Genomic DNA, 214335 nt, shown 5'->3' with positions numbered 1-214335 from the left:
AAGAGGGGCTGAATGTGTCAGGAGACATGAGCTGGATGAAAGCTGGGGGGGGCCTCAAAGAGGGAATAAGGTTGGGTCTGGATTTGATGTGAGGAGAGAAGATGCATTTTGGAGAGCGTTTGAAGCAACGGCTGCATGGTTTTCTTAGAGTGCCCTGCTTGCTGGGCTTGGAACCTGCATTGACAACTGCGGCGCTGATAGCTGCTGCAGTGTCTCCATCCATTGGTGGGGCCCTTGGGAACAGCGAGTCAGGGGAGACTGGCTGAGTTGTTAACGATGGGAAAGGGGAGGGAGAGAAAGGTTTAAAGAGATGATGTATGGCATGAGAGGACTTCAGAGAGGAAGAAGGGGTGAATATAATCAACGGCTAATTAGTCTTGGAGACTAAATAAGGAGAACAGTATATAGAGGAAGAGGAAGTTATTTTTAGAGGGAAGATAGCTCTCATTGGCAAAATCCTAATCCAAAGCAGGTAGCAGGATAGCATAGGAGACATTGGAGCGATCTTTCAAATATGCGGGTGTAGACAGTGCAGGTCTGAGTGCAGAGGTGAGGCTGGGTGCAGGCTCCGCTCCTCCCTCTTCTACGTAGTCGTGCTGCACCGGGAGGATGGCAGAAGCAGAAACTGCAGAGGAACGGACACCCGTTGTTCTGTTAGTGCTATATACAGTCCTTTGTTGTTGTTGTTATTATTGTTTGCTTTGCTTTGAAGACCTAAGGTAACATTGCCCTTTGAGGCAAGTGTACTAATGAGCATTCCTTTTAAGGAAATCAATCAGTAGTGTGATAGGAAAGGGAAGGAGAGAGCAGATCCTTTTGGCCAACTTGTTCAAAGCAAAGTCCTTAAAGATGTTACGAGATTTTTGCATACTCAGATATATCATTTTTATCCTCTGTAGAGGAACAGGCAGGTTAAAGAGAAGGGAAGGGGTGACATCTACCTTCCTCCCATTTCCATTTATTCCTTAAATTATTCCCACACAGCAAGCTGATCTTACTGTAGTTTTGCCACTGCGAAACTGGAGCTCTGTCGCCTGTGCCTGCCCTCCTGTAGCAGACAGTTGGCACGTGGGAGTTGGTGGCCCCCAAGAATTGCTTTTAAATTATTACTATTTTTCACTGGGCTGGGGTCTCCTGCCACAGCACTTCTGGCAGCCAGGAACGTGCCCTTCTTGTTGTTCTGCAGCTCTTATCTGTTAGACACGTTGGAAATAATTTGTCACCTCTGGTTTGTGCCTGCAATGAGAAATGACTGTGGGAGCCAAGCCGGAGGGAAGCCAGCCGGAGGTGGGTGGTCTGGGAAATCCTCCTTAACAGTTGACCCTTTGGCTGAAGGGTGGAAAGGCCAGGGCACGCGGGAACACCTCTGCTTCCAGAAAAGCAGCCTCGCCACAAAGACATCGACACCACCACAAAGCCGCTTTGAGAAACTTGCTCAGGAAAGGGGATAGATGGGCTCCTGCCCTCACCAGGCGTCCTGCCAGCCGGCACACTATACTGCCTGGCTGCCAAACAGGATGTTCTGTGCCTGTGGATTTTCCAGGAACACAAAGCCATGGACACACCAGCCCCGTTACAACCACGTGCTTTAACTCTTTAACAGGACCGAGCTCATCTGGAGCCTTTCCTTGCCACCCCTGGCTGCTGCATGCCGCAACGCCACCATTGGAAAGATTTGCGGTGGGATTGCGTTATCAAATCGTCCCTTGAGGTACTGTAGCTTCGCCCCTGCCAGAAACCTCTGCTGCATCAATGGTTCCCCCAGCCTCTGGCCTGTTTTTAAGGGTGTCACGAAATGCAGATTCCCCCTCCTGAAAGCAGACGAATGCCGGCAGGCTATGTGCTAACAAGCCCTGTGCTTTGCAAAGCAAGTGTTTGCACGCTCCTCCTCACCTGCCAGGGCCGTGCAGAGGGCCCCTTACAAGCGCTGTCACTGGAGAAGAGAGCAGGGTCTGGCCAGGACATGCTGCCAGCCCCCATCCCTCATCGGCTGCGGTACTTGGCAAAACTGCAACGGTCTCTCTCAGCACCAAGCTGGCATCCCAGGGTGCAGGAGGAGGGATGGACAAACGCGCACAATGGGCTTTCCCATTTTCTCTGTTCCCTTTTGCAGGAGGACGATGTTTACCAGCAAACTCCTGACCTTAACCTTCAGTGAGACCTGGGCCGTGACACAGCAGAGCTAAGGAGCCCTGAGGGTACCTCGGCATAAGGTGGTTGGTCCTTCAGCAGCTCTCTGTCATCTGGCCTGCGCTGAGCTCATGGTGGGTCTGTGGGACACAGCTCAGGCTTTTCACGTTACATCCATGAAATAAAACAGATTTTGGGGCAAGAGGGCACAGACTGGTGCCAACACGCTGGCGTTCAGGGCACAAACGCCCTCGTCTCCTTGTCTGCCTCTCCAGGCATGCTGCTCAGATCTCCTTGTAGCCATTTTAGGGGACGGCGTTTGAGACCACGCTGTGTTTACCAGCTCTGCCTGGCAAGCGGGGTTTGTCTTCCAGGCCCATGGATCCCAAGTGAGGCCGGGGCACCCACTTCATGGGGCAGACACGCTCTCCCAGTCCCCACACATGCCAAACCACGGCGCCCAGCAGCCCTGGGGCAGCCTGCAGCAGGGGCAGTCGGGCACTGCTGGGCGCAGGGCTGATGCTCTCAGGGAAGGAGGAGGGAGCCATAGTGGGCTGGAGCATGCTCTGGATGCCCGAGAGCCCCAGGGAGGCCTCGGCAGCAGGTAGGTGTCCCTCCCCTTGCCGCTGCTGTCTGACAAGGTGTGCGTGTAGTTAGACTTGCTCCTGCTCCTGCCCCTGTACGCCTGGGGCTGCCACCTCCCTGCGGTTCAGCGGCAGCGGGGGGTGGGAGAAGGACAGGTTGGAGAGCTGGCAGTGGCGGTGCACGTCCCTCCTTACAGGTCAATGGCGGCTGGGGATGCTGTTCGCAAGGCTGGGGTTGGGCTGGGCAGAGCTGCTGGCTGCAGCTGGCACACAGCTGGATTTGGTTCTGCACTGGCTGTGCCCATCAGGCAGGCCCTCCCTTAAGAAGGGCTAATGTGCTACCCATATTTAGAAAATATATAATGTTCATCTTTAAACCCAAGTTTAAAGTCTCTTCATGTTGAGGAGACCAGGGGCTGGGATTGGGAGTAGCAGGGTTTTCCTGGGGAGGAAAACTCGGGCAGCGAAGCCCTCTTGGACAAGCCCGATGGGAGCCAGGAGCAGAAGCCTGGCACCCAAGGGGCGACAGCGCTGGGCTTCCCACCTCGTGCTCCTGACCCTGGGTGCTGCAGGGCAATGTGGGGCTCCCTGCAGGTGGGACAGGACAGCAGTCTTGCACGAACGACTTTCCTCCATCTCCGTGAGCCGCCTGCGCAGGATGGCAGAAATGTCCCTGTAACGGCTGTTTCCAAGAGATTTATGATCCTGGGTTCAGCTCTGCAGACAAAGTTGTTACCGTCCTACAGTCTGTGTCTCCCCTCATAAACGTAACCTGGCTCCAAATAACTGCTTCCTCTGGGAAGCTTTAAAATAGTTGATTTGTTACTGAAACTGTTCAGTATTTCTCTTGTGTTTCTCGGGTGCTTTTTCAACAGCCTTACAAATAACTGGGAATTTGTCTTTGTGGCATCTCAGTGGGTGGGAAAGCCCACGCTGTCCCTTTTGGGGGGGGGGCGGGAAACAAAGCACAGAAAACTGAAGTAACCTTCTCCAGGTCATACCAGAGGCTATGTTGCAGGCGAGGAAACAAACGCTCTTAATGACACCTTCAGCATGTCTTCTTCCAGACCTCTGCTTTAACTGTGAGCGCCTGTTTCTTCTGCATGTGGTGACTGAGCCATCACCCCGAGGGACGGCCCCTTTATTCCAGTGCAGGCTGTGCCCAAAGGGAATGACTGGAATGGTAATTCAGAGATATTGATTCTCCTCATCGTGGAAGCGTAATGCCAAGGGCAACACCTGCTACATAATCACTCTCTTCTTACTCTGCCTTGTGGCTATCAAGTTTGATATAAACCAGTCAGGGCTGTGCCCTGGGGAATCAAACGGAGGCCCTGCTGTTCCCAGTCTAAGACAGGTCAGTGGGGACTCTGGGAGAGTCATACAGGAAGGTTAGCTTTCTTCTTTGCTGCATTTTGGCAGCAAAATTAGAAATTTCAGAACAAAGTGGTAAAAACGCAACTGAATGGAGCATGGGAGGGGTCTGGGTGCAGGGGCACGTGGTGCTGGCATACCTCTGAGGTGCTGGAATTAGGATTTCTTGCTTACTAGTGCAATAGGGAACAAACTGTGTTGCTGTTTTGGTTGATTTATCAGTTGTTGGGCTGGTCCTGGTCCCTGTGAGTTGAGAAGCAAGGATTAACGCCTTGTAGGTTTCCCCTGCAATTGGCAGAGACAATTATGAGAGATCCAGGGAGATTAGATGTCTCTTCCTTTGTTTCTTCCCCTGTTCTGTGTTTCTACGAAGCCATCTTCATTGTTTTATACAGGGGATTTTTTTGTCGGTTTTTGTGGATGCAAATCACCATTGCATCTCGACCTTTCCCACAGGAGCACAAACCCACCCAGCAACACCTTATCGCTAACCCCCGAGCCACGGCAGCAAGGAAAGTGGCGAGGTGGCGAGGAAGGGATGTAAACGGGGTGAAGGGAAAGCGGTCTTTCCAGTCCCCCCTCCGGCAGCGTCGGGGGTGACACACTGCAACGCGAACGTGATCTTTTGGGGCGCGGGGGGGGGGGATGCTGTGCCACCCAGCTAACCTCAGTCTGATGTCACGGGGACCTCTTTCGTCCGAGTGCCTAACGCCTGCCCCAGCGGTCCGACACCCCCACCTAGCGCCCGCCCGCCCGCCCCGGGCCGGCCGCGGCTGACGGGCAGCCCTGCGAGCCTGCCTCGCTGTGCTCTCCGCCGGAGCCTGCGGCAGAGCCGGCAGCATCGGCGGCAGAGGCGGCAGCATCAGCGGCTGCCGCTTTTGACGTGGCCTCCCTCCTCGCTCCCCGCCTCGCCAAGATGCCGCCGCCGCCGCCGCCACCGCAGGGCCGCCTAGCTCGGGGGGCCGGCGCTCGCAGGCTAAACCCGGGTTTTCGAGGATGGGTGTCTGTTCCCATATGCTCTCACGTATTTCGTGTATGTCCTCCGGCAGCTAGACGCTGATTAGGGGTCGGAAATGAAGGTGTGTTCCTCTAACCAAAGACGTTATTTTGGGAGGGAATAAAGAAAAGGTTGTTTGTATTTAAGAGCAAAATAATGGATGTTTTGCAAAAAAAAAAAAAAAAAAAAATTCGCAACAAATCTACTTTAGCAACCCAAGTGCTGGCACAGGGATAAATGGGTCTAAACTAGCCATGATGGACATTAGGCCAGAAATTAGGATCACCACCATCAGTTAGATACGAGGGAAGCCTTGTGGCAGGGTTAGGGGGAGCTGGGAAGCTGACCAGTTTTTAAGATGTAGTGTGATCACTTTATGAAATGTCAAACACTTGCCCGAGAATGGGGCCTTGCAAGCGTTATTCCTAAGCTGGACTCTCTTATTATTAAAACAAGCCTCCATTAGCACTCCCAGATGGCTTCAGTGGTGCCAGCAACAGCGATCAAGTTGAAAAGGAGCGGGTAAACACAACTGCCAGGACACCTAAGCCAGAACAGACTCTCAAGATGACAAAATGTGAAACAGCAGTGGCTTTGGTCTCAAACAGCACGTGCTCTGCTGCGACTGTGAACGGCACGGGCAGCAGGTCGTCGCCACCAGGGCACCCTGAGAAAGCCATCTCGAGGACGTGTACTGGGAGGCCGCTCCTCTCCATAGGCCCTAACCTGGCACTTGCGTCTGCAGAGGGTCGCAGGCCCATCCTAAACGTGCCCACCTGGCTTGGGCCAGAAACTCCTTGGCAGAAGACTTGATGGTGGAATGTGGTTTCTTTTGCTTTGTCGGGCAAAACCCTGCTGATTTCTTCACTGCGAGGGTGTCAAATTTGTTTGTGGGACCTAATGGCTATTGGGAAAACAAATCTCTGTGGCTGCTGTGGCCGCTCGGGATGATCATCTGCTCCCCGCAGTTAGCAGAGCTAGCTGCTTTCTTTGCCAGAGCAATGTGCAGTCATTTTCTTACATGAGGAGAAACAAATTCTCCAGACACGATGCCCTTCTGGGCAATTGTTGCAATTTCCTCTGAAATTTTCAAAAACACAAAATAAGATTTTATTTTTTTTAATGTCCAAAGCCCAAAATATTTTTCTTATTTTATTGGGTTCCGTAACCAAAAAAAAGGTTATTTAAAACTTTTATGTGTCTCCTTTTTAGTCTGGTGAGGGAGCAGGGGGATATTAATGCTTGAGGGGGAGTCCCTCCCTCCCCTGCTTCTCAAAGAAAGCTTGCCTTGTTTTAAGTGTTTTCTTTCTGCCTGTCTCCAGAGAAAATATTAGGGATATGGGGTCTGGTATTCATTATAAGCTCCCAACAGAGTAAGATCAATGAAACTTTAAATAAAGCAGCTGTGAGCCACTATGTCATTTAGCTGTTGAAGTTAAAAGCATGTATAACAAAAATGGAGCGTAACCGTTTGGCGAGGGTCTTTATTATCTCTTTCAGAAGCTTGCGTGATGTTGTCTTGCGGCTGATGCTTCACAGCCACACAAGGCAAATCTTGCGTACCTACCTATCTACTACAGCATGAAGCCTCGGTCATGAAGCACTCAGCTATTACATAGCCATGGCTACTTTTACCTTTGCAATCAGGGGTGCCTGATGGTTTAACCACAAAGCCACCCTTTTTTTCCTTGAATGTGAAAATAATTAGGTAAAACAGAAAAGCTTAAAAATTGTTTTTTCTTTAAATAGGCAGTGAAATGAAAAAAGTCCTTTTCTTTATTTCCTTTTTTTCTTCTTCTTTTTTTCTAGCTTTGGAAAAAACCCAAACCCAAAATAGGACCGAAGGAAGCCCCAGTGCAGTTGTCAGGAACGCTCCGAGTTTCCTTGTGCGCACCTTTTGGTCGCAGCATGTTACACACCGAGTGCAGAGCCCGGCAGTATTTTCCCCGGGTCACTATTCTCCTCCGCCATGAAGCTGCCTGCCAGAGCCAGTGCCTTATGTCCATATTTCCATCTCAGTCGGACGGCTGAGCTAGGGTCACGGAGAGCTTTTTTCACTGGACAGGGAGTCCATTTTCCTTCCTCTCTCAGCAGCAGCGCAGCCCAGAGCAGCAGAGGTTGATCAGGCCAGTCTTGTAACACGAATTCAGTGCTGTCTGGAAAAAAGCCCCCTGGGCTGCCAGGAGGTTCACTCTCACCAACAGATGGGAAGGAGGGGTAGGAGGCACCCGGGGGAGCAGCCACATATTCAAGCATTGTGACATTTATCATTTTAATCAGCTGTACTGCAGTTAAGTCTAAGACGCAGGAAAACAGAGGAAAGGTCACACAAGAGCAATGAAATGATCAGAGGCTGGAAGGACTTACAAGAAAAGATGAAAAGGGATAAATATGTGTATCTCAGCTGAGCAGGGACGGCTAAGGAAGGTTGATATTACCACCCAAAGGGAACAGTCCCCAGGGAGGGAAAAAGAGTCTTTAGTCTACTTCAAGGGCTTGTAACTCAATGTGACAGGAGGAATTTTGAAAGGCAAATACGGGTTAAACAGAAAAAAACGCTCCTCGTGATGTCATTTGTTGAACTGAAGTGATTTCCCGCAGCGGAAGCCCAGGCTCTCAACTCGTCTGTACGCTGGGGAGGGGACGTACTTTCCTGTGCTTTAGGAAAGGCAGGAGGTGGTGGTGGTGAGACAGGTCAAGTACTGAGCAATGGACTGGCCTGCCAGGCTCTTTGTCTTCCAGCTTTCCGCCTGCCAGAAACAATGGCCTGAGCCTGCTGCTTATCCTACGTGCTATCTGATGCTTGAATTTGACAATAGTAACGAAAGAAAACTCTTCTGCCAGTGTACGTGCTGGGAATTAGCAACTGGGGATGTTGGAGGGTTGCGTAGCAGAATCAGACCCCTGGAAAAGCTGGTGTGGTTTTATTTAAGGCACTGTGCAGCTCAGGGGGCTGCATGAGAGATGCCTTGGCTGTTTCAGAGCTGCAGAAACAGTGCCAAATAGAAAAGAGATCTGTATAATCATGTCTTTTGTTGCTGGTAGACACACAGTCAGGACATTGTGGTGGCCAAACGCTTAGTTCTAGAGCAATAGGTGCAATATGTGCTTCTGAATGGTCTGGGGGAAGAACAAATAGAAAATGTGCCTATTCCCCAAAGCATTTAATCTTACTAAAACAATTTAAAATGCAATTTAAACAGTAGACTTTCTGGCCATTGTGTTCGTGAGCAAAGCCCCAAAAGTATCTGAACAAAGAATTTATTTTCACCAAAAGGGACATCCTCAGCTCAATGCTGAAAAAGTAGCAGAGGCACTGATCTGAGTGCAGAATTTGGGAAGGCAGCTGCACCATCGACATTTCCTTATGGGAGATGACACCAATTCCTGTGCCAAGCGAGCAGGCATTTTGGAGCAAGAACTGCGGAAGGAGCAAAGCTAATGCAAACAGATAATGATTCACTGGCAGGAATGAGACACCAGCACTCCTGGCCTTGTCCTCTGCAGCATCCCAACAGCCCCGGGATGCCTGACTGTGCATTTGTTTTCTAAGCTGGAGCAGGAAAGCTCTGTTCCTCTCTGGCTCTGCAAGGAGAAGCCGCACTCCGGCAGGCCCAGCACACGGTGCCGGCAAGCCCAGGGCAGTGCAGGTGCTGCTGGTGAAAGGTCTGGGAATCGAGCTGCCTTCTTCTCTGGAGTGGGCAAGTCAGGCAGCAGCTCTGCCATCACCTCGTGATGGTCCTTGTGCCCAAACTCTGAGCCAGAGGAATCCCCCGTCTCTGAGGCTGAAAATTTAATTAAGTTGTGGCACCAGGTTAGCAGGATGGCAGATAATTAACCGAAAGCACCAGACCCAGATAGATGTGGGTCTGGGAACCAGGCTGAGATACCAAGTCACTCCATGTGAACCTAGTGCATGGCTAGAAACTTACTGTCAAATCTAACTAACCACGTTAGTAAACTGCTGAAGGAGGCAAAGGTTTGATAATGCTGACCAGCTCCGTGTGCTGCTTGTGCTTCCCTGGCCCCAGCTGGGTGACAACCGGCCCCTCAGAGGCCCACTGAGGTGACTGAGAAGGGGAGGCAATGCTGGAGACATCTGTGACCTCGGGTTACTGCTGCTTTGCAGCCTGGCATGCACAGCAGCTCACTGCACACTGACGTTGGGGCGCTGAGGTTAAGCTTGGTACAAGCTGACCCTCATACCCTAATATTGGCCTTTGAAGTCTACACAGAGAGTAGGACTGTTCAATCAAAGCCATATGCTTAATGATTAAGAGATGCCTGTGAAATCTTCCCCTGAGCCTTCCAGCCGTTGCACCCTGGGGACTGTCCCACCTCGACCTCTACATTTGCTGGTGTAAATCACTTCTTAACGCCTGCAGATGAGAGTGCTTTGTAGCACCAAACACCCCCTGTGCTGATGGAGTGCTTCTTGCAGAAAGAGACTGTGCCTGAGGATAATATGAGCCAAAATCTGCTGAATCTTATCTTGCATTTAATCAACCTTTCCAGCATTTGTGGCTGCAAAAGAAATACTCAGAGAATGAATTGTTGTCTTCTTGAGGGCTTGGGTAGCTAGCATTATGGGCTAGGGGAAGGGTGAATTCTAGTGTCCTCCCTAATTATTCTAGCTCTGTGCTGTTATACCTGTCACATCATAGATCACAGGGTGGTTTAAAACTCAAGGGCCTGATGTCACGTGGTGGCACAGTGCCCAGCAGGGAAAGAGCACTTTAGAGGTAAATTCTCTGGTGCGGATCTAGTGAGCTGTGGATCTAGTTACTACTCCTCTGACAGCAGAGCCCCGTCAAGGGGAGGAGTGATAGTTCTGGTTCAGAAAACAAAATAGTTGATACCACAGTAGCCCTGAAAGTTGAGTCGGTAAAACTGAAGGAGAGAGAACAACAAGTGGGAGAAGCTGGGAGCAGAAACCTCCTGAACCAAGTCTGCCACTGAATTGACTGTGGCATCAAATCATACCTATAGAAAGATCATGTATTCCTGTATCTTTAGGCAATATGAAAAGAAAGACCTCTGTATTGGTATGAGTACTTTCAAAGAGTTATAATGCTTAACTACACCTTTTCAAAGTAACTATAGTGGCACAAAAATTCTGTGCAAGCCAGGCATAATTCCTGGATGGTTAAACCATTGGTGAAATTACAACTTGTTTCCCAGTGACATCTATCAGAAGGTTGGAGGAACCGGCATGTCATATAGATGTGATTACAGCTTAATGACAGTTTTCCTGGATTGTGCAACTATGTGGTATATTGTTTTAATGTTGTTTTTGCTTAGTATAACAGTTGCCTACAAATAAGAAATAAAACCACTAGTGATGGGACACGTACCATCCTCCTCAGACTAGAAAAGCACGTGAAAGGTAAGTGATATAAAAATGACAAGACACTTACAGCATTGGTAACACTCCAGCCTTCTACAAGGGTTTGACCTCTACTTCTTAAAGATATCACAAAGCATTACATACTGCTCTTCATGAACTGTGTGGCAGCCATATGCGTGTTGGAGTAGTACTGTGCCGTAAGGAAACCGAGATCATTGTTACATCTTACTTACCATACTGTCATATTAAGTACATCGTCACTTGGCCCTTAAATACCACACCCTCTGTTGCCACATCCCAGAATAGATTTTACCAGTTTCTGCAATGCCAGTGTATTTGTAGAGTTATTTTCAGATTGCGATCCACTTTAGCTCAAGCCTTTATAGATGTTGCTACTTCTTAAATGGGTATTTCTGATTTTGTACTGGTGGATTAGACTTCCTAAACATAGTCTGCCCTTGTTCTTGCAGAATTTCATCTTGTTGTTGAATAATTCCTTTGGTTTCTGAGACTCATTTTGAATTTCTGTTCTTGTCTTCAGAGTGTTTGAAACTCTTCCCAGGCTGATTCATCTGCATGTTTTAGCACTGCATGCTCTAATCTGCTTAACAAATTATTAATGCAGGTGTTGAATGGTCCTGTGCTAAGAAGAGATCCCTGATTCCCCAAAGGAATTGTCCCCAAGTTTGTCAAGGAGCTATTTTGAATGCAAACTCTGAAAAAGTTGTGCTTCCAGCTTACAATGAATTTTTACCTTGGTATTTTCCTGTTTGCTTAAGAAAAATGGGCTAAAATCTTTATTATAGTCAGGTTTAACACATCTCTATTTTTTTCCCCTTGCCTGCTAGCTTAGTTATTCCAATAATGAGTATTGGATTCATTTGAAACAGCTTGTTCTTGATTGCCTGCCTTGTTGGCATGAGCAGCTTACTAGTTTACTGAATGAAAGTACTTGTAAATTGATGATTTAATCTTTTGTTCCCCTGCCTTTCTGACCTTTGAAGTTAAGCCTGCCAATCGAAAAATTACTGCACTGCCAGGAAGTTAGGCATTCAGGATGCTGCTAGAGATTTCTCAGTGATGGTTCATTAGCTACTTCAGGGAGTTTCTTAAGGATTAAAAGTGCTGGCTGCTTGAGAATATGTGAACTTTCTTCATCCTGTTCCTCCCCTATTACGACCTATGTTCTTCACACTCTTTCTAAGATGAACACTGGGTCTCAATTAAGCAGAAGGTGAAGATGACATGACATGCTCAGTGTTCGCAATCTGCCATCTGCTGAAAACAAAAACTGTTGCCAATGTTAGTCCCTGGATCTGTGTAAACAAAGACGGTTTGTCAAAACAAAGACGTGGTATGGTTTGAGCTGCTTGGAAATGTAATGGCAGACCATGGCCATGAGTGCAGTGGTTGCATTTGGGGGTACATCTAACGTTGAGTTAAATCAGACAGGGGCTCGGGTGGCTTTCAGGAAAGGTCTGAAAGGACCAGCCGAGGAAGGACACATGATCCTGCAGAAGCTCTCCTGTTACCCTCTGAAGGTTTATAAATAGCTTTGACCCAGTAGAGTGTTTTTGTAGCAGTCTACAGCTTGCGCTCACAGTGTTGTGAGATTTCCTCACGAGATCACATTCAGCATCTACAACTAAACACGCTGGGCTGGTGTAAACTTGTTCTGATGATTCAAATATCAACCCAAGGAGAAAAAAAATCTTTTCCACTTTGTACATGTAAGCTTCATGTTGGACCAGGTACCACGTACCCTTCTGCAGCTGGCATAAATTCAGCATAAAAACATAAAGCCAACCTAAACTTTTTTGCATGTACTAGATAATGTAAAAAATGTGATGGTGTGTAATGCGTTATTGGTCTTAAATCTCTATTGGTATGTGATCTGATGTGATGATGCACTATTCTGCTGTCAATCTACGTTAACTGCCTCACACAGTGGCAAACTGCAGAGACATAGGCAGTGCCTGTTCCATATCCTAGAGAAGAGGAGGTGATCGGTTCGTATCTCTGTTGCTTTTTCCTGAGCCACAGCCATTAGCACAGCCCTTACTAGCAGACTCACCTGAACTAAGAGCTAAGATTTGCAACTTCAGTGATGAGCTACAGATCCCACTGTTACCACAAGGTACCTCCGGGACTAGTTGAATACCGCTGCTGAGCTATAATTAACAGGATGTTAATTATTATGTTTGGCTAGGAAAGATGAGTGGGAGGAACTGTATCCAAGGGGTTCTAGCAGGAGCCAGCTGAAACAAGGCAGGTTAGGCAGTGAGGATCTGTTCGGACTGTGGAAGAGTAGCCCTCAGTCAAGCTCCCTAACTCTACTGACTGCTCAGTAACACAGTCCCATGGCAGCATGTTTCTCTCTGAATTACAGTCTAGTGAAAAAAAGGTGCTACAGCTAAATATATTTCTGGTTGGTGGGCAAGGACTTTCAGCCTGACACTAACATATAAGAAATCTATATATTTGGATTTGAGCAATTTGAAAAGTTTAGCTTTCCTGAAAAGTAGCAAAGTAGAAAACCCCAGTGACAGTTATTTCTGAATGTCTAGGTCAATCTCCATTTTCTTCCTCTAAATATTTTGAAGAAAAGGAATCGGTGCTCAAAGATTAAATTCTCTATTTATTTTTTGCCACCTCCTTGAGACTTTTGCAAAGCAGCTCTTGAGCCGTCATTGCTGCTACCTTTAAGAGAGCTACAATTAGTCTAGCAGTAACAGAAATATGCTAGTTCACAGAGCCTTGGAAAAAAGGACAGAGAACACATAGGTAAATAAGTGTACAGAAAAGGAGAAAGTAAAGAAAGGTAGAGGAGATTAACATGGAGAACCATAGTGAAAGCAAAAACAAATATATTCACCAGTAGCAGGAGAGGATGCTAGCTACATTTCTGCTTCCATTCACAGAAGTGTTACAGAACTGCGCAAGTCCTGAGCCTTTGGCTATATGGCTTGTACAAGCAGCTTCACTGTGGATCTGAGGGGCAGTAATTTTTGCAGAGGGTCTTCAGCAATGGCAGGTAGAGTCTCTGAATTGGAGCCTCTCTTTTTTCCTCTCTCTTGCTCCTCCTTTTTTTTTCCTGTTCCCTCCTCCTCCCTGATTTAAAGCTGTCTGTAGGGTGAAACCATATAAACTTCCTGTATCCAGAGCATCCTCCAGCAAGTTATGCCAGAGGTCTACTACCAGCTGGTGAAGAACCACCTCTTTTTGCATGCTTTGAACTTGAACTTCATTAATTTCATTTGATAACAACTGATTTTTGTATTTGGAAGAGACAGTGAAGAGTTAATCCCTATTGACTATTTTCCACAAGCAGTACCAGATAGCAATGGTGGCTGGCTGGGACTGTATTTCAGCTTTCATTTAGTCTTCTGTTGCCTCATGCCCTTTCCACTTCCAAATAGTGAGTGCATTTACTTAGTTACCTTGATGAATTAACTAGAGGGATTTCAGCCTGCTTGTGTGGCTTTCAGCAGCCCAGAGTTGCAAGGAAGGTAGGGGCGTGGACATTACTGGGCTAGCCAGCAGCAAAAATATTAACAAGTCCTAGGTGGTCTTCAAAGAGCCTCAAGCCAGGAGAAATACTCCTTCCTGTTAACATAAAACTCGGAGAAACTGGGTAGGAAACAGATGTGCCTGCTCATGACCCTCATGTGGGAAGCCCATGTGAGTAAAAGAGCGCATGACCTTTATGTCGGTAACACAGGAACCTTTTAAAGAGTGATTGTTGTCTTCTGGATCCCCTCCTGACTTTTGCTTCTCATCTCCCAGTGGTCTGAAAATGAGACACAGAGAGGAGATTACTGCCTTGCAGTAACAAGGACAACACTTTTTAGGCTGCAGTTTCACACTGCTAAAATGAACAGCTCTTTCTTAATGGGGTGCTCCTGCCCCTTCCTCTCCTCTCTGTCCAGTGCTAACCCTTGGTTTTATCCCACTACAAGCTGGTTTTCAGGGAGTTAAACCAGCAGAAATCTGCTTACTGCCTTTTCCAGGGCTAGTTTTTGCTGGTTTATCTTTGTGAACCAGCTCACTCTGCAGTCAGAAGAGTCACAGTGTTGACAGGAACAGGACTGCCTGTTCCCATGGCACCTGTTAGAGCACTGTAACTCATTATGAAATTAGCAGTGTTAAATGTTAGATGGCACATCTGAATGTATCTTCCTCAGCAGGTGAAGGCTATAATCCACAGGGATAATCACAAGTGTTGTCTTTCATTTCTCAAAGTCCTCCCTCTACTGCAGATTCTCCCACGCGTGCATCATCCTTGCTTTTCTCACGGACCCAGAGGCTGCGCAGAACGGAAGCACGCATCTTTGTAATCCAAGAGAAAAGCAGGCGATGCTGCCCGTTGCCCTTGCTAAACCCTTAGCTACACTGTAGCCTTTCTCATCGTTGCCTGCACATAGCAGAAATAACTTTCCCAGTTTGGAGACTCGGCATACTGTTGCAGTTTGAGGAGTGTGTGTGTGGGCAGTCACATAAAGCTGTGATGTCAGTGGCATCATGTGCAGTATTGTTCCAGGGAAATTTACGTCAGTGACTAAGCATGAAAAAGAGAAGTTCGTCCCCACAGAGCTGATTAATAGCAGACACCGGGTGTAACAAAGATGGCATTTCACAGTCCACAAGGGGAATGGGTAGGGAGTAGGACTCGAGGCAGCGTGGGACTCCAGGTGACAAGTCAGGGAAATGCTATCAAAAGGATTGTACTGTCCTCAGGTCAACCCGACGTAGCTATAATTGCCGACTAACTCTTTGTGTAAAGCCAACTGATCCAGCGGTGCACAAATCTGGCAATGACAGTCACAGAGCCGCAACCTCCATCTGTATTAGAAAACCAGTGGGTGTATCTTCAGCTTCCAGATGCCTTCTGCATTTGGAATGCCCCTTTGGATAATCTGTTGCCTTTACTGCAATCATCTAGAAGCCAAGCTGTGATAAATTCTGCAGTTACATAAAACAGAAATGAAGCTCAGCTCTCTACCTTTGTCATTACACACTTGATTCCAAATGAGGATGCAAATAGATCAGGTGCTCCTTACCTATTTTTCTCCTCTCATTCTTTGCTCATCATGGCCAAGAGAGAAATGCCTGTTCCTGCAAGACCTTGCCCACTCCTGTGCCTGCCTGGCACACAAGCGCAGCAGTTTTCAGTCTGTTATGTACTGTATGAATAAAAGAGCCCGATGGTTGTGTTTAACCCATCACCTCAGCTTTAATGACAGCCCTGTGCTACGCAACACTATGAAAATCCAGGTTGGTTTGTGCTTTTACTGCTTTCTCAAAATGGCTTCCAGATGAAGTAACACACGGTTTTCCACGCTCCAGACCAGCATTAACGACACTATCAGTTTTCTTCCCACACAGGCAGCTTTAGCGTATCGCTACCAGTTATCTAACCCAGGCCGGACAGGCTGACAAGCGAAGGCGAGTACACCAGCGGCCATCCTCCCTCCGTACACCGAGAAGGGTCTCGGGAAGGCCCGGTTAGAGGGGAGCAGGTAGCGAGGGGCGTCACGCCCCCACACTCCTCCGCAGGCAGGGCAGGGCCGGGCCGGGCCGGACCGGACCCCGGGCCCTACGGGAGGGCTGACGAGCGGGGTCAGCCCGGGCGGGGTGAGCCTCGGCGCGGTGCCTCAGGGCCGAGCCGATGCCCCCCGCGCCGCGGAGCAGTCCCAGGCGCGCCCCCCTCCCTGCCCTGACCTACATTCTCTGGGGAAGGGGCGGGGCCGCCGCCTCCCGCCAATCGCCGCGCCGCACCAGCGTCACGCGGGGCGGTGGTGACGCGTGGGGCCGCCTCCATTTTGCAGCGCAGCGGCGGGGCGGCGCGGCAGTCCGGAGCCGGCCGTCGCGGAGGGAGGAGGGAGCTGCCCGCCAGCCGAGCGCCGACTGCCCCGCGCGCGCGCCCGCCCGCCCGGCTCGGCCCGCACCGAGACCCGCAGCCCAGGTTCGTGACAGGCCCGGGGGCCCGGCCCAGCGGAGCGTGGGGGCCTCCCTGCGGAGCGCAGCGCGCGGGCGGGCGGGCGGCGTCGGGGGAGCGGGGCCGGTGGCGCAGGGAGGTCCCAGCTGTGCCGCCGGCCAGCTTCCGGCCGGTTTTCTCGTCGCTCTGTTTTACTCCAGTGCCCTCGGCGGAGGGGGCGCCGTTGGCGTCGCTGTTGGGTGCGGCCCAGGCCGCCATTTTGTGGCGGAGCGATGGCGTTCGCTTTTCTTCGATGGGGGCGGCGCGCATGCGCTGGCGGAGAGGGAGGGTGGCCGCGCCGGGGTCGGCATGCTGTGGGTGGGGCTGCAGGCGCAACGTCGGGTTCCCATTGGCGCGGGCTAAGGCGGAGTCCACCTGCCTCCTTCCTATTGGGCCGGAGCGGGGGCGAGGCCGGGCCGCGGGCCTGCTGCGGACTGCGGCAGGGAGGGCGGCTGCGCGGGGCGGGGGTGTGCTGAGTCACCGGGCAGGGCCGGGGGGCGGCGGCGGCGGGCCGGGGGCGCTGACGGGCTGGGCGCCGTGTCTCCCGCAGGGAGCTCCGCGCCCACAGCCATGAGCGGCTGCCGCGTCTTCATCGGGAGGCTGAACCCGGCCGCCAGGGAGAAGGATGTGGAGAGGTTCTTCAAGGGATACGGCCGCATCCGGGACATCGATCTGAAGAGGGGGTTTGGGTTTGTGGTGAGTGCGCCCCTCTGCAGGGCTCTGCGGTCCCTGTCCGTCCGTTGGTGGTCACTCGGTTCTCATGTGCGTTTGATGTGCACGAAGCTACTTTTAAAGATAATGCCATTAACGCGCTCACCTAAGTATACTAGGTGGCAAATAAGCATTTGTTAATTTCTTAGAGATATAATTTTTTTTAGTTTTATGTTTTTGCTCTGGTGGTTTTGCAGGAATTTGAGGATCCGAGGGATGCAGATGATGCTGTCTATGAATTGGATGGAAAAGAGCTTTGCAGTGAGAGGTGAGGTACCCTATTTCATGAATATGTAAACATGAATATCTAAAGAAGTGAGTCAATTTTAACTTGCGTTGTGTTATCGGTACTGTTTAAACTATTTTGTGGGTTTTTTCCCGCTATAACTATGAAGGAATATGTCAGAAGAAAAATGTAAAAACGTATGGTTTTCCATTTCTTTTTTTCCTCAGGGTTACAATTGAGCATGCAAGAGCACGCTCTAGGGGTAGAGGCAGAGGGAGGTACTCTGACCGTTTTAGTAGCCGCCGTCCACGTAGTGACAGGAGGTATGTATAGCTTTGAACTGACATAGTTTAAAAAAGAATACTGTGGACTCACTGATCCAAGAACTTGAGTTAGAATGAGATACTAAAAAGTAGTATTTTGCCTTTTTAGTTAATCATTTGATGTGGCAGTAGGATAGTGAGGATTACAAAAGTGATATGCTTGTCGTCTTTATGCCCTTCCTCCCCCCCCCCCCCTTCCCCAGGTACTTAATGCTTGTACTATATTACTCAAGGCATTCCGTAGTTAAGTTGTAGTAATGGTGATATGCTGATACCAGTTATTCGTACAACCTTTATTAATATTAACGTGGTTACATCTTAATTACTAATAGAAGTCTGCATTATTTATTTCCAAACAGAAATGCCCCACCTGTAAGAACAGAAAATCGCCTCATAGTAGAAAATTTGTCTTCCAGAGTCAGCTGGCAGGTTTGTTGAAACACGATTAACTATTTTGACTTCGTTTAATGGGTATGTAATGTAATTATTTTGTAAAATAATTAATTAAAAATTAAATATAATTTATTTAAAATGTTTATGTAATTAATGTAACTTTAAATAATGTAATTTAAATATTTTGAATGAAAACTAGTTAATTTTAATTTATAATAATAATAAATGTATATATTTGAGGATATATATTTATTTTTTCTTGTTTTTTAAATCCATTTTAACCACATATTAAACCCTTTATTTGCCAGCCTATCTGTGTCGTTGGCCTTATGACGAGGAGTGCCTGTGGGTTATCCTAATCGTTCTGTCTTGGTCACTCTTGGTTGGGCCTGGTTGACTTTCCAGTCAGCTCCTACAATGTCACTTGGCCACCTCTAGATCTGTGTTTGCCGGTCTAGACGTAATCGATGCACTCCTTAAAGTGCCACATTGCAGCGATCCCCGAGCGTTAACGAGATCTGATTCCTAAGTTGAGAGCTGTTCTTCCTGTAACGCTTCCGAATAAAGAGGTCCTGGTCGAAAAGAGTTGAAAGATACGAAATTAGGTGGTCGTTGGAATCCTGATCGCAGTAAAGTGGTCCTTGGTAACATCAAGCATAGAGAATGTCTGGATCCATCAATAGTCTCCTAATAGGGAGGGCAGTGCGATTAATGGCTTCCATCGACTGGGTAGTGTTCGTCAAGTGGGTGGCGAAGAGCCAGTCGGGCATATATCATGACGGTATCTCCGGTCGCTTAATGCAGTTTGCTGCTTGGCTAGCCTAGGGAAATGTTAATAAAGGTAAAGTAAACTATATTTTTAATGACATATGGGGCACAAAATAATTGGTGTTATGTAAATGTAATTCTGTATGCATATAAGACTCGTAATGTAAATGAAAACTGAAATAGTACAAAAATATATGGGTAGTATTTCACACTCAGTCCCGTATATATACAAATGTACTTTTTTTATTTCTTTCTCTCTCTCTCTCTCTTTCTTATTTAATCTATATAATCTTTGTAGACTAATATTTTCCTTAATGTTAAGACACTTTATTAGCATTTTGCTTAAAGCAATATGCTTTTTTCATTTATTTCGTGCCCTGATATAGATAATTCAATTTTGATAGAATACAAGTATGGCAATTGCCATGTTTGTAATTTATCTAACATCCTCTCTTTCAGTAGTCATAAGTTTCTTTTGTTTGTTTTTAACTATTTTTATATAGATAAGTATTAATTTCACTTCTTTGCATAACATAACTGGTCTTGTGTTAGGATCTCAAAGACTTCATGAGACAAGCTGGGGAAGTAACCTTTGCAGATGCACACAGACCTAAGTTAAATGAAGGGTAAGCCCCTAAAATCATCTCTTGAAAGCTGTAGAGTAATATTTGTCTGTATAGTGTTTGGGGAGGGAAGCTGGCTACATCCAGGGCTCAGCAGCTGTTCATGGTTTAGTTTAGCTACACTTTGAAAATCCATTCTCTGGTGTTTGGGGAGGGGACTTCTTCAATTCATGCTTGCGTTATGACAAGGGATGACTACACTGAGCAGTGTGAGGTTTTTTGAGTTGTTTTTTATTCCAGAGTATGTTTTGCTCTGTCATCAAAAATACAACTTGTAATTTTGGTTTTTGTTTTAATTTTTTTATGTAGGGTGGTTGAATTCGCCTCTTACAGTGATTTAAAGAATGCTATTGAAAAGCTTTCTGGTAAAGAAATTAATGGAAGGAAAATCAAACTAATTGAAGGCAGCAAAAGGCACAGGTACAGATTTCTATTCTTTTAAATAATGCTTAAATATCCACTAAGAAAGCTTTCAAGTCGATGACCAGGCAGCTGAACTGGAGACCAGTGAATCGCCTGGTTATTGTCGTGGTCCGTGACGTTTCATTGCTAACACCGATGCTCTTTGTTTCCTCAGTAGGTCCAGAAGCAGGTCACGGTCTCGTAGCAGAAGCTCATCCAGGTCTCGTAGCCGTTCCCGTTCCCGCAGCCGCAAGTCTTACAGCAGGTCAAGGAGTAGGAGCCGTAGCAAGTCTCGATCAGTTAGTAGATCTCCAATGCCAGAGAAGAGCCAGAAACGGGGTTCTTCCAGTAGATCTAAATCCCCATCATCTGTGGATCGGCAGAGGTCTAGATCAAGGTCCAGATCTGTTGACAGTGGCAACTGAACTATAAGTAACTTGCCCTGGGGGCCCTTTTTTAAAACCATACTTGCTAAAACTTGTGGTAAGTATGTGACTTTCTGTGGGGAAGGGTTTGGATGGGGAGCGGGGAGGGATGGGGGAACTTTGTAGATGTGGACCATGGTGGGAAGGGTTATTGACTAATTGTATTAAATGTTTTTTGATAACCCTTTTCTTGCTCACATTTTTTTGTGGATGTCTGAAGTGTATAGTTTGTGTATATTGGCAGAGCTCTTTATAACTAAAGCAGACAAATTTTTTTTGTACTCCAAAAAAAGTCATCAGAACACTTAATTCCCAGTAAATTCAACTGTGAATAGCAACTCAGAACATTAGTTTAATATCTCAAATTAAACTAATAGCTTTAGGCATCTAAGAGCTCTACATGTGCTGTACATAAAGCTTTATTTCAGAGGGTATTTTTTTGTGCTTTTTGAACCATTGTTTCATTTATAGGTCAGCAGATTAAGTGCTGGTCAGTACTGGTAATAAAACTTTATTTTAAAAGCTTTTCATTTAATATGACTTGCACTACACTAAGAAAATGCCCATTTCACTGCCCTGTGGTAATAATACTCTATAAAGCACCCTAATTCTTGATACTTAAGAATTAAATAGCTCAAATAAAGTATAAAGAAACATGTCTCTGCTTCTAGTGTGTTCTTACTGTTAAAGTGTTCGTGACTGCGCCTCATGTTGTTGGACAGTGTTAAAATGTTGCTTAAAGATGGGTCTGCGGCAAAGCTGTCGTTGAGTGTTTGGGGTGTGGGGGAGAACTTAATTCCTTTTAAATACATCACACTATGTCCTTAGAGATCTTTTATGTTTATGTTCTGAAAAAGAACCTTGATAATAGAGAAACATGCTGTCATACTTCATAGCAGAAAGTGGAATGGACAAGTCATTTAGGTTTTAATCACTGTTCGGATAATAAGCATGGACTGTAAAAGATGGATGTAGTTGGCATTCTTCACTAGTGTGTGTGTGCACACGCGTATGAGAACGTTGAGGTGCGGATAAAGCATTTTTATAGGCATTAGTCCTCATTCTGGAGGAAGAAGAGGGATTTTTAAATTGGTGGATGGGAGTACTGCAGCCTGCATTTTAGTGTTTGCACCTTACAGGGGCAGCAACCCTCTGCAATCTCTGTGTTTCTCAAATCCTCATCCATGTTGCAAGAGAGAGCTTCAGAATTTAATTTAAAAACATTTGTTTTCTTATAATGCGGTTTACAAAGCTACTCCAGTAGTCCACTGAAACCTTTAAAAAGATCTCTGGGGCCTAGGCTGGGCTTTGGATTAGGTCCTGGGAAACGCAAGGTGGTTCTGCTCAGAGCGAGGTCTGGCGGCGGGGGAGGTTAGTCTGGTGCCTGCAGGCCCTGCTGCCTTTTCTCTGTGCTGTTGCACAGTTCTCTGTGTTCCAAGCTAAGAGAGGAGAACAAGCTTTTGTGCCTTGTGAATCTGTCCGTTAGGGTGGCACTGTATCAACCTGCCACGCTCTCCTGGGAGCAGGCAGTGAGAGGTGGTCGGGTTGATACACAGTTAACCGGATTATTACTAGTCAGCTTTGGGGAGTGGGAGGCTTCATTCTCGGAGGCTCGTAGTTCAGACGCTGGATCGCCTTCAGCGGCGTGGAAGAGGAGGGCTTTAACCTCTAGGGCTAAAGGCAGCGCTGGCACTCAGCCGGGTGCAAGGTTAGCTGTGTTAAGTCGGTTGGTCCTTCCTGCTCACTTGAATGATGATGGGCATCTGTGTTCAAGTGGGACTTGGCTCCAACTGGAACCCAGGTGGCTGAAGGCACCTGATGGCTGGAAAGGGCTGGGATTTCAGACACTTTTCTCCCTCAGGCTAAATATGAAGTACTGCCTGCTTGATGAATAGTTGTTCTGAATTCTGTTTCTAAACCACACCACTTGCCTTGCAAGCAGCATGAATAGATTTCTGCTTTTTACCTGGGGAGCTGGCTGTTGTGATGACAAACTTCCAGTTTAAACTCCCAGGCTTTGCGTTATGGAGGGTTACGTTGACTTCTGGCCAGAAATGATTCTGCATTTATTAAGTGTAGGTTCTTGGTAAGAGCCTGTTTATTCCTCGTTAAGATGGATTACATCAGGCTACAATGCATGCTTAGGACATTGGCGGTGTTAATGCCGATCTTCCCTCATACTTGTATTTGTAGCGTGACAATAGCCAGATGGTGTCCTGAACAGCTGTCGTGATTAGTTCACCGACTCCTACAAAACAAGGCACATTCAAGGCTCATCTGTTTTCAGAGGTACAGCTTGCTGGACCCAAACTCGACATCGTAAGGCAGTTCGCATAGCCGTGCTCAGTTTTTGTGGCCTCTGCAGTGTGGAGAGCAGTGGTACACCGCACAGTGCTCGGGGTTTGGAAAACGGGAGTGACCAGCAGCCCGTGGGCTGCTCAGCTGCACGCTGGGTCTCGGTGGCTCCTGCACTGAGAAACTTTCACACCTCATTTGGGGTCTTCATGAGAGAAATTACATTAATCTTCAGCAATGTCTTCAGGAGCTGCTTCCAACGTGTGCCAGCGGCACAATTACAGGTAAGTGAAATTAAAAAAGGGAACTGATGCAGGCAGTGATTTTCATATGGGCAAAACTGGGGGCAGTCGCTTGGGAGCGTGGCCCTAAGCTGTCCCAAAGGGGTGTCATGATGACTTGGAAGTCACTGGAAGTGTCCCTCATGGGCAGGCAGGGAGAGGCTTAGTCTGGAGCAAGGTCTTCAGGAAATAACAGTGAGGGTGCAAATAGCTCTGTGGCGATCCCTTTGTCTGGTGTAAAATGAGCATGTAGATAAAAGTCTTACACAGAACTGCTGGAGACCTGTGAGCCAGCTGCAGAAGGTGGAGCTCGGAGGGGTTGTGATAGCGGCTGCTGCAGAATCAGTCTGTATTGTTTTCCTGGTCTCCCACTGTTTCTGCGGGGTCTTGACACTGCTTTCATTTCTTGAGCACTACCTGTGTCCACACCTGTGCAGATCGTTTCTACTGCATCTGAAGAAAAAGAAAAACGTAGTGAGAATAGGCAGTTCTGAAACCAGGTTATGGAAAGATTGTGACACAGCTACAGTTGGTGTTGCTGGGTGATTTAAAGCAAAAGAAAGAAACTTGGAAGCCCTGCCAAAATATTTAAGCCATTTTGTTTCCAGTCATTTATGACTTGGAGCCTGGAAAGCCGCCCTTTTTATAGGGGTCTTGCAAGCACCTGTATGGCTGTTTCCAATATCAACTGCTTTGCACACCTGAGGATCCAAACTGAGTGGGTTTTTTTCCCCAGTAACAATCTTCCTTCAGCTATAGCTGTAAGATATGGTAAAGTGCTCCTGTAGCAGCCCTGTAGCAGCCGCTCAGCTGCTTCTCTGTCCCAAGGGACTGGAGAAAGCTGGTCTGGAAGCATCAGAGGGATGACTGGTGGAGGATCTCATTCAGCAGTGCATTCTCCAGGCATCTTTGCAGACACTCAGCTGGGCTTTGGTGTTATGGACCTGCTGAAGTTGGAGAAGAGTCTACCTCGTATCTATACCAATACTGTATATATATTTTAATTATGTTTGAATCTATTTGTGTACTTTTCTAGCAAAAGGTCTACATGTTTTCTTCCTTCAGCTGCAGTACTTGACAGTTCTGTCCTTTTCTTCCTCCCCCCACTCCAAAAGTGACACCCTTCAGTGAATCTCAACAGTTTACAGTGAAGCTGGAATTGGTTGCATTAAAGAATCTGATGTTCTTGTGTAGTTTTAGGGGTGGTGGTGTGACTCTTCTTTGCATGTGCTCAGTGCAAATCATAGCTTTTGCAGGATGCCCGTCCTAGTTTAAGCACAGGACTCTGAAAACCTCTGAGCACTGATAATATAGGTAGTATATAGCTATATGAAACATTCTGCTGATGCAAGAAGTCATACTTTCTAATGTCTTCAGTTACCTATGAATTTTTGACTGTGATTTGTATTTAATGCTTTGGGTATAGTAACTGAGTTAAAGGGCAGCCTGATTCTGCCCCTAGAAAGCAGCAATTCATTGGTAATTATATGTAAGCATATGTGGTTTGGACTGGAAAGTGTAAGAAATACAGGAGCAAAGCTGTACTTGCCGTTTGGTTTCTTTATTCTGTCATGGATCCTAAAGACCAGGATCAGCAGAAGTCCCTCTCCAAGCTGGAACAGCAAGTAGAGCAGTGGGAAGAAGTACAGGGGACCAATGATTTCTGGGGTGAAGGTGACCTTGAGGATAGTCAAGCAAAGCTGTACATTCTGGCAGCCAGTTTCCACACACACTGTCCGCCTGCATCTGAAGGAGGAAAAGTTAAAAAGACTACAGATTTAATCCGCTTTTAAACAATTTAAAAAGAAGCCTGCCTACCTTGCTGTTGCAATGCTTCATGCATTTGCCTGTGCTAAAAGCTGCTTTATCAGGAGCAATACTGGCATCCCTAGAAGGTTTTGCCTCGTGCTCCCTTTGCAATGTACAGAGACAGATCACGCTATAAATGTGGACTTTGTGCTTAATGGTGTTTGGAGGCCTTGTGTCCCGCTCTGGGCGCTGCAGCTTCCCACAAGTGAAAAGAGGAGTCCAAGGTGTGAAGGTAAAAAATAGTGAGGACTAGTGGGCTTCCTACCTGGATTAGGTAGGATAAGAAAGGGAAGGAGTGGATTTTATATGCAAGGTTTCCATCCTGAATTCCTGGGGTTTCAGCTGAATGCACTGACTGGTTTGGGATAGTTATCAGCTGAGGAACAGTTGTGTCACTTGGGGTCTGGTCTCTGTTGGTATTCCCTAATTCTTTGTTGTTCTTTGGTGCTATTCATTCTCTTCTTCCCCCAACTTCATTACTGAGAGCAGAGGCTGGTAATGTATGCTTAGCAGGTCACTAGTGACCTCAAGTCAAATCTATCCATCTGCCTGTTCAGTGAACTTGCATAATGGACTTCCACCCCTTCTGTGGTGATCAGGTATCTGTGTCAAAAACTGCTCCAGCTGCTCCTCCCCTCTCCATCGAGCTGAGCAGAGGCTGAACTTTCTCTCCCCACTCAAGGTGTGGGAGCATTGACTTGGGACCAGCTTGCAGCGTGTCTGCTCGTACTCCTAGGGCCTGTTTTGGGAGACTGCAATCAGTGTTTATTTTACAAAAGTACATCCATATTGAAACCCATGTTTCCACCATCGCTCCATAGACCAGAGCTGTCATACCTCTCTTCTTCTGGTGATAGAGAGTGAGGGAGGGGGGAGTGGAGGAACATACCGGTCATTAAGCTTGAAGACTGCAGAGAGAACATAGCCCAGCAGGAATCCAATAAAAGGCATCAAGGCAGAAGATCCCAGGAGGGACGGTGAGAAGATGACCATGATACCACTTCCCACATTGGCCACAGACAGAACGATTATTGCAGCAGATGACAGCAGAAGGACAACCATCCCTGCCTAAAATAAAAGTGGTCAAGACATGGACAAAAGAGAAATTCCCAGCAAAATTTGCCTCAGCTGTTGGAAGCAGCTGTGCCCAGTTCCCTGTCCATCACATATGTAAGTATATAGTGAGAATGCGTAAGTGCCTTTCATGGACATAAATGTTACAAGTAATCAACAAGAGACCATCCTGAGGTATTACCTAGAGAGGCCTTAAATAATAAAGTACCTTTCTGGTCTATATGCCAAATGACTGGTGCCTGCTCCACCAGCCACTTGTTTCTCAGGCATTGCTATGTGTCTCTCTGTGCAGGTCCCTTTGTGGGTCTAGTCCACCCAAAGCAAGTGGGGAAGAGACCACTTTACTCACAGGTTGAGCCTGCTTACAGCAGGTGGGGAAGGTGGTGGCTGCATTTTCAGATTGTATCATTGGCGTCTGGTGATTCGGCAGATGAAGCAGCTGGGGAATTTTGGGAGGCAGACTACACAGCTCTCCTGTCTGTCTCTCCACTTTGGAGTCCAATTTGGATGGAGCTCCCCAGGTGTTTTTTAAAAGCAAGTCTCTACCCCCTTCCTCTTTTGTAGAGAAGATAAACAGAAAGAAAGGTGGTCGTAGCAGAAAGGAACATGACCCAAGGGTCAGCTGGGTCGGTGTAGGTCACCTTGTCCTGCTAGGCTTTTAAAGCTTCTTTTGAAACAGTCTAGTCATCACTGCCCTGTGCTGGGTAAAGGGACCTTTGAGGAGCTCTGGTCCTCCTGCATCTGCTCTAGCCTGACTCCTGGGTTCCCATGCTTCTTAGAGGTTAGTGATTCCTAATGTCATTTTATGAGGTCTGTTACTGAGTCTTGGCTCCCATTTCTTGCTGTGCTTGGTCCTAGTTTCTCTGAGATGAAGCCTTAGTGAAAGAAACTATGAAAAACATGTTTACAAAAGTTGTTAGCAGCTCTCTGGGTACTGCTAGTGGAGCTCTTGAGTTAGACAATGGTGTAGTTGGTTGTCCGGATTTCCCTTTTGCTGTTTAAATGCCTGATGTACAAAGGGGGCAGGGAGATGATTCTAGGCATAAGCGGGCGCTTAGTGATCTAGCAGCTTCTGCTGGATAGATATCTCATTGATGTAAGCAGCAACTTTGTGATGTGACTTTTGCCCTGTGCTAGACCTCTGAGAACAGTGGGATGGGGTTTTTTGTTTGCCTGGTTTTGTTTTGATAAATCTGGGATCTGCTTTGGTTACAGCAGTAGTTGGGAGCAGTGCCTATAAGGTTCATTATTGCTGCTTGTAGCAAAAGAAGATAAAACTGAAGCCAACAAAGGAGAGCAAGGTAGGAAGTTGCCTACAAAATGTTGTTTGTCTGGAAAAGGTGGAGGACTTCTCTTTAGGCAAATATTTTACAGATTAAAGTGGTGAAGTGGATGTCTTGAGTTCTACCCTCAACCCTTTCATTGATTTGTGGCATGCCTTGAAGTAGTTAATATTTCTGTGCCTCTATTTTTGAAAACTTCCTTGAGGCCCTTGCTTGAAAGGCAACTATCACAGGATACTTCTTACCTTGATCATAAAGCCAGTGTACTGTGGTTTCTTCTCATTCAAGATGATGCCAATAGCACAGGGGATTAGCATTAGCACCAGAGAGGTGATTATTCCTTTGTAAGGTACCTTGCCCTCCAAATCACCCTCGTATAGTCCTCCCAAGTAAAGGTGCAGCAGCAGAGGCATTAGTCCAATTGCCAGGACCGTTGAGCATGTGGTCATTACAATGCTGAGATGAAGAAAGGACCCTTCAGTAGAAGAATGACACTTTTTTTAATGGAATATGCTAATTTTCTTACTAACCTGGGCACATAGTTTTAGCAAGACTTTGCCTTGCTCTTTCCCAACCTGTCACTGAGATGTCCCCAACATTACTGTCAGGTTGTAGAAGGATGTGATATGAATAGGGAAGGGAGAAGAAGACTCAAGTTCTAGACAAGTTCAGAAAGGACCCTCGTTATGGGCACAGCTCACATTTCAGAAATTCACAAGTGACAGAGAAAGTAATACTTCATATTTTCACCCTGGATCTTGTTTTATCGCTAGGGTTTGTTGGAGAGTGGTGTTCTGCTAGTTCAACATTTCTCACTGATACAGCCTCTTCAGACAGCGTGCTCAGTTTACACAGAACTATATGTTGCTATATGGATAGATACAGCATATATATGCTATATGTACTGCTATGTGGAGATGAAGAAGTGTTCCTACACCCATCTCATCAAGAGCAGCATGCCACATGCCTCAGAGAAAGGTACAAAATCCTATTTTATTGTAAAACAGGGACAAATTTGCTCATTGAGCAATATGGGTGCTGTAAAAATATTCTAGACTTAGTATTTCAGTCTTTGTCCAGCTTCTTGGAGATTGCTAACGTTGATTAAACTAGTTTCTGAACCAGCCATATGACTAGATTAGCCTGGGCAATGAACACGTACTCAGCTTTCCTTACCTGAGATTCATGTCCCCTCTCAGTGCCAGACTGAAGATGTTGGAGAGGTTTCCCCCTGGGCAGCAGCCGCAGATGAGGATGGCCAGGGATTCTGTAGCACCAAGACGGAAGAGCTTGCCCAATACAAATGCTGTCAAGGGCATGATGCCATACTGAGCCATTACGGCCACTGCCACACCTTTGGGTTTCCTGAGGTGAATTGTGATGTTGGCTATCTCCATCGTACACCCCAGAGATACCGTGATGATGAAAAGGACCACAATAAGGATCACATTCAGGGCTTTGTCCATGGCCTGCTGGCTGACTGCAAGCGGTGGTGCCACACTGGTCAAGGAGATGCTCTGCGTGTGACCTGGGCTCCAAATGTCTGGGCTCTCAAAAGCTCCCTTGGTCTTGTTCATCCTGCTGAAGGGTCTAGAGGACCCTTCTTCTGTAAGTGGCTGGGAAGGTGAGGAAGGGATTGATTCAGAAGTCCAAATAACATCCAATTAATGCAAGCAAAACATGAGCTCTCTTTCAGGCCACACTCTTATAGTTCAGCTGCTGCTGAAACAGAAATCCATGTTTTGTGCAATCAGCTGTGAACCCCATTCACTTCAGTAATATGTTGTGCAGTTCTTGTAGCTTCTGTTCTGGTCCCCCACCTCTTCCAGCATCCGCTCTCGCTGTGAGAACGAGGACATAGCTGGTGAGAGCAAGAGGGAGACTCGTTCAAAACTGGTAAAGACGGGCACTTCATACAAAGGAAAACAAACCAGAAGAACTCTCGTCCACAAGAGGCTGAGGCCAACACTTAAAAACATGATGCGTTCAGGGTACTTTATTTTTAATGAGGGTTATAAAATGCTTATGCTTCTGGCCATAAATCAATCTTTCAATAGGAGGGCTAGGAAGAAACTTCCTCCATGGACGAGTAATTTCTCTAGTAAACTCTCAGGGGCCTTCATGTCTCTCTTCCTGATGCGGTAAGTCTGACACTGTCTAGAAACTTTTTGATTGCATATAGGAATGAATTCTCCAAGCCTTACCAACATCCAAAATATTATTCGCTCCTTAGCATTGAGGGGAGGTTCTGCACAGCAGGAGCCTCAACCAACCTCTGCAGTGCAAAGCAGTGCTCAGTGTGGCACAGCAGTGTTGCTTTCAGGACCTGAGGTGCTCTGCACCATGATCCAGCCAGGGGTGCAAGCATCGCCCAAGCTCTCCAAGCAAAGCCAAATAGGCAGCTTTTACCCACCCCGGACTGGTACCTTGTGCTTCCAGTACAAGGCTGCACGGCATGACATGCACTTGGTGCTCTGGTGTGCAGGGAAACGGGAGCTGGGCAGCTGGTGCTCGGGCAGGAAGAGGGACCAGAGAGGTGGCTGATGAAGATTGTTCCTCCAGCTGCTGCAGAGGTGACCTCTGCTCATCCCCCCACTGCTCCCTGTCCCTGGCTGTACAGGGGATGCGCTTCCCTGCGTCTGCCGTGCTGGGGAATGGCACGTTGCCTGCCTCATCCCCAGGTGCCACGCTCCCTGATCCCTCTGCAGGTTTTGCCTTCATTTAAGGCATTTATTGCCTTCAAATCGACCTGAGCCAACCCCAAGGTCTGGTGTGTGACTCTAGAAACATGCAGAGCTGAACACATTAAACTAGAGCAAAGTGAATGCCATTACCTTACGTGCCTGTGGATGCAGCTGTAGGAGGCTTCAGTGAGATTACCCGCTGCTCCATCCCTTCCTGGCTGAGCTCAGTGAGTGATAGCACTCTTCGGTCCTTCTGCTTCAAGAGAATCTTTCCCCCTTGGCAAAATCTTGTCCTCTGCTTGCAGAATATAAAGCCTGGGTCTAAAAGAGTCTTGTAGATAGGGAAGTTGTTATATGATAATTTTGTTACAGGACTGGGGAAGGGATTTTAACCAGGGAGGTTTGCTGCAATATGGCCGAGCTCTAATCCCTTTGCTGAAGGGCATTATAATGCTGCAGTAATGTGTCCATCACTCCTATTCCTTTTCATCTGGAATATATTCCCCCATTGCTCTGGAAACGCCACTGGCGGCAAGCAGGAATGTTGGAGCCATTCTCCCTGTTCCTCCCCGCTTGATCTTGCTTTGGTTGGGAACTTTGTTTTCCAGGCTGGCAGCCAGGCTGGAAAATCACTGACAACAGCTCTGGAGCCCAGCACAGGCATCCCCCATCGGGCAGGGAGGAGCTGTGCCTGCAGCAGTGCAGGACAGAGCCACGCCAGCAGCTCCCAGTGGCTCCGCACATCCATGCCCGCGGCTTCTCCCACACCCTTGTGAGCACCACACCGCCATTCCTGGGGACAGGGGCCCTTCCTGTAAATCGCAGGTGGTGCTTTGAGACCTCTGTGTCACTGTGGTGGCAGAAAGTACTGCCCAGTTTCATTGCTGGGGCCCTGGCTAAGCAAGTGGGAAGAGGTGGCCTGCAGTACTGCACACATTTTGTTTTTCCCTGGGCATCTGCAAGATTTCCAGGCACAAGTAAGTGCTGCCCAAGTAGCACATGGGCAAGATCCATAGGAATTAGGAGAAAACGTAGGAGCAAAGGCCACAGCAATTCCTTCTCTCTTTCTATCCCTCCCTTCAGTTTTTTTTCCTGCAGATCCCCAGCCTTCCTAAGGAAATGCTTGTTTTCACTGTGTTTGCCTTTTAGCTGTATGCTGAATTTTGTCAGAAGATGCGAGAAGGGTCAAGTCAGACAATTAAGCGGTTATAAAGTGTCACTGCCTCGGCAGTGCCCAGATCCCCCCTGCAAGCTCAGTGCAGCTCAGGGTTTTAAAATGACAATGTTGTAACACTCTCACCCTTTGTCTTTGCAGGGCTGTAGAAGAACATTTCAACTGCCCCAATAATTTAAAAAATGCCTGCTAGTTGTTAGCTCTTCGAGTGTTCCCGCTGGTTCCCAGTAGTTAATGCAGGAAATGCCATGGGAGCCAAGGGAGAGACTGGTTGAGAGAAGCAGAATAAATTAGGATCATTATTTCGCCCTGATTCATGCTGGGACATCCAGTTGTTTTACACGGGCATTGGAGCTGGGGGGTTGTATTCAAAAGTGGCCAAAGAGCAGCATCTCAGCTCTAAAGCTGCTGCTGCCTGTGGTGGGACCTGGGAGGTGGGACCGCTGAGGAGCATGGATGGAGGAAGGAGCAGGCTCCCATGCCGGGAGGCAGTGGGGCCCGGGTGGTGCATGGGCATGCTGCTGGTAGCCCACGCTGGGCTGCTGCTGACCTGATGGCCACATCATCTACCTCAGTTTTGGGGAGGCTTTGGCCTTGGAGAAGCCGCCTGTTCAGCAAGCGAGCCCCTAGTTTCATCCCCAGGCAAAGTGTGCCTTTTCCTTCCTTTGACTGCTTCCTGGGCTCAGTTCTTAAAAGTTAAACTTCTAGATGTTCTTTGAATGGTCTCCTTTTTTCCCCTCGCAGCTCAAATATGCTCAAGCAGCTTGCCGCCCATGCAAAGGCCTTTGCCTCTGCCTGTGCCCTTGCTCTGTGCAAAGCTAAGGAGCTTCGTGAAAGGTCCTGCACAACTCATGCCACTTGAGGGCAGTGGTTGCATGCCCAGAGCCTTGTTGCTCAAGGAGGATAAAAGCCGTCATAAAACAACAAAGTCTCACCGTAGGTGCCATCGCTTAGATCGTTTTGATTAAGCCAGATACTCCCAAATTCAGAGATATGGTCTAATACAACAGACATCACAGGATGCTTAACAAGCCTAAAGCATTAAAGGAGATATTTAAAAACAAATGTATACAAGTTTGCAGACTTCCTGTTGGAGCTCAAAATGAGCTGTGTTGTGGACTCTTTTTTTTAAAGACACCAAAGGAGTCAGTGCTTCATGCTTTCATAATGCAGCTTCATAAATTCACCTGATAAATATGAAATGGCTCACTTGCCCCTTTCAGTGGTGGGGAGCTGAGGTTCAGTTTTCCAGTTTGCAGCTGGGACTGTCATCTCTTCTGTGTTTTTACAGACTTTAACGTAACTTGAGCTCAGCCCAGTGGTTGCCCAAAGGCTGTACTTCAGCAGATGTGCCTGATAGGAGAGGCAGTGACTTCATTTGTATCAGATTTCACACTGTGTTGGCCCACAATCCGAGACATGACCTTGGCATCTGATATCCATATTTTGCTCAGGTAAGGTTTTCTCACTGTACGGTTATGTGCTTGGCTAATCAATTTGCTCATTTCTGTGTGATTTTGAGGCAATTTGCCCATCTCAGCCCTGCCCACATGGTGGGCACTGTGCTGGAGCGGCTTTCAGGGGGTTGAAGAGGGAGGGCTTCTGCAGGGACAATCACGACTTGTACCAGCTGTGGCTCTCCCATGCCCCAGTTTTGGTCCTATCCACGTTTTTTCACTTCTGTCATCACCTGAGAATGCAGCCCACTTAAATGGGATGCCTTCCAATTAAAATCTAGGTCTGGTCTGCCCTGTCATAGGAAAAGTTGTGTGTTCGGGGTGGCGGTTAGCTCTGCTTGTGTCTGAACCCCCTGTGATAGGGTCAGAAACGAGAACAAATTGAACGGCCTTGTCTTGAGATGCAAACCGCTCGCCACCTGGCGTGGAGCAGTGTGGGCACAAGCTGCCATGTACCTTTGGCCAGGGCAGCTGTAGCCTGATGCCACGGTGACAGCCACACTCGCCTCTCCTCGTGCCTATGCCGGGGACCATCGTGTTGCCATGCCAGCTCCATGTTGGGGACGGCTACCCTGTGCGTGACAGGGAAGGGGTACATCTGGAGCAGGACAGGGCAAAGGGGGCTGGAGAGGCTCCCCCAGCTCTGCACGGTCCTGCTGGCTCCCTGCAGCAAGGCTGAAAGCCCTGCCGTGATACCGGCAGCACGCCCTGGAGGCTTCCTGCAGCCGCCGGGATGCGCCGGAGATGGGCGGCGGTGCGGTCCGCCGTTCACTGCCCCGCTGTGCCTGCTGCGGCATCCCGGCACGGATGGGGGCCCCATCCCGGCGCCCCGCGGCAGGCCGGCTGGGACCTCGCACCCCTGCCTTCCCGGTGGCGGCCCTGCCCTGTCCCCCACCGCCGCTCCCTGCCCCGGCAGTGCCGCTCTCTTCGCGGTCCCGAGCACAGACAGGAGTCAAAGTTGGCTTTATTTATTCAAATCCCATTTAGCATCCATCAGGCTTAAAAATCCCATGACTACCCTCTTATACGATTTTGTCTGATAGGAAAATAATTAATTTTGCAATTAGGCTGTGCCCAGAACAAATGATGTAAGAGCACTCCGTATGGGCTAAATTAGCGCCTGCTGAGACACAGCGCCAGCATCTGTCTGGTTTAGTGACACTGACTTTAAACAGCCAGAGGAGGGGATAGCGCACCCTCCTATGATTTTACTGACGGCTTCGGCTCAGCCTGAGGCGCGGAGAGGACTCGGCAGGGTCAGCGGGAGCGCGCTCCGGTCGGTCAGCGGTGAAAAACGAGCTTACTCCGGTGCCTCTTCTCCGTGTTAGGGAGGTTGATTTTGAATTTGAGTTTGCTGGCCAGGTGGGCACTGCTTATGCCTCGAGCGGTGTGGGGAGTTCCGGAGAAAGAAAAGCTGCTCCCAAGAGCGTGAGGCACTTCAGCCATTGAGACCAACACTTCTATGATTTCAGTACATCGCCTTTTCCTCAGAATTTCTAGAGCGAGGCTTTCCACCAGCACCGTGAAGTGCTAAAGGGCCTTGGTGGCAGGGAAGGGTCCTGCCCCGTCCTTTCAGTGGTATTACTACCCTAAGTTACTCCAGACAGAGCACTCTGCTTCTGTAGAAGGGTGCTTTTTATGGTTAGCAAATACAGGTTGCCATGGATTTCTGGCCACTGCGATAGCTTCTCCGTTTCCCTAAGGAGTCCATAGCAGCCAGTGCAATGTGGTGATGTGTGGGAGAGGCTCTATTTTCCCCTGGTGGGGAGCAGTCTGCAGGTCTGGGGCAGAAACCCCCCTGCTGATGGGTTGAGGGGAGCACTGGGGGCACCCCATGATCCCAGAGACAGAAGGTCGTTCTGGTTTTGCTACCCCTGCCCACAGGAAGGGTGTCAGTGTGGTGCTGGAGCAGGTTCACCTTGAGGGCGGATGGTTTTGGGGGGGAACTCCACAGAAGGAACTGTGTTCGTGGCTGTGATGCTTATTTTTCCCCGTGGGAAAAGAGATATTGTTTATTGTCTATTGTAGTCACTTGTTAACTATGTAATTAGTGGGTCTAGTTAATCTTGACTGTTTCATTTCCTTAGGGACTAGATGTCAAAGACAGCTTCATAAAAATTTGACAGCTTAAGTTTCCTTGAAAATTTGGTCAAATGCTGTCGGCACTCCAGCAGGACCTTCCTTAAGCCTGTATCCGATCCGTATAGCCTTGACTATTGCTCTTAACTTCATGGGAGAAACAAGCCTTGTCTACTGTTCTTCTGACCTTTGCGGCTGATAACTATTCAGAAAATGCTGTGTTTTCTCTGGGTCACGTGAGAAGCCTTTTTGGCATGAGCTAGGGAGAGCTGATCTGGGTTCCCTAGTCCTTTGCCCAGCTTCCAGCTGTGGATGCCGTACACCTGCAAAGGGCAATTGCACCTTGAACTGAGGCGAGTGTGCTTCATTTGTATCAAAGCTTATATTTTAAATCATTTCATTGGGTAGATAGATTGTGCTTGAGTTCTAACTCTGTAGCTTTAAACTGCTCCATTAGTGACATGAACTAGCCCTCCTTCCTACATGATGCAGATTGAATAACGGAGATGGTTAGGAAAGTGGGAAGTAAGAAATAAGGTGATCAGGAACAGCCAAAGGATTAATGAAAGAGTCCAAGACCCTTACACAAACCCCAGGGGAGAACCAGGAGGTCTATGAGAAGGCAAATTCATCACCCAATCTTTCTCCTCCTGTTGCTCCCCAAGCTCCCATCTGAAGGGCAGCCAAATTGCCTTTATAAGGGAGAGAAATTTCCATGCCAAGGAGAAGGCATGGAAAGTACCACCAGGGTTTAATCTTAGAAATAACTCCCCAGGTGGCTGTGTGGGAGACTTCTAAAAAGCATGTAAGGGCCAGGCTACGTAATGGGATTAACTCCAAGCAAGGTGCTCCAGTGGGTGCAGATCAGCAGTGCCGCAGAGCCACTCCGAGCTTAATAAGAGATGAGCAGAGCACATTCTTGCTACAGAAGGGTTTTCTTTTAAGCCTGCTTCGATTCTCAGCAGCCACAGAAAGGCTGGTGTGAAGGCCCGACTCCCGTAGCCTACTGGGGCACCCCAAGTGTGCCAGCCCAAGGGAGCACCCTGAGCAGGCACAGGGGACAGCAGGGCTTCACAAGGCAAGCCCTGCAGCTGAGCTGGGGCACCTGAAACCACGTCCCAAGGGATGTTTGGGGCCTGGCCCATCCCTGGGTCAGTCCTGGACTACTGGCCAAGCTCTCGCGCGATCCACAGTCAATCAGTGGAGTAATCCTAAATAAATATCTGGGTGTACAGCAGTACTTGGATATGGTCACCTGTTTGTTTACAGGGCAAGCTCTGTGAGTGCTCAGTGATGTGGTTATGCCACTGCTTTTTAGTTTGGATCTGGGGGCACTTTTGCTCTTTTCTTCCCTGTCCTGGTTTTGGCTAGGATAGAGTTAATTTTCTTCGTAGTAGCTGCTATAGTGCAGTGTTTTGGATTTAGTAGGAAAATAATGTTGATAACACACTGAGGTTTTTAGTTGTTGCTAAGTAGTGTTTATACTCAGTCAAGGATTTCTCAGCTTCTCATGCCCCGCCAGCAAGAAGGCTGGAGGGGCACAAGAAGCTGGGAGGGGACGCAGCCAGGACAGCTGACCCAAACTGACCAAAGGGATATTCCATACCATATGACGTCGTGCCCAGTATATAAACTGGGGGGAGCTGGCCAGGAGGGGTGGATCGCTGCTCAGGAACTAACTGGGCATTGGTTGGCAAGTGGTGAGCAATTGCATTGTGCATCACTTGTTTTGTATATTCTAATTCTTTTAGTATTATTATTGTCATGTTATTATTATCATTATTTTTCATTCCTTTCTGTCCTATTAAACTGTCTTTATCTCAGCCCACGAAGGTTTGGTTTTTTTTTCTTTTGATTCTCTTCCTCATCCCGCTGGGTGGGAGGAGTGAGCGAGCGGCTGCGTGGTGCTTAGTTGCCAGCTGGGGTTAAACCACGACATTCCCCCACTTATTTTGTTCCCTTTTTTTTCAACCTGCACCCATTGTGATGGGACCCTGATTCAGCGTGAAGAGGCAGGACGTGCAGAGGTTATGGTGCTCACTTGCAGGGGAAGAGAGCTAGACCTATTTCCTTGCTTACCCCTGCTGTAGGACACAGGCAGGCAAATTTCTGCCTCTCTCCCACCATTCTGCTGAAGTCCCGTTGCCTCCTGGCTGAACTGAGCCATTGGCCTTTCTGCATGGTGCAGATGGGCCACAAAAAGTTCAAGAGGACTGTTGAAAAGCCTTTGCTTATTTGTGTACTTCACCCATCTGCCTTCACCTTTTGCAGCTCCTTAGGCCCACGCGGGCTGAGCTCTGCCTAGAGCAGCACCTCCAGGCAGCTGGATCCCGGTCCGGGTGCCAAACGTATTCCTTGTCCTCCTGGATGTTTTGCCGAGTTTCTGAGCTGGTAGAAACCTCGTGGCTTTGAGTTCCACTGATGCATTAGGCACTGTTGTCTTTTGGTTATTGGCGTTCCTGTGGTCAGCCCCTGTGCTCAGGCTTGTCCAAGCACCCAGGCAATGGCGAGCCAAACCCAGCAGTGCAGTCCTTTTGTCTTGCTTTAATTAGAGTAAGACACAATTATTAGCAGCATGTTTTTATTTCCATTTGTTCATTCTGACAGCAACCAAAGGAAGCCATTATCTCTACAAGAGGATGTTTCAGCAAGTGTTACAGTAAATAAAGCTAAGAGGATCAGTGCAAAAGAGAGTATCACATTCTCTTAAGGGCAGCAATCGATAATCAGGCTGTTACAAGCCAGATCCTTTCAAGAGGCATGATAATCAGTCTGCACTCAGATCAACCTTTAATCTTGGAGGATCACTGAGCTCTTTACAGGCTGATACATTTACCACAGTCTATCTGCCCCGTAACACAGGTATCCCTGTACAGACATATGGCAGTTCTTTCATTGCCTTCAGAGATGAAGAAAGTAAGTTGGATGGCACCCACCTGCCACTTTTGGGCAATACGGTTCTGTATGGATCAGGCTAAAGATGGAAGGTCAGGTCTGGGTTTGACCCTGGATAATGTTTCCCAACCTTCCCCGCTCCGTGAACAGCAGCCACCCTGAGCACACAACATGCTCTTGGAAACTGTGTGCTCCTCTGGTCCCCTTAGCCTGGGACAGCAGCCTCAGTTCTAACTTTTCTGCAGTCCTTGGCTGCAAGCAACATTCTTCTTGGAGGCAAAATGTCACTGAAGACCTGCTCTTCACGCTGGCAAATAAAGTACTTCAGCAACTTGATGTTTGTTAAAACAGCAAAATATCTTCTAAAAGTGTTTTTGCACAACACTGGAGAAAAATGGTAAGAGACACATATACTGCAGGGTGTTCATTCTTGAGATATCCAGTATTTCCTATTCTCCTCATTTTAGCATAAGTCTTTTGATCTTTTCTGTTTGCCCCAAAGCTGTGGGCATTAGGTGAGCTTCTCAACTTTATTTTATAATAAAAACATAGAAGTTTGTAGCCCTCAGGGATTTGAAGAAAAGTTTGAAATTGCAATCATGAAGTTCAAGAAACCAGAGTGCAATTAGGAAAAGCTCAAACATTTATAATTTTCTTTTAAAAACCAGAACAAAACCCCTTGTGATTTTTAAGCCGTGATTCTCTGGAGCCTGACACGTAATTTTTCAGTATGTGGGGTTGGCAGTGCTGGAAAGGATGCTTTTCTCTGCCCAGATCATGTTTTTCTACTGGGAATTTTATTTACCAGCTACTTTAACTGTTTCTGCACCTCTTTCTTGGCTGGCCTCTCCTGCAGCTGAGGAGCCCTCTCCATCTCTGGGGGCTTGAAAGGGCAGCCGGAGGTAGCAGTGGCTGGGATCGCCCCAGTGGCAGCAGCTGGGCTGCCCTGCATGGGTGCGTCTGGCAACGTGCTTCAGACCTGCCAGGCAGCAAAACCTCTCTGAGGTCTTGAAGCCCACTGTCCTGGTGGGGAAGGACCTGGGGAGCTCACCAGGGGCAGCAGCATCCCTTGTCCCCCGCTCAGTTGCAGCCAGGGTGCGCAGCTCCTCCTCCGCAAACCGACAGCTTTGCTTGGAGGATTATCTCCAGCCTGCAAAACCTGCTGGGGGGATGCGAGCTCCCCTGAGGGCTCATGAAGGGAAGGGGATCTTTCCTACAGGGGCTTGTTTGCATGGCATGGTGGCTCCTGTGAGCGGGGCCCGGAGCATGACCCTGCTCTTGGTGGGGCATGGAAAGGCACGGTGCCTTCCTGAAAATCCCACAGGGATTTGGTGACAATGCCGATCTCTTCCCTCTGCTTCTCCCGCCCCGAGCCGCCCTCCCTTGGGCACTGCTTTTTTATATTTTTAGAAAGCACAGTTTATGTTTTTCAGTGCTAGCTTTGCACGTCAGCAGCCACTGCACAATGAACTCTCAGGGGCCTGTTTATTTTGCAAGCAAGGGTCATACCCTGCGACAGTGTTTTCCGCCACGTCGTCATGAGCACCCTGGGCTCTAGCTGCTTCAAAATGGCAGCCTATTGTTCAGTGTCCCAAGCCCTGCTTGAAACCAGGTCCCTCCGGCACCCGTTTTAATAGCTCCTCTCTGTGATCTATTTATCCCCCAGTGCTTTCAGGGGGAGTGGGGAAGGGCTCACTCCTTTTTTAGGGACCCATGCAGCAACACGCTGCAAGCAGCCCCTTTCTCTGCCTCCCTCCCAACTTTTTGAAGTAGTCCTAGTTTAATCCAGCATGAGCCCCTTGCAGAACTGGAGGGTTTGGGGGCTGGCCATGCTCACTACGCCAGGCTTTTTGCTGCAGGGGCACAGCCCAGCCCAGCCTTTGCAGAGTGATGCCTGCAATAGGGAAATTATGTTTTGGCCTGCTCAATCAAAGATAGTTTTGAATTATAAAAAATAAGATATCAGTCCTCTGGATAGAGGAACGCAACTATGAGCTTTGTTCTGGAGCTTTAGGATGACCATGGAGACCGGGGGAGCTGTTTACCACCTTTTGTCAGAAAAGATGGCAAGATCAGTAGAAAAGTTCAGAGGCTACAGCCTGGCTGGGCAAGGCCAGGATCTCCTCCCTCGCTCGCCAGGATCTTCTCCCTCGCTGGCTGGACTTGGGGACTCTGACAACTTTCCTTAGAAATGACTTTGCTCCATCTCCCCCTGACCTCAGTGCGCACACCCATGTTAACATTGTGTACCCATCATCTCTCACAAAAATAGCTTATTACAGGAAGCTTGTTTTGCCACCCCCCTCTTGTAAACACCTGTGAGTCGTGTGGCCACTGTGGAACACCCTTGGCTAACCTGTACCATCTCCAGCTAAGCTTTCAGGGCTTTGAATGCTTTCACATTTTCCTAGCCGGGCTGAGCGCCCTTCCAAATCGTCAGCCTGACGCCACCCATGCTGATTTATGTTCCCTGAGAAATGTAATTGTAACTATTTCCATTAAGAGAGCCCTCAAAACCATAAATGGCTCCAAAGTTGTGAAGAATGCCCCAGTCTGTGACTGCAATGCCCCTGGCTCCCTAAAAATTGCCATTATATTTTCCTGAATTTAGCTGCATCCGATGCTTCAGCTAGAATGGTGTTTTGACTTCCAGCACGTGCACGCGTGCAAGGCACACCATCTGCTTACCCTGACATGGTGCCCACTCTTTCAGACTCTACCAGGACTCCTTTCTCCCGCTAAGGCTTCTCCCCAGGTAAGCGCCTCTTTTGGTTTGTCCTGTTCCTTCCTATATTTGCTCATGCACTTTGAAAATAAGCTCTCCAGAGCCCAGGATATTATTGGTGTTTATTTTGGGCTTATTCAGGGTTTTGCCAGCAAAGAGGGCACAATTCTTTCATGGTTCTTAGGACAAAGCACTTTATTTCAGACACAAGCAAACCCTAGCTTGCACTTAGCATGTGCAAGCTGCTGTGCAGCGCTGCATTCACCTACGGAGGTATATAAAGGGTAATGATAATGTTGCCCAGAAGGCTAACACATCAAAGGCCAAGGAGCAGTTAAAATGTATTACGAGCTGTTGGCAGTGATTGTGGGGGGTATTCGTGTATTGCTGGTTTGGACGGCCAGAGTAAATGAAAACCCTCTGGATTAATTGGTACACCAAAGAGATTTGGAGGAAAATGGAGGCTGATGGAAAATGACAAACAAGGGAAAATACAGATCGCTGGGTGTGCTGACCTGCGGCGAGGCATTGCTGATTAACTTGCGGCTCCCTACTGTGCCCTGGGAAGCCGAGGGGAGCTGGGGGTGCCCTGCCAGCAGCTCGCCCAGCACTTCGGTGGGAGCGGGCTGAGCCCCACGGGCAGCATGTGCAGCGCTGCTATTCCAGCACAGCCGAGCGGGTAGTTAGAGGTGAGACTTACCAGGTGTCTTGTGACACCTGGACACCACGGGACAAGAGTTTAATTATTTTTAATGATGTGGGGGCTGGGGGAGGGAGAGGAGGCCGTGTGGTGCCTGGTGTCATAGAGCAACTGAAGCTGGGAACTTCAAGATCGATTTGCACAGAGACCGCTGGCTGAATTGGATGATGACCAACACGGGGAATATTGAATGATACGATCTCATCTTTTACTAGGATACCCATATTCCAACTACTGTTATGTGGTTTATTACTAATGCTTCAATTGTACACAAACGGCATCTAACCCAAGCGTTACAGTGACAGCCGTACAAACACCAATCATACCAGCTCATTCACATGCTAATTGACTGGCTGGAGCAGGACCACTGCCTCTCAACACAGCACAGCCACACCAGGTAAGTCGTGCCCTTGCAGACCACCCGACTGGTGATCGGGGCAGGGGACCTGTGCTGATGACAGTGGCCAACTGGCACTGACCTGGGGGTCTTTCACTTGTCCATACTGGGGCTGCAAGGGCAGAGGGACCTTGTCTTCTCTCTGATCAGCAACTGGGTTCACCAATGGGTTTCCAAAAGAATTTCCCCAAAGCCAACCTGCCACAACTTGTGCTTGTATCAGGGATCTGTCATCTGGATGTCACATGGGTCATCCCATTGGGTACTTCCTCAGTCGTCTTGCCACAATCTTACCTAGTCGTTGCTGACTCTGGTGGATCGCACTTTCCTACTGTTAGTCTTAACTAGACACCTCGTGGTTTGGGTGGTTTCCAGTCTGTTACACCAGTTCCCCTGCAGCTCAACAGTTTGCTTCATTCCCGTACCAACATCTTAACTCCACGCTTCACATATTTGTCTCTTGCAGACTTGAGGAATCCTTGTCATAGGAAGAAAAGCACAGAAGGTGGTGTGCTTCTGGTCGCCTGGTGATTTACAAGCTCTCTTTCTCCTTGCATTATCCGTTCAGTGCATGAAGAGGGTAAGGAAGAGGCTGCTCAAACTGGCAGGTTCTCCTGACCACATGTCCTTCTCCTGGCAGCTGTGTGGGTGTGATGGGGATGGAAGGTAAAACAACATGGGGTGGGGGCAAATTCCAGAGGGGCCTTTCTCTGTCCTTTCCCTGAATATACTTAGGAGAAAATTATATAAGTAAAGAGTTGGCAGAAAGACAGAGAAGGCGAGCACGATGCTGTATGCAGCGGTACCTGCGCAGGTAGGACCGCTCATCTCCCCGAAAGCTTGACTCCTGCTGACCCAAGTCTGACAGGCTCCCGTCTTGTCTCCCAGCTCATTGTCACAGATGATTTAAAGCATGGCTCAGCTCTGCAGCCTCCGTCACTACCCATCCCACTGTCCTTCTGCTGGCAATCTCCTTCCTTCCATGGGTGTCACAGGAAAAGCCTTGTTTTCTGCTTGTGCCAGGGAGCATTGTAGCAGGGTGGGAGAAGCAGCAATCTTCTACACTTTTTTCCTATAGTGACGGCATAAGAATGAGCATCACCAACTTATTTCTGACACATTCCTGAAAAATTCCTTGCTTCTCCCATAAATCCGAGACATATATGAAGAATGTTTTCAGTCTTAAAGCTAAAGACAAGCATCAATTTTAAAAACTATTTTTAGAGCAAATTGCTTTGTAATTTATAATCTTAAACTGAAGTTTTTAAAGAGCTCTCAGCCTTGAAGAAAAGAGACCATTTCATTTTTGGTGACTAATGATGAAGTGTTTTCTAAAGGTGACTGAGCATAGAACAAAGAGTCCTAAGTATATTTATTAGCTTATTAAACATAACTAATTGAATCTGGTTGCTAATATTAGCTATGCCTTTGCAAGTGAAAAGCACTTTTGGTTAGCTAGACAGTTTCTTATCAAAGAACAAAAATGCAACATTAAAACATATGCAGCTTACTGAATAATCATGTTATTTGTCAGACAAGCAGAAGAATCATCACTGAAGTGCTCTCAAAGTGCCAAATTGGGTAATATACATAATTAGGCCCCATTTGATTAGATATGTGCCCATGGTAACAGCCACACTCACGATCCACATATTAGTACAGCCTTGAAATAATCTTCAAGGCAGATGATGGCAACAGAGCACATCTGAAGCTTCACTGAGGAGACTTTTGGAACATAACCTACATGCTGATTTGCTCTGTTCCTGTGGTTATTCTTTATTTTATCTTATTATCTTGTCTTTTTAAAACAATGCATGCCTTGGTTCTCAAAGGTGATATACTGCTTCCACGAAATGTCACTACACTTTTATCCCTAAAAGGAAGGTCTCTTAATCATCTGCATCCCATTTTAAAGCCTAAAACCTTCCTATATTTAGGGACGCTTCCTGGCAATTGGCAAGGCTGCCGCAAGCTGTTCCTACGAGGTGGGAACAATCATCACCTGGAAGCCAGCCCATCTCAGATCCACTCTCCTCTCGCAGCTCAGGACAGCCCAGTGATGGATAAGGCCTTCTGGATGTTCTTTTAGGCTTTTGCAGGAGCCTTGTGAAGAGATTGCAAGATCTCAGCAAGAAGACTCATTTTGCATCAGATCCAAGCCTCTGAGAGAGCCTGCAAGTGCTGAGCTACTGCCAACCCACAGGGAATGAGTCCGGAGGGTACTGTTTGGGTAACAGTGGAACCCAAGAGAGTTTGTTTAGCTGTAGATGCAATATGAATTGTTCCTGCAGTTTATTTTTATATCCTTAGAGGGTGAATGAGTTTGGAAGAGTTGGAGAGAATCAGAGAATTAGCAGAATGAATTATTATTAGGGGTTATTTACACAAAATGAGAAAAATATATCTCCTGGTGCAACAGTGTATGTCCAGGGCTGATGAGAGTTGATGCTTTTGCAGTAATGACTACTGGGAAATATTTAAAAGAAGCTTTTTCCCCCAATAAGGAAGAGACCAAGATACAGAAAAGTTCCCCCAGACGGGGGCACCAGGGAAAGGCTGGTCTGTAGCAGGGAAACCTAGGCAACGGGTGCTGAGAGTCTGGCAGGAAAGGAGTGTGGAGCCTCAGTGCTGGCCAGTCTGGTCCAGAGGGCTGAGGTGTACATGGCTAGTCCGGTCATGTCAACTATCCCACCAGTGCAAGAAGCCATAGCGTACCCACGTGCGGACACTTCACCCTGTAGAAACAAGATAAGACCTGGCATCAAGGGACGCTGTTTGGAGACAGATGATGAAGAGGAAATCAACACTGAAAGACTGTGAAAAATAAATGCACAAAGATGATTTAGGATGTCTTTTAGCTTTTGGGAAGAAGAGGGCTATCCCAAGCATATGGGAAACACAGAACTGCTAAAAAGCTTCGGTGGGGGGGAGCACAGGGGAAGACTTTATTTGCTGGTTTGGCTGCTACCTGGCACAGAGAAGGGGGGCACTTTCTCCAAGGGGCCAGTGACACAGCCAGCCACGTTTGCAGCCTTCAGCTGGAGGGCAAGAACACCATAAGTCGTGTCCACACAAAGTCGTCGAACTGTTACTAGATGCAGTGTTAGGATTACACCTACTGAGGCAAAAATAGACCTGTGGATCCACCTTGGGCATGCAGCGCATGATTAGGAGTGTGTCACCTTTCTCCATATTAGTGTGCTCTTAACCATGCTTGGGGGACAGGATCCATAATCCTCAGCAATATAAATTAAGATCACTGGTCAAATCATACTAAAGTTGTGAAATTCCCACACCCTTCCCTCTTCTCTTTCAATAAGCGCTGTTTTTAGCTTTGCTCTCCAAAGCAGGGGATTATTCAAACCAGTTCCTTGCTATTCACATCGGCACCAAACTATGAGGTCTGAAATGGGTCAGACCAAACACTGTGTCTGCCCTGGCTGAGGGCGGGAGGACTCTAAAGGGAACTGGGTTGTGTGTGAATCCTGCGGTGACGGTCGTGATGGCTGTGCCAGCCCTAACCATCTTTATTTTTAGGGTACCTTGTGGATAGCCACCGCTTATGTTTGACAGCGCGCTTGTACGGGGTATGCCCAGGCACTTGGGACCTCCTGCAGACTGAAGGGCATCCTCCAGTCGTGGGGCTGGAGGCCTGGCAGCTACATGGGTGGTGAAACCAGTCCAGAGAGAGGTCTGGGCGTGCCACTGAAAGGCACAGTGGATGTACTGCGTGTGCAATGTACGTGCGTGTATAGGCAATATTGGTCCCTCCTGTGATAAATGGCTCTAAGTAGAGCTATGTGAAATTTTGAATTTCTGCTTCTGTTTTCCAGAACAGAACAAACTGGGGCAAAAAAATAGGAAAAAATTGTTTCCTGGAATTAAAACAGTCATGTTCAGAAATGTCTCCGTGTTCTGTTTTGACATTTTTTGGATCAAAGTGAAGCATTTTGACGTTTCTGAGGTAGGAATGTTTTGTTTCAATTTGTTGAACTGACATGAAACGTTTCTTTTCAAGTCTGCTTAACATTAAAGCAGGCAGCGCCTTTCCTTGGGTTTGGGTCTCATTCTCTCCTCTGGGCTGTGCTCCCTGGGAGCTCTGCCCAGCTCCCATAAAGCTTGGGCAAGGTCCACGTTGTTCTCAGCAAATGCAGCTCAGCCGCAAGCCCCATGCACAGGAAAGAATAGAGGCCTTTTCGGGAAAGTTCGTTTCGATGCTGAACTCGACTAAAATGAAAAATTTGGGGGCAGTTGAAGCAAAGCGCTCTGTTCCGGTTCACCTCCAATAAAACATCATTTCTTGTCAGCAGCATCCCTGTCTTCCTGCAGGCACTTTTTGTGTTGCAGAAGCTGATCTGTGATCAAAAAAGAAGGAGATCTCCCAGCGAGTGCCTGCATAGGTGTTGACATGATCTACACCAACAAGCTCCCCGAGGGCTGCAGACTGGTCCCCTGGACTTAGCGGTGAAGCTGTCCTTTAGTGTCGGTCAAGCAGATTCTCCAACAAGCTAAAGACCCCCGCTCGCCTGCTCAGGGGCTGGCTGAAGCTGGGGCAGCCGCTGGCTCGGCTGTCCCCAACGGGGGCAAGGGGGCTGCAATAGGAACAGGAGTTTCTCTCAGGACATCAGCAGACCCTGCTCTTTTCATAGAAGTGGCTGTAGGGTTTTCCTGGGATTTCTGAAGACTTTTACCTAAAAGTTGATCCAGAAGTTGCTTTGGTTCATTCTCAACAGCTCTCAATAGGACCAGGCAGATCCTGCTACTTACTGTGTGGGATAATTGAACCCTTCTCCCTCCCCCTTTCCTGGGCAACAGCTTCAAAAGATCTCTGATTTTGCTCACCAATCAAGCAATCTCATTTGCAAAACAACTGCAAGGGCCCTTGGAAAGCAGAGGGCCGGGTCCTTTGTTAAACAGTCGCTTTTGGTGACACAAAGGAACCATAAAGGTGATGGAGCTGCAGCCTGGACAGCCGCATTTCCTGGACTGTGCAGGCTGGCCTCCCTCCCCGCCCCCGCTGTAATTTCAGACCCCGAGCCTGAGGATTATGCAGGGCTTGAGCCCAAGGAGAACAAGGTGCATTGCAACTATTCTTAGCTCCAAAAATTATTCCTGGCTTTGCTTTGAAATCTGAACCAGGGTTAATTTCTCTCCCCCTTCCCCCAGTCTGTTTCCTCTCCTCTTTCATGTACCTATTTGCATAGACTGTCATCGTAAGAATCTCCATTAAAATTGAAAGCCTCCTTCCTGCATGTCACCTCTCGCAGCCCCCTTCCGCTTGCCCTATGTGACTTTTGGAGGGCTGGAGAGCAAAGGTCCCGTACTAGCATCGCCTCCCCGAGCCCTGCATTCCCCCTGCCATCAGTCCTGCTCCTCTGTTGCTATAGGAACGTCTATCAACTTGGGAGTGCCAGAGAAAAAGAACAGAGAATTATCTTAATTATTTAATGATTGATTAATATATGTTTATAGAGCACTTCAAAACCGTGCATCCTTCTGTAAATTGTTTATTAACTGGGCAAGTGGTATAATTTGCTGAACATCCTCCACTCTTGTTGGTTTCAGTGGGAGGAAAGGGTGGTAGGCAGCTTGCAGGTTTTGTGATAATTATATTACTAAGAGTACTAGTAGTTCTGCTTCAGGAAAATAATTTAAACATGACCCTTCGCTTCAAGTTTTTGTAGGCAGGGCTGCTCCCAACACCTGCCACTGAGGTTGCTCAAACGCCTCCATTATAAAGAGCTATGTTCAGCTGTTCTTTGGCAGATTTTACCCACCTGGACAGAAGGGTCAAGCTTGCTTCTCCTTGAGGCTGGGTAAAGAGAGGAGGCCTGGAAGAGTGCTTGTAGCTGGTGCAACTTGCAACCATGGCTAGCTGGGATGGGGAGGCTTCTGGCTCAGCTGCTCTTCTCCTGCTGAGTGATAGTGTTTTTGTCAGGAGGCCATGGAGGCTGTTGCTAAAATTTGTGTGCTCTGTGCCTGTAGTACCAGGCTGGAAGGACCGTACAAGCAGGCTGTGTTGGCTGGGTGACGAATTATGGAAGCAGGAGCATGGTGCTGGTGCTGTGTCTGCTGCCTTGCTCCCATGTCCAGTTGAGGATGCCAGCTAGGTCCACATCTGCTGCCCATACTGGCTGTGAATCCTGATCTCTGCCCAGCCTGACCCAGGTGACCTGCTGAAGCTGCTGTCTCCAGCCCCCAGGACCTTCTTCAGGTGCTGTAAACTGTGAGTACACAAAATCAGCCAGCACTACTTGTGCAGCATCCTTTCCCTGGCCTCCCTCTGGCTTCCTCCCTCTCCTGCTAACAAGCTGACACTATCCCGAAGTGGGATGCAAGGTGAATGCAGACTGACCACCTGAAGAGCTCTGATTCACCAAGCATGGGAGAGTCTGGGACACGCAACACACTGCCCTGCACGCTTCAGATATGAGACTTGCAGCCTGAACGGCTTTGGTGTGAGCTGTCATGCACCTTGGAGACCTGTAGGGCTGATATGGCCTCAGTGCCAAGCCTGACTGCCCTTGTAGGTGCAGGCGGTGAGAAGGGCTGATGCAATAGGATGCAGGCAGCTGCTGAAAGCTGGTGCTCCCTGTCTGACTCAGGCAGGCTCCTTCCCCGAGTAAGGCCTGCAGGACCATGGCTGCTGTGATGGGAGATGATTGGGAGGGTAATAACTATAGCTGATGCTCTTGGAGGGGCTGCTTTCCCTGGGTACTGCTCTGCATGAAGCACTAAAGATCTGTGACACCATGGGATGGGTGTTGATCAGGTGTGTGATGTGCACAGCTCCCTAGTTTTTAAGTGGGAGCACAAAATGAATAAGGAGACTTGCAAAACAAAACAGATTTGCCCTGGATTCACATTGGTATTTAGGAGGTATTAAAACCTTACTAATTTTAAGGACTCTCAGGCTTCTCAGTCCCTGTGAATCCATCTGCTGTAGAGCAGTCATCCTGTAAAGATGCCTTCACATGTGGCAGCCACCTTCCTGGTTCGTTTATGGGGCTTAATCATGGATTGCTGCAGAAAAGTCTACACTCCAACTGAAGAAAGCAGTAGCAGGATTAGGTTGTTATTCTGTAGTAGTTCAGCACTAGAGGGGGATGTAGCATGTGCTTTCCAGCACATTTCGTATGTGTATGCAACAATATTTTATAGCAGAATTTATGAGGAGGGTGTTTTTTTAATTGCCGACATGAAGATTTTTCTCTTGCAGGGGCAATTTTCTTGCATAGGATAAAAATCAGAGAGGCTGCTATTTTCCAAGCCTTAAAAGACTGTGCTTGTAGCCAATGAATTTTGTTATGTTTAATGTGTGTCTTGGATATTGGGGCCTCAGAACTTAAGGCGACTCTCAGGTCTTTTTTTTTCTGTCTGACATGAGCAAAGAGCAAATACAGGCTGCTCTTTAGCTTGGCCGTAGCTCTAGTCCAAGCTGCTGAGCTCTGCCCTTCTTGCCGTGGGGATACTTCATGCGCTGTGCCGGAGGGCTGCAGCCCAATTGTGGTAGTGAGTCCTGCGAGCGGCTGAACGAAGGCATAAAGCCAAATCCACCCAACTCCACTTGCTCGGAGAGCTGCATGTTTCTGTTCTCAGCAAAAATGGTTCTTTGACTTCACAGACATCCCAGTAATAAAAAACCAGTTGTCCACTTCACGCACAAGCAAAACACTTTGCAAAAAATGCTGCTGTCTTGTGGAGATTTTGCAAAAGCTGGTCAAATTCCTGTCCTCTTCTCTTGTTTTCCTCCTCATCTCCAGTGAGCAGTTCTCGTTCCATGTTTTACTCCACAGTGCAGGAGTGTGTCAGTGCGGGGAGGTGACTTGCTAGCCTGTTAGCCCAGGGAATTTCTCCCAGTGCGTTTGCGTATGGTACCTTTGGAGAAGAGCAGTCTGGCTGGTGTGTGCCACATACACGCACAAACAGAGCTGTAGCAGAAGGTGGGAATGCCACTTGCTGAAGAAAACCCATATTCAGGCCAGTGGATACAGACTCTCGCAGATCTGAATTCTGCCAGTTTGCTCTGTCTATAGGAGACCTTCGCACGCAGCCCCGTGCCCTCTTCTCCTCGTACCCTGGACATCACACAGGGCTGCGGTTCCCACCTCGCGCTGAGGGCAACGTCGGCTAGCCAGAAAAGATGTCCCCATTCACATTTCCACATAGAAACTTTTCTTCTCCTACTTTTAGTGCCTGTAATTACCTCTTTACTCCAGTGCCAGCAATCTTCCATCAGGCATCGTTATTAACGGAGAGAAAAGAGAAGGGGAGGGAGGGAGAGAGAGCGCCACAAAACTTAATTTAATCGCAGCACCCCATGCTCAATTTAACAGACACAACAGCTCAGAATGGGGTCCCTGTGCAACGGGAGGGCAGGCAGTGGAGCGTCCCTGGAAAGAATTAATTGTGGATGACAATGTGTAAACAGTGCAGATGAATAGGGCACGCAGGTGTGAGGCACCGGGGCCATCCCGGGGACTTTTTCACACGAATTTCAGCTCCTTCACTGCTGACCTGCTCCCGAAAACGTGATTAGTGTCGGCGTTGGGAAACCATTCAGGGTGTCAGGATTTGGCACATATTAACTAGCCCTGGGGGAGAGGGGAGGGAGCGCATGGGGGCTATGAAAGGAGGAAGTCTGGCGGACAAGAGGATTGTTAAAGGGCCAGAAAATCCTCATTGCTCCGAGGTGCCCTCGCTGCTTGGTGGAAAATGGAAGGGAGCCGAAACAGAATAGAACTCTGAGGCATCCTAGCCCTAACCGGGCTATGTGGAAAACAAGGCATTGCATCGTGGAATATTTTTCTCTGGGTGTCCATCATAAATATTGATGATGTTTATATTACTGACTTTTTCTTGGCTGTGGCTTTCACAGCTCTAGACAGTTCAGCTCGAGAGATAAACAGTCAAAACAAGCAGGAAAATTAATGACACCGCAGCACCGAGAACAGGAAATATCTCCTGGGTAACATATGGATGTTATTCAGCATGCAAAAATCCTCCTTCATCAATATGTACTCTATATGTAAGGTGATACATACAGACAGGGGGTTGTATAATGGGCCCAATTTACCAAGCATGAGGCTAGACGGTCTTAAATTATGTTCCCTGTGCCAGCCTGACCCTCTGCATCCAAACAGAGGATTTAAGTGCAGAGAGCGGACGAGGTTACTGATCTTTTTTCCCCACTCAGAAGAACGATGTGAGGGGAAGGACAGAACTTGATGAGGACTACTGTGAATACCAGTGCCTCTGCTGGACTCTGTTACACTCTTTCTCCCTTGCTGGGAATCCTTTCCCTGCCTGTCTCGTGGCAGGGCATGGCAGGGGTGCTGTGCAGATGCCTGCTGAGATTCCCAGCTTTGCACTTGTTAGACTGCTGCAGGCCAAAGGCTCGGGCCTCATGTAATATAACAATAATAAAAGTTATTCTAACTGCAAACACACCTGTGGATGTGAAGGTGAGGCTGGATTCTTGCTGGCCTGGTGAAGAAAAAGGGTATTGCCACTGGTACTGGTTTGGCAGCGCAGACAGCTGTGCGGGAGGCAGGGTGGATCAGCCCCTTGCTAGGCTGTTTCAGCTTGGAGACATGAAGTAGGTGGTGAGGAGGGGGCATGAAATATCAGCACAGAAACCATGAAGGCCAGTATACCCATTAGAAATCTCACCTCAATTCAGAGCTGAGCTTAGTTAATTGCTGTTAGAAAATTAGCTACTTATTTTGCTCAGTAACCTACACATACATGACAGACTAGTTCAGCATCCTTTTGAGAAAAGTCTGGTGGTGGCTATCGCTGCCTTCAAGGGGTGTTGTGGGGCTGAGGTCACACGGGGAATTACCGTGCTCGGGCAGTGGAAGTTTTGCCTTTGGTTCTGATTGTGGCAATTGTAGATGATTTCTCTGGTAAATCACAGCAATGGCTATGTCGGAAAGGTACTCCATAAGTACTAATGCGACCTGGCAATGCTTGTATGCTCAGCTAAATTGTTGGCAGAAGAGCAAAATTTGTTTGCTGTTAAGCCCAGTGATATCTAGATTCGTAAGAAGCAAGAAGCGATGACACAGGCTTTATCCAGTGTACATCTGGGGAAGTCCAATCCTGCAGCTCTTGAGATGGGACCCTCCCTGCCTAAGAAGCTTCCCAAAAGCTGGATACCCAGCTGAAGCCATTCATCTCTGTTCTCTCTGGGACTCCAGAGGATGCAGCACCTCGCTTATCTTACATGCCCTCAGCAGAGACGAATGACAGTTGTTGCATTGCAACCTGCTTGACTGACTGCTGTTTCCAAAAATGATGATTAGTGCTACTATTATTTCTTCCCCTGGTCTGCCCCCCATCAATTGCTCCTGCCTCCCTCCACCAAGGTATCTGCCCTCTCGGAGTGCAGCTACCCTTGGGAAAGCTGATGCTGAAAGGACTTTCTTCCTGTGAACTGTGCATGGTAGTTCTTTTAAAAACCATCAGAAATAAGTTAATTCTGTAATGACTGTTCTTGCCAAGGTGAATGTGATGTTTTTGAGAAGAGTGAGTTAGCCTTGGTACCCCAGACAAATTCCAAGATACTGGCTTTCTGCAGTTTTTGGGAAAGGGTGTTGCATTTGCTGCAATATGGCTGTTTCTCAGCATCCTGAGTTCCATACAGTGGTGCCTGTGTTTGGCCAACTGCTGCTCATGCTTTTAAAGCTCTTTTTTTGGTTTTTTTTTTGTTTGTTTGTTTGTTTGTTTTTGTTTTCCCCATCATTTGCATGAAGTCATTATTTTGAGAGGCATTTGCTCATCTTTCCAATTTTGCTTTTCATTGAGGAAGAGTAATGAGCTAGAAATCTCACCAGTTGGACGGCTGGTAATTTACCCACCGGAAGGGAGAGGGCTGCAGAAGCCAAGGAGAAGATCAGCTCCCCAGACACCTGACCTAGGGACTATTGCAGGCAACGAAGGCCTGTCTCCAGGCAGGCTCTGTGTATCACACAGTATGAGCTAACTGGACCTTAACTGATACACCAACAAAGACTGGTTTCTCAGAAAGGCTGTAATACTTCATCAGCTAGAGGACCCAACAAATGTTCTTCATTCATACTTACAGTTGGATCACTGGATCTTCACTTGTGCTATATTTAAGGTTCTACCATCTATCCATGCCCCTGCCATAACTCCCTGTGGGAAGCTTTCCTTGGGGCCACCCCATCAGGACAGTGCTGAAGCCCTAAGGCACTCTGGTTCAGAGCTGCCTGGATAGCAGGATTGTGCTGGTTTGTTCCTGGACCTTGGTCCTAGCTGAAGGACCTGGTGCCACGCCACCAGCATCACCTCTGCTGATGTTTGCCAGCTGAGGACTGAGCTAAAATGCTGATTTTTTCATGACTTCCTACATTTTTTGTGCAAGATCTTGCTTTACAGCCACTACGTGCCATAGAACCAAGGAAGGTTATGTTGAGCTGCTTTAGTTCAAGAGTGGAGGAGATGGGGCTAACGGAAGGTCAATAATTTGCAGGCAGTGAAAATGGGATAGCTGAAGAAAGTGAGGATGTGGCTCCCCAATCAGTTGTGTTGAACTTAAGACCATAGCTCTAGCTCGAATTTTTACAGAATCCTCATACCACTCTAAACTGATATTGCATATGAAATATGCTCCTGTGGTGACAAATTGCCCTTTCTTGTAGGGTCTCCAATAAGTGCAGACTTTCTCAGGCTTGCTGAGAAATCAGTGCAAGGAGGGACTCTGGGAAGTTTAGAAGTTATACATGGATGTACTTCTTTTCCAGCTAGCTCCACTGCTGCCTGTGGTACCTAGCATGGGATCAGAGCGTGGCCAGGTGGTGGTGAAGGGGCTGGGCTGCTGGCCACTGTGACCTTCGCAAAGGTGCTGATCAAGTTGTGGTACAGGTGGGAAGATCTGCTGCCCTCCCAGGCTGCAGAAACGCTTGCATACAAGCTTGTTGTGGCTATGGATTGAGTGATGGATTTACCTACAAAAATCTGAACAGTTTACATCAGAATTCCTGACGGTATTCCTAAATCATCATGCAGTTCACGTTGCTCTTCTCACTGCTTTTTCCTGACATCAGCTGCCCTTTTTCAAGCCTATCAGCTTGTTGACTGAGCCTAGACCCACATGCCTCCTGAGCCATGTCTTCAGATCCGTCAGACTGGTTAACCAGGGGAAGAGCTCTGCTCTGGAAGCAGACATGACTGAACATGAACTTTTCTGCCTGACATTTCTCTCTTATGTGAGAAGGGAGCTTGATATGACGAAAGGAGAAACTTACCCTTCCCCCAAACCAAGGCAATAATATTGAAAAATCTCCATAACAGTGGGGAAAAAAAACCCTGGGGTGGCCAAAAGGGATGTTGCTTACAATTAAGTAAAAAGGCAACTGGATATGTAGTTCAAATTGTGTAGAATTCTTCATGGCAGTTCCCTTTGCCAGCTGTACTAAAGGTCCCCAGCTTTCTCTTGCTTTCTCACAAACACTTCTGCAGTGGATATTGGTTATCATATCTGATGAATTTGATGATATACTGAGTCTGGCTTTGCACATATTTCTGTTCTGCAAGAGAGCATTCAGCAAAGTATTTGGCTTTTTTCAGCCCCCTGCCAGTGTCTTGGCAACACTGGAGTTTTCCAAAGTGCTCTGAGATACAGAATCTGAGTAACTTATTTTCCTTGTAGTGAGGCTGGAGCAAAAGCTGCCTTCAGAAGAAGTTACAGCAGAGGGCAAGGAAACAGGAGCTCTGGAGTGGGAGAGAGCAGTCTGCCCTATGAAAGAATTGCTGAAGCTCTGGGTGCTGAGGGCTACTGGCTTCCCTACACAAGGTCCGAGTTAGGACAAAGTCTGGACCTGCCAGGGGAAGGAGACCTGGGAACGTGGAGGAAAGGCCGTGAGGGGAAATTCACTGCTCAATATTCAGGCCAAGGAGAGACGTCTCACAGCTTAGTCTCCAAGGGGTCATTCATCACCGTAGCTTAGCCGGCCTGCTCGCGAGTTGTGCTGGTCTGGCTGCAGCACAGAAATGTAGTGGTATGGCAAAAACCAATATGGAGAAATAATGAAAAGCAAAGTCCTTGCTGGTTTATAAGGGATCTGAGGGACGGTGAATGAAATGTTGTGGAGCTTAAAGTCAAAATGTACTTCTTTTAAGTTGGAGATGGGTTGACTAATTCTGGTAAAATAAGACTGTATCAAACCTTCAGCCAAAGCTCAGATTAAGTAAAGTCTGAGTAACTTGCTTTTCCTGACACGTTTTTGAAGTCTGTATTTACAGCTTCTGCTGGGAGTGCTTGCAGAACTGCTAAGTATCACTTCAGAGACAGGCTCGTTGCATATTTCTTATTTCCTAATCAGTGTCAGCACTAAGGCAGAGGAGAGGCAATACTGATTTCTCAATGCAAATTGTTTTCCTGGAACACACTTTTCTTGGGTGTAGACCATGAGTTTGGAGGTAGATAAGGCACTTTATCTAGTCCCTAGAGTTTATCTGTATTAACTAAACCGAAAACCAAAAAACCAGAAAACCCCTAAATCCTATCTGTTACACAGCGGTGGGCAGTTGCTAATGCCATCTGACCTGGAACAGGCACCAACGTGGTGATGCTAGGATGCTCAATCTGTCCATCCAGGTGTTTACTTGCCAGCAAGTGAAAGCACCTCCCCTACACTGCCAACCCCTGTCCTCTGCCTGGGATGGAAGCAGGTCTGACTCTGCTGGCATGGCCAGAAACACAGGGTTTGGTTTATTGTCTGGCTCCAGCTGCAGTGATCAAGCACAGGGCTGCTTCACAAATGCCCCCAGACACCCTCAGCCACATTAATTGCATATCTTATTATCCATTTCTGTTTTTCTTGGCCCCTCTTTTTGCCACTCCTGCATCTCCCTTTCTTTTCCTCAATCAGGAGAGACAACCTGCACCTAACTACTTTTTCCTCATTAGTCCGAGTTCTGCCATATCCATACCTGAATTTGTTATTTCTGATATTGCTAGCCAGGTTATCTCAGCCTTATGTGCTATTATGGGTATGGGTACCAGGCACACTGGCCTGGCAAGGTCCTATTTCCCAGAATGTCCCCATGCTCCACTCCAGCTATCTGTGTGGTTTGGCTGTTGCTCACACACGTCCCGTTAACCACCTGAGGGATCCAGCCAGCCCGCACAGCACCATCTGTAGCTTTTGCCAGCTTCTCACAATATTCCCTCTCACATCCAGCTTTCCACGTTAACATCCACTCTCGCATCCATTAGCTTCCCCACCCTTTCCAGGTAGCTCAACCTCAGGCCAGGGCCCAGCTGACAGCCTGGTGCCTGCAGTGCTAACCCCATCCCCATCCTCCAGGCTGCAGCATTATTATTTGCTTGTAAATGATCTATATGAAGACTATTAGTATATTTATTTGACAACATAAATCTAAGTCATTACTGAAACGTCTTGTCTTTTTGAGGCTATATGATAAGAAAGTCAAGGCAGAGGTCGCCTCTGAGCAGTTGTATGTTCAGCTTTCCAGCTAATGCCAAAACCCATGGCTGTTTAATGACAAAGCAGACTCAAAGAAGGTGGTCGTGAAATGTTTGTGGATGTCCTTGCATGTTCCTTGGCAAGTCTACAGTATCACTTCTAGTACCCCAAGGGTGGTGAAACGATTCAGCTTGGTTGTTTCTTTCACACCTTCAAGAATGTGTGAGGTGTCGTTTTGGATCTGCTAAGCGATGCTGGATGTCTGCCCAAACCAAAATGCTGGCCGTGGGAACAGTTGAAGTCCTTATGAGAGAGACTTGGGGGAGAGGAGGTGAAAGCACTCATGAGACGCTCCCTGTGTCTTTGCCCTTCCCCTGGCACTCCAGTTTTGCATCTCTGCTGAGCCCCGGTGGAACCCGTTCCTCCTGGCCAGCTGAGGGCAGGGGGATGTCTTCTCCACTCAGGGGTGCCAGGTGAAATGAAGCCACCTGCAGCTGTGGTGCTCGCTCCCAAGAGGGCCACGCTGCTGCCAGGGGACGGAGCCCTCCCGGGGGTAAAGCCCTGCCCCAGGCGGCTGCTGTGGTTCAGCAGCCGCTGCAGCTCTGCTCTCACCCTCCTGCCATCCACCTGCTCAACTCCAGCTCCCGCCGGCAACAGCAGACCTCTGCCTGACACTGCTGGGCTCTTTGTGTCCTGGAGGCTGGCACACCTGGGGAAAGATCCTTTACAAGACTGGCTCTCATGGATCTTGGGCATTAGCATCACAAAAAATTGTAATAAGGTAAAGAACTTGTTGGGAAGCCACAGGTGTGACAAATGAGTAGGTAACCCACACCTGAGGGGAAGGGGTCTAGTTCAGGCTACTGTTTTCTACCTTGAGAACTAAGTGAGACTGTCCTAGCTGTGAGGGCCCGTTGGATTTGTATCCATCCATAGGCTACAAATACATTGCAACAGCATCACTGGTTAATCTTCATGTTGCAGACTAAACTTCTGCTGGTTTAGGCCTACGGAATATGAGCTCTTTGGGCACAAATCATCTGTTCGTCCTCTGTTTGCATGGCAAGGTCTTGGCCTGTGGTTATTTCCCCAATGTGTTGGGCTACTGTGTATCCTAAGTAAGAATAATATAATTTACATCTCCTACTTAAAAAAAGCCAGAGAAATAGGATTTTTTTTTTTAGGGAAGCAGAATATGTTTTGAGAGAGAGGGAGACACTGAAATATCTGAAAACACCTACTAACAGAAATACACAGAACTTCTGTTTAACCACACCAGAGTCCCATTCTCTCTATATTTTGGGCACCTTTGTCGTCTTTTGCGTATATGAAAGGTGAATTATTTGGCTAGTTCCCAACTGAGACTGCACACCCAGGATTTCACCCAGCTTCTCTGCTCCTGTTGTGTACACAGCTTTACCTGCTTTGCCAGCAAAGGCACTGGTGGGGTGTGCAGCCTTGGCTGGTGCTAATGCTTGGCCTCAAAAATTCGAGTGGTTAGTTGTTGGTGGCCACACTCTGGGATGGCTGCAGAAAGTTTGGCTGAAAATGTTTTCTGAAAAATGTATGAGGATCAGTCTTCTGACAGGATATACATATGTGCTATTTTCTTCTGCTCTACCAACTAGCTTAGCTTACTGAAGAATCAACTTTTTCTTTGATGCATGGTGCCTGACAATGTATCTCCATCTTTGGGTCATGTTCAGGAGACATTACTACTGCAGACAATTAGAGATGACATTTTACAGTGGGCCTGCTGGCTTACACAGGTATTCAGGGGCCAGACCAAGAGACCAGTGCCAGCATCTGACTTGGCTCATACTGCCAGACCTGAGACAGGCCCACAGGTACCCTTACCAGTGATGCCCTATCTGTATTTTGGAGGCCAGAAGGGACTTTGAGCCTGATTCAGCCATCAGAAGGTCACCCTACTGTTAGTAAAAAGGGATGTGTTGCACATGTCAGCAGGGAATGGCTCTCTCTTGCTGCTCATGGTGGAGGGCAGCGAGGAACTGCTGTGCCGGGGAGCTGGCACGTGAACAAACTCTTTCTGTAGCTCGAAGGTGCAGAGGCCTGTGGTTCTAATATAATGCCTGACCAAAAGCTTGTTTTAGCAAATGGAGAGCACTCGGAAAGCTTTGTTCCAGGCCTGGAGCAAAAAGCTCATGCTTTGGGGAGGACCTGCATGGCCCAGAGGCAATGGAGGCTCTTCACAGGAGTGGGGCAGGTTCTGTGCCGCCAGTCAGTCCCTACACCCACATGGTTGTTGTCATCATCACCTACTTGCCCTTTCTCCAACAAGCAGCTTGGTGGAAGGGAGGACTCTTTGACTCTGCTGGAGTGGCATGGGAGTGTATTCCTCCTGCAGCTTAGGAGCATTTCTGCACACTTTCATGGACCGTGTGTGTCACGAAGAGGCTGTGTAATGAGCACATTTCAGGAGACCTACAAGTTCTGAGGAGACCATAGATATGCCCCCAGGAGGTCTCCTCTTTAAGTCAAGTTGCACATGCTGTGAAGACTCTTGTTTTCTCAGCAGGGTGGGAGCAGCCTTTGGCAGAGCTGTCATATGCATGGGGCTCTGGCATCCACCTGCAGTGCAGTTAAGGCAGGTCTGCATATTTGGGAGGCGTTTCCACACACTCGCAGGAGGGGTGCTTGTACACAAATATACATCTCTCTCTCTCTCTCTTATGTGGCTGTGTTTCTTTAAACTGATCCAGTATCCCACTGAAGTGAATGGGAGGTGTGTAAAGCCTGCAAGTCTACTCATGAGAGTACCAATTTGCATGAGCACGTCCTTGTTTTTGAAGCAGACTACTGTTCTCAGCAGACTGCAGCCTTTTTCCCATCTCCTTTTGCATTTTTCAGTATGAAAACACTGCATATGCTTTGCCTCTCTGAAGTCTTCCCTTGCAATGCAAGAAACACATCTCTCTCAGTGGTCTATACAGCCTCAGCACCTGAGGAAGAAAGTGGCAAGCAGTAGAGACGGATGGTGCTCAACACTCTGCTGGGAAGTCTTCTGGATCAGCCCCATAAGCTGTGGTCTCTCTTCCTGCTCTCCACTTCATCCCCAGTGTGTATTACACTTGCCCCAGCTTTGCAGAGATAATTTGCACTCTCCTAGTTCATTAGCTGCTACCCCCTCCTGTCCGTGGGCAAAAAAAAAGCCCTTACTGTTCAAAAGAACACATGCAGCAATCATTAATGCTGACCCTAATTGTGCCAATTCAAACCACTCAATAGCTCTAATTAAAACCTCTCTTGTGCAGGGCACTGAACAGTAACAAAACTGTCACCCCGAACAATCAAATCATGGAGCTAAGAATTTTTTTTTCCCCTGTTGTGTTCAAATGTTGTTGCTGCTGTCGGAAGGGTCATCTGAAGGGATTAAGTACAGGGCTTTTGTAGGATGCAAAGGGGGAGGGAATATCTAAACCCAACCAATATATTTTGGTCACAGTTTGAAATCAGAAGACCCCAACTCTTTTCCAGGTCTCCTTTCATCCACTTTACCCACCCCCCTGCAGCAAGCAACACCTGCAAAGTAGACAGGCTCTTGGTTATGAGACACATGGACACCACAAGTCAACTTAAACATCTGCAAAGGAGGGGGTGAGGGGGAAACCCAGGCGTTTCTATCCCTACAACCTTGTTTCTCAGGGTCCCTGACTACACTTTCCTGTGCGCCATAAATAACTCTGCAATTACATTAATTGGTTGCATATTTGTTGACACAGGGGTGGACAAGGGTAGGTTATGGTGGGAGGATTTTTGCTTTCAGTGCAATTTTATACTACTTTCTTCAGATGTCCCTTAATCCCCACTCTCCCCTCCCCCATTATTTAGGATTTGCATGTCTTCCAGAATAACTTTATAAGCCTGTGGGTGGAAGGGGGGGGGGGGCGAGAAAGAGCGTTAAAATTCATTTGATGGCACCCATGCACTCACATCTGTTCTGCCGTGTTTCCCTAGCAAAGTCTATCAATCAAAAGAAAAAGGTTGATATGTATCACAGTGGGATATTTCAAAAAGCTGGTTGCAGGCAATTGTGTGCTGGAAGGTTTCTTTCTGCACTGAGTTTCTGACAAGGGTCAGAAGAAGGAAGCGGTATGCATGTACACCTATATTTTTTTGTACATTTACCATTTTTTTAAGAAGCTAGCGAAATTAATAGAGCAATAGCTTTAACTACTGAAATTCTGGTCTCGGTATCTTTTGCTCTGTTTATTGTTGAACGTGTTCTGAAGCCTAAATCTGGGTTCAAATGTAAGAGCCTGAAAATGCTGCAAGCACTTTTGTATCTGTGGTTCTAGTTCAGATCATTACAGGCACACATGCTAGCTACCATATGTGGCTCTGGCTTCAAACCACTATCTCAGAGTATTTGGTGTGGGGTACTTGACTGAGTCTTTCCTTCCAGTGTCTCCTTGGCTTGCCTTCTTTTGCTAGCAGTAATCAGAGTTGCAGTAAGAAAGATCATGGCACGTTGTGTTTCATCTTTCCGACTTTCTTCTCTCCTGAGCTGCTGTCCCAGCTGAGGACTAGGGAGTAGGATGATACCCGTAGAGCCCTGGCAGTCTGCCTCTTCAAACACCCTGAGCGCTTTCTGTTAGAAACCACCTTCGTTGTTTCTTGTTCCGACTGCTGGGTTGTGCCGTGTGCCATTACAACATTGCCTTGTCTCAGCAGTGAAGCCGTTTCATTTACCGATGGGTAAAACAGCCCACATTTAGAGTACAGCCTGACTCAGCCTTTAAGTATTTAGCCTTGGTTAGCGACTAAGCACAAAATCTTGATGTATAAACATATAAACACATTCTTTATGTATAGAAGCAACGGGACAAAACTTAAGAATGTTTTTAAAACGCTTTGAGGTGAACAGTCTCTTTTTGTGCAAACTCAGTCATCTGAGCAGATACGTTCAGGGTAAGGTCGATTTTTACCAGTTTGCCTTGGACCCTGCGAATCCTAGCCTAGGGGTCAGCAGAAGGGCCCCACTCTTTCTTAAAAGTGGGGGTGCTGACCTGCTCCTGTTGTTGTGTCACCACTGAGTGGTATCGCAACACTCTAGTTTTCAATGGCAATGTGCTCTTACAATGGGATGAAGAGGAATAGGCGACTCTACTATATGGCATTCAAACAAGTGCTTTTCAGAGCAAGGTCCCTTCAGCAGCAGGACTGGAGAGAAGAAACCAGAGCTCTTTGACAGTTTTGCTGTCTGTCGGGGGCTGTGGGAGATAGCACAACATTCACATGAGGCTCTTATACTTCTTGGCACTTGCTCAAGAGGGGGAAATAAGGCACAGAGAGGTTTTTTGACCGGCTCCAGGTCCTTTTAGCAAGCCAACAGCCAAGCTGACAACAAACTCTGGGACCCCAGTATCATCTCTAGCCTCCAGAAAGCACCACCTCCTTTTCTGAGCTGCTGCTTGCCTGTCTTCATACAGGAAACTCTGCGTCTCTGTTGATCTGTGAGCTGAGGGTCGGGGATTTCTGTAAAATACGCTACGGTGTAGATTCCCATTGCTTTCTGTACGGATCTCCCACGGTCTCCGTCTGCCCTTCCATCCTCATTCCTTGCCCCCATTTTCTAGGCAGCAATGCTGGAGCCTATCCTCTTGACTAAGCTGTTGCACTTTAATTTTCAACAGGCCCCTATTGCTCTTGCACCTTGTGTGTGGTCTTTGAACGTTATGTGGCTCGGCAGCTGGGAATAGTGAGTGGGTGGGCAATTTAAAACAGAAAAGACTCTGTATCAGCACAGGGCTGAGGTTTGAACTCTGCTCAGCTTTGGATACGTGTAGCTGGTTCTCAGGGCTGTGATTTAAGTGCAGTTTTGCTGGTGTCAGTGTGAAGCCTAAATCAGTGCTAAGAAACTGCTAGGGAAGAAAAAACAAACTTTGCCTGTCCGATAACGAGTGTTACTCTTGGCCCTGATGAAAAATTGCAGGATCAAGGCATCTTAGAATTTGTATCCCGCTGCTTTGTCACCATTTTGCCTCCCCAACTCGGAAGACAAAGAGTGTCTAATACGATGCCAGGGCTTCTTTGCTGGAGTGTGTTTCTGAGCTGCTTTCCTGCCATTTAGGACACAATTCTGATTCTGAGTTTCCTGAGGATAAGGACTGCTGATGGAGGGAGACAGACGAGGGGGGTGCCAACCTGTGACACAAAATACTTTATTCCATTCATCTGAGCATCTCTCTGAGACAAGGTAAATGTGCTCAAGTGACAAAAAATAATCCCAATGCCATGACTTGTTGAGCTCACAGGGCCTGATCCTCAGCTGCTTCCTCCTCCCTTTTGCTGTTGTCTGTGCTGGTGGAGGATCACATGGAGGGGAGGTCAGGCAAGAGACCCTGCCTTCCATGTGCCCTGGCATGATCCCCCCACACGCACTTCTTTTGCGCTTTCAATGGAGAGTCCACTCTGCGTGGGCAGAGAGAGCTCATGTATGGGAGATTCACTACCTGCTCTCCCTCACATTTGCAGCCCAGAGTACCCAGTCCTCAAAATTTCAGCGCGGAGGTATTTCTTTCCCCACCCACTTTCCATCTATCCCACCCAGGTAGACAGGATGAGCAGAAAGAATCCTTGCCTTGATAAGATTAATAAATGAAGTTGGAACAGAGCTCCTCTCTTCTGGAGTCCATATGGAGTCCAACTCAACTTCAATCTCATAGCTGACTCAAAAAAAAAAAAAAAAAAAAATTGGCAAGTCCCTAAGTACTTTTAAAGATTCTAAAGGTTAAAGATATGGTCGATTGGCATTCTTTTTAGAGCCTGGAGTGATATTATATTTACTTCACAAAATTCAAAAAAGTGCACAATGAACATTAGAAATCTGTTAGATAGATTACTGGAAGAGTCATTTAATTTTCCAGTGCCACATAAATACCCATCACTCACCACCACTGCACTGGGCCTCATACCGATTCTCAACATTATTCCCTAGAATTTGCAAAACATAAGTAAGAGTAAAAAGGCAAAAAAGGAGAATATCCTTGTTTTCAAGGAGCTGGCAGATTACAGACTAACATCAGCCAGGTCATTGTAGAGGTTCTATCCTTAAAAATAGGTATGTGCTTCAGCACGGTGAAAAAACATACCGAAGGTCAAATGGGCTTTACTGCCTCTTTGCTATATCTTGCACGTCACTGCATTCCTTTTTGGGGTTTTGTTTTGTTTTCATAATAATACTGGTGTATGGCCAACAGCCTCTTCCTGTGGTGGAATAACATAAGGGCATGAAGGTATGGTTGGGTAGTAGGATCAGATGGACAGGCACTAGTGAGAAGTGAGGATTTGGCAGTGATGGGGAACTAACCAGAAGCACTACCAACTCTTTAGGAAACCAAAGAAGTGCAGCCAGGACCCACACAATTTAATATATTTTCTAGAGAAAAGGTCTGCACAGAATTTCTATATCATGTATAATGAATGAAGTGGCGGGCTCTAGATGGATTTCATGGAAAAAGATTTGCAATCCTGTCATATTTTTAACAAAGCTTTTTGTTCAAGTATAAGTGAACATTCTGCAAAGAGCTTCCAGGCTGAAAAGCCCAATAGGACACTTACCCCCTGTTGGGTTTCTGTTTCATTCAGGCATATATATAATAAGCTTTCATAAGAAGCTGAGACTCCTTTTTGTTGACATAATCCAGCAAGTACACCCCAAGACATGCTAATAGCAATGTGTCTCTACATCTTAACAAGTGTGAATACTTTGCCCACAGCAGCGACTGTGCTGACAGTAGGATGACACTGTAGAATTGCCGTATGCTGTGATGTGAATCCTTTCAAACCCAATGACTTTCGATTTCCAGCCTCATAATCACTATGAGTCAAACTTATGCCTCCCCACTACCGCCATATTCAACCTGTGTCTGGGAAGCTGGGGAAATAGCATTCTACCTCATTTTAGGGTGACTGCACAGACTCTCTCATCCTGTAGCTGCTATTCCAACCTGCGCAGGGTCATGAGTGTGCTCAACTGTGGCTTTTCAGTCTTTATTCTGGGCTACCCTGAACTCGTCTTTGGATGGAGATTTGGGGGTGTCAGCATAGTAGAAAAGGCTCTTCCACTGCTGCAGGTTCTCCGCAATTAAGGCCTGGCAGCAATGGATAATTCTCTGATTATAATTATCCAAATGATTCAATAGGCACGATGTTCAAAAAAATAGCTCTAAATTCTGCACCGTTACAACCTACAACAATCAATCTCACAGCAAATCCGCCATATTCTTCTTTACTCCTTTTGTGACAAAAAGTGAACTAAATCTAGACCTGCTGCAGGAGCGATTGTAGCATCCACTGACTTAAAAAAGAACCACTAACATTAATTTGGTCCCTAAAATCAGTTAGCTCATATTTGGAGGCAGCAGATTATTGAAAGTGTGAGTAATCATTTCTGCTAAACGTGGGCAAGAGGGGATATGCTCCCTGATGGAAGCTGTGGCAGACAGATCCCATGATGGTTCTGTTCTGGGTGCCAATACTGTTTAAAAGAGGACAGTGATCTTCTGAAACTTGTCTGAGGACAAGACAAGTAGATGCAGAGGCAAATAATCAAAGCAATCAAAAACAGTTCTCCCTGAACAGTTGTCAAGACCACCAATATATACATCCTGTGCTATGGGTTTGCAGTGGTGTGCATGATATGCATGCACCATGGCAACAAGATATTAATCATCAACACATACAGGCACATGTTGGAGTAAGTCTTCAGAGGTACAAGTTGTAGGCTGTATCTGGCATACACAACAAGCCCCAACGGTACCAGTTTCAGTGCTACCTCCAGCAGCATTGCATAGTTGAATTCATTACGGCTGGGCTTACATCTTCCTCGGAAGGATCTGAACGTTGGGCCTGGCATACGAATGCCTGGACATGAAGAACAACTTCTCTTCTAGTTCCGTGCCCCTCTCTCTTTGTAGTTTTCAGTTAAACACCCTGGGCAAGTTCTTTGCTGGTGAGACACCACTGACTGAAGTGGCATTTTGCCAGCGCAACGTTTGGCACTGCATCCTCAGAGCAATGGCAGAGATTTTCAGAAGAGCTCAAGCGAGAACGCTAGGCACTCAGTTCCTCTTACGTTTGGACACTAGCCTCCTCTCGGCTCATCAGCATCTCCGCAATGCCACCAATGCCCAAGGCAGGCACTTCCTGCTTGCCACCAACCTGGAGAGAATTAACAGAAAATTTAGTGGCACAAAACTTCCTCTTTCAGCAGTTTGTTTTATTTACTTAGATTTTTCTTTGAAGATGACACACCAGTAAAGTGCTCCTATACCAACCGGAGCAGCAGGCCCAGTATGCCAAAGAGTTAGGCACGCATTTTCAGGTGGTTGAAGGTGATTCACCACTGAAACAAAGACATGTATTCTCTCTCTTGCTGGTGTCTTTAAACTGGGGCTGGATGTCCTCCATCCACCTGGGTGGTGCTTTGCTAAGGTTTTTGGGCTCAGACCAGCTCAGTGAAATTTAATGGTTGTGATACATAGGCCAGGCTATGGAGTCTCTTCTGGCCTAGTTATTGCACTAAGGCAGTTACTATCTGCAAAGGAAATACACGTCCCTACAGAGAAACACCTGGCCATGGGAACATTGGTCAAGGCTGGAAGTACATGCTGCAAGGTTATGAACAGCTTTGACAATAAAGGGGTCAAAGGGTTCAGTTACTGGGAATTTCTGACCCTCTCCAGAACTTTTACTTGGTGTTAAGACACTGCTGGTGTCAGGGCCTCATAGGCATTGGAGGGTAGGCTTCCAGTGTAGCTGGTATTCTCTGTTAGGGAATAGGAAAACAAGCATTTTTTCATGGTGGTAATGAGCATTTATATAGCAGAGACATCCTGGTATGCATGGGTTTGTCTGTGGAAAATACACCAAAGACAGCCAGCCATGTTTAAAGTGCAAGTGAAAAAGAACACATGAAGGCATCAAAGTAGGTCAGATGCAAAAAAACTCCCTATGAAATTGGAGAGGGGAATGTAGGCAAGTGGGATATTGTTATCTGGACTGGAATTTAATCAAGACTTACCTATGAGGTGATGTGGTACTTCAGTGGTGGGATCACCGCCTCAACAAAACTGTACTAGATTCTGCCTGTCTTTTCACAGATGTCAGGTGTGCACTGGTATAACTTGTCCAACTTCAACAGAGCTGATCCTGATGTACACAAGGACACTCATATTCAGATTTTCCAGCTCTCCCCCTCCTCTTCCCCTCAAGGTCTCTCTGCTCATGTCATGTGGAATGGCAGAACTTCAGGTGTGGATCAGAGAGACTTTGAAATGGAAAATCAGAGGATACCGCAGGCTGTATTGAAGAAGAGCTGGCAAAGCTTAGGACCAGGATAGCAGAGTGGTGAGGGTTAGGACTAAGGTACACCGGTAGGCTTCTATGGATGCTGGGTTTGGAGCTCCAGAGAGATCTGCAAGCCAAGAATAATGAATACTGGCAGAGCTCCGTGTGAGTAACAAACAGCTTATCCTGCCTAGGCTAATGACAAAATGTTACGTACTGGCATTTTTTTAAATAAATACTTTTTTTTTTTTTTAAAGAAAAGAAAGATTAAAGCAACCGCTATAGCTAAACACCCTACTTTGCTCTGATAAGATGCCAGAATTATATGACTTCTACTGTGTAACAAGGTTCTTCATGTGGGCGTAGCAGCCCCTCCCCATACCTAGCGGATACACTCTAGGGAATTTTTACAAGTGTGAGTATTGCCTCTTGTAAGGTCACTGAGTAAAGAAAGTTAAATACGTTGTGTGAAGAAATGGCGTATCTTGTGTGTTTCCATAAGAGCACCAAAAAACAGTCCCACGAAAAGGTTATTATCAGTATTACGTGCACAGCAATGACCTCCCATGCATATTATTTTGGAAAATGTTGGGCCTCTGCCCTGCCATGCCCTCCATCAAACTCACGCTTGTAATTTAAAAATGAAGGACTCGATGTAAATGCAAGTTAGTCTGGTTCACAAGACACCTCCGTCACTCAGTCAGCAGGTAGACAGAGGCTTGGCATTGCTCTCCACCTCCATTGCTCAGGGTCTACAGCTTACTGCCATTACACTACCATGGTACTGCTCTCTCTTTAGCTCCTAATCCGACAGACACGCCTGCAGAGACTGGGCCCTGCCAGTAGATGCATCTCCATTTTTCCCTGCTCCTGCTCCACAGTTGCACCCACTTGCCTGTTGTGTGACGCAACACTCACTTTCTACCCAAGCTTCCCGTTATCAAGTGCCTGGTTATGCTTGGACATATTGGGACCCACATGCAGCCTAGAAGGGCTTGTTGTCTCAAGAGAGATCAAACTTGATCTGGGGATGGTTTTCCAGGTGCAAGGTATGTATTACGAAAGACCCCAAGCACATCACCTCCACAACAAGGTCTCTAGGCTGTGCTGGGCAATGTAGAGCGATGGGCTGTGGGGCTACTTTTGCAGTTGGGAAAGCAGGGGAAGATCATCAGGGACAGGTAGTCTCTGTGGTTGTGGGTCAGCCATGCTTTGAGCCCTGGCATGGAGGTGACAAGAGAACCCACACTCCCTGAGGCACGAACTTGTTTCTACAGCAGCCTTGGCCCAAGAGTGCGGAACCAAAGGCAATCGGTATGTGGACCATGAGACAATTTCCTATGCCAAATTTACTTGCTCATTGGCCCGACCCGACTGCATGGCTCAGCTGTCACTGCCACCGCCAGGGCCAGCCGCCGCCGCGGGGCTGGGGCCGGGCATGCCCAGCAGGGCTTTGGGGCGGGCGGCGGGGGCGAGCGGCGCAGCCCGGCAGCCCCCCGGCGAGTGCCGGCCGCGCTGGCTGGTCGTCTCCCGCAGCCCCGCCAGGGCTGCCTGGCACCCGCGTACCCCGTCAGCCGCTGAGGGCGCGGCGGCCGCTCCAGGTACCGCCGGCACGGTGGACGGCGCCCGCCTCCCGCCCCTCGCCGGGCCGCCGGCAGCGCCGCGCCGCCCGGGGCCAACCTGCGCCGCCCGCCTCACGCCCGTGAGCGGCGGCGGGGCGGGGCGGATGGTCCTGCCTCCTCGCCATTGGTTGCGGCCCGCCGCGGCCGCGCTGCGATAGGTGTGCGCCGCAGTCAGTGGCGCCCGGCCCCGCCCCGCCGCGGCTTTATAACGGGCATCCCCATGGCCGAGACGAGTAACCTGCCGCGGCGGGAGGGGGCAGAGCCGGCCCGGGGCACCGCGCGCGCCGCCCGCCAACGGACACGCCGCTGCCGGGCTGAGGGGCGGCCGCCCGGGAGAGCCGCCGCCGGTGGCCGCAGAGCCCCGCCGTCCCGCCGCTACCCCGCCGCCGCCCCCCCGAGGGACGATGGTGCCGCGGGCCTGGCGCAGCGCGGGGGCTCGCCCGTTCCTGCTGGCGCTGCTGCTGGTGTATCTGCCTCAGGGTCGCGGCCACCGAGCCACGGGGCCCCGGGTAAGTGAGCCGCCACCCCGGCGGTGGGGGCTGCCCTTCTCCCGCCCGCCCCGCCGCGGCAGGTTGCCCTGCCCCCGGCCCGCCGCCCCCGCGCCCTGTCAGCGCCGCAGGTGAAGCCCCGGCGCTCGCCGCCGGGGAGCCCCGGCCGCCCCCGCCCCGCGGCGGGCACGCAGCGCCTCCCGGCCCGGCTCCCCGCGGGCGCAGACCCTCGCAAGGGCCTCCCTGCTCATTAAAAGCCGGGTACCGGCTGAATGCGTGAAGTATATACATGGGTATTAACTTGTTGGTATTTATTGCAGAAAAAAAAGGGAGGGGGAAAGGTTGGCAGGCTGTATTTTTATATTGCTCCTCTTGCATTTAATGCAGCCCCTGTTCCCAGCACATAGCTTTAGGACTTTTCTTTTTTTATGTTCCCAAGTAGGGATTAAATGAATCCCTGCAATAAAGCTAGATGCCTTCAGCCCAGACTTCTCCCTGTAGGAGTCTAGCTCTGTTTTTTTAATCTGACAATGTTTGACTCTTACTGGGGCTGTTAATTTCACTTACCAAACTATTACATTGCTCTGGGGGAGATCCCAACATCTTTTCTAAATATGGTCCTCCCAGTGAGCTAATGTTACCACTGCAGCACCGCTATGGAGTAGCATGAGAGCTTTCAATTATAACACTGCAAAACAGTAGCTGTTCTTCAGCCAATGCTGCAATAAAAGCACAGCTCTGGGTAAGTGGAAAAACTTGATCTCTCTGCAGTTGTGTTGGATGCATTGACCATGTGCATTCTTGACCCATCAGTCTGAAATGCTATGAAAAGTAGTACCTAATTAACTTACAGCATGGTTAGGCAAGACCAGGAGTCTTTGGAATCCCTACTCAGCCAGACTATAACAATAAGAGACTTTAGTGCAATGTTCTAGTTTTTTAATAGGAGTGCTCTTTGACCATGATGGCTATTAAATGCTTCTCAAAGCTATGGAAAGTGTACTGGCTGCACTGGTGTCCTTGGGTTCAGCTGTGCTGTGTAGCCTCTCTTATGGCCAGATGTGTAACAGCAACTGTTAGAATGTGGCAGATCAGAACTAGTGTGTGCCATAAATTCTTGAATACCTGTTTTAAAGGATGGGGAAATATAGGGGTGCTTATACATATATCTGTATTACCCAACATCAAGCATAAACCTCAAAATTGGAGTGGTGCCAAATAGAGAGGAGCTTTGAGGTGATAAGTAAGAGTCTGGCTGGATGACTACGGCCCTTCATCAGCACTGGTATCTAAATGCTTTAATGAAGAGCAATTGAAACAAAGAACAAAACAAAAAGTCCTGATGGCAGTGCATAATTGCACAACGAGCCTGTCTATCAAACAATTTCCATATATGCCACTTTTATATACTGTACTTTACAAGGCAGTTTAATTGCTCCCTGTGCTGTGTCGTCTTTGGAATGGGAGCTACTTCAGGAGAGTGGAAAACCAAATACAAAGGACTACTGATTTACTTTTTGCTTGAAGTAAGTGAACTGACTTTGCTGTTTCTCCGTTCGTGACTGCGGGAGAGCATCAGCTGTGAGCACCAATGTCTACAGTTCTGTGGGAAGATGTGCCTTAAAGTTTTAACTTCTGAAATTTTTAACTTATGAGCTCTTAAATGGAAGGCTGTGAACTTCCAGGATGTTTAACTCATGAGGCCTGTTTTCTCACCCTTCTAAGTGTCATGCTTAAGTGCATGTGAAGGTAGGGAGTTTGGTTTACTCATTTGCAACCATGTTGATTGATATAAGCCCCTGAGCTTCATCTCTTCTAGTGATTGGACATTGCCAGTAAAGTTGTCATTAGTATAAGGGTGCCATACTTTAGATTCCAATGTAAACAAGAAAATTCTTTATTATTCATTTTTTAATGATGATTACCAAGTTACACCAGTGTTTCTTATGCTGACTTGTGATCAAGAGCGTATTCCTGTCAGGAACCCTTCCTGGATGGATGAGGTCAGTGTTGCAGTTCTAGGGTCTGATCCTGTAGGTTTTCAATTGCTAGGTGTGATATTTACCTTTTCACACTTTCTTTTCTGTATGGTAAGCACTAGAACTACAGTATTTGCAAGCTGAAATGCTTTTAAAGGTGAACAGCAGTTTTTAATCCTACTCAATGAGTTTAAATGAGCAGCAATAAAGCTTGAAGCAAGTTTTTGATCTTTCTCCTTGCATTTCCCTCTTACTACTGTAGCGTTGCTGCTAAGCTAGGCAGCCAGCACTGTCACTGAATACGTAGGCAGAGGAGTATGGCTTGCTACTGTTTGCAGAAAATGATGAAAAACTAATGGTATTGAAGAGAAATAGGTATTTCTACATCTCTTGTGCCAATAAGGGATCAAACTTTTGGATGAAGTGAGTTAGTTCAAGATGATTACTTGAATGCCAAGGTAAATTACAAGTGCAGCTAGTATCTACTGGCCTGCTGAGGTACTTCTGGCTCTCAAAAGATGTACAAAGCTTGCTGTTTTCTGTTATAGTAAAACTATGAGCAGTGACATGAATCCCTTAGATTTGGGAAGTGTCAGTGACCTGTAGGAAACATCTGGCTTTTGTACATATGCTGTGGCCCACTGACAGTGAATAACAACTGTCCCAAGTGAAGCCCCATAGTAAGTCTAATATCTTGGGTGTCCTAGAAATAACTTGGAAGCCCAAGGCTGTTGTGTGACTTGTTTCCTCACTTGACAAGACTCTAGAAGAGCTTCTGCTGTGTTATGCAATTGCTTGGTCACTTCTACTCTTGTAGGTCTAAAGAGTACTGTGGAAGCGATCAACTGACTATACTTGGAAAATGTCTGAAGGATGTTGCCTTCTGGAAGAAGATAATCAGGCTTTACTTTCTATTCATAGTCTCTTCCCGTGTGCCTCTTTCTCTCTGCTGGCATGAGATCTGGAGTTGTGTGTCAAGCCAGCTCTTGCTGTTTCCCCTCCTTGACCACAAAGTGATAGATGGGGAGCTTGACTGGGCTGGCTCTTACATTTCCTACCGTGTGGTGCATTTGAGCAGTACTCTTTCATAGCCGATTAAATAGCTTGTGCCACTAAGCTCTGTTTTCCCCCATCTGGACAATAAATTGTGACCTTTGTCTTTCTAGTTCAGAAAGGTAGATCTATATAGGCCCCCTGCTTTTTGAGTGTAATGCCTGACCATTGTGAACTTGCTCCACTTATGGCAGAGAACTGTTGGTGGCAGTAATGACAAATACTAGCACAGGAAAATGGTGGGTGCTTGCAGAAGGAGCATAACATGACTGCAGCAGTCAAAAGCTGTCCTAGGAACAGGCTTGGATTTCTGGAAGACTGGGGATCTGTACCCCCCAGTGACTGCAGAGGACTAAGAAATGGGAGGGGAGGGCAGGGCAGTCACTATAACTTTCTTCCTAGTTTCATGCATGGAAATGTGCCATATCCCTCCTTGAAAGGCATGCTAGTTGGAGATAGGGAGGGACCTTCCAGTTCAGTGCTGTTGTAAAGGGAAGGTAGTAGATAGTAAAACTATGAAGATGCCCACAGATTCTAATGCATAAACTGGAGTGCCACAGAGCAATGGGAATTGCCTGCTGCAGCTGGCTACTAGTTAGAACCCCAAATAGGAACCTTGATAAAAAGTGCTGAAAAGGCTCCTGCAGTTTTCCCATTCCCTCTGGAGGAGGAAGCAGCATCGCAGCTTGTGCCAAGGAGCCTGTGTTCTGCTGTGTGTTCTCACTGCAGCCCTGCTGCTGGGAGGGTTCCACAAAGCAGGTGTCTTTACACATGCTCTACTAAAATTAGGGAGACTGTTCTTCATGGTGGGAAGAAATTTGAAAAGGACATATGATAAAAATATAAAGCAGAGGGCTCCATATGAAGGAGACCTAGAAGAGTGAAACTTAGGATGGATTTTCAATGACTGAATTTTGTTTCTTGGTTTGAGCTTAATCATCACTCTGCATTGCAAAGGTCTAAACTGATAAGTAACAACTGAAACACTTCAACAGTAAGGAAATCTAAAACATTAAAGAGACTCATTTTAATGAAGGAATAAGTACCCAAAGGCAAGTCTTTAGAAAAGCATCCCTTGACAGGACAGATTTGTTACTCTATGGCAAATAGCTTTTGGTTACAGATACTCTGTTTTGGTTGGGTGGGAGATGTTCTTGCCTAAGTGGAGGCTCTAATTGTACATAGAGCTATACTAATTATTTCTCCCTCTCCTTGTTCCTATTTAGACCTTTAATGTTAGACAGCTGAATTCCTTGATGTGTACCAAAGAAACTGATTTGACTTGCTTTTTATACCTTCTGCAACTGTGTTGAGGAACAGGATTAATTCTTGTGTGGAGAAGTGTTAAAACATTATGTTCCAATACATTAGTATTGGAACAGCGGGTCCTGTGCTAAACAGGAAAACACTGTACAATCTGACTTGCTCTGTGTAGTCTTAGAGTTGGTGTTTTAACTGCCTGAGCTTCTGAGTTGGTTACGAGAATATTTTACTCATTTAATGACCTCTGCTGCTAATGAAATATTTCTGGCCACCAAAAGATTGGATACAGAAAAAGAAACTGTTCATGTATTTCTGCTGGTGGTGGCAGCAAGCTCTGTAGCTGGTGGAACACCTACAATGATAACCTCTTGGACTAGTTTTCAAGTTTCTAGCTCTAGTCATGTGCTAAGGTAATCTTCACTGCCATCAGTGCAGAGCAGATGCTGTCTTGGCTTCTTTCATTTCCAGATGGCCTGAAGCAATTGGTAAGATGACTGTAAACCTCATTTCAGTGGTATAGTAGCTCTGAAATATTAATACTGCTTTTTAAATACCTTAGATGTTCTTATCCTGCCATCTCAAACTAATTGCGACATTACTATGTCAAAAAAAAACCCAAACAAAACCCCATTTGTCTCCTATTTGGCTGCTGAATCCCCAGTTCTTCTGGGGCTGGCACATCTGACAGTGCAGTTAAGTGTTACACAATAAACTTTATGCTCAGTTTAAAAGCTGAACACGGAGGCAATACAGGTGAAACTGAAGCTAATCCCTGAAGGCTGCTGTGCTGACTGTGACACTTAGCCTCCTGTGTGACAGCGTGATGGTGTCCTGTCAGAGCCCCCCAGCAGCTGCCACAAGGTCTCTGGTACTGATGCAACATCCAGGGACTTTGTGGCACAGCAGACCTTGAGCAAAGCTTGGTGTGCAGTGGTGGTAGTTTACTGCTTTGTCGTCAAGTGAAGTTCTGGCAGAGAAGCGGATGTTATAACTTGTGACTTGAACTATGAAGCCTGCTTTGTTGTTGTGTTACAAGCTTAAGTACTGTTGTTGCATTGGTAGGACTCTAAGCTTCCTATGCTTGTTTGTGAGAAGCTCTTCCATTTGTGAAGTTCTTGCCCCAGCGCTGAAGGCTGCCATTGCTGTGGGTGAATTGCTTCTGCACTGGAGCTTTCTGGGTAAGGTCTGAGGTCAGTGTGAGATGTTTGCTTACACGAACAATCTACCAGGATGTGATGAAAGTTGTATGTAACTGTCTCCCTCTTCTTACTGGCACACATGAGCAGTCAAGGCTTGTGTTCAGCAGCTTACATGTGAGCCCTGTGAAGCTTTCTGTGTGTGGTGGCTTTACTGCCTGTAGGTATGAGGAGGGAGTATTCTGGCACCAAAACCCTTCTGGTGATGACTGAGAATGCAACTCTGTACTTTTTTTTTTGGGAGGCATTGTAGCTATAGGAGAGTAACAGCAGGAAAGAGTAGCTAGTCACACCAGAGTGTAAAGCTTGCACTCAGGGCAGTGAAAACAACCACCCACCATACAAAGGAGCTCTTTGTATGTGACCTCATGTAGGCTATCAGCAGCTCTTCAGCCTGAGAGCAGTCTGCTCCCTCAGGATGAGGCCTTACCTTGAAATCAGGCTCATGGCTCCTGTCCTGGATGTTTTTTCTCCTTATCACAAAAGCCTCCTGATACAATTTAGACTCCTACGGGATGCTGCAGTAACACTGTAGATGGTGTTAGCAATGTTCATGAGCATTAGAGAAGAATCATCTGCTCATTTGGTGAAGAAAACATTGCCATGTATAGTGGGCCTGCCCACTCACAAATGCTGTTCCTTATGAAACTGAGGAGACAAATATGGTTGTTATGGTCCCCTACAAGAATTGTTCTGATGGAAGCATGTGCTATCTGAGTAAAAGGCCTACATGCTGGAAGCGCAGTCCTTACAGCGTCGGGAGGGGTGATGGAGCAAACAGAGGCTTAGCTTATGAAGGGATTCATTCTAGTCTGCATGACCCTTCCAAGGTAGCCTTGAGACTGGCCTGGGCCTGACTGCATGATGCTAAGGTGCCAGCGGCAGCCTAGAGTAACAGCCTTGGTGGAAGGCTGTCCTGTCAGATGTTTCTCATGCGGCTTCTCTGGGGCAGTTGTGCTTCTGTCCTCAGAGCAGTAGCCTAGAAGCCCCCATAAGCCTCCAACTGCCTGCACTGTCAAACTCTTCCCTGGCCGTCTCCCAGCTGTAGCCTGCTTGGGAGGACATTGCCTGCATGTTGGGTTTGTGCATTTTTGCCTCCCACTGGCTTGTGGCTGAGCCAGCTGCTTTTGAGGGCCCACTGACAGGTGTTCTCATCTGGAGTGGCACGTAGCTATGCAGTGGGGAAGTGAGTGGTAGGTGTGAAATGAGAGCAAACTTAGACCTTGAGGGGAAGCACCTGTGCCTAGAGATGGGAAAATAACACTAGTTACTCTAGGAACAGAGGCTGCATCTTTAAAGGTTGGCTCAGGGTTTTCTCAAGTAGAGTCTGGCAGCAAAGCCTAGACAACTACCCACCAGTGCTGCTGGCAGGCTCTTCCATGCAGGTGGAGGAAGCCATACAGAAACTGGTGCGTGTAGGCAGATAACTTGCTCTGCCATGGGCACCCAGACTCCTCTCCTGGGCTAGAGCTGGAGTCCCTAAGGAGCAACTACTGCCTCTGGATGAAGAACATGAATGAATGTGACAGTAGTACACGGGTTAAGTGCCACAGAGCACTGCCCAGTACTTGAGTACAGAGCCAGACCATGTGCCACGGTTCTGTAAACTGGGTTGCCTTGCCCCAAACACTTTGACTTGGAGTGGCTAAGGGGAAAGAAGCAGACTGTCTGCATGCAACATTCTTTCTGTGCAAGGCATAGACTGAATCTATTGAGCCTGGCTCAGTAGGCTACATGGCACCCTTGTCAGTCTAAAGTTAAATTTGATCCACTGCTGGAAGAGCATTAGCCTAACATAATTTTCCCCTATTCTGAGTCCTATGGCAAAGTGAAAGAATGTAATTTCACCCTTTTCAGAGGGGAAGAAGCCTGCTGTCCTGTGCCACTGAGGCATTTGATTAAAGCTGGTGTTGAGGGGGTGGTAAAGCTGAGGGCTTTCTCATGGGTGAGCTTCTGATAGAATCATAGGAAGTGGAAGGGAAGGTGTGTAGGAATAAGGAAGATGGGGAAGTAGGACAGATGAAATAACTTGCTTTTCTGAGGTTTTTCTTGGCCACTGGTCTAGTTAATGATAGCTGGAATCATAACCAGAGGGAAGTGCTGATCCTCAAATAAGGAGGAGAGGTTCCAAACACTTAGTGGGCAGATTCTGTTTCAGAGTTTCTCTTGGCTACCAGTCCTCTGTCACCATTAGCTGGGTCACAGACTAGAAGGAATGTGGAAAGTGTTGCCCATCCCTGTTCTCTTCCCTGTTCCATGACTGATATCAATCACTTAAATTGCATGGGGAAGCCATACTCTGCCTTCTGATGAGAAAAGTCCACTAGCTTAGCTGCTATACTTAGGCTTGTTGTGATGCATGGAATAGTGCTTGTTCTATACTTCTTGTGGAGTTCCAGAATACTGGGTTAAGAACTTTCTCTTTGGTTATACAGGGAACCTGAAATATGAGATCATCTGATCCTTCAGTTGTAACTCTAGTACTTTAGGATTTGACACTCCAGCAAATGAAAACAATCCAATACAGTCTTAATGTAAAGGTAACTATCTTATGTTCTATAGCCACCATGAAACCAAGTGGACTCATGGCTGCTCCTTGGGCTGCAGAAGCAGCAGTGTGGCTACCTCTGGTATAGAGGGGGAGTGAACCAGGAGTCAAATAGATAAGGAAGCATGCTCAGGTGAACACACCTGGTAAAAGTAGTGGTATCCTTTAACGTACAACAGGGACACATGCCTAGGAAAGATGGCCAGATGTACACTATCTCTAGATCTTGCTTCTGTGTGTACCAGATACACACTAGTCAGAAGCAGATAGGATGATAATGTTTTGTTGCAGCATAGATTCCCTTGAGTAGCATGAAGATTAAAGAGCCTACTCTAGCTGGTGCATCAAACCGTTTCCCTTCCCATTTCTTTGAAGTGGATTTACATGCAGTCTACACTTAGGCTTAAACAAATACTTGGTAGAATGAGGTGCAAGTTAAGAACTAAAAAGTCAGAAGCTCTTGGGTGTAATTTCCAAGTGGAGGATATTAAATGAGTTGGAGTTTGTGGATACTGGCCAGATAAAGGGGTTTCTATCTGAGCCAAGTAGCTACTTCTGATTTGGGTCTAGTTACCATACAGAATGGTGGTAACTCTCGTTGGCTTCTGCCTGGAGTTTTGCATTTGGCTTATTTCTCTGCTCTTAAAAGTGAGCAGGCAAGTGTTGCAAAATAGATAAGCTATGTGCAAAGGTAGCTTTTAAAAAAGTTTATCTGTCTGGAACACTGGAGGATAATCTGCTCCAAACTTGTAAGGGAAAGGTGAGTTTTAATGTTTATGTTTCTCAGTCTTAGTGGAAGCAAAATACTTCTAAGGTAGAAGTCCATAAAAGACTGATACATATAAAATGAACAGGGCTGTTCATGCAATGAACGCTGCTTTTTTTGCTACACAGTTCTAGAGATTAACTTCACTTGTTTCCCTTTCTATGTCTTAATCTAAAAATATGTAAATCTAGAAGAACTTGCTCCACCCTTTTAATTTAAAAACACCAATATCTACCTTCAAGGCTTTGGAGTTCTGTCAGGTAAGGGATCTGGTGTAAGGCAGTAATGCAGCACTGCTGCCATATCTTCCTGCTGTTATAGTAAACTGTAGCCAATTGGATTCTCGGGGCTGCTGCTGGTGGTGTTGTTTGCCGTCAGTTAGATGCAATGCATCTGAAATATTCCTGAAAACTATGCTAGATGCAGAAATCTATGCTGCTAGAGCTTTAACTTAGCTTCTGAAAGCGGTTGCCATGGGACAGGATATCTTAAGTGCACTGCACATGTGTACAAGTCCATGGGTTTACTTCTTGACTGTAAGAGAATGGTGCTTCTGGCTGTGCCTAAAGGCCTCAGGTAATTCTAGAGATGCTGTCCTGCAGCTTTATAGGTAAAATATGAAGTGATGGCAAAGTGGCTACTACTTATATGAATAGGTAATACCTAATGGTGGAAGAAGGTATTTCAGTGGTGGCTCGTGGCTGGGCTACCTAATGAGTGGCTCATGCTTTCCATAAGGGGGTAAACATTGAAGGAATTTGCTATGAATTTTTATCAGGGTTGATATCAGCATTCCTCTGACTTTGTCGGTGTCTATGGGCTATCTTTCCTCCTTTACTATTACACAGGTACAGCCAGTATTTTTAGGAGCAGGAATCATACCCTTAGGTGCAGGATTGAAAGTCAAAGCTATCTTTTATAGGCTTTAGCTTGTTAGGTGCTCTGTAGAGCCAGTGATGTTCTGCTGCATCGAGGCAGGATGTTCTCTCAGTGGCAATAACTGGTCTTGCACTCACTTTACTCTTCCTAGTTTAAGCTTGAACTGTAGAAGGAGCAGTAGCTGCAGTTTCTACAGACACTTACAAAATGGACATAAACATACTTTGCTGGTGATAGCGTATTAATGATGGTTAAACCCATTGTCTGGAAGTATGGGGAAGTATGTCAGCCCAAATTTATTTTTTTAGATGCTCATCTTCAGGAACTTCCAGGGAGCTGCGCATTCTCTTCACAGTGAACTCTGAAAGTGGTTTATGCTCCAACTTGGTGGCGGTTTTCTTTTTTAAATTAAGGACTCTTACATTGAGGCAGGCCCGTTGGCTCCAAAGTAGTCTGGATGTTACTGGCTGTAGCTGTTGAAGACTTAAGTTTTCCAAGGCCGCCAGGTTTTGTCCTCTCCTCAGTTTCCCTGAAGTAACAAGTGTGTTGGCAGAAAAAAATTGTATTCTGCTGGACTTGAGCTGTCACCTAAGCTACTACCCTTCTTAAAACTTGCAGAGTTGTTAAAATCTAACTGCAGGAACTCTCCTGAACTTCACAGCTCACGTATCAGTTGTGCACACCCTGAAAATCAGGATTGCATTTAAGGTGGCTGATGGAGCTTTAAATAACTAGTCAAGTTAAACTTTTGCTGTGTTGTTATAAGTACAGGTGCCTCTTGAGGGTGAATAGGATGGGGAGTGGGAAGCAATCAGTGTGAAACTAGGGCTGCTGATGCTTTTCTTGTCTTTGTCCTCAGTTGTCAATGAGACTATCTAAATTCCAGGATTTTTTTATTGTGAGCGATAGATACCTAAAGGAGTTCCAAACTAGCTGGATTGGGAACAGAAAGAAGTTGAGCTTTTCTTTACCACAAAAGTGCTTCTTTACCTGAAGCACTTTGGCAGCAGTATTGGTACTGAAGCCAGCTGTTGCTCATCAACATACTGCAGTGTATGGTTTGCAGATTTTTACTCTGGATGTAAAAGCACCCATAGGGCAAAGCACCTTAACTCATCTGCTCTGTTTTGTAAAATCTGTTGGTGTATAAACAGCTATAATGTGTAGCTATGTTAGCTCTTATCCTAGGAGGATGAAGCTATCCTGGTTCGTGTGTGTGGTTCTTGCATGAAAGTAATTAAAAATAAAAAAAATCAAAATCAGTCCCAACTTCCAAATTGAGCTTTGCCTGTAGAATTAACTTCAGAAAAACTCAGTATGTTTTCTAGAACGCTAGGGTTTTTTGGTGCTGAAATTGGAACTGAGTGGGAGGAAAAAATCTGCCGCACAAGTAAATTTGAGCATTCTTAAAACCTGCCCTTCAACATCTCTGGAATTGACCCAGTTGTATGACAAGTACATTTTGAGCCCAAATATTTGAGACTCTGATCTAGCTTGAATAGCTGATGAGTGTCAGAAGTAAACTAAGTTTTTAAGTTTCCTGTTGGAACTCTAAGAATTTACTTAAGTCTCCAAGACTTGCTTCTAGTTCTGCTGGCATGAAGACAAACTAAAACCAAAAAAGCTTCCACAATTGCTTCACATAACCCAGGGACTTCCCCTCCCCCCCAAGAGCCCCAGAATAGATGGGAAGAGTTCAGTAGGAAAATCCCATGCAATTTGCAAAGAGAAGGATTTGATTTTAGTTGAAACTTCAAAAACAACAAGCAACACTTGTGCTGTTGGGTGAATGACAGTCCCAAATAGAAAGTCTAACTTCAGCTGTCAGCAGGTTTTTCTTTGTAGCAAAGACTATTGAGTTCCAAAGGTGTATCTCTTTTTCCCTATGTTTAAAAAAAACCCTAGGTATCTTATCACAGTAACTGTTCTTCCTGTTAACCTTGATACCTTTTCAGGTGTCCCATGCAACTCAGCTCATTATTGCTTTTCTTAAGAAAATGTCCACATTTGACCTTAAGTGGGGACCCTCCACTATAACTACTTCCAAGTTAACCTGCCCACTGATAGTGTCACCTTGAGAATACCTATAGATGAAAAGCTTCTGACTAGCTTTTTCCTTATGTCCAGACTCTTGTCAAACTCTGCTCCACACCCTCTAAGATGTGTGCTCTCTGTGTGTGCCTCTGTTCAGGCAGGGCAAGGAGAGTGGGAGAACAGTTCTGAACTTGGTAGTTCTTGCTGAACTCTGCCTGAAGCCTTCCTCTGTGAGTCCAACTTCAGGAATTCACGCTTTTCTTTGGAAATCACTGAGGCAAGTAAATCAAGTTAAACTGCACATACATTTTCCACCTGACATGCTTTCCTTCAGTTTGTTCAGCTTTGATAAACTCTTCTCAGGTGTAGAGATGTAACCAACCTTTCAGTGCAATGATTAAGCACAGCATGTCAGAGCAAAAGCTAAAGATGATTTTAACTTTTTTCCTTGTCTTCACATTGCATGAAACCATGGAGAATACAAGCACTTACATTCAGGAAGTGCCAGAAGGCTGATGATAGACATGATGAGGTCACCTCAGATTAAGAGGACAAAATAGGATGTTATCTTTGGCTTGACTCTGGTTAGTATTTATTAGAAAGCAAACCTAGGGATTACCACAAACAACCTAAGCCAAGCATGTCAACTCTTCACTGTATGGCAGACTAATATTCATGCATATCCATGCATTTCCTAAGGCAACCAATTAGGATCAAGTGAGAAGAGATAATCTTGTTAAATCTCATGCCAGTGTTCAGATGGGTAGAATCATACTTATCTAAAGTTGCTTTAGCGGGACTTGCTAGTGGCTTTTGTTTCACTAGCAGATGCTGATGTAAAAATACAAGACTCGGCATCTGTTTTGTTGTGAGGTGATTGACACCAGTGCTAGGCATTGTTTACACAAAGCATCTGAATGAAGTCACTACTGGAGACAGCATTTATAAATGCTGACACTGATGATGCTTGCTTAGATAATGCCCTGCAATCAGGATTTGATGGCTCTGAATAGAGGAAACCTCTTAAAATAGGCAGGAGACAGGGTTTGAGGAAGAATTTCTTTCCCAAAGAGTAGGGATTACTTTCTTCTTCCTCATTGCCCAGCTCTGTCCTTATTTTTGCTGATAAAGCAGTTGCTGGGTTGCAATATCAACTCTTTAACTGAAACTCTTGTCAAGCTGCTGTCTGGCTGCTTGTTTATCTTGAGCACTTGGCTTGGAGCTCCAGATCCCTGAAGAGAAGTGAACGCACCAGGAAGACTTCCCCTTGCTTTAGGGAGAGACATGCCTCTGTCTTGGGTATTTTCTGGGGACGAAGCTGATGGTACCTAGTGTCATCTTGTTCTCAGTTGATGATGGTTAGAATGTACAGCTGGCTCTTGGGAATCTTTCTAGATGTATTATAGGGCAACATCTATGTTAAATCTAGTGCTGTATGCAGAGGCTGCTCAGCTTAAACAGTTTTATTGGACCTACTGCTTTCAGACAGTGAGCTTGACTTTGTAGGAAGCTTCCCTTTAAGTGTGATTCTCCCCCCCCCCCCCCCCCCCCCCTTTGGGGGAAGTCTTTGTGGAAATTGAGTAAGATTAGAGTCATCCAACTTTAAAACTCAAATGGCAGTGATTCAACAAATGCTACAAGCTACTAAAGAGGCAATTGTGGAGGGCTGAATGAGTAACTGGCAAGTGTCTTAGTTGAAGCTTGGAATCTACTCTGGTAATTGCAATATAAGCTCTTAGGCTAGAAAAGAAAAACAAAAGGCAGATGTTTCTTTATCAGTCTGAAAGGTCAACAGTTCTCCTGGAAAGACGGGAGAGCTCAGAACGTCTGACTTGGTGTCAGTCAACATGACAAGATTAAACAGAACTGTAATTAATCATTTGCATTCACTTAATTCCCCATTCCTTCCCTTGGTTGATTTATTTGCTGGTTTATTCATTTTATGCCAGGGAAAGCTTCCTTTCTAGATTTCAAACTATCCCTATATTTCTTAGGTCTCACTTATGCTACGGTCACCTCTAATGACAAGCAAGATGGCACTAAGTTATCTGCAGGACCAAATGGCACGGGCAGTTCTTGGCTGAAGTGTGAGGATGGTGCCTAGAATCTGCAAACAGGAAAGGTTTCTGCTTTTCTCCTTGCTGGTGTGGTTGGTTGACCTTGCCCAGCTGCCAGACCCCTCCTCATTCTTCCCCTGCTCCAGCATGGGTCTTTCCCCTGGGCTGCAATCTTTCAGCAAAAATCTGCTCCATCATGGGCTCTCTATGGGCTGCGGCTTCCTTCAGGAAATGTCCAACTGCTCTGGTGTGGCGTCTTCTCCATGGGCTGCAGGACAATACCTGTGCCACCATGGTCTCTTCTGTGGGCTGCAGAGGAACCTCTGCTTTGGCATCTAGAGCATCTCCTTCTCTGACCTTGTTCATGCTGTGGCTTCTCACACTTCCCCCTGCCATGTGACATTTTGCCTTTTAAGTATGTTTTCAGAGGCACTGCCAGCTTGACTAATGGTCTCACCTTTGGTCTGCAGTGGGTATGTTGTGGAACCAGCTGTGTCCAGCACGGGGCAGCCCCTGACTTCTCACAGAGGCCACCTCTGCACCATGCTGCTACCAAAACCTTGCCGTGTAAACCCAACAGCTGGTCAGACCAGGTTCTACACTGTTAGTCTACAGGCTGAAGAAGCAGTGTTGCCTTGGCCTGGAAAGCCTCCAGTGAAGTCAGCAATGGATGTGCCTGTGCTTCTGGAAGTACCACCAACATGGAGTTCATGCATCAGTGAAACTGGTTGTGCCCTGAAGTCAACTGCTTCAATCCTTTTCAAGGCAGTGTTGGATGTCTTACAGAGGTTTTGTATGGTTTTGCTGTGAAAGGTGCCAGTGCACCTAAACTTAGAGAAGATGTAATCTAACATACCTACTCTCAGTGGTTTTTTTGTTTTTTTAAGATGTAGCCTCAAATTGACTGAGTACTTTCAGGTTCTGTTCCCATATGATGTAGATTTCCATATTGATTGTGCTACTCTGTTTTTTCCATATGAGTGCCTCTGTTTCCAGAGTACTGCAGTTGTGTACTGATTGAGAACAGGTGCTTTGCAGGTGTGTGTGTGAGTTATGGGGAGTGACTGACTTCCATAGTAAGGCAGGGAAAAGCCTGATCACCTTACTTGAGAAGCTTGTTGGGATTCTAGCTTCTACACACTAATGATGTTTCACATCATGGGGTACGAACACAAGTTCTCTGAGAGTGAGTTGGTTGTGTGATGGGTGCTTGTCGTGGTTTAACCCCAGCCGGCAGCTAAGCACCACGCAGCCGCTTGCTCACTGCCCCCCCACCCCTGGGATGGGGGAGAGAATCGGGAAAAAAAAACTCGTGAGTTGAGATAAAGACAGTTTAATAGGACAGAAAGGAATGAAAAACAATGATAATGATAATAATAATAATATGACAATAGTAATACTAAAAGAATTAAACTATACAAAGTAAGTGGTGCACAATGCAATTGCTCACCACTCGTTGACTGATGCCCAGTTAGTTCCCGAGCCGCGATCCCCCCTCCCAGTTAACTCCCCTCAGTTTATATACTGGGCATGATGTCATATGGTATGGAATAGCTCTTTGGCCAGTTTGGGTCAGCTGTCCTGATGGTGTCCCCTCCCAGCTTCTTGTGCCCCTCCAGCCTTCTTGCTGGCTGGGCACGAGAAGCTGAAAAATCCTTGACTTAGTATAAACACTACTTAGCAACAACTAAAAACATCGGTGTGTTATCAACATTCTTTTCCTACTAAATCCAAAACACAGCACTATACCAGCTACTAGGAAGAAAATTAACTCTGTCCTAGCCGAAACCAGGACAGTGCTAAATCCCACAGGAATTTAAGCACCTAGATGCTATTCATTTCTGTAAGTTCTGGCCCCTTGAGGAGTCTAAAAATCTTGGCATGGCACTGCAAGGCTGTCACAGCCAAACCTAGGGATTGGCTTTTCATCTTCCCCTTTTGGAAGGGGAAGAGAGCACGCAGTTAACGATGGGAAGAAGTACTATTTCTGGTCTTGGTACTGAATAATTCTGAAAGGAGTGCCGTATATTGTAAATCCTGAAAAACTTCAACCTGGGAAACTTAGGACCATCTATATAAAATCTGGATCTGGTATTCTGCATCCTTGGGTGTGGACAAGCCCCCATGCTTTGATTCCCTGATGAAAGTATGTTTGGCCCTTATCAGCAAAAAACCTAGCTAGAGTAATGTCAGTGCTATCCAGTGAGGCATAGGATCATGATAAAACTTTACACCAATTTTAATTTGTGAGCAATTTTCTTCTCTTAGAGTTCAAGTTGCAGGCGCTGAAACTTGACATGCAATAGTGCTAGTGCTCTGTGCTTGATAGTGGAAAGGAATATGAAATACTTGAACAGAAAGAGCCTCAGAGAAAAGCTACTGCCCAAATACTTAGGTTGTCTACTTGTATGTCAAAGTAGATCACTGGATCAGAGATGTTGGTTCAGTAACAGTACCTGGTATTTAGTCTTAAGCAAGAGGCAATAGTGTAGCTTACAAACACTGGGTAGGTACACACACAATGTGCAATAAATCCTAGTATTGTACTTAAGAGCTCCAGGCAAAGTCTGGAAGTGCTAGTTATGAACTCTAATGCTGTCCTATTATATCACCCCTGTGAAAAAAGGAGTTACAGCTCTGAGTCTCTGCTACAAGTTAAACTCTAAAGATAAAACATTGCTTTCCTTTCCTGTAGAGTACACCTGGGAGCTATGCTAACTTAGAGTTATGCTTCCTACCCTCTGTTCAGAGTAACAAGAGTCTCTCTTTTTGTACTGTTCATAATGCAAAGTTCTTCATGCTGTCTCCTTAGCAAAAGCAGAGCTTGTGTGTACTCACCATGAGTTGTGATAGCTGAGAATAGGAACAAATGTTAACATCTACTAAAAAAAAGTACAATAGACCCCTACTCCATGGAGATTTGTTCCAAGAGTTGCAGTATTCTGATATGATGTTCCAGTCAAGTGTAAGAGCAGTCTTACATGCATAAGGAGTAACTTTACTTCCAAGGAAGTGTAAGACAAACTATTTTTTCAGCTTTTTAAAGGCAGAGTAGGCTAAGGCTCTGCATAAAGCTTGTTGAATAGGGAGGATTTATTCCCTCCTCCTTGAATAGGGTATATGTCTCAAAGCAGTAGTAGATTATTTCTTTGCTAATGTGAAATGAGGCAGACCAGTTCAATGTGAGAATAGTTAAGCCCAGACAGGCTAACTTCAGCTGAAGGCAAATCTCTCTGCTTTTAACACAGGAACACTTTGCTGGTGTCTTGTGCTGGCAGAGCTTTCTACCTATGCTACACCTGGTGTACGTATAGTTGAACACCAGAATTGTCCAGGCTTGCTTTAAACATCCATATTGGCTATCTACAAGAACTTATCTGCTAAAAGAAAACTATACATCTCTCCAGCAGAGATCTGGGGTAACTTGTATGTCCTAACCTTGGCATTATAATTAGTTTTATCCTGCCACTTGTCTGGAAGGTTTCCCTGCATAGCTGGTATAGTGGTGGTGGGTAGATCCAAATTGTTTACATATACTTTTGAACTCTGCAAGGATGCCCACCTTTGCCAACAACTGTAGAAGACATGCCTATGGTCTGATAAAAGCATTGCCTGGGCTTCATGGAGCTGGGTGGATGACCCGGAGATGCTTTAAACTGGTATACTTTGTCGTGTTGTACTCCCACTTACTGAACTGCACAAGGGCAAGATGCAACCCCTGGAATAATGTGGTTATATCACACTGGTTATGACACTGCTGTGTGATGCCCTGGGCAAGCTGGTTTCAAACTCAATGTGGAGCAGCACTTGAGGGGATGAAGTGGCTCCTGAGAACCTGGAAGAGTTATCTGCAGTGCACTAGAAACTGAATTTTTCAAGAGGTTTTGGTGGATGGGTTTGGCCCTACGTATACCCTGAAAGGTCTTTGTCTGAATAGGGGAAGGAAACTCTGAGCCCTCAGGTATGGGTGTGATGAACTAAATTAATAGTGTGCCCTAGCTAGGCTAAATCTAGGCTTTTAACATCTACATTCTCTTTGCTATTAAGTCCCATGGCCAACCTGTGCAAGGTTCTTGACAGCTGCTTTTTATTCTCCATTGTCAAATATTTAAGTACTTGCTTGAACTAGAACAGTGAGGTGATTCAGCTGAGTGCAGGGCTTCTCTGCTCATCTGTTGCTTATTAAATCTGAATGCAGGATTGTCAGTTGCCTTCAGTTCTCCTTGTTTAGGTTTGCAGCATGCGAAAGTGAAAATTTGTCATGGGTGTATGTAAACACAGTATGTTAAAGCATTCAGTCTGCAACTGTGAACAAGGCACTTGATGGGAATGAGGAAAGTAGGTCTGGAATGTGTAGCCATGTTGAACTTAGCATAGAAGGGAAGAAGACAGTATTGCTGTCTGCAGATGGGGCAGAGAATGCTCAGAAATCCTTTCTGCCTTCCAAATTACCAAAAAATTGAAATGAGGTGGCAAAAACTTGACCAATGTACACAGTGGTGTGCCAGGGTGGGAAGATACGAGTTGATGTGATTTGTGGCTTAATGAGGTGAATTTTGCTGACGTAAGCTAAAGGCTCAAATCTTGCATTAAGGCAGTTACGATAACCATGGGATGTTTCATGTGGTTCTAGGCATGAGCATCCAAGTGGTGATGTGATCCCTGTGGACAGAGGACTTCGAGTAGAGAAAGCCAGTATCAAAGTCTCTGACTTCCCTATAAAGCATAGGGCAAGGCCTGTCTCTCACACTGAATCCTATTTTCAGAGTAAATTTCAATGCCCTCTAGTGGCTTTAACTGTACAGGGAATGGCCGGCTTGTTATCTAGAACACCAAATTCGGGTGTTTTGCTCAGCAGGAAGAGGTAGCTGGAGGTGTGTGTTCTGGGGACACAGCTATGCTGTAACTGTATGAGGAGGAACAATGGAAAACATCCAGGAAATACTTCCCAACTTGAATTATTCAAATATTATGGAATGCCAAGCATTCCAGAAGTGACATCTGGGGGTACTTTTGCCTTTTTAGGCTGGGAATAAACCTTCTCTGAGGAGCCCACTGCAGAAGAGTTTCAGCATTCCCTTCTGTAAGAGCCTGGGTTTTAAGAAAAGAATCAGATACTCTGACACTAAAATGGGAAGCTAGCCAAGACAGACTTTCAGAATTGCACAGTGCAGAACTGCATCATCAGTGTGAGGTAAAACCTGTTTTACCTCACACCATGTAGATAAAATGCACACCACTTTATCAACAGTGCAAGAGCTGTGGAAGACTGTACAGGCTTGGGGGCTCAGAGCAATTGGTTGTCTGTATGGGCAAATCAGCTACAGGTGTGAGCTCCTAATGGGTTAATCTTCTAAAGTAACTGCTTAGCTTTGAATGCTGTTGCATGTGTGCTCTCAACACTTTCTTGTTCTTTTGAGGAGTAAAACCTGGGATGTTCAGTGTTTGTGTGGCTATAGAAGGTAGAAAGGTGTTTGGTGGCATAATTGGCTGTCTGCACTTGCTTACTACCAAGAAGGAAAACTGGAATATGCCTTAAGGAGTTTTCAAGATCAAAACTGCTTGCAAGACTCTTGCCTTTAAATCTGATCTTTAAATTTACTGTGGCTTCTAATAATGATGTAGTAGTTCAACTTTCATTCAGTATGTTGCTGGTGAAAGTTAATTAGATGCTTTAATTCCACTTGAATAGTCTGCCTGACCAATGATATAATTAATTGGCCATTTGTGCCATTTGGAGGTGTATGCATTGGTGTGCAGCATACTGATAAGGTGTCCCAGAGATGGCTTTCTTGCATGCTTAGTGTAAAGTGCTTTGAACTGGAAATTGAGCAATTACCTCTGGAAGCAACTAATAAAAGCAGTGGAAGTTGTAGTTAGTAGATTGTACTGAATGAACAAAGATTGGGTTATGCATCTGGCTTTTGAAGACAGTCTCATCTGAGTGTGCTTGTGGACTGGAGAATCTCTCTTCTGGTAATTTGCTCAGGTTGTGTTTTAAGTTAGAGAACTCCTAAATAGTTTCAACATGGTAAAAAAAAAAAAAAAGCCTAAAATGCAATAAGACTTGTCTTTTCTCTTTAGATCGTGTTCTTTGAAGTGGTGCTCCCCCAGTGTGTTAAGGCTTTGTCCCAAGAATTGAAGGATTTCATTTCACTAGGCTTAGGATCTTGAGTAACTCTTCAATGAAGTAAATCACAGGCTTGGTAAGAACTTTCTTTTAAGAATACCTTGTCCTATACTAGTACAGTGGATGTATAGCTGCCAAAAATACTTGCCTGATCCTTCTTTTTTCAGTTCAGTGGTTTGTTTACTTCAGTAGGAAGAGAATAAAGCTTCTGAACAAACTCAGTGTGGTGTCTTTTTTCCCCATCATGCCTACTGCAGCTTCATATTTCCTAGTTCTAAAGTATCTAAAGTTACCTTGCCAGGTAGTACTTCTGCACAGACATGGCTAGATGTCTGAGGGGTTAAGCAGATACTGACTGCTGCTTGTCTGTACAATGTGGGCTTGTCCAAATGAGAAATAGGTAAAGATAGAAACTCGTCAGGCTTCTGCTCAAGTCTAGAAACTGAATTATTATTTAGCAGGTGAGGAAATCCTTTAAGGCTCTCAACCACTGTTTCAGCAGATCTGTACTCCAGTTATTAAGCATTGAATTGGACTCTTCAGCTTCTGGTTTTATCATGGATACTACACTTGATTACAGTTGTGTTGCTGAGTTTATCCAGTCAATCCTGTTTGATACTGAACTTGGTGGACGTTCCTATGCTGGGTAGGGAGGAGCAATAATGAGATGGCAAAACAGTTGCTAAAGCTGGCATGCAACTTCTGTAGCCTCTTTGAGCAGTTGGCTTGGGTGCATCTGCCAAAGCCTATAGCTGTTGGTCTCCCACAAAGGTACATGCCTTAGATCTGATATTTTTAACTCTGAGCTTGTCAACAGCTGAGTGGGTTTCTCTGTGAAAGGGAATGATGTTAACAGCAGTCCTACTTGATCTTCTCCTCATATCATAAGTATACTAAGCTGGATTGTCAGCAGCATGTATGTTCTGCCACAAATTTGCAGAGCAGGAACAGTCCAAAGGAACTGCCCTTGAAGCTTTCAGGAAGAATCTGCGCAAGCTGTGAGTCATCTTGAGAATTAAATGCCACATCAGACTGGCTACTTCTGGCTCCTTTCTTGTCTGCCCCTTGTAAATTAAGAATTTGAAGGGGATCTCTGCCTTTTTGCATGTGCTGCCCCACTACTTGTTTTGGGGTGCCTTACCCTTTTCCTGTTCCTAGTTAGGTGGATGAGTGATTATTTTCTTTTACAAAGGATCTGCCATGTGTTTCTAGATTTGCAGCTGAGAGGAAGTGCCAGCACTGGAATAGAAAACAGACTCATCCTTCACTGCCTCTCCCAATGCTTTCTATCCCGCAGGCCAGTTAGGTGATGGAAAGGGACAGTGCCTGGACCTCCTGTCTTGTGCTAACCTCTGAGGGCACAGGGTACTCCTTTGAGATCCTAAATGGTACTTGGCTCTGGTGTAGTTGGGTTGGTGCCATGTTTACACTTAGCTTGCCCCAAAGGTGGGGAAAGGGAAGGGAGGAATGTCAAGTATCTTCAGCTTGCCACAGGATGTGATTAGGTAACTTAAGAGGATTTTCAAGTCTTTCAAACAAAGAGTAAACATGTCAAATGTGATGGAAAGCTCCAGAGTCCTATATGGACAATCTAAGTCTCTCTGTCAAACTTGGAGCATCAGGTTAGTGTTGAATTTCTACTCCGTTTTGACCCTTCTCCTTTGAGGGGGAAGGTAGCAGCTGTTGTGGGAGGGGGAGTAGGTCTTTGCAGGCCAATAAAGGAATAACTTCCACCTTCGCTGCTGAGGGCTAGTATCTTATGGTTTTGGGTAAGCTACTAATGAAGTTGTAACTTAGTTTTATAAGAAGAGTTGTGGCATGTTACTCTTAGAACTGCATGGGTCCGAGTCTCAAATTCCACTTAACTCTCAGACTTAGATTAGTATATAGGTAACTTCTTTAAAAGCCCAAACAAGTCAAGTAACTCCACAATAAGCATGCCATGTATTCACTCAACTGGACTGACTCTAGCTTTTGTACCACCTTTTGTGTATTTCTACCTAACCTTTCCTTGACAGGTGAAAAATCTCAGACAATGTGTAGTGTTGTTCTGTCTTGTCCTCACGCAGCGATATAAAAGAACAGTGATAGGTTCTTGCTTAACTCTTCGCTATTGAAGGGTGTTTGTACTGATTAGATTAAAGCAGTAGCACTGCTTTGTTCACTTCTGTCCAATGTTATTCATCCATTTCCTATGTTAGATAGCCAGGCTGTATCAGCAAGTGCTTCCCTATAGTTCAAACACTGCATGTAGGTGAAGCCTGTGTTTCCTTCACAGCTGTAATTACTCAGAGGTAAGAGGAAAGAGCTCTGAGGTGTAAGGAGTTACCTACATACTGCATCTGACCACAGTGATGCATTATTGTACTCTTTTCTTGGATGTGCTTTTGGTGAGTAACTATGAACATGACTGGGGAGAGAATAACTTTCCAGGCATTAAATGCCTGGAGAATGGTGGTAGCTTGTGCTCTGTTTTATCTTTTCTACTGGCTTGTTTTGTGGACTTGAGTGAGTTACCATCTCTAAAGCTTTTCACCTAGAGTGGGATAATGCATGCCTTACAGGTGTGTGGCAGAGCCTTTTTCCTAGTAAATATGCTGTAGTCCACAGATAAAAGAAGTCTTAGAAGTGCAAAACCTCTGAAGCTGCACAACATGCTTATAATACATCCCCATTAAACAGCTGTTTGGCAATGTCTAATGCAATTTCCAGTTAATGAGGGATGTTTTCAGGCCCTGCCAAGAGAACAGGTGACGTTTTAAACTGATATTTTTAATAAGTCTTCTTTATTTCATAAGAGGCAGCCAAGTATGTATCATGTTGCATTTGATGGGATCCTGGCCATTCTTGTTCTTAAACAGGACCCCAAATTACTCTTGTTCATGTGTTGCACAGCACCTAAGAGAATCCCTGCCTTAAAGCTCAAACAAGAGCAAAGAATGTCTGGGGTGCTTTTGTGTCTGTCAGTTTGGGAACTGCAGAGAAGAAACTCTTCCAATATCACTCCTGTAATCTGGTAAAACTTAGATAAAACTTGGAATAAGATACACTAGAGGGTCTGGTATGTCCTTACTTAAATTTAAAGAGCAGGAATGTGCTCAATAGGAAAAACTGTTCCTCCAAACAGTTTTCCTTGTCACTTATGTGGCAAGTGCTTATCTCATGCTTTCTAATAAATCTGAAAAAGGGCTGGGGGGAGTGGAGGAGTGTGAGGCCCATTTCCTTTAGGATAAAAGGTGAGCTTGGAGTTTAAGGAAATTGATAAAGATGCTGATGTAAGTAAGCATGGTCCTTTGCCTGTAATTCAGGGGGCAAATAAGGATTTTAGATTGGACAGGCTGGAAACACATGGCAGGGAGGTGAAGGCCAGTGTCTGGGAGAGAACTGGGGAAGTATATCTAGTGAAGCCACTGGCCATTAGGAAATGGAGAAGGACTTGAGGGTGGGGAGAATGAGGAGGGGAGCATGTCTGGTGCGTAAGGCTTTGATTGCCTGAAGGCAGTCCCACCCTGGTGCCCTGAGGCTGGCTTGCAGCCTCTGAAATAGCAATGCCTTGGGATGGAAGTGTAGATGTGTCCCTCCCCTTTGCTTCTGGGGTACTGGAGCTGTTACTGGGAACACCGTTTCCATTGCATCAGTATACAGCAATGCTCTTTCACTCAGAGGTGCTGATTACTCAAGGGACAGGCTAATATGGTAGAACTTGCCCTTCCCTTCAACACTATGCTCCTGCACCCCAGAGCCCCAGTGCAAAGAGTAGGCTTGCTGAGTGGCAAGAGATTACTCTGCTGTCTTGGGGGTCGGATGCAGCCTGTAGGCTACCAGCTGAAGAGTCCTGACAAGTTATCTAAGAGTGCCTGAGATGGCAGTAGTCTCTCATTGTTTTCTGTAATCCTCAGTTATTTTGAGCTACTTATTTATAGGCATTAAGTGGCTGAAACAGAATTCATGCTAATTGCTGTATTGGTTTGCTGCAGAAGCACGTGCTTGTCATGTAAGAGTTCTTATGGAATGGGAGGGAGGTAAGAGGTAGAAGAGTGATACTATCTATGAGCTGCCCTGGCACTAGATGTGCTGTCCTCACTGCTTCTAAAACATCTCAGAAGGAAAAACGCTTATTCTTGGCATTGTTTCCTCTTTATTGTAAAGTGCAGGGAGCTAAATCTTACAGAAGATTGTGGACAAGAGACTTGGACTGAGACTCAAGCAGATAGAGATCATTCCTGATAAACCATATTTGGGTTGGCTAGAGATGACAGTAATTAAAAGAACCTTTGTGATGGACATTGTTTTGAAAATCTCATACAGTCTTAGGAAAGATCTTCACAGTTAAATATTCTGTGACTTTTGTACTGGGCTTTCATTTGACCCTTTCCTTTGCCGTTCTGCCTACTGTCCTTTAAAGCTCTGTCAGTATCTTTCCTGATGCTCAGTTTGTTTTTGCTGCAAGTTGTCTTTGCAGGTATCATGCTTTTTGCTTAAATGCTGAGTTGAAGCTCCTTGCTGATGCTTAGCCTCTGAGGCTAGAAGACCAAGCTGATGCCACATATTATCACCATGTAAAACAGGTCTTAAGACAGTCAAAAGCTACAGAATTTCTCTGGTGTTCCTGATTTATTATCAATATCACTTCATTAAGGCTAAATAACTTACCTTTCTCAGGTAACATCGCTCTGCTCTCCTTGACAGAGAGAGACCTTAAGCTCGGTAAGCTGAAGAGGTCAGTGGACTTGAGAATCCCAGTTCCCTGTGGTTAGTACACAGATATTCTTCCAGCACTTGAACCCAGTGCAGACAGTTTAGCATGTGGGGAGGAAGTCTAGAGGTCAGTGAATGGTTCTGCTAATGATGACCATAAAAGTAAGTCCTCCCACAAGCAAGCTGTTGGAAGAACCTCAAACTGATTCCCTTGTTAAGGTTTCTTGTTGCTGTATGACTTCTTATGGGAATTGCTTTCCATGCACCTACGTACTGTTTTCTGACTACTGGTTTAATTCTTTACTATCTGACTCTACAAAAAAATGAAAGTAACTTCTGTATTTGGACAAACATCCTTTGCATACGTGGACATTGCTTAAGGGTAATACAAATATGTGGCTTAGTAGTCAGAACATCTGTGAAGAAAGTTATTGTAGGAGCTTATGATCAATTGCTTATTAGGTGTCTTGAAACAGACGGTTAGTGATACTTCTGCAGTGCATGTGTGGTATATATTTGTGTTGGGACAGACTGCTTGTGGCTCTTGCATCCTGTATTCCAGTTAGTGCAACTAGACTGTGAATGGGAAAAGCAGTGTGTTCAGGATTGTGGTACTGCTGCTTTCGGTGGGCTGGTCCTGATCAAACGGGTGGGGGAATCTCTTCTTGGTGCTTATGGGGAGAAGGATGACTGGTGTAAGCCTAGAAGTGGCAAACTTTATCAGAAAATACAGTAATGCTGGAGGAATGCTTGTAAGTAGAAAATTGAGAGAGATGCCCAGGGACAAGGTGACAAATAGAAGTCAACAAGCTAGCTGGAGTGAACTTGTCAGGCAGGTCCCTAGCTATACATTGCCTGCATTAATCCATCCTGGTACAATTGCCTTTGGGTAGCTGTTGCTATGGATGTTGACTCCCTTTTTTGGGGAGTCCTGGCTAACAAGTACTGAGATGAAGTTCCAGTATCATCTAGTTGTGAATCTATTGTGTGGCACCACCAGCAGGAGTAGAGCTTCTCCAAACCAGTAACAGTCTCTTTCTGCCTGAACTATTTAGTACTATGTGGGAAGAATTTTATCTGAAAGTAATGTTTGTCATGGCCGCCTTCTGCTGTTAAAGATGACTTACGCTTACGTAGAAAAAAGATGAGGAAAAATAGGATTAACTAGTAAGAGTGACTTGGTGGCTTTTTTTCATGTACTTACTATGTACCTAATGAATTTGGGTTAATTGCTACCTGTTGAACAATATGGTCTAGCCTGTAAAATGTTGCAAAGGCTAGCTACTGATTTATGCATCCTCCTATAAAAGCAATTTTGAGCAAGAAAGGAATCTTTTAGATCCTTTTCCTTGCAGGGTGCAGTTCTGGAGAAGGTATGCTATTTCTGCCTTTTTGAGTTGACATAAGTACTGGACAAGAGCTCCTTTCTACATAGAAATATTAAAATCAGAGCTGCCATAATTTCACAGAATCTTCAGGTCCTTGAATTTTCCTGGGAAGGCAACAGTAAGACAACCATCTTCTAACAAAAATCTCATCTCTAAATTCACACTATACTGAGTTTCTGTGAGGATGCTGTGTTTCCATTCCTTGGCTTGATCTGTTCCCAGTTCAAGCTGAGCCTTTTTTATAAGTACTTAGCCACCTGAAGCATTACACACCTTCAGAGCTTGCCAGTTCAGAGAACTGACTTGAATAAAAATGTTTGGGGCAAGTGTCGTTATTGGATGGCAACCTGTGATTCGGGGAGACTAGGCACTCCAACTTTTGTTTCCTGCTCTTTATTAATTCATTCAGTAACAGGTTTTTAAGGATCCATACTTACATTTTGGCACTTCTGAAGAAACTTCTTTCCATACTCAAGGATATATGCAGGTCCTGCTTCAAGGCTTTCTCATGTAAGTTACCACATAGTAGTCCACTTGTTGATTGCAAACCTGGGGTTCATCTGATTTAGAGGACTTTAAGTGACTCCATTTTAAGAACAGTGCTCAGCTGAAGATCTCTGCTCAAAGGCAGTCCTCATACTCTGTAGCAGAATCCACTTCTGGATATGAACATGGAGAATGATGAAATAAGCCAGGGATATAAATCTGCGTATTGGAGCCAAATACTGCTGTCAACCTCTCTGTGTGCAAACTTCAGACCTTCCCTCCCTTAAACCTTGCTCACAGGTGTTCAAAATCTGGCTCTGGTTTTACCTACTGAAACTTTCCCTCCCTTTTACCTAGGGATTAATGATGACTAAATTACCCTGCAAACTTTTCTAAGAAGTTTGTGTTGGGCTCCACTTACAAATGAGGAAATTCCAGTGGTGGGGGGAGAGGGAGGAAGGAAGCTCCTTGGCAGAGACTTCACAGCCAGACTTGGGAATTGCAGTGAGTCCTGGTCCTGTGTGAGCCCTAACATACCTGTGCTCTTAGCAGGCCCTGGGTGCCCAGGGGGAAGGTAGCTGAATCTAGAGATGGATTCTCTGCAGGACAACTTAGTATTGTTTTCAGATGGTTTGTATTTTCTTAAGGATAATTTGAGTTTGCATTTTTCCTTGCTCTTTTCCACTCTGCTTTTATTTTAGGTAATGCTAATGCTTTCTTGGCACTGTCTTGATACCCAAGTGTAACTGTAGTGTGGTGCTTCTAAAAGATCTTTGCAAGAAACTGAGCCACTGTTTCACTGCCCCGTGGCCAACAACTATGTGATATCCAGGGGCTTGTTAGCAATAGGAAACTAGGCTATGCTTATCTTGCTCCGTCACTGAAAACTAATAGGAATAAAATCTGCTTTCAAGGTTTAAAATTTGTTATCTGGCTTGATGGATCAAAACCAGGGCAACATTGAACTGACTTATTTCTCTGTAGTCTGGAGTCAGAAGTCCTGTGAAAACAAAGGAATATGCTGGTACTTGAGCTGTACCCAGTAACAGAGGATTGGGGATTGAAATAGTATCCAGTGATAGAGCTGAATGACCGAGTATAATTAGGGTTTTTGAGGGTCTGGTTAATAACTTCCTCTTTCTACTTGAATTCTAAATGAGAAATTGGCTAATGAAGTTGTGTGGGTTTGTAACTGGTACTGGGAAGAGAGAAAAGGTCTAGGAAGCTGGACAAGTTAAGAATGGGAGGGGAGGAGCTGGAACAGTGATGAGGGATGGGAATGAACCAGCAGCCTGGCATGCGAATAAACCTGGGAAGATGCCTAGTGCATGAGCTAGTTACAATATTTGTATATGTAAGATGTTAATATAATTGCTAAAGGAAAAAAGTCTTTCAAAGTCAATTATAGGAGTGGTCCTTCTGTGTGCAAGAGCTGGCAAATTTCAGCTGGGAGGAGCAGAGATGACTCTTCTTGGCTTTAATGTTTTCTCAAAGGTTTCAGTATTTTCCAAGTAGGTACTGGAAGAGAGCTGATTAAATGCGTAGCACCTCTCTGAACCTTAAGAGGATTGGAATTAAAAAGGAGCAAAGACAAAGAGTGAGCAAGTAAGAGTGAGAAACTGGGAGTGTCTGGTTACAAGGAGATTTGACTGGAGAAATGTGTGGAGACGACAGTCATGGCAAAATCAGGATTGACAAGGATAAGCAAGCTGATTCAGACAGAATTAGGCTGGAATCTTTACTGGTGGCCACATCTTTAATTTTCAAAGGTGCATGAAATCTTACAGCTAGGCCAGGTACACAGCCATTTCTCATGCACCTACAAAACTAGTTTTAATGTGACTGTTAGCCCAATTTCTTAAATCAAAACAGGTATTTCCTCTTGGGTCGCAGTTGACCTAAACTGACTTAGCATCTACCTGGAGTTCTATCAAACAACAAAAAATCAGTTTTTTCCAACTCTTCCCTTCCTATTTGTAAGGCTGAATTTCCCTGGATTTCTTAAACTTTATTCCCCCTCCAATTATCTTTTGCCTCCTGGTATGGACCAAAAAGCTCATAAGTGGGATAAGTGATTCACTATGTCAAGATTTTTTTTTAGGTGAGACTAGGACTTCTTAATATTTGTTAAGACAGCTAGCACCTGCGATAACTTTTCAGCTTGAAGAGGTTGCTGAGCTCAGGGGAGGGGGGAGGAGAAGGGTCTCTTGCTCCAGAACAGGCTCCTCCTCAACCAGAAGCCCACTGAGAGCTGGTTGCCCTGGATGCTGCTGCCACTAGTCTTGCTAATATTTAGACAGCACTGAGCTGCTTTTTGGGGGGTGGATGCCAAGTACCACAGTCTACGCCTTCATTGCTGCTATCCATCTACCTATTTTTAAACAAACCTCAACTGGGGTCTGCAGCACTTGATAGCTATAGTGACTGGAGCTCTCATGAGGCTTACATTTGAACAGGGTGAGGGAGTGTGACTTGCTAGTGTTGTCTTGTTTCAATGAGGAGAAATGCATGCTGTAATTCCTACATGGGTGGCTGCAGGTGGATGGGGAGAAGTGATTACTGATACTTCATCTCCCTTGTTCCCTGCCAACACATTAGCTTGCCTGCTATCTCCTCAAGCAGTATAGTATCACATGAGCAGTAAGCAGCCTACCCCTCAGTTGTGCTATTCAATGATAAAGCAAGTCCTGCTTCTTCTGATCCTTCCTACTGGTGCCACTTCTTCCTGGGCTCATCTTCTTATAGGCCATAGTCCAGGCTGCTGGAAAGGTGGGCAATATCCTCCAAGGAGAAGAGGAACCTCAATCATTGGGGTCAGAAAAGCAAATTCCTTCAGATGAGATCAGGCCCAGTAGCCTCTTAGGCTATAGAAGGTATGAAGAAAGAAAACTGCTTAACCCTGTGCAGAAGCTGACTGTGCTCTTCCAGATGTGGTGATGGTATGAGTACTACTTACTCTTCATAGTCTGAAGCAGTCTCAAAAAACTATGTGGAAGCTGGTATCACAGCCTGCTTTAAGTCTGTCAACTAAAAATGTCAGTTTGGTCTTTGTCCACTGTGAGAAGTCTGACCAGTGAGCCTGAGTATGTGTTTGTACTGAGGCCAGGTCTGAGACCAGACGGAACGAGATCCAGAAAATCTGAGGAATCCAGATAAAGCCACAGCTGTTTTGCCACAGCTTTCTCAATAACATGCCCTGAAAAGGAAGATGAGAGACTGCAATAATCTTGCCAATTATCTGTGTAAAAGATTTATTGTGCAAAGGGCTCATATTTGCTTATATTAAGACTGATACCCTGCTCCCTTCAGGAAAGCAGACAGCAAAAATAGACCAATATGTATGTTGGAATTTTTTTTAGCTTCCACTAGAAAGGCACATACAAATTGCAGCACAAAGTTAGCTGAGCACTTCCAGAACCCCGGTGAGTGCAACTGGAGGAAAGTTAACCTGGGGAGTGCTGTGTGAATTTGGACTAGAGGTGGCTACTTGCATGGAAAGCTGTCAGTCCTGGACCGAACGGCTCGTGTATGAAGGTACCCCACTGGCTTGGATGGCTTTTAACTGCAAGGGTCTTGGTGACAATGAAAGTTAACTTCAGTTGTGTTTAAGGTGAAATACTGTAGAACTAGAAATGTTCTAAAGCTTATTTCCACAGAAGATAAGGAATGCGTGTCAGCCTCTAGCAACAAGGAATCAGCATGAGTCTTCCACAGCTCCTCACCGAAAGTGTGAAAAATAGCTCAGTGTAGCTGGAATCACCCTTTCTGCAAGTTGAAAGTAAACACACTAAAATAAACAGTTCTATAGTACAAAATGTGAAAAAGCTGTCAACCTGTGAGAGTGAACAGCCTGTATGAAGATCAGTCACTAACATCTTTCTGCTTGGATATGGGGATTAAGTGTATGTATAACATGGTGGGGGGGGAAGAGAAGCACTTTGGGAAACGAATTTTGTATCTTGCTGGGGAAACTCATACCAACAACCTGGGGCAGCATCAAGTTACCTGTAAATGCTTCTTCTTTTGAAGATACCCATGTGCTTGCTTCTCCTTCTACATATTAAAAACTGCAGACCTCATTGTAGCAACCCTGACAGCTTAGTGATGTTCCCCCTCACTACAAGACGTTGAGGCGCTGGAGCGTGTCCAAAGAAAAGCAATGAAGCTGGTGAAGGGTCTAGAGAACAAGTACTATAAGGAGTGGCTGAGGGAACTGGGATTGTCTTGTCTGGAGAAAAGGAGGCTCGGGGGAGACCTTACTGCTCTCTACAACTACCTGAAAGGAGGTTGTAGCGAGGTGGGTGTTGGTCTCTTTTCCCAAGTAACAAGTGATAGGATGAGACAAAATGGCCTCAAGTTGTGTCAGGGGAGGTTTAGATTGGATATTAGGAAAAATTTCTTCACCAAAAGGGTTGTCAATCATTGGAACAGGCTGCCCAGGGAAGTGGTTGAGTCACCGTCCCTGGAGGTATTTAAAAGATGTGTAGATGTGGCGCTTAGGGACATGGTTTAGTGGTGGACTTGTCAGTGTTAGGCAAATGGTTGGACTTGATGATCTTAAGGGTCTTTTCCAAACTAAATGGTTCTATGATTCCTTGTAGATCTCAGCGGGAGGGTTCTGCTGGGAACATCATACAAACCATGTCTGTCACTTCAGTGTGGAAAATACTCCTGACCTGTGTAAACAGATTTTCATGCTAAAACAGATTTTCATGCTAGTGTAATAATAATATTGCTGGGTAGTTCAGCAGTAGTGATAAAATGCCACATCTTACTTCCAAGCTATTGCAAGGCATGTGAACTCTACTTGAATAGGATACAAAACCTGGCACACTAACAACTTGCTAGATTGCAGTGGTGTTGCCTAGTTTGACTCTGCAGTAAATGGCAGTGCTGTAGTGATGCTTGGCCTGTTTTTCTTCCTTTCAAGTTCAGCAATCAGCAGCTAGGTTACTGCTGCAACTTTGAAGACACACACAAGTAACTACTGTAAAGGAATTCTGTCTTCAGAAATTGGAAAATGTATTTACTCTTCCGTGTATACAGTAACACTTTTCTGAATGTTGTCTGTCACTGACAGCAGATGATGGCATTAAAGCTAACCATGGTGCAGCTAACAAGGATCCTTCATTCTTGCCTTGCACAAGCACTTTTATCTTAGAACTGTCTCTCTGTAGCTCTTCCAACTCCTGAAGCAACCAGTACATGCATCTTTTCTGTTATGGAAAAGTTTTTATCATATATTTAGATAGTCATATTAAGTGACTTTTTTGAGGTGGGAGTGGGGAGCAAAGAGTTAGTTTCATACCAGCAGAACTGAAGTTCATATCCTGAGCCTTCTGTGCACAGCAGGTTCTTCCATTTATGATCCAGAAAGACTTTAGTAGTGGGGAAAGCTGCTCTGCTACTGCCTGTGCTGTCCCAGAAAGCTTTGACTGCCTGACAGTCCGAGGAAGCATTGTCCAGCACTTAATTCGTACAAAGGGCTAAACTCTGCGGGTGGTTACCCCTACAAAACTGAGGGAAACATTTGGTTTAAATGCAAGTAGAAAGATCAGAATTATTGTAAACACTGTAAAATACAATGCAAACAGAACTGCAGAACAAAGTAATGAAACAATGACTCTTTCCCTTAGGGAGTAAGGGGGAAAAGTTTATTTTTTCTGACTTTTGACAGAGTTTCATCCTCTCCTGATTCTTTCCCTCTTGCTCTAAATTCCTGGCTGGTGTATTTTTTTTCTTGGTTAGCAGGACTGGTTTTTTTGGTTCTGAATTTAAAGCTTGCCTTAGACTTAATGTGTCTGTTTGGGTCACTGTAGGATCCACCAAGGTGGGTTTGGCACTTGAAGCAGTGAGTGTTAAGAACCCAAGCCTGGGATCCTTATGATGACAAAAGCACCCTACTGGAGGGCTATTCTGAAGAGTCTCTGCTGGCCTGCTAAAGCAAGAGTTAAGATTTCTAAATGGTGCCTTTAAATGTTATCATTTGACTTGTATAAAGTTGAGTGTCTGAAAATACCTGTCTGCAGATCAGACATACGAGATCTTAATGTCAAATACCTGTGTGTATTGGTAGGTGGACATCACTACTGCAGTGTTTTGCAGGGGGATCAAAGAGTACCTCATAGCTATTAACTGAACAGTTAATACTTCTGCTAATGAGAATGTGTCTTTATTGTTGCCTCTTAATCCATAGGCTAAAAGTCCAGGGGTAACATAACCTCTATGATATTAGGAAAAAACCTTTCTTTTTAAGAGTGCTGGAATAATGTTAGCCATAAATGTGAGAGAGCTGCTGCTTTCACAATATTGGCAATATGAACTACTCTGTATTTAATATGGGGACATGATATTATGTATGAACAAGGTAGAAGTGCTGTCTTTTCTTTAGTTTCACTGTCTTTGACACTTGAGAGGAGTAATAGAGTAAATAGGGGCAACCTCCTTTATTACTCTGTATAGCTGATGAGACCAGAACCCAACTCTGAACATCTCTCTGGAGATGGCAAGGTAGGCCTATAGAAGGAGACATGTCAAGATAGTTATGTCCCCAGACAGAAGTAGTAATAGTGCTTCAGAAGCTTTGACACTGTAGTGTTGATGATAGTACATGTAAAGCCAAATGAAATGGGGAGAAGCCCCTGATGCGGCCATTTTCCCCTGAGAGTTATCTTTGGTTAATCACTGTCTTTGGATCATGTAGGGGTAAAAATATAGTTAAGAAAAGCGAACTCTTTAATGTTCACAGTACCTCCTTTTTTAATATCCCTCCTGTGCAATGGAATGTCAGTCTTGGCATTCAGTTAGTATACCTCTACTGATGGGCAGCCAGCCCTTGCTGGGTTTTGAACTAATGAGCTCAGCTATTTCTAATATCTACTTCTTGGTTCTGCTGTTGGCAGCAGTAACAACAACCATAATGAAGGCTGGATGCCAGCTTCAATTTGAATGCCTTTTTCAGCATTTTAGAAGAATTGATTTAAGAAGGACTGAAACTTGTAGAGCTATGGAGTTTTAATGGGTGGCATTTTCCATCCTGGAAGATCTACAAGAACAAAACATTTGTGGTCTAAGGAGTGCCGTTGTACAGTTGTATTTCCATGGGAGCTCAACTCCGAAGACATGGCTGCCAAACTGTGTTTGTAAACTATGTTTAATCATCACGTCTCCTCATGTGATGATCTCCTAGCAGAGTAGAGCAGTTCCAGAGACGGTAGTCCTCTTCATATACCTGCCTTGTTTACAATAATAGCGTCTAATACATATGGCTGTGACTGAAGTGAGACACTGGCTGTGGTGTAGGCTAGACAGTGGGGAAAGAGTATCTGGCTTGATATAAGCTCAGTTGTGTTTGGTTTTGCTGTGTGTGCTTACGTAATGTGCCTTGTGTGCATGCTAAAGGGAATTGATGGTACTCACCTAGAAGACAGTGTTCAGGGGGTTTCAAAGCCGTCTTTGGTAAGACTTGATATCCACTTTTTGCAATGGGAGGTCTCTGGCATGTACAGAAGGTTTTTGTCTTATTGGGGAGAATGAGTGATGGGAGGAGAAAATGTGGGTTTTATCTTCTTGCAAGTTTGGGATGTTTAGAAAGCTTATCAACTGACTTGGAGACTTCACGTAAAGTAGGTGCCCTGCTCTTCAGCAATAACACTGTGGAATGAAAGGGCAAAGTACTTTGAGTTCTTGAGAGAAAGACAGCATGAGAAGGTGCTTAAGAGAAGGGGGTCTGGATGAGTTGATGTCAGGTGATGAAGCCAAATTTTAAGGGCTTTGGATTTAAAGGGGAGCCCTTTATAGCTATCAGGCTACTGATGGAAACTCAACAGAGAATATGTACTTCATCAAACAGAGTATGCATTTAAGAATGCTTCAGCAAAACTTGGTTGTAATCAGACATGCTTGCAGTTAATGTGTATCCCCGCATTACACAGCAAAGACTCATGTGAGAAGCTTATTTAATATCAAGACTCTTCTGCCCTTTGAAACAAGGAAGAAGTGTTATGCTGTTCATTACAGCATAGTGAAAGGCTGTTGGCAAACTTGCATTAGTAGAAACTGAGACAAATTCAAGGGAAGGGTCTTGCACTGTTGTTATTGAACAGTGATAGGCCCCAGAAAGGTTCTAGTGGAATTATTAGGAAGGAATTAAATATAGGTGGAGGGGAAGATTACTGTGGAATACACAGCTGGATCTAATAAGGTAAACTTCATCTTCTAAAACTTCAAGAGCTCAGAACTGATGGCCCCACAGCTTGCCCATTCTGTCTGCAGTACTCCGAGCTCTTGTAAATGGGGAAGAAGCTTTCCTAGGCTGACTGCATAGGCAGTCCTACTAAAGGTAGTACAAGAGGGAAAATAGGCTCAAGAAAGTATTCTTTCTTAGCCACTTCCTGTATGTGGCTAAACTTCCCATGTAAGTGCCCAGAACTCTACAAATCCTGGAACTGACTTTTAGTGGTTTATACAGTGGAGGGTAAGAAAGCATGTACTTCAATCTCCTCCATGATTCAAGAGAATCAAGGCCAAGAGGGTTTGCTCCAGATCATGAAGAACGCATGCAATGGTTTAAAGCATTCAGCATGATAGCATTTGTGTAAGGATAGGGATCACTCTTCCTGGAAATCTTGCTTGAGATACTGTCCTTTGTTAAAGTATACGTCTGACATTACTTCAACCCTTCTGCTTTCCTGAGAGCTTCTTTTGAGGAAAACATATCCTGTTGCAATGGAATAGCTGACTACTTCTCACCTTCTAGTGACAGCACAAAGTTGTAATCCTGCTACATTTGCTAGGGGAGAACAGCCTCAACTATCATTATGACAAACTAAAGTAGGGGATATGGTTACTCAAAGGAGACTAACTTGACATAAGTTATACAGCAGGATGTTTTGAGTTTGTTATGCTGAGTCAGCAGAGGACTCCCTAAACCAGAAAGACTGGATCAGGTTATTAAACAATACAGTTTATTAAAGACAAGATTCCACCTTTCATGTCAATGGAAGTTTTGCTGTCATTTTTCTTTGGGACAAGAAGTTCATTGCCTGACTACGCAAACATCTGGATTTTCTATCTGGTTCAACATGTATAGTAGCAAAGCTAAAGAGAAGAAATAGTCCAAGTTAAACATGCCTTCTCTTGTCAATGTATTTGACAAATTAAATTTAATCTCAAGTTTGTTCTAGGTGTACATGTCATCTTGGCTGCAAGAATAATCTGAGTAGGAGGGTGAGCTTTGACAGAAGCTGAAGTAATGTTATTTCAAAGGAATTAAATCAGTCTCTACCTTAATATTGCCAAGCTTACTAGAAAGGTTTAGAAGTTGTGTGTTAGAAATGTGAGACTTGAGCTAAAATTTCTATTTTGTGTTTTAGAGTTTTGGTTTCCTCCTCTGTTCAGTTGATTGGTATACTGATCTGTGGTACAACTTATGAGATGCTTAAACAAACTTGATGTTTATAAAATTGAAGTCACTTTATAAAAAGGCAATACGGGCATGTGGATAAAAATTATGCGGAAGAAGAGATTATTTTAAAATCTGAAATGAACTTCTTGTCCTTGATGTCTCTGGCATTTTCCTTCCCACAAGTCAACTGTAGTTAAGCGCTTGCGTAAACTTGCACCTCAAAAGCAAAAAAGAGGTATAATTTTAAAAGTTCACTCCCTGACTGCAGTGGTTTTTTTTCTGTTAAAAACAAACACAACAGCAAAAAATCCAATGGAGTTTCTCTGGGATGAAGTCAGATTCTAAGGGTTTCTCCTGAACCATATTTTGTAGGTGGGCTCTTCAAATATGCTGTTAGACAACTTCTTTGGATCTAGTGCCTCATCTTCTAAAAGCAGAGCACAGCTGCTGCATCGTATTTGGGGATCAGTTTGTGAAGAAAACCAGAGTATTATTTCCTAGCTAGAAATCATCTAGCAGATGAAGCATAATACTTAATCTCCTTCATTGTAGTGGTTTACACAAAACAAAGATTGAGGGAGGATGGTGGGGGGAAGGGAGAATCACTGCAGAAAAACGAGGTTTCTAGCCTGTAAGGGCAGAAAACTGTCTTGAATTTAACTCATACAAATACATCTAGAGTTTGCCTGCTTTGTGGTGTGATCGCATATGTTTGCCCAGCCTTCACCATCCTCAAGCACAGGCTGTGTGCTTTGAACCCGTTCTTGTTTGCACAGCTGGAGGCTTGGGGTTGAAACATAAGTGGTGCTTTAACTTAGACTAGACTCTTCACTTTGCAGGTGGGATGACTTAAGGAATAAAAGTATTACAATATCCTTCTAAGTCCCTCCTGTCTGGGGAAAGTGCTGTGCTCTTCTAAAATTTGGTGGGAAAGCCTTAAGTCTCAGTATAAAACTGTAGGATGCTAGAAAACACCCACACAAGACTGGAACTTGTTAAGATGCAGGACTTTGAGAAACTTTGGTTTAAAAACATATTCTTAAACCAAGGTCATCCAGATGCGAGTGAAATACACACTTGTGAGCATTTCCAAAAAGGGAATATTAAATCAATCTCTTCGTCCTCCTGGCCTAAAACATGACAGACTTCCCAGGAAGCTCACTTTGAAAGCCTTTTTTCACTAGATAGGTTCTGAGGCTGCATGGGCACTTTCAGGATAGAGGCTGGACACCTTGGTCAGCTGTTGGGAGTTGTGGTGGTTCTGGCTGGTTGATATCTTTCTGCACATGGAATACTGCAAGCCCTGACAGTCCCATCTCTGCCAGAGTTTCTAAGGCTTTCAAATTTTCTCTTTGTATTTCTAGAAGCCAAGCATTTTGGGTCTCTGGCTTAGAACAGGATCTTTGACACCTTTGAGGCCTGCTAGGCTTCTGGTTCCATGGCAGGAAACTTGGCTGAAGTCCCAAACCCATGGTTGAAGTTGAAGTCCTTGCGCCCTGTAGGCAACCTGCCATGCGGCTGAGAGTCTAGCTGTGATTAAAACTGGAACTTGGCTCTAGCTGTGCCTCCAGTATGGCTGGTTGCACCAGTTTGGAGCCTGAAACCAAGGCATAAATCTGTGAGGTTAAAACTAGGAAATATGAAATGATGCTTTCCAACAGCAACAAGAATGTCCAGAGGTTTATAGTCTCCTCTAATATATAAAATAGTATGGTTTTCCTGGGGAATTCTCCCTGGGAAGGACTTGCTCACTTGTACTTAAGACAGGCCAGTCTGAGTGCTTAGATAAATGGCTGGGTGATCCGTGCCATATGAACATACCTAGATCAATCACTTTTTCCAAAGATGTATTCTAAGGGTCTTCAAACTTGAAGTCTGCCAAAACAGGAGTAAGGCATTGCATGTGCTGTTTTCTTGATCTCTCTACTCCTCAGTTTTGTTAGGCAGCAGCCAGCAGTACTAATTGGAAGCAAAGCTGCTAAACAGCAGAGGCACCTCTGTTTTGATCTGTAGTGGACTCTTGTCTTGTAGATTTGTTTCTTAATATACTTGTACTTTCTCACATTCATGTCGCTTGTGTCCCTTGCTCCCTCTTTCCCCAGAAGCCTTGCTAAAGCATGTTACTGTGGTACTGCAATGCCTTGGCCATTTCTCATTACCTCCATCACAAAGGGCTGTGCTGTTCTGTTTGTGCTTATGATGTACCCAGATGGTGAACAGAATGAGTGACCACCAAGCTCATTTTCACTTGTGGGGTCAGACCTTTCTCTGCTAAATAACACAAGTGTTCCCAGCTGCTGTACAGCTGCAGGGAGTCTGCTTTCCTTCACAGGCATTAAAAACCCTTTAATCAGTGTTTGTTGTTTGTCAGCAGTGGTGTTGAGGTGTGGAGAAAAAGAACAGATATGCTTTGTTGGCAAAGTTAACTTCATTCTGACCTCTTATCTCTCCTTTTTCCTTTCAAGTCTGAAGAAGCAGAAAGTAGTTTGGGAAGTGGTTTCTGCAAGCACCTGTGTAAATGTATTTGCTAGAGGAGGAGGTTTATGTCCTTATACAGATACGTTTGACATATAAAAGATGCTCTGAGAGCTGCATTGAACTGGAAGCTCTTTAGGGCAGGGACTCAAACTGACTGGTGTAGGAGCTGTGCAGGCTCCCTTAATGTAAGCAAATGCTACAAAAATACAAATACTGTTGTCTAATACTAGTGTTACTTATGCTTATTTTGGTATTGAGTCTACATTAAAGGGATCTCATTTGTAATCTAGGCAATTTTAACATTTGCCTGCAAAATAGATTGTTCCTGCTATTTTTTGTGGGGTTTTGTGTTTGGTTTTGGGTTGGGTTTTGTGTGTGTAGTTTTTCTTGTTGTTTTTTTTAGTTCTGCTTTTAATAGTTCTTCTCTCATGGAGGAAAAGGGAGGAGAGAAAAGAACTGATAAGCCAGTGACACCATCTCCAGTCCCATTTGTTTTGGATGTAGTCTGTCCGAAACAAACGGGAACACAGATATCAAGAGGCTTTGAGAAATCTTGGAACTAAGATAATTATTTCCCTCTTCTTTCTAGATGAAGCTTGGAAACCTGCTGGTGCTGCACATGTTTGCAGGGTTACTTTTCCCTGAGTCCAGATCTGTTCATGCTGTGTGTCTGTGTGCAGCACCAAGCACTGCTCAGTGAGTGATTCTGTTTGCAAAGGCTGTTTGTGTGGGTGTCCTGAAGCTGTTAGGACATCGAGCTTTGATTTGAGCTTCAAGGGTCATGATGGAACGTTTGGTGTTAAAGGCAGAATACTTTATCTTGCCACCCTTCCCCTGAAGGGACCAGAGAATCACGTTACTGCCTCTGCTGTTTCTGGGGAGGGCATCAGGGCACCCTATGCACATTGCTTGCAGCCCTCTGCCTGGCTCAGCAGTATCTCCTGCAGTGACCAATGTGCTCTTTTGGAGCAGGGCTGTGCTCCTTGGAAAAGCCATGCCTGCTTGCTTGAAGTGGGAGTAAAGAACTGGGAACAAGTAACTTATGAATTGTAGTCCTAGCTGTTAAAATGATAGATTCAAGTGCTCTCCCCATGGGCAGATGCATATTTCAGCATTGATCTGGTGTTTTTCTTCAAGTGGCTGAGGCTGCTTACAAAGAAGGGCAGTTGTGCTCTCGGACAGGCAAAATGCTAGAAAGAAAACTCTGTGCTGGGCGGGAGGGGATGGACACTCAAAACAGCTAGTATGTTAATTGTCTCTGGATGGTCTGTGTTGATGATCATTTCTGTAGCATGAACGCTTACCAGCTAGAAATGGGACAAAGAACCACCATTTTACTATCTGAAAGCTGGCAGGGCTGCTGAGCAAAGACAAGGGCTCTGAGCTACAGTGGAGCAGGTGTCCTACTACCTGTAGGGGGAGTTTTTGAAGTCCTTCAGTGATATCTCCAGGAGATCCAGCCTTTCTGGCAGTGCTGTCTGATCACATGAGAAGAACCCTGATCAGACAGGCATGATCCTGGATCCTTCTGGAAATTAATGCAGACTTTTACAATTATAATCTAGCCAAACAAAACAAGCACCATCTTGTGCAACTATGTAAACCATAAACTCTTTTGGCAAGGCAGGTGTGGCATCTTCAGTGTCTGGAAAGCACCTAACATGCTGTGTGGGCTCCCTACTGTAATCCAAATTACAAATGCTAAAAAGGCTTTGATATTTTTTTTATAATGTGATTCTTTGCTTAATTTGGGTAGGCAAGAACTTCATAGACTGCATTGAGGTGCTCTGCATGTTTCCTCAGGCCCTCATAATTAATCAATGCTGAGCTGTTCCTCCCCATCCCTCTGTGAGGAGGCACCGGAGGAAAGCTGTTCCATAGCCTTAGGTTTAGCTCGTTTGTCAGCCCTGAGAAGGACTTTCCAATCTTCAGAGATGCCCTTTCTGGAAGGAGGAGCATTTCTGGCCTGCAAGGCCCCTCTATATTAAGTATTTTGGTACAGGCTGCAGAAGGCTTAGGTGAGTTTTCATGATACAACTGAGTTTTCAATAAGTTCATAATATGGTTTGATGCTGGGAACCAGTATGCTAGCTTTTTAAGTACACCTCTGGATAGCTCTGATCTGTGGAACTCAGCTTCTGACACAAGGAATTTGCAAAAAGTTTCATGCCAGTAGCTCAAGCCCTCAGTTGTGATAAAAGGCAGATGTATGTGTTCCTTCTAAACCAGAATGGCTTCTGTGTTTAACTGAACACTTAATCGCTGTGTGTGCACCATACTGTGCTATCAGGCAGCTCTGCTTTTAAAGTCTGTTTATACAGACAGCTGAAAAGCCTTGTGAGTCTTTCAGGGTCTCTGACATCACACACTGGGAGGAAGCTTCAACATCTTCAGTCTGCTGCTTTTTGCTGTGTGTTTACAGTCACTGGTGATCTTTGCACCTTGGGGGCTACAGAAAGACATTACTGTAGCCAGAGCAATTCTAAGCTAACTTGATAGTCCAACCCCTGACAAGAACTGGGCAAAAATCTGGTCCAGCTTTACAGTGTTTTTATAGTCTAGTCCAGGTCTCTATAAACCATTTAAAATTGCCTTCAGGTTTAAACTTTCCAATTTCCCATTTGGAACAGGTGTTGCCAGGTTATAGAAAGTGTTGCAGAAAAGGAACAAAAATATTTTAAAAACTCTGTACTGTTACAAATTTTGGCAAGTCTCTGACAGATGAGATTTTTAAAAAGTTTGCCCCACCAAAATTAAAACAAGTGCAGACCTTGCTTACTTTTCCCAGCTGTCATGTTTAAATAGGTTTTTTAGTAATGCATGAGTCTTCAAAAGATCCAGCAGTACAGAGCTAATATGTTTTTATATGAAAATATGCGACTTCTCAATTGTTTTTCATCTCATTTAATTGGGGAGAGAAAGGGGGTGATTTTTTTTTTTTTTTAAATGTCAAAAAACAAATTTCAGAGATGCATGTTCTTGGAGTGGTTAAAAACCAACCCAAACAACGCTTCAGGCAATGTTTTTTCAACAGCTTTAACCTCAAAGCATAGAGCAGACAGCTTTGTAGGCAACTGTAACACCAAGGTGATTATGGCAATGACTCACACTTCCCTGTAAGGCATCCAGCTATCAACACACTTGGAGAGCCATGGCTTTGTGCATGCAGGCAGGGTGTCAGTCAGTGCCCGCTTGCCAGCCAGCTCTGAACTGCTGAGCTCATAACTGCTTTGACAGTGAGCTGGGATATTGGTGTGTTACAGAGCAACTCTGGTCCCCCCAGGCTTGCGAGAGGCTTAAGAGATGGGAGCTTGGGAAGGGGAAGTGCAAGGCAGGTTTAACTTCCCTTTTCTTTGCTTAATCCTCATGGGACTTGTTTCAAGAGACCCCTGAAATCTTCCTGTGAGCAGGTGGTTGGGTTTGGGTAATTGTTAAAGGTCTGACTGACTAACCACTAAGTGGGGTAGCATGGGAAGTGAAAAGTGCTGCTATTATCATGTCCTGCTGAAACTCTATGCCAACAGTTATGGGAAGAGGACTGGCAGTTGGGGTCCTCAGAAAGACAGTATGAACTTGGGACAGAAACCTGGGTGTCCCTATAGGCAGCTCAGAGTACAGCTGAGGGTACAAAAGTAAACTACTGCCAGATGTTGGGATTTGTAGGGAGCAAGCGGACAGAAAATGGGGACTCATTCATGTGCATTGTGGGTTTCTCCATCTCCAAAAGATAAGGCAGAAGCCAAGCTGCCTTCAGAGAAGGGAAACAGCATTTATCATGGTACAAAGGAAATCTTCTGGGCGAGGAATTGGGAGACTGGGGGTTTTTTGCATTGAGAGACTGACAAGAAAGGAGTACCACATTTGTACAAAACAGGCTGCATCCGAACTGAATGCTCGGGAAGAAGAGGTATTCAGAAAGATGACAAATTCAAACTTCTGAAAGGAAATAGCTTTTCACATAGTGTGCAATTAGATTGTGGGATGCATGGAATGCAATTGCCAGCTGGGCAGGATGTCATTGGGAAGGAAGAAAATGTGGCTTTGGGAGCGTGCAGGTATGCTGTTGCAGGTGGTATCCACAGATGACATAAGTAATGCTTTAAAAAACAAATAACTGGTGATATAAAGCTGGCCACATCCATGGTTCAACTACCAAGGCCAATCTTGATAGGTTATTTGGGTTTCTCCGTCCTCGGTGATAAGTTTCTTCGCCTCTGACTAAAATTGTCTCGTACCAGATACTGTTTGCGGCAGGGCACTGGGCTGTTGTGACTCAGTATTGCCCTTCCCGTGTGGGTTGTGTTTGGCTTTGCACATCTTATGTTTTCAGAGGTGAGGCAGAGTGAGTAATGTTTCCGTTCTATTAAAGAAAATGGAATGGCAAAGACCCTTAATTTTTTTTTAAAGATGTACGTGTTTCATTTTAAGTTCCCTTCAGGCAAAGTCAGCTTTGGTAGGCAGCTTAAACTGCATTATAGACTATATTGCTATTGTCATAAAAACAAAATACACCATGCTGTGTTTTGGGAAACCAAACAAAACCAATATTTTTTTCTCCTTCCCTCCTTTTTTTCACTTCAGTTTTTAATAAGCGACCGTGACAGAGACCCTCAGTGTAACCTGCATTGCTCCAGGTCCCAGTCCAAACCCCTCTGTGCCTCTGATGGCAGAACGTACGAGTCAATGTGTGACTACCAGAGAGCCAAATGCCGGGAATCAAGTCTGAGTGTGACACATCGTGGCCGGTGCAAAGGTAGGTGGATTTCAAATGCCTTTGAGGGGAGGAATGGGAGTTCTACCTCATAAGAAACTGGATTCTTAGACCCTTGAGTTTAGTACCATGCTCTGTGAGTCATCTGATTGAAATTGTGCATTCATGTGAGGATGGGTATCTGAGTCTGGGTTTAGGTGGCAGGAGTAAGAACCGACCGAATTATCAATGAAAGAAGGCAAAGGAGCCAGAGACATCACTGAAAAAGGGCCAAAGTATGTGTCTGCAAAGCAGAAGGAGCTGGCCCCATGGAAATGCAAAATCAAATCCTGAAAGAAGAGATCTTCCTTGCTATCTGTGCCGGTGAGGAACTGAGAGATCTTTGAGTGATAGGAATGTGGTGCGGGGAAGAACATGCGATGCACATTAGATGTCTAGTGCCTTTTCAGACATACACAGCCTTTCTATGCTGAGCTAATTAAGAAGACAGAATGCATGCAAGGCTTTACATGGCCTCTTTTTTGCCTGTTTGCTGTTACACATCTACTTAGAAGTGAGAATATTATTTCTCTCTCAATTCTCTCTCAATTCAGCTCTTCAGCATAGTCTAAAGATGAAGTTGAAACTTTTTTAAGGGGTATTGGTGCCTTGTCACACAAATGGTTTGCTTCTGCAGTGAAGTGAAAAATCAAGTTGAGTGCATTTTCTGAGAGCACAATTGACTCAGAGGGCAGATGGCACAGATGTTTTTAGCAATTGGTTAAAGTGACAGGAGAAACTCATTAAAATCCCTGTGGAAGGATAAATAGGCATATGTTGAAGCCTGGCTTTTGTTTATGAAGGCTTTTTTACTACTATAAAAATGTATCTTTGTCAGAATTACTTTTTCTAAAATGGAAATCCCTTTTCAATGTATTGACAAGCTTTATAGTTTAGGTGAATTATGAGCATGACCTCAAATTTTGCTCTCTTTTAAACAGTTTCTCATTTGGAAAAAAGCTTACTTGTATGATTTTTCTTTTTCCTCACCACTGCTGGGTTGCTTTATGGCAGCTTCTCTCCCATAGCATAGAAAGGCCTTTGAATCATGCTGCTTTCTCAGTACTGGAAACCCAGAAGCTTTCTTCCCAGAGCCCAAGAAGCAGTTGGACTGTTCTTGCAAGTGATGCATTTTTGAGTATCGCAATAAGAAGTGGTAGGGTGGGAATCGTACTTTTGCTTTCATCACTTGAGCAGAGTGGCTTAGATAAGCAACTCCATGGCTGCTATTGGCATATAAACTGGCATTGTTCAGTCACTTAAAACATGGTGTTGTGGTTTAACCCCAGTCAGCAGCCAAGCACCACACAGCCGGTCCCTCACTCCCCCCCTACCCGCCCCTGCTCCCAGTGGGATGGGGAGGAGAATCGGGAAAGAAGGCAGAACTCATGGGTTGAGATAAAACAGTTTAGCTAAAGTAAAATATAGTACTAACAATAATAATAATGAAATATAATAATAGTAATGAAAAGGAATATAAGACAAAGAAGAGGGGGGGAAAAAAGGAAAAAACCCTGTGAAGCACAATGCAATTGCTCACCACCTGCTGACTGATGCCAGAGCTGTGATCCGCCCCTCCCGGCCAACTGCCCCCTGTTTATATACTGGGCATGACGTTCCATGGTATGGAATACCCCTTTGGCTAGTTTGGGTCAGCTGTCCTGGTTGTGTCCCCTCCCAGCTTCTTGTGCACCTGCTTGCTGGCAGAGCATGGGAAGCTGAAAAATCCTTGACTTAAGATAAGCGCTACTTAGCAACAAGTAAAACAACAGTGTGTTATCAACATTATTTTCACACTAAGTCCAAAACACAGCACTGTACCAGCTACTAAGAAGAGAGTTAACTCTGTGCCAGCCAAAACCAGGACACATGGGATCTGAGATGTGGTACATCCATATGCAAAAGTGTCTGTTTCTGGAAGTGGAGAAAATGTTGATTGCCAAACCACACAGCCTACTGTATATCATGATTGCAGAGAGTCCCAAAGAAGTAACTGAAGACTTTTTTGTCTTAACCATGGGTAAAGTATACTTTCCGTTCTGCTCTGACACACCTGAAATGTTTAGCTGAAACTACTTGCGTTCTCTTTTCCTTTTTCCTCTTACCCTGTGATACTATACAGTACCTAATAACCTGGGAGCGTTTGACAACTGCAAGTCTTGCTTTTAACCCACTAACACTCCCATGAATCCCTGGGAAGTAGGGATATTCTTTTAACTATCACATTCAAATTTAACCTTGCTGGTAATTCCTATGTGTGCTGCTATTGAAAGGTATTTTGTTTTTCTAGTTGCATTAGGAATATGACCTCTAGTTGTGCCTGAAGATCACTGTTCTTGGCAAATACAGACAGTTGTGAGACAGGTGTGCCTAACTACAGGCCAGGTCTGTATCTTGTGCTTGCAGAAAGGAAGGTATCAGCAGCAGTGTTCGAGCACCTTCTACTGCTGCAGTAGGGTACCAGGTTTACCCTGAACAGCCTTCATTCCTTCTGCGTGACAGAGGTGCTCGACAGAGGAACTCCCATAGAACTGGAAGGGATCACATGGGCCATCGAGCCCAGTCACATGCAATTGTGATAGATACCATATCCAAGAACTTATCCTTATGAAATGAGCAATTTTAACTTGTGCTTCCTTCGGGGGCGGGGGGGGGGGATGACACCTAGATAACTAAAGTAAGGAAAAGAGGAAGCATATTGTGGACAGCAAGGCATAGTTCTGCACCCCAGGTTACCATAGGTTTCCAATTTCATATGCTGATAACTTGAACTGTGCTTGTGCCAAGGCAAGCAGAATGGTTTCCATAGTGAGAACAGAACCTTTTTGATTCAGCTTAGCGCTCTGCTCTCTCTCAAGAAGCTAAGGACCTTTAAAGATGAAATCTTGCCAGCCCTTTGGGAACTATAACTCTTATTCAGCTCTCGCTTCTTGCTAGCTTCCTCACGTGCTTTTCAATGGAATTCCTTCAGCGCTAAATTATCTGAACTCCCTCCGAACCCTCACTCACACATCACAAAGAGTTAAAAGTCAGGAGTAGCTTAAAATGATCAAACTACGACATCCATGACAAATGGAGCCTCATTGACATTCCAGAGAATAGTTCCAGATGGCATAGCTGTGTGTAAAATACACAGCCAAGCACTCCTACCTGGATCTTTTGTCAGCAGGCATCTTAAGATCTGATGTCAAGTAAGAGTTCTGCCTCAAAACTTTGCAGGGATGAAGGACAAATACTTGTCAAATGAGTCTTGGCAAGCTGCCAAGATTATGCAGCAATTGTTAGGGTATATTGGATATCTGGCTTAAAATACATTTAAGTTCTATGGTAACTGGTTGATTTCTAGGAACTTGTTTGGCCTATTTAATTAAAAAAAAGGGGTGGGCGTGTTCTAAAAACTTCCCTTTAGATTTATAATGGTTGGTTTTGAAAGTCTGCTGGTATAGAGCTTGTTCTTAGATCACAAGTCACTATGTAGAATGAACCTATCTGTAAGTTACCGGTGGGAATTGTAACAGGGGTCTTCAGCCCATCTCCTGGGACACCTGGATAAACACAACTTCTGGCTAATGTGCTGGAAAGGAAGGTCTCCTTTTGAGTAGTGATGGGTTGTCTGAAGGTAATCTTTCTCCTCTACCTACTGTTCTCATTGGACAGGAAATGATATTTTGAAATCACTCTTTTTTGTCCACTTGTTAGATCCATGTGTTTTGTCTTTGAACTTTCTTATTCCTAGTCAAGGGAGAATAAAGTGGGTCCCTCCTTGGCAGCAGTTAGTCAATAAAATCTGAAATGATGCTTTCAATCACTTTGCAAATTTAGGCATGTTTTTAGGTATGCTCCAAATAAGTTAGGGAACTCTGGAGTAGAAATGGTATGTGGGTATCAAAGAAGGAGCAAAGCACATCAGCATGAAAGGAAAGAAGTTGGAGATTCCAGGTGTAGGACTTGTCAGAAATGAAGTGGAAAACAATGGAGAGTGGAGAATGATTGACACCCTGTGGGACAGATGATCATGTTTTTGTAGTTTGCTCAGGTTCCATTTTTGCCTGTTTTATGCAAAGACACAGATCATTGGCTGGAGTAAATGGGTATGAATCTGCTGACTTCAGTGTAGCTGGACTGCTTCATGCCTGGTGGGGACCTGGCCTGTATGTTAGACAGTTACCTAATGGAACTAGAAATAGTTCAAAAGCTGCTTGGATCAATCTTTGCCCTTTGAGCTTTTGGTAAAAACAAAGTAGAATTAAAATTAAATAGCTAGGTTTTTGTGGTTGCATTGTATAGATTTGCTGCTAGTGTTATGTGGATACCTGGAGATGTTTTACTTTGTATTATTAGGATAGCTTGGGTCTTTATACCATGATGTTGTGTGGTGTCAAAACTGGCGCTCTCTGTTGAAGAGAGGATGCTGGAATTCTTGGGGCCTGTTCAGGAGTGCACCATGTATATTATGAGGGACACGGTGGTCTCATTTGAATAAACTGTTCATGGATAAGATCAACCATGGTAACTAGCCAACTTCATTGCAAAATCCAAAATTATGTGCACCTGCATTCTGCAGATTAGGCCACAGATGTCAAAAACATCACTTGTAGTTCACAATCTCCTAGTTGCCAGCTACCAACTTGAGAATGAATTTTCTTTAAAAGGCAGCTTTCTGAGCTGCAGTAAATCTGTCCTAAGTTTGAAGATATTTAAAGTCAAATTATTAAACAGCTCTGCTTTTTTTAAAAAGTCATCCTGTTTTGGTTTTTACCTTATGTAAGGGAGGGGAGGAAGTCCTATTTAGTCTCTGAACTGTGAAACTGGAATGCATTAATGCCGTCTGCTTTATAAGCTTGGTGTTTGATACTCCAGAGAACATTTTTAAGAAGGAAGAAAAAGTGCTGAAATACTCAGGTAAACAATCAAAATGCAAAATATGATGAATCTACATCATAACATCAGGCTTTAGTAAAATTTGTAATGCATCTTATTTGGGGTGAGCTATTTGGCAGCTACTTTCTAACACTTGGCACTTATGTAATATTTTACATTTTCTAATTAACAAAGCAAAAATAGCAAGGTGAAGTCATCCTACTGAAATCACATGTTGATGCAAACATTATAAAAATACCAGCCTGTGGAGTGAGGAAGAGAAGGATTGTCAGTCCTTTTAAAAACAAACTGGTAAATGTTGATATTAAAGGCACTGTTTTTACTGGAACTGAACTGTGAAATGACAGACAAAAAAGATAGCGGTATGCACACACCTCTGCAGCCAGCACGGTATATAGGTGGTTGTTCCAAGTCAAGACTGTAAAAGGACTGGCATGACCTTTGGAAATCAATGAGGGAGGATGGGAGAAGTAATCAGGGCTGAGTGTTCATGATCAGGAGAAAAACGGTCTGTCTTCTGTGCACTGTCTTCTCTGCACTTCAGCAGCAATTTGTGAAGAGACATCACTTGAGCCAAGGGTTGAATTTCAAGAGAGGATGCTGCAACAACGATTAGCTCTTGAATGCTGTGGTGTAGTGGTGGTGTACTATGCAGTGTAGTCTACTGGGTGGTAGTAGAGAGTTCAATCTATAAAGGCCAGTTAAAATTGCCAGGAGGGACACAGTCAGCAGTAACATGTTTATATTATCTTCTCCTTATAGTAAGGGCTTGATTGTGTGCATGTTTGTCTGCTCATTAGACAAATTGGACAAAGATCTGAGTTAGTCTCCCTAACTCTCCCTGAGTCAGTCTCCTCTTCTGCCTGGGCTCCTAATGTATTTGTACTACAGGGGATACCACAAAATGTTTGCTCCTACCAGCTATGTGGTGAAGGATCCAGTTTCAGTCATGTAGTTGTGACTGCGCCAGCAGTGAAGTAGATGCTATGTGGAAATGCTTTATGCTTCTGTTCTACATTCAGGAGAGGAACCAGATATGCCTGTCTGCAGTCCTGTATCCTCAGATGGAGAGACTAGAGAACACTTTCATTTGTGAATCTGTGCTTTGACTCTCATGTGAGAAATTTGCAACTCTTTTTTTTTTTTCTTTCCTTATATGTGCAGAGCTGCATAATCTATGCTGATTTTTTTGCTACTTAGTTGTCTCCTGTGAAGCAGAACTTGAAGGTGTTTTTAGTCAGACAGCTAGCTATAGAACAGGAAGTGCAGCCACACCATCTGGTTTTGTAATAATGTCCTGTGTCATGCCAAGCAAGATTAGGCTCTTAAGCTTGAACAGGAGATCTGCAGGTGATAGGTGTTCCAGTTAACAGCATTGCCAGTGCTTCCTTTTCAGCTGAAGAATGAGCATGTGTTGGAAGGGTCAGTACTGCTGGCAGGACTGTCCTCCAGTGGAGGTGTGCAAACGAGGTCTGATCATCTGGTCACTTCAGCAAGCAGGGGGAAAAAGGAAATTCCAGCTTAGAGGTTATATCATGGCTAATTAGAAAAACAAATGCTGCTTCCCTAAATTCAGTGTAAATTTTACTCAAGAAAGTCTTTTCATTCTGTAACAGTCTTGCTCTTTATACAAGCTCATAGTAGGTCCACCTGAGATCAAAGCTCCATGTGCTAAGGGTATTGTGCAAACACCCCACAAATAAATTACAGTCTAAAGAGGAGTGACATAGGATCAGAAGGGACACAAGGTCATAGGGAGGTGAGGGGACCGACTTGTAGTCACTCAGTGGGTCAGTGGCAGAGTTGATATAGGCACTCTTGCTTTGTAACCCAGTGCCTAAGCTACAGGCATGTGTGCTGAATACTATTGCTATGAATGACTTCTTCCAGAGAGAAGGGTTTGATTTCCATAATTTCAGAAGACTGGTGAAATCCTTCTTGGAGAGTAATGTGATATGTTTAAAATGAAACTGGTTGGCAAACCAGAAACTTAGTCTCTTGAGTCATCAGTTGTGTAAATAAAGTACTCAGCTTGAAAGCTTTGGTCTATGTCTTTGTCAAAACTATTTACAACATTATCATTTGGTTTCTCCATCTAGATACGCTTAGATGGAAATCACTTTTATTGCCATGCAATGTGAATTCAGTTGATCTGAGAACCCAGACTGGCTTTCTAATTCAGTGCTGGTATTGGTGATTCTGTTGTTGAAGTTCATGTGATCTGTGAAGCAGAATATGGGATCTTCAGGGATCCAGTGGAATTTTTTTTGTTTACCAACGTGACTTCCATGCCTGGTAGAACAGGGATCTGACCTTGATCACTCTCTATGGTGCTGCTGAAAGATTCTGATAATCAGATTTTGCAGTTTCAGCACTGAAAATCTTTCAGTCAGTGGATTCATGGGAAAAGGAAGAAGGTGCTAGTCCCTGTGTCAGTCCCATGGAAACAGATGTTTGTTGTTTTTCTTCTCTTTCTAGACTGAACAGCAGTGCTGTTAGACATCATGTTTTTAAATGTAAACACTGAGTCAATCTGTATCTCTGCAGGGCAGAACTCTCCTCTTTGACCCATCAATCATCAGTGTTAGGCTTATCTGGGTCTAAGCTCTGTAAGAGTGAGCTGGACCTGGAAGGGGTTAAGGTCGTGCTACATACTGCCATCATTTGAAATAAGTGCAGAGCTGAGATCTTAACCCCTTCAAGCTCTGCTTGCAGAGCAATGTTTTTTCTTGGTAGCAAAGTGAGTAACTGATATGAGAAAGTATAATGCACACCTGGTTGTAAGCACTGGGACTAGAGGTAGAAGCTGGGTTTCAGGAAAGCACAGGCAATGGCATATCTACCTTATCTGAACCACACAAAGGTGGAAGTTCAGATGGGTGGCTGGTTATTTTAGCATCTTACTGGGAGAGTTGCTCAGAGAAGAAGCTTTGCTGGGGCCATCCCTTCTTCCACATTGCTTACTTCTGGGCCTGAATTACTTGGCTTATGCTCAGCCATCCAGTTTCAGGCTGTTAACACAAACACAACTCCCTCTGGGAAGGCCTTTCACTGTGCAGACATTGTGCTCCAGCACTTGTTGGAAGAAGCTTCCAGAGCCCTTGGATGACCATAAAAGCTGTTGCCTAGGAAATGAGGCAACCCTTCATTAGCTGGCTCGTAGTTTGATTGTCTAGGTTCATATTTGTCTTTGGGATCATAAGTGATAACTCCATAGCTGCCTCGTTAATGTGCAGGTAATGGTCCTTGATGCCTTATGGTTGTTTGGGGTTTTTTCCCCCTGCAGCTGCGTGGTGCATCTGGTAGCTTTTGAAGAGGCCAAATGGTGTTTGCAATCTAAGCGGGTTTTGCTTTTCTCTTTGTAGATGCTGGCCAAAGCAAGTGTCGATTAGAGAGAGCTCAAGCATTGGAACAGGCAAAGAAGCCCCAGGAAGCAGTCTTCATCCCAGAATGCAATGAGGATGGATCATTCACGCAGGTAAAATTTCTATTGGCTTCCCTCAGCCAGGCTGCCAGTGGCTGCAGGAGATTCACTGTTAAGGCGTGAGCCAAGTGATGATAGCAGCATGGGTGCACACTCTGACTCAGTTACTCAGGTGAAAGTGGTGAAAGCTGGGGACTTGTTTAACCTACTGGAAGTTTTGATTCGGTCACCATACCTTAAAAGACACATACATATGTAATGGCATCCACCTCCAATGTAGCATGGAAACAAATGGCATCAACCTCTAGCATAGCACAGAAACAAAAACAAGTTGCAAGGGGAGGTCAATTTTTCCCTGAAGATGAGCTGCAAAGAGAGCTGCGGCTCTCAGAACAGGATGGACAAAGCTTCTTCTGCTGTGGCCTGTGCTTCATCTATCCCAGCAAAAAAGTGATCTATTGAGCCTCTTTCCTCTGCAGGGTACTTGTTAGTGACAGACTCCTCTTTCCTGTTCTATGTCCTGTTGTGGTTTGGCGATCTGACAGAGAGGTGATGAGACTGCTTTGTTTGGGGGTTTGATTCTTCACTGTTCACTTGCTGGAACTAAATGATGTGCTGGGATTGTAAACTGTTTCATAATGCTGCTTGTCTTAAGAAGCAATTATCTCAGGCAGGGGTAGCAGAGGAGGCTTATGGTTTGTTGGCCTTTATCTGTGAAAAATGAAGTCAGTCCTGGTCACTGAGCATCCTTCAGAAACAGTTGGACTGGGAGAGGTCTTACAGAATTCCAGACAAGTTGAAGTAGTTATGGCAAAAAGAAAGCCCTCACGAAGGCGATTTTGAGAGGAAGAGTAGTTTGCTGAGGCAGGGTAGAAATGAAGAGTGATACTCGGTTCTGTTACCACTAGCATATTGAGTAGTGTCTCAGTGCTAACTGAACCAGGTGTTAAAAATGGCTCATGTGCAGTTCCCTAATAGGTAGGAGCAGTATGCTGTCTGCTCAGTTTGGCATGCATCTCAAAAGCCAAAATCCTGCAACCCTGATGACCTCTACTTTGTGAACTTAGGTAAATCACACAACTTCTTTTGCTTTAGCTTCCCTATATCTAGGACTGCTCTAGAGATCTTGTACCTCAGAGAAATTTTAGGATTCATTAGTTGTTTGCAAAGTCTTTTGAAGGTAAAAAAAAAATCCAAAGTATAATCAATATTGGCTTCAAAAAGATGAGAAAAACAAAAAGCTTGGGGGTTGGCTCAAACAACTTGTGATGCCTGGGGGAAGAGGAAAGATTTTTTTTTTTGTGATAACCCACCAAAAATTTTTATTCCCCCCCTCAGCCTTACCCTCCCATTATCTGGTGTGTGGGAGTGTTTTTGTTTTGTTTTTTAATGGTGAAGTGGGAAGAGTTTTATCCATCCTGCCAACTTTGCATACTTCTTTCGAGCAGCGTCATATTTGTGTACGGTGTGGACCATCTTGGGAAGGTGGGGGTAAGAGAAGGTGGCTGCAGTTTCTTGCAGTCTACACTATCAATTGTTGAAATTTGATTTTTGTGTAGAGCTGCTCAGGTTATGCTGGCACTGGAGGGGAATACTTATAAAACCTAGCACAGTGGGCCAACTAAGTGTTCCATGTTAAACTTTATAGTTCAAGAAAAAGGGGAAGGAAAGCTGACTTTCCAATGTCTCTGCCACCTGTCCATCAACCTCTTGGAGGGTAAAGTAGGGGGTGCAGGTGAAATTTTTATCCTAATAAGCTGGACTGAGAGTGCAGTCGATAAAGCTTTGTTTCAGACAGGTTTATTTGGAAGGTTGGTACCAGTGTCTGGATTGCGGAGCAGTTGCTGGGCCTCTTTCCTGCACATTCCCTGGCCAGTGTGGGTTGCCAGTGGAGGGCCAGCGTGGAACTGCTTACAAAAATTGTGTGTTTTCAGCTGGCAGCCAAGCGATATTTCACATTCTTCCTCCATTCAGTCCTATCTGTGAACACTAAAATGCTTTTGTTTTACCTGGCATGATGAAGGAAGCCTCTGATCCCTTTGTAGCTGGAATTAGCTGAAATTCATATCATTCCTTGGATCGTAAAAATACCCCACGTTCTACATACCTGAGGAACCAGCTTCATCACTTATATTGCAGCATTTAAGGTCATTGTCCCTGCATAAGATGTGAATGAAAAACAATGTCTGAGGAAGCTAACTGGTTTCAATGCATATTTGAGACAAATATTTCCTTTAGCTTCTGGTCCAAATTAATTAAACTTTGGTTTTTAAAAGGATGTATAAAAATCAGAATTCTGGTGAACAGTCTAAACAGTTTTTTGCTTCCAGCAACTCATGAATAGATCTCATCTGGTGGAGGTGGTTTGGATACTGCATCTCTTGTGCAGAGAATTGGCACCCCTGGGTTCTGCTCTGCAGGGAAGCTGTGTAGGCCAGTTCTTGAAGTCCCTGAGGCTTTGCTGAAGTCAGCTCTGAACTGTTATTAGTTATTCTGGTTCAGTACCCAGAGAATTGCTCCATCCAGACTCCAAAATCTCAGTTGGGAAGTCCAGAACTGAGCAGCATCTCTCAGCGAAGTTTCTAGGAGAAATACCCACCATGCTCTTCAACCTTGAATCCCCATCCCAACAAGAATCTAAGCAGATGCACATGCTTCAGGGTATACCCTGTATGTAAAGTTGGCTAAGGAAACTTTTTTCACCAACTTCCCCCTTCTGTGTAACTGTTATTGGAGGAATATTTTGGGTCGAAGAAAGATTCTGATCAGAGGGGAAAGAGATGCATGCATATATTTAGAATATCACGTCTTACTTGTTATAGCACTTACTCAAGATGTGGATGACTTGCTTTCAGGTCTTGAGCTGAGCCTCTGTTTTGTAGATGCATACACAGTAGGTGTTCAGGCACACATCATCAGCCTTGCCTTCAGACTTCAAAAGATCTGGGTTTTTGTCTAATAGAAATTCTTGAAAGTTTTGCAGGAGTGAAAAACATAACAGTGTAGGTTTGGGAGCTGCATTTGGTAGTGGTAACTGTATGTTCACAGGACCTGTTTGGTCTTAGCCAGATTGAACTGTTGCTTTTGTGGTTTATCATCCTCCTCTTGTTTAGAAACTAAATTGCAATCACTATGGGTCAACACTGAAAGCAGCACTAAGTGAGGCTGTTCCTCTGAAAGCAGCGCAAGTCTGCCCTTTCCAGATCCTGGAATTGCATGTAGTACAAAACTGTGTGAATGTGGGGCTGGATCCACCGCAAATTGGAAGGGGCTGTAGGGTGGTGAAGAGAACATGGCTACTCTGCTGTTCTATGACTGTCAGGATGTGCTGCATGGGGCAGTGGCTGCAGAGGGGAGACCATGTTTGCCTTATCTCCTCCTGCTTCCCTGCAGGGTAACTGGCTCTGAGACCCAGCAGTCAGATGTGGTAACAAGGGTGAAAGGGAGGAGGGCCTGAAGGCAAAGACGTTGGTTTGGCTTGCATTTAAACCCTGTGTTAGAGACACCCTGTGTGTCTTAAACACTTGTATAATCTTTTTTTATTGTCTGTAAAATCTAGACCTAAAAGAAGTGTTGCTACCGATTCTATTGTTTGGATGGCCAGTTTTCCTAGGCATGGCTAGTTATAATGGGGTTTGTGTACTGCATGAAGAGGAGCAGGCACCTGTCAATTCACTGGTTTTCATAACTGTTTCTATGCACCATGTGTGCTGCTTCCCTTATTCTGGGAGTTTGTATATTGCAAAGATCTTATCAAATCCCTTTTTAGCACTGCTTACATATCTAAATGTGGCATGGATTTGCAGCATGGAAGAGGTGGTGGCATTGCAGGCATGATGGGATGCCTGTAAATGGGAGCAGACCTGATGAATTGCTCTGGGATTGCTATTTCTTTATATTTCAGTCTGTGGGGAATATTACTTCCTATAACAAAATCTCTCTGCACTTAGCCCACAGTAATGTAAGCACACAGATAAAACTTGAGTTATTCACAGCGTAAGAATGTTTGTTTGATATGAGTAATTTAATTGTATAAAACTGAGGTCATGTGCTGTTGTGCAAAATTGGACATGACTAAAACCAGTTTCTGTTCCCAAGACTTGCTCTCTCCTTTTTGCTGTTATGCTGTATTTTGCATAAATGCCATTCCCTTTCCATGCTGCACTTAACCTGCTGTGATCTGTTCTTCATAAACAACAGGCTCTATTGGGTAATCTGCACACTTTCTTTTGCTGCCTAGTGCCATTGGGCTTGTTGCCATGGACTGAGAGAGACTTGCATTCTTCATAGTTTTCCCCCAAGCAGTTTTTTAGAAAAGGTTGCTGAGGTTTTAAACGGGATCTGTTTCAGACAGATTAATATGAACATGAATAATGTTAACCCTGCTTTGGGGGTGTAGTCTTGTGGGGCTTTTGTGGTGTCTTGCTATTTGCCACCACCTTCCACTATCTAGCTGTGGTTTCTTTTCCTTGCAAGTCTGCATATGAGTGGCTGAGAGCAAGTCTCCTTGGAGAGTTTCTTCGAGTTTAGGGCTCTCTAAACTGCAGCTGCTGGTGCCGTTACGATGCAGCACTGAGATTTCTCTTAAAGCAAGTGCATCAGTCAAACCTGTCGTCTTATGATGGGATCAGTGAGTGGGCTGACTTTGTTAGAGCAGTTTTCTGTTATCAGATAGCTTCCAGAGCACTCCCACATCTGGTAATACAAGTCTGTTTGGAAAGAGTGATCTATATTATGGTCCACAGCAATGGTTTGTTCTGTGCTATGCTAATGCATGTACAAAGTACTGCTTTCTCCTAAGTCCCACAAACAGGCCCCTTTCTAAACATGTGGGGAACCCTCTCAGCCTTCAGTGTGACTTCATGATCCAAGTCTGTTCCTCTGCATTGGCTAGTGTAGCATGATGCTGGGCAGAATTACAAACTCATTTCTTAATGCAGCACGGTGCTGCGGGGCACTGTGTAGACATGTCCCACATTCCCTGGATGCTGTCTATTATTCCATTATTCAGTGCTCATACTCTAGCAATACTAAGCTCTCAAGGACTTAACCTCTCCTTTCAGAAGGAAAGAACACAGTCTGTCTTGCTAGATTAAAGAAACTCTTTCTTCATAAAGAATCTGGGCTTTAATTAGTAGATGGTTCTCGCTTTTTTATTAAAAGACATCCCTTCTATAAAAGACTGTAGCTGGAGCTCTCTGTGAATACTGCTCTGCAGATTTGTCTGCTACTTACGCACTTGCTTTCTTCCTGCAGCGCTCGTTGTGTTTCTTGTTTGTATATGGGGCTAAAGATAACCCATGGATGGGTAAGGAGGTAGCAACTTTGGTTATATACGGCATTTCTTCAAAGAAGTACCAGTCAAGAGAGCAAAGGAACAGATTCTTAAAGCAGGAGTGGATGTCCTTAAGGAAAGTGACAATGTAAGATCATTCTTAACTTTAAAGGGTCACATTCTGTGTCAGAAGCAGAAAGCCTCTCTTCGGGATCCCTTTCCTGAGCTAAAAATGGTATCTGTGCCAGAGTGTGTGTTGGGAATGCCCTTGACCATGGCTAAGATTCTTTTGCCACAAATCACTTCTTTCCCTGGTTATATGAATTGTGAAATTCCTGTGGAGCAAGCATTTCTTGAGTGGTGCATAGACTTGAGGGAGGTGGCTGCTGCATAAAGCCCTGGTGGGAGTATTTGTCTGCACAACATCATTTGGGAAGAATTAAATGTGAGCAGGGAAAAGAAAAAGTGACAAAAATGATTTAAGGGGTTCTAGTCCCAAAGAAGCTCAAACTTAAGATGTAGACTGATTCATAGCTCCCTAAAATTGTCTGTAAAGGCAAGGCAGACTTCTGGCAATAGTCAGCTGACTCTTAATCTAGCAGAAGGTATGACAAGATCCAGGGTCCAAGCAGTACAGCAAGACATTTAAACCAGAACAGAGGCATCACCACTTAAAGTTAGGATAAATAGCCATCAGGCCAGCGTGCTGACTGTGAGCCACTAACTTGGGTTCAGAGGATGTGGTGGATTGACCCTGGCTGGATGTCAGGTGCCCACCAAAGCTGCTCTATCACTCCCCTCCGCAGCTGGACAGGGGAGAAAAAATAAAACGAAAGGCTCGTGGGTCGAGATAAGGACAGGGAGATCACTCACCAATTACCATCATGGGCAAAACAGACTTGACTTGGGGAAAAATTAGTTTAATTTATTACTAGTCAAATCAGAGCAGGATAATGAGAAATAAAACCAAATCTTAAAACACCTTCCCCCCACCCCTCCCTTCTTCCCAGGCTTAACATTACTCCTTATTTTCTCTACCTCCTCCCCCCACAAGCGGCGCAGGGGGACGGGGAATGGGGGTTTGGGTCAGTTCATCACACGTTGTTTCTGCTGCTCCTTTGTCCTCAGGGGGAGGACTCACACTCTTCCCCTGCTGCAGCGTGGGGTCCCTCCCACAGGAGACAGTCCTTCATGAACTTCTCCAATGTGAGTCCTTCCCACGGGCTGCAGTTCTTCACGAACTGCTCCAGCATGGGTCCCATCCACGGGGTGCAGTCCTTCAGGAACAGACTGCTCCAGCGTGGGTCCCCCGCGGGGTCACAAGTCCTGCCAGCAAACCTGCTTCAGCGTGGGCTCCTCTCTCCACGGGTCCGCAGGTCCTGCCAGGAGCCTGCTCCAGCATGGGCTTCCCACGGGGTCACAGCGTCCTTTGGGCATCCACCTGTTCTGGTGTGGGGTCCTCCACGGGCTGCAGGTGGATATCTGCTCCACTGTGGACCTCCATGGGCTGCAGGGGGACAGCCTGCCTCACCATGGTCTTCACCACAGGCTGCAGGGGAATCTCTGCTCCGGCGCCTGGAGCACCTCCTCCCCCTCCTTCTTCACTGACCTTGGTGTCTGCAGAGTTGTTTCTCTCGCATCTTTTTACTCCTCTCTCTCTGGCTGCAACTGCCACTCCCCTGTAACTTCTTTTCCCTTTCTTAAATGTGTTATCCCAGAGGCGCTACCACTGTTGCTGATTGGCTTGGCCTTGGCCAGCGGCGGGTCCGTCTTGGAAACCCGCTGGCATTGACTTTATCGGACATAGGGAAGCTTCTAGCAGCTTCTCACAGAAGCCACCCCTGTAGCCCCCCCCCACTACCAAAACCTTGCCACGCAAACCCAGTACAGAGGACTTTCTAGATGAGCCTCAATGGCTCGAACAAAGGAAAGGCTTGATTGAAGAATTGCAGTGTGACACTGGCTTCTGCTCTGTGGGTCAGACCAGATGACCTACTGGCTTGGAACAATTTATTTAGCTGTTTTTACAGTGTTTACAAGGAGCACCTGGATGCAGCCACAGTTTGGAGCCTTCCCTCATGCTGTGAGTGAGGGTGGTAGCTCTGCTGCCTGCCCTCACCCTCAGCAGTGCCATTCAAAAACTGAATGTGTTTTTTCTTCTCTCATAGAAGTACTGCTTTGAATGGAGAAGGAATATTTTTCTTCCCTTCTCCTCTCTGCCCTCCATTATGGAAGGAGCCAGGAAATGTTTGTCTGATCTGTGGTGGGATGGGAATCGGTTACCAGACTCTTCATGTGAACAGCAGTGAAAGGCTAGTCTGAGTGTTGCTGTTCCTGTGCTCAGCCCAAGGTGCTCTCAAGCCTCTTACAGCAAACTTCTTTCTATAACTCCGTAGAGACTGGTTTCAGCCATCACAGAATTACTGCTTTGCCCCTGTTCTCTCCCTCATACATGTGCATGCAATTTCTCTCCCATTTCCAGTTTATCTTTTGGAAACACCCCCTTGATCCTCCTTTGTCAAATGGCTGTAAAGGGACGCTGCTGCTTGCTTGTTGAGAAGCTTTGGACTGCTTGGGAATCTGATTCTGGCATTGCCAGTGAGATACTGAAGAAACCCAAACAGCGGCTTCTTTTTCCCTCAGGAAATTAAAACTGTAGTCACTGGCAGACAACTCTGCCTCTTAATGTTTTTATATTGTAATGAACTTGATGAGAGCAGGTGTTTACTCATGCAGCCAGTGGCTAGTATGTTAGCTACCGTTTGATTTCACACATCGTAATGGCAGAGGGGAATAGAGGAACTGCTGCTACACTCTTAATTTGGGCAGTGGTGGCAGAGCAATTTTTTGCTGGGTTTGTCCCTCATGCTTTTCGTCCTTCAGTTGAGTCACAGCTGAGATGGCATATCTCATCCCTGAAAAGTAGGAACAGTGTCCTCCTGTATGATCAGGGATTTGAGTGCTTGCAGGGCTTTAAACTGCAGTTTGATTTTTTTTTTTTTTTGGAAGTGTAGATGTTAATGGGGAATCTGTTGGAAGACCTCAAATGGTTTGCAGGTTTTATTTCTCTGATTCCCTGTTATGTAACTTAAAATGTTCAGCTGTTGGACAAGTGTATGTTAATCTGAGATGTCAAACTCCGTCATGTACCTTTCCAGCAGTAATGAGCGTTCTGTAGCTGCAGCTTGGTTAGCAATCAAGTTTATTTTGTATATAAAATTGATAATGTATTTTCTCTGACACAATGCTTAGCTTTAGAAGACTGAGAGCCAAAAAGTCAAAAACACTTTTTCTAACATGTATTTTGGTAGAGCCCAAATTAACTCAATAACTGAAGATTAGATCTGTGCAGTAAACAGGTGTCACTTTAACACAGTCTTCTGATTATAACAGTATTTAAAAATCTTGCTCCTATGGGAGTAGGATTAAATGAGGTTGAAGATTTAAATGGGACTTAGAAACAAAACCTCAAACTGAAGATCATTGGAAACTGATTGGAAAAATTTAAAGTAAACCCCAAATTTTCAAGATTCCTTACTATAGTTGCTCTGGAATAGTTGACACTTTACAGAGTTTGTTTACACACAGTGTTTAGAAATGGTACTGGATCAGCTGTTGCCTTTAAATTTTTTCAGTGCCATACCAGTGCTATGTAACTGATGAAAAGTATGCCAGGTTTTTTTTCCCGGCCTTTAAGCTGCAAACTCTAGGCTGTACGCCACTGTTATGACACCTAAATATGCTGAGACCTGGTCAGGTATCATGGTGAAAGGTAGAGTCTCTCAACATGAAGATGTTCAGGAAGGCCAACTGCAGTGATTTTTGAGGCTTCTGAAGTGTCCGTTCTTCGTGGGTAGTTGTCTGGCCTTTAGGATAAGGGCTGAGATTTAATTGCTGCTATTATCTGTAGTAGGGAAGTCCTTTGGTGCTGCAGTAGAACATGTGGTTGTTGTGAAAGTGCTGTCAATCTGAGATTTCTTTCTTTTTTTTTTTTTTTAATGGCAGCAGGGGGAAGAAAGGGTCATGGGATACCAGTCCAAGGAAGACCAGCATTCCTTAGCTTAGTTATTTACAAAATTACTTTGCTTTTATGGATGTAATGTTCTTGGCTTGTATAAATGAGTGTATGTAATTGGTAGGTCTCCATTGAGATGAGTTGCATATCATGCTCTTAGTTAATGCATCTATCCTAAATTTATGTCAATACATTTTTTTGGACTCCTCTGGCAAGTACTTTGGCTTGGCTGAAGGAATATCAAGTCGCTAGCACTTGAATTATTTAAATGCTGGGTACACTGGATTTTTTCTGTAATGTAACATGGAATGGTCTTGCCCTACAAATTCAAGACCCCATCCTGGAATTTGGCTTCATCTCTGGGTAAGATTTTTACAATTAATGCTCAGATGTAAAGACAGCTTCTTGTGCTGTTGGGAATGCAGTAATGTGTGTGTGATCAGCAAAGATAAACACTAAACACAGAAACCCAAGCAGTTCCATCACACTCATTTTGAATGTGCAATTGATTAGATTGAGCAATAAGAAATATTTTGCAACTTGATTATTGCTAATTATATTCATAGTGCTTTTGAGTAATTTGCAATCAATTTTGTCATATATTGAAAGAATAAATATTATATTGAGAGAATAAATATGAAAGTGTGCAGGTAGCAGTGACAGTGACTTTAACATGGGTACATGAGATTATTGTTGATTTTTGGCTGCTGAAAGTGAATTTGCTTGAGGCAAAATGATTGATTGGCACTTCAGTAAAACCCAAGATAAACACTTGGTACCGTGTTATAATTGCTCTTAGATCATGTTTTATGTGATACTCAAAGCCTTTTAAAAAGACTGTCGTTAAGTCTCTGAACAAACTCTGCTACCTTAGGGAATCGAAGCCAGCTGTCAGCAAGGGGGAATGACTGGTTTAGCTCTGAAGGATCCCTAATAAAGGGAACAGCACAAACACCCCATCACTCTTCTGTGTGGAGAGGACTGGAATGGGAAATCGGCTTCAATGAACTTGTTGGGGAAAAAAGAGAGAATGGACAGAATTCAATTTACAAGTAAAATAAAAAGGCAGTTTCTGAAGTGATCTCATTTCATGGCTTTTTTTCAGAAATATATTGAAGGAGCTAACTTTAGCTTATAGTAACGTAGGCATTTCTATACCGTTTCAAGATGCTGGAGGTACTGACGCGCACACTCAGCCACAGCTGAAAGTGTGTTTGCTAGAAAGGATTTTGGAACCTGTTAGTATTTACACAGATGCCTGTATGGTGATTGTTTACTTTTGTCTCTAAGTCAAAGGCATCCTGAATTTCATCCAAATGCTGACCACTTTGTGAAAGCTGAGGTAAAGGCTGTAACTAGATTTGTTAAGCTGGATGAAACTATATAGTGCCACTGAACAAATATCTGCATAGATGTTACTAAGACCAGTCTGCTAGATTGGGATTTATCTATTCTCACTTTAAAGGTCCACATCTGAACTAGTCATTCTGGTGTCCTTCCGTGGTGAAGGAAGGAACTGGGCAACTCCAGATATTCAGTTCAGACATAGAGCTTTAAAGTTAAGCAAGACGAATCTTATGCTGTGTACCTTTTGGCTCATTAGAGCCTTCATCAAATGTTCTTAAGTCCTTGTCAATACATGAAGAGCAAGCATGTTGGATCTTGCTCCTACTGCCTAGGTTGACATAGTAACAGGAGAGAGCTTAAATCTATCTGGAGAAGGTTTGTTAACTCAGTGTTGCATTTTTCCAGCCATGTTTACTGAACAAAATGCTCTTGAAACACCCACAGATGCTGTTCTCAAGCAGTGGCTGTGGAATTGGGCCAGGGTAGCCTTTCCACATCCCAGCTGGGATGCAGTGGGACAACTATTTAATGGCAAATAGTAAATGGGATTTAGCAGAGGGTGGAATGAGCTGAGACACAACTGCTGCATCCCCAAACTGAAGTGTTCTTGGCTGACTACTTGTAACTTCTTTTGCCTCCTGAATTGCAGCTAAAGGAGTTGTAGTAGGAGAAATAACCTTTCTATGGGGAGGGAGGTAAGGGGAGAAAGAAAAGATAACGATATCAAAGATACTCTTCTGTGTGACCTCCTCACTCTGAAGCATGTGTTTGTGATGCTCCTGGGTTGGGACTTCCACTAAGATGCTGGATTATAATAAAAGTGGTGGGTGATAGTGAGAAATGAAATGCCTGCTCTTTGTTTTATTAAACAGGTGCAGTGCCATACCTACACTGGATACTGCTGGTGTGTGACACCTGATGGCAAGCCTATTAGCGGCTCTTCTGTACAGAACAAAACTCCTGTATGTTCAGGTACTGTGGGAGTGGCTTCAACAAATACTAATTTGATAACCAAAGGGGATTGGGGAGAAAGCGTCCTGTTGAGTGCTTAATCTTTTTGAGTGACTCGTCCAGTTTACCCAATTTAACACTGCAGTTGTGCTTATATCTCCCTGTGTGCTTGCTGGCATTTGGAAGCTGCAAGGGAGCTTGGACTGTGGCATGTCCACCCTGCAGTTAGGGTACAGACACTCCTACAAGGCTTACTGAGAAAAACCACTAAGGTAACAGCCTTTGGTAGCCAAGGCAAGAGTCACAGTGTTGCTTGTACACCAAAACCAGAGATTCCCCTAACAGATGGGATAACTTTTTTCTGTGAGCTGTATTTTAAAGTGGTTCTCGGGCTGTGTTTACTGGGCCATGGGGTCATTTTGTCTTCAGAGTGACTTCAGTTAAAAGCTTGATAAGGTTGTGCTGTGAGAAACTGGTAGTTGTTGACTACTAGCCTCCAAATCTGGGGTCCTGCTGTTGTAATGGATTTGGGTCTTTTGATCATGTTGCTCAGCTCCAGCATGCCCATGCTTGTGTCATGGGGCTGGACAGCACTGGGCTTGCACCACAGCTCACAAGAGGGAGGTCCAGAGCCAGGCTGTTACTCATGGGTTTATTAAGTGACATGCTTCTGGGCAGTCAGCCTGACACTGCTCTGTTGCCCTGTAGTTTATTGGGCCCAAATCCATCACTTTCTGTACTTAAAACAGAGTGATGCTGTTTGTTTTTTCTCCTCACCATTCAATATGGCTCAAATGGGATGAGGTTGGGCTCTAGATTTTCATATGGCCCTGATCACTAGTGTACAGTGTAGCTTTGTGAGCTGTGGTGAACAGAGCTGCTGTGGTAGCAGCACGCTAGGCACAGGGAGGGATGGGAAGCTGTTCCGTGCTGTTTGGGAGAATTCAGGGGCAACACTAGAACTGTGCTACCCCCCCCCCCCCCCCCCCCCCCCCCCCCCCCCCCAAAAAAGAAAAGACAGCGAGCATAGGAGTGTGTTTCTAACAAGTTCAGTGATGCCACGTAGGCACTGCTGCTGCCTCTGACTTCATGCTCTGCAGTCTGCAGCCCATGGGTGTTTAATGTATTTCTCCTCTCACACTTTGCAGTGTTTGCCCTTTAGATGGGAGTATGACAGCAGTTAAACCTTTGGGTTTTTTTAATCCTTCTCACCTTATTCAGTGTCCTCTTGACTGTGGGGTGTTTTGTGGTAATAAGCAAACATAGTGACTTGCATGAGGGTTTGAGTTGAGTGGGAGAACTGTCTGGGAACCAGCGAGTCAGTGTAGCTTGAGGGGATGCTTGGTGTTTCATAGGTACATGGAAAGAAAATAAGATTAATATTCTGTTTTAGTGTAAGGTGAAATGCTACAGTAATTTGGCTTAAACCTTAGAATATGACTTTCTTCCACCATTCCCAGTATATGGTTTTGGTAGGGCATGTTTTAGAGTTTTGCTCATCTGTTCATTTAGTCTTAAGCTGTTTATAAAATTGTGTTACCAGGAAAGTAAAGTCACGGTGGATTGTAGGACACACAGATGTTAGGCCTATGATGACTAATATTGGGTATGTGCTTCCTACTTGTAATTCAGCAGATCTGTGATGAACTGATCTGCAAGTGAAGGTGCCTGGGCAATAGAGTTTGTTTAGAGTGTGTCTTGACCAGACTCTTAGGCCTGTCAGAGCTACCCCCTTTGGAGCTGACTTTGATCCATGTTTCCTGAAGGATCGGTAATCACTGGAACTGTTTAGTAATGGTGCACGAAGAATCAGTTTCCTGGGAATAAACCTATTAAAAAAAAAAAAAAAAAGCTTGTCAGACTTTTATACACTTTAGCAATAGATTTGTTCCAAAAGCTTTTATTATCAGTTGAAGTTTTAGTGGAAAACTGTGTGATGAAGCACTAAAGCAAACTGCAGAAACAAGTGTAGAATCATATAACTTAGATCTTCACATGATATATATTAAAAAACCCAAGATGTGTTCTATTCAAGTACATGCTGGATCTTATTCAGTGTCCCTTTTCAAACAGCTGGGGATGTTGAGGGGTTGGTTGAAATCCATTTTCTGCAAATTGTCCCACTTAATCCCTTTCCTTTACAATACTGCCCCTTGCATTCCCTGCACACTCTCTCCACCTGTTTTTGATTTGTTCTTCCTGACATTTGCAAATGAAAGGAGTGACTCTTACTGATCTTTCCTTCTTGCCCTTGGATTTATTCCAGGTTTCTTACTAGCACACTACTCTGAGCTCTTTCAAAGCACTGGATCCAGCTACTAAAGATTTCTTGTTTACTCTCATACTGATTTAACATCTTAGCACATAAAACTTCCTTATGATATCCCAGCTGATTGAAGCCACAGGCTCTCTGAATCCTAAACTGAGCTGTTGGCAAGTAAAACAGACACTTTGTGGGTGAGAGATTGACTGTATTAATGTGACATTACATGTTATGCGTGATCATGCAGCATCTAAATAGATGTCTTTTTTTTCTTTTTTTTTTTCCCTCCTCCCCTTTAGGTTCTGTAACTGATAAACCATCAAGCCAGGGTAATTCGGGAAGGAAAGGTGAGTGGAGTCCTGTGCTTCAGCAACTTGTTTTGTAATAGCAGCTGCCCAGCCAAGTCCCTTGAGATAACTCAGAACCTGGGTTCCTAACCAGCTCGGTGTGCAGGAGGCTTATGTGCCTTTAGACCTCCCCCTTCAGCAGGAGGAATAAGATGGCAGTCTGTGCACCACCCTGTAGAGTAGAAAATGGTGTGCTCTGCTCTGTGCTCATCAGCTGAGGTGTAGTACATGAAAGCAGAGCTTCCCAAAGGGGTGGCTGGCACAGAATAACCTCTGCTTGTTCACCTTGAAGTTAACTACTGAGCATTTCTCAGTAAAATCCCTAGAGATTAGGAAGGCTATCGATATGACTAGTACACTGGGAGTCAGGAGTGCCAATGTCATGGTTGTGGCTTTATATGCATTGAAAAGTGGGTTTAACAGAGCATAAAAGCCTCTGGCCAGCTGGAGCAGCACTGGATTAAACCCTAGTTGTGCTTGGAAACCTCACTCTTTTGTGCATTAGGCATTGGTCCTCCTTATTCTTTAAACTCCTTTCTCCAGTTCTTGCCTTTCCTGAGCAAGGCACTAGAGATGTGTCGTCGTTCTCCTTCTCCTGTGTGTATTCATAGCCCTTCTGTGTCCTCTGATTTGTGTTCATTGAAATAGTCTTGGGGAGGGGTGACCACTGAAGTATACATTGAGGAGCACTCAAGTTTGTCTTTAGGCCTTCTCCACACCCTGATTTTTCAACCCTTCTCCCCTCTACCCCCTGTTCAGAGTCAACTTTTGAGTTTGTCTCCTTACTACAGCAAAACAGTGCTGAATGCATCCTCACTCCTGCTGGTGAGGATGAAGGCTGTTTCCTGGGAGAAGTTTCTGTTTTGATATCTGAAGCAGGATTATTACTGCTAACTCTCTAAACCAATTATTTCTGACACTTCAAAACGCAGGAAAATGCCTACTTTGATGCCAACACTTTAATTTGAAGAACGTCTTCGATGCTGGGACTGTCAATCCAGTCCTGAAAACACTTAACAGGAATTAGATTGCTATGTTCAGAGCAGTGATGCATTTTGAGCATATCTGCTCTCCAGTCTATTGGTTGTGTATAGTAGCTTAGGAAAAGGTAGGGAGAAGAAAGATGCAAGGAAAACTACTTAGTTAAGACTGAATGCTGAAGTCTGCTTCTTATTTTAGATAAGGATATGTCTCTGTAAACCTGTAATTACATGTTAATGTATAATTGACACCTGAACGCATTATCATTCTGTTAATGCAATCATTGCTAGTCTAGCCTGAAGTACAAGCAAATCAAGTAGCTTTTGAAATCTGCATTATTTTTGAGTGAGGGTTGCTTGTAGGGTTCCTACCTGAGTAGTCCTGGTCTGTTCTTCTAGAATTGGCAGCAGCTTATGTAGGGTTTTGTAAGAAACAGAAGCAAAAAGGGAAAATGTCTGAACTTGTTTTTTGCACTTCACTCCCTTTATTAACTCAGAGATTGGAACATGCAAAAAAGAGAACTGTAAATGGAATGAATTAATCTATAAAATTTGTAATATAAATTGATTCTCCTTGGTGCTGCCTCTGGCATCCTGTTTCAAGAATGGTATGCTTGGTCACGTGGCTGCAGAAACTTCCTATGCATTAGCTGTCAAGAAAAGGAAAATGTTTCCCTTGGGGCCAGCATGCTTCAAGCAATCATGTAAACTTTCTGTCCCCTCCGATTCTGAATCTGTTCATATCTGTTGGAAGCCCCTGCACAAGCTACTTTGGCCTTTCTCTATCATGTTAGAAAAATACTTGTAAGCAATTATTAAATAGGTCTTTTAAAATCAAGAGGGTTTTTATAAGTTGAAATAATTTGGTTTAAAATTTGATGGACTTAGCATTACTCTTTCAGCTAGTGATGAATGCCTAACCTAAAAATGAATTTGGCTTGCTTATCAGTGTGTTTTCTTGACTTAAGTTACCTTGATTCAAAATTCCAGGATCAGGTCCTGTTGTAAGGAAGTTGGAACCAAGAACAGCCTGGCTTCCTTGAAGCAAGATGGTTGCTGGAGGTCTGGCTTTTCTGAAGACTGGTGGCTAGCCAGCATGCATATAACCATCCATTCTAGCTGAGTGTTCAGACTCTTTCTGCAAAGATTGCCCTTTGCAAGAAGACAAAAAGGGCAGGATGAGTGGTCCAGCAGGAAGTGGGTCAGTGATGACCTTTCTGTTGTAGAGGCACATCTTGGAAACTTCTGACATCACTTTGGATGACTGCCGTCTGACTTGGGAGCTTTTGGACTTTTCCCACTGCACAGCAGACTCCTGTGTCCATCCCTGGATAAGGGTCTCTGAGTCATATAGCATTATCTGGCACAGAATAGGCGCTCTCAGAAGGAAAAGGAATAGCTAAGACCCTCAAAATTGATTTCTTTTGTCCCAGTCATACAGGAGTGTAAAATATGGAGCTAATAAACTGTGTGATGCTGGTGCCTTTCAAGTCTTCAGGGCAAAATAGTTTTTTGGATGGAGGCTGCTCAGCCTTAGAAACAGTGCAGATGGGTAGGCTGAAGCTGTTGGGTAATAATGAAGACTTCACTAGCATATTAGCTCTCCTTTAGAAGAGACAAATTAACGTTGGAAGGAGAAAAACGCTGGTTATTGGTAACAACTCGCTTTCTCCAAATGTTTTGGCCTCTTTTCCATCCTGTTTAGCCCTAATTTCTGGGAGTCAATAGGTATGATGGAGTCACCAGAAGATGTGAGGTAACATGTGATTCCACTCACAGGCTCTCCCACTACTGATGAAAAGAAAATGAAATGACTTTATGGTCATGTGGCTTGGCATGTAGTTCCAGAAGTGGCTCTGTGGAGCTTTCTGCAGAGAACAGGCAAGAGTGCTGGCAAGAAATCCTTTTTATTTTTAAATCACATGCTCTGGTTGCCCATGTTTACGTTGCTGCTATTGCTGTATGATGCAATGCCAGTTATTCATACAATTTGCCCTGTAAGGTAATTTAAATCAAATTAAATTGGCACCAAACTTAAAACTTTAAAATAGGATGTATTGATTTGTTCTGTGTATGAGAAGTGCTCTGTTGCTGGAAGGCAGAGTGGGCCTGGGGAGATGGAGGCATGTTTGTATGAGGTGGAATGGAAATCTAGGTTCTCTGGGACATTCTTGCTGTGTGGACTTTGCAGGTCAGACATTTACCACTGTTCTTTCTATGCTAAACTCGGCCTGCAAGTGAAGAACAAGTTTCCAGGACCTTTGTGAGGGAATGCAGTTATTCTTGGGTGGGATTAGGATGTCCAGAACCTGCAGATTTCTGTTGCTGTCTCTTCCTTATTCTGGCTTGTTCCTTGTACAATCCTTTCTCATAAGGAGCTTCTTGCACTAATTTACTCCAGTTGCTGCTTAGTTTGAAAGGCCTGAGAGACTTGGAAGATGCACACTGTCCCCTAGAAGGCTGGATCTCCCCCCTCTCTCTCCCACTGGGAGGTGGTTAATGTTTCAAGAAGCAGTGAAAGGCATCCTTGGAGCCAATATGACCGGACTTCTTCCCTGCCTAAAGAATGCAGAATGTTCCTTTCCAGCCAAAGGGAAATTGTGCCACACGTTTGAAACGAAACAAGCAAACACGAAACAAAATAAAACTTTATTTTCTCTGTCTGAGGAATGCTGGGGCTTTAGGAGCTCAAAGCTACAGATTTGGCATATTGCAGCCATGAGTAGTGTCTTTTGCAGTCACCAAGCAGGTTTTAAAAAGTAGGCTGTCAGGAGACAGAGGGATATAAAAAGCAGCCATGTCATTGCTTATGTCCATAAAGTCACTTGGTCTTCCCTCTTAAAACTCGAAACTGAGTGAATTAAAAGAGGAGAGATTGGAAATGAGTGAAGGGGGGGGGGCGGAAATCTAAGTGGGGATACTGGTTCGTTAGTGGTTGTTAACTGTTCTGGACACTGTGTGAGAGCTGTTGATACCATTTTTAAATCAACTGAATGAAGGAAATGGGAAAGGAGGCTTGGTTCTATAATCTGGGATTAAAAGATGATGCAAGTACAGGGTAAATATGGGCTGGATAAACTGTCAGTGTCAGTCATGAAGAGTCTTGAGTGGTACGAACTCCCTTTTTCTTTCATAAAGTCTCTTGCAACGCATAAAGTTTCAGGCCTGTTTTGACTTGCTTTGTTTCCCTATTGCAAAAGCTGGCAATAGCATCTGCAATTCCCTGAACCTGGGGCAGGTACAGTGATGTTGGTGAAATATAAGCTCAGATGGCCCCACAGAAGGCAAAGCCTTGGGTTGAGCTCGTTTTACACTTACTATCTTACATGTAGATGTGACTCTTGTATGGAGTTGCGAAAAGCTTTGCCCAATGAGTATGCAGCCTGCAAGAAAACACTGAAGCAATTTGAGGAACCAACTTAAAATTCCTGTCAATTAAACACCTAGAATTGGGTTCCTTTTTGTGGGTTGAACTGCAAGAAACAGGCTTAAAGGCAGGCTTCGTTGCAGGGAAATTCTCCTCTGCAGTTGTGGGCAAGTTGGCCCATTCTGTGGCTCTCTTCCTGCTGGTTTCCAAGAGTGTTACCTCTAGAAAATGTTAATGGCCTAATTGTGCAGCCAGTAGTCTGAGCAATTTGAATCAGTAATGAGCCATTAGTCTGAGTCAGTAATTAGACTGAGCAGTAAAGGGTGAATGCTCTCCTCAGGCAAACCCAAGTGGAGGATGGCTTGTGCTGATGTAAATAAATTGAACCATTTGTATGTGGAGACCTGGAAGCTTTGTCTGCTGGTGGTAAGAAGTCAGGTGCAGCTGGCACTAATTCACATGCCATCTGCTTGCAGGGAGGAGAGCACATGGCCTCTGCAGTGGTTAGTACGTCTCAGAAGACAGATAATATCTTTACAAAAACGTCAAGTTGAAATGTGACGAAAACCTGAGACTGGGACTTTGGTCTTTGAACCTTCTCTAGTTCTTTCTGGATTCAACCGGGTACTGATCAAATCTGAAAAAGAGCTGTGCTATTACACAAACCAAGCTTCAAGTGCCCAATTATTCCTGCCTCTCCAACCTCATAAATACTGAGAAAATGCTCTGTGATGTCTTTAGCAGCCTGTGGAGGATACAGGAAAGATAGTGAAATATTATATGGCCTTCATCAGTAAGGTGAAAGAAATGCAAGTTTACTGGGGCAGTATGAAGTCAAGTGATGGTTCTAGCTGGTGAACACCATCTTATGATTAATTTCTTGCAGAACACTAGCAGGTACTAAGTCTGCAGTGCTACCCAAACAATACTTCTGGATCCCTTATGTTACATATTTATTTTTAAATAAATAGTATACCAGTTTATAAGTCTGGATGAAGGAGAATTTTTGTGCAAAAACTGCTTTCTGAACTGTTTAACTTTGTCATGTAATATTCCTAGACCAGGGCTGACATGTTTCTGTTAGGTCTTTTCTGGGTAAAATATACATGTGTACAGAAAGTGTGCGCATACAATTTGATGCTTCTGGACAGAGCTGCTTGTGTAGTGTAGCTGTGTGGAAAGTCAGACTGTGCTATGCATATGTAAGTCTGCTTCCTGAAAGCAGCAGACTTGCTGTGTCTGGTACATGAAAGCTCTAAGTCCTCTGGATGTGCAAAAGTTTGATTTGTCCTACCATGCACGGATGGTGACAGTTTCTCACTCTACTCTGATAAAATTTAACGAGGGGCAGGAAATCATCTCTAAGAGAAACATGAATGTGTGCTGCTTTTCATGAAACTGGGATAAAAACTCAGGTGACCGAGAAGTAACTGGGAGAGGTTAGTGCAACAAAAACACTGTCCTGCAAAGGCCTGAGTGGGCTGTTGTCGTGGTTTAACCCCAGCCAGCAGCTAAGCACCACACAGGCACTCCCTCACTCCCTGCCCCCCTCCCAGTGGGGTGGGGAGGAGAATCAGGGAAAAAAGGTAAAACTCGTGGGTTGAGATAAGAACAGTTTAATAACTAAAGTAAAATATAATACTAACAATAATAATAATAATAAAAAAAAATAATTGTAACGAAAAGGAATGTAGCAAAAAAGGAAAAAAGAAAGAAATAAAACTCAAGGAAAAAGACAAGTGATGCACAATGCAATTGCTCACCACCTGATGACTGATGCCAGAGCAGTGATCCGCCCCTCCTGGCCAACTGCCCCCCCCCCCCATTTATATACTGCGCATGACGTTTTATGGTATGGAATACCCCTTTGGCTCGGAACATACGTATCAAATTTAAGGCTGAAGAAAGTTTCATTGGCAAGTTTAAGCAGAAGACAAATTCTGGTTTAGAGTATATTTTGTTTGGTATAATGCAAGAATTCTGCTTTCATCTATAAAGCAACAGTTCTAATCGGTAGGTTAGTCTATATAATATGACTTAATAAAACTGTAGTTTACGAGTGTTATTATAGCAATCTACAGACTACTCAGTCTGTAATGTCTTAAGGACAGCTGTAAAGGTTTTTAAATGATTAAGTCATAGTATTGAGCAGCCTGGTGAGTAGATCTAATAAGCAGACTAACAATTGATTAAGCAACATCTGTTAAGGTATTATTAACTGTTTATGTGCTATACATGGATTTCTGGTGTCTGACCAATTACAGCTTGCAGAGAAATTGAATAGTTCTGGGGTCTGTGGGTTGTTTTTGTCATTTAAATACTTTGTAGCTATGTGGCCTCAACACCTTTTCTTTTTTAAAGAGTTGTTAAAAAAATTCTTCCCATGCTCTTTGAGTGTCTGGATCAGCATTCCAAGATGTTATACTATTACACTATGTATTTCTCTAGATCCTTTAAAACAGCATCATTATAACTTTGAAATTAATAGTCTTAGACTTCCTGTCTTCTGTAGCTGTTTCTTAAAAATAAACCTGAGGATAAATTGGAGAAATTGCTGGGTTTGCAGATAAGTGAAGCTAGAAGTTGTTTTCTTGTACCAGCTTAACATGACCCTATTTTGTTTGAGTATTCGCATCCTGCAGAAGAATCTAGACATCTGAACGTTAGTGTTGTTTTCTTTCAAATCAATGTAATGCACTAGGAAATGTATTTTGTCGTGGGTGCAGGGGTTTGGCTGAGGGACTGGAAGTACTTTCCTTTCAACCCCTTTGCCCCATGAGCTCTGTCAAGGTTTCTCTGAGAGAGAAACTATGAAATTGTGATGGGAAAGCTTGAATGCACATGGAGCATGTGTGCTTGTAAATAAGGTAGGGGGAAGCTGGAGAGGCAATCACAATGTTTGTTCAAGTTCCTGAGACAGCACCTATGGGAATTAAAGCTTCTTTAGATCAGATCTAGCTAGCATAATAGCTTCCTTCCATATGCTCATCTGCGTGTTGGTTTTATGTTGACAGCAAGGGAGACGTATTGCAAAAGGCTTTGATAAAGGCTAGGAATGGGAGAATTCTTCCCAACAGACTGAATTTCTCTGGGCTGTGTCCGTGTCTTTTATTACATGTCACTGTGCTCAGATTCTGGTGGGATCTTTAGGTGCTGCAGCAAAGCAATTCTCAAGTGTAAGAATTTGACAGGTTTCATCTTGACTGTTCAGCTGCTGACAAATACGCCTTTAAATGATGATGGTTCTTAAGATCAGTTGTCTTGGGCTTGTTTTGAACAGTCAATCTGGCAGTCTGTAACTTTGAGGAATGACCTTCCTCCTCTTAAATAAAAATATTTTAATTTTGAGAATGTGGTGTCACTTGTACTCTGTGTACATTTGAGACGTGCTTTGTTCTGTACATACAGATTTCCTTCTGAAGCACATTAGATCCTTTGGAGGTCCTTCCAGCACTACTCAGTTACCCTGCCTCTCTGCCTCCCTCTGGTCTTCTCCATTCCTTCCCTCATATAGAAAAAATATTCCCTCAGTTTCATAATCAAATACAAAAACTCCTTTAGACTAAATGCAGATCCTGGGGTGAACTAGCTGGGGCGATATAGTTGGAGAGTAGAGTTGTGCTCACTCACTAAAGCTCTGAACTTCTACTGTTAATGATCCTGGGGGGGGAAAAACCCGCAGAAACAAGCGGTAAAAAAAATATAGTTAGGTTTTTTCCCCTTTCCCTCATTTGCACACATGCAATACAGACGTAGCAGCGAGGTATCCATTCTCTTTGCCTGCGAGGAAATGAAAAGGCGTATTGTAAGCCGAAGACTAGTCTGGTTGTCAGCCAGGAATTAGTCCTCTAAAGGAGAAAGGGAGAGGGGCTAGTGAGAGAAGAGGCTGGGTAGGGGGAAGGGGGAGCAGGGAGCTGGAAGGGGGAAAGTACACTTTGAGATAGGTTCAATGCACATGGTTAGAGATGGAAGGGGTCTTGTGCTTCCTCAGCATGCAGGTGTTGGGAGAAAGGAAGGGAGCTTGTGTTCTTATACATGGGCATGTGTCTGGGGGAGCAGGGTCAAAAATTTAGACTATTTACTTAATCCCTTGGAATGGCTTTTTTTCTCTTCTGTTTTCTTTGTGTTTAACAGACTGCTTTACAGGGGACACGTGTGGTAATTAACACATGCAGCTGTAGGGCTTCAGCCATATGTCTGAATTTCAAATGGCCATTGATCTGGGAAATTTGCTGCAGTCTCCACCCCCCACTTATAGGCTGTATTCCTTGAAGATGTGGGGGAATTTATAGAGGCTTTACCTTGAAGAGACCAGAGCTGGAAAGAGAGGAGTGAAAGGGAATGCGTGTGATGTTGGGGGGAGAGGGAAGAGAGACTGTGAGATTCCAGTCACACCCTTCATGCCCCTTGCCCCAGGCCACCATACATTTCAGGTAGCTTCTAAAACATTCCCAAAGCTAGGGATCTGATCATTACTCATATGAAACTTGCATAAGAATTGTTAATTTCTCTCCTTGTTCAGCAAAGCAGTCTAAGATCAGAATCACAATGTCCTTGCGGGCTTTTCAGATGTGTTCCCCTTTCCACAGCTGCAGGTATCTGGCCTCTTATATAGCCTAGAAGTGGCAAGACGGAGTTGATTGTGGACTCTGAGCAGCCTTTCAGGAGAGGTAGTCAAGGAGCAGGAGAGGGGGAACAGAGAATACTTCACATCAAAGCAGAGGCTCCTGAAAGAAGATGTGATATATTGTGGGTAGAATCAAACCAGAGAGGCTAAACTAAACAATCATATGGTGGTTGTTGCTTTTGCCAACAGTGATCAGGCAGCTGTTGACAGTGCTATAGAGCTTTCCCCAAACTTCTCTCCAAGTTTGGGGTGATGTCAAGTGCTAAAATCTTGCTATGAGATATGGTGTCTTAAGTGAAATATTTCTTTGTGTGGAAACTTTTTTGCTCTCTGTTTTATTTCAAATGTCACTCAAGGCAGTGAGCCAAATAGAAGATGGTTCAAAATTAAGATACTCTGATTTAAAATCCTGTAGTATCTATCATACTTCTAGTGCTTACAGGGTGAGATAAAAATGTATTCTTCTACCAAGTAGGAAGCTATAAAAAAAGTAAGCCTCCCTTCCTCTGCTTCTCCTCCTTCAATCTATTTTTAAACTTTCTCAATGCTGGCTATTGCTGATTCCTTGATCTCATCACTTGCTCCACAGTGTAAGTAACGCTGACACTTTGGAGGTGTTTCTGCTCTGGAAAAAACCCCAGCAAACATTCCTAATAGTGTATACTCTAACTCTTGCTGAAGTGGGGTTGTGACTTACCCAGCCCTTGTAATATGGCTGCTTTGTTTTTCTGTGTTCTTCCTGTCCTCTGCGCTTTCCCTGTGAAGCTTAGTGCCAGGACTGTCTGGAGCAGCCACGTACTGTACTGCCTCTTGGGACTCACCTCCCTTTTCTCCCTTTATTACTAGGGACAGTGCTCCTTCTTGGGACAAGATGGCCTAACATCCCTTCTATGGATTGGCATGACCTTTTCCAGATAATTTGGTTGTAGCCTATATTGATATGCACTTGGATACAACTTTTGTTACACAGATGCAGGGCCTAATTCTTCTTTATTCACTGTTTATTACAGCTGTTTTATTTCCTTTCAATTGTTTATCTACCTGAAGAATAAGGTTATTCCTATTCTTCCTCTCCTCTTCATTACCTTGATTCTTTTCTCTAGAGAAAAAGGGAAGTGCTAGATTTACAACCATATAATTGCTGGGTTGCATTTACCATAGCAAGGCTTTTCTATGCCAGTTGACCCGTGAAGGTGTCATCTGGTCAAAATGAGCCTTGGAGACTCAGTTCTGAAACTGAATGCCATCCTCACAGCCAGCTGCAACTGTCCAGTAGGAAATATGTCATGGTTCTTCAGCAAGCATCAGGTAGTTATGATTTTCGGTAACAGGTAGTGTTTGATGCTATGTTATGACCAGTCCCAAAAGCCATCCAGTCTCCTTGATTCTTTTAGCTGTCCCTCCATTTCTCCTTGGGTATGTGTATCAGTAGGGGGATGACATTAGACTTTTGAAGGACAGCTAAGTACGCAGCTGAATGAAAAATATTCTTTACTTCCATAGGGAGCCTCTTTCTGCAGCCTATATGAGTTCTTTAGGTTTGAAGGTATTCCGACAGCCTTCCTGTGTGTTGTTGTAGGTGAGCTTTTTATGCCACTGAAACTGCTGCTGGTATGTAGGGAAAATAGCCACGCTTAGTGGTGGTCACAGGTTCTCATCTTTAGCTGTGCAGAATGTTGCTAGAAGCTGTGAAACATCTATCTGCTACAACAGGCAGGCTGCGATCCTGTCTGAAAACTTACCAGATGACCGAAGCAGAGCCTGGAAACTGAGCTGGGGCTCTGAGCTTTGCTACACTTCTCATTCCTCAACAAGTAGTTGAACTAGCCTTTAACCATGCTCTTGTGGCTGGTGAGGATGGGCTCGCAGCTTGTGTGCTGCAAAATGCTATGTTCTGAAATTGTCTGCTGTGAAATAAACAGCCTTACGTGTAAATGTATGGCACTTACATGTAGCGTTTCTAGGCAAGCTGTACAGTGGGGCCGACGAACTCTAGGCCAAAGAGGGATTTTAGTGTTGTCCCTGCTGCTGCCTAGCTGATTTCATGAGGTATATGAAAAACACAAAGGAGGATGAATTCTGACACTGTGGGATTGGGAATATGCTTGTTTTTCAAGATAAAAGTATTGCATAGTTTATGTAGTCATTAAGAAATGACTTTTGATTATTATCTCAGCAAGGTGGCAAGAACAGCAGTAGGATAAAAAGATACAGCAATACCAGGGAAATACTGCCTTCTTCCAAGGAATTACGACATTTTGCCTATGAGGGAAGGGAGGAACTCAGCTCAAAGAGAGAAACGGTCAAATCTGATACAGTGGAAATGGTAGATTAACAAAAATATGACTTGCATTTTAGCAGCTCCCTCAAGAGCCTTTTGAATGGATGATAAGCAAGTTCTTTTAAGCTTTTTTCCTTTTTTTTTTTTTTTCCTTCTCCTGGCAATTTGAGCCACTCTGGGAGCGAATTGAAGGTTTTGACTTAAATCAAGACAATTAAAACCATTGCCAAGCTAGCTGCCATTCTCTTTGGGGCACGGGCATAACTGAAGGAATTGAGGCTTGGTTCTGTAGGTGAGGGCTGATGACAACAGGGTGTATTTTGAAGTCGTACAATGCCATGTGATTTCTGTGTAGCTTCACAAATGAAACTACTGTGGGGAGTGTTGGGGGAGGGCAGGAATAATGAGTCTCTGAAGATGGTGGGGGAATAGGGTGGACAGTGCCTTCACAGCTTGAGAGTGATTCCACATTGGTCAAAATAAAGCTTTTTGTGCAACTCTGAATTAGAGATGGTCTCAGACTACCCTGACCTGTATTACCTACTTCTCCTTTTTAGCAGATAAGGTTCAAATCTGGCCTTGGGCATTTATTTTGCCATTACTTCCAAGTCTTTGAAGAGACCTGTTTTGCCTTTTGGGTACGAATTTGGCATCTGAAAATTGTAAAACTGCATAAGGTAAACCTATGTGCAATGACAGGTCTTCTCCATCCAGACTTCCTTGTATTTGGCCTTAGAAATGCTCTGTTAACCAAACTGAAATCTGATTATCTGCTTCTCTGCCCACCTCTTATGGACAAACTGCTTTGATAGAAAAGAAGATCTGTGTTGGACTTTGGCCCAAAAATGAACTGAACATTCTAGTTAAGTTCAAAACAGCAGGACTGTGTGCAGGTTCCTTGTTCTGAATTACTTCTGTATTCAGGCTACTTGAGAGATACTGCTGCTTCTTGTCCAAAGCTCCAAGACTGCAAAATTGGTTAAGACTGCGGTTTACTGTTCACAATTTGGAGAGAAACTGGCTGAAAACCAAGAAATCTTATTTCACGTGTTTCAAGGTTTTGAACCCCTCATTTATTACTCGCTAGAACAAAAGAGAAATCACACAAACTTGTGGCTCCCTGTTGTCCTCCCAAATTAGTTGATAGCACTATAGTTGGGATCTTAGCTTGAGAAAGGGGAGAGCAAAGGGTGAGTCTCAAGTTTGAAGTAGGTGAGTGCTCTAAATGCTGCCTTTAATTATTTTAAGGTTCTTGCTTTGTCTTCTGCTTTGAAGCATGCCCATATACCTGAGGGAAAATATTATTTGGAATGCTACATTTCTATGAGTGGGTTAAACCAACAACTTTTCACAAGTACTGAAGCAAATTTACATCACTAGGAAGTTCACAACCAGCTCAGCTTAATTCTCTGAGCCTTCATGGCTGCTGCTTGTTCCTAGAATAACATGTATGTCTCTCTCTGCATTGGCACCAAAATCCATAAGAGTTTTGCCATCGAAGTGGTAAAGTATAATGGCTTCGTTTTCAGCTGCATTGTCCTCCATGCAGCAGTACAAGGAATATTTTTTTTTTCTCCCCAGAAAGGTTTGCATAACTCATAGAAGTGAGTCAGGTATTTAAGTGGTAATTACTATAGGGCTTGGTTCAACCTGCAAAGTTCAAATCTGAATCTGGATCTGAACTTTCCCAGAGGCAGGGGGTGTGTTTGGACATTGTGTTGGTTTGACCTATTATAGTGCAAGCTCTGAAATGTAGGTCCAGATGTGGACTGGGATTCTGTATCTTCCCAAGTATGAGACATTTAGGGCCACTTGTTTTGTTTAAACTGACTCCTGTTAAATGATACATAATTGAAATAATATAAAACTGGATCTCGTTTTGGGGAAAGTGTCTACAGCATTGTGTCTGAAGGGTAATATCTTGCTGAGCCTTTATTTTTCAAAAGGAGCTGTTTGAAAGCTACAAAGAATGAGAAGTTAGAGGGCAGGTTTGTTTTGGCTAATTACTGTAGAAGTACCTTGAGAACTTAAGCAGTAAATGAGGACTTTGGATTTTAGAGAGATCCTGTCTGAATCTTTGGATTCAACAGTTTTAAAGCCACCGAATCCCAGAGACTAGAGCGTTGCTATTAATACAGAGTGCTGCTCCAGACCCCTTTTGACACATTTGCTTTTGAAGGACCAGGCCCAGGAAGAGGGAGCTCTTTGTCTGTGGTCAGAATAAACCCATTGTACACCCAGACAATTAACTCTTCAATCGACTTGCCAGCCTCTGTAAAGCACTCCAGTCCCCTCTCTGTCTATCTCCAGTTCTATTCAGATGCTTAAGCACACCAATGTTTTTTGTTTATTATTCTGAAAAAGTCCTTCACAAGAATAGTCGGAGCGGATCAACATTGTCCTCCCAGCAGCATTTATCTCTGCCTGGCAGTGAATGTGTCAATCAGGAATCAAAAAGCCAAACAGAGGAGGCTTTGAATTGTGTCATGGGGGTCAGAGTTACGTCCAGCTGTCTGTGCGTGGGATAGGCTTTCTCGTAGGGCGAAGAATTGTGCTGCCATACAAACACACTGACTACATCGGACCACAAAGTCCTTGGGGCTTGAGTGGCTTTTTTCATGTTGATGCACCTGTGAGGGAGATGTGAGGAGGAAGCGGGGGGAAATAATGCCTTCCAGAAGGCATAGGGGAAGGCTCCTCATCCTATCTGGATGATGCCTGGAATACAGCGTTGAAGTAAACACTGCCTGCGTCTGTACGGCATGCAGAATAGTTGATGTGGGAAGGGAAAAATCACTGCAGTGACACTGCAAGTCAGCCTTTGCAGTTAAGAGCTCCTTAAGCCATACAGAGCCCTTTCATGTTCAGCACTTAGGCACATTTTCACCTTTTTAAGCAAAAGTTTTCCGTATTTTGGTCCGTGTCCAAGTGTTTGTGGGTTGTTATATCCAAAGGGAGCACATTGTTGCTGTTTCTTAAAATGAAGGCAATAAAGAGTGAGAACTTGCTTTTGCTGATTTGGTTTAAAAAGTTGGATTTTTTTTTTTTCTTAACAGCTGTGGGATCTCCATGCATAGAAGTGGTTAGACTCGATGATCTTAAAGGTCTTTTCCAACCTAAACTATTCTATGAAAAGAGATGTGAAAGCCTGGCAGGGAAGTCTATCTGCACTGGTGCATTTCTATTTCAGCTGCTTGGCAAGAAATTATCTTGATTTGGCTGGATTGTAAGAATATCACATTTTTTTTGGCATGAGTGCTAACTTTCTGCATTTATAATGGCGATATATGTCTCTGCATAAAAGTTGCATAGACTATTAAATTAATTATGACTTGCTGAAACGGTTTCACTTGATGTAGGGAAGGATCGTGATTAAAGCAACAATTTACTCCACCCCTATGATACTGGAAGGGACATGTATTTTTGTGTAAGACCCCATGTAGTGCAAACACAGGTTTTGTTGTCTTTTTTAATACTTAAAACAACACCCCCCAAGTCTGGGGGTAATACATAGAAATGTCAAAGTTGTAAAATTGCATCTTCAAGATTCAGGAACTGCACAGATACAGGGAGCTTGAGTTGACCTGGCAGGTCTTTGTTGCATCTGACCAGAGTTACTAAAGCCACAGAAAGGTGTAATGTATGACTTAAGTCCCTCAGGAATGCTCAAGCCTAGGAAAGCTCTTCTCCCTTCCGGTTGGTTTGACAGACTCACTAAAGGTGGGCTTTGCTGCATCAAACAGGACATGCTAAGAATTCACTCATTGTCCTGGCTATCTGTGCTCTAAGTCGCCTATTTAGCTTCAGCTATGCTCTGTAATGGCTCACCCAAAACCAGAGGATGGTAAGTGAAGGAACCACTAGACACTGGAAAAAGGGCACTCCTCCCAGGGCAGAGCTATGCACTTAAAATTGTCACCCTCTTATTCTGTCAAGCTGACTCAAAGTCTGTGAACTGTTGATGTTCAAGCTGTAGACTTACAAAAAAGACTAGATTTTGTACAAGGCCTGGAATGTTGACCCTGTAAACACTAGCACTCTTAAAAATGATAGAAATGTTTACAGAGTGTCTCATGGATTCCAGTGAGAATACAAAAGTGATGTACCAAAGGTTGAGGCTGCTTAGGAAGAGTATAGATCTTGGTCTGTTAACATGGTGATGCAAGTATCCAGATGACTTTTGCAGTGGGTATATTTTCCTGGGTAGGAGATGTGATATGGGAGGTTAATTCTATCACCTAACTCTTCCCCTTTCTCCAGCTTCCATTAGGTGGCTTGAGGCAAGAACAGTGATTCACAGCAGCAGTCAGTTACTTCACATTTTTATGTAATTTATGCATTTTCTGTGTCAGGGAGTTTACTTTTCTCCTGACATAACTCGAGTTGCTCATGGCCTCAGTGCCTGTCCTTCAGAGTAAAAAGATCACTTTAACAGTCGTCTTCCACATGAACTGAATCTTCTTGTCCCTGAACCCCAGTGTACACTGCAGGCATTCCAGATGTGGATGCTTGCTAGATATTCTGCAAGGATAAGGCTAAGGGCGGGGAGTCCTAGTGGGAGCATAAAGAGTTATTGCCTACCATTAGCAGTAGATCTGGACACACAAGTAATTGTCCCTGTTTTGAGTTATTGTCAGGCTAACGCAGCAAAAACTATTCTTAAGCTTATGAGCCTCTGACAGTAGTAGTGCAAAAGTAGTGCAAGTGGTCTTCTGGCTTATAGCCATGGTATCTTAATGTGAAAATGGCTTAGGGAGAGTTGTTTGGACCTGCCTGTTTCACTCTTACCAGTGATAAGGTAAAAATACCATTTTTAAGTTGATATCAGTTGAGCCAGAAAAATCAGTTCAACTTTTGCAAGCGTACCCTAGGAAAAGAAGGCTTACTGGAAAGGAGTTTTATGGCTTTAAAACGATGTCCCATCGGGAGGTTTTCTGTTGAGTGATGCTGTCTGTATTCAGTGGTTGTCTTGGAAAAAGAAAGTGGGTATTCATGCTGAGTTGTAAAACATGGAAGAGAAGCATGCCAATGCACTCTTCATCAAGGCTCTGAGAATATTCTGCAACCAAGGGAAATTATCTTTGATGGTTCTGCAGTACGTGAGTTTTTCTGATCTGGAAGCATTGCCATCTAGAGGGATTAGGAAGCACTTGACCTCTTTGATCCCTCTGTTTGTGACATGCTCTGCACGAGGAACTATTGCAGTTACATGCCTTTTTTGAAAACGTGGGATTTAATAGCTTTTTGAAGAAAGGAATAGATTGTACCTGATAAACATACTTCATTACCTTTGGCTCCAAGGTAGCAATATCCTGTGCATCTCGTATAATATCACAGGAGACCCCAGGTCTCTGAAATAGCTTGGTTTTTCTGTTCTATGTTAAATGCTTCTTTAAGGAATACAAAAATGTTTGTTCAAAACTTTCAGGTATGTAAAATAGAACTTCTTCCTTGTTTACTAGGAGCAAAGAGGACAGTGGAACAAATGTTCAGTGTGATGAACGGTGTATTGAACGAGAGGGAAAAATCAAATGAGAGTAGACAAGTATTAGGGTTGTTCTTCTACCCAAAGGGAACAGCAATGCAACTTTTTGCTATAAGCTACTTTGAAACACTGAGACCTACTGAGAATTCTCCAGTTCAAGAAATAGTCTAGAAATAGATTTGGTAGTTTCAGAGTAAGAAGGTGGCAGCTGGGAAGTGAGCATGGTGTTTTTAATAAAGTGCAATTTTTGTCGTTTATGTGACTATTTCATGACCTTTAAAAAAATAATCAGAAATATCCCTGGCTTTTGATTTTTGAAATATGGTGAATGTAATTACAGGGCTCTTGTCTATTGTATTTTTTCTTGTATGTGTGATGAAAGAACTGTGCTTGCTCGAACAACAGGGGAGTAATTATACTTCCCTCTATTTGCAAAACCCTTAATACTGTACTGGGTGCTGCTACAATGTGGACCTAGTGACAATTTGGCCTTAGTAACCCAGTGAGAAAATGATTGTGTAGTTCACAGAGCCATTTTACTGAGATTATCTTTAACAAACCCCTCAGTTCAAAGGTTAGTCTGGTATTTTTGTTTTTTTCTGCATTTATTCTGTCACTGTTTAATACTTTTCAGTAGCTTAATGGCTAACTTTATACAAAAACTGCTACAAAATTCTCTTTATTTAAGAAGAATGTATTTCCCAAATTGTAATTGCTACTGTCTCTGTTCTTCACACATACAAGCCTAAAAGAAACCCCCTGAACCTGAAGCGTTCCGAGTTCTGCCAAAGTTCACATAATGGTTTGGATAAAGTGCTGTGGCTCAGATCCACTTCTAATTTTTCTCCATTGTTGGCTTCTGGGTTGCTGCTTTAAATCTGAAAAGCAATTCTGTAATTACTCTGTGCAGAAGCATTCATGAGAACAATAGGAATAAACTTATTACCATTCTGGTAATTTTTTTATGCCAGGTCTCTTCCTATTTTATGTAACTTAAGAATTATTCACCTTTCCAGTTGTTCTATGAGTATCTTCTGCAGTTTTGAGTTGGTTTCTCAATCTGTAAAGCCAATCATCCTGATTATGTACTGCTCACTGCTTCATTACAGTATGAAATGTCATCCTAAATAAATAACAAGCCATAGTTGTGGTTTCTGGGATCTTGCAGAAGCAGAGCAGCCTATTTTGACAAAAAAAGTCAAAGATCAAGCAAAAAAAGTCAAGATCAAGCAAAATTCGGGGAATTTTTCCAAGAAATTGGTTGCTCAAACTTTTAAAGAAAAATACTGCTTATCCATGTTACTGGTAATACCCAATAACAGGAAAACTCAGAACAAGAGTTGACTGAGAAATGGTAAGTATTTTTTCTTCCAAATATTTTTTGCTATGCTTGTAGTTCAGCATAAAACCAAATACAATGATGAAGAGGGAAAATGACAACAGGGTCTCTCTTGCTCGTTTCTGTCAACCTCCTTTACTTCAGTGGATCTCTGAGGGTGAAATGGAATTAACAGCACACTTTTGCTTTCTGTGAATTAGATTGCTTTCTGTGGAAGAGGTGTTCAGGCTTTTGCTCACTTTATAAAACTGCAAATACAGGTATGGGTGAAAAAATAGTCTATAAGCCTCTGTTTTCCATCTCTGCCCTTCCTTTCGCCTTCCAATGGTCTCTTACTTTTCTAATTGGAACTAATATAAGGGAAGGCTGAGGGCAGTTATTGCTACCTCCAGGAGGGGCTGTCCCATGCACCTTTCCTTCAAATGTTTTCTGCCCCGTGTGTCTGACAGTCATGGAGACGGTGGCAAGCCTGGCTTTTCTGGCATGGACTCTTCCCTCCAACTGATTTTCGCTGTGTAACTTTACATCTTAGGTTACTGCCCACTTTGCTGATGCCTAGTGTCATCTTTGCCCATAACACATGCAAAAAATAGTTTTAATAAATTGTAGGTTTTAAAAGTCACTGTATTCCAAAAAGGAAAAAAAAAAGCAATTCTAGGCTAATCTCATCTTAGTTTACATCCCAACAGTATTCTATTTTCTAGTCTTGCAATGTAACAAAAGACTTTCCTCTACAGTTTGGGCAAGCTAAGCTGGAACATAGTCAAAAGTTTTGCCTTGCTTAATGCTATGCCACTGTTCTAGTGCTGCGTAAAGATGCTCCAAGCTGGGGCTTGACATCCAGATCCCTCTGAGTGCTGAGGAAATTAGACTCAGCCTGAATCCAAGCTGGGCCTGTAGATATGATGGATAGACGTACTAAGCCAAACAGTGTGTAAACTGAACACTTTTCACTGTGGTCTATCTCTAAATATTAAGATTTATATTTCCTGTGGAATCTTTTGGTTGAAGCTTTTAATTATGAAAGACTTGTGGTCAGAAGACATGGAGTGCTCTTGCATATGAAAAACCTAATGTAAGAAGGTTTTTTCCACGATTTTGCAATTAGATGACATTGCCACAGCGTTGCAATTAGAGAACACCTTGATGCAGACATTTGTAAGAAAAAAGATTTGCTATTGACCATCCCTTTCTAACAGCTCTGCAGTGAATGCTGGTGCCAGGTTCTGCACAGGTAAGTTTCAGAAGAAGAGTTTTTCTTTTGAACAAAAAGGATAAGGAGAAAGACACAGTGGGACAGCAATCTCCAGACCTCTGCTGTCTCAGGAAATGACCTGTGTGGGATATATAGCCACCCGAAACTAAAAAGGCGATTGCCTGATTGGTGCAACAAGGGGAGACTATCAGGTGATGTGCAGCAGTGGTTTGTGGAGGGAGAGGGGAGGGAGGGGGAGAGGCTTCTTTTAAGTCTAAGGGTAGTGCTTGATGCATGCTTGCTATGTAAAATGTTATTGCTGTTAGTATAAACTGTTTTCGTTCTGTCTGTCTTCTCTCTCTTCTGGACTTGGCCGGGCCATGTACAAATCCCAATCATTCAACAGTACTGGAGAGTAGATAGTATTTACCTCAATAATGGTAGTTTCTTTTCGATTCTTTTTAACCCTCAATTCAGATGACGGTTCGAAGCCAACACCTACCATGGAAACCCAGCCTATTTTCGATGGAGAAGGTAAGAGCATCCCTTACAATAACAACAAAAAAAAGCTACTTCCATCTCCCTTTTCCCTAGGATTTATGGCTCAAATGCTTTCTTTATCCTGCAAAGCAGAAAAGCCAGTGAATCTCATAAGTTATCCAAATTTCACAGTGCCCTTGGGACCTCAGGCATTTTCCCTAATCCTTTTACATCCTCCCCTCTTCCCTGGAATCCAACAATAATGCCAGTTGACCAGATTCCTGGGGTAACCTTCGAGGAAAAGGTGTCACGGCAAGAAAAAACATGCATAAAGTCAGAAATGGCAACTTCCTTTAGACTGTCCTTATGCCCTCACTCTCTCCACCCTCATGATACCAATGCTGGGAGTTTCATAACCTCTGCAATGCATTACAGCTTCACGAAAGGGAGGGTAGTGCTAAACCACAGCTTGTGAATGTTGACTTGGAAGAAAATTGCTGGCAGGTTTCTTTATTTAGCAATTACTTTCATTGACGCACATACTATTTAAGCAAATGAAGTCAGTGTCCTGGGCCCACTTAATTCATGGCCCACCAAAGCAGTTTCCTTCTCAAATGGGCTAATCTTGTGATTGTATTATTTTGGAGAGGGAATATCGGACCTTAGTCCATTGGAAGCCTTGAAACAAGGATAAAATGACTGTCATCACAGAGGGTTCAAACCTTTTACACATACAAACATAAATACCAACGGGTATAGTGGTCCTTGGGTAGTGAATGGGCCTATTAGCAGCTGCTTATATCTTGCATATTGCTTAGAAGTAGTGCATGTTTTCTACAGATTTAAACCCACAACCATTATAGTCAAGCTATGGGCTGATGTCTGAACCACTCTGTGACCCACCTGAAACTGTGGACCATAAGGCAGTGAGGGAAAGCCTATGCATTTTCATACTGAACTGCTGTACTTGACACTTTTTTTTTAAACTGGATCAAAGGCAGAAATGGAGACTACTGAGCAAGAGTAGGTGGTGCTGTTGATACCTCCTGCCTTCTTGTAAAAACAGGTGATGGGGTGGGGGTTTTTGTTGCTAAAATAAGCTGATTTAATGGCAAGATGCTGTAGTCCTGTCACTTCCATTTAGTGATTGTAGGTTTGTAAGAATCTTCTTGTGAGCTTTAAGAAACAAAGCAAAGCCCTCAGAGCAAAAAGCATTCTCAAATAAACAAAGGAGACTGAAGCCGTGCTGACTATCTCTTGTTTATATCAAAAGAAAGTTCCTCCTGGCAGCAAGCTGATGTTGTATTAAATTGCTGTTTGTAATCACAAACTTCTGGCCTTTAAGTTTTCCCCTGAATATCTACAAGCCCATAGATATTCAAAGGAAAGAATGCACTAGTAAAATGCGTGAGTGAGCTGATGTGGTTAATACAGCCTGCTCAGAAGCTCCTTCTAGGAGAGACTCAACACTTCAGTCATTCAAATAGAAATGGGCAAAGTTCTTGAGAAATGGTGTAGTGAACAGACCTTTTCTGGTCCTTCTGGTGACAGGCAGAGTCTGAAAAAAATCTTATCCTATCTTCTATGAAAAACATTTTCAATCAAAAACCTTCACATTGATTTGTAGGTGAAATCAAGTCTGATAAATGAGCTTGGACTGTATGATGAAAGATTGCATGTCACAAATCTTGCAATACATTATGCAAGACCTTATCTCCTAGACTTCTAGAGAGAATGACTAATGCAATGGCTTCCTGTTGTATTAGCAGTGTCCCTTACGACTTGGGAGAAGAGAATATGACAGGCAGGTTAATCGAGCTATGCATCGATGAATAACCTCTGCTAAGTTTGTCACTCTGTATTTTTGTCATCCGTGTTAGTAAAATAGGACTAACTAGATTTCAGTGGTGGTTGTAGCAATAAGCAGAAGAAAATCCATTCTGAGTCTGACCAAAAGTTTGTGTAATCTACTACCTTTGAGTGTACTGTCTCCAACAATGGCTTAAAGTGGGTACATCAGGAAGAGTATAAGAGCGTTTAGCCTGGAGAAGGGAGGACTTAAAGGTGACCTAACAGCAGCCTTCCAATACCTACAGGGAATTTTATCAAGAAGATGGAGCCGGGCTCTTCACAGTAATGCATGATGAGAGACTACAGTCATAAACTGAAACAAAATGCTTGGACTGGGTATAAGGAAAAACTTAGTCACTATGAGGACAATGAGGCAGTGGAACAGATTGCCCACAGAGGTGATACTCTGTCCTTCATTTCCGAGCCAGTTGGATAAAGCCGTGAGCAACCTGGTCTGTTCTTTATAGCTGACCCTGTCTGGAGCAGAAGGTTGGGCTAGACACCTCAGGATGTAATCCTGAACAATCCCTTGATTCTATCTGAGCAACCATGTCATGATACTTCACTAGAATACTCTCCCAGTGTCTTGGGTGGTTCTTCCTGAGGAATGGCTTGTACCTGGTGTCTGACACAAATGCCAGATGACAGAAAAGGGCAAAACAGTTATCCATTCACCTGTCAGTTTGGACTCTTCAGAGATGTTCAAAGGAATTAAAGTCCAAATCCCATTCAATTTCAGTGGTTTGAGATCTGCTGGGCTCCCGAAAACCTATGTATTCGAAGTCAGGCAACCAGGGTGGAGCTGATAGCAACATGAATGGACAATAAAAATGTGGAATTTCTTTTCATGCTTAGTTTTTGGGTGCTGTCGTGGTTTAACCCCAGCCAGCAGCTAAGCACCACACAGGTGCTCCCTCGCTCCCTGCCCCCCTCCCAGTGGGATGGGGAGGAGAATTGGGAAAGAAGGTAAAACTCGTGGGTTGAGATAAGAACGGTTTAATAACTAAAGTAAAATATAATAATAACAATAATAATGAAATAGAACAATAATAGTAATGAAAAGGAATATAACAAAAAAAGAGGGGAAAAAAAGAAAAAAGTACACAATGCAATTGCTCACCACCCACTGACCGATGCCTGAGCAGCGATCCGTGCCTCCTGGCCAACTCCTCCCTGTTTATATACTGGGCATGACATTCCATGGTATGGAATACCCCTTTGGCTAGTTCGGGTCAGCTGCCCCGGCTATGCTCCCTCCCAGCTTCTTGCACACCTGCTTGCTGGCAGAGCATGGGAAACTGAAAAATCCTTGACTTGGGATAAGCACTACTTAGCAACAAGTAAAACATCAGCGTGTTATCAACATTATTGTCACACTAAATCCAAAACACAGCACTGTACCAGCTACTAAGAAGAAAATTAACTCTGTCCCAGCCAAAACCAGGACAGGTGCCTACCTTCAATCCACAAGAGGCTGACTTTTTTTCAAAGGGCATTAAATACACTCAGCTGCCCCTGAAATATGTGATACCTCTTGGACCTCAACATCTCCAAGATGAAGGTTCACCTTTCTCATGTTTTCACCTACATTAGAGGATAATGAAAATTCACATTTCAGGCAGAATAAGTTCCCCTCCCACTCCCTACCATCCTCCCTGAGGGCACAACAGAGCAGTGCCAGAGATAATGTAGATCAGATAACTTAAACTCTCCTGTCCAAGGTTTGAATCATAAAGCAGCCATCTCTTTAAAAATTATTTCACTTCATTACAATGCAGATCTCAGCGATATTTATAGTGAATCTTGTCTTAGGACAAGATTCTCCTCTGCAGAAGAGTATTTTATTAATTGTCCTTGCTATAGTTTTAAATTGAAAAAAGTTTTATTCCCTTCTGCACTTCTAGGCTCTGTTTTCTTTGCATCCACCCTCTATTTAGTTTCAATGTGCAAGTTGTATTCATTTCCTAAAGAATAACTTCTTCAAACATCTTTGCTTTTTGGTAAACTTCACCTCCTAACTCAGTGGGAATCTGCTCTTTCCACAGATCTGTTGTTTAGAGGAGTCTATGTTGCTTACCTATGTTCCAAAAAATGTCCAGGTTAACTGGATGGAAATACATTTTTATAGTAGATCCCAAAGGATTAATTTCCTTTTCTTTTCCTTTCTCCTCTTTTCCCACAATTCCTTTTTTTGCACCTTTCAACCTCACTTAAAGATATGCACCATTGTGTCTGTAAAGGCCCTGACCCATTCTTCAGCATCTATTGACTTTGGTTGTCCCTCCTTTTTCAGCTGTAGACATACCCAGTCCCTACAGTGCAGAGTCAGAGCTAAATTTCATCCCAGATTTAGGAGTTTGGATTTGGTTTATGGACTTTTTCTACTTTTGTGCTTCTCCCCTTCCTACCTCTCACCCAGTGTTTAATTTGATGTAGTTCTCCGCAAAAAAGGCCCAAAGTATATAAGTATATGTATTTATAGGAGCACTTCATGACTGAGTGAAGATAAAATAGTGTAGTGAAACCTGCAGATAAGGCAATCTTTGTTAAGCAACCTTTTACTGCTGCTGGAATATCAGTGTTCAACCTATATTTCCATATGAAAAAATGCCCTGGACATGATTACAATAACGCATACAATCAATGTAGCTGAAAACATTTAGGAAGGAAAAATTCCCTTTCCTTCTTTCTTCGTGCTCTTATAATGTATAATCGGTTTCTCTTGTAGTCAGCCAGCTTTTCCCTTGCTGAACAGATCCATGTAAATGTCAACAAGGGAGCAAGAGAACTCTTGTAAAAACTTCTTAGAGAAATTTAAGACAAACTCCAGGATCTAGCATTTAAGGCATGTTATTGTGGAAACTGAAAATTTTTCAGAAGATATGAGTTCTGAAAATGTCACTTTAGGAGCTCTAGCCCATGGTATCGAGTACTGCTTTGCTCAGTTCTAATCAAATGCTGATGTTGTGTCATTTCTGTGGCTTCGGGTAGGTTCTGCTGTGTTTTGAAGTTGATTGTAACACCTCAGAGGAGGCACTCTCAGCACCTTTTTTCCACAAATTTGTTTGGATGTCTTGGTTGTAGTGCATCAGACATGCTTTTCTAACCAGAACCTGTTTCTTTAACAGACTTCCTTTCAAGTCTTTCCAGAAATATCTTCATTTCTCTGCCTATTTATTTCGGATTTTGTTGTTGCTTGTTTTAGGGAACTGGCTGTGGTCAGCTCTTCTTGGGCTGTTAAAGCAATATTTAAGGTCTGGACTGACTTTTTTTATCTGGATTTCATACGTACTGTAGTGGAAACCATTAGATACTATAGCACACAACATAACCTTTGAGATCTCTTAAGTCCTGAGGAGAAAGGCTTTAGACTTGAGAATTTAGGAAGTGGAGGGGTAGAGGGAGGAGAAAAAATGTTTTGCCAGCAGAGAGGTACTCTCTAGAACAGGATGATAGTGAGAAAACCTTGTGGAAGATTTACAAATAGTGGTTCATAAGAGATGGAAGACCTCACCAGGGGATGAGCCAATGTCTACAGAGATGATGGATCAGTTAAGGCATGATTGTAGCAAACATCTTGTCCTCATGACTAACAACCATGTGTATTCACTAGTTGCTGTAGTTTCTTTAAGGCAGTGATTTTTTTCTCTTTCAGAAATCACAGCACCCACCCTTTGGATTAAGCACTTGGTCATCAAAGATTCCAAACTGAACAGCTCCAGTATAAGGAATTCAGGTAATGTTTCATCTAAAAAAAAAAAGTTTCTTTTAACTATGCTGTAGTCCCTCACCATCTGTTCTTGTTTCATTCTTTCTTCATTGTAGCTATCCTGCTGCTTTTCAGTGTTGCAGGACTTGAAGTGCAGGCTATAAAATAATTTCAGATAACATCCTTTTTTGTGTCCAGAAGGCCACAGTCAATGTGTGATGAGGGATGTTTCTGTTTCCCCAAACCATAACTGGGGAACCTCTAATTTCTTCATCTGATAATTCATCCCAGCCAGCTGTCATCTTTATTCTGTTTGCTGTTCAGCAGTCTTTCATGGGTATACAAACTGATGCATTTGGCTCTGAGATCTGGGCTGTGGTTTTGGTCTAAGCAGTTGAGAAAATACAGAGAGGGGCTTCTTTCCTAGCAACTTCAAGATTCTTCTTTGCAGGGGATATTTTTTGATAGGGAAATGATTGGATTGTTTCACAACTAAAAGGAGGTTACTTATGTCTGGGCCTAAGTAAATGTTGAGATTATCTTTGTGGGTAATAGAGTGGATGAGGGAAGACTCAATCATAAAAAACAGCAAAGAAAAGATCATGAACATGAGTGGGAAAAGGGGGAGCAGGAAGATGTGAAGTTAGGATGTAAAACTTGAGATTGGAGATGAGGGTGAAACTGTGGAGTCACTGAAATCACAAGAAACTAGAAGAATCTGAAGAGGAAAGTGAGGGATTCTCGGTAAGAATGGTTTCTATCTGATATATTTTAACTGAAGTGGGAGAAAGGAAGAAGGTAAAGGGAATATCAAAAGAAGAAAATTGCCTTAAGAAGCCATGGGTTTACTTTAAAGTTTAAATAGGAGCTGCTACTATTGCATATATTTTATGAAACAATATATGCCTAGAACAGCTGTTGGGAATAACTCCAGTCCCCAGAACAGATAAATTGTGATAGCTTGAAGTACCTTGTCAACTTGTATTTCTGGATTAGCCAGAGAGCATTCACGGCACTCAGCAGTTCCCTTAACCTTCCTGTGCCACTTTCCAACTGCAAGGTGAAATCAGTGCTAGGTTAGGTGAGATTCTCTTGCTGCTGAGTAGAGAAGAGCTCTTAGCAGGAGGACATCCATCATTGCCCAGACCCCAGTTTTAGCAACAGTCTCCTGTGCCTAGCCTCCTGACTGTTTTTGTAGCAGGGTGGTCTGTTTAGGAACTGCCAGTGGGAATCATCCAGAAGCTTCAGGTGATGTAGGAATATCAGCATTCTTTTTTAAGGATGTCTTTCATGGGAGAGCAAATGCAGCTTGTGTTTTGTGAGCTGCTGGGACAACTAGCAGGTCACAGTGCAACTGAAGGTGACAGTTTAATATTAAAATCCTATGTCATGGGTCCTACAACTTTGCTTCTAATGCAGCAAACCTGGTAGCTGCAATGGAAATAAGAGTTCCTAGGTCTGGGTTCTAGGAGGTTACAAAGGGACTTGGGAGCAGGAGGGTCTTTTACTTGAGAGCCTGTCTCCCACCCTTTCTTGGCCCAACAGAGCCAAAATAGGCTGGCTTTCTCATTGTAAAGGCAATAGGTTTGTTCAAGTGTTTAGTCAGGAAGCTGCCTGATGTAAACTGGAGTTTTGTTCATGGAAGAGTTCCTTTTGTGAGTCTACTTTTGTCCACTTTTTTTTTCAATTGGTTCTGATGTCATTTATGTTATTCAAACAAGATTATTGTGGGTGCATGCTACAAATTGAAAATAAATGATCTTCTGGAAAATTCAAGATTTCTGTAAGAGGTGGTTTCTACAGCAAGCTAAAAGGAGATGTGTGGTTCATCTGACTCAGCCTTACTGATTGCCCTGACAGACACTCATTTGCTGTAGGATTTCATTAAAAGACTGGGTTGCCAGGTTTTACCCCTAAATTTCCACATTAAGCCATACAAATACACAGCCATCTCCGTTTCTTACACCAAATTACTGATATTGAGAAATGCTGCCTCATCAAAATAGGGCTATGGTTTATCTGATATTAGGTGTGGGCTACTTCAGTCTGTTTCTTTCAACCAGTGAAGCCTAGTCCCCTTGTTTGATACTTTTCATTCCTTTCAACCCTTGTCATATATGTTAAAAGGCAATGTAGCATAGGTGGGATCAAACAACAAAGAGCTGGGGAGGATACTTATCATTTAGAATCAGGTTCTTCAAATGTCTTCAAGTCTGTCTTGGCAGCTGAAGATGACGAAACAGCTGTCATGAGATGGGCATGCAAAATTAGAGGATGTTTTTAATTGCTTTTGGCCCTTGTCAGCTTGAAATATTAATACTCAGCACATTTCTGATTTTTCATTTATTTTTAAAGGGTTAAGGTAAGTTTTACTAGCGCAAGATTGGATTTTTGGTTTTGGTATTTGCTCAGCTATATTGTCTCTCTGAGCTTGCACTTACTGTCTTGAAGCAGATACAGCCTGGTGTCCTCTTGCAGCAATTTAATGGGATCACTGAAATTAGAGGTGAGAAAAGACCTAGTAGGTCATCTAATCTACTGCCTTAGGGCTAGTGAATGTTTGTACTGTATGAAAAGCAGCATTTTCTAGTGTGGCATAAATGCCTTAGGCAATAAAGATTTCGCTTCTTCCACAGGAAGCTGCTCTGCTGTCTGAACTCAATCTCAGGATTTTTCTTTTTGTAATATCCAGCCTAACTCTTCTTTTTATTTCTGTTCTTTTTCATTAGTCTTGAGTTCTTGAAAGCCTGCCCTATTCCTTAGAGTTTGTATACTGAAACACTTAACCCTGATCTCTCTCCTCCCTGCAGTGGTTATATAGCCCTGTCCTTTGCAGTGAAAAGAAGTCCAGTAGATACTACTGTCAGAGGACGTGTGTTGCTCTCTAATCAGCACTGACGTTGGACATCTTGGAAAGCTAGCACCATCACTATATCAACTATGAGGAGAATTTAAGAATTGCTATATGGAGACAAATAGGCTCTGTAATTTGCTGTCATTATCTCTGGTCAATGTTAGGCTTCAGAGTGAACCAACCACCAGGTAGCTGAGCGTTGCAGAGCTGGTGACACCCCGTGTTGCATACACAGCCTGTATCTTGTAAGAGCTGCATTTGAAATATGAGCGTTCCACCTTCCATTTAGTGTTGACAAACAGAAGAGGTTCTCCTGAAACAGTCCTCTCTTTTGGAGCATTTATGTTTTGCTTGGCATGTGTGAATACTAATTAAGCTAGGGATCAGGAAAAGCAGAATGACTCTAGCCTGGTGATTAGAGCACTTGACTGAGAGTCTATATGTCTCCAGGTGTTTTGCTAGTGAATTTTTCTATGTTAAGTAAAACAGCATTGCTAGGAGGGATTGCTAGTGCTGTTACTCCAGGCCACCTTAAAGAATGAAATGACAACTAGATCTCTTTCTCAGCAGGGTGAGATGCAGGTTCAAATCTTCTCAGCCAGAGGCAGGAACTAAAATATGAACATGCTCTAACATCTAGACTGTTGAGTAGTAGAAAAGTTATTGTTTTTCTACACTTACAAACTAAGTCTTCTGCCTTTATGAATCCTAAAAGCCCAAAAGTCAGTTTTTCTTTTTGGGGCAAGTGAAAGATCTAGATCAACACAATATTTTGTTTGCTGTGGCAAGATGATAAAACCATTTTTTGATGTTGTTTTGAATTGATTTTCACCTTCCCCAAACATGTACACCTGCATGTACACACATAGATACCCCAAACTAAGCCTGTTACATAGCACTGCCCTCTGTGTCATTTATTTTTAACACTGCCAGGAAGACTGCTAGGGAAACACTTGATAATGTATCCTGCTTCCAAGAAAACAAATCTAATGGCTGCCTTTTTAGGAGCACCCCATCTCCACTGAGGAATCCATGGTCGTTCCTCATTTCCAGAGTTGGGTTATCTCCAAATCCATTTGTGCTACTTAGAGATTTGGTTTTAGTTAGCAAGAGATTCCAGCCTGTATCCAGCTTACCCTGACAACCTTTAAGAAAACCACAGAGTGATGTAATGAGCTCATGCATGGAAAAATAAACAGCTCTAGAGAAACCAGCAGTAGCAGCCTCAAGTAAATATTCTGCAGTCACTGGGGTTTTGAACATGACGTTATTTGAAAGGAAGAATGAGTAATATATTAAGGTTAGCAGCTGAAGACAGGTTTGTGTGTGCCTAGTTTAAAAAAAAAAAAAGACAAAACCCATAGCTGTTTATTTCAAAATCTTGCTTGTTGAAAGGGGGCCAACTCCATGCGGCCTATTCTGTTCAGCTCTGGCACCCAAGCATCATGCAGGCATCTCATGTGACAGCTTTCCAGTGATAGAGCTTTCTGCTGTCAGGAGCTCTTAGTGGACAGAGTAAAACTGTAAATGAGCTTTAAAAACAAGAATGGTGGTATTCACATTTCTTTTTGTTAATTGAATTCTCTTGGAGCCCAAACTTCAGGGCTTCTCAAAGGGAGAAACAGCTTGAAAGCTGCATGTCTATATAATTTTGCAAGAAGCAGAAGCACACCCCACCATCCACCCCAAAGGGAGTCTGTGTACTCTTGGGTAGAGTTTGTCTCCAGAGATCTGCGCAGTGAGGTGGGATGTGATTCTATCAAGTGTACTACCAGGACCTGGGTTCTCTGGTTTGTCTGTATTCCTTAAGTTTTTTCCCACTTGCAGAAAAAAAAGGCAAGAAACGTCCCATGGCACCCCAAAATAGCTCCCTCTTTCTAGTACTCATCTAGGAAGTGATGCCATCTTGCTGCATGCCTTTCTTAAGGATCAGGGATAGTGATTGCTCCTAGGGGGATGTACTCATGATATGATGCCTTAGCCATATGGAGTCTTTCCAGGATCCCATACATTAACAAGGAGTCTGCTTTTAAGCCACCTATATCGAGAATCAGTGTAGCTCCTCCTCAGGTGAGACCAACCAACATATAACAGGGCAGAGCCTGCTGATTTGCCCTTAAAAAGGAATATGGTAGTTTTGGTAGGATACACCAAAAATAGCCAAGGTTAGACAAAAGTTTGATTTGTTATTAGAACTTTCCTTTTTAGCAGTGAGGTCTAATCCTAAGGAGCTTGAATGCCTTTATTATTTTCCAGAGTGGGCAGACAGTGCACCCGTTTGTGTTGAATATATAGTTATTTGGAGTTGGAGAAAACTTCCTTGTGCCTTGGAAACTTGGAACACTGCAGAGACCAGGGAGCCGCAGGTAGATTCAGATGAGGCTCTCGAAAAGCAAAGCACTGTTTTGAATGAGGGCAGTTTCTCACCTGTCTTTATCCCCTCTTCTCAGCCTTATTCCTTAGCCGTCTTGTCCTACTCTCGGCGTATAGCACTCCCCACCTTGTTATTTAAAGACATGTGAGACCATGGACTTCTGCTTTTCCTGCTACTTTTCTCCTACTTTCTGCTGCTACTAAACTAGTTGTGTTAGTGCCAAACTGACTGGCTGTCTCTCCATGCCAGTTGTGTCAATGTTACTGTCCAAATGTGTATTACAGTATTGTAGGCTCTTCCCCAAAATCTGTGGCTGGTTAGTGTTAGTCAGGACACCAAGTAGAGGAGATGAGTGGAAGAAAAAATTGATCTCACTTTAGCAGGGAAGCAGGTTGAGAAGAGGAGGTAGCCAGGCACAATTGTGCTTTAGTGACATCTGAATAAGATGTTACAGTGGCATTGGAATTGGAGAATGTTGGTGCCTGGGAATGACATCCTAATGCTGACTGCAGTCTTCCTTGGTGAACATTTTGGTGCTTCCATCTCCTCTGGGCATAACGCCTGGGAGTAGTGGCTTTTGAACTTCCGCATAGCTGAAGAGGAAAAAAGAAGTGTCAGTGATGATGTCAAGAACAAGAGTTCATGGGAGGGAACTAATGAGTCTGAAAGCTTTTGCCTTTTCTACTCTCCCCTATTAATGTTGGGCTCTTGTCTTGCATCTTGAGTCAGTGCCTCCCAACACAGTGCTCCTGACCTGTCAAAACTGTTGGGCTAAAATCTGTCACCTTACTGTCCCACCTGCCAGAACTATTTATCTTCAGACCTTTGTATTAGTCCTCCCACCCTTCTTTTTGTGAGCGTTGGGTTTGGTTTGGTTTTGAATTCATTTTAACTTAGGTTCTGGCTTGATAGCAAATGAAGCAATCTCAGGAGAAGCTTCTGTTGAGTATCATATGAAAACTTACTAATTCCATTACATTTTCACAGCAAATCTCTATGCTCTTCTCTGCTGAGTTTCTGCTTCCTTGCAAGCCAAAATGTGATGTTTCTCCCTTACTTTCTATCCCTCCTTTCCCTCTGGCTCCACCTGTGGTTCAACCACCCCTTCCTGTCTGACTGCTGCTTGGGAGGCCCCTGTCTCTTCCTCCCTCCTGGAAGTTCTGAGAAGGTACGATATATATGATGCCCAAGCATGATTCTCCCACTGTCTCAGTGTGACAGGTGTGGTGAAGAAGGGAGTATGTAGGGGGAGAGCAGAAGCAGGGAGAATGGAAGAATCTAGGACCAGGACCCTTCCCAGACAGGCAGCAAACAAAGTCATAAATAACGTGCCATTGGGGACCAGTTAATCTGCTCTATGAAAAGGTGCAAAGTATACAAGTGGGAAAAATAACATTGTATAATAATCGGCATGCAACCATAGGTGTTAAACCATGTGCAGCTAGGCAAATAAATGAAGCTCCCCCTGAGTGCTGTGTGATAAATCATTCCCAAAGAATTCAGTCACTCCCCCCTCCTTATCCCCCAAAGAAAGAAAACAAATTACTCTAGACATGGAATCATAACTGCTACTCTACAGCTGCCAGTTAAGGCGAGTGGACAGGGAGCAGTAGGAGAGAGGCAAGGGTATAAGAAGCTGGGGTAAAAGGGGAAAAAAAACCCCAACTCTGCATTTAAAACCACGGAGGATTTGGAGGGGAAAGGAAAGGAAATAAGCTCCAGCACCAGACATTACCTGGACATACAGGGACAAATGGAGAGTGGAAAGGTCAACTTTATGGAATTTGTTTTGCTTTTTAGCAGAAGCTGGTTCATATTGGAGGGGTTGCATTGATTTGCTGAAGTAATTCCTTAGTGTCAAAGTGCTCCTTTCTGTATGTAATAGCAGTGTTCAGCACAAGCTTGTATGTGGATCTGCACTTCAGACATCTATTTGAACATATGTTGATGCCTGCAGATAGACTACACGTATTGACTCACCTTCCTGCCTCTCTTGAAACGTTCCTGTCAACCTCACAAGAAAGATTATAACATTTCTAAGGTGCCACAAATAAGGAGGAGCCATTTCAAAGTAATAGCTTGACCTGTGTTCCTAGATTCCCTCTGGAAAAGATTTAGACCTAGGCTTCTCCTGAAACCAAAAGCCCTGGTGGGGCTTGCAAGTGATTTGCAAGGAGACAACTGAAGAAAAAAAAAAGGGTTCAGTGGTACACAGATCAGTGTATCCCTAAGTGTCTGCTGTCCCCAGCATTGTCCAAGGAGGCCATGGATATCACCTAGTAGAGCACAAGGCTGTGAGGGAGCAGAGCTGCATTCCAGAACTGCTGGAAAACCCTACCCCTCCCATGAAGGCTTCCTTCTTCTGGTGCCAGGCTTGGGGTGAAGAGGTCCTCCACTTTGGTGGGTCTTGGAGATTAAATGAGTAGATGATAAGAAGGGAAATGTGTGAGGCCCTGCAGGAATATCAGCAGGGCTTGTGGAGCAGCAGCATGGGACATTTGAGGAAAATGTCATAGAATCATTTAGGTTGGAAAAGACCCTTAAGATCATAGAGTCCAACTGTTAACCTAACACTGCCAAGTCCACCACTACACCATGTCCCTAAATAATATACCTTTAAATACATCCAGGGACGGTGACTCAACCACTTTCCTGGGCAGCCTATTCCAATGCTTGACGACCCTTTCAGTGAAGAAATTTTTCCTAATATCCAATCTAAACCTCCCCTGGTCCAACTTGAGGCTGTTTCCTCTCATCCTGTCACTTTTTACTTGGGAAGAGAGACCAACACCTGCCTCACTACAATCTCCTTGTATATCAACTGTGTTCTCTTTACTTTCAAACTGATGTCAACAGACCTGTGAGCTGTGTTGTAAGAGTCCTGTGTATATTTCGGGGGGAGGAGGCATGAGTAAAAGCTGCCATCCTCATATTCCCTTTCTCTTCGTGATCATCTCATTTTTGCATTTTGCCAGACCACCAAAATAAGAACCAGTGAGTACACTTTATGGTGCAGTTCAGGGGTGGCTTAACTGCATGCTTTTCAGGCTGTTGAAATGGTGCATAAGTAGCTGGAAAGACCTCTTGGTAGAAGGTCCCAAGGGTTGTCTCTGAAGCGTCAGGAAAGAAGGCTGGGCAGAGAACCCACCTTCAGAGCCAGGCAGAGAGATGGGAGTATGTTTAAAAAGCAAGGCAGCATTCAATCTCCTGGAACACGTGAGGGAGGAAGATGTGCTACACAGGCTACCCTCACGCTGGGTGAATGGAATGGCATTTTTCTGGTTTCACCAGTTACAATGCAGGGGAGGTCTGTGGTCCTGCTGGTGTCATCAGTCTCCCACCTCATCTTAGGCTCATTGAACAGGCTCCAATAGCAAAAAGCTGCAGCTTCTCTCTGGAGCTGGGACCCCCAGAATGCATGGGGTCCCACAGCTGGAGGGACTGTTGCCTGTGTAAGGCTGTAACTCAGAGAAATCCTACTGGGAAGAACGCAAACCTTGGCTATAGTATCACTCTGTAGTCCTTCCCTTGCCTTTCAACCCAGAGCATGGAAGAGGGCTACCTCCATCTCATGACACTGATCAAGTGGGAGCAGTTTTTCTGTGCCGTGGCTGATGTCTGAATCTCATATGTTACGTTGTTGAACTTCCAAAGCCTGAACACTTTGCCCAGAGACAGCTGGCTCAAGCTAAATGTCCAAGAGTGAGTGCTAGCACTCCTGTCGGAGGCAATTCCCTCTGCCTCCTTGTAAAGTGCTAAATACTACAGGAAAAAGCTGATCTGTCGTTACACGAAAAGACTCGTCACACTATAAACCTGTCTCTCTTCCCCCTTTTACTCACCAGCAGCAGCATAAAAAAAAGTATGTTACTGTAGTTAAGACCAGTCTGAAATACTTTTTACCTGCCTGTGACAGTTTTCAAAAGCTTTCTATTTGGTGTTCTATAATTATACACTTACAATACTGTAAAAATAGTGTGCTCGTATACTTGAGCCAGCAGAGGTAGGCAAGTTCTCCAACAATTGCTGTGCTAGTTGTTCCAAGCACTATTAAAAACAGGTGTGGAAGTGAAAGTAGTTTTCCAATAATGTTAAGGCTCCAGTGGAAACACCTATGGCTTCTTATTTTATTGAATAGCATTCCTCAGTGTGGAAAGAGTGCAGCGAGAAAGGAGTATAGGGAAAATGAATGAATGTGTTCAAAGACAGGTGGTTTATCTCAAAGCTAGGTATGCCACAAGCTAACAGTGCTTAGAAACTATGTGAAATGGAAAAGAGGAGTTCAGGAAGAAAAGATGCGGACTCTGGGTAGCTTCCTCTCAAAATCACAAGGGCAGTGTCTAAGGTTGAAAGTTTTTCTACTGCTGAGGAACCATCCTGATGTAAAGAACTGAAGAGGGCTGCATTTTGGTGCCAAACTGTCTTTGCTTAGACTGCAGAAACTGTTGTCGTTGTGAAGGTACTTGCACAGCTACAGCTGTCATACAGAATATGGAAGCCAGGTGCATTAGGTAGATCAGACCCCAAAATCTGGAAACTTAAACCAGATCAAATATCTTCAAGATTTTAGGCTGTGTTTGCAAAGAGGTTGCCTCAGTCATCTAGGATCTGCTGGAGCTTCTCAGTCTGTGTGAGGAGAGTGGGAAAGACCTGAAGAGGTCACATAGTTTTTTTTCCTCCCCGTTTTAACTCGGGGTCATATCCAGTTAACAGCAGCTGTGACACTGTAACCTGTTCCTAATGCAGCGACAGGGATCCCACTGCCTCTTCCAATGAGTGAACAGTTAATCACCAGGGCTTTTTTATATCAAACCTAAATCTCCTTTCTCCAAGCAAGCTGACTGCTGCTTGAACTACCCATGGGGAAGAAAAAAAATGATCTATGACCATCTTTTTTATATAACAGCTTTTATGTCTCAGAAGACTGAATGTCATCCCTAGACTAAACAAATGGAATTCTTTCAGCCTTTTCTCATAGATCAAGTTTCCTAGACCTCTGCCTGTTCCCTTTGCTCTCTCCTGCACTCTTGCCAAACAGTCCACCTCTCCCTCAAAGTGCAGTGCCCAGAGCTGGACACAGGGCTGATTTAAAGGCTCACCAGTCCTTAGTGCCTGTTTCTTATGTGAGGCCCCTGTCACTACATCCTACAGCTAGATTTACCTGTTTTGATTTTTTTTGTTGTTTGCAACATCATGAAGTTGCAGACTTTTTTGTGGTCTACCTAAGCTCCTGACCATTTTTTTCCAAGTCTTCCTGTCTTGCCAGTAGTTTCCTCTCCATACACTGGATTTCTCCTTGCTGGTTGTTATGGTTTGTACTTGTAAGTTGTGATCATGCTGATGTAAAACCATTTATCAAGATGACTGAATTCTTTCCTGAATTTAAGTCTGTAAATTGGATGCTATGTTCCACTAGCCAAATTGGTCATTTAATTTGATACAAGTCTCATGATCACTCTCAATGGTGAACAACTGTTTCACAGAGAACTTTTGAGACCTCTCCTCTTAGAGCATGTTTTTCTTAACCTGCAGTGTTAGGCAACTATCTCACAGTAACTGTCTGTAGTCTACATTTCCCTTGTTTGCTTATGAGAATGACACAACTTATGCTCTAATGAACCAGAATTTAATCAGAGCTCCATCTAATGCATTGTGTATGAACATGCAAATATTTGCATTTTTTTTGCCAGGGTGATGTACTGTAGCCATAAAAAAAGTATTGTTCTCTTTCTGCTATCCTTCAGCTAGTCTGGCTACAGCTTTAGGAGGTCTAGGACTGTGTGACTGACTGCTTGAGAGATGGCGTGGTAGAAAGAGTCCAAGCCCTGTCTGAAAGACAGTTGAGTTAGAATCGCAGGGACAGGTAGCTTTGATTGGCAGGTTTCAAGATGCGCAGGCGTGGAGCTTTATTCCTGTGTGATTTGGAAACCCTGCGGAGCAGACTCCTGGCCTAGCTGGGCAGCACCCAATGCCCACAGGTTCTGCAAAGTGAGCACAAGTTGTGCATTAGAAAGTCCCTCGGCAAGTTCACTCTAATCCCTGGAACAGTGCTTCCTGCAGCCATTCCTCCTTATTTCAAGCTAGAGGGTAGATATTGAATAGGCTTCTCATCACATAACACTGGCGGAAGTGCAGTGCAGCTTTATCGCGTTGAGCAGAAGGAAAATGGCAGGGGAAGGATGTGTTCCTGGATAGCTGAAGTTTAATGAGCCACTTGGAACAATGCATTTTTTAAAAATTATAAGCCACCTGTTAAACCTTTGCATTGTACTTGTTCAGCACTGGAACATGTAGTAACCTCTGCTTCCTCTATAGCCTATGCCTTGAGAAATGAAATTGAGTGAGTACCAAGGTAAAGCAAGGACTGCTCAACTGGTACAGTCTGGGAGCCACCTGCAAGGTTTGTTTTTCTCTTTACCTTTACATTAGCCAGAATATCCTGGAAGGACCACGGTCCCAGACGGAACAGGGTGGAGCGGGTAGCAGTGCTGATGACTACAGAGGTGCAGAGAGATTTATGCTATCCCCATAAGCTATATTTGCTCAGCTGTTATTGTGCTCCTAGTAAACACAGAAGGGGTTGTTTCTCTCCCTCCACCCACAGCCCTGCTTGGGGGACAGGCAGCTAGTGCCTATTCACCGCATTGCTTTGCTAGTCCTGCCAGCCCTTGTGCATGTCCATACCCAAGGCTTTTCAAATTCTCTTCCCCCTCTGAGGTGCAAGGGATGCAGATTTGGGCTGCTGATATAACCTGTGCTCAACTTCTCTGTGGAATGAGGCTGCGCCTTCTGCCCAGAGCTTTTGTAAGCTCCGTATTGGGATGAGGCACCTGTTCTTCCGGAGCAGACCTGGGTCCTGTTCACATTAGAGCTCCCTTATGCAACGTAAAAGAACCTTTAAGCTGGTGTACGTGCTATGATAAAATAACTAGTTCAAGGCTCCTCTTTTCTGCCAGAGCAGTGTAAAGACAGGCTAAATAAAAATGAGAAATCAGCCCTGTTTGAATTAAGCTTCCCTGGGAGACAGGCAAACACTTTCTCTCACTGAGAGGAAAACTGAGGCACAAAGACACTTAGTCCTCACTTTTGGGTTGGCACAGGATGTCAATAGCAACTTGACACTAGATATCCATACTGCTGCCTTTCATTCTGTGCTGTACTAGTTCCTCACGGAGGGGAGAGCTGGGAGTTGAACAAAAAAAATTGGGGAGATTTTTTTGAAATGGTATTTTGAAGTCCGGTCCCTGTTGCAGCACTAACAATGGGGATTGGTCAAGAATCCTTCAGAGAAAGAACTTTTCCTTCCCTTCTGATGAATGCTTTTTCATTAAAACTGAAGCTTTTTGTGGGAACTCCATGGGAAAACTTTCCCTGATCCAGACAGAATTTCTGGTCAAAAGAAATGAGAGAGGGAGAGAAGGAAATCTGCCCTGCCTGGTATAGCCTGTAGCTCTGGGGTTAGGCTATTCACATAGGTTCATTGGGGCTGGGCAGAAGCACAGAGGGAGGTTAGACTCTTTCTTTTGCCTGGTTTGGAAGAAGGACTCCTGTCTCTCAAGGGTGTAGGGATCTCTCCAAGGTGGTTGGTTTTGGTGTCACAGTCTCCCTCTTTTAATAAGAAAAAAATTGGCTGCAGAAGAGCAATATTCAAATAATAATCTGTTGCAGTTGGATGGCAGATCTTCCTTATGTCCCACCCTAATCGTCCACAGCATCCTCACAGCCCTGGTGACTGATGCTTGATCATTTGGCTCTGATAGCAATGAGAGTTGTTATGTGTCAAGAGAGCAGCTGGGGGAGGCTGCCTCGTCCCCAGAGCAGCGCGTGAGCATGAGAACTGTTAAGCACAAGCCTTTGGTTAGATGCTGCTAGACACCCTCTTTTCTCAGCTTTGTAAGGTAAACAAACACCTCATCTCTTTAATAACCATCTAGTTTATTAGACAGTCAGATGAGTCCCTTACTTCATCCATCATTGTTATTTTTATTGTGCAGGCACTAGATGTATGTTTGAATGTGTGTACTTAAGGGACCAGGAATGAGAGACCTTTTTATGAATCTGACCATGTATTTCTCAGAAGGCCATTACTAGGGGAAAATTGTTGCATAAATAATGTACAACTGCAGAAGTCCAAGCCCTGTTTTCCTGAAATAGCTCACAACTTCAGAGACACTACTTTTAAAAATGTTTTAAGGAATGTTAGAAGCAGTCAAGAGTAAGAAGGAACAAACAGTTAGCATTTTAGAGCTGAGCAGTTAAGGTAAAATGGATATTTCTGCCAGTGATTCTCTCCTTTGTGTGTGCATGCATTCCCTGTCTTTTTTTTTGCTGTCATTGGATTTGTTGTAATCTAGATTTGCTGTCTCCTGAAGGTTTCGCTCCCCAGCAACAGCAAGTTGGCAAGCGTTACTCAGCTTCTTTGCTGATGGTTGTCTTAAGTCAAAGCAGAGATGGCAGAAAACAGGGGAATGTGACAGTGCCTTTAAAAAAAAAAAAAAGGGTGTGTGTGTAATATTATTGCTGGTCCTGGGAAGGCTGTTTGTGTCCCACTGACTTGCTGTCTTAAATGTTCTTCTCTCTATATATGCTTAATATAGGGAAAGAAGGAAAACCTTTTTTCTTTATCTTTCTGTGCCTGCAACCCCCATTAACTCAAACAGGGAATAGGCTTTTAAGTACCCTGCGTGTATAATAAATATATGCTTCTTTCTAAGACGACAGCTTAATTTCATAGCTGGCATTAAACCTTCTAGCTTGGCCATAGGCTTTCACTATCCTCCATAAACCTGGCCTTGGCAACAACAGCAAAGTTTCCAGTAAGCAGTCTGACTGGAACAGGCTGACTTCAGTGTCCTGGAGCTGGGATAGCATTTGATGGTTCCTCCATTACCCACGAGACCATCTTTCAGGGTGACAGTGTATGCTGTTCATGCCAAGTCCCATACTAGGAAAGCTGATGGTATGGATTTCTCAGCTGATTTTGCTGGCTGTTGAAATACACCCCAACTGTTAATAGTCATGTTTATTTTTTAAGGGAATTAGGTGCTGTTAGAGGGGTAGCCTGGAGGAAAGAGCCTCTCTGGGGGCTAGTGCTAGTTAATACTTTCTTCTGCTTAGTAGACAGATGTCACTGAAGGAACTTTCCGCAAGGCTGTTGTCAGAGCCTCCATTTACTGTCAATGTGTTTGCTATTCTGATCCCCTCTAACTCAGGGAAGGTATGGTGGATCTGGAAAGGGTTCAGAGAAAGAACTGGGTCAGCTGGGACTCTTCAGCATGTAAAAGAGATGAAGTAGGAATCTGTAAAGCAGTGAGAGGCAGGGAGGGAGACTGCAAACCATTCACTGTTTCATCCTCCAGAAGAACTAGGGTCAGCAAACAAAACTATTTGGAGCTAGGTTTAGATCAAACCAAAGGATGTGCTGTGTTCCACATGCAACATGTAGTCAAGCCACAGAACTAGCTGCAGGATGTCATAGTCAATAAAAGTTTATGAGGGGAGACATGGCAAACTGGTGGAAGGGAAAAACTATTGCTACTCACTAAATACAAACTCTGTGTCTGTCTCTGCAAGTTGCTGATCCACAACTGGTTGAGACATGCAATACATGGGGGAAAGAAGTATATGCTTGTCCTGTTCCTCTGTTCTCCTCTAAGCTTCTGCTTTTGGCCACGGCTGGAGGTGAAACAGACAAGTTGGGCCTTTGGTTTGCCCCAGTATGTCTGTTTTATGTTCTTCAGGATGTAATGGAATAGATCAGACTTTCATAGTGGCTACGTCTAGATGTACGCTAGAAATGAGAAAAATCTGATCTCCCTGCTATTTCAGTTGTACTGCTATCATTGCTAATGATGGGCCACTGAATACTGGTGGCAACGGCAGATTTTGCATCATGACATCTATTTGATGTCAACTGAACAAAACCTGTAAGATTTGTTTCACTCAGCCTTTAAACACCCTTCAAACAGGAGTAACTAATTAGTTCTGTATTCTGGTAGTAAATGCTGTTACTATTCAATTCCTACAAATTTCTGTTAATGTGTGCAGAGAATTTTTTGCCATTTTTTATGACATAGTACAAATGTGTGTAAGTGTACATTTATTCTGTGTAATTTGCATACCTAACTGCAAATGTATGTAAAATAAGATACTAACTCATTAAAAGACATTTATTCTTTCTTTTTTTCTTGATTTCAATAAAAGTGGCATTTTTTTTTGTTCTGACAAAAAAAAACCCACTTTATTTTTTTCAGAGTAATTTTTAGTGCTAGTTTTGCAAGACTCAAAGGACTTGAGAGATCTTGGTTTGACTTTGTGCACTCAGGAAGCTTTGGGGATTTAGATAGAAAAATTCCTGGAATGTAGTTCTCTTCGGCAGAAGTTTTTTTCTTTTGCTTATTATATAAAATGATGACAGGGAATTCTGCCCCTGTTTTTGCTTCCCCAAGCTGCATGAATTATCCTCGTCACCTGAGGGCCAAGGTGTGAATTGCTGTCGGCAGACCATGGGTAAGCAGGGGCCCCTTGTGATGTAAGTGGTTTGTTAAGGAGCCTGCAGGCCTCTTGCTCAATGACTTCTCTGTCCACATACAGCTTGGGAACAGTCATGGGGCCTTTTTTTCAGATGTGAAATCTGTCAGCAAAGTGAAGTCAGTTTAAATATCAGCTGAGGCTTGAGCTCCCTTTCAGTTTTTGTTGACTTTATCCCCTCCTGCTCCTTCCTGATCAAGTTTCTCTCTGCTTGAGTCAGACTTGCCGACATTTAAAGGTTTTTATTCTGTGTTTCAGTTGTGTGGGTTTGTGTGTGGCAAAGTTCAGGTGCCCTTCACATTCCCAGCCTCGACAGTGATCTGAAATGCTGAGGAGAGGGAGACCATTCTGGGTCTCTGAGACTCTTTAGCTGCTACAGTTCAATTAGAAACCAGTAAAAGTGCATCTGGTACCCAAAGCATGCCATACTCAGCTGACACTGTGCAGACCTGCCGGTGTGTTTTGTGTTGTACCTGCTGCTACCAAGCTGAGGAATTCTAGTTGTGAATCAGCACCCCTTCTGTTCCCCAAATATGGAACAAAAATTACTCTCTGCACCAGAATTTATCACCAAAATATAAGCTGTAACTGATGGGGTACAGACAGGCAGGCAAAATACACAGAAACAGTGAGTGTGTGTTAGTTGCGTGCTGAGCCTGTCCCGGGGGCAGGATGCTGAGGTCATGCCGTGTCTGCTGGCTGACTGTGCAAACATCTGCAGGTGTGGGATGAACCTGTGGTGTCATTGCCTTACAGTGTTGAAGCATTTTATGTATTGAAAGCTTGAGGGGATTCTTGGCTGTGGCAAGGAATTTCAGATGTTGTGGCTTGCTTATAAAAAGAAAAGAAAAACCACAGTAAACTGCAAGGGAGAGGAAAGCTAAGGAAGGAGAGAACAACTCTTCCTGCTTCTGCTTTTTGTCACTCTCCTAAGGATGAAAGTTAGGAGTTATACTGTTGTCTTTTTTTACCTGAGACTTAGACATGTTTTAAATCCTGTGATCAGCTGCCTTGACTGCTTTCTGTCCTACATGCACACTTCTTTTCTCTCTGTGATACCTTCAGTGGTTTCCAAAGTTGAAATAATTTTCCGACTCCTCAAAGGGCCAGAATGTTTGAAGACTTGTAATTGAGAACTTCTGGCTGTTAAGCCAAATAGGTCTTAACTATTGGTACTCTGCATCTCTTCCCCCTTTAATGGCTGGTGCATATAAGAGGCAGCAGCCTGGCACCTCTCCATGCATCCATCACTCCTCTGCAGGTGGTGGTTGAAGAGGCAGTGTTAGGGCCAAAGGTGCCAGGCTGGCTGCAGAAGCCACTTCTGGGCTTCTTTCTGTTCTTTGGTGCGTGCCATCTGTGTACTCTGTTCTCTGGTTGATGATGTCTTCGGAAATAACCTTTTCTGTGTAATAAGCTATTAAGGGACAGGGTCCTACTTATCCTCGGTAGGAAGCAATGTTGGGTGCCCTCTGTTTTCCAGGTGAGGACAACAGTGGAGTGTGCTGGAGAGGTGATGGCAGTGTGGGTAGAATGGATATCCCATTCTGTTCCTTGCTGAGGTGTGTGCAGGTGCTCTCTGCACTGAATAAGGCGGTGTTAAAACGTAACCTTCTGCTCCTCTTGGGATCATGTTGGAGAGATGCTATTGAGAGGGAAGAGTGCGTTGCAGTCTGGAGAAAGAGACGGTGGGGCAGGGCAGGGTGTTTGTCTCCTTTGTTTAACTGGAAAATACAAGTCACAATTTAGGATCTCTCAGTATGTGAAACCATCATCTGGGAAATGCTTACCCCGTGGCTGCAGTAATAGTGAATTATTGTTATCTGATAGCTCTGTTCCAAAACCCGGGTGAACAGGAACAGTTTTTCCTGCTGTTCCTGGCTTGCTGGGCACTTGGCAGTCAATATCTATAATCCATAATCTTCTTGTGTCACAGCTAGATGTAGGAGGAAGCTCTCAACCCAGAAGTCCCTGAGTCCCTAGGGATGTAGACATACTGGTGTTTGCTGAGAAGGAAACAGACACAAAGGTCTCCTGATGTGAAGGATACCCATATCCTGCTGAGCTGAGAAAGGTGATCTTGATTTGACTTTTTTTCTCCACCCCCTCCAACCTCCCTCCCATCCTCCAGAGAAAGTTCATTCCTGTGACCAGGAAAGGCAGAGCGCCCTGGAGGAGGCCAGGCAGAATCCCCGCGAGGGTATCGTCATCCCGGAGTGTGCTCCCGGAGGGCTCTACAAACCAGTGCAATGCCACCAGTCGACTGGGTACTGCTGGTGTGTCCTGGTGGACACGGGACGCCCCCTGCCTGGTACTTCCACTCGGTAAGAGCTATAGGCCTGGTGAGATGCCTGCCTCGAGAAGATGAGATATAAAAAAATATTGTTGCTGTATCAGATAAGTTTCTACTTCTAGAGCAGTCAGCTCTGTACTGCCTTCCTTAGGGCTAGCAATGCCGTATGTCATGTTCCCTATTGAATGTTACTATGCAGCTCCCTCTCTGTAGGAGTTGGTGCATAGTAACTACTGCCTTTACTTTCCTTAGTGTTAAGTATTCATGCAAAGCAGCCTTTTTTTCTCTGGCTTGCAGCTTTTGGGTGGTAGCAGGAACCAGGGCTTTGCTCAAGAGTACAGATCAGAAGCATGAGCAGTGAAAAGACAAGTGGCTTTGTTGTGTTATCCTCTGCTTTGTACTTCCATGCTGCAGCCGCTTGGATCCTGACCAGTGCAGATTTAGAAGACTGCTTGGTTGTGCATTGATAGATTTTAAGCCAGTGATAGATTTTTCTTTAAGTTACTCTGTATCGTAAAACTAACCGGGGAATCTTTCCTCGCTTGGGGTTTGGAAACAAATTGTGGGTCTGGCAAGTTATAAAAACAGGCCAGTAGGAGCTGGGACCTGAACTCTGCTAGATACAGTGATTCTGCAGAGCATGGACAGCTTTGGAAAAAAGCTCAGCCTGTGCCCACAAGAGTCGGAAGAGGACCTTGTGCTGTTTGTGAGTTTGGGTTGGTAGCTGGTACTGGACTTCAGAGTATGCTCTTCCTTCTCTCTCCACTTCTGCTGCTGGCTGTCCATAAGCAGACAGATGCTTGAGAATAATATTTCTTCTGCAGGTTTATTGGTTTCCCCTGCAGTAAGCAGATAAGACACGACCCCTTAGCAACCGTCTGATGACACTAAAGCTATATCACATATTTTAGCATCTGCTGTTCTCCTTTTTCAGCTATGAGACCCCAGTGTGTGAAAGCGATGCCAGATCGAAGAGCACAGAGATTGATGATCCATTCAAGGACAGAGAACTTCCAGGTCAGAGAGGAACAAGATCCTGTCTCTGCCTTCTTCCTTTGTCTCACCTTGGGACTCTTAAGAGGCCAAGAACATTGTTGAAGAGATGGGGGATTTCCCTCACTGTGCATGTTTTACCATGGGTTTTATTCTGTGTTATTTTGGATCACCCCCAGTTTCAGCAGTGAACTGGAAAAGGCTGGGAGTGTCCTGGGGGCCAGTTTATTGCATGTCTGCCCTTTGAAAACATGTCTGGGATCAGAATTTTCAGGAAAGAAACCTGGATGCCTGGAGGTCCCCTGGGGGAAGAACGGGGTCAGCATTGAAAGTTCTTCTTCAAAGCCTGGCCAGAACAGGATCCTTTCCATTTAGCAAAGCTTTTCAGCAGCTTGGTGCTCCCTGAGCAACGAAAGAGGACACAGCTGGCAATTGTCAGTGGACCAACTGGCTCCCTGACACTGCATGGACCAGGCAGGGCAGCGTTCCTGGTGCACTAAGATCCCTTAACTAATGCTGGCTCCTCACTTAGCTGGACTTCATCCCTCATTTTCTGCCTGGGACCCACTTTATCTCCCATTGCTGCTTGTTTTATATTCTGCTTTTTCCTCTTAACAGAGTGACAAGCCATAATTTGCTGTTTGCTTACCTTGTTTCTGCTAGGAAGATGTGCTGGGCATAGGTGCCTGTGCAGCTCTTAAAAATGCTATCCTACCTGCCTGTGCTCTGGTTTTTCCTTCCCGCCGCCTTTCTAAGGAGCAGAGTGAGGGCCCTCACTGACAGGTCAGCCGTTGCTCTCCTGGGTGGGGGCTGACTGCTTGAAAACAGAAGCTACAGTGGGTCCCTCTCCACCATGAGGGAGTGGTAGAGACCAAGAACTCTGCAGAAAGAGCTGGTGGCTCTGGATGCTGTACATTTTCTCCTGGCCCTTTCTAGGGCTAGCATAAAGTGAGTTGTCCCTGAGCAGGTTGGCAAAGGAAATGAGATTTGTTCCAGATTTGCCTTCTATGTCTCCTAATTCTCCTCCTGCCAGCTCCTGACCTCAGGCCCTGTAGCTTTCTGCTTAGCAACTCTGCCCTCAGCAGGGCTCTCTTCTATGCAGCTCCTCATTTTCACAAGTCACGTAGAAATTTCCTATCTACCTCTCTCTCACATTCAAATGAAATTGGCCAATTGGTTCAAGTATTACTTTGGGGAGTAGGGGGAGGAAAACCAGCTAAATGATTGCATTAAGGCTCATTTCCTTAGGAAATCACGCTAAAATAGAATAACCTTACTTCCTTTCTTCCCAATCCCCTTCTCCCCTTGCTTTACTGCCTCTCCCTGCACTTCCTCCCTGCCTCTCCAGAACTCCTCTGTGAAAATCCTTTGCTCCTTGGGCTTTTTCTTTGAGACTCTCTTTCTGATCTCTCAGGAAGACAGAATGGTTTCGTTTCCCTTCTCCCTCCCCTTCTGCCCTGCAGCTGGACAAGGGGACAGGAAGTGCTTGATGCAGAAGAGGACGCATGATGCTCTGTAGCTTATTGATCTGGTCCCAGCATCAGACTCCAGAAGAGTTCCCCTCTCAGCTCAAGCCACTTTTCTGTGCCGGAGTAAATTTTCAGCTCTGTGCTTGGCTGCATTGACTGGCATGATGGTTCCTGTCACTGAAAATACCTATGAAAACACCACTGAAAAGTCTATGGAGAGACTAGGAGATGGATGATCTGATCCTGGTTTGTCTGCCTGAGAGATGCTGTGCTGTATGATCTTTTGATGCAGACTTGAGGTTTGTTTGATTAGCTGCTCTTGTATGCAAAAATTCACTGGTGAGCCAGAACTGCAGGGGGTGAGAGAATGTTTCTTTTTACTTTTTTCTGCTCTTATTTCTTAGCAGAACTGAATTTTAAGAAAAAACCCTCTTTTAATTTGAGACTGATCATTCCATTTGCACTAAATTCTGTAAGGGGGACTCCATACCTTATTCCGCTTCTAGAGGTTTGCCTATTCTTCAGACTCAGTGCTGCAGGCAGTGTGCTCCTTGGCCTGTGTGAAGAGACCCTGCAGAGGCCAAGGTGGGGGAGACATAAGTCCAGATCCTTGCACACCTACACATACCCTCTTCACAAACTTCGTCATGGCTGTGGCCAGAAGAAAGAAAGAAAAAAGGAAGGAAAGTGTTGCTTGCACATAGCAAATGGCAAGCTGCTAATTCCTGCAGACGGTGAGATGCTGAGGCCCCAGGGAGATGAATTCTAGCAAATGGTTTTTCAACCTTCTCATTACTGCAACAAAAAGCTCCTTTAAGTGAGTGGTCTACTCTGGCTGCCATAGCAGCTTACCCATTACAATGCTGACATTTTCTGGACCATGTGCCAAACGAGTGCTGAGGGGTGTGCGTGTGTGTAATGCACATAATATGGAGACAGGCAAGGGACTGTTGGTTAGCTATTGCAGAGAACAGAGCCTGTAATACTGCAAAGGAGGGAGTTTTGTCAGATCAATTTGCAAGCTGCTTTCAGCTGTCAAGGGATTACAGTAAGTTTCTGGTGCTCTGTTTGGGGTACACGTGCTTCTCTGCTTGTCCGAGAAAAGCAGAAAGTGTTGACGCTGCTATATGTTGCTGGGGGAGGCTGTTTTCTGATGTCTGCTGGATTAATCAGCTGACTAATTGGTAGTGCATGGTGGTTTGGGGAAAGAGAAGAGGTGAGGGATGTGGTGATGGCTTCTCTGTCACATCAAGAGCAGACAATAGGATGGGAGGTGATGGGGTTTGGACAATAGTTTTGGAGGTAGTGGGTTGACGTTAAGTATGCTCGTTCCTTGGTAGGCTAGAGCAATTGTTACAGTATTAATGTGGTAGGAAATGAAGCATGCTTTTGCTCCTTTAAGAAGCAAGGAAAGAGCATAGATTGCTTCATAAAGGTGAGGAGATGGAGAATTTCATCTCAGCTGTGTCATAACAGGCTGGCACTGTTAAGGATAGGACGCTCTGTCAGTCTGTGGTTATGATGGTGGGGAGCTAGATGGCCTCAGCACTAAGTAATGGAAATGGTTACCAAGCTCATCTTCAGCCTGCTTTGTCCTGCTTAAGCCAGCAGTGACTGGGGGCGATTACCATGTGTTGACTTAGACTGACGTATTTCCCATGCAGTGTGATCATGCAAAGAACTAAATTATTGTGGTAGCTGCTGGCAGGCAACGCTCTCTGTGCCTGAAGAGGAGCGTGCAAGCAGCAGTCCTTGCTTTGGCCCGTGCTTTGGGAAGCTTTAAGCTGTCAGTTAGGACCTCAGAACAGCCATGTTTGCAGAGGAAGATGACCCAGGAGGTAACGAGTTGTTTTGTAAACTTCTCTGCAAGTGTCACCATGGGAACTCCCATCTGCCAGGCGCTTCCAGCACATCCCTGTGGTTATGCTGGTAGAGAACTGGGAGAGGCCATAAAGCTAACCACACTGTCTTCCTGCCAGATATTGTTGGTGACCCTGTGTGTGCCTGGACAAAAGCTGCAGGACAAATTGCCACGCAGAGAAACCCACTGAGGGATTCTTCTGCCTTTCCTTAGGGACTGTGATGATGGCTGCCATGTTACAAACAAAGGAGGTTCTGGCTGATCCTTGCTGAACTGGGGTAGGAGACCAATCCTGTGTGTTCGTGCATTAAACCTCCTCTTTTCTTTCTGCAGGCTGCCCAGAAGGGAAGAAAGTTGAATTTATTACCAGCTTACTTGACGCTCTGACTACGGACATGGTACAGGCTATTAACTCAGCAGCACCTACTGGGGGTGGGAGGTGAGTCCAGAAAGCACTCAGGCTGAATGCCACCAAAGTGGCTGCGGAGCTCTGGGTGCCCCTGAGGTGGGGGTGGGAGGGAAAGGTGTTGCTCTGTGCTGATTTGGGTTCCTCTGGGTTGCTGGGAGAGGAGCTGAGGCTGCATCTTCAGACGCTGCGCTGTCCTGTCATCCTAGCCCTGCCTGCCTCCTCCCGCCCCTCCTCCCTGGCAGCTGCTCCACCATAAAGGTTAGTATAGCCCATTTGAAGTGTGAAATGAGAGCTCAGTGGGAGGAAGTGGCTTGTTCTTTTGTCCCCTGGTGCATGAAAAGACCTAATAAAATGCAAATGGATTGAAGGAGACCGTGTGGCCTAGTGGCTACCACAGGGAGTGAAGAATGCGAACCGAATTCTTGGCAGTACCAGCGCTGTGGTTTTGCTGTGGGGCTGGAGCCAGCCTGCCGATGAGGAGAGGAGCTGTTTTTCATGGCCCTCCCCTCTGACCAGCTGCCTGTTCATCCCTCTTGGAAGGAGCAGCAGGTCAGGCCTGTTGCAAGAGGTAGGCAGAAGTCTGTGTTTCTGGGGAACTGGAGAAAAGCTGAGGTCTTGTCTCCCCCTTCTGCTTGATAACAGCAAATCCCCTTAGCGCAACAGCTGCAGTGCTGCAGCAGGACAGGCAGGACAGGCCATTGAGAACGGACTGCGATGGATTTAAAAGAAGTGCTGTATTGCCTCGGCTAGGCAAGGCTTCTATGCTTCTGGATTCCCCCGACTATAAAAAGAGTCAGTGCTAGTTTAGCATGCAGGGATGCCACAATGACTAATGTGCTCATGTTCATAGGGGTGTAGAGATGAATGAGATGCCTCTGTGCATGTGTTACTTCCGTGGGTATTACTCCAACGTATTGAGAGTAATGTTGGTCCCCTGCTTTCCTCTTTCCAAATGTAGAAGGAAGCAGTGCCATCTTTACGCAAGACAAAAAACTTCCTGGGTGGCACCTCTGTGCCCCTTGGTTTCAGTATGGATCGCTTGTGAACCCATATGCTTTTACTTTGCATATGGACCTACAAATCAGGCCAGTGGCTGAGTGCCTGCACGCTGAATATTCTGTAACCCATCGAATTAGCAGTATACGCCTAGCATGTCTGTATTCATATAAACAGGATGAAAAATGCCCCAAGGATGGGAAATACGTCGTTCTCTCCCAGCCATAAGCATTCCAATGTCAATTCTGTCTAATTTGCATGGTTCAGATGCAGTGGGTAGGGGTGGCGGGAAGCCCTGGAGAGTATTTGATATTTATTTGGCATCTTTGGCACTGGGACTGAAACCCAGCCAATGTAATCATCACTCTTAAAATAAAGCTTAATATAAACCAATATTGTAGAGACCAGAGATGTATGCCCCCACTGCACTTCTATAAACCAGCAGGCTTGCTTCCTAATGTTCCCCAAGCTTTGTGTATTTCTCAGCTTTCAATAGAGGCCTTTCTGGTAGAATTTTTCACTGCTCAGCTCTTCACACAGTCGTCTTGTTGATTTATTTTCAGCTCCAGTGTTGGCAGTTCAGTTGCAAGGGGAAAAAGAGATCTTTTAGCAGGCTGTCCTTTGTAAGGTGAAGGACTGCTACCACCCAAATACTCTGCCTGCCCACAGCCACGATTAAATTCAGGAAACTGATCTGGTGTAAACTTCCATGTGCATCAGCTAGGCTAAGCGCATACCCCAAAGAATATGCGTCAGGCTTTTCCATCCCCCCATGCCATGATGGGACCATTTATTTTGCAAAAAAAAGCATTTCAAGGAATTTTTGGTACTTATATAAAAATTTAATCAGTACAGCTTTCATTTCATATGAGTTTGCAGAGTTGGGAAGCTGACTCTATGCAATGAGTCCTGCTTTCCAAGTTTCCCAAGGGGAGAAATGTCCTGAGTCCTCTCTTCAGGAATATCTGAAATTGTCTGGGCAACCTAACTTGACTTTGGCACTGGAAATGAAAGCTCTTTTCCAAGATGAAGGGATATTTTACCGATAGGGTTAATCATAGAGCTAAGTGATTTCCAACCTTAACAACTAACAAAATACTGGATTTATGACAGTGCTTATCCTGTATCTCCCTGGCCCAGGTTTGCTGAGAAGGTCATATTGAAAAGAAAAGCTAGAGATCTGGCTATCTGATTTTTCTTAATGTCAGTCATGTCAGTTTTAATGTCTTGATGTCAGTTTTCTTATTTGTGAGGCAAGCTTCACTTATTGCAGGCTCTTCTCCATCTTTGCCATAATGATGGCAGAACAGGTTCTGTATTTAAACACGCACTGGGTCCCTCTGTAGCCTCCTTCTTTCTGTTCCTTTACAGTGTTCAGCATTTCATCCTCCTGGGCCATTTTTAGAGTTTGAGCAAATGCATCCAATGATTCAAGGTAAATTTTTAATGTATCACCAGCAAAGCTTATGCCTGTTGCAGGAGGCAGGCCAGGCAAACAGCAAGCCGTACCCCCATGTCAATTGGCCCCATATATTGTCCTATGTATTTTCATCAATCAGAGAAGCAGCAAGTAGGAGTTCTAGGGAAGGGGGGGAGTATTCCTGTTTCTCCACGGCAGCAGAGAGATGATACTGGCATACAATACGCATCTTTAGTATCCACATTAAAATATAGGACCAAACGCAGAGAAGAGCCTTTCCAAAGTGTCAAGGACTGAAACAGCCTAACAGTGAGAGTCTTAAGGAGCTCAGCCTTCCTTAGGGTATTAAAAGAAAGAAAAAAAAGGTTGAAAGATGATTTCATATAATCTGAGTATCTCCATAGGGACAAAAGCTCTGCAGGCTCTTTAGTCTAGCAGGGAAGAACATGATTAGCTGAATATAAACAAACTTGTGATCAAAATTTCTTTAAAGCGAGGGCAGTTCTAAGGCAGAATGAAGTCATGAGGGAGCTGACAGATTCTCTCTCTCTAAGGCTTTCATCTTAGGCCTGATGCCTTTCAGAAAGACTTGCTTTAGTCAAACCCGAGTTATGGTCCTAAGAGTAATTTGATTCGCGTTCTGTGAGTATGATATACAGGAAATCAGATTAGATTACCCTGCCGCCTTCAGTTTGAATCTGGATATGCGAGTGAAAACGTCTTGCATTTGCTGAGTGTCTTCATCTTCAAGACTTTACCTATTTATGCTGCAAAGCTATCTGCGGCTTTGCAGTTAATGTCCATATTAGCTTTTGCGGGGGGGAGGGAGGAGCATGGGGAGAAATAATAGAGATCTGCATTTAAAATACTACATAGAGCTGTGCTAAATTGCACGCTTTATACTTGGCACACACAAAAACAACCTAGTAGCAACAAAGTGAGGCTGTGCAACTTGGATTGCTGCAGGCCATGTAAGTAAAACCTGATAAGACTTTTTTTTTTTTATTGGGCATGGTTAAAACAACCTTGTAATCCCTTATACGTCTTGTCTCGTTTAAGCAAGTTCAAAGCTATTGACTTTAATTGAGTTACTCTTGCTTTACAATAATGTAAATGAGATGAGAACTTCCCTTCCTCATGGCCCTGGTTTATATTACAGCAAAATAGCCAAGTAGACTTCATTTAGACTTTTGAAACAGAAAATCTCTGGTAAAATTCATTCTTAATTTTAAGTTTATGTAATAACTCCAAGGCACATCTTGTTACTGTATGTTTTCAAAGTAATTAAAGGAGCACTTGTAGGAAATTGGTTTATTAACCAGTGTTTGGTATCCTTTTTGAAAAAACACATAGTTGAAATTGTTCGTGTATAAATCCTATATAATAGGAGCAGCACTTTTAAAAATTTTAGTACATTTTAGTCTATTTTCTAATTCGGACATATTCATATCACACAGGGCCTAAACTAAAATAGACCAAAGGGGATCCCAGCCTGGGTTTCCCTGATCTGAGAAACTCTCTTTGGTCCCTGCCAATTCAGAAATGAATTTTAGTTGCCAAAATGTGTGCACTTGGCTTGCTACATTATCAGCAAAATATTACTGGCCTGTGGAATTTAGGGTTAAAAGGGCAGCTTACAACAGCCGCCCTTATCATGTAACACAGCAGCTGTGTCCCTTCATTTTAAGTTGCCAATTATTCCCCATGTAATAGCCCTAAAAAATACTTCAGAAAATTGCCCCTGAGGTTCCCTTTCGTGCTTTAGTTGAGCAGTTTGAAGAAGGCAAGCACAGCTCAGCACATCTCCAGGGTGTTCTGAAGCCGAGCCATGTTTTAATAAAGATTGACACTTTCAAACAGTGCAGGGAAGTTAATGCCCAACTCCTATTGCATTTCAATTGAAGTTGGATACCAACTTCTCTTTGTGCTCCTATGGAAATTCTAGCCTAATTAAAGATACAGGAGAGTTCATGTAAGAGGAGGATCTTTGAACAGTCAATGAGGAGTGAAGGGAGGTGATTTTTAAACCTTCTAAATGATTTATCCCACAATCTTCAGAAAAGTTGTGTTCAGAATAATGTTTCGTAAACAACTTAGCTGGAGGAGAGGAAGAAACTGGGCCTGTAATAGGAAGATAACGTAAGTTTTAAGTGTAGAGGAATGATGCATTCCCTGTAATGAATTTGGACTGTGTAGTACCCTTTTGTTTAGTCTGAACACAGCTTAGTTTTTTGTTGGCTTCTTGATTCTTTGGCTACAGGAAAGGGAGAATAATAAAACAAATACAGGATCCTTTTGCAATTCCATTAGAGTAATCCTCTTTGATTCAAGCCATGTTCCACCATTACAGCCTTTAACTTTAGAACGGACAACCGCAAAGAACAACAAAAGAAGAGTAAGAAGTGGAAGCAGAGCAAGAACAATTCTGAATTTTACCTCAGTTTGTTAAACTCATGGCTTTCCACCACTCCCCGCAGGCACCTTGGTGGACATCATCAATGCTGTCATGGGTGTTGACTGGCAGGGTCAGTCCTGTCATTTCTTTACCTTTGCTCTCATCCGTTCTTCATTCAGCAACAGCACCAAGCAAGGTATACATCCTTGCAAAATATTTTCAAGTCATAGAAACTTAAAACTTTAACTTCTGTAGACATCCTGACCACGAACATGCCTTGTGTGTTAGGTGTGGAAGCTGGACTAATTTTTTTTCTACTCTGTTGCTTCTGCTAGCAGCTTCTTGTCCATCAGTGTTCTTTCATCCTGGAATAGCTCCCTCTGGTTTATAGTCTCTGTTTGCAGTCCAGTTAGGTGATGTTAGGCTGGTCTTACTCCCCTTCCCTCCTCCTGCCTCAGCTGCTATTGTTGCTACATAAAGTTTGTTATTACAAAAGAACAGGTTTTCTAAAGGTCTTCAAACAGGTGATCATCTGCTGGGTACTTCAGAGATTGCAACCTTGCTTTCTGTCAAAGCAGCATTTTGTATTAGGATTTTCTGTCACTGCAATAGTACTGTGGGTCCGTGCAGCCTGTGCAGTGGGATGCAGTGGGGCTGCAAGTGTTCAGGGAGCAAAGGATCAGCTTTGGTTAGTGGGACATACTACGCTTTGACAGCACAGTTCTATGGAGGATAATGTGATTGCACACTGTGCACAGTTCTGCATGTGAGTAATGTCTGACATTTGCTGCTCTTGTATACTTTACCCTATATACCTCCCCTTTTTCCCTGCTCCTTCTCACTGAGTTAATTCCTCCTTTCTTGCAAGGGGCCTCAAGGGCTGGAAAGCATTACAGACTGCATGCAAAGTGCATATTCAAGCTGTCTGTTTGATATTTTGGCATATTCTTCTCTCTCTGCTCCAGAATTCAGCACAGCTGCAAACATGCATGTCCGTGTTTTTTCATAGGCTCTTTGCTTTCTGCCTGTACCCCAGTTACACCAGATGATATGAAGGTGTTCTGTGGAAGTGTGTCTCAACTGAAAAATAGTATTGTTAAAAGTAACAGTACCTTAACCCACATATCTCCAAGCATAAGCCACCTAAGAAATAAGTATTGTCCTCCTATGAGGGAGCTGATAGCACATTATACAGGAGGAGGAGCAAAAGCCTAGTTAGAGAAGACTATATACTTGATGCCAACAAATTCGTAAGGAAGCTGAGAGAGCAGGTTCGCTGTCCTAGGCTGTTAATGACAGACTATGCTTCTCTTCGTTGTTGGACTGTGGGTGGGCTTATTCTGCGTAATGGAGCTAAACTTGGCTTATGTACGGAAGCAATCCAGCAATAGCAGGTTACATTTGGAAGACCAGCTTGCACAGAGCTCTTTGCTTACCCAGCACTCATTCCTTAGGATTGATTGTTTTGCCATAGAGTACTAAAGAGGAACAATTAGGAAGAAAAGTAAGTACAGCTGTAACGTAGTCAACACGAGAAGACTGAGAAGGCTGTCTGCATTTTGGTAATGTCTGTCTTCAAGTAGGTCTTACAAAGCTGCTACAGCACTGGAGTGAGAGACTGGAATTCAGTGGATTTTTGTGTGACCGGTGTTAGAGCAAGAGATGTTGTTTTGCTGGGAGTGGAGAATGTACAAATCAGCTTTGTTCTCTCTTGTTTTTTCTGATTCCTTTATGGTCTGAATGAGTAGAGAGGCAGCCCAACAAATGAAGTTTGCATCTGAGGGCTGATTTATTTCTCTTGCAACAGCAATGGAGAGGGAATAGAGGGAAATTCCCCTGGAATACTCCTGCAAAGTCTGTGCTTGCAGGACAATTAGAGCCCCCAGATTTATTTCAGCTGACCCAGCAGGTATGGTTGTTGTCATGGCACATCATCAAAGCTACGTGGCTTAGCAGTGCTGTGAAGTTGCATCAATTCATGTTTCATGGATGCTGCATAAGTGTCTTGCATGGGCAGACATCAAAGTCAAGATAGTTAGATATGGTGTTGTAACCTCAGCCTTCTTTAGTGTATCATGTAATTTCCTGAGCCAGGGAGATATGGCTGCACTGAGATGATGTGGATCCTTCCTGTGCTGGGATTCTGAATGATCATCAGAAAGGGCAGGCAAGCCACTCAGGAACTGCAGTCCCGCTAAGCCAGCCAACAGGAAGTGGTAAAAACTCAGAAATGGCTATATCTTCCTTCCTCCTACAATCACAGCAGTTAAACTAACTCCCTTTAGCTCCATTAGCATGCTGCAGTTTTCAGCATGAGCTCTCAGCATGTTTGTAATGGCAAAAATTCATGTATCATCACCTCGTGAGTCAATGTATTTGTATTAGCCTGTGGATTTCCCTGATGTTCTTTATGGAGGTGCTGAAGAGAGCTATATTGCCTCTCTTGGTAACTCATAAGAGCTCCTCCTTGGTGTGCCTCTGAAAAAGAGGCACTTTTAAGTCCTGCTTCTGAGTGTCTCTTCAGCAGGTAGACAGAAGCTTGTGTTCCTGTCTGTTGTCTTCCTGCTGTTGGTTCTAAGATGCTCTGCTATTTTCTCCATTTCTGCCTCTCCAGTTGTGGGCCTTCAGGAAACAAAGGGCAGGCCAAGGTGTAGACAAGGGGAATCTCACATGCAAAAGCCCAGGTTTTAGTCCTCTATCTCAGCAAAATCAGAATATTGTCCCTTTGCGGTGTGTTGACCCTGGCTGGATGCCAGGTGCCCACCAAAGCTGCTCTATCACTCCCCTCCTCAGCTGGACAGGGGAGAGAAAATATAATGAAAGGCTCATGGGTCGAGATAAGGACAGGGAGATCACTCACCAATTACCGTCATGGGCAAAACAAACTTGACTTGGGGAAATTAGTTTAATTTATTACCAATCAAATCAGAGTAGGATAATAAGAAATAAAAACAAAATCTTAAAACACCTTCCCCCCACTCCTCCGTTCTTCCCAGGCTCAACTTTACTCCCGAGTTCTCTACTTCCTCCCCCCCAGCGGCACAGGGGGGACAGAGAATGGGGGTTGTGGTCAGTTCATCACACGTTGTTTCTGCCGCTCCTTCCTCCTCAGCGGGAGGCCTCCTCACACTCTTTCCCTGCTCCAGCGTGGGGTCCCTCCCACAGGAGACAGTCCTCCACAAACTTCTCCAACGTGAGTCCTTCCGACAGGCTACAGTTCTTCACAAACTGCTCCAGTGTGGATCCCTTCCACGGGGTGCAGTCCTTCAGGGACAGATTGCTCCAGTGTGGGTCCCCCGTGGGGTCACAAGTCCTGCCAGCAAACCTGCTCCAGCGTGGACTCCTCTCTCCACGGGGCCACAGGTCCTGCCAGGAGCCTGCTCCAGCATGGGCTTCCCATGGGGCCACAGCCTTCTTCAGGCCCAGCCACCTACTCTGGCGTGGGGTCCTCCATGGGCTGCAGGTGGATATCTCCTTCACCATTAACCTCCATGGGCTGCAGGGGGACAGCCTGCCTCACCATAGTCTTCACCACGGGCTGCAGGGGAATCTCTGCTCCGGCGCCTAGAGCACCTCCTCCTCCTTCTTCACTGACCTTGGTGTCTGCATAGCTGTTTCTCTCACGTATTCTCACTCCCCTCTTTGGCTGCAAAATGTGAAGGTTTTTTTCCCCCTTCTTAAATATGTTATCACAGAGGCGCTACCACCATCATTGATGGGCTCGGCCTTGACCAGCGGCGGGTCCATCTTGGAGCCATCTGGCGTTGGCTCTGTTGGACATAGGGGAAGCTTCTAGCAGCTTCTCACAGAAGCCAACCCTGTAGCCGCCGTGCTACCAAAACCTTGCCACGCAAACCCAATGCCCTAAGATGCTCTCCTGTTTTCTCTATTTCTGCGTCTCCAGTGGTGGGCCTTCAGGAAACAAAGGGCAGGCCAAGGTGTAGACAAGGGGAATCTCACATGCAAAAGCTCAGGTTTTATTCCTCTGTCTCAGCAAAAGCAGAATATTGTCCCTTGCAATACAGAAATTCCCTGTGGCTGTTGGAAACATGCTAGTCTTCAAATCATAGCCAGCTCATTTCCAAAAGGGAGAGAGGCCAATGACTGTGTTCATAAATGTCATAAAAACAAGCCACAGGATGTGTTTTTATTCTCTCCTGTCATCCTGGTCTTCACATACAGTTTCAAGGCTCTGAAAAATCTGGGCACTCCCTTAGCTTCCTGGGGAGATTTTTGCAATTTCTGCTTGTCCATAGGTGGCTTCAGGGGCTTGCCTTGTATTTTGGCTCCCAAAACTAAGCCAAACTTATTCCCAACCTCTTCTTCCTCCCCCACAGTGTTTATCCCACTGTACATTGACCAGATGCTGTGACTGAATGCCAGGCTGCTTCTCAGCTAAGAATTAAATGATGAAGGAGATAGTTTCAAGTAAAACCTTGGGAAAAATGTTGTGCAGTTTATTTGCCTCTCCCTAGTGTGTGTGTTTACTTGTTTCAAGGATCCAGATGTCTCTGGGTAGGGGCTACCTTTCCAAATTGTATCCTTATTTGTAAAAGCTATCAGAGAAGGTTAATGGGGATGTCTGATCTCCACCTAAGCTCCAGTGTTTGCTTTTTGCGTCTTGCAGACTCCCCTTCACTAGTGATTTAAATTACCATGGCAGTAGGGTGGGGTTTTTATTTTTCAGGCTCTATAGCTGTGTTTTAGAGGCAAAACTGGTCATACCAGAAGGTCAAAAGAATTTTCTCCCTTCTAGTTCCCAACAAAGAAATTTTCAGTGACCGTTTAAATATATATCCTACCAGTTTCTGAAACAAGGTTGGTGACAGTCTTAAAGTCCATTTTGTAAGGTACCTGGGTTCATATTTCCCCACCAGCTAGAATGCCCCAAAGTCACACCAGAATCTGGCTGCCTGCAGTATGCAACTGTCCCTCTCTCACTGCTGGGGAAGGAATTAGGCAGCAGCTGGAGGTGTCTCCTGGAATAAGTCAGAGCAACCAGTGCCAGTGTAGTGTGTCTGACTACCTTTCCACTAATTTCCATGCACTAAAATGCTTTATTCTTGGGAGGAAAAAGGCTCAAGTCTCAGCCTCATTTCAGCATCATTTCAGCTTTCTCTGTTGGCACACTCATCGCATGGAGAAAAGCTGGATTAGCTTAGTGCAATTTTTAAAGACTTCTTTAGAAGGAGTTTCTTCCCTGGTTCTCTGTATCACTGAGGAATAACCCCTTTCCCATTGCTGCTGCAGAGCACCAGAGACAGCTTAAATGTACAGCATAACAGTGCCTGTTCAGTGATGGCTTGACGTTGAATGGCAGCATTCTCTATTTGTGCATCTTCAGCTGTTGCTTTTCCTCCTGCTCCTCTTCTCCTCCTCTCTGATATTGTTTGTTGTTCTCAGAAAGAAAATGAGCCAAATAACGTCAAACTTGTAATATCGCAATGAGTAAGAAATGAAGCAAACTGAAGTTGCCAGTTCCGTAGTATTGCTTTTAATGGATTTGTGGTGCTTGTCTGCTGTGGAATTCTTGTGTGTAAATCAACCATGTGAAAAGCATTAAATATGCTGAAAATACAGCACAGGAGTTCAGATCATATAAATAGATACAGCAGCAATGTTGCATCTTGCCAAGGACATTTTCAAATAATGAATGTGTCTTGCATTAAATGAATTTGTTCCCTTTCTGAAGTCTAGATGTTGCTATCACAGAAACTACCATGACAGCTGACACTCACGGCACTCCTGCTGGTAACTTGAATGGGAGTTACCAAATGGAGATCGCCTCTTGCCCTCTAAAGGAGCATCCTTTTGGGATTAGGCAGAGCTTCAGCAACTGGTGTGAGGAGAACCAGAGCTCCTGAGGGTATCAGTCTCCAGGAATCTCTTGGCACCACTTGTTAATGCTAAAGGACATTTTAAGAAAAAGTTCATCCCTCTCAAAAGAGCCCAGCTAAAAGGAGGAGATTGTAAGACTTGCATATTTTGCCTGCTTTAAATATGGCATAGTGCGTGTCTGACTCGGTGAGCAGCTCTGGCTCCTCAGCACGTGCTTGACAGTGTTGGTGAGAGCACCCCCTTGTCGGGGGCCTGTGCTTCCTCTGTTCCAGGTTCTCTGAGCCAGACCCCAGCCACACGCTGGAGGAGCGAGTGGTACACTGGTACTTCAGCCAGCTGGACAACAACAGCAGCAATGACATCAACAAGCGGGAGCTGAAGCCTTTCAAGCGTTATGTAAAGAAGAAAGCCAAGCCCAAGAAATGTGCCCGACGTTTCACTGACTACTGTGACCTCAACAAGGACAAGTCGATCTCACTTCAGGAGCTGAAGGGGTGCTTGGGAGTCAGCAAGGAAGGAGGTGAGTGCCTTTCCTTCCCCATTGCATGAGAATAAAAGACTGACATGGAGTTACAGCAAACTCAGGAATCTGTTTGCTCCCAGGGGATTCAAAAGTGCCACAGTTTGTGTGAGAAAATGAGTGGGATTAATACCCTGCCATGCAAATGTAGCTCGTCATTTGTGTTATGGCTCTGTCTTATACCCCTTATCATGGACCTTTGTGCTAAGTGCTATACAGAAAGAGGGCAAAAAGATGAGCCTTGCCCAGAACCCTGCTTGTACTGTAGAAGTCCTTGGAAACTGTAGTTCAGATCAGGTCCCTTCTGAGTAATACACTGCTAACAATATTCTGTTGTCTCAACCATGTAGGTTGGATGATGTATGAGCCAGCACAGACCCAGTCCTTCTCCAGAGACCCTGTTGACTAACAGAAATAATATTTATTTTCATTGCTAAATCCAGCATGCAGGAAAGTGGATGACGCAGAGAGAACAACTCAGAAAGAAAGCGCAGGGCTGTACTCTTGCCCTTTTTCAGAGTTAAATTGCACTTTGAGATTGGGGGAGAAATAGGGCACATGAATAACATATTTTCCTTTCTGTTTAGTGCCTGAGCAACCAAGCCACCCTCCTTTTTCTTCCTCTTTCATCTTCACCTCATCTTCTGTTGGGAACTGGACCAAATTGATATTTTTGGAAATTTTATGAATTGAAACTGTTCAACCCAAATTCAATAATTATCAGTCATTCTTGACTGTGGGCAGACTTGCTTGGCAGGAGAAGGCAAACAGGGAGATTCCAGGGGACTAATTTCCTGTGCAGGTGTTTTGGCTGTGCAGACAGCTCTTGTTATAACTGTTGTGCCAGTTGGGAAGGGTGGGTAGCTTGCTTTCTCCAGGCTTAACCTTTCCTTAGTTCTTTCCTCAGGTTTAGCATGAGTGGGAAGGGCGTCGGTGCATTTGGGTGTCGGGAAGCTGCCTTTTCTAGGTGCTTTGCAAACATCTTCGTTATCATAATAAGCCTGTTGCATTACTCGTCAGCTGTGAGAAGCATTCAGCTTCCCTAGCTCAGTGGAAGTTTTTTTCTTAGTCATCAGTACCTTACTGAGGAATGACATACCAAAATAGCAACCCTGTTCCTTAATTTTATTACCTTCCCAATAAGATGAATATGCCAAATGAGTTTTATTGCTATTTGGCCTGGAATAAGACTCTCTGGAATCTGCTGCCTTGGCCAACTGACTGTTCAAAATTTAGTTTATGGAAAGGGGCGGGGGGGGGGGGGGGGGGAAGGAGAGAGGGAAGAAAATGTGAATCTTTGAGTCCATGTGAAGGGGAAAGAAAGCAGCGAGACATTGTTGTGAGTGCCTGGTTGCCCAACTATTTTCTGAGAACACAGCCTTGACCTTTCATGGTTTCTTCCGTTGTATGAGGACAGGATTGTGTGCAAAAAGAGGCTCTGACCTTGTTTTATCATACAGCTCCACATACCTACTAAAGACCTGATAGGCCTTGAGGATCAAAGATAAATGGGTAAGTTATGTGGAAGGAGGACCGAGGGGGGCTAAAGGATGGTGAGGGCTGAAAAGCAGTAGAGGGAGCAGTGCAGGGAGCAGGTACTAACAGGTAGGAAAGATCTGAGGGAGAGTACTCTAGAGGTGCAGTAAGCAAGTTTGTGATGGATCTTTTTTAAGAAGTCATGAATTTGTGACATGTTTGCTCTGCTGTCTATTCACAAGAACTTCTAGATTAAGAAATAACCGGTAGCTTACCCCTTGTCCAATTTTCCCTTATTCTGATCATGGATGCATGCAGTCAGTCAACTAGTCTGTGTCTTTGCTCTGTTCTTTCTCTGTGCCATTGCCTCCAAACATCTGCTGGGGCTGTGGTCACTGTGGGTCCAAGCCAAGAGCTAGTTGGGAACCTTTCTGATGATGTACTTTCAGTTGTAAACTGCCGGTCAGATGAAACCAAAACTTTTCATGGAAATGTTTCTGTTTCAACAAAAGCTTTGCTGGAAAGGTTTTTCTGGTCTGGATTGGATGAGGAAGGGTTGGAGGGAGGCAAGGAAAGTCATCATTTCCCCTTGATATACTTCATTACAAATTAACGTGCCTCAGATGTTCCAAATCCTGGTTGGGTATCCAGCAGCATAAGGACTAAAATGAAGTGGGTCATCATTCTAGGTGAGTGTGCTTCCTGCTAGGCAAACTGAACACTTGTAATGATTTTGAAAATAGAACTTCACACAAATTTTGTAGGGTTTGGTATGCTGAGGAAAACAAATGTTAAGGCTTCTGCATTTTTGTCAGTGTTTTGCTTTTGGGGTTCTTTTTGTGGCCAGTTCCATCCAAGCATGGAAATAGTGTTCCTTGAAGGAAGCACAGGGCATAGATAAATCAGCACTGTTATATGCCTCTTGGGCACTAGATAGTCTAAATAAATAAGATTTATGTGGGAGGATTCAGCTGGGATATTCATAAGGATAAACCTGAATCTGAGCTCTTTCCAGAGCTTAGGATCAAATCTGTCTGAGATGCATAGTTCTGTCTGTCTTGCTCTCCTCAGCAGGTTCTTGATGCCAGTGGTAACCTAATATGTGGGTGCTGCCAGCCAGTGGGTCTTCAGTGAGGAAAGTCGCTGTCCAGTCCACCAGCAACCCGTCCTCTTTTCCATCCTTATGATGACTGTCGTGGTTTAACCCCAGCCGGCAACTAAGCACCACACAGCTGCTCACTTACTCCCCTGCAGTGGGATGGGGGAGAGAATCAGAAGAGTAAAAGTGAGAAAACTCGTGGGTTGAGATAAAGACAGTTTAATAGGTAAAGCAAAAGCCATGCACGCAAGCAAAGCAAAACAAAACAAGGAATTCATTCACTGCTTCCCATCAGCAGGCAGGTGTTCGGCCATCTCCAGGAAAGCAGGGCTCCATCACACCTAACAGTTACTTGGGAAGACAAATGCCATCACTCTGAACGTCCCCCCCTTTCCCTTCTTCTTCCCCCAGCTTTATATGCTGAGCATGACATCCTATGGTATGGAATATCCCTTTGGTCAGCTGGGGTCAGCTGTCCTGGCTGTGTCGACTCCTAGCTTCTTGTGCACCCCCAGCCTACTCGCTGGTGGGGTGGTGTGAGAAGCAGAAAAGGCCTTGACTCTGTGTAAGCACTGCTCAGCAATAACGAAACCATCTCTGTATTATCAACACTGTTTTCACCACAAATCCAAACCATAGTCCCATAGTAGCTACTATGAAGAAAAGTAACTCTATTCCAGCCAAAACCAGCACAAAGACCCAGAAAGTTGCTGGGAAATCTGCTAGGTCTGGTGGCCACTTTGCACAGCTCTTGCTCCTCTGTTTAAACCAGATGTGTTTCTATCAGGGGCAACTTGGATGGAAAAATGCCATTCCTGGATCTCAGAATGGAGTAGCCACATAGAGCTAGCCTTTGAAGGCTTGCTGAAGCCTGCAAATGATTTCTTAAACTGGGGCAGAACAGGCAGGGAGGGCTTGTAGCTCGGAGTATGCCAGAAGCAGTCTTTGCCATCATTTGATCTAGGATTGTCTGTTTGAGGAATTGTGGAAGGAAAACAGGCTGATTTACAGCCTGTTAAAAGTTAGCATTCATCAGTGCAGTCTGCACAGCCTGAGTTAAGGGGGGAAGCATCTGTGATCAAAGAACAAATTTAGCTCTCTGCATTAGTCAAAAGTCAGGATCCTTGAGAGGAGATAGACACGCACTGTAAAGCTTTGCTGGAAAGTTACTGGGCGCAAGATTAATTGGAGTCCAGTGATCTCGGAGAGGAGGACTGTAGATCTAAGCAAGGCTTATACTAGTTGCGCTGGCTGCAAAATGCTGGAGTTGAGTTTTACCTCTATATTCTTCCAAATTCAGAAGACAAAGTCAGCATTTTGTGCCTGCCCAAAGAGGAGCTAAGGGATTAAGCAGCAAAGAAATGTCCCTCTGCCAGCTGACAGGAAGTTTTCTTCTGCCAGTTCAGATCCTGTGATTGCTTTGCCATCCAAGAGCTTGTCAGGTCAGATGGTAGGTGTTGGGCACGCTTCACAGGCCATGAGGACTTCTGGGATGGAACCCAGCCACTGTCCGTGCCAACAGTGAGCTACCAAGAGCACAGTCCAGAAACAGGATCAAAATGTCTTAATTAAAAAGTGTGTGTGTGTGTAATTAAACAGCATATCACTTTCTACTGGAGCTGAGCAAATACTGCAGAAAGAAGGAGAAATAAAGGACAGTCTAAACAGCAGATGTAATTCAATGAGGTTTGGGACCCTTCTTATCGGTATCTGCAGAAGCAACTGATTCTCTGTGTGCTTGGGAGACTTCTGGGAATGAGGATAGTCTGTATCACTGCTGTGCAAGCAGCTGCGTGGGAGCAGGTAGCAAGGAGCAGTCACCTGGGAAAGGCCTCTGGACCGATGATGGTAGAAAGCTGACAACAGTCTGAGAGGCTGTGAGAAAACTGTAACCAGGTAATGACTGAGTTAAAAAGGAAGTTCAGAGTATATCTAATTACAGTTAGATTAGAATGTAAACGAGCTCCACTGGTTCAGTGCTTGTTTTTGTTTGCCTTGTTCAGATATCCCCCTTTGGAGCTCAGTAGAGGTGCTGTAGTTTGTCACCTTTAATCTTGAGGAAAGTTACTGATGGTTAGTATGAATCAGGACATCAATATTGTGTTGAGAACACAAGATAAGGCTTGTGGTAGCGTGTTCCTCCCCCATCAAAGGTGAGAGTTTTGCTCAGTAAGTCTGAGGAATCGTTTCTACCTATAAAAAGCTGCCAGAGTTTCCTTGGGGCTTTTGCTTTTGAAAGACACCTGGCCTAACCCAGTGTGGCTAGAATTGTTACCCAAAATAGTGTGCTTGTGAGGCTGAGCAAATACTCTGCCTTATGAAACTTACTGAATGATGGGATGTTACCCTATAATACCCAAGGGCTTCCCAGGTATATGTTAGTAACCTGCTGTCACCATCTGCCATATTCCTTCCTCTCTTTCATGTCAACTTTATACTCGGTGCAGTGTTGTTTTGGTGGGGTTTTGTCTGCTGTACCTATATGTGGCTGGCCTGTGTTTATATTGAAGGCAGCCAGCTGAAGGCAATACTGTCTGCCTTTGGAGTGACAGGTGATGAGCTTCAGGGTAGTTTCCCAGCACAGACGTATGGGGCCATACCCACAGAAAGCAGAGCGCCCTACCAGGCTGCTGGAAAGGTGTGCCCTGCCCAGCCTGGAGCATCCCTGCCATTTCAGGGATGCTCCCTGCCTTTTGTATCAACTTACCTGGAGCTCCCCGCCTCTTTGCGAAGACAAACAGGTCTCGTTCACAGCAACGCACTGTAAGCTTAGCTGCACCGGGTGGAAAAGGGTTTGGTTTTTTTATTTTTTCGGATGCCTTCTCGCTCGCCCAGGCAGCCGGCCGGGGCCCGGCCGTGCGTGGCCCAGCAGCGCCCTCCAGGGCCCCGGCCCCGGGAGCGGCCTGGCCTCGGCGGCTCCAGCTGGCCGGAGGATGCCGCGGCTCGTAAAGGCCCTGGGTTTTTATTGCCAGCCCCCCGGGAGAGTCCCAATTAGCTCTGGAGGAATCTGCCTCTTGGCAATGGAGCTCTGCTTTTTATACACGGGCGCAGAAATAAGTGAACAACCGTTCCTCTGATCTTGCCAGGGCAGATGGCCAGTACGAGGCTGGCGTTTGGGGGCCTTGAAATAACTTACCGTGTTTATACAGTTTATCTTATTAATGATCTCTAAAGCCAACAGGTTGTGCTTTGCAACCCGTTTCAAACTCAGCCACCACCACCTTTCTTTCCCCCTCTCTTTTCCTTCCCAGAGGTTCTGCTTCTGTCCTGCAGCCCAGCCTCCCATCCCCTGGGGCTTCCCCAGTCTCACCCCTGCTCTCTGAGCTTCTGCTCATCTTGCTCTTGCACAGAGCAAAGTGTGGTTTAGCTGCGAGTATGCAAAGTACTTAATGTGCAAACCAAGCTGTGCAATCGGGTCAGATGCATGCACAAATCAAAGATAAGTCTTAGGCTGGGCTGGAGTGGAGGGTGGCAACAGGCCTACTGCTTCTGGCTGGGAGTGGGAGTTCCCATTTCCAGCTAATCCCTCATCTGAAATCAGACCAAGCAGCTAGCAGGAAATGTGACATGCTCTCGAGAGCTCCTGTAATCCCTGAGCTGTCTGTACCCAGCACATGGTAGGAACAGGTTTATTGTTGAGGTGAGAGCCCTTGTCATGAGCTCCATCTGGTGTAGGGTGCGTGTGCCTGTATCTCATGATGCAGTCACAGCTCTGCAGTCTGTCCCTGCCCTTCTGCAAGGTATGAGTTCAAGTCTTTGATTTTAGGCACCTGTTTGATTGTTTGGTCCGAGCTAAAGATTTAGTAAACTTGGGCTATCTGTATTGCCTACACCTTCACTCTCTTCTGGCTGCCCCCATTCTACATGACATTATTTGCTTGCTGTTAGCAAAAACTGTTTTGGGAAACTTCATGGCACTACTTGCATCCTTCCATTCTTCTTCCTCCTTCCACAGTTTAGTTTAACCTTGTAATTGTTGCTTCTTGCCCACACCAAACCTCTTGATTTCATGACGTTCAGCTACTACAACACCAGGTATTTAACATCTCTCATCTCAAGCACATTAGTCTGACTCTTGCATGTGAATCTTAAGGAGTGCTGGCAGGACTTGCTGTGTGCACTCTCAGAGGAGCTCCTTTGAACTTTCCCTCTGGCAGCAGACAGTGGGGAGGCTCCTTTGTCATGCCACGGCATTTATTGCCTTTAATGTGGTTCTTGGATTTTACAGGTAGCCTGAGCAGTTTCCCCAATGGAAAAAGACAAGGCCTTAACCCTTTCAGTGAGTATCTTGTCAAAATGTTTCCTTTTTTTCTCTGATAACCACGTATCCCCAAATTCATTCTCCCCTGCTCTCCCATGTTCACGAATAGCAATATAGAAACAGCTGGAAACCAAAGTTGTTCATTAGAGTGTGAATATAATAACACACAGCTCCGCTGCATCATCTCAAAGTCCAGCACTGTGTCTTTAGCTGGGGCAGACAGTACATTGCTAAGGAATTAGAATAGGGTACAGCAGCTATGGGATGAACACTCTCCTACCCTATTCTCCCTGCTTCTAGCAAGCAATGATTTAGGTGATTTGTTGTGTTTACATTACATTACTCCATGGACAAGTTCCCATGAAGACTCTTCTCTGTCCCGGTGAAGGTCTGCTCTCCTCTGTATTTTGTGGCAGTGAATCGCACCCTTTCATCAGGCATGAAGAACAACTTTTATTTGTTTTGCTTTTAGACCTGCTGCCTCATGGTTTCATTGGGTGCTTCTCATCTTTGACTGTGAGAAACACTGAGCAGTTCTCCCCTGGCTGTCTTTCTCCTGCCACTTGTTGTTCTATAGCCCTCCAACATATGTCTGGTTAGACTCCTTTCGGTGTTGAAAAGACCTAGGCTATGTATTTGCTTAATGACAGAAGTCTTCCCCTACCTCTTGCTGTCCTCTTTGCCTTTCTGGGTACCTTATCTGATCCTGATGAGATGGGCTGAACAGAGAACTGAAGATAAAGATCAGCTAAGCCTTATACATTGATGTAGTGATGTTTCCTGGTGTGTCCTCAGTTCTGAGCATGTATTTGATTTTTGTCTGCTGCTAAAAGCTGAGCGGAGGCATTCAAATAATTGCGTACTGTGGCTTCAGCCTCTTTCCTAGTCACTCAGTGTGCTCCGTGTAGGACAGGTCATCCCTGCTCCCCACTCACATGTATAGACATTGAAGTCAATCCGCTGTTTTTATGAGCTGGTCATTGAGCACTGTGAGTGCCTTTTGCAGAGCTGTGCAATCAATTTCAAATATGACTGTCTGGAATAATTTTGCATTTGACAATATTCACCCCCTGTGGCAGGGCATGTCGATTAGCACCAATCCCAGGGAGGCCTGTCTGGTAACCTTTCTCCTTTCCGAAAACCAAATCCATACTTCTGCCTTCTCTTCAGCATGTTTTCACCTGCAATTAATCCACAGAGCTCTCGCTCTGATCCCGTAAGAGCTTTGATTCTTTAAGAACCTTTGATGAGGGGCTTAACAAGAGCTTTCTGAAGAAACAAGCGTGGGGGTGTGCGCATCTATCTGAAATGCCAAGCAGCACCCTTGCACCGTCCACTGGGACACTCATAGCTCAGCAGGGTCCTGGGACCCCCAGCTCCAAGTATGCTGTATCTCCGCCACAGATTCAGTAGCTTGGTAGGCTTCAGAGTGCCTGGTGTAGGCAGGTCTCTAAGAACCATTGAGCAGGGATACTGCTGCATTGTGCTGTTGCAGCGGTGCGGAGAGGTGGCTTGCCCTTGCCCTGCATGCCTGCCTCCTTTGAGGCATGCTTGCCTGCTAGGGGAGGAGGCAGCTGGCTGCAGCCCACGGGGGGAGATGGTGGCAGGGCAGCGTGGCAGCAGCGGGCTTCTGCTTCAGCCGTGGCAGGCGGAAGAGCAGAGGGAGAGAGGTCGGACCAGTTGTTTCCCCAGACTGCATGCCCATTTCCAAGGAGGGGGAGGGAGAAGAAGGTGGTGGTTTATGTTTAAAAATATGTCAGTCCCTAGGGCTCCGTGTGACTCATTCAATGCTTTTTTCAGCAAGGCTGTCTCATTAGCCCCTGGTTGTTTTCAGCCTCACAGCTTACTCTGGGATCTCAGCCTTCTGGGGCCATGGCTGCAGCAGAGGCTGTGCTGTATCTTTATCAGGCAGGTGCCATTTTGGTTTTAATTCACCATTTTTCCTCACTTTCCCTGCTTCTGTTTTGTTTTTTTTCCTCCTTGCCCACCCCACCCTTTCAGTAGGTCGCCTGGTGTAGCAGCAGAAGACAGGAAGGGAAGGCAGGAGCCGACCCAAAGGAAAGAAAGATCTAGCGACAGACGGACAGACACCTTGCTGCTTGTGAGCAAGCACGCAGCATCAGCAACATCCAACGTAGCAGAAGTGGCACCCAGAACGTTTGCACTTTTTAATAATTGGTTTGGGTTTGGGTTTGTTTTTAATTGCTTTTCAATGCCATTATCTAATACTTTGGAGAGTGGGGGGAAGCAGGATCATGACTTTTTAAAATCGGAACAGCTACTGATGACGTAAAATTGAGTTCACTGGGACTCAAAGAAAAAGAATTTTATATACTGTATATAAATATATATGTAAATTGTACAGTTGTCTTGTACAGGGGTTGGAGTCACTGTTCTGTTCCTCCCTTTGCTTTTGAAGGCTGTTAGGGTTAGAGGGACACTTTGCATTTAATGGATTACAGTAATGCATTCATTTCTGCCACCAAACCATCATTCAGTTGCAAACCTTAATACCCCCATGCAAAAAGGAGCAAGTATATCAGCGTGACTTGTGCTTGCAGATGTGCACACAGTGCCCCAGATACCAAATGCTTCTTGGGAGCAGCTGAACCCCTTCTTTTCTTACTGTAAAGCCCTGTGCAACTCACAGGCAGTTGGGCTTTTGAGAGAGCACAGATTTCACCTAAGTATTGGTGCACTGCAAAGCTGCTTAAAGTAGGGATAGAAAAGGGTTGTATTAAGGACGTACAAAAGTAGTTTCTGCACCTGTTGCAAGTTGGGCAGAAATGAATTGCAAATGCATTACTATTCAGGCTCAGAAGACATGCTTAGCAAAGATGTGCCATGCCTCGGGAACCTAATGCTGTAGGAAGGATGTGGGAGCCGTAGGCTTAGTAGAGTCAGCGGAGTGAAGTCTTGTATCTTCCTCTCTGACAAAGTGTTCATCTATATGTTGTACAACAACAAAAATATTGAGAAGCCTGCTAAAAGCAGCATTGGCCTGCCTGTTGCTTTGCTGAAGAGCAAAGAACGTATTTGTCAGTGCAGAAAGACACAATCATGCTGCTGGTCCCCAAGAGTCTGGTTTACTCATATTTCAACACTACAGCTTGGGCCATGCTCACTGGTGAAGGTCTGTCTGCAATGACTGTTCTCGTCTTTGGTGGTTGTGAATCCCGAGCTCCTCTCCCGCACAGTGGTGCGCCTGCCTTAGAGTATCCACTTCACCGGATTCGCTGTTATCAGTACCTCCTGTATTAATCCCACTCCAGTGTCACATTACAATAACAGTGAAGGCTTGGACTGAGGAGCCCGGTGTTCTTGGAGGCCACAGGGGCTGTTTAAGCTACCAGCAGTTTTTCCAAAGTTGTTTCTTACTTAATCTCAGATACAATTGTAAAGGCAGCAGTAGGACAGGGATACCCATATCAGCAATCCTAGGTTTGGGCAGAGTGTGATGGGACACGCAGTGTTTTGCTTTGTGCGTTTCCAACCACTGTCAGCACTTGCCTGTTCATAGGAAATGTTCTGAGCAGCCTCCCACTTCAGATCTGACAATCCTTGTGCCACTTGTCACTGGACCAAGAACCTGTAGTCAGAGATGATGACATGCCATGCTAATACGAGATCACACCAACAATTGCTTGTAACAGCATTGCGTTACTGTAGAGACTGGGCTTGTCCCTCGAGGCTTTGTTGCTTTGGTAAAAGATGTTGCAACACAGCATCTTCACTCTGGCATGTCATCATGACGATAGCATGAGATAAACACATCACAGCAAGAGTGTCCTGATGCAGTAAGTTAGTGCCTTGTTGACAAAATGGAAAGTTTTAAAAAAGAAAAAACAAACCAGAAAATCTTTCTATAAATAATTGTTTAAGAATAGTAATAACTCTTCCTCTGGGAAGTAGATTGGAGCTAATTAAAGCATTTGGCATGGTTGAAAACACCTCTGGTAATCTCTGAAGTATACATTACACCACCATAATATAAAGAAGTCATCTCTTCAGCAAGAACAGATCCTACTGCTGGATCTTCATGGTTTCTCACATACAACGTATGTGTTTTTTTGGCCTGCAAGCTCCCATGTTCTTCATTGCATCTTCTCTTTTTAAATGCCCAGGGCACATCTTTTGTGTGTTGAAAAGATTTGGTTTAGTGTATAGTTAGAAATGTCCCTGTCACTCATTAGTCCTATTGTAGGAGTAAAGAATGAATCCAACTGTATAAAAAAAAAACCAACCCTCTCCTTTTTTAATATGCTAGTTTTAGGTATTAAAAGCTCTGCCTGCTGGGTTGGTGTTTGGTTTGGGGTTTTTTTAATGTATAGTTGCATCCAGCAAAAGCAGCCAACTGGATGCCCATAGGAGTTCTGTCAGCAGCCACTGGGGCCAGGCAATGCCCAACAAGATTGCGGGGGGAGTGCAGAGCTGCTAAAAGTCACTCCATCTTTTCTTCTGGAAATGTCAGTATACCAGCCAGCCAATGCTCCTGCCTGTCACATAAATCCTTCTGCAGACCTCCTTTTTCTCATCCTTGTGTCCATACCCTCCAAAAGGCTTGCATTCACATGTAGTTTGCAATTAAAATTGGGTCAGTTCTTCAAGGAAGCCAAACAAGGGGTGGCTGTTGATGTTAACTTTGGTATTGGTGGGTATTCATGTTGCTATGCTGGAGCTGACTTTATGGATGGAATGGGGTCCAAGCATTATATTGCTTTCCCCTTTACTTTCACAAGACAAGTCCATGTCCCCACATCCTTACTTGCTGGGTTTGCATGGGCCTCTGAGCAGCTTCTGGCAACACTTGTACATTGGCATGCAAGACCCAACCAGCATGATTGTGTAACATCTGGATAGAGGTTAGGTTACTTGTTCTGGGTTTGCGTGTTGGAAGATCATGCAGACAGTACTGGTCCTTATTCATATAACCCATCCTATGAGTTGTCCAAACAGTCTGTACTCATCAGAAGAGAGCAGTGCCTCAGCTCCCCTCTTCCCTTGTTGCTTTTGTTGCTAGATAACTGGCCAGTCCACCTGGCTGCCAGGCCAAACATGTCCTTATCTGGCCATGGTAAGCATTCTTCTGCTCTGCCTTGCATCGGTAGCATCCTACTGAAACTGGGGCATGGGGAGTGTCAGCGTTGTGCCTGGAAGCAGACCCTGCGCATGTCTCTCCTCATCCTTCAAGTTCTCCTGGGTCTCCCCAGCTCTACTTTGACCGCTGAAAACAGCTGGGACAGAGAAGAGAACCAGGGCTCCACAGTGCAAGTCATCTGCTCTTCCTGCCAGAAGCAAAAATCTCTCCTTTTTTGCTGATCCTCCAAGGGCATAGTATGTTGGAGGGAACAGCATTACGGCGCGATTCATCCGTGTGAAGGCACCGCTTTCCACGGCCTGAGTTTATATGGAACTTACCCTGCCCCAGCACATTTCCGCCTATGGCATTGTTTGTTAGACTGAAAGGCATCTGTTTGATTCTGGTTTTGTAATAAAATAGATGATAACTTTTGCTCCAGTGTCTTGTGGTGGTTTCTTGTTGAATCTTGATTTCTAGAACTTCTTTCTTCCACATAATATTCTGTTACCTACACAGTGCCATAGGAGAGGGAAGGGGACTTTGTGCTTGCAGGGTTGTGTGTCAGTCTTTGGTCGGGATCTGAGGTCCTTGGATGTTTCTCTCCTATGTGTAAGCCTCCAGGCTGAATTAAAACATGCCCCAGAGTGCTTCTCTGTGCTTTGATGACAGCTGCCTGAATCTGCCCAGGCTGCTTAGAAAGGCTGTGAAGCTTCAGCGGGAGAGTAGAGGTGACTGCAGAAGATGGTACCCACAGCCAAGTGGGGTCTCGTAGCACAGTCTCCCTAAACCAGGGATAGAAGACAGGGACTGCACCTCACATCTCCTCATCCCCTTTCACATGGGAGCCTTCATACTTTACTTTTGCAAGTCAGGCCTCACTACGTGGGAGCCTGAAATAGTATCTTCTAGCTGTTGTGCAAAACCTTTTAATCCTCAGAGATGACAAGTAACAAGCTATGCTGAGAAGCTGCTGCTGCTGTTGTAAAACATGCTTTTTTTGTAGGCTACAGGGAGGTGGTATTCATCAGAGGCTGCAGCACCAGGTCCATGACAGAGGAGGCCACACACCGTTCCCATCAAGCGGTTATGAGCAGTTTTCTCATCACTGTCTGTGTCATTTCACTTGATCACGTGTTAATGTCACATGCTCTCTTGCAATTTGTAAGGAGCCAACTCATTTATTGCACATCAAAGGGGAGGCAATTGCAGTCCCAAAGGGAGTTTTTCTGCTTGTATAGTAGTCACAGGCTCGATTGTTTGTAGATGGGGAGGGAGGGACCTGCTAAGACTGTTGTCTTTAGATGGAAGTTCAATGATGAAGGGCGAAAATGCAGGGATGAGTGACAGCCAGTGTGGATTTGTCATGAATAAACTGGCAAACCAAGCTAATTTCCTTGTATTACAAAGGTAACAAGTTTTGGGGCTAAGGGAGAAGCAGTAGTTGTCATCTCTGGAGTTCTGCAAGACTTAATTAAAAATAGGAAAAGAATATTTTAAAAAAGAAGAGTAATTCTTTGGCCATGCTTCCTGTTTCTGGGGTCAACATAAGGTACTCTGAGAGGCCTTCACCGTTCCCTGGCGGTGCAGTCATTCTGTAAGCAAGTCAGAAGAACTACGAAGAGCTTGCTTCTGCCTCTGCTTCCAACAGTGATAATTGCCAGAAGACTTTTCCTCCTCCCCCGCCTCCTTCCCCCTTACCTTTGACATAACTAACAAAATCCACATGCAGAATGCCGACCTTCTGACTTCTCGGCAGCCAGCCCTTACAAGCCATTTCAGGCAAAATAACTTGGCAACCCTCCAAAAGCTGATATTAAATTGGACAGCAGGATCTGCAGAAGTGGCGCTTCTTAGTTTGGAAAACACCTTGAAAACAAAGTGGGTTAAAAAAACACCACCTCAGGAACTAGGAGTATAACAGCAAGTGTTTTGTATGGAGTGTTTGCCAGAAAACCTGAGGCTGGCTGCCTTGGGAAGCCATGATGCTTTCTGCCATTCTGTATCCGAGGGCCTGCTTACTGATTTTAATGATCGGTTTTGTTTTTCAAAGGTGCCTTGCCTGTGCACACCGGGAGGTGTCTAGCTTTCATTCAGAAAACAACACCAGCTCTGTGCTACCTGTTGTAGCACAAACCTATATCCCCACCTCCCGTAAAAGCATAAATGAACGTTTATTCCACATTATGTTTTCTTTCATTACATTGGGACTGGGCTGAGGGTCTTCTGGCTCTCAGCCCAGGCAGAGGAGCCGTGGCCCCGCTGTGTACTCAGCCAGTCGGCCTCCCCTTGAAGACAAGGCGCTGGGGGTGGGTGGCTCTCTGCTCCCTGCCTGAGCTAGACCTGCACTGTGCTGCAGGCAGCGGGGCGCACGGGCTGTACGTTGGGTGATGAGGGAGGCAGGAGGTTGTGGCTCCTGCAGAGGCTGAGGTTTCCACGCCTTGTCTCCTCTCTGGTGCCAGCAGGAAGAGCAGGCCCAGGTCTCTTGCATGCAATTCACAACTAGGTGGCCCTCGTTTGGAGCTCAGAGTAGCTCCTCAGTGCAAGATGTGGGAGTCTGGAGTACAGATGAATTCAGCTCACCTTACTAAAATAGACAAATTCAGCCTCAGTACAAAACAAATCCTTAACTCATTGCTTTTCGTTATGTGAACAAAGGACTACTTTGGTGAAATGAGTTCTTCTGTAGCATCTCAGTGCTGTGCTTCAGGCAACAAAAATTGCACACTTTGAATGTCCAGTGTCCCATTACACACTACAGCTCTGGCCTTCCATAGCACAAAGTACCACTGCTATCTCCCTCAGTCATGATTTTGGCTGGGACCACTGAAGTAATCCCTGCTGACTTCACCATGTCAGAAAAGAGTTGACGCAGCATTTGGCTGAAGAGATGAAGCTATTTCTGAAGTGACTTGGATGTTCTCGCTATGAGCTGGCAAGTTGTAACAAAGCTGTATGAAGGTGGCTGAAGTTGGATCTGTTCACCTGCAGCCTAATGTGAATGTGAATTTTTGCATCTCTTGAGCTGTTATGATTGTTTCAAGTGTTCAGATGTCTGCTGCAAGCTTTTTCTCCTCAAAATGCAGTTGAATACCAGACCTTTGTAAAATGAGTTAATCTAAAGTACTTAGACTCCAAAAAATAAAATATCAAATATCAATGAATTCAGAAAACTGGTGGCCAGGATCTGTGAAGAGATGTCCTAAAGGACAAAACAGATCTGAGAACTGATAAAAGAGCGGGGGTCAAAGTCCCAATAAGAAACTATCCTGCTGCAAGGGAAATGAAGGGAGCCTAAGTAGAGACCAATAAAGGGGATCAAGAGCTCTTCAACATCCTGAATCATGAAAAGGAAAAATACAAAATGTGGGATGGGTGTTGGAGCATTGTAGACTACATGTGAGCTTCCAGGGGACTTAAGGATGGCATGGCAACATCACCTAACTAGAGATGAAGAAAAACCTAGGGAATTAGACCTGCTGTCCTAATATCTCTACGTAAAAACTTAAAAGAGCGTGCTATTGACCAGTTATTCTCTAATCCCCTAGACAGATTTATAAATTTGTAAAAAAATGGCTGGAATGGGTTTGTTGATGTTTTGCTGAGGACAAATCATATCAAACTAATTTGATTCCATTCTTTGACAGGATAACTAGCCTCATGGCTAGCGGGGTCAGCACTAGATGTGATATGTCTTGACTTTGGTAAGGCTTCTGGCACTGTCCCAGAAGACATTCTCGTAAGCGAGCTGAGGAAATGCAACCTATTTAGACTCACAATACGTTGAGTTCAGTGTCAAAGTCAGACAGCTTTCTGGGGAAATCTTTCCAGTGGCTGTCCAGGGTCCAGATCTATTCAGTATTTTCATCAGCAGCATTAGGAAATGGCTTTGCTATAAAATTTCCTGGTGATATCCAACTGGAGGGGGGGAGCTGTGAGCACCTATGAAGGGTAGGACCAGAATGCTTGGTAGATTGAAGAAATAATCCAAGTCAACAGGATGAGTTTCAGCAGAGAAACATGCAATGACCTGCCATGAGGCAGCTGGCGTGAATGCACAAACACAAAGCAAGACCCAGCACGCAGCAATCCAGCAGAAACAACTTCTCGGAAGCCGGAAACGGAGAAAGTGGAGAACCTGAAGGGCTTTACCACATACAAAATGCTCTTACGACAAGGATAGTAATCAGTTGTTTTCCATGCCTTTGTGAATAAAACAAGAAGAAAAAAAATCAGCAGGGCCAAAAAACCCCACATTTGGGTTTGCTGTTAGTTTCTACCCAAGATGCTCCTGAAGAAGAGGAGGCAATCGAATCTCTTTTGATAGCTTTTTTAAGAGCTTATTGGACAGCCATGGTGTTGATAAAGGCATGGAGGTGCTCTGTACAGTATGCCTTAGTGCCAAGGATGTGCCTAGGGGACTTTCTGAGAGCACTGTTGAAGCTTTTGTGTTGAGATTTTTTTTTCCCCACATCTTTTCCATGCACCCAAGTTGTACACAAATAATTCTCACAAAATGAGACCAGTGTTTCTGTAATGCAAGCTTATTTTCTTAGACAGCAGAGACATCTTCCTGGGAAGGTATTTATAACTTCACATCTTATATCCTAAAAAACAAATCTTTGTTTGAATGGTTTATTTCTTTAATTCACCTAGATTTCATACCACTTTCAAAGTACTTCCTAGACCTGTGTTATTTTTTTATTGCATTCTTCAAACTGGGCCAATTTCTGAGTGCACGCCCAGCAATGAGTAGTAGGTAGGTCATGATTTTTCCTTTAGCCACAGCTCCCACTCAGCTTGCCACATACGTGGCAATAGCAGTGGTACTGTCTGGGACATTGGTGAATGCTCACATTTAGGTGCAGCAGGAACATCAGATGAGCTCATCAACCTCACATCATGCCTGCAGGCTCCAGTCTAAGCTCAAATTACCACCCGAGTCCAAGTGTGGGGAAGGGCCAGGTTTCCTAGTGCAATGTGGAGAGGGGCCAAGGGTTTCTGCTGCTGGCAGGGGGGGCAAGAGTGAGCAACCCCCCGGCCGTCTGCCAGGATGCCCCATGGGCCTGGGGAGCTGGTCTGTCCCTGCCACCGCACGCCGCCTGGCAAAGTACAGGCCCCCTGGGCGAAGGGAAGGAGAGGGTGGGGGGGTGAGGGTTGGGTGGGTAAATCTACTCATGGTGTTAATTATCTACATATTTAAATAACTCATTTAAATACTAGGAGGTCCTTGATCCCGTCCTGCTATAGAGGCAAGCTGGGAGCACTGTCTTCTCTGCTGGGTGCTAAGCAGCACTGGCACACGTAGCTGTGTTATTAACAAGCTGGCTGCCACTGGCCCATGCACACGGATGACAACGGTCATTAAAAACATTTTTTTCCATATAATACTCCAGAGGTTATTCTTGGTGACAAGTGCTTTCCAGCTTGTGGCCAGGGCTGGCCAGGGCTGAGCACCTGCTGCTCCCATTTGTGCAGGCTGGCTCCTACACCAAGGTCAGGTCTGCAACCGCTTCCTGGCAGAATTAACCCAAAAAAGCTTTTGTCTGTTTTTTTCCCCAGGGAAAAAAGCAATTCCAGGTGAATGATATGAGGAATGACCTGCTGCCACTTAACACCAAAGTGTGACTGAGGATGGGTTGAAATTTCCTGGCTTTGAATGGTGGCATATTCAAGCATGACCAGATCTCCTGGATGCCTTTCTGTTACTATCTATATCTGTCCTATTGCGCTATCGAGAGGTGGATGGTGGTCATTCCTCAAAGGTCTTGTTACCTACACTTTATCTCACCAGTGTCCAGGTACAACGGTACTGGGTGTCCTCCAAAATGCTTTCCCAAAGCAAAGTGCTATGCTGGTGGAGATATGCAGGTAGGCATCATCCCACCGCAGCAGTGGGCCAGAGGAGCTGAAGCCCGAAGTGGCACACACAGCTGATGGGGGCTTCTCCTTGCAGATGGTGCTGTGAGGTGAGGTCATGTTGCTACTTTGGGATGGAGGGTAGTGGTGGGGTCCTCCCATATCAGGGTCAAGTGACTTATAAACCGGGTCCTCCCATATCAGGGTCAAGTGACCTCTTATAAACCAGTCCAGCAGCCCCAGCCATGGAATCAGAGGAAATGTGCATCACAGAATATTTTTGTGTTTAATCTGTGCTTGTCCAGAAGAGCCCTGATCACACCACCGCCACAGTAATTGCCAAAAAGGTGACAAAGCCCAAACCAAGACCTGCAATTGCCTCCTTCCTAGCTTAAAACCTTTGCTCGACGCCTCTAACAAACACTTCATTCTCACTGTACCATACCGCAGCCGATTCCTGATGCCTGCACACTCCTCTTACTCAGCCCAGCTCGCTCTGGTATGGCGCCTTTCAGTCCTGGACGTAAGCCTCAGCACCTGTGAGGACCAGGATGCTTCTGTGCAGCGGTGGCAGCAAGCCAGCCCCAAAGGGTCGCAACCCCCCCACACCCCTCCCAGCCCTTTCACTGAAGTCAAAGGCAATGGGGCCTTTCCCGGAGCCGGAGCCGGAGCCGGAGCCGGAGCCGGAGCTTGTGTGCTTCCCCAGGGTCGGGAGCAGGCGTGCTTGCCGCAGGCACTGCTGGCTCGTGGAGGGCATGAGCTGGCCAACAGCGCAAGGGGTGGGAAGTGACCCCACAGGTCTGTGGGGAGATGGGAGCACGCAGGACCCCGTGGGGCAGTGGCCTTTTCGTGGCTTTGCCAAGCTCTGGCCTCTCTGAGGGAGCGATGTGCAGCACAGCCTCCCTGCGGCTGCTCTGCCAGGGCTGCATTTCCTACAGCACAGCTGCCCAACCGGGGGTTCCCCCACCTGAGCACGCTGCATTGCACCGTGAGGTGCCCAAGCCCCAGTCTCCCCCGGCGCCCCGTAAGTGAGCTCCATGCTGGCAGGCAAGGATGGGAGCCCAGGGTTACAGGCTGCACCAGCCGCCCCTTTGCTGCAGAAAGGCACGTGGGATCGGTTCTAGCTCCAGGCCCACTGTAAAGGGCGCTTTTGGGGTCAGGGGCCCAAATACAAGTGGAAAAAAGCAGTCCGTGGCGATGCTGGGTGAGGAGGTGGCATGGTACCAGCCAAACCCCGGACACAATTCCTGGCCAGCTTGAGGGGCACAGACGAGTGACTCCTCTTTGCAAAACTCTTCTTTACCCAAAGGCTGGGTTTTGACCAGCACGCATGCAGTGCCTGGATGGCAAAACCTGTGGGGTGCTGGGGGTGGCCCCCATGGCAGCAGTGGTGGGAAGGCAGCCAGAGGTATTGCTGGCCCCACACCATGCGTGGCCCTTAGACTATGCCCCCATGCCATGGCAGGCCCCAGGGACAAAGCAGCTCCTTTGATCACCTTGGCTTTTCCCTCCCGATGTCAGGGTGCGTTATTTATCTTTAACCACAGCAGCGATGGGGCCTCGGCGAGGAGCAGGGACAGAGGGGAGAAGGAGGCAGAAAGGTAAGCGTGTGCCACCCAAAGCACGAGGGCTGCCGAGAGAGGCCAGCGGCTGTTATTGCAGGCTGCCACGGGAAGCTGACGGGAGAAACAAAGGGGAAGGAGCAGCGACAACAAAAACAGCAGCAAAATCTGCTCTCCGCCAGCCAGCCAGGGGCAAGCGCTGCAGGGTCCTCCCAGCAGCACCGAACCGGAGGGCTGGGGTGGAAAGGGGAGCAAACCAGCCAGAGCCAGTGCGACCAAGTCCAGGCACCTGCCCAAAGGAAAACAGGAGCAAGCAGATAGCTAGACCCAAAATGAAACATAAAAGCCTCGGCAAAAAACCCCAGAAATCCTCAAAGGCACCAAACCTCCTTTTTTTTCAATCTTGCATATTATTTAATGAAGTAAAAAATAAAAGAAAGAAACACTCCACAGATGTTGTCAGCCTGGCACAGATCGCCCTCATGCATGGAGGGCACCAGGGTCCCCATGCAGTTGGCACTCAGGGCAGCCAGTCCTCCCCCCGCGCCCCCTCCCCGCAGTCAGCTGAAGAAGGAAGTGGATGAAAAGCACATGGTGGATACAGCACAAGCAACAGAAGAACAGCACGGCAGCTCCCCAGGCTGGGCTTTACCCAGGGGTGGGTGAGCTGGATAAAATAAGAGCTTAACAGACTTTATATGTCCAAATTAAAAACAGAGACGATAACAACCCCCCCTTGAAAGCTGCACTTTAAACCCCCACAGACAGCATTTGGAGGCTTTTGTAATTTTTCTTTCAGTGTCACACATGTGAGCTCTGGGGTCCCCGGCCGGCAGGCAGCGGCAGCAGTGGCTGGCGGCGGCGGCAGCTGCTCTTGGTGGCTGTTGGCACAGCCGGAGGCCAGAAGGACCGGCAAGCTCAGTGGGAGCCTGGCCTCAGGGTTTCCTGCCCGTCTTTTTCAGGCCCTTCCCCAAAGGCATGGCGAAGGGAGGGTAAGGAGGCAGGAGGTCAGATGCTTGTTGGCTTCAGACCCGACAGCTTTCACCCACAGTGGGCTCCGACTGGCAAAGCTCCTGTTGCTCCTCTGAGAAGGATCCTTCTTCTCTGCCTTACGTGTATACATATTTATATAGAGAGAATAGATATCTGATAAACATTTTGTATGAAAATAAATACTTCATCTGTGTGTTAAGGACCATTGTTACTCTCATCTAGTCACCTGCTATAATGTTACATCTCTTTTTGTCCGTGACAATCTTGTTCCCATTGCTTTTTTCCTAACCCGCAGACACCTCCTCCCTGCCTCCTGGGGCAGCAGAAAGCACTGCAGCAGGCAGAGACGTACCTTTTGGCAGCCCCTCTCTCACTCACTGCCTCCCAAGTTTTGGCTTATTATAGGGAACTTTATGAAGAAAATGTTTCCCTTTACAGCACCTGTTTCTTGATAGAAGAAATGATCTTCATCTTGAAAACACTTTACAGAGAGTAAGGTTTTAACATCCTCTTCCAGGGCTCTCAATTAAGAAATATGTTTCTAGGTAGCACTGTTTATATAGATATAGGTATAGTTTTTATTTATTTTTATTACCAACCCAACATTTCAATTTGCAGCCATTGATGTAATTCATGACATACATACTCTTGTGGTGGTTTTTTTTTTTTTCCTTAAAAAGAAATGCACTTCAAATGAAAAGGATGCCTTTTTGTCTGTCTGGTGTTCCTAAAAGGTACTCGAGATGACACAGGAGCCCTGATGTGGGTGGCAGTTTTTAAGCCTGTACCTTTCAATGGCCTGAAGACCACCAGCGAGATATGGGCGCTGTGAAAACCCAGGTAGCAAACGAGTGAAAGGGCAGCCACACCACAGCTCGGGGTGGGATGGCGCTGGGAACACATGGGCACGCTATCCCGGTTTTCCTGAATTCATTTCCACCTCTGAGCAGCAGGACTGCGCAGCAAACCCACCACCACCACCATGTCAAGGAGCCGGTGCCGCTTTCCCTGGCCCCCTCGCTCCCCGCCGGGCAGGCTATTCCTGGGTAGCCATTTATTTCTTTATTGGTTGTAAATTAACATAATTTTCTCTCCCTGCAGTACCACAAGCTCGAAGT

The 214335-nt window shown here is 44.9% G+C and overlaps 3 protein-coding genes across 8 annotated transcripts; 2 read left to right on the top strand and 1 right to left on the bottom strand.

Moving 5' to 3' along the window:
- The first annotated feature begins 16312 nt into the window (after positions 1-16312).
- SRSF5 (serine and arginine rich splicing factor 5) lies at positions 16313-20374 on the top strand. Of its 3 annotated transcripts, none has more exons than XM_050897714.1 (8): positions 16314-16397; positions 16960-17105; positions 17318-17388; positions 17574-17669; positions 18029-18098; positions 19383-19456; positions 19763-19873; positions 20034-20374. In XM_050897714.1, exons 2-8 carry the CDS (start codon positions 16980-16982, stop codon positions 20278-20280), a joined length of 795 nt encoding a protein of 264 aa, XP_050753671.1. In that variant the 5' UTR covers positions 16314-16397; positions 16960-16979; the 3' UTR covers positions 20281-20374. The 3 variants fall into 3 exon arrangements, with proteins under 3 accessions (XP_050753672.1, XP_050753671.1, XP_050753670.1); XM_050897713.1 differs by having other exon boundaries at positions 20031-20374; XM_050897715.1 differs by lacking the exons at positions 19763-19873; positions 20034-20374 and having other exon boundaries at positions 16313-16397; positions 18371-19386.
- A 2047-nt stretch (positions 20375-22421) lies between these two features.
- On the bottom strand, positions 22422-28599 carry SLC10A1 (solute carrier family 10 member 1). The gene is made up of 6 exons (XM_050897067.1): positions 28199-28599; positions 27268-27478; positions 25555-25733; positions 24406-24602; positions 23274-23309; positions 22422-22528 (listed from the first exon to the last, which is right to left on the bottom strand). Exons 1-6 carry the CDS (start codon positions 28597-28599, stop codon positions 22422-22424), a joined length of 1131 nt encoding a protein of 376 aa, XP_050753024.1.
- A 39255-nt stretch (positions 28600-67854) lies between these two features.
- SMOC1 (SPARC related modular calcium binding 1) lies at positions 67855-205239 on the top strand. 4 transcript variants are annotated; one of them, XM_050897981.1, is made up of 13 exons: positions 67855-68034; positions 110956-111127; positions 119371-119483; positions 130939-131038; positions 133580-133627; positions 153379-153435; positions 158888-158968; positions 176828-177020; positions 177924-178006; positions 181646-181751; positions 192643-192890; positions 199694-199744; positions 201728-205239. In XM_050897981.1, the coding sequence occupies exons 1-13, from the start codon at positions 67930-67932 to the stop codon at positions 201742-201744; spliced, it is 1374 nt and encodes a 457-aa protein (XP_050753938.1). In that variant the 5' UTR covers positions 67855-67929; the 3' UTR covers positions 201745-205239. The 4 variants fall into 4 exon arrangements, with proteins under 4 accessions (XP_050753938.1, XP_050753937.1, XP_050753940.1 ...); XM_050897980.1 differs by having other exon boundaries at positions 153346-153435; XM_050897983.1 differs by lacking the exon at positions 199694-199744 and having other exon boundaries at positions 153346-153435; positions 201731-205239.
- The last annotated feature ends 9096 nt before the right edge of the window (positions 205240-214335 follow it).

Source organism: Gymnogyps californianus, chromosome 5 (assembly GCF_018139145.2).
Source record: "Gymnogyps californianus isolate 813 chromosome 5, ASM1813914v2, whole genome shotgun sequence".
In the NCBI taxonomy this organism is placed as follows: domain Eukaryota; kingdom Metazoa; phylum Chordata; class Aves; order Accipitriformes; family Cathartidae; genus Gymnogyps; species Gymnogyps californianus.
The sequence above is the reverse complement of the archived record's forward strand: the minus strand, read 5'-3'. Positions and strand labels throughout refer to the sequence as shown.

Excerpts from the sequence above, each read along its gene's own strand:
- SRSF5 (XM_050897713.1), top strand. The coding sequence starts at position 16,980 with ATGAGCGGCTGCCGCGTCTTCATCGGGAGGCTGAACCCGGCCGCCAGG. Across the intron at positions 18,099-19,382 it reads CTTCCAGAGTCAGCTGGCAG|GATCTCAAAGACTTCATGAG; the intron begins GTTTGTTGAAAC and ends GTCTTGTGTTAG. Across the intron at positions 19,874-20,030 it reads GAAGGCAGCAAAAGGCACAG|TAGGTCCAGAAGCAGGTCAC; the intron begins GTACAGATTTCT and ends TTGTTTCCTCAG.
- SLC10A1 (XM_050897067.1), bottom strand. The coding sequence starts at position 28,599 with ATGAACAAGACCAAGGGAGCTTTTGAGAGCCCAGACATTTGGAGCCCA. Across the intron at positions 23,310-24,405 it reads CAGAATAAAGAAACCAAACG|ATGCAGTAGAAACGATCTGC; the intron begins GCAAGTACAGCT and ends CTTTTTCTTCAG. Across the intron at positions 22,529-23,273 it reads CTGCACAGGTGTGGACACAG|GAGTCGGTGAACTAATCACG; the intron begins GTAGTGCTCAAG and ends CTTGTTTTGTAG.
- SMOC1 (XM_050897980.1), top strand. The coding sequence starts at position 67,930 with ATGGTGCCGCGGGCCTGGCGCAGCGCGGGGGCTCGCCCGTTCCTGCTG. Across the intron at positions 68,035-110,955 it reads ACCGAGCCACGGGGCCCCGG|TTTTTAATAAGCGACCGTGA; the intron begins GTAAGTGAGCCG and ends TTTTCACTTCAG. Across the intron at positions 192,891-199,693 it reads GGGAGTCAGCAAGGAAGGAG|GTAGCCTGAGCAGTTTCCCC; the intron begins GTGAGTGCCTTT and ends TGGATTTTACAG.